Here is a 288,358-nt window from a genome sequence, read left to right on the forward strand (position 1 = left end):
AGTATAAATTTTTGGCAGTGTAACAGGGTCCTTCCCCAAAGGTATGTGGCCTTCCCTTCATTCAAGGGACTCTGAATCTATAAACTGTCTCAAGTCTGGGAATTGATTAAGGGGCCATGACTCTCTGTTTTTGTAATTCAAGGGAGACTTTTGTTCATGTGACCTAGAATTCTTCTGTCTATATAGTTCAAACAAGAATTTAGTTGATTGCCCATCTATTTTACTACTTGGTACTCCATGATGCACTAGCCAATGCCATAAGTCTCTACAAGTCATTATTTTGATTGCTGCTTTGAGCCTGTTTTCCATTATGGTAGCCATGCCCCCTTGTCTGTGGTGATTAACTGCAATCACTTGGCTTCTGCCAACTTGGGACCTGATTATCCCCACTGTGTTTAAGGATTCCAGCTCAGTGACAGCAGTTCCTACAGTAATATCTGACCTACAGAGAAGGGTGACTACAGAGCTCTTCAGGGATGATGGAGCTAGTCTCACAAATTTATTCTTCACAGACCTGGTAAAAGGTGTGTCCTCTGGACATTCCAGGGATGTGTGAACAGGTCTTCCATGATAAATCCACTCTAACATTCCAACCTCTCTAAGACTTTGAATCCCCTCTTCCACATCATACCAGGGCAGTTCTGGCATTCCAACCTCCGGTAATGCTGGCGACCTTTTGATCCATGTTTCAGCCAACCAACCAGACTGTTAACACCCTTTCTAAGCCCTCAAGCTACAACATTGAATGCAGAATCTCTGCTTAGTGGGCCCATATCAGTAAATTCAGCCTGATCCAACCTTATATTCCTTCCACCATTATCCCACACCCTTAATATCCATTCCCACACATATTCCCCTGGCTTCTGTCTGTATAAGTTGGAAAACTCATACAGTTCTTTTGGAGTATAGCGTACTTCATGGGTCACACTTTGAACCTCACCCTTTGGGGCCTGTTGGGACCTTAGTCTAGTTATAGGTCTTGAAGCAAAGACTAGTGGTGGGAGTGGGTTGTGAAAAGAGTTAGAATTATCCTCAAGCCATCTACCTCAGGACATTCTGTTGCATTTTCATCTCTTAAAACAGGATTAATCTCTCCAGAGGAGTGAGGGCTGCTCCCTCAGGGGAGGTGATTACAGGATTAGCAGGCACTGAAGGGTTAATCTTTAGGTGGACCTTGGATGGCAAGTTCCTTAGGGCAGATTGGAGGTGGGGAAGCTGTTTCCTCAGGACAGCCCTCTACAGGTAAATCTAACAATGACTCAGCAGAATCCAGGGTTCTAATGTCCTCACTGCCATTATTATCAATCCATATGTCCCCAACCCAAGTTTCCGGATCCCATTCTTTTCCAATCAATGCCTTTACTTTAACAGCAGATACCCTGAGAGGTTGAGATTTTAGTTTATGTTGTAAATCTCCTACTTGCACAATGAGAGTCTGTGTCTGGTTTTCAGAAACCTCAAGTCTGCAGGCACAGGAAATAAGATTTTCTTTCAGGGCACACATAGAAACCTTTACATCTGTCATATGGCATTTAAGTTTTGAATTTGAAGCCTTTATCTTGTCCCTTTCTCTTACAACTTTATCCAATGTACCTAAGAGCAGCTAGCCAACACCATCATACCTCTTAATTCTGCAAAACTCTGTGAAGGTGTTGAAAACACTGTCACCCAGAGCCTTGCTTCGTATTAAGAGTATGATTAGGAGAATCAAACAGTGCTATTTTGCGTATCTCCTTTGCCAACTCATGCCATGGACTGTCTGTGCCCTCTTGATTACTGAAAATAGAGTCATTTAGTGCCTCTGAATCTAATCAGAGTAGAAAACAAATTGTAAAAGCTCATTTTAAGATTCTATTTATCAAGAACCACTCATGGTACCAAGTTGTATTAGTTAGGGTTCTCTAGGGAAACAGAATCAATGAGAGGTATCTATGAATATAAGATTTATAAAAGTGACTCACGCAACTGTGGGTATGCACGAGTCCAAATTCTGTAGGGCAGTGTTCTCGTTTCTTAATGCTGCTGGAATGCAAAACACCAGAGATGGACTGGCTTTTATAAAAGGGAGTTTATTTGGTTACACAGTTACAGTCTTAAGGCCATAAAGTGTCCAAGGTACCACATCAGGAATCGACTACCTTCACTGGAGGGTGGCCAATGGTGTCCAGAAAACCTCTATTAGCTGGGAAGGCACATGGCTGGCATCTGCTCCAAAGTTCTGGTTTCAAAATGGCTCTCTCCCAGGAAGTTCCTCTCTAGACTGCAGTTCCTCAAACATGTCACTCTTAGTTGCACTTGGAGTATTTGTCCTCTTTTAGCTTCTCCGGAGCAAAAGTCTGCTTTCAACAGCCATCTTCAAACTGTCTCTCAGATGCAGCTCCTGTGCTCTCTTCAAAGTGTCCCTCTTGACTGTAGCTCCTTTTCAGAATGTCACTCACAGCTGCACTGAGTTCCTTCTGTTTGTCAGCTCATTTATATGGCTTAATTTAGACCCACCCTGAATAGGTGGGGTAACACCTTCATGGAAATTATCCAATCAGAGTTATCACCCACAGTTGGGTGGGGGCATTTCCATGGAAACACTCAAAGGATTCCAATCTAATCAGCACTAAAATATCTGCCCCACAAGATTACATCAAAGAATATGGTTTTTTCTGGGGGACATAATACATTCAAACCGGCACAGGCAGTCAGCAAACCGTCAACTCCAATGAAGATGTCCAATGAACTCCTCAGGAAATGAACTGGGATCTTCGATGAACGTGTTCAATGAACTCCTCAGGAAATGAACTGGCAACTTTGACGGACTCCTCAGGAAATGCTTCACTGGTCAGCCGAAGAAGTAAAGGTCCTCTATCTGTCTCGCTTATAAGTCTTCAACTGATTAATTGGATTAAATCCAGCCAACTGCATTCTCTCATTGTGGAAGACATGCTCTTTGGTGAGTCATCAGTCACAGCTGCAGCCAATTGACTGATAATTTAAATAAACCAGGCTGTTGGTTTATTAACCAGCCACAAACATCCTCACAGCGATTGTTAGGCCAGTGCTTGCTTGACCAGACAGCTGGGTACTATCACCTGGCCAAGTTGACACATGAACCTAATCATCACAGGGACTAAAGTGGAAAAGGTATCATAATTGCTATTGGAATGCTACACTAATTCAGGAGAAAAATAAAGTCAAGAGTAGGGATCGCCTTATGCTTCTTTTATATTCACATAGTGGAGGGCAAAAAGAAGGTGCTGGCTTCAATACTCATTGCTAGGTTTCTTTGGAAGGACTTTTAGGCTTTTAAAGACTGATATGACAAGGCTAACCTAGGAGCAAGAACTAAAATTTAACAAAAACTTACTATGTACTTGATGCTTTAATATATCTTTTCACTAGAATCTATGGTGTAGTTGTTATTCCTGATTTACAAATGAGGGAATTAAACTTTAAGAAATTAAATTAGCCTTCTCATTGTAAAGTTGGGAGGCAGGATATGATTCCAGGTGCATCTCATTTTCCCAGGAGAATTGCTCTCTATACCACATCTACATTTCAGAAATAAACTAAAGCAGGAGACTTGGAGATTAGGAATCTAGTGTTCAAATTGTAGAAACACTAATTTTTTGTAAAAGGTTGAGCAATCCACACTACCTCTCAGATCCCTAGCTAATTTGTACAAATAAAATATTGTGATAACGTGGCCTGCTCTTAGTTGTCTCTGGAAAATCTGTCAGTGAAGTCCAGGCATGGGGTAGGATTAGGTCAAAATACTAAACATGATTTTGTATGTGTGTTTATGTGTGTGCATGTGTGCTTACGCATCTGTGTCTGGATTATAAAGTCAATAATGAAAACTGCTTTTAGAAATATTTATTATCTTTAGTAATAGCATGAACAAGTTAGAAAAGAAACCACTGAGATTATCACTGGATTTTAAATAGTTTGCCTCTCATATTTTCAGAAATTACTTAGCAAATATTCTACTTTGAAACTCTACCTGAAAAAGTGAGGAAACAAAAAAAAAAAGGTGAAGGAAGGGCCACATTTAAATAAATGCAAGGCTTTTGGTACTTACATTCATTAGCCAGAAATCTGTGCATGCAATTCATAGATGCTTAATTAACTAGATTCCTGGCCAAGGGCAAGCTCTTTATATTGTGCTTCAGTTACTCTCTTAAAATAGAAACAGCGGTTCTATTACCAGTGTGTTGTTAGCATAAAATGGGATTGTAAATATGACCATGACAGATAAAGCCAGTGATGAACTTCACCATTGGGATCTACCCAAAGGAAAAGCATTTTCCATTTCTAGAATCTATCCTATCTACAGCCTCAGTTAAAAAGAAGAAATGGCTACTTTGATAACCTCCCTAATTGCCCCAGTTCTTGCTATATAGGCCCTTGTATACTGTCATATGGACCTATGATTAAGCCATTTCTCTTTCTTGGAACAGAGGCAGAAGTAACCTGATAAACTCAGGAAATCATTTCTGCCTTTATAAGTCTGGGAACTTTTATGCCTTGCTTCCCAAATTTGGGAATTTTTATGCTGTACCATTTTACTCTGTACCCTTAGCATCTTGCCCAGGACAAAGTATAATAAAAAAAGAAAATGAAGAAAAAAACCAAAACAAAAGAAAACAAAGTCTTCCCTTTCATACTTGGCTACAAACTGTATTCTGGGTAAAATTAACAAACTATATCATAATAGAATAGAAAATTTTGTTTTACAAATGATAAAGCAAAACACTGTTATTTAATTGACCCTGAAGTCACACTCTGAATTCATACTTTGTGATGAATTTTCCCAGTTCATCAGTTAATTCCACTGCCAACAGACCAAGCCTCTGTGGAAGAAGTATAGACCCAATTCAACCATGATGATGGAGATGGCTGGCAAGAGTAAGCAAAAGAAGTGACAAGAGCTCTGTTTCAAGTTATTTTTCTCCTTTGTAAATGTTCTCCATGGCCAAGAAAGACTGTGACTGTTCTGACCAGAGAAAAAGGTTAAAGTTGTATCATAGAAAATTGGAGACTATACTTCTATCTTCATCCTGTGAGATCCATGTCTCTTAAAGAGGTCTGGCTAAACCAGGATATTCTTTGCAATAGCATTCAAAGTCCTCACTTTGGTCACATCTGTTACCTTTAGAGAATATTCTGAGTTAGAAAGTGAAGCTCCCATGGCAACAGAGGAATTTCTGCAATAAAAATAATAAAGGAACAGATAAATATATAAGTTGTTAGGAAAGGCTCTCAATAATTGACCCCTTCTACTGGCACTTCATTATATAGGCTAGTTCTTGCCTCAAGACCAAGGGTAGGTCAAAGACCCTGGACTATCATATTTCATAATTTTCATTAATTATTTGTAACATCTAGTACCCAAATATACCAGATAATATACTTGATTTTATTTCTGGAAATGTAAGTTCTAAATCTGCTGCTTCTTATATCTAATTTTTCTGACCTATAAATAAAAAGAATCAGCTACCAACTATTAAATTATAGGGGTTCCTGTCAAGCATAATAAAAACACATAATAGTTTCAATTCCTTAATGGTGTTATAATTTCAAAAGAACTGAAAATAGAGAGCAAAGTGAGGGAAGATTAAATATTAAAGGTAGGAAGGATAAAGATGACTTTATGACTCTTCCATCTTTACACCATGGTCATTAATTTTGTTAAAGGAAAGCACAGGCAAATAGACACTCATGCAATCTGATTCATTTGAACCTCAGCTACTGATTAAAGTTTATTATTACTGGGTCTACATTCAGCAGTGCCTAAAGGACATAAAGATTTAATTATGTTCAGAAAAGCATGCTTATTTAAGGCAGGACAAGAACCATTTTAGAAATGCTTTCCAACTGTAAAATGATTGCAACATTAGGTACAAATCACAACATTCCATTCACTAATCATGCCTCAATTAATTGGGGAAGTAAAGATTAATCTTGCCCCTTCTTGTATGAGTAAAGATTAATCTCACCCCTTCTTGTATGAGTTAAAGAATACATTTTTACCGAAACTTCATTCCTGAGTCTCTGGCAGACCGAGCAGAACAATGGAATTCTGTGGCACCTGAACCCTCAAGGATCCTTTGCAGATTTCTTTCTGTTATGCCACCCGCTGTTGGAAAGAATAAGTAATACATTAAGTAGAATAGAACTGTGCATAAAACTGAATGAATAATAATGATTCCTTGCTCTACCTGGAATCCCCATAATGAAATTTCTCATTAATTTAAGAATTATTCTCTCTCTACTAAGCTAGAATGAGATTGGAAAAGAATGATTTAAAATATAAACTAAAGATTCTGAGAAGAACTGTTAATGTTATAGAACCTATATGACAGAAATGAATATGTCCATTGGTTTCTATAACAATGCTGTTATGTATTTCTGCCTTTAAATCTAAAAAGATTACTCAGTGGCAAGTGTAATCTGAAGAAAATCATTGTCCCATCCCTCTTCTCCCCTCAACTGAGGCAAAATAAAATTAAAACAAAAGGTAAGAAAGAAGCTACAGAAGAAGTCTCAGAGAAATGTTTAAAAGGGAAGATTTCAACACTCCTTCTGTGCCCTAGGATCTGAAGAGTGCACTGACATCACTGGAAATGGGAATAATGCAAAGCGCCATACAGATTATGCATTAGAATTTTGTACCAAGTTTTTGTTTCATTTCACAGAAGAATCTGATTCTATTTTATTAAAATCGCACAATAAAGTATTTTATGATGACTCATTTACTTTGATGAACAATCTCTTACACATTTAAATATAAAGAAACTAATACCAGTAGATCATAAATATTAAACTCCTTTATTCATCTTTATACTCTTCTCACATAATAATATAGTCGATAAACATTTTTGAATGATTGATTAAATATTTACTTTGTATTTCATGCTATTAAAGTTGCTGAAGTAACTTGTCTTTACAAACTCAGACTCATTAGTTGGTACAGTAATATCACTGAGCCCATAGAAAGAACATAGATTGTAAAGTCAGATTTAGATTTGGAATCCCGGCTCCACCCTATAGCTCTTCACAGCTGTGTGCTAGTAGATAAATTACTTATAGCTACTGAGCCTCAAATTTTTCACCAACAAAAGAGGGATAACACTGCTTACCTCAAAAGCTTGTTGTAAAGATTAAAATAAGAGAGATAAATGTTACTTCCTTCTAACAAATAAAATATCTGGCCACTGAAATACATGTTGTGCAGTTACCAACAACTTCAGCACATAGGTAACACATTTTTCCAAACACAGATTAATATAGTTTTAGAGTTAACAGGACCCCAGAGAACAACTAGTTCAATATCCTCTCCTTAAAGGTGAGGAAACTAGAGGCAAAATATGTTGTAAACTTCATTATGAAAGCCCCTAGAAAGCAACTTCTATGCTTCATTCATCTTTATATTTCCCGATGATAAGCACACATTAGGCATTCAGGTTGACTTGTCTAGGAATTTTTTACTTTCTGCTACTTATTTACCTGAAATTGTAATAATCTGTTTACAGCTCAATTCTGTGAACTCCTTACTCTATAAGGTGCCTCAATTGGACTGATAGTATATATTTCCTATCTGCTCCTGTTTTAGGGACTTGCTACAGCTCAAGGCCTTCCTAAATTTCTAACAACATTCCTCTACTTGATCTCTTTTTAAAAACTGCCGTTTATCCGGCTGTCACCATGTAGACCTATGGTCAGTCTTGGCATGACTGGTAGTGAGACGACCAGACATTGTATACCTTCCTATGTGATGTAATATGAAGTATACGGAATCAACCATGAGGTATGCTTACCAAAAATATTTAACCAGAGTACAATCAAACATTATGATTTCCATTTTATAGGCAACACAGAGGCTAGAGAAACAAGCTAAACAGTATAAAAAGAAAACAATCTGATAAATCCATAAAGGAGCACATTTTACAGGACAAGTGGCCCAGACTTTCAATATTGTTTTTAAAAAAACCAAGAAAAAGAAAATGAAAACTATATTAAAAGATACTAAAAAATACAACAACCAAATGCAGTGCTTGTTCCTTAACTGGACCCTGATTTGAGCTCAAAGCTATTAAAAAAAAAACATTCTGGAGATAGAGAAAGATAAGCATGGACGGACTATTAAATGGCACTAGGCAATTATGTTTATTTTGATAAGTGTGAAAATGGTATTGTGGTTAGACAGGAAAAGGTTCTTTTATAAACGAGATGTGTAGAGATAATATGTCATGATGCCTTTAACTTTAAAATATCTTAGAAAACTAAAAATGAAGCAAATCCAGTAAAACGTTAAATCTAGGAGATGGGTATATGAGTATTCATCATGCTATTTTCTACTTTTTTATATGTTTGAGAAATTTAATGATAAAAAGAAAAAATTAAGATTGCCTTTTGTATTTGCCTCAGTGATTCAGGGTCGCCTATCTAATTTTTTAAAAACTACTCCATCTATTCACTTCTATGTGCCTAATTGAAATTATGGTTATCATCAGATGGTTAGCATATGATCAAATTATTCTGGCTACAAGGAAGAACTTGGTGATCAGAGATTTTCAGGAATTGAGAGAGTATTGTATTTATTCAGTGTTGCTACCTTAACACTTGCTTGCACCTTGTTAACAACTAGGACATTTGACCCTAACACAGTGTAGCAGCCATCAAACTCTGGTGTGCCTCATTAGAGACAGACATCCATATTCACAAAATTCTATACCATGGGAGAGCAAACATGGAGAAACTCCAACCACAGTCTACTTCATTTCCTCCTTTCTGAGCTAATCCTTGTTAGAATGTTCTCTTCCTTCTCAAACCCCCTTCTCTAATGTTTTTCATTCCAGCACAGATCTCCCAATCTTAAACATTTTAATCAAATTATGATTCTTCTCTCCGAATATCGCATACTAATACTTTCTTCTCCTACATTTTCCTGTTTCCTCTGCTCTTCTTCACTACAGTTCAGTGTTACAGCTAGTGAATGGATATATAAATAAATACCTGGCATTACTACAATCCTGCCATTTGCCTGGAAAAAAAAAAGAAGAAAAAAAAAGCAAGTGAATTGTAATATCATTCTCTTAAATGGGATAATAAGGCAGTGAGAACAGAAACATGAGTCAAGTATATTACATTTTTTAAATGAGTACTGGTCTAATTTTCACCAGATCTTCTCTACTTCTTTGGAATCTTGGGTAGGTGAGATGTTCAGCACAGTAACTCTTTCTATCCAGAAAGGTTATTTTACTATACTGCTTTAAAGGCTTGCATGTACTGTTATGAACACAAAGAATACAAGAATCCAATATAAACACCAAATTATCACATAACCTTAAGAAGAGCTATTACTGTAAAATGACACTAATACTCTCGGCAATGGGAAATAGTCGAAGTTAAACAAGAATTTAGCTGAAAAGAGCATAAGCACAATTCTAAATAAACAGACTACCGAAAAACAATCAAATCCTCCATCTTCAACTATTTAGATTATCATACCAATTAAATAAAGCCATAGGCATCTTTATCTAGAGTAACATACCAATTAAATAAAGTCATAGGTCCATTTAACCTGATTTTAAATAATAAAACTGGACTATATGTAATGATTTAATTTCTAATAATTCTTGAAGATAAAGATTGAAATTTTCTTACTTTTATTCAAATTTTCATCACATTTCTTAAATAAGTTTTGGTGGTACATTCAGTATCACTGAAACTCAAAAGGAAAGCATCCTATTATCAAACGTATACTTAGTGGAACTATTAGGAAGGAAGTTGGTAGCAATGACAGAATAAAAATGACATATTATGTTAAGCTTATTAATTTGCAGAGTAAGATCATTCAAGGTAAACATAATGAATTTTTTCATATGTGGCTTCCTTGGATGAGATTTTAATGCTGGACCAGTCAATCTTGCCACCTGTGACAATTCCAATTCTGATCAAACTGAACTATCAAGAAAGTGCTTATCAAATGCCACTGTATTCAAGTATCCATCAATTCAACATTTATTGAGTAGCTCTTATGTGTTGGGCACTGTTCTAGGTATTAGGAATACTGTGGTGAAAAAAAAAACAAAGTTCTTACTCTCATGGAGCTTACACATTCATGGAAGACAGACAAGTATATTTATAGATAATAAAATTTTAATTAGTACTATGAATAAAAAATAAAGCAAGGTAATAAAACAGAATGAAAGGGAGAAAGGGTTATTTCAAATAATTTAATAGTTGTTAAAGAAATAAATGGAGCAAGGCTTAGTTTAATACTCACAAACATGCTAAAGCAAAGCATTCATAAAGCAAAACATTTACTATCTAGGAAGCAGAAATTAATTTAGGAGGAAAAAAAAGTATCATATTTACCTATTTCTTACCAAGAGAAAGCTTTCCAAAATATGGACAAATATTTTTAAGACATGAATTCTATCAGTTTTTGGTTTTGTTTTGTTTTGTTGGCCTTCCATAAAAGAGTATTTAGAACATGCTTGGCTAAAGCTATTAAAGAGTTCTAACAGCAAAAAGCACTTACTAAGTGTCAGACATTGTGCTATTATTTGAAGTATTCCCCCATAACTATTCTAGGAGGGAAGTGCCATTATTATTCTAACTTTGCAGGTGAGGAAACTGAAGTTAGGGTGGCTAGATAATCTGCTCCAGTTCACTGGCAAAATCAGATTTAAACCCAGGACTGTCTAATCCCAAAACCTATGCTTTTCACCAGTATATTATACTGGTAAGCAATTATTTCAAGAAGTAAAGTTAGCATATGGAAATACTTAACCTAGATTTTCCTGCCAAACAATGATAAACCCTACAACGCACACACACATACAACACACAGATATTTTCAAATGCAATATATGACTATGGCAATTATATCTACCCTAGCTCTATTCTGTAGGGAGCAACCTTTTTAAAATGGAAACCTGATTCATCAACTCTTCTATTTTAAAATGCTTCAAGCTTTCCTCCCGCACTGAGGATAAAACACAAACTCTAATGTGGTTTTCAAGGCTCTAGACATTATTCTTCTCTTCACATTCACACTCTGGTCATGCTTCAACATCTTAATAAATTACATTCTCTTGTGTTTTCCAGCCTTTGCATATAGTATTTCTTCTGCATGTAACATTCCTCATCCCCCCTACCTTTACATGGTTATCTCCTAATCATTCTTCAAATAAATAAGATATTGCAGTTTGGATGTCTTTTCTTTTGGGAAGCTTTCCAAAACTACTGCCTGCACCCTTTACCCAAAATCTGGGGTTAAGTCTTCTCCAATGTGTCCCTATAGCACCTTTTTCATAGCTCACTATTAAAATTGCCTGCTTACTTCTCTATTGTGTACTAGATCATGAGCTCTATAATGGCAGTGAGTATACACACTGTGATGGTTAGGTTTATGTGTCAACTTGGCCAAGTGATGGTGTCCAGGTAACTGGTCAAGCAAGTACTGTCCTAACCATTACTGTAAGGACATTTGTGGCTGCTTTATTAAATCATCAGTCAATTGACTGCAGCTGTGACTGATTACATCAACAAAGGGCATGTCTTCTGCATTGAGAGAACTCAATCACCTGGATGTAATCCAATCAGTTGAAGACTTTTAAGAAAGAGAGAGGACCTTCACTTCTTCTTTGGCTAGCCAGTGAAGCGTTTCCTGAGGAGTTCATTGAACACCTTCATTGGAGTTGCCAGTTTGCTGCCTGAGGAGTTCACTGAACACCTTCATTAGAGTTGACAGTTCGCTGCCTGCCCTATGGAATTTGGACTCGTGCATCCCCACAGTTGCATGAGACACTTTTATAAAATCTTAAATTTATAGGTATCTCTTGTTGATTCTTTTTCCCTAGAGAACCCTAATTAATACATACACATACACACACCACCTTTGGTCACCACCATAGTGCAAATGCCCTGCATATTTTATTTACATATTTATGTATTTATGTATTTATATATTTATATATATAGTCAGTAAGTTCCAGACCAGCAAAGTCAAATAAGATCCTTAGGCAAAATTTCTGAAAATTTATTTTCATGACTATAGAAAAGTGAAAATAAATTTATTTTCAGATAATTAAAATAATTTTCGTAATCAGCTATCTACAGAGAACCACTAAATATTATTAGTAATAGTAGCAATAATAATAGAAACCCACATGTATTAAGACGTACCATGCTAACCACTGTGTCCGTACACTTTTTATCTCACTAACACTCAGAGCTACCATTGAAAGGAGACAATAAAATTATCTCAGTTTCACACATGAGGAAACAGAGGCTTAAAGGTTAGTAATTTACTCAATATTTAAATGTCGAGTAAGTGTCAAACCTGAGCTTCAAATCCAGAACTCTCTGATCTCAAAGTGCATACTATAGATCACCAATTTAGAATGCCTCTGAACTATCATCAGAAAAACACGGACATACTACCATACAAAGTCATTCTTTGATCCACAAATGGTGCTGTGCCAGTTTGAGACTGTTGTGTACCCCCAGGAAAGACTATGTTCTTTAATGCAATCTTGTGGGGGCAGACTTATTATGGTGGGATCTTTTAATTAGATTGTTTCCATGGAGATATGACCCACCTAACTGTGGACAAGACCTAATTAGATTATTTCCATGGAGGTGTGACCCTGCCCATTCAAGGTAGGTTTTGATTAGTTTACTGGAGTCCTTAAGAGAGCTCAGGGGCCAATACAGACCAAGACATTTGGAGATGCTAAGCTCAGAGATGAAACCCAGAGTTTGCCCCGGAGAAGCTAAGACCCCGGGATGCTTAGAGAGAAACACCCTGGGAGAACAAGCAAGAATGCACAGGAGCTGAGAGAGAAGCTAAGAGAGAGAGAAGCCCAGAGACATTTTGGAGAAAGCCATTTTGAAACCAGAACCGGGAGCAAAGGACCAGCAGACGACAGCCATCGGTCTTCCCAGGTGACAGAGGTGTTCCGGACACCATTGGCCTTTCTTCAGTGAAGGCATCCTCTTGTTCATGCCTTAGTTTGGACACTTTTATGGTCTTAGAACTGTACATTTGTAACCTAATAAATCCCCTTTATAAAAGCCAATCCATTTCTGGTATTTTGCATAATGGCAGCTTTAGCAAACCGGAACAGATGCTAACTTATCAGGGGAAATCATACAAGAGAAAAATGTATTTCCTCCTACATTGACAGATGGGAAGAGATGAAAGAAGAAGATATTAGTTTTGGAATGTATTTCCAAATGACAGTTATCTCATAAATTTTATATGAGATCTCTTCAATGTACATAGCTGACAGTGGGAAGATGTTACATTAAAACTCTGCTATGCTAGATGGCAGAATAAATGTAAAATGTGCTGTATTTATCCAAGTTATATCAGATCCTTCAGCATTGTTCATAATTTGATCTTAACAGACTTAGTTACTAAATAATGGTCATGTGAAAAAAGTAAGAATTATATAAATATATTACTGCCTGCTTGCTTTTTCTTATAAACAGGAAGTCAGTAATATCTAGTTTCACAACCTTGCTGAACAACAGAATATCAGGAGTAACCACAAGCGAGTTTTAGAAAGAAAGGAAAGAGATTCTGTGTACCTGATCTATGAGTCGTTTTATTAGGGGTAGCCCTTCTAGTGCTGAACTGTCACATCCACTGGTCAATACTCGTTCAAATCCCAAAGTTAAGAGTGTCTCTAGAGCAGCCACTGGATCATGAACCATGTCAAAGGCTGAAATAAATAAAATTGATTGGAATTCTGAACATATGTCCTCTATTGCAGTGTTTTCCAACATGTAATATACATACAGTGGTGTGCTAAACCACTGTATGGGCTTGCAAGAACCAGTTAAATAAAAAGTAATTTTGGAAGCCAGATTATTAATCCTTCAGTAGCTTGAAATTAGTCAAGGTAGTATTTACACCATAGAAATCAGCAAATGCTACAAATCAGAGCTGTTTTTTCCAAGAGCTGGTTTACCAGCACATAACCAGTTCTGCATACCCCTGACATTATACATAATCATTTTAGATGGTACACATTTTAATAGATTTACTTAAGTGCAGATAAGCAGTGAAATTTCTCAAATTTTCAGTAGTTGTAAGTTTCACTTTAAAATAAATTTACTTAAGATTTTATTTAAAGAAAATTAGCACAGGTACCACTCAGATGCGGTAAAATTGCAAATGTGGTATGCAAATTACTCAAATTTGGGAAACTCTGCTCTATGGCTTCAGGCAAATGGACAAAGTAGTATGAAACGCTACACTCACCAGTTCTAAAAGAGGTCTTGCTTCACATTCTCTTTATTGACTAATATTTTATATTAATCCATTTACCCCACATTCTCAATGCTCATGGTATAAGAACAATTGTTTACAGCAGACTTTATGAGGTTTCAGTTCCATCCTATCCTGTAAGAGACTCCTCCCCTCCTTAAAGCCATGAGAGAGGTAGCACTAGGAACGTCAAAGCAGAAAAGCTGCTTTGATTCTCAGCACTGCCACATGGCACAGATATTCTAATCTATGGTGGATAGATGGTAGTGGTCCTCTGGGACAGACCGCTTCCTTTCATCCTTTATTGTACATAGACAGTTTAATCTAATGCGGAGGATTTTCCTTTTTTGATGGTAACATCCTCTCACCAGTCATTCCACTATCACACACTCTCTCATTTGAAATACGAGAGGAAAAAAAACATGGCATCCAGAACAATGCAAAATCTCCAAACTTTGGAAACATGAAAATATCTTTGTTAAACTTGTTGAAGGAAAAGGAAAAGAACAGAATTTGAAGTCACTTTCTTAGTATAAGAACAGAAGCACATATGCTATATAGCTGGTTTACTTTTTGAATAACTAAATTACTTTCACATTTAAAAACCTTTTTTTTTGGCCTAGGAATGGAGGCTCAAAGTGCTGACTTTTGAGCAATCTAACATCTTTTACTTATTGGTGGTTTATGAGAAGCATTGCTAAATAGCAAGTCAAAGAAAACTGTTTCCTGGTAGTATCATTCGTCCATTCCAGAGGGAAACAAAAATAACAAATGCTTTACCTCTAATTTTTATAAATGGATGCAAATCCTTGTGTCTACTCTTAATCTTTGAATGCTTACTGAAATGGACATAGAAACATTCAAAAACTAAGCATATCATCAAGTGAAAAAAAAAAGGTTTCTTCCCTTACATGTGCATTAGCAGTGTCCTTTGAGGACAAAATTGACCATTTGTTTCTCCATTTACCAATGCTTAGCCTAAATGTGTAAGAATTACAACTACCTGAATTGCAGATAGGAAGTTTTTTGTTGTTTTTTTTAAATGCAAAACTATCAGATATTGCTTAGAAATCATTCTGATGCAGACAAGCCATTAATAATGAAAAGGAATTTTGTGCACTGCAATGAACATTTGTTCATTGTCTACCCAGCATCTACTTCTTTCCCTCTTCCTAATAGTAAACAATTCTTCTTCAGTCAACTACCCTATATTTATTTGGGAAAGCCAACCTCAACCCTAACTCCAGGAATGGTTTTGTCTGGCTTAAACCAGCCAGCACATTCCATTCCATTGGCCACAGTGATTTATTACTTTTGGGGTTGCACATGACCTAAGGCAATCTAATTAAAATGAACCTCAGGATTCTTGCTTAGTATATTATGAAAGGTATATGTCCTTGCAGTCATGATTACTTTCTCCCTTTCTCTCTTACATGCCCACCTCACCAACATCTACTTTTTTTTAATGCATTTTTTATTGTGAACTTTAACATATATACATAACAGTGATAACTTTCAAAATACGATTTAACAAGTAATTAGCAAATTTCAAAGAATGTCATGGGTCACAGCCCCACAACTTCAGCTATTTCCGTTACTGTAAAATATAACATACTTTCAACAATTTTTTTATACTGAAGTCTTTAAAATTTCTAGAAATTATGCATCTCTAAATTTATAACTTTTAGTTTCAAGATCAGTATAAAGAAACCAACTAGTAACACTGTAAAACTATAGAACTGTGTTCCATAAAAAGGTTGGGGGATTTGTTGAAATTAGAAAACTGACACCATTCAATAAAACTTCTAAAATGGAAATGACTCACCTCGGTGAAAAGTGACTGGCAGAGGACGGCAAATAGCTATAAAAAGAAAGTCATATAACAAATGAATGAAGAGAGTCTATGGTAAGCAGGATTTTTTATATTTGCTTCTGTTAAGAAGTGAAGATAGTGAACTAAAATAATAATAAAATGGAACCCTTATAAATTCAAAAGTTCTATCTTTTCACAAGTCTTTGATTTTCATATAAAAATCTGGTCATCTACTCCTCAGAGGCACCAAATAAGAATTATATGATCTGGCAAGTATAAGGACAGCATTAAATCTATTACTTACCCCATTGATAAATTTTCAAGAAATACTTTGGCCTAGTAATATAGATAGTTCGCTTCTGTGCTCTACACATCTCCTCATCTCACCAACTGCAATCACTTTTGAAGTTTTTGAGGCTGTGGTTAAAGGAACCAAGGTAAACTCTTATACTCTACAGGAACAGTAGTAGAACCTGATCTATAGGAGAGTTAGGATGACTAAGCCTCATGTACCCTCAACTCTAACATCTAAATCACTACTGTTTGAAATGGTTAGGCTAGTGTTAAGTGTCTGCAGGTATAACTGAGAAGGCAGTTTTATTGATCACATTTTTCCACATCAGGCATATAAATAAAACCATTAGAGGCTTTTCTTTGGTCTTATATACAAGTCTTACCCACAAGGGACATGCAGAGCTCTTTGTCAATGTGTCCATCTTCAGTCAATGCTCCAAACACCAAACCATCAGCACCATAAAGCTTGGCAAGACGAATGTCAGCTTTCATTACCTCAATTTCACGATCTGAATATAAAAAATCACCTCCACGTGGCCGAATCATCACAAAAACTGGGATCTGGACACTCTGCTTCACTACTTGAAGGACACCTAGCAGAACAGAGAGAGAAAGCAGACTAATTAAAATTCAAATGTGACCTAAACACTCAAGGAAGTCAGTAAAACATTACTGGTCTTTTAAATTTGTTCTTGTACATCATTTCTAAAAGAAAAGTAAGATCTGACTTAAAAGAAAACTACAAGAAAGAGGGATCCAAAGGAAAGGATGGCACTGAGAAGAAAAATGTGTATATAGTGGAAGTTAAGTGATAGAAAAGTCAAGGATGAAAAAGAGTTATTTAGAAAACAGAAGGGAGACACTTCAAAAGTGAGACTTGTGAAAGCACTTGTTAGTTGACTCAATTAAAAATCCTTGAGACCCAGAACCCTTTGATATTTTAAAATGTTATAACTACCAGGCTCAAAGTTCTGCCAGAAGATTCCCTAAGATCCAGTTTCTCCTTTCTAATTTATGACAGCTCTATTTAAAACCTGCTATAGAGATAGTAAAATGATTTCAAAGTTTATGACCCTTAAATGGATCATAAAATTTAGTAAAGACTTTTTTTAAAAGAGAAATGTAAAAAGGAACAAATTTCTACTTATTTGTGATTTTATTCATAGCTCGATGAATTAAAGGACATAAATATGACACATTTATGGTTAGCTCTGAAACTCTCAATAGTGTAAGATCTGTGGCAAGCACTATTAATTGCTTATCCAAAAGGAATATCTTTCTTCTTTGCTAAAATAATCCCAGTTTTGTAAGGGATAGCAATGAATCATGATGGGTGTTGCAAAAAACAAGTTGCAGTCAAATTTACAGATACATTTTAGGAATTTTAGAAAGGCCAGGGAATGCCCTCCTTTAATAAGAAGATTCCAAAGGAGTATTACATGTATAAACCTTTTATACTAAATAATGCTATCATCAATCTCAGAGTAGCATATTTTAGGAGTCAAAAATTCATACAGGGAATTTTCCTTTTGGCCAAGACAGAGAATCGGGGACTGGATTTATCTTTCTGTATATAATAACCAAAAAAAAATGGACAAAATATATGAAACAACATCTTGCAAGACACCAGACATCAAGCAATGAAGTGCAGTTGTCCGTAAAATATGGGAAACAAATGTGATGAGCCCTCTGATTTAGTTAGATTACTGCTCTGAGAGTCTCTGGGCCAAGGCACAGGGAAGGAGAAACCTAGGTAGAGCCCAGAGAATTCCATGAGTTGAGGAGACAAGCCGAGAGTCCGAGAAAGCAAGGTGACTGGAGTCTGCAGGGGAAAATACTAGGAAAGAGAGAAAAAATTCTGGAGATCTGCAGAAAGCCCCTTTCGTATATTCAGCTCAAGCACCGATTGGTGCATGCATACAAGGAAACTGTACAACAGTGCCTGCCATTCACATGGGGCTGGGAATATTCCTGTTCCCAACCAGTCAGACTGGAAAACCTCAAGATTCATGAGGCATTGGGAAATAATTAGCACTAGACTGAGCACTATTCCAAACCCACCTAACAAATTTTAAAAGCAAGACATGAAAGGACTAAACTGTTTCCAAGTAACACAACTGCATCCCAGAATAAAATTCAAAAATATTTATAGGAATACAAAAACATCCAGGCCGGTGGCCGGAGGGTCCGGGGCGGGTGAGGGAGGCCCGGCCGCCCCGCCCCCGCTCTCCGCACCGTGCACCCCTTCCGCGCTCCAACGGCTTCGCTTTCCTTTCCGGGAGCGCAGGCGGCGGGCGTCCGGGTCTCTTTTCCTCTCCTCGGCACTGTCGGCTCTTGCCTTGAGCATGGCGGCTTGGAGCAGGCGAGGTGCCCTGCGACTCTGCGCCACAGCTGTTCTACTTGATGTGGCTTTCAGTAAAGGTTTTGTAGAAGATTTAGATGAATCGTTTAACGACAATTGAAAAGATGACGTTTGGCTTGTAGATTTTTATGCAGCATGGTGTGGCCATTGTAAAAAACTGGAACCGATTTGGAATGAAGTTGGTCTCGAGATGAACAGCATTGGTTCTCCAGTTAAAGTTGGAAAGATGGATGCTACTTCCTATTCCATAGCTTCCTTGGAGGATTGAGGCTAGCATTCAGCAACTCTTGAGATTAAAGGGGGACTTGGCATATAATTATAGAGGACCAAGAACTAAAGATGATATTATTGAGTTTGCTCACACAGTATCTGGGGCTCTAATCCGGCCACTTCCCAGTCAGCAAATGTTTGAACATGTGCAGAAGAGACATCGTGTATTTTTTGTTTATGTAGGTGGAGAGTCACCTTTGAAGGAGAAGTACATAGATGCTGCATCAGAATCGATTGTATATACCTACTTCTATTCCGCCTCAGAAGAAGTGGTTCCTGAGTATGTGACGCTGAAAGAGATGCCTGCTGTGCTTGTTTTCAAAGATGAAACTTATTTTGTTTATGATGAGTATGAAGATGGTGATCTGTCATCATGGATCAACAGAGAGAGGTTTCAGAATTATCTTACTATGAATGGCTTCCTCTTGTACGAACTTGGAGATACAGGAAAGCTTGTGGCTGTTGCAGTTATTGATGAGAAAAATACGTCAATTGAACGTACCAGATTAAGGTCAATTATTCAGGAAGTTGCTAGAGACTACAGAGACCACTTTCATAGGGATTTTCAGTTTGGCCGTATGGATGGAAATGACTATATTAATAGCTTACTGATGGATGAGTTGACAGTCCCAACTGTAGTTGTACTGAATACTTCAAATCAACAGTACTTTCTACTAAATAGACAAGTGAAGAATGCTGAAGACATGGTCCAGTTCACTAATAACATTTTGGATGGCACAGTAGAAGCCCAAGGAGGTGACAGCATTTTCCAGAGATTAAAAAGAATAGCATTTGATGCCAAATCTACTATTGTATCTATATTCAAGAGCTCACCACTTACGGGCTGCTTTCTCTTTGGCCTGCCGCTGAGTGTCATCAGTATCATGTGCTATGGGATCTACACAGCTGATACAGATGGAGGTTATATAGAAGAATGATACGAAATATGTAAAAATGAAACTGAAAGTCAAGAACTGATGGAAGAGAGCAAAGAAGAACCAGAGCCAAGCAGTGCAGGATCTCTAGTGCCTACAGTGCAAGAACCCAAATATGTATTAGAAAAGAAGAAAGATTAAGACTTTAGTACTATAAAATATTTGATAAGATTTCAAATTATTAAAGTCTTTTTATTGAATTTAGACATTTAATCATGATCTCTACAGAAGAGAACTTGTTTGTTATTTTGCTAATAGCAATGCATATGGACAAAAGTATTCCTCTCATAAATGGGGAGGATGTTTGGATCAGAGAAATGAAATGTTTGTCTAAACCAAGCAAAGAAAAACAAAGGTGAACCTTACACATGTTATAGCAATCAGTTGTATTTGCATGTTTTTCTATCTGAATATTCTGTGACAGAGTTAAGATTCTTGGGCAGAATATTTTAATTGGTCAATCAGGTAGAAAATACATGTTTGATATAGAAAAATAATACCTCCACCTCCTACCATCCATTCTCCTCATATATTTTGAATAAAATTTATATGGACAATAGTCTTTAAAATTTAGGCACTTTAAGGAGAACTAATAATTTTTTCCATATATCAAATTAAGATTGTAAGGTTATAAATAATTTGGTTTATATAGCATAGTAATTTTATTTTGTTGTTATTTGTAAAAGAGAGAAAATGTTACTTTTTAACTTTATACTCAGTTGCATTATTACATGGTTTTCGTATGGTCTTGTATAGTGGGGGAAAAGAGTCATATTTGATCTTTGCAATGTTAACAAGGTTGACTTGGAGTTGGGGTTTCACACCGTGCTCTGAGCGCTCTGTAATAGATGGGTTATAGCCATCACTGCAGTAAGGGAAGGATCTATCACTCCTGCCCAGCTCTAGCCAAACAGTTTAGTTTAGTTTGGGGGTATTTTTTTCCTATTTTTTATATTGGGATTTCTTCTAAAATTTCCTTGGATAAAAACTTTCTGCTGCTTTTTCGAAAGTCCTACTCTGTGGTAACTGATATTCCAATGTGTGTGTATGTGTATGTATAATATATATGTTATATATATATACACAATTTCTTGACAGCCTGTTATGTAACATTATGGCTATATCTCTGTTCATAATGAGTAATAAATGTTGTAATCAGATTGTCACACAACAAAAATCACGTCCGGTGAAAAAAGAGATCTGCTCCATCCCTTAATTTGTCAATCTCTTTTAGCCATGACCTCTCATCTTCTATCCATAATGAAACAAGGTAGGAATTCTATCCCAATACAAATGAGCATGTTTAAGTTTGTTGGTTTTGAGGCTTTCATTTTAGCTAAGTTTAGAATTTTATTAGGTGATTATCATTTGGATGATTATTAATTGAATAATTGAGTTATTCAATATAAAGGATTTCATTAAACATTTAAAATTGTTTATTGACTTTAAAAATGTTAAGTCACGGTCCTGATACCAAAGTTGTTAGGGCTTTAGTCCCAAAGGGCAGCCTTTGGTTATTTCTGATACCATGACGATTACACTGAACTGAAACTCTTGTATCTTAAGTACTAAGGAATTATTAGTAATTGTTTTATTGTATCCATGTGCTCTTCTCTTTAGTACTTGACAAGTAAATACTCATTCTTAATGTTTGGCGTCCCATTATTTTATTTTTTAAATAATGAAACAAACATGCAGTTGTAGAGAATTTCAGGAAATGTTTTTCATTTTAAACTGGAGATACATCCTGTTAATTTAACAAATAGATTCTTCTCCAAAGTGTCATTAAATTTTAATGAGTTATTTTGGAAGATAAATATTAATGTTCCTAATGGTCAGGCTTTTGTATAACAGTAATGATGAGCTTAGATAACCGTGGATGTTTCATTTGAGACTCAAATCTAGTAAGGAAGTGAAAGCTCAGAATTAAGTGACATGAAGAAATTGTTACAGAAACTATTACTGACTTTTTCCTTTATGTTTATCACTATCAGGTGTTAGTCATCTGCATATTTTTGGTTGTGGAATGAATCCTTCAAGCACCTCAAAATGAAAGACCTCAACAGGAAAAAAAAAGCCCATTATGTACAAATAAAAATCCTGTGATCTTCCTTTATATTTTGAAATTTTCTTGTTTATAAATTAATGCCTTAGTTCTCCATTATCCTTTTCACAACTCTGTACTATTGCCCCAAAATGTATTGTATTTGTGCTTTTGAAGTGTGTTCATTTGGGAAAACAAAAATGGGTGGGTTGTTTGTAAATGAAAAGTTTCATTTCTTCCTTTAAGTATTAAAATTTTGTCTCATTTTGGGATATTTTTATTTGTCAAATTGCTCACAAAACAAATTTTAAGTTTTTTACTAGTATGATTTTCCCTTCAAAATAGTATCAGCACTTACTAGGAGAGCTGTTTTCATTTTAGGAAGAATTACCTCAAAATAAAGGCAGACCTCTTTAGTAATTGAATCTAATAGAATAACATAGACATCTGATTTCAGTGATGAATCTTATTATGAGTACATATCTGTAGTGGGGAATATCCTTCAATAACTTGGACTTTTATCTTCTCTTTCAGTTGCAGTAAAGTTCTGTTTTTAAGTCTTAAAATTTAAAATTCTAGATGCTTCTGTTGCTGAACCTGATACTCAGACAATATTGAAAGCTATTTCAACCTACTTCAAAGCAAAATTGCATGTTTTTATCAAGTACCCTATGCTCTCCCTCATAGCTTACATTCTTTTTTTGCTCATTTCATAGTATATCTTAATATTTCTCTAGCTAATATCTGAAATGTGCTCAAGGTGTAGTAGACCTTGAATTTTTTTTCTTCCCTCCACACAGGGCTTTGGTATCTGTTCAGAGATAACATTAAGATGCCAAATGTCTAGAGGCTGAAGGAAGGGCATGTCTCTTGGATCTATATTAGTAGTTAAAATAATTAATTATATTGTTTTAGATTAGTGGATTTTGTTTTGATAATGTTGTATCTTGTGTTTTGTTTTGAGGGGCTTTTTTGGTTTAGGTTTTATAGGAAGTAATTTAGATATTTTCATCATTGCTTCATATGATATGGAAGTAGGACAGGGAAAAATCACTAGGCTATTTTTATTATGCAGAAATTGTTCAGATAGACCAATATGAAATGCTAGGACTATCAATTAATTTGGGGGTTAGGTTTGCCATTTTAGTTTTTATATGTATAAATATAATTTTTTTCCTTAGTGTGTTTTAGTCCAGGAGTGAGCAAAAATAATTTTCTACTTTGGACTAATCTATAAAGGTTTTTGAAAGTCTGTATTAATAACTTGTTGAATTCATGATATCCTCCTGCCTTATGGCACCAATTGTAAACCTTTGTTTTTCTAAACTAAATTAATTGAAAACATGTAAAAAAAAAATATCCAGTACCCATCAAAATAAAATACATAATGCTGGCATCCAATAAAAAATTATCAGGCAGGAAATAAAATGTATCATGAGGTGATAAATCAATCACGTAAAACCAATCCAGACTGACAAATATATTAGAATTGGCAGACAAGGTTATTAAAACAGTTATTATAACTTTATTCCATATGTTCAAAAAGTTAAGAAGAAACATGGAAGATATGAAAACAGACTCAAACTTCTAGAGATAAAAGCTATAATGTGAGATGAGAAAGATGCTAAATGGAATTAATGGCAGATTTAGACACTGCATAAGAAAAGATTAGTAAATTTGAGGACATGGTAATAGAAACTATTAACAACAAAACACACAGAGAAAGGGGATTTTAAAAAGGGGCAGGTCAACAGTGAGTCATGGGACAACTTGAAGCAGCCTAATATAAGCATAATTGAAGTTTCTGAAGGAGGGAGGGGAACAGAAAAAATTTTGAATGCCAAAAAATTTCCAACTTTGATGAAAAGTATAAATGCACAGATCCAAGAAATGAAGAAAACTACACCCAGGCACTTCAAAATCAAGTTGCTCAAAACCAGTAACAAAAAAAAAAAAAAAGAAAATCAACCTCCAGGAAGATGACAGGTGAGGCAAAGCAAACTTCTCCTCCATGAAAGAAACTAAAGAAAAGGCAGAAATCACCCTGGATAGCGATTCCAGGGTATGAACGGCCAGAGAGGACCTCTACGACATATGGTGGGGACTTGGATGAAAAAGTGAAGAAACTGCATTTCAAATGACAGGGTGAATTAATTCAGCTGGGACTACTACCGCTGAGGACTGTCAGTGGTGAGATGCCTGCCAAGCAGGGGAGGGAGCAGTTCTCCACTCCCGTGAATCCCTTCAGCAATTAGCTGGGGAGACAATACTCCTTAGTCCCATGGCCGAGAGCTCCTGTGAGGGAACACGGAAAATGGCAGGCCTGTATTGTATACATTTACTCAACCTCCACAGAAACCTGTGGTGTGCATGGGAGAGAGGTAGGGATAGGTGAGGGGCCATGGAAGCATGAGAAGCCCCTTCCCCTACCGCAGAGGCTTGCGAGTGCACAGCCAGCAGGGAGTGGGGCATATTTGAGTCAGAGGGTGAGACACACAATCCCACAGCCCAAGAGTGATCACTGGGAGGCCTGGAAATCACCATACCCACAGTGCCCTTAAACGGACGTCCCCCAGGGCTGGCAGCCCCCAGTGCATATGGAGAACTGTTGTGCTGACTGCATTTCCACCTGATTTGGAAACTGCCCAGTGTGCAGGTGCAGTTGGGGGAAAGCTGGTTTGAGGGTAAGAGGTGGCTCAAGAGCGCCATCTGCTGGGAAGACAAGGAAAGTACACTATAGCAAGCTGTGGCTCTGCCAAAAAATATATAAGTGTTTGAATAATCCTGCATTTCCCAAAATAACCTTATCAAGATAAGGAAATGCCCCAAAGTCAACAGAAAATCACGAAGCAATGAAGACCCAAGAAGATATGGACTAGTCAAATGACCAAATTAAAAAGCTGGAGGAGACACAAAACCTGGAGCAATTAATCAAAGAAGTACACAAAAATCTCCAAAACAACTTAATGTGTTGGCTAAAGACATACAGGACATCAAGAAGACTGTAAAAGAGCATAAAGAAGAATCTGAAAGAGTAAATAAAAAACAGCAGATATTATGGAAATAAAGATACTGTTTATCAAATTAAAAATATACTGGTGACACACAATAGCAGATTTGAAGAGGTAAAAAAAATAAGTGAACTAGAGGATAGACAATTGAATGCAAATGCACAAAAGAACAAATGGTGAAAAAAAATCGAAAAATTTGAAATGGATTCAGGGAAATGATGGGAAACATGAAGCACACAAATATTACAATCATTGTTCTCCCAGAAGGAGAAGAGAAGAGTCAAGGGCTAGGAAGAGTACTTGAAGACATAGTTGGGGAAAACTTCAAAACCCTTAAAATGACATAAATATGCAAATCAATGAAGCCCAAAGAACTCCAAATAGAATGAATCCAAATAGACCCACTCCGAGACATATACTAATTAGATCGTCAAATGCTGAAGAGAAGGAGAAAGTCCCAAAAGCAGCAAGAGAAAACTGATTCACCACATACAAGGGAAACCACATAAGACTAAGTACTGCCTACTCAGCAGGCACCATGGAGGTGATCCAGCAGTGGTATGACAGAGATTCTGAAAGAGAAAAATTGTCAGCCAAGAATTCTTTATCCAGCAAAGCTCTCCTTCAAAATTGAAGGAGAGTTTAAAGTTTTCACATACAAACAAATGCTAACAGAATTTGTTAACAAGAGACCTGCCCTGCAAGAAATACTAAAAGGAGTTCTACCAAGAGAGAAAAAGGAAGGAGAGAGAGGTCTGGAGAAGGTTACAGAACTGAAGAGTATTAGTAACAGTAACTTAAAGGAAAAAAAGAGAGAAAGGCGGAAAAAATATATCTGACAAATAAAAACCAAAGGATAAGACGGTTGGTTCAAGAACAGCCTTCACAGTAATAACTTTGACTGTGAATGGATTAAACTCCCCAATTAAAAGATACAGACGGGCAGAATGGATTAAAAAGTATCATCCATTGATATGCTGTTTACAAGAGACTCATCTTAGACCCAGAAACACAAAAAGATTTAAAGTAAAAGGATGGAAAAAAATATTCCACACAAGCTGCAACCAAAAGAAAACAGGGGTGGCAATACTAGTATCAGACAAAATAGACTTCAAATGCAAAGAAGTCATAAGAGACAAAGAAGGACACTATATATTAATAAAAGGGAGAATTCACCAAGAAGAAATATCATAAATGTTTATGAACCCAATCAAGGAGCTCCAAAGTATGAGAAAAAAATTGGCAAAACTGAAGGAACCAATAGATGTTTCTACAACAACAGTGGGAGACTTCAATAACCCACACACTTCTTTAGATAGAACAACTAGACAGAGGAACAAGGAAATTGAGAACCTAAACAATGTGATAAAAGAATTAGACTTAACAGACATATATAGAACATTATATCCCAAATTACCAGAATATACATTCTTCTCTAGTGCTCAGGGAACATTCTCCAGGATAGATCATATGCTGGGGCACAAAACAAGCCTCAATAAAGTAAAAAAGACTGAAATTATTCAAAGCACATTCTCTGACCATAATGGGATGCAACTAGAAATCAATAACCATCAAAGAACCAGAACATTCACAAATATGTGAAGGTTAAACAACACATACAATCAGTGGGTCCAAGAAGAAATTGCAAGAGAAATCTGTAAATATTTAGAGACGAACGAAAATGAGAACACAACATATCAAAACCTATAGGATGCAGTGAAGGTGGTACTAAGGGGAAATTTATAGCTCCAAATGCATACATTCAAAAAGAAGAAAGAGCTAAAACCAAAGACCTAATTGAACAATTGAAGAAGCTAGAGAATGATCAGCAAACTAACCCTAAAGCAACAAGAAGAAAAGAAATAACAAGGCTTAAAGTAGAAATAAATGACCCTGAGAACAGAAAAATAGAACAATTAAAACCAAAAGTTGGTTCTTTGAGAGGATCAACACGATTGACAAACACTTAGATAGACCGACAAAACTAAAAAGAGAGAAGACGCAAATTAACAAAAAAATCAGAAATGAGAGGGAGACATTACTGCAGATCCTGAAGAAATTTTAAAAATCATCAGAGGATACTATGAACTGTACAACAAAATAGACAATTTGGAGGAAATGGATAATTTCCTGGAAACATGAACAATGTAGACTGACCCAAGAACAAATAGAAGACCTCAACAAAGCAATCACAAGCAAAGAAATCCAATCAGTCATCAAAAATATTCCCATAAATAAAAGCCCAGGGCCAGATGGTTTCACAGAGGCATTTTACCAAACTTTCTAAAAAGGACCGACAACATTCCTGCTCAAACTCTTTCAAAAAAACTGAAGAAAAAGGAACATTATCTAACTCATTTTGTGAAACTAACAACACTCTAATACTCTAACCAGATACAGATACTATAAGAAAGGAAAACTACAAGCCACTCTCCCTAATGAAGATAGATGTAAAAATTCTCAACAAAATATTTGCAAATAGAATCCAAAGGCACATTAAAAGAATTATAAACCACAACCAAGTGGGGTTCATTCCAGACATGCAAGGGCAGTTCAATGTAAGAAAATCAATCAATGTAATACAACACATTAACAAACAGAAAGGGAAAAATCAAATGATCATCTCGATAGATGCTGAAAAAGCATTTGACAAAATTCAGCATCCTATTTTGATAAAAACACTTCAAAAGGTAGGAGTTGAAGGAAACTTCCTCTATAAGATAAAAGACATATATGAACAACCCACAGTCAGCATAGTACTCAATGGTAAGAGACTGAAACTCTTCCCCCTAAGACTGGGAACCAGACAAGGAAGCCTACCATCACCACTATTATTCAACATTGTGCTAGAAGTTCTAGCCAGAGCAATTAGGCAAGCAAAAGAAATAAAAGGCATCCAAATTGGAAAAGAAGAAGAAAAACTATCATTATTTGCAGATGATATTATCTTACATTTGGAAAAACCTGAGAAATCAATGACAAAGCTACTTGAGCTAATAAACAAATTCAGCTAAGTGGCAGGATACAAGATTAATGTGCAAAAGTCAGTAATGTTTCTATACACTAGTATTGACCTAACTGAAGAGACAATCAAGAAAAAAATTCCATTTACAACGGCAACTGAAAAAAATCAAGTACCTAGGAATAAACTTAACCAAGGATGTAAAAGACCTCTACACAGAAAATTAAAAAACTTTACTATAAGAAATTAAAGAGGACCAAAATAGGTGAAAAGATATTCTGGGTTGATGGAGAAGAAGGCTAAACATCATTAAGATGTCAATTCTACCCAAGCTGATGTAGAGATTCAACACAATTCCAATCAAAATTACAACAACCTACTTTGCAGAGTTGGAACAGCTAGTTATCAAATTTATTTGGAAGGGAAAGGGGCCTTAAATTGCCAAAATTTCTAAAAAAGAAGACCCAAGAGGGAGGACTTACGTTCCCTGACTTTAAAGCCTACTATAAAGCCATAGTGGTCAAAACAGCATGGTACTGGCACAAAGACAGACATATTAATCAATGGAATCAAATGGAGAGTTCAGAAATAGACTCCCAAATCTATGGTCAACTGATTTTTGATAAGGCCTCCAAATCTACTAAACTGGGACAGAACAGTATCTTCTATAAATGGGGTTAGGGAACAGGATATCCATATCTAAAAGAATGAAAAAAGACCTTACTTCACACTCTATACAAAAATTAACTTAAAATGGATCAAAGACCTTAATATAAGAGACAGCACCATAAAAATCCTAGAAGATAATGTAGGGAAACATCTTCAAGACAGTAATAGGAGGTAGCTTCTTAGACCTTACACCCAAAGCATAACCAATGAAAGAAAAAATAGATAGGAACTCCTCAAAATAAAAAGTTTCTGTGCCTCAAAGGACTTTGTGAAAAAAGTGAAGAGGCAGCCAACTCAATGGAAGAAAATATTCGGAAACCATATATCTCATAAGAGACTGATAACCAGCATATGTAAAGAAATCTACAACTCAACAATAAAAGAATGAATAACACAATTATAAAATGGGCAAAAGATATGAATAGACATTTTCCAAAGAGGAAATACAAATGGCTAAAAGCACATGAAAAGATGTTCATCTTCACTAGTTATTAGGGAAATGCAAAGGAAAACCACAATGAGATATCATGTCACACCTATAAGAATGGCACCTATAAGAAACAGGAAACTACAAATGCTGGAGAGGATGTGGCAAAACTGGGACTCTGATTCATTGCTAGTGGGACTGTATAATGGTACAGCCACTGTGAAAGACAGTTTGGTGGTTCCTCAGAAAACTAGATATCAAGTTACCCTATCATTCGGCAATTCCACTTCTTGGTATATACCCAAAAGATCTGAAAGCAGTGACATGAACGCACATTTGCACACTGATGTTCACATTGTTCTATAATTGTCAAGAGATGGAAACAATCCAAGTGTCCATCAACAGATGAGTGGATAAACAAAATGTGGTATATACATAAAATGGAACACCATACAGTAGTAAGAAGGAACGAGGTCCTGAAACATGACAATATGGATGAATCTTGAAGACATAATGCTGAGTGAAATAAGTCAGACACAAAAGGAGAGATAGAATATAGGGGAACTAGAGCTAAACAGAAGCTAATGAAGGGAGAATGATTACCTAATATGTACAGGGCGAACTTAAAGATACGGGAATGGATATGGGTGATAATTCATTAATGGGTTTATAAATATCAGTGTCATATTGAAGGCAAACATAATTGAAAGAAGTTGTTTAAAGGCATGTGTCCTACAGATTAGCACTACAAATATAAATAAGTGCTTGCATGACCTACTTCTAAGGTATGACACTGGTACAAAGAGTTAACAGAACATTTGGAAATGGGAAAAACTACCTATTGCATATTATAGACTATATTTAATAGGAATACCTGCCAGTACCACATTAATACTAGGGATAGATAATTAGGGACTGATAAGAGCTTTGAGGTGTTTTGGACTACAATAATCGTTTAAAATTTAGAGTGATGATAACTGAACAACTAATTTAAGATAATGTGAGACACTGATTGTTATCTTGTACAGAATATATGTGAAATGAGGACCTCCTACTTAATAAGTCAAGCCCTCATTCTTGAGGCTTACTGTAGTGAAACTTATGGCTGTAAAGTGGAGGCTAAGCCTACCTATAATTATGCTTAAGAGGCACCTCCAGAGAACCTCTTTTGTTGCTCAGATGTAGTCTTTCTCTAAGTCCAATTCTGCAAATAAATTCATTACCCTCTCCCCTATGTGGCATATGACTCCCAGGGGAGTGAGTCCCCCTAGTGACATGGGACACGACTCCCAGGAATGAGCCTGAGCCTGGCATTCAGGGTTTGAGAACGACTTTTTGACCAAAAGGGTGAAAAGAAAGTTAACAAAATAAGGTTTCAGTGGCTAAGAGATTCCAAATAGAGCTGAGAGGTGTGCCAGTTTGGACGTATTATGTCCCCCAAAATGCCATGTTCTTTGATGCAATCTTGTGGGGGCAGACATATTAGTGTTGATTAGGTTTGAACCTATTGGTTCAGTGTTTCCATGGATATGTGACTCAATCAACTGTGGGCAATGGATTATTTCCATGGATTATTTCCATGGAGGTGTTGCCCCACCCATTCAAGGTGGGTCTTTATTGGATCACTGAAGTACTTTAAAAAGAGCCACACAGGCCCAGACTCAAGAGCACCCGAGAGTGACATTTTGGAAATCAGCTGCAGCTAAGAGAGGACGAAATGTCCCAAAAGCAACATTTTGGAGAGTGCCATTTTGAAAAGCTACCTGGAAGCAAGCAGACGCCAGCCATGTGCCTTCCAAGCTAACAGAGGTTTTCCAGATGCCAATGGCCATCCTTAAGTTAAGGTACCCAACTGTTGATGCCTTACCTTGGACACTTTATGGCCTTCAGACTGTAACTTTGTAAACAAATAAACCCCCTTTATAAAAGCCAATCCATTTCTGGTATTTTGCTTAACAGCAGCATCAGCAAACTGGAACAAGAGGCCTATCCTGGAGGTTACTCTTATGCAAGCTCCAGCTAGATATTCCAAATGCCCGCAGTATGCCAAGCTCTAATTAACAACAGTCCTGAAAATACCAAAGAATCCCAGGTCCCTATCTGCGACTCTTTAAAAGTTTCACTCACTAAGTTTACTTTTCAGAAACCTAAATCGTCCAGAATATTCCTAAGCCAGATAAGTCCCAAAACCCAGAGGAAACAGCCCCTTCAAGAACATCAAACAGATGCATCCCCCTTCCCCATAATGTCGACACCCCTTTTCAAATAAGAACAAGTTCGGGTGGTCACTGCCCAGATATCCCTGAAGATTGAGACAATGATCAAATGAGATGGAGGAGTAACAACAGACAAGACAGGATTTAACAAAGGATTATGAATACTGAATCTTTATATATATATATATATATATATATATTAGTTTCTAGGCTACTAGAATAGCTAGAAGGAAATAACTGACATGGTGGAGCTGTAACCCATAACATTCTTTGAAATTTGCTCTATAACCACTTGTTAAATTGTACTTTGAAAGTTATCACTTTTCTGTATATATATATTTCACAATAAAAAATATTTTAAAAAGAGAAAATCTTAAAAATTAACCAGAGAAAAGAGATACATCACATAAAAGATTTGGATGATAGCAGATTTCTTGTCAGAAAAACTGTCATCCTAGAATTCTACACCCAGAAAAAACAGCTTCAAAAAATGAAGACTGAAGGATGTTTCAGACATACAAAACCTGAAAGAATGCATCATCAGCACACCTGCACTATAAAAAATGTTAAAGGCAGAAGGGAAATGAAACCAGACAGAAATACAGATCTACACAAAGGAATGAAGAGCACCAGAAATGGTAACTACATGGGTAAATATATGACTGTTTTTTTATTATTTAAATCTCTTTAAAAGATAATTGACTTTAAACAAAAATAATAACAATGCCTTTTGGGGATTGTAACACATTTATAAGTATAATGTATGACAACAATAGCACAAAGACCAGGAAGGGAGAAATGAAAAGTCAATATGCCAAGAATACAAGAATAGAAAGATTTAAAAAAAGGCCTGGGTCCTTGATATTACGGTAGAGCAGCAGAACCATTGTTAAGAGTAACTACCTACCTCCAAACTTTTTTTTAATTTGTAAGGAAAAAAAATCTATTTGATCAAGTATTTAATAGACAGCTTTTCTATTATTCAAAGCCATGAGCATTTCTAACTCATACATATCCATAATAAAGTTAACATAACATCAGTAGAGTACTCTAATGAAAATGAATATCAATTGCCTCCAGGATCTATAAATGTCTATGAAAAAATGCTGTGAAAAATGGACACTTACCCATGCTGGGTGTGGTTCCTCCCTCCAATAAACCAGAACATAATTCAATCCGACCAGCACCTGTGATCAAAGCATTGCTCAAAAATTATTAGTCTAAAATAAGCTCTTATTAAACAGCAAACTGTTTATATTATTTTCCAAATATACAACAAATTCTTAAAAATGGTCTGATAGAAATAAAATTTTAAAACTAGATAGAACCCTATTAAGCCCAAATATATTTTGCAAATTGCGTTACTGATGATCAAACTTAAGAGTTAATTCAAGTTAGGTCAAGTCGGTCTCTTAAAATTTTGTATTACAGGGTTGCCTCTCCATGCATAGGGAAGCAACTTAGAATAAAGGAAAAGTTTCTGGATTGACATAGTGGAACGCTAATTCTTTGTTGATAAGAAAATACATAATCTGTTCCAAGAGAGTCTTTATTTTTCTCAGCTTTAAGAAAAAGGAAAGTTACTTATGCACAGCTTAAATTGAGAAACTTTCAAGAACAAGAGATGCTAAAAGCAAAAGAATTATCAGACTACTTGGATCATGTCAAAAGGTTTCAGGAACCAGCTTGAAGAGGCTCCAACGGGCCAAAGATGTGATATTTGAGCATCAATAAGTGGACTGAAATACATTAAACATGTCTAAATCTAGGCTTACAATGATAAAGTAATTTACTGGAGGATAGAGAACAAACTCATTATCTTAAAAACTAGTAAATAAGGGGAAAGCATTTACCCTGCCTTTCTTGTAGAGACTGAACATCAGGGTAAGCAAATAGTTGATGAGGAAAAGAATCCTATAGACGTATTCTAATCAATAAATGAAAACTAAATGTTAGATTTACTATATTACCATTTTGCATTACTGAAATGATTGCTAAAATATATTAGGTGAAAAGCTGACAGGAAACTTTATAAAGGATGGATGAGGCTGACAATACCCCAATCTACTGATCAATCTTTGTATCACAAAAACAGAAGAAAACAAGACATTATATCCTCCTGATGTGTTACACTATCTAAGGAGTAGTCTTGTGAAAAACTCGAATCTGAATCTGAACAAGCCTCTGGGCCTAACTACAACTTTACAGGAAATACAAGGGTATGAGGAACATATTGAATGACACCACAAGTAAACAATCAGCAAAATTGAGAATGTGGGAAACTCTAAAAGATGAATATCCCAGTTTCTTCAACAAATAAACTTTAAGGAAAAAAAAGAAACTGACTAGATAGCTGATATTAAGGAACGTTGTCATTTTTTAAAAGGTTATATTGATGACATCGTGGTTATGTTAAAAAAAAAAAAAAGAGCCCTTAAATTTTGGAGATAACATACTGAAGTATTTAAGGATGCAGTGATATGGTGTCTGGTATTTACTTAAAAATAATCTGGCATTGGAAGAGGGAAGGTAGAGCAGGAGTCAGCAAAGGCCCACAGCTGTGGAGGACAGTTTGGCAGTTCCTTAGGAAACTAAGTATAGAGTTGCCTTTCAACCTAGCAGTCCCACTAATTTGGGATATACCCAGAAGATCTGAAAGCAGAGACACAAACAGACATCTTCACACTGATGTTCATACTGGCATAATTCACAATTGCCAAAAGATGGAAACAACCCAATTGTCCATCAGCCAATGAATGGATAAACAAAATGTGGTATATACATACCATGGAATATTATTCAGTGGTAAGAAGGAATGAAGTCCTGAAGCATGCGACAACATGGATGAAACTTGAGGACATTATGTTAAGTGAAATAAGTCAGACACAAAAGGACAAATATTGTATGATCTCACTTATATGAACTAATTATAACATGGAAACTCACAGACATAAAATATAGAATGTAGGTTACCAAGACAAAGAATGAGGCCTAGGAATGGGTAGCAGTTACTTAATATGTACAGAATGTTTAACTAGGTTGAAAGTAAACATTTGGAAATGGACAGAGGTGACAGAAGTGTGCTATTGTGAGAATAATTAACAGTGCTGAATGCTGTGTGAATGTGGTGGAAGGGGGGAAGTTTAGAGTCATGCATGTTACCAAAATGAAATTTGGAGGTTGAAACATGGGCATGTACAACACATCTTGTGGTGGACAATTCCGATGACTAACTGTACAAATATAAAGAAGTTCTTTCATGAACTAGAACAAATGTATGACACTATTACAAGGAGTTAATGATAAAGGAGGGGTTTGTGGAAAAAAATTTACCAATTGCAAACTATTGACTATAGTCAACAATATTTTAATACTCTTTCATCAACAGTAACAAATGTACCACACCAATACTATGTTTCAATAGTTGGGGGGAGGAGTTGGGGAATGGGAGGATTTGTTTTTTTTTTTTATTTTTTTTTTCTTTTCTGGAGTAATGAAAATGTTCTAAAATGGAACCAGGGGTAATATGCACAACTATGTGATGATACTCTGAACCAGTGATTATATACTTTGTATACTCTGGATGGTTTATATGGTGTGTGAATAAAACTCAATAAAACTGCATTAAAAAAATAGTTAACTTTGAAAAAAAAAAAGGCCTATGGCTTATTTTTATTAAGTCCTGCAAGCTAAGAATGTTTCTGTTTTTTAAAATAACAGCTTTATTGAGAAATAATTCATACACTTTACCCAATTAAAGTATACAATTCAATAGTTTTTAGTATATTTACAGAGTTGTGCACCGATCACCACAATCAATTTTAGAACATTTTCATCAATCCATGAAGAAAAACTGTACCCTTTATCAGTCACTTCTCCCTATCTTCCTCAGCCCTAGGCAACCACCAATCTACTTTCTGTCTCCACAGATTTGCCTAATCTAGACAGTTCATATAAATGAAATCATACAATATGTGGTATTTTGTGACTGATTTCTTTTACTTAATATAATGTTTTCAAGGTTCACCCATGTTGTAGCATGTGTCAGAACTTCATTCCTTTGTATTGCCAAATTAAGAATGGGTTTTGCAGTTTTAAAGGATTTGTTTAAAAAAAGAAGACAATGCAACAAAGAGCAACTGCGGTCAACAAAGCCAAAAACATATACTATCTCACTCTTTACAGAAAAAGTTTGCCAACCCCTCTAGAGATGAAACTAGATTATCCATGTGTTGAAAATGGGTGAAGCTGAGTAATGGGTACATGGGGGTTCTTTATACCATTCTCTCTACTTTTGTATATGTTTGAAATTTTCCATAATAAAAAGTTAAAAAATCTTGATCCTGGGATTAAGGACATTTCTGTTTGAAATTGAGGTTAAAAAAAGAAAATATTTTTTAAAAAGTCCTAAAAAGTTAATGACAATGGCAACACATCTCTGAAAACATCTTTAAATCAATAGTTTTTTCCATTAAATCTTTGCTACGTTCAAAAAAAAAAAAAAAAAACAAAGTTAGTGATTAAAACCAAAGTTGTGGATATTTAACACAAAATGTGATCTGGTGGGGAGATAAGACTGGAAGACCATAATTCCACAAGATTTTCTAGTAGGCTGTTTTTGAAAGCATCCACTAGGTTGCCTTCAGATCACAAGTATTTCCATGATCAGTTCACAGGATTCCTTTTAAGAATCAAAAGAGTTGCCAACTGTCACTCATTCTCAAATTTCTCTTACCTCCTCTTTCTGCATTCACAGCTGACTCCACTGAATCTACACAAACTTCCATGAGAAATCCATTTGCTGCTCCTAAAATACATGGAGAAAAATGCAAATTCATGAATGTATCACCCATTCAGACCAATTTATCACAAATATTTTACATTTTGCTCCCAATACCCAAAAGTCCAATAATAGGGAAACAGACAAGCACACAAGGGCCCATGAGTGTAATGAAATACCACATTAATTTTTAAATTGATGTCTCTGAACTGTAAAATAGGTACACAGATATACGTGTAAGAAACAATATTGAGGAAAATAAACACTGAATGCCACATTAATCTTCCTAAAATACAGGCCTCATTACATTCCAGCTAAGATTCCTTCAATGTTTCCCAATGCCTGCAGAATATGTTTTAGCTTCTTTAAAAGGAATATATATTTAACAGCAGAAAGTGAGTTCATTTCCTGATGCCTACTTACTTCTTGTGTGAACCTAGTCAAGATACTTAACCTAAGCCTCAGTTTTCTATAAAACAGGTAGGTTTTAGTACCTACCTCAGAGTAAGGAGGTTTAAATGAGATAGTCCATGTAAAGTGCAAAGCATCCACTAAGTATTCAAAAAGTATTATTGTTATCATTTCAATAAACTACATATTATTTCTTCTATATGCCTACAGTTTGGCCCAAACACCACCCCTGCTCTTGCGATGTAATCTCCTCAACCTACAAATTCCTTCCAGCTTCATCTCTGAATGCTAAAATTTTCCCAGGCTCACTTGGATCACATTTCCATGATTTTCCCTCTCTCCCAAAGTAGGAACTACCTTCCTCTCTTGAATTCACATAATTCTTCATGAATTATGTTTCTCTTTATGACACTAATTATCCCATTTTAAAACACTAATTACTTTCTACCTCTTATTATTTATGTTGATAGTTATCTGATCACTCCTACTTAATCTAAAGTTCCTAAGTTAGGTTTTATGTAAGAAATCTTTATTATCACTCACCAGAGCCAGCAGTGTTTACCATGGCACACAGTAGTCACTCAAATATTTTCTAAAGGCTAAAAAATTACAAATTTATTGTTTAAAATTCATGCATTTACACTAAAAAGTGTGATGTAAACAGAGATTTCTATTTCTCCTTTAAGTTAAGCACATAATTTTTAAGATTTAGAATACCGAATGCATATTTACCTACAATACCTAAGAGGATGTGCACATACTGAAAAAGGATGGGTGATGGGATTTGAAAGTACTTTTATTTTCTTCTTCATACTTTTCTATATTGCTTGAATTTTTTACCTGATATTTTTTATAATAAAAAAGAAATTTTTAATTTGAAAAACAAACAAAAAATCCTATTATCTAATCAGATTGCAATTGCTTCATTTATTTAAAAGAAGATAATCAGTCTCAAACTGTGAGAGTTAAATACTACTCTATGCTCTTAGCACAATATTGCATAACTCCATGAATTTCCTGATACCCACAGCAGGTGTCAGGTCAATCTAACTGGACAATGCTGCAGGGCTACAATTTGCCTCATATCAGAAAGGACCCTGGCCAAGAGACGGTTGAGATGTTCACAAAAGACTATGACAGAAGGCAGAGTAAAGCAGTCGTCCTAAGAAACAAAGTTACTTTAGGCATCAAAGGAGAAGACATTTTTTTGAAGTACCGGTTCTCTAAGCGTGATAATCCAGGTAGCTCTGGAGGGGGGGGCGGGAGGTCTCAGAGACCCTTTCAGGGAATCTATGAGGTGGAAACTATTTTCATAATAATACTAAGACCTTATTTGCTTTTTTCACTCTCAAGTGTACAGTGCTACTTTTTAACTCTACAGAGTCAGAAGGCTATCTGATATGTCTGATTGGATGCAGAAGCAGGTGTAAGAATCTGGCTGTCTTCCATTAAGCCAGAGACTAAAGAGATTTGCAAAAAATATAAAATATTGCTACTCTTCTCACAATTTTTGAAACTTGTTAAATATAGTTATTTTTCATAAAAAGCATATTTATTAATGTTAATATATAACGAGATTTAGTATGGTTCTTTTCTAACAAATAAATATTCTTTAAATTTCTCAAATTTAACTTCTAATGTGGTGAAAATCGATATAACCCACATAAATAAAAGCTCTTTGAAGGCCTCAATAATTTTTAGAGGGTAAAGGGATCCTGAGATCAAAAAGTTTGAGAACCGCTGGTTTGGAGGAAACAAAAGTTCACGGAGTGAGGAAGGATCTGCCAAATTCCCTGCCATCCTTTGGTGCGGCAGGAAGGAGTCAGGACTTGCAGCGGCCACAACCCTGCCACTTGGTAGCTGTGTGGCTTAGGGGACAAGCCCCATCACTTGTCGCAGCAGCTACAGGTTATTGAGCGATCACCACAGGTTAGGCACTGTGCTCAGGGCTTGACGTTACGTTATCACAGCTGATGCCATGAGGTGAGTAATGGTATTCTCAACTGGCGATGGGAAACCCGAGGCTGAGAGAAGTGAGCCAACTTGAACAAGGTCGTACGGCAATGCGTAGGGGCACCAGGATTCGAACCTACAACGTCTGGCTCCATCACTGGGCCACTCTCGCTACACGCCCCTTCTTAGGGCCTCCGTTTCCTCGCGTTTAAAGCCTGAATGACATAACACCGTGCGGTGCAGGGGACTGTGAGGAACTTATGAACCTATTCCGAGGTGAGTCCACTGGCCAGGACCCCCGCTGGCCCGCCCCAAGGCCCTCTACCCTGCCACCTTCCGCACCAGCCTTCCCTGACGGTATCCGCGCTCGTTTCCGCTCTGTGGAGACTCCCTGCCTCTTCATGCTGGACGTGCTCCCGCTCGTTGGTCTTCAGTCTCCACTCAGTCTTGGCTCCTGAGCGCGCGACCGCACAAGCGCGTCCTCAACGGCTCCGCGCGACCCTGCGCGTCCTCGATTCCCAGGCCCCAGAAGCCTCTGCGAAAGCGGAGTCGGCGGCGCAGACGCAGTGACTGCTTCTCACTCTCGCGGCTTCCTGAGAGAGGAGGGACATTCTCTGGGTGACCTGGAAGTGCTTCTCCTTTTGGTGGTAGAGAAAGGAGACTGTAGAGGTCTGTTGGGTGGAAGTGGTGGTGGTTCTCTGTTTTCATTATGCAACGCTTATTCTTTCCGCCCTTGAAAGCCTTGATGGGGAGCCCGTGTCTCCGGATCTTCGTTCATAGGGTGGCGCCTAGAGCACAGGTACAGTACCGTAGGGGACTCAGAATTGTAGAAGTGGGGATGGGATGGAAGGGCCGGAATAAAGATAATAAGTAGATCTACATCACATTTCCCTAGCTGCTTATAACTATAGAAAGCATTTCCTTGTGTCTAGAGCCCCTGAATGTGAATTCGGCCCTACCACTTACTTGCTGTATGATATTAGCCAAGATACTTTTCTGTGCCTCAGTTTCCTCGTCTGGAAAGTGGGGGATAACTGTACCTACATCATAAGATTGTTGCGAGGACTACATAATTTTAATACATAAAAAGGGCCTAGCATCCCTTAAGAACTCAGTAATTTTACTTGTCTATTTGATTTGTGCTAGAAGCCCCCCAGGTGGTCAGGGTAGGGACTTTAACCCCAATTCTGCTGAGAAGGAAATTGAGGCTTACTATAAGAGACCTGTCTACAGTTACTTAGTTAGAAGCAGAGCAGGAAACAGAACATGGGGTTTGGGACTCCCAGATGGAGCTAGAAGAGAGGGTGTGTCTTCACTTAATGAATAATTATTGGGCAGTTATGGTGTATTAGGAACTAGGAACAGAAAGATAAATACAATAAGATGATTTTCCTAGAGGATGTCACAATTCATTCATTTATTAATTCATTTGTCAAATCTTTATTAAGGTCTAGTTAGGTGAGGGCGCTGTTCTAGAAACAAAAGTTACAGGAGGGAGAGTCAGCCTCTGACCTTACCCTACCAGCTCGTAGCTTAGTGGGAGATACAGATTACCCTGAAGTGTTTCGGAATGTTAAGAGCTGCGATAGGGGAGGTACAGTGTAGTATGGGAGGATGTCCAGGGGGCACCTAATGCAGACTTGGAAGAAGGTGACATCTAGGCTGACATCTCCTCAGTAGGTATTTGCAGTCAAGGTTCAGGGAATGTCCCAGTTAAAGAGAAATCATGTGTAAAGACCTAGAGGAGAAAGAAAATATTCCATATCTGAAGTGTAGAGTTAAGTCTTGGAGAAGTATGCTCAGATGGATTGGAGGGAGGCAAGACTGGAGGCAGGGAAATCACTTGGAAGGTAAATTCCATGATCAGTTGAGGTGATGATTTACCAGTAGTGGTGAAGATGTGGCCTGACAGGGTACTCTACCTCACACAGAGAGGGGTTGAATGTGGGCACCAGTAGAGCAAGGCCTTTCTCCTTCTCCAGTTGTAATTTGTCTGTCTTGATCCTTAGTGTGGTTACAGCTGTGGGATCAGGCACCCATTGAGGCCAGGGCAATACAGCACCATCTCTGAAGTAGCTTTGCAATCTGGAAGGGGTAAAATGTCCCTTCCCTCGAAGGCTGCTGAGCGGGTGGTAGGCCGATGGCTCCTGATCTGCAGTGGAACAGTGGCTGGAGCAGTTATTCTTGGTGGAGTGACTAGGTGAGTAATCACCAGAAAGTCAGCTATTTGGGTCATGTGTAGAGTCACAGGATGCCCAAGGAGGAGAGGGAAGGATCTTACAAATCATCTAGTCTAGCTCCCTTATTTTACAGATGGAGAAAATAAAACCCAAGGAGGGAACATGTCTGATGGCTTGTCCTGCCATAGAACAGTTTAGGTTTAGTCTTAACTGTTAGCTGTGCATTGTTTGTTTTTTTATCTCTCCAGTCCAAATTATTCTCAAAATTTTTTTTTTTTTTTACAGTTTGTTTGAATTACGTTCCATACAGCATAATTGTTAATATGTTTCTCAGGTCTCTTTAATCCTATAGGTTCTTCTCCCTTTCCCCCACCTTTCTGTCTCCTTGCAGCTTTGTTGTTGAAGAATTCCAAATTATTTTTCCTATGAAGTCTCCCAGTGTCTGGATTTTGCTTATTTCATAAGTGTGGTGTTATAAAACATGTGCCATTGTCCCCTATATTTCCTGTAAACTGGTAGTTGCTTGATCAGGATAGAATGGGGTGGGGGAATGCAAAAATACTTCATAGGTGATGATGTTTAATTCCATTAGATCATTCATATGTCTGGTGTCTATTAGAGATGTCAACAGCTATTGATGACCATTACCTACATCCATTATTTTACTAGTGTTGCAAAATTGTAATATTTTAATTATATTAGCTCCAGTCTGAAGAGAGATATTCCCTCATCAACTATGTGGTTACCCTGAAGTATAGTTTGCCTGGGAAAGGCAGAAGAAATATTTGGTTCTTTCTCTTTATCTACCAGTTTTCCTTGGTTCCCAAGCATCCTCTAAAAGTAACTAGTAATGTGTTTGAGTTTTTAAGTATAATTATGAGTTCATAGGATTAAACATATCTGATATGTTTTCATCCATTACAAGATGAGGGTGATAATGATTTGCTCAGATTTTGCCATCTTTAGTCAGTGTGAGCCTCTTCAAGTTGACAGCTGAGTCTTTTTGACTGGACCCCACTAACCTTTGATAGCTTCATTGCTTTCTGGTATGATGAAATGTTCCAGGTTTTATCTTGTACATTTCCTCCCTTATGCTTAAAATCAGCCTCTTATTTTAGGAGCCATAGCTCCTTTTGGAGAAAATACTTTCTGGTTTTTATAGAGTATGTTCTGTTAACAAAACAGAGTATGTTCTTTCAGCATTCCCGTGCCCTCATTCCTTTAGGATTCCTTCAAAATATCTTTTTATGTGTTATATAGGCAATTATAGGGAACTGTAGATTGGAGTTTTCTTGACTTTAAATTCACCCAAGACCGTAAACTTTTTTATACAAATCTCTTTTCCCTATGTAAAGAATGTTGGTTGTACATTTAGAAAACATTTCTTTGGTCTAAGCATTGATTATGCCTATCAAAGAATGATAGTGAAAGAAAGAAGTAGAGAGAGTTTAATAAAAGGATTGAAAGAATAAAAGGGATTCAGTTTCTATCTCATGGTAGCTATTTCTGCCAAAATTATAAGCAGTGAGAAAGGAAAAGTGTCAAAAGAGGAAATAATGTGTTTAGCTTTGGAGGGGTTAAGTTCAGAGCCACTCATTGCCATAAAAAAAAAAAAAAAACACTTATGAGTAATCCAGCATCACAAACACACACAGCAAAAAATTTCTTTCCCATCCTAAGGTTGACAGAGTCTGGCCTCTCGATGGTAGACTGGCATTTAATAAAGGAGATGAAACCACCTACAAGCCAAGAGGAATGGGAAGCAGAATTCCAAAAATACCAGCAATTTCCAGAATTTAAAATGTAAGTATTAAGAAAATTAGGTAAACATTCCATCGGGGCCACTCACTTGTTTGCTTATTTAAACACTTCAGAATGGTTATATTCCTTTATTTCTTCGTACAGACATACCTTTTTTAATTGTGCTTTGCTTTATTGTGCTTTAGAGGTATTGCCTTTTTTACAAATTGAAGGTTTGTGGCAACCCTGCATCAGGCAAGCGTATGGGTGCCATTTTTCCAACAGCATGTACTTACTTCATGTCTCGGTGTCGTATTTTGGTAATTCTCATAAAATTCAAACTTTTTCATTCTTATTTATCTGTTGTGGTGTTCTGTGATCAGTGAACTTTGATGTTAACTATTGTAATTGTCTTGGGGCACCACAAACTGTGCCCATGTAAGATGATGATCTTAATTGATAAATGTGTGAAATGTGTGTGCTCTGACTGCTCCACTGACAGGCCGTTCCTTCATCTCTCTCCCTCTCCTCTGGCCTCCCTGTTCCCTGAAACACAATATTAAAATTAGGCCAAATAACCCTACAATGGACTCTTAAGTGTTCAAGTGAAAGGAAGAGTCCCATGTCTCTCACTTTAAATCAAAAGCTAGGCCTCTTGTGCCAAACAGTTAGCCAAGTTGTGAATGCAAAGGAAACGTTCTTGAAGGAAATTAAAAGTGCTATCCAGTGAACACATGAATGATAAGAAAGCCAGACAACCTTATTGCTGATAAATGGAACATTTTATTGGTCTGGATAGAAGATCACACCAGTCAGAACACTCCCTTAATCCGAAATTAATACAGAGCAAGACTCTAACTCTATTCAGTTCTTTGAAGGCTGAGAAAGGTGAGGAAGCTGTGAAGGAAAAGCTTGAAGCTAGCAGAGGATGATTCGTGAGGTTTAAGGAAAGAAGCCATCTCTATAAGAAAAAAGTGCAAGGTGAAGCAGCAAGTGCTGATGGAGAACCTGCAGCAAGTTATCCAGATGATCAAACTAAGATAATTGATGAACATAGCTATGCTGGTTTAAATGTATTAGGTCCTCCAAAATGCCGTTATCTTTGATGCAGTCTTGTATGGGCAGATGTATTAGTGTTTATTAGATTGTAATTGAGTGTTTCCATGGAGATATGACCCATCCAACTGTAGGTGATAACTCTGATTAGATAATTTCCATGGAGTCGTGGCCCTGCCCATTCAGCATGGGCCTTGATTAGTTCACTGGAGCCCTATAAAAGCTCAGACAGAAGGAGCGAGCTTGCTACAGCAAAGAGGGACACTTTGAAGAACACACAGGAGCTGAGAGAGGAGCTGCAGCTTACAGAGAATTTTAGAGATGGCCTTGAAAACAGACTTTTGCTCTGGAGAAGCTAAGAGAGGACAGACACCCCAAGAGCAACTAAAAATGACATTTTTGAGGAGCTACAGCCTAGAGAGGAATGTCCTGGGAGAAAGCCATTTTGAAACCAGAACTCTGGAGCAGACGCCAGCCACGTGACTTCCCAGCTAAGAGGTTTTCCGGATGCCATTGGCCTCCTCCAGTGAAGGTACCCTTTGTTGATACCTTACCTTGGCCACTTTATGGCCTTAAGACTGTAACTTTGTAGTCAAATAAACCCCTTTTTAAAAGTCAGTCCATTTCTGGTATTTTGCAAAAGGGCAGCATTAGCAAACTGGAACAATGGCTAAACTAAACAACAGATTTTCAGTATAGATGAAACAGTCTTCTTTTGGAAGAAAATGCCATCCAGGACTTTCATAGCTAGAGAAGAGAAGTCAATGCCTGGCTTCAAAGCTTCAAAGAACAGGTTGACTCTCTTCTTAGGGCCTAATGCAGCTGGTGATTTTAAGTTGAAGCCAGTTCTCAATTACCGTTCCGAAAATCCTAGGGCCCTTATGAATTCTGCTGAGACTCCTTTGCGTGTGCTCTACAAATGGAACAATAAAGCCTGGATGACAGCATATCTGGTTATAACATGAATACTGAATATTTTAAGCCCACTGTTGAGACCTACAACTCAGAAAAAAAAAGATTTCTTTCAAAATACTACTGCTCATTGACAATACACCTGGTCACCTAAGATGGAGATGTACAAGGAGATGAATGTTGTTTTCATGCCTGCTAACACAGCATCCTTTCTGTAGCCCATGGATCAAGGAGTCATTTCAACTTTAAGTCATTTCAACTTTCTTATTATTTAAGAAATACATTTCATAAGGCTATAGCTGCCATAGATAGTGATTCTTCTGATAGATCTGGGCAAGGTAAATTGAAAACCTTCTGGGAAGGATTCACCATTCTAGATGCCTTTAAGAATATTTGCGACTCTTGGGAGGAGGTAAAAATATCAAAATTAACAGGAGTTCAGAAAAAGTTGATTGCACCCCTCATGGATAATTTTGAGGGATTCAAGACTTCAGTGGAGGAAGTAACTGCAATGTGGTGGAAATAGCAAGAGAACCAAAATTAGAAGTGGAGTCTGAAGATGTGACTGAATTCCTGGAATCTCATGATAAAACTTGAACAGATGAGGAGTTGCTTCTTATGGATGAGCAAAGAAAATGATTTCTTAAGATGGAATCTACTCCTGGTGATGATGCTGTGAATATTTTTGAAATGACTACAAAGGCTTTAGAATATTATGTAAACTTAGTTGATAAAGCAGCGGCAGGGTTTGAGAGGATTGACTTCAATTTTGAAAGAAGTTCTACTATAGGTACAATGCTGCCAAACAGCATCACATGCCACAGAGAAATCTTTTGTGAAGGGAAGAGTCAGTCAGTGCAACACATTTATTGTTGTCTCATTCTAAGAAATTGCCATAGCCACTCCATAGCTTTCATTTGCTGAAAGCTCAAATGATGGGTAGCATTTTTTAGCAACAGTATTTTTTAATGAAGGTATGTACATTTTTTTAAAGACATAATGCTATTATGTACTTAATAGACTACAATATAGTATAAACATAACTTTATAATGCACTGGGAATCCATAAAATTCGTGAGTCATTTTATTGCAATAATTGCTTTATGGCAGTGGTCTGGAACCAAACCCATAATATCTCCAAGGTATGCCTGCATATAGTTCAGTTATGTTTAGTGAGCTCCATATTCTAAGCCCCCGATTCCAAAATGATCCTGAGGACACTGATAAGGAAGAGGGCAGACCTCCGAGCTGTAAGCCTGAGAATGTTCCTGTGTCCCAAAGGAAAAAAAAATTAGATGGATGTTTCATCTTCTTTTTTGACTTCCCTTTTCACCCAGCTTGAACCATGATATGACATTGGCAGAATTCAAGTTCATCTGGTACATGGAGTACTCACACCGAATGTGGGGGCGCCTTGTAGGCCTCGCCTATATCCTGCCTGCTGCCTACTTTTGGAGAAAGGGCTGGCTCAGCCGTGGCATGAAAGGACGTGTTCTTGCCCTATGTGGCTTAGTCTGCTTTCAGGTGAGAATTATTCAAAGTTGGGAACCCAGAGATACGTCATGGAGCTTCTTAGAAAGCCTTGTTTTTAAGGAAATAATCTTTGAGGCAGCATAATAGAGTGGGTAAGAGCATGGATTTTAGTATTACAGACAAGTTCTCTGTAAGTTATGATTTCTTTACCGTAAATGGGAATAATAATAGTGCATGTACCATTTAGGTTCTGTGACTATTGAATGAGATAATGCATATAAAGCAATTTAGTGCCTTCTGGAATCTAGTATGCACTCAGTAAATATTTTCATATACCACAAGAATTAGATTTTCTTTCTCATCATGGCTTTCTTTCTGTGTTCTTGTTTCCTTTGTCTTTCTGACTTGCCTGGTATGTGGGGAAGTGGGATCCTTGTGCTAAAATGGCTATAAAAACAAACAGAAAAATTCCAAAAGAGAGAAACATTTCTTTGGATGAAGGATTTGAGAAAACAGGTGTAGCTGAAAGATACTCAAGTACAGATGGTGATTAAAATCATGTAAATTGAACTCTTCTTAAAGAAAAGAGCTTTGAAAGACTCCCATAATTAATGTGTTAGGTGAAACTGAGAGACAAGAAAAGGAGTATGAGACAAGACCCATAGATGTATTTGGGTCAAAGTAAAGTGGTTCAAAAGTTGAGGCTGCAGCATATCAGTGCACCAAAGAAACTTCATCACAATTTGATCAGGAGAAAGCTAATTGATTAATTTAACTCAGAAGTGATAAAAATTTGAGCCAATTAAAAGGGTTAAGGAGGGAGATGGGAGAAAAGAACTGAAGGTAACAGAAACATAGCAAAGGTTTAGACATTAATAAAAGTCTTAATAGTGACTAGGGGAGTATAGGTGGGACAAAATGAAGGCTTATTTTACAATGGAGAAAAAACAATAAAACCCTCTGAAGACAGACTCCAAGGGAGGAACAAATTGAAGATGGCAGATAGAGTTCTAGGAGGAAGAAATCAGGGGCTGGCAAATCACATTGTATGCCCCTACATGGTCCAAAGTCCTGTGCAGATGAAATCAAGATAATTACAACTTTCAGGGTAATCTTGAAGGGGAGAAGAAATGCCCAAAAAGATTTCTTGAAGAGTATATATTTTTAAAAGGTGAGGGAATCTCACCTAGTTGCTCTGGTTCTACTGACTTGGGAGGGTGGGGTGAAAGGGCCATATCTCACCTGATATAATGTAGACACTTATAAAGCAATCTGCATACAAAACCTTAGAGATATTTATGATATGCCCCCCAAATTTTTATGTGTTTTACTCCCACCTAAATAAACAGTAATTTATTTTTTTAAGCGGTCCTCTTTATCCAGCTTTTCCAAAGCATCAATCTAACTTTTGCTGAAAACAACTCTCTTTTCTCATATTTCACTGGTTTACATAATTTTAAATTATATCAAGTATTTATAATAGTAACTGTAGCTGGGTATAAATAGGTTTGGGAACCAACATAATTGACTTTGATAAACACTACTTCTAAGCTGGTGGGAGCAGAAAAAAGTGTGTGGCCATTCTAGAGAGTAGCTTTACTACTGGAGCATTTAGGGGGCATGAATTTCCACCAACATGCTCTCCAGAGGGAATGGAAAATACCTGTTACTCTGGTGAATGACTTTAAGTGGAGGTTAAAGCTCCACCCAAGAGCTGCTTCCTATGCTTGTAAAAGCTGGTGGCTTTGATACTCAAAAAGCAAATGACAAGGGTGGGGTAAAGATACCTTTACTAGGTAGGAGAAATTAGGGACAGATTGGAGAATTTTTCTGATGCTGATAGCAAGAGAATATAGTAAGAAAACAGTTAATCTCAGGGGAGGAGGGTCTAAATTATGAGAGACTTGTACTTCTTTTTTTAAAAATTGTTTTAATTATATGTATTTCTTTGAACAGAAAAAATAATAAAGATTGGGAAAATGGGAAGAATGAAATAGTGTACTGACATAGAAAGATATTGGTAATATATCATTGAGTAAAAAAACAGGATGTAGAACAGGATCTATATGGTATATATGACATACTATGATCTCAATTAGGTAATTAAAAAATACATACATATATGTAAAGTCTAGGAGGATGGATACCAATTTTTAATACTGTTAATCTTTGGGGGAATGAGATTATATGAGTCTTTCACTTTTGAATGATTCTATGTACTTTTAATTTTTCAATAAAAGGAAAAAGATTTTGTAAAGGTTTTAAAAGAAAGTGGTTGGGAAACTGGCAGTATATACTAAAGTATATATTATGAACATGTACATATCTTTTGATGCAATAATTCTACTCCTAAGCATAACCCTACAGAAATGTATAAATATGCTTAAAAAGAGATATGTACTAACATGTTCATAGCAGCATTATTCGTAATAGCCAAAAACTGGAATCTATTCATATGCCCATCAACAGGAGAATGGACCAAATAAGTTTCACATATTCATGTAATAGAATAATGTACAATGAGAATGAACCAACTACAACTACATGCAACAATGGATAACTCCTAGAAACACAATGTTGAGCACAAAATGAAAATGAACAATTTATAACAGCATCAACAATAGATGAATCTCAAAATAATTTCAGGTGTATAAGACACAGAGAGTACACTCTCTATGATTCCATTAATAGAGATAACAAAAACACACAGAACTAATCTATGCTGTTAGAAGTCAGGATTGCGGTTTCCCTTGAGGGTAGGTCTTGCCTGGAAGAGGGCACAAGGAGGACTTATGAGGTGATGGTTACGTTCTGTTTGTTTTATCTGGGTGCTCTTTACAAGCGTGTATTCTTTTTGTGATTCACTGAGCCATATACTTTTGTATGCTTTTTTATATTTGGATTATATTTCAATAAAAAGTTAATCTAACTAGTGGTTAGGTATTTATGGTGCTATATGTGGAGATGTAGATAGGTCATGATTCCTGGGGACACGGGGGGTATGGGAGGGTATGGAAAGGAAGGGTCAGGTAGGGAGTACTCTTGGTAACTCACTTCCTCAGAGAGTACAGTTGAGCAGACAGTTTCAACCTTGTTTAATTTGCTTCTTTTGTTTTGGTTCTAGGGTCTATTAGGATGGTATATGGTGAAAAGTGGACTGGAAGAAAAACCTGACTCCCATGAGATCCCTCGGGTCAGTCAGTACCGCCTCGCTGCCCACCTGGGATCAGCCCTTGTTCTTTACTGCGCCAGTTTGTGGACCTCGCTCTCATTGCTGCTCCCACAGCACAAGGTGAAAGTCAGTCTGTCTGTTTTAGCACATCTGCACAGATGCCAACAGGGTCAGGGAAATGGGAATTCAGGTTCTACTGGGAAGCTGTCAGTCAAAATGCATGGTTTCCTTTACATAACATTTATCAATTTACCAGAAACTACATATAACCTAAGCTTCAAGAAACATCGAACTTTGGGACAACAAAGAAAAATTTGCAATTTTTCTATTGAGCTGGAGCAACTCATTCAAAGGAAGTAAATAGGTGCTGAAGATTTTGTCAGCATCATCTATTGGTGACAATACAAATTTTAGTAGAAAAATGGGAAGGAATCCCAACTGGTGATATCCCAACCACTTTAATTCTAATTCCCTGAAGGATGGTGGCTGGCAAGGGGAGGGAGAACAAGAGCTATTTCCGAAACTTCAGCGGTGTGCAAGAACCATATTGTGTTGTTTGTTCTTTAGATAGTGACCTGTATACCATTCATCAAGTCTAACAAGATAATAAACATTAGGGATCTTGTCTAAAAGCATTTCATCTGTGTGCTAATTCAAGGAAAATAATAGTTTTTACATTTTATGCTTTGATTTAAATGCAAGGTATACACTTTTTTTAGAGGCCCTTGTTTATGATAGAGGTCTTGAGACACCACAACCCATGGGACATTTTTTTCTAGCATTTAAAAAAAATGAAATTTATATTAAGCATTGGAATCATGGGTTGACCTGGATATACTGTTCATGGAGAGAAGTTTGAGAAAACAGTAGGACTCTTACGTAGAGTCATCCAATAGGTATTTGGAGCTACTGGCCTGGATCCCAGGAGAAGGGTCAAGACTGGAGATGTTGACTTGGCAGTGATCTCCATGGGGAAGCCAGATTGCATTTAATTTTGATGTAATACACAATCCACATATGAATGATTCCTGTTCTTCTGACTTTCAAAGCCAAATTTCTAAAATGCATTGCCTGCATCTAGTTTCTACCTCCTGACAACCCGTTCTTTGTTTTCAATCCCTATAATCTGGTTTATCCACCCACCCCCTCTACATATACATAAACTCACATATTCACCCACACACTTAAACATATACCCACACACTCATAAACACTCTCTCCCTCTACTGAAATTGTACTGATATCATGCTAATTTATCAATGAATTGTTTTTCTTTTAATTTATTCCACCTAGTTACATAAAGGATTTAATTCACCGTATAGTGCTATGCTGTCCAACACAATAGCTACCAGCCACATGTGAATATTTAAATTTTAATTAGTCACACTAGCCATGTTTCAAGTCCTCAAGAGTCACATGTGGCTAGTGGCTGCCACATTGAGGAGTGCAGATATAAAACATTTCTATCATCACAGAAAGTTCTGTTGGACAGCATTGATATATTATCCTATGATATTTTAATAATTATACCTACTTATCACATACTAGATTACAGACCATTTGAGGGTGGGACTCTGACTTAATACCTTTATATCTTCATAATTACCTGTTTATAAAGTTCTTAATAAATATTGTTGATTCACTGATTAGTATCAGAAGTTGGCTATAGTAAAAATAAAAATAAGTTTGACTTTACTAAAAACTTAAGTGCAAGAATCTCCACTCTAGACACTTTATCAGTTTTAATTTTAACTGTATTTGCTAAGCACTCAACATCATACAGTATATTAAAATCCAGTCTCTTAAGCCACATCATTTCAACCATGGCAAAGCATATTTTCCCTGAATAATGCAAATCATTCAACTGAAGAAATGGATGTTGAGTACCTGTATCCCCAACATGTGTCTAGGATTGCTTTAGTAAACAAGACAGATGGCAGTTTCTGCCTTCACAAAACTTAAAAAATGGCAGGGAAGACAGAGAGTAAAAGTGTATCACATGGGATTACTTATTGTCTAGGTGGAGTTAGGGAAGATCTGTCCTTAATTTGTCACTTGGGTTTTGCCTTGGAGATCTTTGCTACCTCTCATAGTCCCTGCAGTATAGTTTATCTGAGTGATTTTTCTTTCTTATTTAGTTGCCTGAAACCCGTGAACTCCTATGGTTAAGGCGATTTGCTCATGGAACAGCAGGCCTAGTGTTTCTTACAGCTCTCTCAGGTAGGACTTTTCTCATAAAAGATGGCCTATTTTCATTCCACCCTAAGTTGGGATCTCTTGTGTGATACCTCGTCCATCCTCCTATATCCTTGTATTTTCCTTTTATTCCCGCCTCTCTCATACATACAATCTTCACCCTCTGTTCTCTATTCCTTTCTCCCTTCCAAGAATACTCCTTTCCAGTCAGTTCAACATAATATTGAGCATTTACCTGGATCCAGACTGCCTTGATTCAAATCCTGTTTCTGCCATTTATGAACTTTGTGCCCTTAGACAAGCTATGTAACCTCTCTTGGCTTCAGTGACCGCATCTGTAAAATGGCAATGATGATAATAATATGAGTAATGTCAAGTGCTTAGAACAATACCTGACATAGCAAAGGTTATTTAAGTGTTAGCTGCTATTATTATGGAAATGATTTTTATTATTATATGCATCAGACAAAAGGCCTGCCCTCAGTGATAGTCTAAGGTGGAGAGTTCAGCAGGACAGAGAGACCAACACAGGTCTTTCTCATTCTCTAAACCACACTGGCTTCTACCTCTCTCACCCTAGAATGGCACGCTCCAATATAATAACCACTAGCCTTGTGTGGCTACTTAAATTTAAGTTAATTAAAATTAAATAAAATTTAGTTCCTCAGTAACATTAGCTACATTTCAATACTTGATTGCCAATGTGGCTGTTGTTTTGAACAGCACAGATAGAGAACATTTCCATTATTGCAAAAAGTTCTTTTGGACAACGTTGCTCTAGAACAAAAATAATATTGACTCTAATGATCTACCCAACTCCCTCCCCACCCTTTTTTTTCCGATGGAAGAGCATGAATTTTGGCTTTATAAATAGCATTCACAAAAATAAGTAATATGACCCAAACTTCCCTCAGTCCTCTTTGATCATAATGGGCCATCATCCATTAATTCATGGATACTCTCTTTATGTGTTTATCCAGGATTTAGTTTGCATTCATTCACCAAACATTTACTGAGCACTTACTATGTGAATGGGGAAGACAGATAATAAATACATAGTATGTCAGATGGTGTTTGGTGCTATAAAGAAAATAAAAAAGGGATAAGGGGATAGAGGTGGGGTGGAGAGTGCCACTTTATATAGAATCATTAGGGAAGAACTTTTTGAAAAGATGGCATTTGAGTGCAAACCTGAGGAAGTAAGAGTGCAGAAATCTGGAGAAGAGCATTTCCAGAAAAAAATCAATGGTTCTCAGTGGGGGGTGGAGGGGGTCAGGCATTATAATCTCTAAGGGAGTTTTTCCAAACTAATAATGACTCTCCCTCCACAGCTTGTAGTTTGCTCCTCTAGAGGAGGCATGCCAGAATCTTGGGGTGGGAGTAGGTAAGGATGTGGTTTTGTTTTGTTTTGTTTTGTTTTGTTTTTTGTTTTTGTTTTTTTAATTTCCCTGGTGATTCTGGCATATATTACCTGCTTGACAACACCTACCATGGATATTTTTATTATTCTCTGCCTGTTCTTTTTGTCTGTGGCAGAACTAGTATTTGGTCTCTTCTTTCTTTCATTTTAATAAATACCAATTTACCTTGGAATACAGGAGCTTTTGTGGCAGGGCTGGATGCTGGGCTTGTTTACAACTCTTTCCCTAAGATGGGAGAATCCTGGATCCCAGAGGATCTCTTTACCTTCTCCCCCATCCTAAGGAATGTTTTTGAGAATCCCACCATGGTGCAGTTTGATCACCGTATACTGGTAAGTCTGGCTGGTGGTTACCTGCTGCTAAGCATGGGAAGCCTCACAGCCTTGGAGTGACAGTGAAGCACACTGATGGCCACAGTGAGAGGGGAGAGTGGGAACTGTATTTCCTTATCTTTTTAAAATAAATTCTAATAACAGGTCTCTAATCTGATGTTTTTGTTCTCATTACCCACATTCCTTCCAGCCAAACTCTGGCATTCAGGATACCGCCAGCTTCCCAAGTTTCTAATATGCCTTTTACCACCTGGCAAATCTGCACACACACAGGAGAATCATTTCAGCAGAAGTGATGTTGAGTAGAGAAGAGAGTGCAAAGACAGTGGCTGCTGAGCACATAATACTTTTCATTTCATTTAGGCTGTGGGCTCTGTTAAAATTGGCTGGACAGCCTGGGCATGATAGAGTGCAGCAGAGAAAGATCAGCAGCAAGGAGACCAGCAAGAAGCAATAGTGCTTTTGCAGTAAAGCACATGGGAGTGATGGGGTCAAGGCTGCATGGTGGAAGTGGGACATAAAAGAATGGTTAATCTGAGAGAGGTTTTAAAGGAATAGCATATTAATAAGATTGGCTATTAGGGATAAGGCTAAAGAAAGGTCAAGGGAGATCACAAAGTTCCTTCAGTAGTGTGCCTAAAACATGACCTACAGAAATGGGACTATTGGAGGGAGCATTGAGATCATCCTCCTCCTAGAAGGATGTCATCATATTGACACATATTGAGTGTGAGATGATGATAGTATACATCCCAAGAGCATGGCCAAAGGACTCAGATATCTGAAGGGAATGCTAGGGTTCAGGCAGGTTACTTTATGTGGGCTCAGTCCCTACCTCCACAACAACATTTTGGACTAAGTAAAGTCTGGTTGTAATTGTCATCCTGGGCAGCTCTGAAAAGGAAGTGAAATAAATATAGAAATAAAGTAGAAAAACATTCTCTCTGACATCACAGAAGAGGAAAGGGGCCTTGTTGTTCTGAAGGTGTGGGAATGAAAATGAGACTTTTGATCTTTTTTAAAAGCACCAGCTGGCAACACCAACACCTCCTCCACTCAGCCCAGGAAAATAATAAGGCTAATGTACTGTGCCCTAGGGTCAGCCCTACCTTAAAAAAATCTTGGATTAGAGTAGAGATGAAAATTGGTGATGAGGATACAAAGAATGATTTTTAAAGTGATGGCCATGCCTGGGGGACACCCACATTTAAAGATGAATAGGATCACTGAAAGAGAGTGAATGTGTAAAAAGGGATATAGGGAGAAACTTTAGATGGAGCCCTGGACAACACCCAACATTTAAGTAGCAAGCATAAGAAGAGGACCATGGACGAGAGTGAGGAGGAGGAATCAGAGCCAGAACTGCACAGAGGTTACTGTGACTGATACAGCAAAGTGTAGCACTTGCTTAGGGGTCTTGGAGGACATACATGTAAGATGGGAAGAAACCAAGAAAGTGGAAAATTTATTACTGGCACTTGTGATGAGATAGTCTTTCCTCTCTGCAGGGAATCGCTTCAGTCACTGCCATTACAGTGCTTTACTTCCTCTCCCGGAGAATTCCCCTTCCTCAAAGGACCAAGATGGCAGCAGTGACTCTGCTGGCTTTGGCCTATACACAGGTATAAACTTCTTATTTTTGGTCTGGTGTGGGGAGGGGAGAGCATCCCTAAAACAAAGTTTAAAAAGAAAAGTGACAGACTAGGAGAAAGTATTTTCAATATTTGTAACTAACTAAAAAATTAATAACCAGAAAATAAAATAAGGACATCAATATACAATTCTCAGAAGAGGAATGATGAATGGCCAATAAACATGAAAAGCTATTTAACATCATTCATGATCAGGGAGGAGGAAATTAAAAGAATGAGTATCATTTTGTGCCTATCAGATTGGAAAAAAAAATGAAAAAGAATGACAATCAAGTATTGGCATGGGTATAGGAAGATGGATACCTGCATATAGTCTTAGTGAGAGCATGAGTTTGCATAGCTTTTTTCAGAGGTCAGTTGAGCAATATTTTTTTAAATGTTAAATGTATAATCCTTTGACCCAGCAAATTGACTTTCTAATGTCTGCCCTAAAAGTATCCTAATGCACAAAGAGCTATGTACAAGGAAATTCGTTATGGCATTGTTGTAATAGTGAAAAATTAGAAACAGCCTGAATGGTTAAATAAGCAACTATGGATATTGTACACCACCTTAAAATAAGATCTCAAGAACCAGTGTCAAGTGAGTAAAAGCAAGTTGCAGAACACTACATTTTTTAAAGGCACAAACTGTATGTTTCCTTTATAAAAATTTATACGAAAGTACAAGTACATAGAAACTGGTGACAGTGGCTACTTTTGAGGAGGGGAACTGGGATAGGGGAAAGAATAATAAAAGGGAACTTTAGGTTTATCTATTTTGTTTGAATTTCATCCATTGTAATATGAAATTAAAATTATATGCATATTAATATTTTGTTGAGAATCTGGAGGTTTGTGTATCTGGCTTTCTATGCCATCATTTTCAGTTCCAATTTTGAAGTCACCCACCTTTCTTCCTGTTTTCCTTCTTTTGTAACAGGCGGGCTTGGGCATTAGCACTCTGCTGATGTACGTACCAATTCCTTTGGCTGCCACTCACCAGTCAGGCTCCCTGGCTCTGCTCAGCGTTGCCCTTTGGCTCATGAACGAACTCCGACGTGTCCCAAAATAATTTTCAAGAGGATCAGCCTCTTAGAACTGAATCTGCTTTTGAAAGTTCATTATAGAGCACAAGCACTTGGGCTTTTCTAAGAGGATGACCTTGACATACCAAGCAGTTTCCAAACTTGGTCAAGTTGTTTAAAACTCTTTGCCTGTTTTTTGAGACAAGGTCGCTGGACCAAGAATGTCATTGCTTGTGTTTTATGCTAAAGCTTCCTTTGTAAATCAGGTAACTTTCATATTGAAAATCAGGTTTAGCATAGAGAAAGAAATGCCTACCATTTGCTCCTTCTTAATAGGTTCTATCTCAGGTTTCAATGTTGACGAGTTCTTGGTTCTCCATGCATGATTTATGTCTCTGTGGTCTCCTGAGTCTGGAATTCTGCAGAAGTGGAAATTTTTTATGATCTTAACTTCACTTCCATCAGGTGAAGATTCAAAGGGAAGGATTGCACACCCTAGAGCCAGCTAGCTTTTAGCAAGCTAGTATCCCAGTTTTCAAAAATGGAGAAAGGGTAGATTTTGACAAGCTTAATGTCTATATGCAGCAAAATGTTTTATAAGTTCTTGGAAAAGGAGATAATCACTAGTAACCCACTTAGATTTATCAAGTACTACCCCAGTTACTCTTGATAGTGTTGTTATATCACTAAGTCAGAGAAAAGGAATACACAGTATAAATTTGATCCTAAAAGGCAGAAAAGTATTTCACAAGAAAAATATGGCCATAATGGTAGCACATGGAAGTCTATTCAGATGTTTAAACAAGTTGTTGATTAATGAATTGTGTGCTCTTGGTCTCTTGGTCTCTTGGTATTTCATAGGGCTTTATTTTATTCAGTTTTTTTTTTTTAATCAGTTATTTGGATGAAGGCATCAGAAACATCATATTCGAGGATAGAACAATCCAGCACAGCTAACACAACTGAAAACAGCCCCAGAATGACATTATCAAGATGAAATTAAATAGATTATGAAGTCCTCATTTACATTAAATAAATTGTAGAAGTTTGGGTTGGAAAAACCTGACTTCTTAGCATTTCATATGAAAAAGACTTTGAGATTTCAGTTGGCTACAGGCTCTGTGTGAACCAACAACATGATGACACTGATAAAAACTAGTGATGTTTCAGATTTTATCAATAGAAGTGTCACAGGCAGATCATAACTGGAAACAGAATGCCTCTGTGGTGTTGTATTTCACTCTGGACCACTAAGCATGATCCAGAGAGAGACCAGGATGGTGAAAAGTACAGAGATCATATCAGACAGAATAGCTGAAGGAACTAGGTTTATTTAATTGTAAAAGAGAACACTGGGGAAGAGAGCAGGATTCCTGTCTTTGAGAAGTTGAAGCCCTCTCCTGTAGAAGAGAGAATGAGATTACTTTGGGCTCCGGAGATGGGCAGTGGATGAAAGTTGCAGGAAGGAATTTTTTTAGTTGTCAAAGGCAGGAGTAGGTTGGACAGAGTAAATGCCCACCGGAGTCAGGGTGGTGGTGACAGTGGCAGTAGACTTTAGCAGCTGCCCCAAGTAAAGGGCTAAGCCACTACTGAGCTCTGGCCTATTGCTGCTCTGCAGACCCAGCACTGCTAGATCTTGTTCCTTAAAGAAACCAAACATCTCGATTTTTATATGAAGGCTCTCAATTTAAGTGTTGGCAACAAATTTCAAATTTTTAAAAACATGCAGACTAATCAACACATCCTGGGAGCCATTTAAAAGACCCAAGGTTTGCCTGTTTACAGTCTCTGGACTAGATGATCTCATTTTCCTTTCAACGCCAGTACTCTGTGCATTTCAGCGGGTCCTATAGTGTGTGTCTGGGGAAACCTTTCTGAGGTAGTTCTTAGCAAAACAGAGGTTAGATGGTTTTTCTTCAATTTTTCAAAAATCCTGGATCTTGGTGGGCTTATGCTATTGTCTAGCATTCTAGAGTTGTTTTGAGACTTGCTCACACCCCAGACTGATTCCCAACTTCTACGAAGTTAGAATCTTTTTAAAATTCCCAAGTCGAAGTCTCACCCCAGGCCAATTAAATCACAATCTCTGAGAGATAACAGGCATCAGGATTTTTTATGTTCCCCAGGTGATTCCCATGTGGAGACAAATTTGGGAACCTTTGGCCTGGTGCCTAATAGCCTCCTTTCCTTAGAAAAACCTGACAAGCTTGTTCCCATTCCCCTTTGAATTCCCACCCCGTCCTTATTTAATCTGTTCTGTTGATCCTGTTAGTGTGTAACAGTATATCACTTTTAAATAGCAGAATTCTTTCTTTAAAGAAAGGGAACTGCAGTCACTGGACAGATACCCACCCACACCATCTCATCCACAGACCTAGACTTTCCTTAGTTAATTAACAATCAGCAGAGGGCAGTATCATCCAACCAAGAGAAAGTATGCTAATGATGCTACATTTCCTGCCAAGCAAGTAGCAACTCATGAATAAAACAAGTTCAAGTTTCAGATGTTTTACTTCATTTTTCTTTTATTAAAGATGATTGAATAAGTTTGGGGAAACATCTGGTTGCATTTAGATACATAACTGTATTATGCCTATCTATGAGCTCTTGGCGAACAGGGATTATCTTAATTACCTTTTCATTTGTAGTATCCCTAGCACCACCAGACACATTTCAAATATTGAATGAATGAATACATGAATGAAAAGTGGATGATTACAGATTGATGTCCCAAACACCTCTTTCAATAAAAAAAAGAAATAGGTATTATAAAACCATAAAATGGAATGAAGATCTGATACATGCTATAACATGAATGAACCTTGAAAACTTGATTCTAAGTGAAATAAGCCAGACATAAAAGGACAAATACTGCATGATTCCACTTATATGAAATATTTAGAATAAACCAATTGAAAGAGATAGAACGTACGTTAGAGGTTACCAGGGGCTGAGGCGGAAGGGGGAGGAGAAATGGGGAGTTATTGCCGAATGGGTACAGTTTCTGTTTGGGGTGATGAAAACATTTTTGTAATAGATGATGTTGATGGTAATACAGCACTGTCAGTGTAATAATGCCACTGAATTGTACACTTAAAAATGGTTAAATGGTAAATTTTGTTATGTATATGTTACCACAATTTTTACAAAGGGATTAAATGTATTAATATTTTCAAAGGTCTCAATAATTCTGTCAAATCTCAAACTTTTAAAAAATACCTAAGGAAATTAAAACACATGTCTTCCTTTAAGCTATCAAGCCAGATTTTTTTTGTCTTTACATAACAAATGCTGTCCACTGTGGCAGGGGTAATGATTAGCTTCTGCCTAAAGTGATGCTGGTTGTAAAGACCAACACTGATGATCATGATATTAGAATAACCAGTTTATTTGCAGCTATCATTATGGTCCTAGGATGAATGGTAGGCTATATATCAGCAAATGTGTCAGAAACACTCATGTCTCTGCATAAGGGAAAAGGCATGGCCACCTCTCTAGCATGCATTGCACATTTTGCTCAACACTGACTTAGTGTTTATTACTGGGAATTTTAAAAACTGTGTTCAGCAAAATTATTGTTTAATGTGAAGAATTAGAAAAACATACCATCTTAAGCAGCCCCAAGAAGTGATCCAATACAGGCAGCTTTTGGTTTTTCAAAGTGAGAAGGGAGTCTCTAATTCTGTATCATACTAGAAGTTTGCCTTTCAACACAAACTACAAAGTCCATTGCTGAAGGCAGAAATAGTGGAGGAGACAAGGCAAATACTCCAGGGCTCCAACTAAAGCGGAATGGTGGAATGAGAATTTTAAAACACAGTAACAGAAATACCAGAAAAAAAGACTTTTAAGAAGCTAATAAGTGGCAGGGTCTTCATCACCAGCAGCTTTAACAGGCCAAACTCTGGGAGGTGTCTTGCAGGAGGGGCCTCTTAAGAAAGTACCAGAGCTACCTCTCTGGTAGAAGAAGAAACATCATCAAGCTTGCCTTAAGTCGAGGCATGCATGGCTATAAACATCCTGTGATTTGATTTTTTTTTTCAACTTTGGTTTTTATAAAAATGGCAAGCAATGGTTGAGTACATTTTAAAAGTGGAAAGCCCTTATAGTGAGAATAATGATTCAATGTTACAAAGAAAAGGATCTTATTGCTTAAGACTTCTAGAAAAACAAAATGGTCAACAGGTGTTATTTCTTCCCTGTCTTACTAATGATGGTACTGACAAACTGGGAAATAAATATTAGGGCAAAAGGGAAACACTTATGTCATAATACAAGAGAAGTCTATTAGGATATTTTCAAAAGAGGAAGTAAGACAACGCAGGCTTAAAATGAAGCCTTTAACAAGCACCTATAAAGGAACCACATGTAAAAATGGAAACCAGAAGGTAGGTAAGACACCCAAACAGGGCACTCAACTTTTCAAATTTAATAAGATCCAAGTTATAAGAAAGCCAAGAGCAGAGCCATAAGGAATATAGAACAGTTCCTAAAAGTATTTGATTTCAGGTATTTTCATTCTGTTTGCAAAAGTTTTTGCTATCTTATTAAAAGGGCAATACTTCTGGTTTACAAGTTCTTATTTTTAAACAGTAATATGCTTTATACTGCCAATAAAGTCTTCACAAGTTTGACAGAAGCATATGGCCCAAGTGGCAAGACTCTGAAACTCACAAAACCTAAGACAATAACAGGAGAAACTGAAACATCCCCTGCTACCTCTACCTCGATTCTTAATCCCAGTCAAATGAAGTTACACCACATACCACAAGCAAAAGTAAATTAGATACTAATTCTGAGTTAGTTTGAAAAGAATTTTAAAGACAGCAAAGGGAAACAACTGTGTTTCTGTAAGGGAATCTGGAAACTCCTCAAGAATTGCAACCAAATTCCCTAATGAGGTAGATTAACAGGCATTTATTAACAGGCATTTATTCCTTAAATGATTTAGATTATAACCATCACATGAACTGCTTGAATACTGTGATTAAGAAAACTGTACAAAATTAAGCAAAGTTTTTAAAAAAAGACATTAAAATGTAAAAGTATTAAAAGAAATACAGAAGTTAGAACAGTTCTAGTGAAGAAATGGGTACTATTTCTAACAAAATATTACTTTCAAATTTTATTCCTAAATGTATACAAAGCAATCACGAATATCAGCAGTTATAAAGATTGAGCAGGAATAAAGTGGTTAATTGCAACTAGCTGTATTATGAATAGATTCTGTTGAAATACACTGTTGTGGGAAGATTCTGTCAATAAGCATTTCATTGTAATTGTCAAATTGGTGTGTTTGGTACAAAGAACAGAGAAACCTGGAATCCAAGAGGCTGCAAAAACTAAAACCTCTCTGGGCCTCAATTTCGTCATCCATGAAATCAAGGAGGTTGACTAGCAGACTTCTAAATCCAATAAAAATTTCATCTTCCAAAATTTTTTGATAGTGATTGCTGTTAGAAAATCCAGTCCCACCATCAACGGTAATTAATGTCAGGGGCTATGGATAAAGTAGGAGGCAACACTTGGCTCTTTTGGGGAACCTGGTCTTCTAAAACCAAAGGTCAAAAAACTTCTTCCAGAAACCATATCACTCTTCCACTTTCTCTCCTGCCTTTAGTTCCTCAGGACAATGGTTCTCTGTTTGGAATTAGCCTCAGATCACCTGGTCTAGTCACCTTGTTTTATAGATCAGAAATGAACCAGAAAAGGCAATTGACTTGCCAGAGGTACCAGAGCTAGTTCATGACAAAACCAGGACTAGAATATACAGCTGCTGTTTGTTAAGTTCAGTGTTCCTTCCACTAAATCATACCATACATTTTTCTTTCACCCCTGAAAAACACAAAACACAAAACTATGAGAATGAGGGTGGGGCCAAGCATCTGTTTAGATAAGTTGTTTTGTTTCAGAACTGTAAATATTGATGTGATAATGTTAATGCCTAAAAAGACATTTCAATATTCACTGCCCAGGGAATTTGAAGCTAAAGGAAGCTGTTAAGCCAAGGAGGGGGAGGGGCCTAATACTTTAGATGACATTTGGAAATAAATACAAGGTTGGTGGGAGGTGATTACAATTTCTAAGACTAAGAAAATTCAATTGAAGGAGCTAAAGTACACAGAGAAAATAAGATGGTATTATCTGGCTTACAGGTAACTGCAACTTAAGTGAATGGAATGCCACATAATTGGACGTTATACATATTTTCATTATGTCATAGTGATGAGAACTCAGGGAAAGGCGATGGATTGTGCCACCAATCAACTAATGAAGCATCATTATTATAGGTTGCTGACTCCAACATTGACACTTGTGACTTATCTCAGTAGTAACAAAAGTAATAAAACAATGCCGGTTCATTGCTATTGTCATCAAGAACCCATGGAATGTTAAATTTATGAAACCATAATTATCTTCACAGAGGAACCACTCAAAATGCAGAAATTCAAACAGAAAAACTAAAACAAAACAACTAAAGCCTAAAAAAAGGGTTAAAGGTATAGCAAGACATTGTCTGCATCTAGAAGCAAGGATATTTAATTATGAGAAAGCAATATGCATAAGTAATTGGCTCTCAACAAGGAATAAAGGGCTTCTCTTTCTATCTAATGAGATTTCATTTAAAATCTGTTAACTGGGAGTAATGAAAAAAGCAGAGGAACCAATCAACAGCAAATACTCAGTTCTTCTGAGAAGAATGATAAAAAAAATTTTTTCCTTCTTATTTTTACATACCAAACTTCAGGAAGTCGTATGGTAATAGGCAAGCCTAGCCCTCATAATACTAAAATAATAATGAGTCAGAATATGATACACTAAACAAAAATTCAAAGACTAAAATAAATTAAGAATAAGAAATATATTTATATTGAAAAACCATGAACATAGGTGTCATGAGTTTCTCAACTCAAAAAAAAATATCAATCTGAAAGGCTGTCATAATGATTAAATAATACACATAAAATTCTTTATTAATAGAGTATCTGGTACATAAAAAATGCTTAGCAAATGGTAGCTATTATTATTACAACAGTATGAAGACTAACTTTACTAAAAAGAACTTTCAAATTGGACTAATCAACACCTCCTCCCCACTTCAACTTCATTTTGAGCACATGAATGTGATCACTGTTAGCCAATCAGGTAGCTTTTCACTAGATCACTCCCTCACAAGAAAACCAAAAATAATATTTGGAAACCAAGGTGAGGTGGGAAAAGGTTACCTGAGTAGGTGGTTAGCAAAACATATTCTGACATTATTATAATCAGCTTTCAAATGGCAAGGGCTCACTCATAGTGACACAAAAATAATAAAAAAGTAAAAGAAAATCAAGGCAATCTAGAAGTCTTCAAAATTAAAGGGAATTGCTGTGACATAAGCCCTAATGCAAAGTAAAAAATATTTCCAAAGGAAACAAGACTCCTTACCTTTTTCCTAACCAGCCAAGAATCAGTATACTTATTTTCATCTCAGTTTATTTCTTGGAGTATCTTAATTTCTTTTTCTCTGTTTTATGAAACATTTAATTCCTTTCTATTCCCATATGGAATTTATTTTTGAAGAATTCCTCTATTTTTTTTTATTTAAAGCCAGGAGACTTTTCCCCTACTCACCTAACTGTACAAATCAAAGGCAACCAAAAGAAAAGAAAGCTACTTCAACTGCAGGAGCACAGTCATGGGCAGACATTAAGGGCCACATGTGGGAAAGGGTACAATAAAAAGTGACTCCATGCGGGGAGGGTGAGAGCTGATCAAAGAAAATTCCTCATGCAACTCAAAGACTAAATTTAGAGAAGCAGAGCTCCTGAGGGGTAGTGGATTAAAATGTAATTATTGTAACCTTTCTTCTCTCCTCATTAATGGAAATGCTGTTTACAACTGAGCAATCTCTTAACAGAGGTTCTGAAAGTTGCCAGGTGGCTTATTAACAGGTTTATTAAACATTTATTCTAAAGTGTAGAACTTGCTCCCTTCAGACATTCCCCGAGTCAGAAACTGAGGAAATCTCTATTTCTCAAAAAAAAAAAAAACCTTAATAAGTAAGAGCTTTAATTGTATTGCCTTTGCCCACAATCCTGATACTGCCCTTCCCTTCTTTGTAAACAACCCAAGTACATCCCTTCCCAAATGGCATTATTGATCTTAGCATGAAGCAATTCTTTCTGAAACTTCCTACAGAGGCTCATAAAGATAGGCCTAGCATATAGTGACCTGAAACCAGACAAATACAGTTCCCCAATCCCCATCACAGCTTCTCTATCCTACAAGCACACTTACAGCTCAAAAAGTAACTGAATGCCTAAACAGCCTGTGAGGCACACGGATGCAGAAAAAATTTCTATCCTGGTCATACCAGGCATCAGATTAAGATATCCTCAAAATTTTCAATGGACCATCAGTAAGGATTCCACCTTTTAAAATCACATACCAACATCCACAACACTATGTCAGCGATCTTGGACCACACCCATGATGGCTTCTTTGTCAAGTAAGAGGAAGTTCTGTTATTACGTTTGCCTGGAAATTCATAGCTGGTCCATTGAACTGCAAAGATCTTGGATCCATATTAAAGGTTGTGGATCTCCACATAAATGTTATCTCTGTTACAGAGAAAGAAAGGCTCCTGCATTTCCTAAAATGTCTCCAGCTTGGCATCAAATGCTCCAAGTTTAGTTTCAATAAGGCTTCCATTGTACCCAATGCCAAATCTCATGCTTTATAGCAAGAGGAGAGAAAAGGCTAGATCCCAGAACGCACCAGACCTCTCGGATAAAGGAGTAGAAGCATGCCTCAGTTGAACTAAGGGTAGTCCCCTTTGCTAGCACCAATCTCTGTTACTTAGTTCTTCACAGACTGGATTATAGTTTCTCTCAGAGAAGAGGACCTGTGTACTGAGAAGGAATTAAAGTAGAAATTCCAAGGCCAAATATCCACAAGTTCAGGCGAAGCAGCATCTGAGGCTAGCAGAAGAAAATGATGGAATTCAACCAGCAGCAACTCTGGGGTACTCCAGCTTCTTTAGTCCCTGTCTGGCCTCATGGCCCCACCTGCACACCAATCATGGGCACCACCTGTTCGATCCACAGCAAGTCCAGTGGAGCTGAGGCTCGAGCTTGTCGGTGATGAATTCGGCGTAGCCGCAGAAGGTACAGGATGATGGCCAGTAACACCACCAGGATGCAGGCAAAGAAGAGATAGTGGTTGTAGACAAAAGAGAGACGGAACCAGCTACCATGGACCTGTCGGACACCCTCCTGCCGTAGATCCCTAGGAAAGAGTTTGAAGGTGGAAAGCAATATTAATCTCTGAGAGAAACATCTGTTCTGATGTGAAAGGCACAGTGTATTATCTCATTTATTCCATCCATACAAACATTTCATGATACCAGCTCCACACAGCAAGAAAAACAGCAGTACCCCCAGCCCAGGGCTGCCCCGTGATTCCTCCTGCACTCCGCTCCATGACCTACAGAGGGAGCCTCACAGGCCTATACCGCCCAGAATCTGCGGACAAATTTTGAAACTGAAGTTTAAAAACTAAACAGAGCTGTTCCTCCCACGGAGCCGGCTGGACAGACCCGCTGCTGCTTTGTGGTAGGGCCTTGCCGGCCCTGCCCGAAGCAGCAACAGCCCATCGGGGAGCTGACCCTGGGCCCTGGGAGTTCCCTCACACGTTCGTGGAGGTGCAGCGGCCTTTGTTCCAAGTGCAAGTAGAAAGCTACAAACCATCTAAGCCAGGATGATCTGTGTTTTCCAAACTTCCCAAGGACGTTTTAATCTACAGTGTCACGGGCAGGTTTGTCTGGTGTGAGTTGCAGCGCTGCAGTAGGACTGTAGGGACAGTGTAGAGGTATTTATTAAATTATTCACTTCACTGTGTGTCGGGTTCTCTGGTGGGAACCATACCTGGATCTCTCTATTTAATCCTTACCAACAGTGTTCTCCCCACTTTACAGATGAAGAAAATCAAAAGTTAGGTAACTTGCTAAAGATTATAAAGATTATACTACTGAAAAAGAGCAAGATTTAGAGCAAGGCATCTAGTATGCTATCTTTTATGTAAGAAAGCAGAAGAAATAAGAAAAAAATGTATATATATGTGTGTCCATTTGCTTACTGTTGCAAATAGAAACTCAGGAAGGTTAAACAAGAAGCTAATGAAAGTGATTACATATAAGTGGGGTGGGCAGTGAGATATGTACCTCCTTTTTAATATCTTTGAATTTTGATCCATGTAAATGTTTTATATTTTTAAAAAAATGTTAAATTGAAAAGGGAAAAAGCAAACTCTAAAGATGAATATAAACAAATGAACATTATGGCAACTTGATAACTTATTCACACAGAGAAAATAATTATTTCAAGTAACTAAAAAACTACTCTGAGTACTTAGGAAGTGGATTTATTCATAATAACGTTGGTGTTGTCAAAATAAAGAAAACACTTTCAGTGGTGCATGGCCTAATGGAAAGGTTCCTGAACAGAAATCTTATATCTGTTCCCTCCTAGCTGTATGTTTTAGGCAAAGCATGGATAGACTCTTGCATTGAACCTAGAAAAGTTTGAGAGAAGCCACTGGTGAGCATCCAACTTCCAATATTGGATGTTGGTGGTATGTGGTTCATAATTAAGTGTGAAGAGAGAGATGAGGGGCACATAGTGCTGTATTATTTGAGTGGTGGAAATGTTATGGGCAACTGGAAAAGAAATCTTTATTTTTTTAGATTCTTGACATGATCTCAATTTTTCTTCTGTAAAATAGGGAGAAGCAATTAGAAGTAGATAAGCCCAATACTGCCCCCTCAAAGGCCATTTTGAATATCACAGTGATTAAGAGCTTATTTTTATATGAATTTCATTTCAGGAAAAGGTTGATAAACACTGGACCTTGGATTCAGTGCTCAAAGTTCACTTTGTCAAAGGGTCTTCTGACTATACTCTTTAAAACTATAAATTCTTCCTCCATCCCTTTACCATTTTCTCCTTCCTTCCTGCATATACCACCTGGTGTCAAATTATATTATTTATTTGTATGTTTATTGTCTGTTCTCTACTAGAATGTAAGTTTTACAAGGGCAGGCATATTGAATTAAAATGAAGAGGGTTGTGATGAGGATTAAATAATACATGTAAAGGCCTCGCAATTGGCCAGGGGCATTACTCAACTAAATGTAAGAACTGAGTTTGTGCATAGGCAATTAGAGTATCTAGCAGGTTTTGAACTTTGGCATTAACTGTTGTCAGATGTAAATTTTTAAAAAATAAAATTAATTATACCATTTGGGGAAAAAAAAGAACAGAAAGCCAAATTTTAAAAATACAGTTTCTAAGTAAGCCAATGAGAATAAGGTATCCCCTAAACCCAATCAAGGGATCAAAGCATTTCTAAATTTTTTGTGTTTCCTCAGGATTCAGAATACATATCTAAAGAAAGCTGTCACCTGGTCAACTGTATTGTAATCTGGGAAAAAACAAAAGAGATATGTAAACCGAAGTGCAATGGTCTGCTTGTCTAGGACAGAAGTTGCTATTTGGTAGTCCAATCCAGTTTTGTTTTGTTTGGCCTACATTGTTTCTTAAAAATGTGAATCCCCAAACTGAACAACTTCAGATAAAATAGGGATTTCTGGTTTCTCCTGACAAATGAGAACTGGCAATTCTGAGACAGCCCTTCTGAGTGGCAGTGGTCAGCCCTTTGTTTGGGGTCCGTGCTCTCCATATCCCCACAATCCACACCCTGCCCACTTTCCTCACTTCTATTGCCTGCCTGGATCCAGACATATTGAGTTTAGAAGAACAGACTCCAAAGATTAAGAATTCAGCTCAGTTTAACTGAAATAGTACAGGGGACACACTACCTGATAACTGCCCTTATGGTGTCTAAGGGGAAGGCTTTGGGCTACCATAGCTTGATGAAAATAGCTCCCCCTGCAAATATCTCGTGCCCTTTCTTCTAAAGCTGGCCCACCAAAATGCCTTCCAGACTAATGATACGATCTCTGGAGTAACTCTACCCTTTAGGAAAGACTGCTCTACATACAGCCTACCCCAATTCTTCAGCCAGATACGTTTTCCACAGTAAATTAAGAAAATGACATTTTAGTTTGTCAATCGGTACCTTGCAAGTGTTTAGTAAGAGCTCAATCCTAAAGCCTGATTTGTTGTGGGTGAACAAATAAAAACAAATTTCTGAAACTGCCAAGCACACCAGACCAATGACTCTCAACCTTCTGTTTCAGCATGCCTGATTACTCACAGTGGCTCACATGGCCATGGTAAGGGAGAGGGTTTTTGTTTTTGTTTTTAAGGTGGGGGAGCAGAAGGTACTTTTAAAAAAGCTGACTACCATCCTCTAAGCTACAGATATCAGCCTGGTTAGTCTCTCCTTACCTGAGTGGTAAGAATCGTGTTTTATACAGTATGGCTCCAAGCGTCCACTGAACCTCTCGGTCGTATACCTGCTGAGCTGTCTGCAGGTTTGGATAATCATAAGGAAAGTGGAATCCTTCATGAAGGATTTGGTACATCCAAGCCGATTTAAAACACTGATATCTGGAACAACAACAAAAAAGAAACATTTTAAAAAGAAGAAGAAGAATTCTAATGCTTTTTTTTGATATCCCACTGGATATCAGAAAAGAGTTTTCTCTCCCATTTCACCTTCCTCACTTCTAGGTGGAGCCAAATTCAGGAGCCTACTTTATCTCACCTTTACCAGAAAAATGACGAAAAACACCTTTATGCAATAATGATATTGTAGCTATATTTTTCTTTTCTTTTTAAAGAATTCCTATCTTCAGAGACCATGCTAAAATATCTACAAATGTACTTACATGATGTCTTGGATTTGCTTTCAAAATACCAGTCATGGTAAGAGGGTAGGTTAGTGGGTGGGAAAAGAGATGAAACAAGATGGACCGTGAGTTGATAACTTAATAGAGAACTTGGGTGATAGGTACTTAGGAGTGCATTATACTATACTATTTTTGTTTGTGTTTAAAAATTATAAACTAACATGTCTAAAAATTGGGAAGACCAATGAACCAAACTGGCAAAATGTTGATAATTGTTGAAGATGGGTAATGGGTATATGGGGATTTATGTTACTATTCTTTATACTCTTGATTAGATCTTTTGATTTCAAACCACTTAAAGAAAACACTCTTTGGGAACCACCAGTTTCCCTTGGCTTCACTAAAATAGGCTCACTATTTTGGCCCCCCATATCCCTAAAAATATCAACATCTCCAACATAACCACATTCTCCCTCAGCATGAAATCCAATCTGTACTATTCCTTGCTCTCTCTCCTTCATTATAATCAACTTCTACATTTTAAAGCCACATCTAAGGGGGAAAGGAAATTACTTACTTGAGTCGATGCTCATCTGCATGTGACGAAAAGAGGCCATTCTTGAATCTCTGAGTTAGTACTGACCAAGCCATACCACAATATTCCTGGAATAGCCACAGAAAAACAGCATAACATGGAATCAAAAGCAAACTCTAAAATTTCCCCAAACTCACAGCTGTTCCATTTCTAAAGTTACTTGTGAATTACCAGCTGACAAAGGAAAACAGGTACTGCATATTCCTTCATTGAATACTGGGAGGGCCTGTACGAGGCAAGTCCCAGAACTCAGGGGAGTTCTGGCTGATTTAAGTGGCCTGGAAATGCCCCTTTTTATTACCGTCACCTCCAAGTCCAGTACAAAGCCAGTGTGACATGGCTCCTGAGCCTCCTGGGCTTCAGGGAGGGGTAGGGGTAGGACTAGGAATAGCAACATCAGCAGCCTAAGGGAGCTTCATTCTATTCTATCAAGGGCTGACATGAGCAGGTAGAGTAGATGGAACAGAGTGGTCAAAAACCTAGCAATGGGCTCAAGGAACATAGTAGGGGCATTAAAATAGTTGTTAAATATCCTTGATATAGATAACAACTAATGAGATTCCACCCACAGATCCTGTGAGCTTCTCTTCATCAACGTCTGTTCAGATTCACAACTGGAGATGTTGGGATGCATTTCTAAAAGCCTTTCACCTAATACAACTCTAGAGAATTTAACTGGCATTATCTTCTAAACACTATTGCCTTATGACCCATTTAATCAAATCCTTGTACTAGCGTATGCTTAAAATTCCCAGCATACACTACTACTAGGGTTATTTCCCTCAAAAGCTTACTCACTGTTCAGAATTACACTTTCCCAATACATTCTTATCAGTAAATCCTCCAACTTCAAACTCTCTCCAAGTTTTCCAAAGTTGCAGCTTGGAGGCAGCAGGATAGTTATAGGAAGGGTAGTGAGAAAAGCAACCAAGATTCATTTTCATGAATTGCGAGGTATGCCCTCTGTTGAATTATGTGTAGTATATTTCAGCTCCAAACATTATAAATTTTGTCTCACTAGACACTGGGCTGATTACCATGTTCAGAGGCCTTTCCCAGGTTTGCTCTGCTTAACTGCCTGTGTAATTTCTCCAGGGTTCAGTAAGTAAATGGATTGGATTTTCAAAGTAAACAAGGTCACCTATTATACCTCTATTAGTAAAAAATATGACATTTTTGTTTCCATAAAAATAAATAAATAAGCAAATGGACTGACTGTGTTGTAATTCTCACCCAAGAAATGATTCCTCTTGCTATGTTCATTCATTCAACTAACAGCTACTGCATGTCTACTACATGCCAGGTGCCATTCTAGGTACCAGGGGATCTAGCCATGAATAAAATAAGCAAAAACTCCTGTCCTCATGAAGCTCACATTCCAGTGGTGGGAAAGACACAATAAACAAATACACATATATATAAACACATGTACACACACATATACTTATATATAGTATGCTAGACAGCATAAATGCTCCGGGAAAAAGTAAAGTTGGGAAGGGAAAGCGGGAACAGGAGGGCTACAATTTTGGATAGGGTGGTCAGGGAAGGCATCACTGGGAAATCAACATTTGAGTCAAAGTAAACTACATGAGGGAACACGACCATGTGGATATCTGAAGGAAGAGCATTCTAGATAGAGAGAACCACACGTGCAAAGGCTCTGAGGGGAGAGTGAGGCTCAGCAAGGAGGCCAGTGTGGATAGAGCAGAAGGAGTAAGGGGTAGAATACTGGAAATGAGGTGTGAGAAGTAACAGAGCCAGATTACATGAGGTCTGGTGAGCCACTATAAGGACTTATATTTTCTACATTAGACGGGGAATCATTCAAGGGTTTTGGGCAGAGGAATGATATAGTTTGTTTTTAAAGGGTCAATTCAGCAGTTATGTTGAGCACAGACTGAAGAAGGACAAGGGCAAAAGCAGGGAGACCAGTAACACGGCTATTACACTAATCCAAATGAGAAGTGCTGATGGCTTAGGCCAGAGTGGTAGGTGGGGTAATGAGAAAAGATCAAAGCTACTATATATTTAAAAAGTGGAACCAATAGGATTTCCTAATGGATTGGATGTTTGTGGAGAGCTAACGTGGAGTTGAGGACAACTTCTAGCTTTGTGGTCTGAGCAGTTAGAAGAATGGAATTGCCGTTTATTAAGATGGGGGAAAACTAAGGGAGGTATGGATTTGGGGTGGGGAAGAAAAGGGAGCAGATCAGGAACTCAGTTTTGGATGTTATATTTGAGATGCCTATTAGACATGCAAGGGTAGATGTCGAATCAGCCACCAGATATGTAAGTCTGAAGTCTGAGGGATAGACCAGAGCTAGAGATATAAATTTAGGTACCCTAAGCATTTAAATGGCATTTAAAGGCATAAGGCTAGATGAGATTACCCAGGGAGTGAATGTAGATTTAAAAACGAGGCCCAGGGCCTGGTTAAAGTAAAGGATTGTTATCAAGAAAGTCTGAGCTAAAAGTTCTCAGGAAGGATAACATATTACGCCACAAGTGACTTAGGAAAGCAGTAACTTGAGCCCTTTTGTATTCAAGAAAATAGAATTTGAAGCAGATATTTTGGGACAAGAGAAAGAGTCAGTTCTCGGACAGTTAGGGAGCTCTGGATGATAGAAAAGAAAGGGAATATGAGGATGTTCCTGGAGAACGGTATTTCCCTGGGGGGGGGAAGAGCAAATATAAACGTTTTCCACAATATTTCCCAGGAAGTCCTTTTGGGAACAGATTATACAGATACTGAAGATCCTATCCTATTGGAAGTCTTACACCAAGACAATCCTAGAGAATTATAAGAAAGCAGAAAGGAAAGAATAAAAATACAAGGACAGATTCTTTTCACAAGTTTCTCTTATGATAAGCTAAATCAGGGAGATACACAAAAATTCAAAGAGAAAATCTAAACTAAAGCAGGGACCTATACAAAGCTGGCTAAACTTTGACCTATCCAGGTAACAAATAATTTATGCCCAGAAGATGCTTAAGTCCTGTATACCCTCAAGGTTAACTTTTACCTCTCCTGTACTGTAAATTTTAACAAAACTTCCACCATCAGTACTTTTCACAACATCCTCCCAACATTTCCAGTGACTCCACACCACTCTGGTCTCTTGATAGCTTAAACCAAGGAAAAGAAAACGGACTTACCCACCTGAAATACCTCATCTCCAAAAGCACATAACAACTGGGAATTCCCAGCAGAGAAAAACTGGAGATGACACTTTCTTACCACAAACATTAAACAAGACTATTGGAAAGATGAATGAAAAAATATTAGCCACCACAGTAATTTTAGACCTGGGAGATAATTTGGATTATGACACCCATGGAAACCCAAGCTTCATTAATGAGAAGGCAGTATAGCATAGCAAGTTTCTTAACTCCCTCATCTATAAAGTGAAGACTCACAGGGTTCCTGCAAAGAATCAAGTGAGATCATGCATGTGAAGCCCTTTGCACACTGTCTGGTACGAAGTAACATATCCAATAAATAGTCACTGTCATCATGAGTCATCTCTATTATCAGTAATTTACCTGAGCAGCCTTGGCAAATGTTGGCCCATGGTAGCGGCCACCGATGCGCAACACATCCTCTGTACAGTAAAAAAACTCGGAAAAGCCATAGAACTCGCTGTTGTTGAAGTCAATTGGTGACTGGTAGATGCCATTCAGTGAGGCCTGGCTAGTGTTGGAGCGAGCCAGCAGGGGGCTAAGCATTGCCCCACAAGTCACCCAGTCTCCTTTTCCTCGGACATGCAGGACCTGGCTGTTCCTCTCCACCACATCTGTGAGCCCCACGGGCAAGCATGGATCCAGAAATGGATTTTCAGGACTCAGACCTGTCTTCTGGCCCAGCAGCCTGTCACAATGACAAAAACAAACAAAACATGGCACCACTGTACTCAAACCAGTCTAATGTGCTTCACAGATGTCTTGTTACTGTTTTATTCGTGGCATACCTAGAAACAAGGATGGAATATTACAGTACAGCTCTAACACCTGCATATTTAATTTAAGCAAATTCAACTTAGCAAAAAAAAAAAGAGAGAGAAGGGACAGAAATATGGGAATGATCAATTTTGCTCAGCCTTTTAGTCAATGAGTATATTCCCAGTGTGATGGTGAAATTAGAAACATGAATCTGTTCTCCATCTGGTCTTCATTCCCACACACATCTTAAAAGTGTAAGGATCTTACTGTGCTCAGTGTGGTTCTAGTGTTTAAAAAAACAACTGGGAGGAGACAAAGTGGGAGGTTTGGGGAGGGTTTCCCAAGGAGGGGAGGGCCATGGTAGCCTTCACTGAGACGGGGGCAGGAGGAGGGGGGACAGATTTTGATTCCCACCATGGCCATCACACAGTTCTGGTTATTTAAAGTTTATATCTGCCTAGAAACAGTATTCTCGTTCCCAAAGAGATTAATATGCAGATCTGGCAGAGGATGGAAATTAAATGGAGACCAAATAACTTTGCCAACTATAGTTGATTATTCTTAAGTTCCCTCGCAGACAGATTTGAAGAGGAGACTTCCTGGGATAAAGATGAATACCTAAAGGTATAAAGATCGAAGCTGGAAATGGGAACATGGCAATGCAACAAAGTGCTTTGGAACAACTGGAATCTAATATTTTAAGGACATGACACCAACTATAAGGAAAATCAGAAAATTGTTCTCAAGAAGAGAGAAACTTTAGATTTTGGTAACACAGGTTTCTCTAGTAGATTAGCAGCTACATAAGATATGTCTTTTATTCATCAGTCTCCTGCATTAGGTGACTTAGGTACCTGGCAAGAAAATACCAATCATGGGAAGATGATGCGACCACAAGTTCTGAGGCAGCAGAACCAAAGAAGAAAATGGAAAAGGAAGCACAGCAACTAATGAAGAGAAGAAAAAAATAAAATTGGTGTGAAACTTTTATAACAAATGTGCTTGCAATGTTATAGTGCCAGCAGAGAAATATGAGTTTTACAACACAGGAAACATTTGTATGGATTTAAGAGTATTTTGGATTCATCAGATCATCTAAGACACCAAGATTCTCCCAAAATACCCTGAATTTCTTAGTGATTAAGACTTAAAAAAAAAAAAAAAGACTTATGAGACAATTTTTTCTTCAATATGCTCTAAATATAAGATAATTGACTGTGGAAGAGAAATAATTACAATTGGAATATACCAGCACCTCTTTAGGCTAGTGTTTCTACCTAAATGAATGGATGTAAATAATTTCATGGTGGAAAAGAACTCTGGTGTGTATTATGCTTTCCTACAATTTGCATAATTATAGAATAAATAAATTTTTAATACTCAAAAATTTTTTTAAAAAAACTACTATTTGTATATAATGGTCTAACTACTTCATCCGGTACTCAAATTAAGAATCAGTGATCTGTCCAATGTTGGAGGAAAAACTGGCTATGCTGAACTTGATGGCAGACAATTTTAAAGATTAGCTTTGACCACACATATTTTTTTCATCTTTTATGCACACTATGGTACCTAACTCTCACAAAGATGCAACTCCACTGTAATGCAACAAACATGCCTTGCTTTTCCATCTGTAAGAAACTGCTAGGAGCTATATTATTCTTCACATTTTAAATTAGTGATTATAATTAATTTCAATTATCCATGATGCCATGTCTGCATGTGGGACACAACAAGAGTACACCACAACAAGCTGCTGTACTTTTTTTTGAGTCCTTATACCAAAGATCAGAATGCACCCTCACCCAGATCAAGTGTGATTGCTAAGATGGGATCTCTTAAGAGATGCTACTCCATTGGCAAGGGTGGTCAGAAAGGAGGAAGCCAGGGTTCATCTGTCGTAGTAGGATGTAAATATTTCTTCTTGATATCTGAAGTCTGACAATATTCTATTTTAGAAACTCAGATCCCATGTCAAATGTACCTGTTCTTGTTAAGAGTTTCATTCAACACACGATCTTCATAGCGCTGCCGGGCAAAGTTGCCCCCAAAACCCAGAAAGGTCGTGACATAAACCCTGTACACGTGTTCAGTGTGCTGCACATCACAGCCCAGGTTGAATTCAGCCAGCAGAATCTTGGCAGCTTCTTCCTATAATATAGTGTAAAGAGAAAAGGGGAATCTTAGTTTGGGTTGGTTTCTAGAAAGCTATGGCACTGAAAATAACCCAAAGCTTCATCTGCTATATCTACATTTTAAAATATTTTGTAGCATTCTTTCATCCTCATAGCATTATTTTAAACAAAGACATAAATTGACAAGACTGCACAAAAAAGTACAAATTAGGGACTAAATACCAAATTAGACACTAAAATACTGTCAGTAGATACTTAGAAGGTAGAATTATCATTGATGTCATTTTCTTACATGTACTTTTCTGCATTTTCCAATTCTCCAAAATGAAATGATTCACTTAAGATAATCAGAAAAAAAATCATTTCATAAAAATAAATTTAAGAGGCCTCACCCTGATCAAGATGGCAGAGTGAGAAGCTTCAGGGCTCTGTCCTCCCACAGAAGCTCTGAACAGCTATCAAGAACTGGCAAAAATATCTTTCTAAAAGTTCCAGAAAATAATTAAAGGTCTGAAATAATAGGGTGAGTGCAAATCAAGAAAAAGTTTACTTAAAAGCAGGTAGAATCTCAAGGTACCCTGGCTAGCCCCTCTGCCACCCCTCACCAGCTAGACATGGAGCCAGCCTGCATCCCAGGGAGGATCCCTGGTCTTGTTCCAGAGAGATCAGAGTAACCCTAATGCACACACATTCTGGGAGCATGTATGTCTGGCTCAATGGTGGCCTGAAGGACTTCTTTCCCAGAACTTGCCCTGTGTATATAAGGCACTGTCCTACAGAACACTGGGGGAGAGCAGTCAAGTCATACTGCCTGGGGCAAGGGATAGCTGGCTGTAGGACAGACAGTGTACCACCTAGGATGATGAGGAAACTGTTTCCTAGGAAAAGGGGGACACACATGATGCATGTGCAGAAAGGACCAGGGAGGCCCGTATATGGTGGCCTGGGGCTATTCTCTAAACTCACTGTATGGATAAGCCCTGAAGGAAAACACCTGCACAGGTCAATCTTCAAAGACTGTGAAAGGTGTTTGCTTTTTTTCTTTCTTTAATTTCTTTTTCGTCATTGTTAGCTCCCGGCATTCAAAGAAAGCTCTGTCATAACACTAGTTGGATACAAGCTTAAGGAACAGAAGCCTCAGAGTCTGAACTCCAGCGATAACACATTAAAATTTCAAAGTTTCAACAAAAGATTACAAAACATACAAAGAAACAGGAAGCAATGACCCAGGCAAAGGAGACAAAGCATTAGAAACCATCAATGAGAAGGATCAGACCTGGGACATTCCAGACAAAGGCTTTTTTGAAATGGTCCTAAATATGCTCAAAGAGCTAAAGACAAATATGGACAAAGATTTAAAGAAATCAGGAAAATGATAGATAAACACAAAGAGAATCTCAATAGGGAGAGAGAAATTATGAAAAGAAACCAAACAGAGGTGAAAACCATAGTGACAGAAATTAAATATTCTCTAGAAGAGTTCAACAGCAGATTCGAGCTGGTAGAAGAATCAGTAAATGTGAAGATAAGACCACTGAAATCATCCACTCTGAACAGCAGAAGGAAGAAGGAATGAAGAAAAGCAAACAGAGCCTGAGGAACCAATATACGCATTGTGGGAGACCAAGAAGAAACAAAAAGAGAAAAGGGACAGAGACTATTCAAAGAAAGAATTTAAAAAAAGACATGAATATACATGTCCAAGATGTTCAACGAACTCCAAACAGGATAAACCCAAGTGAACCCACACCACACCATGTTATAATCACATTGTTGAATGGCATAGTTAAACATAGAATTTTGAAAGCCCCAAGAGAGATGCAATGTCTCACATACAAGGGAGTCTCAATAAGATTAATTGCTGATTTTTCACTGGAAACCATGGAGGCAGGAAGGCAGTAGGAAGACATATTTAAAGTGCTGAAAATGATTTTTGTGTGTGTGCTAATGAAGGTGTCAGGGATTGATTTAGGTGATGAATGTACAACTATGTAATGGTACTGTAAACAATCGAAAGTACGATTTGTTTTGTATGACTGCGTGGTATGTGAATATATCTCAATAAAATGAAGATAAAAAAAATAAAAATAAAAAAATAAAATAAAATAAAATAAAGTGCTGAAAATGAAAAATTGCCAACCAAGAATTCTATAATATCTGGTAAAACTGTCTTTCAAATACAAGGGAGGTCAGGGGTGTAAATCTCCCTGGCAATGTGGGACATGACTCCCAGAGATGAGCTAGGACCCAGCATCAGGGAAGTGAGAAAGCCTTCTTAACCAAAAGGAGGAAGAGAAATAAAACAAAATAGTTTCAGTGGCCGAGAAATTTCAAATGGACTCAAGAGGTCATTCCGGAGGTTATTCCTATGCATTATATAGATATCCTTTTTTAGTTTTTAGTCTATTGGAATAGCTAGAAGGAAACACCTGAACTATTAAAACTGCAACCTAGTAGCCTCGATTCTTGAAGACAACTGTATAACTATGTATCTTCCACGGTGTGACTGTGTGATTGTGAAAACCTTGTGGCTCACACCCCCTTTACCCAGTGTATGGACAGATGAGTAGAAAAATGGGAACAAAAATTAAATGAATAATGGGGGGGGTGAGGGGATGGGATGTTTTGGGTGTTCTTTTTTCTTTTATCTTTATTCTTATTTTTTTGTAGTAAAGAAAATGTTCAAAAATTGACTGTGGTGATGAATGCACAACTATATGATGGTACTGTGAACAACTGATTGTACACTATGGATGATTGCATGGTATGTGAATGTATCTCAACAAAACCGAATCAAAAAAAAAAAAAAAAGAATGAATGAACGAACGCTGGGGCTGAAGATCAAAGGGCAGGAAGTTCCTCAATGCTGCCTCCTCCAGCAGTGATTCTGCTCCATTTTTGAACCCTAAGATCCTCCCAGGCAATTGCCCACCACATCAAGGAGCAGTGGCATGTCTGAATCTGTGAATACATCCTCTTCATCTGGAACTCACTGCTGGAGCCAAGGGAGGATAAGGACCACTCATATTTTTCAACCAAAGACAAATGCTTCTCTCATTTGTGCAGAAAGCCTGACCTACTCAGAAATAGCACCCAGAAAAATCCACACTCCTCAGTTTTCCACTAATGAGCTAACTAGGCAAGAATGGTCTCTGCCCCCTTTCCTGTTTGCAAATCTACCTTGACAAGTCATATCCACCTGACAACACCATTAAAATGTTCTTTATTTGAAAAAAAAAAAAAAAAAGGCAGGATTAAGACATTCCCAGATAAATGACAAATAAAAGTTGAGGAAACTTGTCACCACTAGACCAGCCCTACAAGAAATGCTAAATGCAGTCAGAAGGTTGATAGTAAAGTTCACTGAGAATTGACTGAAGTCACATAAAGAAATAATGATCTCAAGTAAAGATAATGACATGGGTAAATGTAAGTACCAGTACTATTGTACTTTGATTTGTAACTCCATTTTTTACTTCCTATGGGATCTAAAAGGCAAATGCATAAAATATAATGACAAAATCAATGGTTTGGGACTCACAATGTATAAATATGTAGTCTGTGACAAGAAGTACATAAAGGTGAGGGGACAGAAGGGTATAGAAACATGGTTTATGTATGCTATTGCAAATAAGTTGGTATCAAAGCAAAATAAATTATTATAGATTTAGGATGTAAAATTTAAATGCCATGGAGGCAGCAGGGAAGATGGCAGCATAGAGAGGTATGGAATTTAGTTAGTCCTCTAGAGCAACTAGTAAATAACCAGGAACAACTAGTAAATAATCTGAAACAACTGTTGGGAGGCATCCATGAATGGACACACATCATACACCAGTCTGGAATGGGTGGAACAGCTGAGATCGCAGCACAGAATTGTAAGTAAAACTCCCCAAACTCTGAGCTGGCGCCCCTCCCCAACAAGCATGGCAGGTGAGCTGAAACACTTCCATGTGGAAAAAAAGAAGCAGGTTATAGGGAAAGTAACTCAACCAAGCTCCAATTGTGGTTTTAATTAACAAATTTGTACTACTGAATACAAGCAAGAAGTACAGATAATCCCAGACAAACCAGGCAAGAAAACTCAGGTTCCTCCCTACAGAGAGGAGGCAGGGCTGACAGAAAAAAGCATACATAAATAAATAAAAACAGAGGCTTTTGGAGATGGTTGAGTTCAAAATACTGGAAAACAACTGTGTCCCAAGAAAAGGGGCACAAAGAACTGGGTACCAATACCAGCTGACCTGCAAAACTGCAGGGATGGGGACTGGCTCTGAAAGAGGCCTTCTCTCTTTCCGCCCCCCCCCACCTTTTTTTTCTCACTCTAAGTAACTCATTAGAGAAAGCCTCAGGCATTTTCAATCATCAGCACTGACCCAGGCAAGGATGGAGTTAATAGAGTCAGAGAGACAAAGGACGAATTCAAGTGGAGAAGATAACTTCCTAAAGGGTTTATCTTCCCTAAGAAAAGGGGGGTGGGGCCCAGCTCAAGTAGAGGCCCTCCCTCAGAGAATTCATATCCCAGGGCCTGGAGGAAAAAACAAAAACAAAAACCAGAAACCAAGTAAGCTTGGCTTCTGACACCCTCAGCCCCTGGCCAGGACAGAATCCACTGAGAATTAAAGGGACTACACCTCTTTACACCAGTGGGGAACTACAGGCTGACAAGAGCCACCTACTAAGCAAGATAGGAAAAGCACAGAATCTAGAAGCCTCACAGGAAAGTCTCACAATCTCCTGGGTCTTATCATCAGGGAAACCTGATACTGAATACAGCCTCCTCCTAAGACCTGAGCCCATCTGGTCTGGGAAAATCTGACTGGGGTAATCAAGGAAACCAGATGCCTAGACAATAAAAAAATTACAAATCACACCAGGAAAAACAAAGATTTGGCCCAGTCAAAGGAATACACTTACACTTCAACTGAGATACAGGAATTGAACAACTAATTAAAGAACTTCAAACAAATATGCTAAATCAATTCAAAAATCAATCAACGAGTTGAGGGAAGATAAGGCAAAAGAGATAAAGGATGTAAAGAAGATAGTGGGCAAACATAAGGAAGAACTCAAAAGTTTGAAAATATAATTGGCAGAATTTATGGGAATGAAAGGTACAATACAAGAGATGAAAAACACAATGGAGACATACAACAGCACAGCTGAAGAGGCAGAAGAAAAGATACATGGACTGGAGAACAGGACATCTGAAATCCTACACACAAAAGAAAAGATAGGGAAAAGAATGGAAAAATACGAGCAACGTCTCAGGGAACTGAATGGCAACATGAAGCACATGAATGTATGTGTCATGGATGTCCCAGAAGGAGAAGAGAAGGCAAAAGGGGCAGAAGCAATAATGGAGGAAATAATCACTGAAAATTAACCATCTCTTATGAAAGACATAAAATTACAGATCCAAAAAGTACAGTGTACTCCAAACAGAATAGATCTGAATAGATCTACACCAAGACACTTAATAATCAGATTATCAAATGTCAAACACAAAGAGAATTCTGGAAGCAGCAAGAGAAAGCAATCTATTATATAAAAGGGAAGTTCAATAAGACTATGTGTGGATTTCTCAGTAGAAACCATGGAGGCAACAAGACAGTGGTATGATATATTTAAGATAGTTTAAGAGAAAAACTGCCAACCAAGAATTTTATATCCGGCAAAACTGTCCTTCAAATATGAGGGAGAGTTTAAAATATTCTCAAACAGACAATAAGAGAGTTTGTGGACAAGATAGCTGCTCTACAGGAAATATTAAAGGGAGCAGTAGAGACAGACAGGAAAAGATAGGAGAGAGAAGTTTGGAGCACATTTTTTGGATGACGGTAGCACAATAATGTAAGTACACTAAACAAAGAAGACCATGAGTATGGTTGAAAGAGGAAGGTTAGGGGCATGTAGGACACCAGAAGGAAAGGTAGAAGACAAAGACTGTGAGTGTATAATTTAGTGAAACCTAGAGCGGTCAATGATGGGGATAAAATACAAATATGTGTTTACATGAGGGAGAATGAGGGAGAACAAATGAATGTTAACTTTGCAAGGTGTTAAAAAGGGGGTGGTATTGGGGAAAAATACAGTCAATACAAACTAGAGTCTATAGTTAACAGTAACATTGTAATATGCTCCCTTTAACTGTAACAAAGGCAATATACCAAAGTTAAATGCCTATACGGGAGGGATATAAGGGAAGGGTATGGGATCCTTGGCACTGGTGTTGTTGTCTGAACTTTTAATTGTATTTTTTTTTATTAAATTCAGTTTTATTGAAATACATTCACACACCATACAATCATCCATGGTATACAATCCACTGTCCACAATATGATAACATAGTTATGCGTTCATCACCACAATCTATCTCTGAACATTTTCCTTACATCAGAAAGAACCAGAACAAGAATAAAAACTAAAAGTGAAAAAAGAACACCCAAATCATCCCCCCATCTCACCCCATCTGTCCTTTAGTTTTTATCCCCATTTTTCTACTCATCCATACACTAGATAAAGGGGGTGTGATCCACAAGGTCTTCACAATCACACTGTCACCCCTTGTAATCTACATTGTTAAATAATTGTCTTCAGGAGTCCAGACTGCTGGGTTGGAGTTTGGAAGTTTCAGGTATTTACTTCTAGCTATTCCAATACATTAAAACTTAAGAGGTGTTATCTATATAGTGCATAAGAATGCCCACCAGAGTGACCTCTCGACTTCATTTGAAATCTCTCAGCCACTGAAACTATTTCATCTCATTTTGCATCCCCCTTTTGGTCAAGAAGATACTCTCAGTCCCATGATGCCAGGTCCACATTCATCCCCGGGAGTCATATTCTGCATTGCCAGGGAGATTTACACCCCTGGGAGTCGGGTCTCACGTAGGGGGGAGGGCAGTGAGTTCACCTGTCGAGATGGCTCAGTTAGAGAGAGAGAGGGCCACATCTGAGCAACAAAGAGGTACTCAGGGGGAGACTCTTAGGCACCATTACATGCAAGTGTAGACTCTCCTTTGTGGTAATGAGCTTCATAAGGGCAAGTCCCATGCTTGAGGGCTCAGCACATCAAACCACCAGTCCCAATGTTTGTGACAACATCAACACCAGTCCAGGTGAGGATGTCCAACATATCCGCACCTTCCCCCAGATCCTCGGGGCTGGGGAGGGGGAGGCTGTAAATATATTTTTTGTTATCTGCCCAAATTACTCTGGGATGTGTCACTATTTCACTCCAGCCTATACTAACCTACCGTATCTCACTTCCTATTCAAAGTTCCATGCAATTGTGGTGTTTGAACAAATCGACTGTAGAGTTGTACCATTTAGAAAATTTAGATCCTCTACCAAATAGATATCTCTTCCCTTGGTCTCATATGGAAGTTGAAGTTTTAAAATACAATCAGTGTCAACCTTTACCCTTTCGCCTGGCTTGCCCTGGTCTTAACCAGACCTCCTTCATTCATATCACTAATTGAAGTCTGGGCTCTTTTTCAGCTTTTTTTTTTTTTTTTTGACAGTGGCTGTATGCATTAATACTGTCATTCATATCTGCCGAGCTCTAGCTCTGAGTTTCAGGTGTCTCAGAGATATGCATTGTTCCAGAGACCAATCAGGTTATACGCTAGGGGATCAGCATCTCAAAGTTTAGAGATATGCATTACAATTCAGGGATAGAGTTAACTGCTGTAAGAGCTTACAATCTAGGGACCATTACAATTATTATGTCCATGTTAGGCTATGTTCTAAGATTCAATTCTGAGTTTACACATTGTAGTTAGTCCATATTGGTGAGGCATCATCCCTCTCACCATGTTTTCTCCAACACTTTTACTCCTATATATATTTTTTCCTACAATTTTATAGAGTTATATTCTCATACCATACATTTATCCACAGTGTACAATCAGTTGTTCATGGTATCATCATAAAGTTGTACATTTATCACCACAATCAGCACTTGAACATACTGATTACTACAAGAAAACCCATTTTTTTTTAGCAATAAGAAAAAAATGATAAAAAGAAAAATAACATGTCATACAATACAATATACTAGTAAGGACAGCAAATAACACCGCTACCAAGAATCCCATATTCCTCCCCTATATCCCCCTCTCATATACATTTAGCATTGGCATATTGCCTTTGTTACATTTAATGGAGGTATATTACAATGTTACTGTTGACCATAGACTCCAGTTTGCTTTGATTATGTTTTTTTCTGACTACCATCCCCTTTTCAAATTTCTACACAGTTGACATTCATTTGCTTTCCCACATGCAAAAACATTTTTATATTTGTATATTTAGTAACAGTCATTAGCCACTCCAGTTTTTGCCATGTTATACAGTCCCAGTCTATATCATCTATCTTTACCTCTGGTGTCATACATTCTCCTATCCCACCTCTTTCAGCTTTACTCACAGACATCTTTGTTCAGTGTACTTACAATACCGTCCTACCATCACACAGTATTATGCTATCTATTTCTGGATCTATGCAATCAATCCTTAACATTCTGTAGTCCTTCAGCATCAAATGGCTGATCTCTGCTCTCTTTCTATCTCCTGGTTGCCTGTGTTGTCAGCTTTTAACTCCCAAAGTTTGTTCATTAATGTCTGTTCATATTAGTGAGACCATACAGAATCTGTCCTTTTGTTTCTGGCTAACTTCACTCAACATAATGTCCTCAAGGTTCATCCACATTATTACATGATCCATGTCTTTGTTCTGTCTTACAGCTGCATAATATTCCATCATGTGTATATACCACAGTTTGTTTATCCACTCGTCCTTTGATGGACATTTGGGCTGTTTCCATCTCTTGGCAATTGTGAATAATGCTGCAATAAACATCGGTTTACAAATGTCTGTTTGTGTCTTAAGTTTCAGTTCCTCTGAGTATATACCTAGCAATGGAATAGCTGGGTCATATGGCAAATCTATATTTAGCTTCCTGAGGAACCTCCATACTGTCTTCCAGAGTGGTTGTACCATTCTATATTCCCACCAACAATGAATAAGTGTGCCTCTTTCTCCACATCCTCTCCAGCACTTGTCATTTTCTGTTTTTTGGATAATGGCCATTCTGGTAGGTGTGAGATGATATCTCATTGTGGTTTTGATTTGCATTTCCTTAATAGCCAGTGAAGTTGAGCATTTTTTCATATGCTTTTGAGCCATTTGTATTTCCCCTTCAGAAAAATGTCTGTTCATGTCTTTTGCCCATTTTTTAATTGGATTGTTTGTCTTTCTGTTATTGAGATGCAGGATTCCTTTATATATTTGGGATATTAAACCCTTATCGGATATGTGGTTTCCAAATGTCATCTCCCATTGTGTAGGTTGCCTTTTTACTTTTCTGACAAAGTCCTTTGATCTACAAAAGTGTTTAATTTTGAGGAGATCCCATTTATCTATTTGTTCTTTGGTTGCTCATGCCTTGGGTGTGAGGTCTAAGAAACCACCTCCTATCACAAGATCTTTAAGATATTGCCCTACATTTTCTTCTAAGAGTTTTATGGTCTTGGTGCTAATGTTTAGGTCTTTGATCCACTTTGAGTTAATTTTGGTATAAGGTATGAGATGGATATCCTGTTTCATTCTTTTGGAAATGGATATCCAGTTCTCCAAACACCATTTATTGAACAGGCTGCTCTTTCCCAGTTGCTTCAGCTTCACTGCCTTATCAAAGATCAGTTGTCCATAGATCCGAGGGTCTACTTCTGAACACTCAATTTGATTCCATTGATCAGTATATCTATCCTTATGTCAGTACCATGCTGTTTTGAGCACTGTAGCTTTGTAATATGCTTCAAAGTCAGGTAGTGTGAGACCTCCCACTTCATTCCTCTTTCTCAAGATATTTTTGGCTATTCGGGGCACCTTACCCTTCCAAATAAATTTAGTTATTGGTTTTTCTATTTCTGTAAAGTAAGTTTTTGGGATTTGAATTGGTATTGCATTGAATCTGTAAATCAGTTTAGGTAAAATTGCCATCTTAACTATATTTAATCTTCCAATCCATGAACATGGTATGTTCTTCCATTTTTTCAGATCTTGTTCAATTTCTTTTAGCAGTTTCTTATAGTTTTCTATGTAAAGGTCTTTTGTGTCCTTGGTTAAGTTTATTCCTAAGTACTTGATTCTTTTGGTTGCTATTGTAAATGGGATTTTTTTCTTGATTTCCTCCTCTTGTTGCACATTACTTGTGTATAGGAACACTACAGATTTTTGCATGTTGATCTTGTAGCCTGCTACTTTGCTGTATTCATTGACTAGTTCTAGCAGCTTTGCTGTAGACTTTTCTGGATTTCCTACATATAGAATTATGTTATCTGCAAATAGTGAAAGTTTTACTTCTTCCTCTCCAATTTGGATGCCTTTTATTTCTTTTTCTTGCCTAATTGCTCTAGCTAGAACTTCCAGCACAATGTTGAATAGCAATGGTGATAGTGTGCATCCCTGTCTTGTTCCTGATCTTAGAAGAAAAGCTTTCAGTCTCTCTCTCAATTTAAAAATATTGATATTATACAAAACACTTTCTCAGACCACAATGGAATGAAGTTGGAAATAAATAAAAAGCAGAAGGTCACAAACATATGGAGACTAAACAACACCTTCTTAGAAAACCAGTGAGTAAAGGAAGAAATTACAAGAGAAATTAGTAAATACCTCGAGGCAAATGACAATGAAAACACAACCTATCAAAACTTATGGGATGCAGCAAAGGCAGTGCTGAGAAGGAAATTTATTGCCCTAAATGCCTATATTAAAAGAGAAGACAGAGCAAAAATTGAAGAGTTAACTGCTCACCTGGAGGAATTAGAGAAATTCTAATTTGAGTGTGATGTTAGCTGTGGGTTTTTGAGTGTGATGTTAGCTGTGGGTTTTTCATATATTGCTTTTATCATATTGAAAAAGCTCCCTTCTATTCCTATCCTTTGAAGTGTTTTCATCAGAAAAGGATGTTGAATTTTGTCAAATGCCTTGTCTGCATCAATCGAGATGATCATGTGGTTCTTCTGCTTTGTTTTATTGATGTGGTATATTACATTAATTGATTTTCTTGTGTTGAACCAGCCTTGCATACCTGGAATAAATCCCACCTGGTCATGGTGTATAATTCTTTTAATGTGCTGCTGGATTCGATTTGCGAGTATTTTGTTGAGGATTTTTGCGTCTATATTCATTAAAGAAATTGGTCTATAAATTTCTTTTTTTGTAGTATCTTTGTCTGGTTTTGGTATTAGGGTGATGTTGGCTTCATAGAAAGAGTTAGGTAGCTTTCCCTCTTCTTCAATTTTTTTGAAGAGTTTGAGCAGGATTTGCACTAATTTGTTCTTGAATGCTTGGTAAAATTCCCATGTGAAACCATCTGGTCCTGGGCTTTTACTTTTTGGGAGCTTTTTGATGACTGACTCAATCTCTTTACTTGTGATTGGTTTGTTGAGGTCATCTATTTCTTCTTGAGTTAAAGTTGGTTGTTTATGCTTTTCTAGGAAGTTGTCCATTTCATCTAAGTTGTCTAGTTTATTAGCATATAATTGCTCATAGTATCTTCTCATTATCTCCTTAATTTCTGCAGGGTCGGTAGTTATATTTCCTTTCCCATTTCTGATTGCGTTTATTTGCATCTGCTCTCTCTTTTTTTTTTTGTTAGCCTAGCCAGTGGTCCATCGATTTTATTGATTTTCTCAAAGAACCATCTTCTGGTTTTGCTGATTCTCTCTATTGTTTTCCTGTTCTCAATTGCATTTATTTCTGCTCTTTGTTATTTCTTCCCTTCTGCTTGCTTTGGGGTTAGTTTGCTGTTCTTTCTCTAATTCCTGCAGGTGAGCAGTTAACTCTTCAATTTTTGCTCTCTCTTCTCTTTTAATATAGGCATTTAGGGCAATAAACTTCCCTCTCAGCACCGCCTTTGCTGCATCCCATAAGTTTTAATAAGTTGTGTTTTCATTGTCATTTGCCTTGAGGTATTTACTAATTTCTCTTGTAATTTCTTCCTTTACCCACTGGTTTTCTAAGAGGGTGTTGTTTAGTCTCCATATGTTTGTGAATTTTATGACCTTCTGCCTTTTATTTATTTCCAACTTCATTCCATTGTGGTCTGAGAAAGTGTTTTGCATAATATCAATATTTTTAAATTTGTTGAGACTTGCTTTGTGACCCAACACATGGTCTATCCTAGAGAATGTTCCATGAGCACTTGAGAAAAAAGTGTATCCTGCTGTTGTTGGATGTAGTGTTCTATAAATCTCTGTCAAGTCTAGTTCATTTATCATACAATTCAACATCTCTGTTTCTTTAGTGATCCTCTGTCTAGATGGTCTATCCATTGATGAGAGTGGTGTATTGAAGTCTCCAACTATTATTGTAGAGGTATCTATTTCTCCTTTCAGTGATCGCAGTGTTTGCCTCATGAATTTTGGGGCATTCTGGCTTGGTGCATAAATATTTATGATTGTTATATTTTCTTGATGAATTGACCCTTTTATTAATATATATAGTGTCCTTCTTTGTCTCTTTTAATTGTTTTGCTTTTGAAGTCTAACTTGTCTGATATTAATATAGCTACTCCCACTTTTTTCTGGTTGTTGTTTGCATGAAATATCTTTTTCCAACCTTTCACTTTCAGTCTATGTTTGTCCTTGTGTCTAAAGTGAGTTTCTTGTAGACAGCATATAGATGGGTCCTGTTTTTTAATCCATTCTGCCAGTCTCTGTCTTTTTATTGGGGAGTTTAATCCATTTACATTTAGTGTTATTACTGTAAAGGCAGTACTTTCTACTACCATTTTGTTTTTTGGAATTTATATGTCATATCTTATTTTTTCCTCTCCTTTTACTTTTCCTGATAATCTTCATTTCTGCACTCTTCTCCAACTCTCTCTCTCCTGTCTTTTCCTATCAGCCTGTAGCACTCCCTTTAGTATTTCTTGTAGTGCCGGTCTCTTATTCACAAACTCTCTCAGTGTCTGTTTGTCTGAAAATGTTTTAATCTCTCCCTCAGTTTTGAAGGAAAGTTTTGCTGGATATAGAATTCCTGGTTGGCAGTTTTTCTCTTTCAGTATCTTAAATATATCATGGCACTGTCTTCTTGCCTCCATGGTTTCTGCAGAGAAATCTGTGCATAGTCTTATCAACCTTCCCTTATATGTGATGGATCTGTTTTCTCTTGCTGCTTTCAGAATCCTCTCTTTGTCTTTGACATTGGACAATCTGACCAGTAAGTGTCTTGGAGTAGGTCTATTGGGATCTATTCTATTTGGGGTGCGTTGTACTTCTTGAATCTCTAATTTTCTGTCTTTTATAAGAGTTGGGAAATTTTCAGTGAATATGTCTTCTATTACTCTTTCTGCCCCTTTTCCCCTCTCTTCTCCTTCTGGGATACCCATAACACATATATTTGTGCGTTTCATGTTGTCACTCAGTTCCCTAAGACTCTGCTCATATTTTTCCATTTTTTTCACCATCTGTTCTTTTGTGTGTATGAATTCGAATGACCTGTCTTCCAGTTCACTGATCCTTTCTTCTACCTGTTCAAATCTACTGTTGTGTCCCTCCACTGTGTTTTTCATCTCCTCCATTGTGGCCTTCATTCCCATGAGTTGTGTCATTTGTTTTTTTAAGTTTATGAATTCTTCTTTATGGTCAGCCAGTGTCTTCTTTATATCCTTCAGCTCTTTTGCTATATCTTCCTTCATTTCATCAACTTTATTTAGCATTAGTTGCCTCCACTCCTGTGTCTCAGCTGAGCTATTAGTTTGTTCCTTTGGCTGGTCCATGTTTTCGTGTTTCTGGTATGGCTTGTTATCTTCAGTTGTCTAGGCATCTGATTTTCTTGATTAGTTTATTTTGGAGCTTGTTTTCTGTCTTTTACCTAGTGGTTTTCTTGTTGGTTGGCTTTGTTCTCTGGCCTCTGTTATTCAGTTCAACTTATTCTAGACCTCTAACTTAGGTTCTATTTAGTTGATCAGAATTTTTCCCCTCTTGTTTTTTCTGTTTCTTGCTCTGCCTCTATGTAACCTTTTTGTGAGTGGGTCTCCTCAGATATGGTCGACCCTAGTCAGATTTTCCCAGTCTAGTGAGGCCCAGGTCTCATTGGGAGGGTATGGAGTTTTCCTGAGAATGATACCCTCCTATGAGGCCTTTGGAATTGGTGCTTTTCCTTTCCTGTCCAGCAGGTGGTACTTGCCAGCCCGCAGCTCCCCCACCAGTGTAAGGAGGTGTGGAGACTTTAGTTCTCCTGGTGACTCTGATCCTGTTGGGGGCGTGGCTGACTGAAGCCGGAATCTGAATTCCAGCCCCTGGGGTCTGAGTTCCCAGAAGGAGGACTGCCAGTTGAGCTGACCTCCCTCCACTCTCCCAATCCTCAGAACTCCAGTTGTCTCTCAGGGGCACTATTCCCTTCTCCCCTCTCCTCTTTGGGGCCTCTCCAGCTAGATTCCTTGGTCAGCCGGAGTTGCCAATTAAAGACGGGGGTGGAGGTCTTCAGTAGTGAATACGGAACTCTGTGGGTACTCTGTCTCCTCCAAGCCCAGCCTAGTCCCTTAACCTTGGCTTTCTGATAGAAAATAACCACATATGTTACTTTTAGATTAAAAAAAAAAAATAGAAAAGAAAAAAACAAGAAAAAGAAAAAAAGAAAAAAAAAAGTCTCTTTTAAAAGTCTTTCCCCAGCCTGGAAGTTTTGTCAGTGTCAGAATAGAGCATTTAAAGATATGCTTTGGGCTATTGTCTGATAATTACTCTCCAACAGCTTCAGTTCCACCCCTGCCGGGGGGCTACTGAAATGCAAAAAGATAAGAGATCAGTGAGAAGCCAGAAGGGACAAAATGTAGGGGAAAAAATGGCTTTTTTGGAGTCTGGGAATGGGTGCCCGCTTTTATGTGCCCCCACTTCTCAGAGCCCAGCCCTTCTTTAGCACCTCAGCTCCCAAAGTTAGTTAATTAATTTGTTAATTAATTCTGCAGTTGAGGCTGGGTTGAGCCTCCCTTCTTGCCCTCAGCAGATTGCTGTTTTTTGGGGTTTTTTTCCCCCCTTTCAGGGAGCCAGCAGCAAGACAGTCTGCAAGGTCTGGGTGGGGAGGGGCGCCAGACCCCTAGTCCGGGGAACTTACAATGTTTGCTGTGATCTCAGCTTTTCCTCCAATTCCAAACTTGCGTCCAATGTGTGACTGGTTACTGGAGACCCCGAAAACACTGTTTCATATAGTTCTTGGGTAATTGCCAGCTGCTCTAGGGGAGAGACGAAATTCTGCTCCTCACCACTCCGCCATCTTGCCCCACCCTCCTTTTAATTGTATTTTAATTTTATCTTTTCTTTTATTACTTTTTAGTTGTCATTTTTTTCTTCCTTTTTTCACCTCTTCCTCTTTCCTTTTGGAAAAAATGAAATGTCCTCATATAGAGAGTGGTGGTGAATGCGTAACTATGTGATTATACAAGGAACCATTTATTGTTTACTTAGGATGGAATGTATGGTGCATGAATAAAACCGTCTAAAAAATAAACAGAGGGATACAAGTGCTAGAGAAAATGTGGAGAAAGGGATGTACCTAACCACTGTTGGTGGGGAAGAAGAATGGTGTAGCCCATTTGGAGGGCAGTGTGGTGGTTCCACAGGAAGCTAAGCATGGGGTTGCCATATGGTCCTGCAACCCAGTTATTGGGTATTTATTTGGAAGAACTGAAAAGAGGGACATGAATGGACATTTGCACAGTGGGGTTTATGGTGTCAGTATTCATGATTTGCAGTGGATGGTGGTAGCCTAAGGGTACATTGACTGATGAACAGAAGGGTAAACTGTGGTATATACATACAATGGAGTACTGAGCTGCTACAAGAAGGAATGAAGTTGTGAGGTGAATGGACATTGAGGGCAGTATTTTGGGTGAAATAAACCAGAAAGGAAAAGCAAAACATTATAATGCCTCACTAATGTGGACTAACTATAATGTGCAAACTCTGAGACTTGAGCCTGAAAGCGTAAGTTATCAGGAGAAGGCTTATTGTAAATGTTCCTAGATTGTAAGCTCTTAACAGCAGTTACATCTATTCCTGAGTTGTAATGGTTATTTCTAAATTCTGAGATGCTGAGCTCTTTGTGTATAACCTGGTCAGTCCCTGGAACTTTGGGTATCTGTGTGACACCTAAGACTGAGCCAGAGTCCAGCAGCTATGAATGTCAGCATTACCCCATACAGCAAATGTTAAGGAGTCTGAAATTAAGAGATCAGACTTCAATTAGAGAGATGAACAAAGTGGACTTGGTTAGGAGTAAAGTAAATCAGACTAAAGGGTAAAGGATAATATTGATGGTTTTTTAAAACTTCAACTTCTGTGTGAGACCAAAGGAAGAGACATTTATTAGGCGCAAAATCTGTTGTTTGTAACACACTATATGATTTAACTTGCATGGTCAGTTTATTCAAACAACATTACATGGAATGTTGAATAGGGAGTGAAATTTGATTGGTTTGTACAGGCTAGTGTGAAGCCCCAATACAACCCAGGGTAATTTGGGCAGAGAATAAAAAAGTATTTGCAAGGCCCCCTTAAGGGACTGGGGGAAAATGTGGAAATATTAAATTTCCCCACCTGGGGAACTGATGATATTCTCACAAGCATTAGGGATTGCCAATTTGAAGGCTGAGCCCTCGATCTTGGGGCCTGCCCTTATAAAGGAGAGGCTAAGCCTACTTAAAATGGTGCCTAAGAGTCCAATTTTTGTTTGTGTGTGTTGTTCCAAAATGAGTATTATTGTTTTGAATACATTTATTTTTAATTTATGAAAATGCTATTGTGCCCAGCAATTCCACTCCTAGGTATCTGCCTGAAAGAATTAAAAACTTATGTCTCCACAAAAAAGTGTGTGTGAATTTTTTAGCAGCATTATCCATAATATCTAAAAAGTGGAAACAACTCAAATGTCCATCAACTGATGAATGAATAAACAAAATGTGGTATAGTCATACAATACAATGCTAATCTTAAAAAGGAAGCAGTACTGATCCAGCTACAACATAGATGAACCTTGAAAACACTTTGCTAAGTGAAAGAAGCCAGACACAAAAGGCCACATATTGAACTATTTCATTTATAAGAAATGCCCAAAATATGCAAATCCTTGGAGACAAAAATTAAATTACTGGTTGCCAGGGCCAAGGAGAGGGGAAAATGGGAAGTGACTGGTAACGAGTATGGCATTTCTTTTTGGGGTGATGAAAATATTTAGTAAATAGATAGTGGTAGCTGCACAACTTTGTGAATATAGTAAAAACCACTGAATTGCACAAAAGAATACATTAGGAATTTAGAATTATTTAAATTTAAAATGCTATTGTGTTATGTCTGATTGTTTCTTTCTATTGTTGTAACACCTAGATTCATCTTTAAGATGCTCCTAATGCCATGTGTACATCTAATTTTTTGCTTCCAAGTACACTTTCTACACCAGTGTTGTTTTCTAAATCTGCACACACACAAATCACTTGTTTAAGACTTTAAGCCCCAGGGCCATTTGTCACCTAACCTTATTATCAGAACCATGCTTTCATTTTATTTCTGTTCAATGCATACTAACAAATACAGACTAAAAAGTTGAACTAGCTCCCCAAATCTCCAAACCTAGCAAAGCCTTCTCTGCTGAGTGCCAAACCCTCATTTCCACAGTCCTGCTGGGTATTTTGACATCGTGATCGTTACATGTCTCAAATCAACTTACCCAAAACTGAACACATTTGCTGCAGGATTTCAGAGCTGGAAGACCAGAGAGATGCTCTCAACCAAGCCACTCAGAACCATACTGGCTTGCTCAGCGTCAACTGTGTCCTTCTCCCTGTGGACCCTCTTAGTGATTAGAGCCCTCACCCTTCTAACTGGACCCTCTACATCACTGGCCATCCCTCCCTCCCTTACCCACGTCAGCATAATCACCAAATTCTACTGGTTTTTTTGCCCCAAAAATATCCCTTAAAGTGTATCTCTTCCCTTCCATTTCCTCTGACAATATTATCTAGTTCAGCCCCACATTGTTTCTCCCCAAACTACAGTGGTACCTTGGTACTCGACTGCTTTGAAACTTATCGAATTTGGTACTCAATGCATTTTGATGCAAAAATTTTGTCCCAGTACTCATTGTTTGTTTGGTACTCAACACACAAGCGTCGGTTGCCTCGTGACTCGCTACCCTTTCCAGCTGAAACAAATGGTCACGTATTAGTCATGCAGTAGCTCTTGCCCTGTGCACATCCCTTTGCAGTCTTATCTTAGCTTCTGTGGTCATTTTGTGTATTTTTGCACTTTTTTTTCTCATGATGGGTCCTAAGAAAATGAACAGTGAGAGTGCTGAGTAGAAAAGAAAATTACTTCATACCACCATTGAGCAAAAATAAGAAATAATAAGCAAATATGAGAGTGGTATTCACATTACTGATCTTGCTGGGGAATATGCTATGCCTAGAACAATGGTCTCCACCATCATTAAGAAAAAAGAAGTCATAAAAAAGGCTGATGTTGAGGAGTTACTGGAGGAACATCATGAAGAGCTCAGCACTGCAGGAGCTACAAAAGGAGCAGCAAGAAGAGGTGGCTGAAGAGATTTCTTCAGGTGAGAAGGAGATAAGGGAGGATGTCCCCAGTTCCTTGATAAAAGAAATGTGTGCAAAATGGACAGAAGTTCAAAATTTTGTGGAGAAATACCATCCAGACAAAGCTCTGACAAGCAGAAATGTGAATTTATTGAATGACTAAAGAATTTCACATTTTTGAGGAATTCTAAAAAAAAGACAAAAGCAGTCATCATTGGATAATTTTTTAGTGAAGGTGACAAAGAGTGTGTCAGAGCCTGTGGTGCAGGTTGAAAAAACGCAGAAAAGAGAAAGAACACCTGAAGTGCAAGTGCCCGATGTTCTTCTGGAGGGGACTCTCCTTCCCAGCAACCCTCCATGTAACCTCTCCTCACCACTCTCCTCCCTCCATCCCATTAGGCCATGGACTCTTCTCAGTACGGGTAAAGTGAAGTTTTTATTTTATTTAATCTAAGTATTTATTAATTTTTAGATTTACTTCTCATGTAAAATAGTGATATACAGCCGTATCTTTTTACATATTGCCTTAAAAATGCACATTGTCGTTGGTTTGGGAACGCATTAATTTTATTTATGTTATTCCTTATAGGAAAAATTTGTTTGGTATTCATCATTTTTGGTACTCATCACACCTCCCAGAATAATTAACAACAAGTACTGAGGTAACACTGTATTATAAAAGATCTTTAGCCAGGCTCCCTGAACAAAATTTCTTTCTCCTACTGACAATAAAATTATTTTCCTAAAAAACATATCAGATCAGTCACTTAGATAACATAATCACAAAATTCAGAGTTGGAGGACCTTCAGGGTTTAGTTATTTTATCAATAATGAAACTGAAGCCCGTGTGACTGCCTTGCTCAAAAACCTTTGCTGGGTCCCTACTCTCTACAGAAAAAAAAGCCAAACCCCACGGCATGGCACCAAAGACTCTTCATGATCTAACTTCATCTTACCTTTCCAACCTTACCTACTACCACACTTGACAACTCTTATACTGCAGCATGTCATTCACCATTGCCTGGACATTCTGGGCTCTTTGCTGCTTTTTCTACCCCTTTGTATATACTGTTACCTTCATGCAAATAGCCTCCCCTCAATCTCTGATACACAAAAGCCTACTAATCATCCAAGGCCCAGGTAAATACCTTACCTTCTATGAAGTGGCATGGCTCCCACTCAAGCCTTTCCAAGTGAAGTTGACCCCTGCTAGTCCTCACATTGTCATAGCTCTCTATTTAAATTAATGGTTCTCAAACAGGGTCAATTTTGCCCCCACCACCACTATCACCAGGGCATACCTGGCAATGTCTGGAGACATTTATTAGGTCTCCACAAAATCAAATGTCTACTGGGGGTAGGGGTGCTACTGACATCTAGTGGGCAGAGGCCCGGGATGCTGCTAAATATCCTACAATGTACAGTCCAGCCCCCCATAATAATGAGTTATCCTGTCCAAAATGTCAATAGTGCCAATGTTGTGAAACCTTGGTTTACAACAAATTACAGCACTGTTATGGTCTGCTTGATATTTCAGGCAATCTCCAATGATAGATTATAAGTTGCTGGAAGCAGTGTAACATGTCTTATCACTTGCACATAGGAGATGCTCAAAAAGTGTCAGCATTTGTCTTTCTTCTCTATGATGAAACTTCTTCCTCAAAATACATTCTCTACAGTCTAGTCAGGTAAGGAATATTAGAAGCACAGGTATAGAATCATCAGTAAGAGGAATCATTTACTGAATAATAGGTATGTACCTATTTATGGAACAATAGGTATGGGTCAAACATTGTACCAAATGATTTATATGTATTATCATATTTAATCCTCAGGCAACTCTTTGAGATAATTTTAAATGTTAACATTTACTGAACACTTATCACATGCTGGGTAGTGTGATAGTGCTTTACACATACGGTATTATTTCATCCTCACAACCGTACGAGGCAGCTACTATTATTATCACTTTTTTATACAGGAAACTGAGGCTTGGAGAGGCAACCTACCCAAATCACACAAGCTAGCAAGTGTATGAACAAATCCTCAGACCCAGGCAACTGAATTTCCCTAAAAGGTAAAAATACCTGTTTTGGAGGAAGAACAGAGGTTGAGGTAGGAACTTCATAAGCAATTTGGAGAGAGGCTCCTCCCATATCTAGTATCCCAACTGTCCTTCTGCGTCCTGTTGCCAATTCCTGGGAAGCCTCAGCATCTGATTCTGAAATAAAGGGAACAGAAGGGCTCTGATATTCATACAGCAAAACTAAGTCAATAGGGGGAAAAACAAAAACTCAGCAAACGCTTAAAAACTGAAAGCAAACTGAAACAAATTAGCTGTATTGAGTGTATATTATACACAGAAGAATTATGTTGGGTGACTTAAAACATGGTATTTTGACTATTTATCCTTCGTGGGATATATCTTAAAGACGAAAGACACAAATAAATCGATTAAACTGCATTCTAGTAATCTTATTATTAATATTATTATTGGTATTATTATTTTGATACTATTAAACATATTTTATGGAATAAAGCAAATAAATACTTATGCAAATATCTTTAGAAACAAACATTCAACATAAGAGGAAAAGGATAAAAGTATAAAGTCAAAGAAATTAAACAAAAGCCTTATAATCTTAAATATGAGTTGGAAATAACACTATGAACTCATGATTTATTTTTCTTTTTCTAAAAAATACCTATCTCCCAGCTGTGTACACTGAAATGGCCTAGAAGCAATGACATCTCAGGAGCAATGGGTGCCCCTGCCATCTAAACCATAATCTTGTCTCTAAATATCATTTTCCAGTAAAAGAAATCAGGGCTCTTTGGAAAAATAGCCAATGCCAAGTCTAGATTAGGAAATGAGTATGGAATATCTTGTTGTGCCAGAAAGTAAGGGAAACATAAAAGACTAATGTTAAATAGATAGAGGAGCCACCCTAAAGGAGTTCCCACTGGCCAGTGATGCTATAATTTGAGCATCAAAAAGAACAATGATGGCAATGGATTATAATGCATCAAATACATTAAAATCCATGAGTTTGTAACACTCAAAAAAAAAAAAAAAAAAAAACACTGGTTACCTTTGTCAACTCATTATTCAAAGAAAAAAATGTGATAAATAAAGGGAAAGAATTAAGTATTTATTTTGTCTTTCCTCTAAGATCTGTATTTCAGAGTAACCTAATAGATGATGACGAAATGTTCTTCATAAAAAAATTCCGTTAAATGCAGAATCAAAGACAGAATTAGGAAAATCACCATTCCACAAACTCTAATGAAAAAACAGATCTAAAAAACCATAGTAATTGGCTACTATAATCTCATGATCATTATAATCATTAGATGGGGAACTTTTAGATAAGATATAGCAGATTTATAATACTTGAGTCCTAAATACCTGCTCAGTCTTAACATAACTAAAAGTGGGACAACCAGACATTATACACCTCCTGATGTGATGTAACAGGAAATACACAGCACCATCTATGAAAACTTCTTGCCAAAAGAACTGAATCTGAATCTAATCAAGATTCTAGATCTAACCTCCAGTTTATAGGACATACGGGGGATAGAAATACATGTCAAAGACACCACAAATATACTATAGTCAATCAAATCCAGAATATGACAAATTTCTTCTATAGATCAAGTGACTTGGTTTTTTGTTTGGTTTTTCTTTTTAATAAATAGTTTCAAAAAAGAGGGTGGGGAGTGTAATTGTAGATTAAAAGAGACTAATAAAACTCTTGTTCAGATTTTGATTTGAATAGGCCAACTATAAAGATTCTTAAGACAAGTGGTGAAATCTCTACCTGGGTATTACATGGGTATTAGATGGTATTAGGAATTATTGTTAATTTTGTTAAGTTTGAAACTGTCTTTGTGAAATTTGTGTGTGTATTTTTTTAATTCTTATATGTTAGAGAAACATTATGTTCATAAGAGTAGAACGGTATGTCTGGGGTTTGCTTTAAAAAATCCAAGAGCAGGGAAACCTGTGTTGTGTGCAGGGAATGATGACCAAAAAAAAAAGTAAGATATTTATAAATATTGAGTATTGAGTCCAGGTAATGGTTCTCGGAGGTTCATTTTATTATTTATTCCACTTTTTTGAATGTTTGAAACTTTCCATAATAAAAAGTGAAAAAGGATAAGAAAAAAATATAAAAGGAAAGAAAGCAATTAGGACAGGAGAATGAAGCATCTAAAGTTTTAAAAAGAAAGAAAAACAACTCAAAATTAGCATGTGCATTCTACTGACAGGTCATGACTTAAACTGTCAGCCCTTATTCAAAGAACTGTCATAATAAGACAGTATTACTCACCATCCTCATGGTCGAATCTTCCCAAAACAAAGTTGATTCCAATCCATGCATAAACCCCTAAGTAAGAAAGATGAAATTAATGTGTAAAAACAAAACATTAAAAAATGTACATCTTGGGGTTCTGGTTCCAGGCAACAAGGAGTAAACATGCTCCACCTAAATAACAGTATAAACTCTGGATAGAACATATGGAGCGGCTTTCTGAGAACTCAAAGGTAAATGAGAGTGGAATCATTTAGGACATGAGAATTTAAAATACCACCAAACCAGTAGTGAGTTTCCCCTTTTATTTCCCCTTCAGATATTACCTGGTTTAGACTCAAAGGTAGCTTGAAACAAGAAAGTACGCCCCAGGTGTGGACAGAAGGAGCTTCAAGCACTTGCTTTCTGGTCTGAGCAGAAAAGTGGACTCGGAAGGTTCAAAGAGAATGGGGAAATCACCTGGTTGCTTTCTCTCCGTTTTTTGTGATTTTTTTTTTTTTATTATTACTTTGTTCTTTCCAGCCCCAGTTCCCAGGCAATCCACAGCAGTACAGCAGTGGCAGAGGCGGAGCAGGTGCCTAAAACTTTGAGGTTTCTAACCAAAATAGCAGTAGTCCCAAGACTACTTGGGGCAAATTGCTATCACTTCTTTTTCTCCCTCTGACCTCCCACTGCTTCGCCCCCAATGCAGACACAATCGAAGGAGGAGCAAACAGAGCTCGAAGATATAAAAGCAGCTATTATAACCAAAAAATCTGAGCAAACACTCTTACAATAAATGGAAAGTCTTAGCAAAAAAACAGAAAGAAATGGAATATAAAGACAAACCAAACAAATTTTAGGGCTGAAAAACACAATACTGAAATTTTAAAATGTAAAGCATTTCCCTTGCATGGACTGCAACTAGAACCCATATAAGACCTCCTTCTCTTTTCCAAGAAATGGGAACATAACTCATCATATAGGCCACACATTTGCAGCAGATTCAGCTCCACTCCAAAAGTACAAACCCAGTAATGTGAACTTTTAGGGAAAGATCAACACTGCATAATGAGTGCAATAAAAGGAGAGCCTGTTACAAAAGAAAAGTAACTCATCCTGATCATTCTCCAAAATTAAACTTTCCTCTTACTTTAATAATTTGCTTTGCATTTGGATTTGGCAAACTCAATATAACTCCTAGACCAATGTAAGTCTTCAAAAATACAGATGCATTTGGAACCATCACTAAACAGTAATGCATTCTTACAAAGTGTTTAGCACTAAGTTAAAAAGAGATCAAATAAATAATTAATTACTTTTTGAAAACAGATATGAATGTATGGCTTCTAGAAGCAGCATTCAAAACAAATACCAATGTGGAATACGCAAATAACCAAATAAACTTTATAGCAGAATCAAGACAATTAACAGAAAAGAGTCAGATTTACAAAGTAATCCTAAACACCACCAAAGGGGCTGTCTTGGTTGGCTGAGAGGCGAACTGCACATTCCTTCAAGGCACAGTACCTTCCTGCTTCCCAGAGATCACTTCTGCCTGAGACTGCGAAAAGAGAAAGTCAAACTCCAGTGGTAAATCTTTCACAAGGTCAGCCAAGATAGCCAACTGCTTCCTGCAAGAAAGAACATACAGTCCAAAGGTTAATCGTTAAACTCTCTTCCCACAAGCAACCTCAACTTGTCTTTCCACTTAGCCTTGTGACCTCACTGCTCATCTGCTTCAGCCACTGTTGAGCCCTGATATTTTTTTGGTACCTCCCTTAATTTCAAAGATTCAAACTGCCTCCAAAGTTAAGTCTCTTACATAAAAGGCAATATGATAATAATGATACCTTTCCTTTATATAATGTCACAATTCAAATAGTGTTAGAAGATGAGAGTATCATTCTGTACTTTTCACAGGCTAATATGAATAAACCACAGAAAATTGCAGCACAGTTTCATAACCTATAAAATAGATATAATAACATGATTTCAACTAGTATGAAAGACGTTAAAGAACACTCTCATCCTCAGATCTTACACAATACGAAACAATGCCTCACGTCACCACACAAGAAGTTCTGTTAGTTCACCAAGTTTTTACATAATCCTTTATATAAGCTAACATTAGCTTTTTAATACCCTTTTACGTATTTCAAGCCTTGATTTTTTTGTTTGTTTATAAAAATCTTATCATTTAAAAAAACCCAGGCCAGGATCAAAATCCAAAGGTTATAACATTATCTCCCATTTGGGGATAATGTCTGAAGCTCAGTATCTACAGGGCATAAATATACTATCAGAATTATCAGACAAAGAAGAGCAAAGAAATAAGCTGGAGGTAATAATATGATTCTAGACAAAACAGTTAAAAATAAGACCAATTATCTTGGAGTTTTTAAATTACTCATTACAATAATATTCTACTGGCTAAAATAGTTGCTGGCATGGCTTAGGGAAGAATATTGTTAATAGAGGTAAAAAGTGAAAAATTATATTTGAGGAAATAATCTTCCAATATAATGTCAAACATAAAAGTTCAGTATTATACATATTAAACTCTTGTGACAAGAATTTCACATGGTGAATGAGAGGAGCTATTCTTCCTCTATTGGATGTCCTTCTAAACTATCCAAAGAGGAAGGCTTGCTGGTTTTGATCACTGTGTGAAAGAACGGGCACCCACATACATTGCTGTTTGTAATATAAATTGCTGATACAACCTTTCTAAAGGGCAAACTGGGATTATGTAGCAAAAGTTTAAATGTGCTTAACCTTTGACCAAGCTGTTATACTTTTAGAAATTTATTTCCAAGTAAATGATCAAATAAGTATACAAAAAGGAAGAATACTCAGTATTATTTAAAACAACGAAAAACTGGAAATAACCTAACAGTATGTGCTGGTTTGAATCTGTTATGTACCCCATGAAAAGCCATGTTCTTTTAATGCCATCTAGTTGGGGCTGACCTATTGTGGGTGAGATCCTTTGATTAGATTATTTCCACCCATTCAAGGTGGGTCTTAATTAGTTTGGGACATTTTGAAGAGTGCTCAGAAATACTTAGAAAACGCCCAGAGACATTGTGGAGACAACTGTTGAAACCGGAGCTGACAGAGACCCAGATGTTTGCTGATGCTAAGCTAAGACATGAAGCCCAGAGTTTGCCCCTAAGTGAAAACCCACAGATGCTTAAAGAGAAAGCCACTGGAATTAGAAGCGGAAAACAACGCAACCAGGGGGCAAAGGACTAGCAGATGCCAGTCACATGCCTTTCCAGCTGACAGAAGTGTTCCTGACGCCATCAACCTTTCTTCAGTAAAGGTATTCTCTTGTTGATGGCTTAGTTTGGACACTTTTTGGCCTTATAACTATAAATTTGTAACCTAATAAACCCCCTTTATAAAAGCCAATCCATTTCTGGTATTTTGCATTCCAGCAGCTTTAGCAAGCCAAAACACTGTACATCAATAAAGTTTGGTTAAATCATTTATTCCACATCCTTATAATGTAATATTATACAGATGTTAAAATGAATGAGGTAAATTTATAGATATATGTATTGACATAGAAAGATGTCCCATATATGTTGTTGAGTTTAACAAGCTACGAAACAGCACATATAATATGATCTCATTTATGTAAGAAAACAAAACCATAAAACTCTTCATGAACTGCACAGAGATAGAACTTTCATTTTCTGAAATTCAATATTGTTCTTTATTTTTTTTTAAAAAAAAGCTTTTAATGGCAAAACACTGATAACTTCTGAAGCTGGGAGATGGGTAAATGGGGATTTATTACATTGTTCTGTCTACTTTCACATACATTTGAAATTTCCCATAATAAAAGTTTTTTTTTAAAATATCACCTTGTCTGACCTTTGTAATTTTTAAGGGTATTTCTGTTATAAAATAAAAGGGAAGTGGAAAAAATTCTGTTAGTCTAGGCCTTTGGCAAAGAAATAAAACCAAGTACTAATAAATTCAAAATACAGTACAGATGATTCAAACCCATTTTGAATATTGCTCACAAAAGCTAATAAACTAGCAAAGAGCATTAATCATATAAAACAGGTTCTTGCAATTAGTCACACTTACACCAACAACTAGCTTGGTCTTAGAGGCAGCAATGATTTCATAAGCCCAGAAGAGATTTATGCTTTACTGAGGGAGGTGATCAGAAAACAAGTTGAAAGAGAAGAAAAGCCAAATTTCCTTTAAAAGTCCAAGATAAAAGAAATATTTACTTCTGTAAGCCTAAAACTGCTCTAAAGTTTTTTATTTTAAAAATACAAATAAATGCAGAGCATCCCCTCTGACAGCAAACATCTTAGACACATGGGGTAGAACCATATAGTGAATTTTGTTTAGATGGAAATTTCTCTGACACATAGAGCAATGCTGAGCAGGGCCAGGATGAGGCAATCCTCTCCTTTACTCCAGACACACAAAACATGGCCAAACTACCGATCAGGTTCTCCACCATGCCCTGCTGTTTGGCTCTAGCTTTCCGACCTCTGAGTCAGCTTTTTCTATACCCACACCCCTCACTCTTCCTTGGTTGTGAGACTTCAGGCCATTCACAGACTTTATGATACAGCACTGTCTGTGTCATCTTTACTCTTTCCAGGGCTTCGAGAATTTTGAATGATCCAAATACTACCTATATCAAAAAAAAAATTCTTAAAGTATATGCACTGTACAACTGCAACTTTGTAGAAATTATGTATAGATGTACAAAGAGAAGGGAAGTGACAAAATGAAAACAGTTTTGAGAGGGTAGTAGGATTATAGGAATTTTTTGTTTCGCTTTTTGTTTTTACTTTTAAGAGCTCCTTTAATGATGTAAAGCTGTTGCTATCATCTTTTAAAGTTTGGTTTTAAAAATAAGCAAAAATTACAAAAATTTTTAAGCTACCAAGATGTACAGGGAAGTAAACAATGAGCTAGAACCCCATCTCCCCATGTTGACAAATGGCTACATAAAACAGTCGTGATCTGCTTCTTACTAGTAAACCAGACAATACACCAGTAACCATGTGTCAAAACAGGACAAAAAAAGTACATTTAAGTATTGATGTATGTCATATTCTCTGGCTTTTCATAAGCACTATGGAGCCCTACAGGTTCGGCTGAGGTTTTCTTTTTGTTGGTTTAAGGAAAGAAAAGGCCAAGAACATAACATTAAATTTTGTGAAAAACAGAACTGCTATTTACCAAGGAAAAATATCTAAATTAATTTTTAAAATACCTGATGTCTTACTGGTATCTATAGACAATGACCATTCCAGGAAGATGGATTCTAGAGATAAGGGTGCTCCCCTCTACTCCATTGTCCATTAGTGAGGAGGGTTTTAGGAGGAATCAGAGGGGAGAAATCACAAGCAAGGAGGAATCCAACCTAAGTATAGCCTCCTCTTGGTGGCAAGATGCCAGGCTGAACTGCCAAAGTCAGTGGAAAAGACTTGACTGTCTGGGGCAGAGAAAACTGCTCTGAAGCAATGGAGACTGAGCTTTGCAGAAGCCTTCCAAGCACAGCAGCAAGAGGGAAGAATTCTTCTCCAAAGAAAGTATTCAAATGGTCAATAATTATATGAAAAGATGCTTAATACCATTAGTCATTAGAGAAATGCAAATTAAAACTACAATTAGATACCACTTCACAACCACCAGGATGGATAATGAAAACAAGTATTGGCAAGGAGGCAGAGAAATAGGAACCCTCATACCTTGCTGGTGGGAATATAGTGATGCAGCCACTGTGGAAAACAGTTTGGCGGTTCCTCATATAGGTAGTATTCCTGCAAAGCTCAGTCTCCATTGCTTCAGAGCAGTTTTCTCTGCCCAGACAGTCAAGTCTTTTCCAATTGACTTTGGCAGTTCAGCCTGGCATCTTGCCACCAAGAGGAGGCTATACTTAGGTCGGATTCCTCCTTGCTTGTGATTTCTCCCCTCTGATACCTCCTAAAACCCTCCTCACTAATGGGCAATGGAGTAGAAGGGGGCACCCTTATCTCTAGAATTACCATGTGGCCCAGCAATTCCACTTCTAAGCGTATACCCAAAAGAATCAAAAGCAGGGACTCAGATGGATATTTGTACACCAATGTTCACAGCAGCATTATTCACAATAGCCAAAAGGTGAAAGCAACTCAAGTATCCATCAACAGATGAATGGGTAAACAAAATATGGCATTTATATACAATGGAATATGATTTGGACATAAAAAGAAATGAGGTGCTGATACTTGCTACAACACAGAAGAACCCTGAAGACTCCACAGAAATAAGCCAGAAACAACAAGACAAATATTGTATGATTTTTCTTATATGAAATGCTTAGAATAAGTGAATTCATAGAGACAGAAAACAGAATAATTTTTATCAAGGGTGAGGGGAAGAGGAATGGGGAGTTATTGCTTTAAAAAGTATGAGTGTTGGTTCAGAATGATGAAAATATTCTGCAAACAGTGATGAAAGTTACACAGCATTCTCAAAGTATTTAATATAAAAAAAACTGTCTACTTAAAATGATTGAAATGATTTTTATGCTATATATATTTTACCATAAATAATTTATTTTTTAAAGGGGGGGGGGGGGAGTTGACACACTATCACCAGGGACCCAAAGAAAGGAGCATAGCTACCAGAGCCTTCCTATTAGTCCTTAGCTACCCAGTCCCTTATGCGACCCTCCCACTACCCTTCTGTAGTTATGCTCCCCTTCTGGGTGCCTCATGATCAAATTTTATTACCACCACCAGCACTCCTAACCCTCAATCAAAACTAAGAATTTCTATAGCCATCTGTATTAGTTAGGGTTCTCTAGGGAAAAAGAACCAACAGGAGAGAGCTGTAAATATGAGATTTTATAAAGGTGTCTCACACAACTGTGGGGATGTATGACTCAAATTCTGATGCACAAGTCCAATATTCTGTAGGGCAGGCAGCAAAGGGCAACTCCGATGAAGGTCTTTGATGAACTCCTCAGGAGAGGCTGGCTGACTGAAGCAGGAAAGGCTCTCTTTCCTCTCCCTTAAAAGTCTTCAACTGATTGGATTAAATCCAGCTGATTGAATTCTCTCATTGTGGAAGATTCGTCCTTTGTTGATGTAATCAGCCACAGGTGCAATCAACTGACTGATGATTTAATAAACCTGCCTTCTGGTTTATTAAACAGCCACAAATGTCCTTGCAGTAATGATTAGGCCAGTACTTGCTTGACCAGACACCTGGGCACATCTCCTGGCCAAGTGGACACATGAACCTAACCATCACACTATCTCAGATGGATACTGACTGCAAATGACATGAAGGCATGAAGGACTGATTGGTGTAATAATGGGGTAGAGGGGTAGCTTTGCTCTATTTTTGAGCAAGGAGTCTTTTGATGCCACCAGTCAACTCTGCATGGTGCCCCCCATCCCACCTCCAGACCAGGAAATGACAGAGGACAATACATAGAATTGGCCTTTCAGCTCTTGTGTCACCCTTTTTCCTGTGTTTCTTGGACCCTGCATCTCACCTCTCAGGCAGAAGCCTCATGCCTGCTGTGCAGAGGATGTAAAGGGGGGTCTCCTTGTGCTTCTTCACAGGCACATGAGCAGCAGCAAAACTCAGCAGAGGACGAAGGTAATCGCTGGCATGTTCTGGAGTGTCTGCCATTGCAGAGATTCCTTAAGGAACATAAAATACTTTCTTGAAAAAGCAGAATCACATAGACTAAGAAGACTCATACCCCATGAGGTTCTGCTTAAGATCGTCAACACTTGTTATCTGAGAGGAGGGGCAGCGGCAAATGAGACACACGCCCATGCCACCCATTACCCAGAATATCAAGGAAAATGAAGACTTCGTTCCTCCACTTCTCCCCCTCTCCTCTCTCAAGCCTGTAGCAGATAAAAGAGGTCAACAGGAAATGTATTCTGATTGGTACCTGGCTTGATCTTTTTAACTACTGGTTGGCTGTTGCGGTCTCTCATCTGTTTGATGTCCAGCAAGTCATGGGGGTTCCCGTTATGTCTTGGCCAGAAATAAACAAAAATACGGGAGCCGCTACTGCCACAGTCCACGACAAGTCCGTAATTCAGATTTGGGTCTTCAGTGTCAGTAGCTTCCAGCTCCCCTACTCGAGCCAAATACCTAAGCCAGGCAAAAAGAGAAATCAGTGTTGAGCAGCCTGGCCCACGAAAGGCACCACCACTTAAATCATTTGTTCTTGAGTTTTCATTAAGTGCCCAATGTGCCAGACATATGGAGTTACAAGTCCTAACAAAGAAATGAAACAATGCTGACCATATTTATTGATGTATGTGAAGCAACAGCTGGTTTGACACTGAAATTAGATAACTAAAAGAATCCCTCATGTTTTTGTGGGGAGGATGTTCTGAAACTGGCTGGGGTAGCAAATCTATGAAGTATTAAAGAGCTTCTAGGCCCTATGACATCGGTATTTTGTGCTGAGAATTTCTCAGATTCTCATTCCAGGATATCTGCCTGCTAGCAGGAAGATGAAGCAAGTAAAAGTGCGGGCATCAAACACACTAAGGTTTAAGTCCCAGCTCCACCACATTCATGCTGTATGACCTTCAGCAAGTTACTTAACCTCTCTCAGCTTCCCATCTCCTCATCTGTAAAATAAAGATAGTAGGAGTATCAACCGTCAGAGAGATAATAATGTATGTAGAGCCATTAGCATGATGCTGTGCTGCTGCTGCTATTACATTATAATTAATCAGAAGAGTAAATAGTAGAAGACTATTTGGAGAAGAGGGCTGAGAGGTTCAGAAGGAAAGGAAGCCTAAGAGATGGCAAACTGCTTCTGTGTGCTGAGGCTTTAGTCTTAACATTAAATTTTTCTCAGAACTCAAGGATCTGAAAAGTATAAATATCGCTGACTCCTTTCCAAAGGCTTCACTGTTAAAACTTAAAATCCTAAAAGTGTTTCTCTAACTAGAATAGTGTCTCTCAAACTAACAGTGTTTCTCAAACGAGTATACAAAACCCTCTTAAATCAAAATATTCTTTGAGAACCTCCAGTATTAACCTAAACACGTAGATAAAACTAGGTATAGATTCCCACTGCTTACAGCTCTTGCACTGCCCAACCACACCACCAAAACATATTTCTAAATTAAATGGATGCAAAACTCCTGAATGAATAAAACTAAAACTAACAATATACACAGAACATAGCGGATAACATTTAGCTGACACCAGTTGCTGCTTGGAATATGAATGACGCTGACCCCTACAGGGCCTGTTCTTCTGACCAGGGCCAGCCTGTACTGCCATGCACCACGTGATGATTCTCTCTTCTAACTACCGCAAAACCTTCATTTTTTACAGACCACATGATGTCATTTGGCCCATGCCTCATTTACATGATAAGTATGCTCTAACCTTTTCTCATTAACTACAGCACAATTAAAGTAACTCAATCAAAATGATTGTCAAAGTGACTGTAAACAGAAATGCTAAATGCAAACTCAGGCACCAATCAGAAAATGAATAAGAGTCTCTGACAACATTGTCAGCCAGATGATCCAAAGCAAGCATACATTAATAACATCAAAGAACTGAGGTTCTTTATCAAAACAAAAGCACCAAACTAAAAATTTTTGGAGATGCAACAAGGACACAGCACCCAGCTCTTGGTTTCTAACACCATTCACCAATAAAAGGAACCATGGTTCCTTGGATAATTGACTGATTCTAGGACTAGGAAGGAAATATACAAGATGAGCCTGGAGCATCTAGTAGTGCCAGAAGTAAGGAATGGCACCAAAAACAAACAAACAAAAAACAAAAATCCCACACTGATGGGGGGTATGTCAAAGGGACACAGGAGTCAACCTATGGAGCTACCAATGGCCAAAGCTGGAACAATCCGAGCCAAAAAATAAGTAAAGATGTATTGAATTATAACCAAAGTATAAAATAAATACCCATAGCTCCATACTGATAAAAATAAGTGATTGAATAAATAAATAAATGAGGGAGAAGCGACCAATTTCCCATGAAGAAGATTTCCAAATAATTGATGTAGATATCTTGCCTTCAAAGAGGTAAAGTAGAACTCCTCATTACTCAAATGTAGGCAGAACATAGAGAAGTTCTTCCAAAGAGTACAGTGTGGAAAGGAGGGAGGAAAGAGTAACTTCACCATGGAGAAACCTGACAAACCTACCTCACTCAACACCAACATCAACAGTGCAAGGCCAACATCAACAGTGGTAAGTCATGAAGAGTACATATTCCTCATATGTTGGAATGAAAATGTCATTTCACCTCTGTAGTCTTCCTCCCAAATACCCATAGCCCCAGTCTAATCAGAAGAAAAACATCAGGCAAGTTCCAATAGGGGGCATTCTACAAAATACCTGACCAGTCCTCCTCAAAACTCTCAAGGTCAACAAAAACGAGGAAAGTCTGAGAAACAATCACAGCCAAGAGGAGCCTAAGAAGACATGACAACTAAAGGTAATGTCATATCCTGAATGGAATCCTGGAACAAAGAAAAGGGCATTAGGTAAAATCAAGAAAATGTGTGTAAAATATGAACTGTAGTTAATAATAATGCTTACAATATTAGTTCATTAACTACAACAAACATACACCTATTGTAAGATGTTAATAATAGGGAAAACTGGGATATATGGGGAACTCTGTACCCAAGTTTTCATGTTTGTCTGTAAATCTAAACTTTTCTAAAATATAAAGTCTTTAAAATGTCATTTAAAAAAAATTGTGGAACTCACAGATCAGGGTTGGGGCTTTAATATTGATTCAGCTGCTTCTCTTTAATCACTCAGGGGTAGCAGGGAAAATCCGATGGTTTCAGTGGAGTACAATATAGGAGATAAGGAAGTTATACGGCTTCTTCTGAAAACTCTTTGAACCAAAAAAGACACCAAAGCTCCATGAGAATGACTTTTTCAGCTTATTACACAAAAAAGGAAAGCTCTTTATTGGTGCTAAGAGTACATACTGCATGGCAGACAATAAAATTTTGTCTTCTAAATTCTTCTAAATTTAAATAAGCATTACTATATAGTGAACTAATAATTGTGTGAATAATCCCTTGAAAGCAAGGCTGCAAACTTTTTAAAGTATTTTGGCTACTCCCTTCCTTATACTTGCCCTTATCAATCCAATACTGTCTTTAAAACACAATTCCAACAAGTAAAATAAATAAATACATAAAAATAACAAAAATAAAGTTAAAAAAAAAAGCATAATTCCTAGATCCCTAAGGCCCTTACATAACACCCTTTAGAACCAAGTTTTAGCATGGTGAGGGGGAGGCTTCTTTTTAAAAAATCAAAATTACAAATAAAAAAGGGGCCCATGCACAGAAATTAGGTGAAGGATGGGGTGGGAGGGATGATTTGGGTGTTCTTTTTTACTTTCATTTTTTATTCTTGTTTTTACTTTTTCTGGTGTAAGGAAAATGTTCGAAGGGTGGACTGGGGTGATGGATACACAACCGTATGATGGTGCTGTGAACAGCTGATTGTGCACCGCGGATGACTGTATTATATGTGACTACATCTCAGCAGAACTGAATTAAAAAATAATAATAATTCCAACTGGAGGAAGGGTGGGAAGGGAAAAAATACTCAGCAAATGCTTTATGACATAAATAGAATTACTTTCTTTTGTATTTTCTGTAGAATAATATTCATTGTATTAACAGACTACAACTCCACTGGCATTCACTGATGTTACAGGATGGTGATCAATTTCAAAAGTCTGAATTCATTTATATCAGAAATAGCCCAACAACAGGAGGCTATAATATTATGTATAACTTCTTAACATCTGCTGATGAGAAACAATGAGCATTCTCATTTTCCTCGGCCTTTAATATTAAGAGTATTAAAATGCTTTACATTTTATTCTGATTTCAAAAGTTCCTCCTAGAGCTGTGCTATCAACATGGGAGCCACTGGCCACATATGGCTGTTGAGCTCTTGAAATGTGGTAATGTGATGAAGAACTGAATTTTAAATTTTTTAATTAGTTTAAAATTTAAAACCAAAGCAATGTAAGATTTTTCCATTAAAGACAATTGCATTGTTTGACTGGACTACGTTTCACTTTAACCACTGAAAACTTAGTGTCCAAACTGAGATGACGTGTGAAATACACACTGGATTTTTCAAGACTTACCATAAAAAAAATATAAAACAGCTCAGTAATACTTTTTATGCTAATTATATGTTGAAATATTTTTGATATATTGGGTTAAATAAAATATACTACAAAAATTTAAAAGGGTGGGGCATGCAAAGAGAGGCCCTGAGGTACAGGTGTCATTAGCTTCAAAGTAAATCCACCACTGATCAGAACAACAAACCACATGTCACATCCCTCAGAACAATCTAGGCTGTGTTTACCGGTGGTTTCACATATTTCATATATATGGATCACAGAGTTCCTTACTTTGGACAGCAAATAAGCAAGCTTGATAACAAGGTATGAAAAAGAACAGCATGTAGCAACAGTTCTGTAGTGCAAAAGACATTTTTTTAAAAAAGACAAACAGATTTGAACTGCAACCTGATGCACAGATTACTGCATAGGGCAGGGTCTGGAAGAACTTTTCTCTAGAACTGAAATGGGAATGAGTTGTGGGAAATAAAGCAAATGGTAAAAATCTGTACACACTAGAAAGTTTACAGTCCTAAAAATTCCATTTCACCACATGCTTTTCCATTCTAATCAAATTACTGGGCTGAACTGGGTTCAAAATCCACCAATCAACTCATAACAGCTCACTTCTATCACATGAAAGCTGGCCAGAAGTCTGGGTTCAAGTTACAGAACTCCTACAAAAGCTGACCTGGCAAGAGGCCACAGATAATAGGCAAGATAATCCTCCCCAGCCCCAAATGACTTTTCATTTCCTATCGCAGTAATCCTACGTCACACACTTTACAGATCTTTCTCTGCTTTCCTTCTCTGAAAACTCCCTCTACTTCTCTCTGACAAGATTCTGGATTCCATCCCCTCCAACTTAATAAATCATTTTTTTCTAGTGCATTGGTTCTCAAACTTTTGGGACTCAGGAACCCTTTATAGTCTCAGAAATTACTGGACCCCAAAGAGCTTTAGTTTACTTAAGTTACATCTGTCTATATTTAGTATATTAGAAAATAAAGCAAAATTTTTAAAAAATTTAATTCATGTAGATATGACAATCATAAGCTTATTACATATTAACAAGTATTTTTCTGAAAAATATTTTTCTAAAACAAAAAATTAGTGAGATTACTGGCATTGTTTTAGTCTTGCAAATCTCTTTAATGTCTAGATTAATAGAAGACAGCTGGCATTTCACATTTGATTCTGTATTTGCTCTGTTGTGATATGTTGTTTTGGTTGAAGTATATGAAAAGCCAATCTCACACAGATATGTGGTTGGAAAAAGGAAGAGTATTTTAATAGCCTTTTCAGATCACTGTGGATCTTCTTTGATAATACACTAAAACTCAACAAGTGGAGTTTCTTAAAGGTTAGTTGCAATGTGGACTCTAAAACCCTACATATGAACTTTTTATACTCTTGTTACTCTAAAATCCACTGGTCTATCTTGCGCTTTGAATTGCTTTTACCCATGCATGATTTTTTAACATCATATGGGTTCGCTGAATCACATAAATCTTCCTAACATTGACATATTTCATTCTATAATATCAAAATAATCCACACTCATTAATATCATCATCTAGATTATCAAAAAGTGTCATTTAAGTATTAGAAACTATCAAACTAACAGTGGCAGATACAAGTTCTCCAAATTCCTAATTTTCATTTGAAAGCTCAACTTTTATCAGCAGCAATAAATGCTGACAGTTGTTTCCCTTGAAGTGACAAACTCACTGCATTTTCAAGAAAATGTCTACAAAATACCCAAATCTGAACACCATAGTTTGTTTGGCAGTCAAGTAAAAATAGTGTTCCATGACAAAAGCTGCTAGGTTTAGCTCATAACTCAAACAATTGCCCAAGTGCTTTTCCTCAAGACAACCATTGTACTTCAGCATGCAGCAGAAGTGCTTAATGCACATTTCTAATTTTGTCACGTAGAATATTAAAAAGATATCCTTAAGTGAAACTGGACATGTTTCACTGTGGCAATGAAGAACACTACTAGTATGGTTTGGTGCCTCTAACTTGATTCATGCTATGGCACCAGCAGTTATACCAACCATTGCTTATACAACATCAGGGCAAATATCAGCACAGTGAAACAGGCAAATACATCTCAATGTTATGAAAATAGTTTTGGCCTCACAGACCCCTTGAAAGGGTCTCAAGGACCCCCACAGGTCAGCAGACACTTTGAGAACCACTGTTCTAATGCGAACTTCTTTTTCTAACATCTACCTGCTTCTTTACCTATTTCTTCCCCTTTCCCTTTGACTTAGCTTCCTAGTTCTTAAGAAGTCTCTACCCAACAACACTGGCTCTTTTCCTTCTGTTCTAAAATGTGGAGTGTCATTATACCCTTTAAGCGGTTTGCTTACATGTCAGTATGAGCCCTTAAGATTTCTTTCATATTTGTTTGCTCCACCTCTCCATTTAAACTATAAGTTTCTCAAGAGCAGTACAGACCTCATCTGTATTGCCTCGATATTGTCACAGCATTCTTCACATTTCTTTGTCCTAGTCATCTTTCAATCAATACTGATTGGTTTGGTCAACTGGTATGGAGCTGTCAGTTTGTTAATAACTCCTCCATATCTTAGTAGAGCTTTACTCAAAATCAATTGCTCTCCTTTTCAGAAAGTTTCAAGGACTTCCCAAATTTTCCGGTTATCCTCTGTGATTCCTGCCAAGATAAACAACTTTATAGCTTTCATTTGGATGCAACTCAATTTTGGGTTCTCTTCCTTTTAGAAGCCTCAATGTGCATTGACAGAAAAATGTCAACTCACATTAGAACACAAGGGAAGAAGACAGGACCAGATGGCATTTATGTTACACTTCCCAACTGAGTCTTTGATCAATTGCTGCAAGCAGCAGAAAGTATCAATTCTTCTCATAAGTAGTATGAGTAACAAGAACAGTTTTCCTCTCTGGGAAGGGGAATCTCCTATGACCTCCTATGGATTTCCTATGACCTAATCCAGCTTCCCACTTTTCAAATGCTTAAATGTTAAGCTTTAGGCTGTCTAGGCTCCTGACATGGATGGATCACCAGTTTTTTCCTGGATGCTTTCATTTACGGTTTGCAGTCTCGACCTTTGCCATCATGGTTAATTACTCACATTGATGGACCCTCCTGCTTTGCTGATGTTGCACTAAGCCCATCACTAGAGGACCTAAAGCCCAGGAGAAAAGGTCCAAAAGCTTTGGAATCCCTCACATCCACCTTCCCAGGAGAGGTCTGATTCTCCATCATACACACATACACCATCCCACACACAAACACCCTCTCTCTAATTGAGAAACATGATTTCACTTTAGTCCCTGCTGTGAAAGAAAAGAAAGTTACCCATGTGTACATCACCCAAGGTAGAAGTGGAAGACAATGGCTTTTCACTGCCATTATCCTGAAAATAGTAATAGCATTAGAGCTGTAACTGACCAAGCTATTACCTAGCTTGCAAAATCAACACTAACTATACCACTTTTAGAGTTCAAACAGAACGTAGCAAGGCACCAAAACTCAATTAGAGTGGCTTCAATCAGCATGGGGCCACATGCCATATGTCCTCATACTCTTCAACTCTGTAAAAGGCTCAGAACTGAATATTATGACAGTATAGCCAAAGTAGTGTGCTTGACTGATGAGAATAATACAGGCCCAGAAAAGCATCTTGTAAGGTTAGTGCTTGCCTCCTAACAAGATTGATCAGAACAGTGAGGAAAACTGATAATTCATAGCCCTGCTTAAAAACACAATTAAGGTCAAGTAAGAGAACAAATGAAGAAATGTCACCAGCAAAAATCCCTGAATTGTTCTATTGTTCATAAGAACCCTAAATTTCATCTGCATATCCTAAACTTTATAATCTGTATTCTCACCAAAAGGAATGCCTCTTCTCATCTTGCTTTAATCAGAATTGAAACTCCTAAGACTACACCAACTGCTGACATAGACCCTCTAATTAACACTTGTTCCCAGATGGCAAAGGAACTTGAAGTCACCACCATTTCAACAGCTACAAAATACATTCTTCAGAACAATAATTCGACCAAACAAAATATTCCCCTCTAAAGAAGATAAACGGTAGTGAGGATACCAGAAAGTATTCAATGTTAAATATTAGGTTTAAAAAAGAAATGCACTGAATAGGCAAAACATTTAAGAAAGAACAGTTTACTAATGTTTGCCTTACACAATATATATGTACACATGCTAAAATTGCCCCTTGTATTATAAATTATTAATAAATTTTACTTTACTCAGCATCCAGGGCAGTGCCTGAAACTTGGTAGACTAGCACTGTCCATACACTGTCAACACTGATACAATAGGAATATTCTATCTCTGCATTGTCCATTGGATGCCACTAGCCACATGTGGCCATTGAGCACTTGAAATGTGACTACTACAACTGAGGAACCGAATTCTTAATTTTAATTAACTTTAGTTAATTTAAATTTAAATAGCCCCTTATGGCTAGTGGCCACCCTACTGGATACTATAATGTAGACACTCAATAATATTTTTTGAATAAATGACTAGATGAATGACTCAATGAATGTCAAATGGGTGTTAAGTCTGATGAAGCTGTTGGAGCTGCATGTCTTATAATATATGGCACATGCCAGCTAAACAGCTGATTAATACAAAAAATTATTCTTAAAAACAGTTTTGGATTCTATCCTTACTGACACCCCATCACTTTCTAAATTTACTTTTCCTAAATTCTAGTTTTGATGTAAATCTCTTGCGCTCTCCTTCCAGAAGCAATATGGGTACATGTTCACAATAAAGAAAAAAAATACAATTTTTCAGTTTGGAAACTACTGAGGGAAAACCTCAAAAGTCCTGGGCCAAGACTCACCTTAGAATGATATGCTAACTTTCAGCAATGGGCTGAAAAAAATTCAAATTAAAATATCTGTCAATAAAAAATAATTCAAATAGTTTTTAAATGTCAACTACTGTCATGCATACTAAAACACAAAGATGCAACATAAAAGAAAGAATATAATTTACAATTAAAGCAATGCCTCATTTATTGAAACCACTGAAGAATATATGTGGTATACCTATGGGCACATTTTCCTGAATAAAGGTTTCCAAACTTGCCCAGATGAGGACGCCTGTAAGAACAGCATACTCTTTGTGGGATATCACAAAATACTGATAAAATTGCATCATGTGAATTAGGAACAATTCAAGTGGGAAAAAAAATGCCTACATTATATGTTTATAAAAATATAAAAATCACAGCCAGAGGCATTTATCTTAAAAAAAAGAAAAAAAAATCTTGTTGCACTAAGGTGACAGGTGTTCCAAACTACCAATTATTTGCTTCCTGGTGCCTAAGCAATAGTAGCTGCCACACACCCAAAAAAATTATGGAAGAAAAATTTTAAATGGAGATAATGCTGCCTATTCTCTTCAGTGTATATTTGCAAGGCAAAGAAGAGAATTAAGAACAGAAATATTCTAATTATTTCATTCTAGAATAAAACATCTTAGCCTAGCTTATAGATTAAATTATATGCACTTACAATTCAGAACCGCTTTTCTAATAAAATGAATGAATGGCATGGAATCTTTTACAATTTTAACAAGTCTTTGAAATAATTATCTATCTATCTATCTACCTATCAAACCATTTCTCACTTATGGAAATCTTTCTTAAATGTTTTCCATACTGCTCTACTTTATTGAAGAGGAGACTAACATTCCATTAAAATCTACCCTGCACCTAGCAGTCCTAGATGCTTTACTCTTAATCCTCATGTCAAGACTACAACACAGGTACTTTTACCCCCACTTTAAAGATAAAGAAAATGAGGTTCCAGGACATTAAAAAGCCTGCTCAAGATCACTCAACAAGCAAATGATGGGCTAACTGGCTCTAAATTCCATGCTATTTCCTCTATATCATAATACTTCCCCAAGTAAATACAATTGAAACTTAGACCAATGGTTTCTCAACCCATGCTGCACCTTAGAATCACCTGGAGAAGAAATCCAATTGTTTGCACTTGTTAAAGGCCTCCCAAGTGCTATGATTTAAGGGCATCATTAACATAAATTGTTAGGTTGTGTAATAATGCAGTTTTAACAAAGTGTGTTAAACAGTTTATCACTATAGAAATTGTCCCTGACTACATGCCTTGAGTTACTAAGTCTATTTTTAATAAATTTCCACTCTTCCCTCATTACCAACATGTCAGGTGGCAATGACTACTGTCATCGTGCCCACACCTAATGACCCACCTACCCTACCACCACCATTCTAATTTGCTGTTATCAGCTTTGCTCTGAGACAAGAGAGAACCAAGGTAATTAGAACACGGTGAAAAATAAAAGTAAAAAGGTCCACGTGAGAAACTGTCTTATCAGAAAATACATGAACTTTGTGAGATCAAATTTGGTTACTCATGGGCCTCTTCTGATTAACTTCTGATTCTTAACTTTGTTCCTGATTCTTAACTACGTATGTACAGTTCCTGTTCTTTGTTCCTGATTCTGCCCAGCTGTACATAAACTATTATCTCACTGGCAAGTAACTCTTCACTCATGCCTGCCTCTCTAACTACATTATGAACTCCATGAGTCAGGGGGCACTGTGTACCCCAGTGGCTAGCAGTGTCACGCATATAGCAAGCTCTCAACAAATGTTTGCTTTCTAAATGTCAGGGAGGCTGCCATGAGGGAAATTTAATAATATAGGGTAATTTGTGGCAATATGCACATAGCCCTTCATTAAATAACAATCAGCCCTAGGCTCCAAGGCTGCTTGCTGGCTGCTCAATCAGAGCATTACCAAGTGCAAGGACTTTGGTTAAGTCACCACAACAGCACAATCTGTGTGTTCCTTACCCCTTAGTTCTGCAGCTTAATTGTTTCAATTAGTTCAGTATAACAAGTATTTATTGGAATTGGTTGCTTAGCAATATAATGGTAGACAAGTACTATTTGGTCACGACCCACACAGAGCTTATATTCTAGTAGTGAGGGTGGACCAAAGAAAATTTGAATAATAATTTAGAATTTAACAAGTGCTATGAAGTAAAACAACATGTGCTGAGACAGAGAATAATGGGGAGGGGAAGTGGGCATCTACATTTAAGAGATGGATCAGGAAAGATTTCTCTGAGAAGGTAACATTTAAGATGAGGCCTAAAAAATAAAGAGGCAGCCTTAAGAAAATGGTGAGGAAAGCTTCCCAGACAGAGGGTACACAATATGCAGGGCCTTGAGGCAAGAAAGGATGTGGCTTGAGGAACTGAAGGGATCTCAGTGTGACTGGAGCATAGTGAGTAAGGGAGAAAGAAGCAAATTTTTAAGTGAAGAGATGCCAAATCAGGTCAGGGTTTTCAGGCCAAGGAAAAGTTTAGAACTTATTCAGGAGTCACGTGGGATCATATGGCAGAATAAGACATTCCAGAACTCCATCACCCAACAGAAGCTTTAAACAACAAACAGGAACTAGCAGAACCATCTTTCTCAAGTCTCCAGAAAACATTAAAGGGGTGCAGTACAGGTGTGGGCAGGAAATCAAAAAAAAGGCAACTTAAAAACAGCAGGAACTAATTGAAAAAAAAAAAAAAGAATGGAGGTGGGGTGGTTAGGGGTATGGGAGGATTTAAGTTTCCTTTTTCTGTTTTTATTTCTTTTCTGGAGTAATGAAAAGGTTCTAAAATTTGAAAAAAAAAAATTAATTTTGGTGATAGATGCACAGCTGTGTGACGGAACCATGGCAAGTGATTGTACAATTTGGATCTTTGGATAGTTTTATGTTATGTGAACAATCTCAATAAAATATATTAACCAGCTTGGCACAGAGCCAGTCCACATTCCCAGTGCAGGTCTGGTGCCAGTCCCGTAAGGAGCAGAGTGATCCTCATGCACATCCTGGGGGCATGCATGTCTGTGCAATATGTCTGGTGGCAGCCTGAAAGACTGAACCAGGTCACATGTCACAGACTTGCCATTCCAGAACTTGTCCTGAGCATAGAGATGGCTCACAGAGCTCTCCTACGTATGCTGAAGAAGAACAGTCAAATTGCAGCAGCCTAGGGCAAAGACAGAAGGCTGTGGGACATGAAGTATGGTACCCAAGACCACGAGGAAACACTGTCTCCTAGGGAAAACTGGACATTTAGAAAAACAAGAGAATATAAATAAGGGAATTCCTAAGGGCATATGCATTCCCAGCACAAGACATATGTGCAGAAAAGACCAGAAAAGACCCTATGCTTTTGCCTCAAGCTGTTCTCTAAACTTATTGTTAGTCAAGCTCTGCAAGTCTGAAGAAAAGCACTCAAATAGAGCAGGAAAAGTGTTTTCTTTTCTATTCTTTTCTTTTCTTTTGTTAGCTCCTAGCATTCAAGGAAATATCTATCATAACACCAGCTGGATACAAGCTTTAGGAGCAGGTGTCTCAGAGTCTAAATTCAAGAAATAACACATTAAAATATAAAAACATCCAGGTTGCAGCAAAAGATTACAAAACATACAAAGAAACAGGAAAAGAGGGCTCAGGCAAAGAAGTAGAATAAAGCATTAGAAATTATCAATGAGAAAGACTAGATCTTGAACATGCCAGACAAAGACTTCACAAAGGATCCTAAATATGTTCAGTGAGCTAAAGGAAAAAATAGACAAAGAACTAAAGGACATTAAGAAAATGACAGATGAACACAAAGAGAATATCAATAAAGGGACAGAATTTATGAAAAGGAACCAAACAACTGAAGATCACAGTAACAGAAATTAAATATTCCCTAGAGGGGCTCAGTAGCAGAGTGCAGCTGGCAGAAGAAAGAATCAGTGAATCTGAATATATGACAACTGATATTATTCAGTCTGAGGTTCAGAAAGAAAAAAGAGTGAATAAAAGTGAACAGAGCCTGAGGAACCTGTGGGACACCATCGAGCATATCAATATACACATTATGAGAGTCCCGAAGGAAAGAAAAAGAGAAAGGGCATAAGGACTATCAAGGAAATAATGGCTGAAAACTTCCCAAATTTAATGAAAGACATGAGTATACATATCCAAGTGTGCCAGTTTGAAACTGTTATGTACCCCAGGAAAGGCCATGTTCTTTTAATCCAATCTTGTGAGAGCAGACATATTGTGGGTGGGATCTTTTGATTAGGTTGTTTCCATGGAGATGTGACCCACCCAACTGTGGGTAAGACCTTTTGATTATATCATTTCGATGGAGATGTGACCCCGCCCATTCAAGGTGGGTGTTCATTAGTTTACAGGAGTCCTTAAGAGGACTCAGGGCTGACACAGATCCAGACGCTTGGAGACGCAGACAGAAAGACATTTGGAGATGCTAAGCTAAGAGGTGAAGTCCAGAGTTTGCCATAGAGAAGCTAAGAGAGGACCCCCAAAAGCTTAGAGAGAGAGCAAGGGAGAACAAGTAAGGATGCACAGGAGCTGAGAGAGAAAAGCTAAGAGACAGAAGCCCAGAGACATTTTGGAGAAAGCCATTTTGAAACCAGAACCCAGGAGCAAAGGACCAGCAGATGCCAGCCACGTGCCTTCCTGGCTGACAGAGGTGTTCCGGACACCATCGGCCTTTCTTCAGTGAAGGTATCCTATTGTTGATGCCTTAGTTTGGACACTTTCATGGCCTTAGAACTGTACATTTGTAACCTAATAAATCCCCTTTATAAAAGTCAATCCATTTCTGGTATTTTGCATAACGGCAGCTTCAGCAAATCTGAACACCAAGAAACTCAACAAACTCCAAATAGGATAAACCCAAATAGACCCACACTGAAACCTACCATAATCAAACTACTGAATGCCAAAGATAGAGAATTCAGAAAGCTGCAAGAGAGAACCTCTCTTTTTAAAAGATTAAAGGAAGATTAAAAAGATGAAAGGAAAGATGGAGGCTTCTGGAAAAGTTTTTCTTCATTCCTATAAGAAAGCCATGAAAAGACTGTTTCTCTCTCATACAGGACATGAATGAAGATATATGTAGCCCTGGTTGCTACTGACTGTTACTCTGCAACCATGAAGAAAGCTGTGGACCAAAGAGAGGAGAGACAGAGATATTGAACTGCTGAATTAACTGGTTAATTCTGAAGTCCCCTTTACCCTTAGCCTTCTACTTATGTAAACCAATAAACTCTCTTATTGTTTAAGCCAGTTTGTTAGTTGTGGCCCACAGCCTCTCAACTGATACATATCTGAGAATAAGGAGAAAATCACTTTGAGTATAACACGTTATTTAATTTTTAGCCTTATTAGAAACTAATCTTAAAAAATAGTAAAATGAATCACTGTTATAGAATTATTCAAATCTACGCAATTGGTAAGACACTAAAACTATATCAAATAATCCATATGTACTTTCTATGAAAAAAAAAAGATATTCAACTTTCACTGTATGGAATTAGCAGAGGACTAGATACTACAGAAGAAAATATTAATGAACCTGAAAGAATAGCAACATAAAATATCCAAAATTAAATATAGAAAAAAAAGACTGGGAAAAAAATGAATAGAGCATCAATGTGCTATGGGAATACTTCACATAGCTCATTATATATGTAAATGGAGTACCCAAAAGAGAAGGGGGAAGACCAGGAAAAGTGTTCGGAAAAATAATGGTCAAAATTTTTCCAAATTTGATAAAAACTATAAACCTAAGAAGCTCAACTATAAATCCAAGAAGCTCAAAAAATTCCAATTACAAGAAACATGAAGGAACTACACCAAGGTGCATCATAATCAAAATGTTTAAAGCTAATGATAAAGAGAAACTCCTAACACCAGCCAGAGGAAAAAGACACATTACATACAGAGGAACAAAGATTAAAATGACAGCAGACTTCCCTTCAGAAAGAATGCAAACCAGAAGACAGTGGAGCAACATCCTTAAAGTAATGAAAGAAAAAAAAAAATCAACCTACAGTTCTATACCCACTGAAAACTTCTTTCAGAAAGGAAAGCAAAATAAAAACATTTTCAGTTATACAATGTTGAAAAAATTCATTAACAGAAAACTTGCACTACTAGAAATGTTAAAGGTGGTCCTTCAGGCAAAAGGAAAGTTATACCAGATGAAAATAAGGATCTACACAAAAGAACGAAGAGCCCAGAAATGGTAATTATATAAGTAAATATATACATCATTTTTCTTATTTTTTAGATCTTTTTAAAATATAATTGACTGTTCAAGGCAAAAAATAATGACAATATATTGTGGAGCTTATAACATATGTAGAAGTAAAATGTGTAACAATAGCATAAAGATGGGGAAGGTGAAATGGAAGTATTCCGTTGTAAGGTAATCTTATACTATACATGAAGTGATATATTTCTTGAAGGTATACTGTGATAGGCTAAAAATGTATTCCATAAACCCTAAAGCAACCACTAAAAAATTAAAAACAGAGATCGCTAATAAGCCTACAAAGGAGATAAAATGGATTCATAAAAAAATACTCAATGCAAAAGAAGGGAGAAAAAGAGGGAAAATACACAAAAAATAGATGGAATAAATAGAAAACAAATAGCAAGATGGTAGATATAAACCTGAACAACCAATAATCATATTAAATGTAAATGAGCCAAATACCACAATTAAAAGGCAAAGATTTGTCAAACTGGATAAAAAGCAAGATCCAACCACATGATGCCTACAAGAGCCTACTTTAAATATAAAGATACAAATAAGTTAAAAGTAAAAGAATACGGGAAGACGGTTGCTGCAAAGGAGAGGCTAGGCCTCCCTATAATTGTGCCTAAGAGCCTCCTCCCGAATGCCTCTTTGTTGCTCAGATGTGGCCCTCTCTCTCTAGCTAAGCCAACTTGAAAGGTGAAATCACTGCCCTTCCCCCTACGTGGGATCAGACACCCAGGGGAGTGAATCTCCCTGGCAATGCGGAATATGACTCCCAGGGAGGAATGTAGACCTGGCATCGTGGGATAGAGAACATCTTCTTGACCAAAAGGGGGATGTAAATGGAAATGAAATAAGCTTCAGTGGTAGAGAGATTCCAAAAGGAGCCGAGAGGTCACTCTGGTGGGCACTCTTACGCACAATTTAGACAACCCTTTTTAGGTTCTAAAGAATTGGGGTAGCTGGCGGTGGATACCTGAAACTATCAAACTACAACCCAGAACCCATGAATCTCGAAGACAATTGTATAAAAATGTAGCTTATGAGGAGTGACAATGGGATTGGGAAAGCCATATGGACCACACTCCCCTTTGTCTAGTTTATGGATGGATAAGTAGAAAAATAGGGGAAGGAAACAAACAAACAAACAGACAGACAAAGGCACCCAGTGTTCTTTTTTACTTTAATTGCTCTTTTTCACTTTAATTATTATTCTTGTTATTTTTGTGTGTGTGATAATGAAGGTGTCAGGGATTGATTTTGGTGATGAATGTACAACTATGTAATGGTACTGTGAACAATTGAATGTACGATTTGTTTTGTATGACTGTGTGGTATGTAAATATATCTCAATAAAATGAATATTTAAAAAAAAGTAAAAGAATAGAAAAAGATAATCATACTAGTGATATATTTGATAAGGGTTTAATGTCCAGAATACATAAATAACTACTATAAGTCAACAACAAAAAGACACAACCCAATTTAAAAATGGAAAAAAGACTTGAATAGCCATTTCCCCCTAAAAAATATATAAACGGACAATACACATATGAAAAGATGCCTAAAGTCATGTAGCCATCAGGCAAATGTAACCATAATGAAATACCATCTCGCACCCACTATAATGGCTACTACTTTAAAAACAAAAAATAACATGTTTTGGAGAGGATGTAGAGAAATAGGAACACTCATAACTTGGTGGTGGGAATGTAAAATGCTGCAGCTGCTATGGAAAACAGTATAGCGATTCCTCAGAAAATTAAATGCAGAATTACTATATGACCCAGCAATCCCACTTCTAAGTATTCCCAAAAGAATCAAAAGCAGAGACTTGACAGACATTTGCACACATGTTTAAAGCAGGACTAGTCACAACTGCCAAAAGGTGGAAGCAACCCAAGAGTGGATCAACAGATGAGCAGACAAACAAATGTGGCATATACACTCAATGGAGTATTCAGCTGTAAAAGGAATGATGAAGTCCTGATGCATGCTATAACATGGATGAACCTGGAAGACATTACCTTGAGTGTAATAAGCCAGACACAAAAAGACAAATACTGTATAATCTCCTGCATATGAAATAAGCAGAATATGCACATTCATAAAGTCAGGGGCTGAGTGGGGGAGGGAAATGAGAAATTAATGTTTAATTTGTACAAAGTTTCTTTTGGGATGATGGAAAAGTTTTGCATAAGTAATAACATCAATGAATTATATATTAGAAAAGGGGAAAAAAAGGAAATTTTAGGTTATATATGCTACCATACATACAAAATAGAAACCCATAGTGTACAACACAATGAGTGAACCTTAATGTAAACAGTGTGCTAAAGTTAATAGCATAATTATAATAATATTGTTTCATAAATTGTAACAAAGGTTACTACTCTAACACAAAGTGTTAATAATAGGGAAAACTGGGTGTGTCAGAGTGGGGTATATAGGAACTCTACTTTCTGTTTGTTGTTTTTGTAAACCTACACTGCTTTAATTAAAAATTTTTTTAGCAAAAAGAAAAAATATATGTATATCACACTGATACTAATCAAAAGAAAGCTGGAGTAGTCATAGATAAAGTAGATTTCCTAGCAAAGAATATTAGCAAGGAAAAGAGGATCAGTTAATAATGACAAAGGGTCAATTCATCAAGAGTACATAACAATCTTAAATATTTCTGCATCCTAAGTCTTAGCACACCAAACCAAGAAACTAGAAAAATGCCTTTCATTGTTAAAATGCAGTATCAGCATTCCTGATCCAAAACTGAATACTGCCAAATGAGGCTTAAGATCTTCTTTATGTAATAAGCAGCATACCGTGTTACTGATAAAAGCACACTATCCCCCAAAAGGGTCAAAGGTAGTAGTCAATTAAACAGCTCATCAAAATACGTATTGACTTCAGCCCAAGGCTGATCAGAGTGATATAAAGCTGACTCACCTTTCATATTGCCTGTCGCGTGGTAAGGAAGCACCCCAAGATCGAAAGTCCATGATTAACATAAGTAAAAGGAGACAGGAGATGAGAAAGAGTCCCAGGAATGCCACCCGCTGACGGGGAAATGGGCTCACTGTGGGCACAGTGAAGTACCAGGAGGCTGGGCAGAGGTAGGAAAAACTGATCCTGAAATGAGACAAACATTAGTTAGTCTGAGAAGTGTCTACAACTGATGGCTAAAACATGGCCCTTAAATTGGAGAAAAGACCTTTCAATAAAAGAAAAATTCATTTCAGCAGAACTAAATGTTCTTTTAGTCTTGAATTTTAGAAAAGGACCAAAATGATTCATGGTGCTTCTACAGCATAAATCAGAAAAGCCTTATCTACTTCTTTTCCATACTTTTCACTTTTGGGTGCAATTCAAAGAACTAATCTCATGTTAAGGAAAAAAAATCATCAGTCTCCCTGGCAACCTCATAACATTCAAGAATCAGAGCAACTACAGCATTCCCACCAAGGATGCTGTCAAGACTCTGGAGAGTCAGAAAATTTATTCAACTGATTTTTTTTAATTAGTAATATATGTACATGGTAGAAAAATAAATCAAACTGTTCAAAACGATATACAGTGAAAAGTGAATCTTCTGCCTTGACCCCACCATGTCACCATGTCCCTTTCAAAAACAGCCATTGTTATCATTTCTACTATTTTTTCAGGGATTTGTGTGTGTGTGTGTGTGTGTATACAAAGAATAATTACATATTATATATACGATAATATATCTATATTTGTGTGTCTGTCTGTCTGTCTCCATTCCTTTGGTTTTACACAAATGCTACCATACCTACCACTCTGTCTTGTTTTTCTCCCCCACCTCACCTCCAACCCTGCTTAATCTATTTGACAATTGTCCCATATAGGGAACTGTAGATCCACATTAATCTTTATAAAAGCTTCAGAGTATTATAATGTATGAAAAAGTGTATCCAACTGTGAAATTCAACCTCCGTATAGATTCAAAAGGACCTCAGTCTATCTGCTTTCAAAGTTAATTGCAAAAATTCTCCTTGGTAACCTCGCCAAGGAGCACCTCGCCTCATTCAAATGGGGAATTTGAAAAAACGGTACAACCTAGCACTTTTCCGGGCTGACGGATCAGACTCACACCACCACTCCGGGGTTATGGGCTGGAAATTATCATTATATCTGCCTTCAAAAGAATACAACGTTGATGGTCTTGGCAAAAGTCCAGGTGCAGCCTTAAGAGAAATTTCACTGTAACAGTCTGCCAAGGTCGCTCCACCTACCTGCTACCCGGCACTGAGGCCCCAGCCGGGGAGAAAGGGTGCAGCCTTACCTAGCCATGGGTTCCCTTCAGTGGTCTCAACACTTGTCACCTCCTTTTCCTTTTGCTCTGAGGTGGCCTCCTTGTCCCAGGCATCTCCTAAGTCTGCAGCCTGGGGAAGAGTTGGTTGGCTTTCAGTCTTACATCCAGCAATGTTCCCGAGACAAGAGCTTCACCAGACGGCCATAGCTCCCACCTCCCTCCCGGGTTCAGGCTCAGTGGACCCTACCCCGGCTCCCTGGGAGCGGGGCGTCCTCGTGGATCAGCTCTGCCCTCGAGAAAGTCAGCCATCCCCAGGTGGCTGGGATGGGGGTGGAGAGGTCCCCGCTTCCCCTCCGCGCCTCTCGGGTTCACACTCACGGGATCCAGAGGCCCGCCGGCGCTCTCAGCTCCACTGCATTGGGACAGAAGGGGATCCCTGCGGCCTCTCGCTCAGCCGGAAGGAGGGCCCGAGCTGGTGGCGGCGCCACGTCCCCAAGGAAACCGCAGGGAGCCAATGACTGACAGGGAACCCGCCGAGAGGGGACGGCCCTCCACCCAGCCCAAGCCGCTGGCGAACCAGCTCCTTCAGCCTCACGTCCGTCCTCCAGGGTACCCAATCCCCAGAACGCTCCGCCTCTAATGCCCGCCCCAGAATCTCGAGCCGCGTCCAATCCCGGAGGGCCTCGTACTGTGGCTCCGCTTGGAGGGGCCGCGGTGGGCACCGAGGTGAGCGGTTCCCAGCGCGTGTGGTGGCTTGTGCTCACTTCCCTCTCCGAGGCGTGAATTCTCTACTGACTGCTTTCTCCGCGGTCTTCAATGCAAAGCAGCTTCTGTGGATGGCTCTCGGGGTGTTAGCGACCGAAGTGCATCCCTTACTCACAACCTATAGGAGGTTTTGTGCCCAACAATCCTCCCCGCCAGAATGGCGCTTCTCCCACCTCAAACCTTCCCTATCGCCTCCCAGACTCATGTCTCGGCCTCGTTAATTGTCTTGTCCCATAAGAAAAACATAATTTAGTGGCAATGACGTGTACTCCAAAGTGCTTATTTCCATTCGTTCAGCGTTCATTGATTGCCTGCTGTGTGCGGGACCTGAGCTGCCGTGTCCCTGCCCTCCCGGACCTTACAGTATTATATACAAAGGTAATGTTTTCATTCTTCCTTGCCTACCCCAGGCATCTCTCTCATTCCCAAGAGGTAGCTTCGTGGGCAGGATAAAGTCCAGGCTGTCTCGAACTTGGCACGTCCATGACCACGCACGATAGGACCCTGCCTCATCTTCTGCCCCTCCCTGCTTCCCCTGTGATTATGGCCCCTTAGTTTTTGCTGCCTCTGCAACCAGCCTCCCCGCTTCCTTGAATAACTTTCTCATCCCACTCCCCGCTTCTTCTCCCAGCCAACTCCTACTCGTCCCTTACCACTCGGTTCAAGGGTCACCTTCCCCTGAAAGCCTAACTTGACCTATACCTCCCCTCAATAAACGTCTGTTTCATTTAGCACGCTAAATTATAGTTACGTTTCTGTGTCTCTCTGCCCCACTAGACGGAATTCCTTGAAGGCAGAGACTACCGGCTTCCACATATTATCAGTGCTGACACTGCCTCAATTCGTGTACCATAAGTAAATGAATGGCTGATTATGGAATTAACGGAGACTATTCACATATTCATATAGTGAGGGAGGTGGCCACCTTCACTTGAGTCTGGCAGAGCCTGGAAGGCTAGTAGGCTGTCAGGGGTGTGAGAAAGCTTAATGGGGGGAGGTAGGGGGGTGTCACAAATTCTCTGATTGGAGGTTGTTGGTTTGGGAGAATGGGAGGTGAGCTAACTGGAAGCAGAGCATCTTACCTGATTGACTTGTGGAGCATATTTGGCTTTGGTTGGTTGGTCCTGAGTTGGAAGTAGGGACAAAACAATAGGGAAGCTGATGGTCACTGACCACATCCTGATGTTTTGGAGTTGGTTGCTGCAGAAGTGGTGGGTCAACTTTTATTGTCCCATTCAGTCTGGCTATTGTCCCTTTGTCTATTCAGTCTCTTATAGCTTTTTGTTTTCCTCCATTATCCTCCCAACCTGGTTGGTCTTTCTAATTTAGCTTTCTCATCTGCTTCAAGTGTTTCATTTTATCCAGGACCCCAGAAGCCATTTGTGGGAGCCCCAGAGCCCCCATAATGATTTCATGTAGCCGCGTACTAGACCTGGACAGACTTTAAAGGTCATCAGACCTCCTCAGGGGAGGAAAAAAATGTATTGTTAAGAAAGCATTGAAACTCCCCTCCCCTGATCACTGTTAATAACAGAGTTCCACATCCTTGTGTCACAAGACCCTGCTGAAACTTGGTTCTCACATCTTCCTTATCCTAACCCTTATAAACCACCCCCTGGCACCCTAACCCTAACCCTATCCCTACTGCTTTTGCAGAGTGCTAACTTCCATCTTTCCCGACCCACCACCACTGTGGAACAAATTATCTCCTATAAGTAAGTCCTATTAAACTCATGTCTAACGCCATGCCTGGCATGTTCCTGGTCCTCGGGCTAAGCTGAGTTGTGATACCGTTTGAGTAGAATAGCAGTTTAAGCTCGCACTCATCTCAAAAATTGTACAAATATAAGGTATTTTTATTATTCAAGAGCCCAGTTTTATTTTTCTAGTGCCTGGAACATGGAAAGGACTCAACAAATGTTTTGGAATTCTTTTTTTTCTAAGTTTCCTGAAGTTGCCTTCCAACTGTGCAGTTCTAAGTCTAACCCACACATATTTCAAACTAGGGTTCTACTAAATGGGTATTTTTGATTAGAAGCAGAATTCCTATGTAGGTTTTAAACAATACTTAATTCATATAGTTTAGAAACTATATTAATTTACAATTCTGAAATATATTGAAACATCCTCTAATTCATATCATAACTTCTATCATGAAACTAAAAGAGTGTTTAATCCTAACATCTTCCTTTTACACTTTCTTTGTCCCTCTGATTTGGATAATACTTCCTTCAGTAAGTCCACACGCCCTTGGGCATTTGTAAAGCATGGTTCTTTACAGAGGCCTGGAATGCTTCTCTGATTAACAGCTCACAGGGCTGGGTTCTGAGATTTCCAGTCAGCAAGGCCAAAAAAGAAGGTTTGAGACTATTTCTCTGTCTCATTTGTTATAATTCAACATATTGAAACAAATTATAGAATCTCGTATTTCAAAACAGATTTTTAATTACTCTTTAAAGCCATATCTAAAATTACATTTGCAGTTTTCTCAAGATGTTCCTAACTAATCAGCCCTGAGCAAAATCAGCCAAACTAGTCCCATATTAGAAGTCATTTGTCTGTATTGTCTCATTTCCCCTCATCAATTCTCCTTTATTCCACACTCCATACTCTCCCTTCCAGGTTTATACATCTCTATTCATGATTCTTTTACACACTCCATTATCCAAAATCAAACTCATTGTTTCACCATCTCTAAACTTATCCACCCAAATCTCCTCCATCCATAGTCCCAACCTTGATGAAATATACTCCAGTGATTCACCTAAGAAGTCATTCTAGCATCTCTTCCCTCTACTTTACTTCCCCATTCCATTCAATGGGTGTTCTTCATTCTAGAACCCAAAATCCTTTCCATTATCTTCTGAAGAAGCCGTCTAACTGGTGGCCCTACCTCCAGGTTTATCCGCCTCCTGAATGCCCTTCCATTCTGATATAGTGAAATCTAATCATGCTACTTCCTGGTTTAAAATCCTTCAGTATGTAGCCCAAATTCCTTAGCATGGTGGGGTAGATTCTGCTTGCTGTCTACCCAAAAAGCAAGCACTCCCTCTTCTTCCTTGTTAACAGAACCCCAATTTTATTCAAGTAACCATACTCCTGTACTTGTCCATATGCTTGAAAGACGCTAGTCTCCACCCCAGCTCCAGAGAGTTTGTGATTGGTCTAAGTAAGTCATGGTGGGCTCATTTCCTCACCAAATACTGGTTTAAGCATGGGCATGTGATGCAATTCTAGCCAATGATACTGAAGGGAAGTCTGCTGGGGATGGGGGTGGAGGGGAGATATTTCTGGGAAAGGTTTTCTCCATGTTAAAAAGAGACACAAGCATAAATCAATAAAAAGTTTACATCATGAGAGGAGAATAGAAGCCCCCTTTTCTACCTCCAGATGTAATATTAAGATGGCTGTAGAAGCTCCAGGCATTGCATCCTTCAACCATGTGAATACAAGGCTTAGAATAACAGAATAGAAATATAGGAAAAATCTGGATCCTTGATGACACCATTAAACTGCTAAGTTAACCAACGTTTGAGTAGCCCTATATATGGACTTATTATTTGAGGTACTAAATTCCTTATTATTCTTATGTTAAAGTTAGTTGAATCAGCGGTTTCTGTTACAAGTAGTCTTCTAATACTTGTCTTACAGTACTTGTTAGGTTCTAGCCCAACAAATCTTCCAAGCTCCCCAATAGGTAGCCTCACCCAGAAACCTTTCATATTTACAGTTCTCTGAATTGATTATACTTTTCTCAGCTCTGAACCTTTGTATTTGTAATTCCTTCTGTATAGAATGACTTTCATTCACTTCTGTTGTTTCATTCACTTCTCCACATCCCTCATGAACTCCTCTGTCCACTTAGGTGCTTCTTCTCTGCTTTTGTAGTACTTTGCCTGTATATACTTCTATTAGGGAAAGAATAATTGTTTTAAAAGCTGGCAGCAGTTTGAGCTGGTTGACCTGGTAGGAAGAAGAAAAAATACCTCTGTTTTGGACATAAATAAGTATGTTAGTTCATAATAAAATACAGGAATTTTAAACAGTCCCCTCTAGAGACTGGGTTTGGAGAAGTCTGATAAGGAAAGTAGAAAAAAACAGATGAAAGAAAAGAGGAGGGTGCCATGCAAGATGGTGGCAGACAGGACTGAAGAGAACACCCATGAGAGAGTCCCTGTATTATTTTTCTGTTGCTGCCTAACAAATTACACCAAACTTAGTGGCTTAGAACAACAATAAATATTTATTATCTTTCACAGTTTCTGTGAGTTGGAAATTTGGGAGCAGCTTAGCTCAGGGTCTCTCATGAGCTTGCAATCAAGATGTTGGCTGGGGCTATAGACATCTGAAGTCGTAACAGTTGCTCAAGGTTATACTTCCAAGGTGGCATACTTAAATTGTTGGCAAGTTGGTGCTGGCTGTTGGTGGGAGGCCTCTGTTCCTCTCCACATGGGCCTTTCCCGGGGCTATCAGAGTGAGTGATGCAAAGGAGTGGGGGGTGGAAGTCTCAATTCTTCTTATGACTTAGCCTTGGAAGTCACATAGCATCACTTCTGCTCACTTCTACCACATACTATTGATTAAAAGTGAGCCATTAACTCCAGGACACATTCAAGGCGAGGGGAATTAGGCTCCACCTTTTGATGGGACAGGTATCAAACAATTTGCAAACATGTTTTAAAATCACCCAAGTCCCCAAGGTGAGGTTGATCAGGGAGCTTTCAAATAATGACATCTGGTGTTCAATTTTGAGTTCTGTTCTATGTTATCATCACTCTCCATGACCCCAAACCTTTCAGTTAAATCTGGTAATACAACAGCCTTGTGTTTGGGTGCTTTGAGGAATGAAAGAAGAGGTATGATACCCAGTGTGGAGCATAGCAGTGAAGAAAGATGAAAGCAACTGAAGGAAGTGAATTAACAAATAGGATGACTGCAAATTTGACAAATACAGGAAATCAATGCCACAGGCCATTCAGAGAAGTAAAAGGCCTCTTCTCAGAGATACAAGGGCAGGGAAAGTTTGGGTTGCAGTATGTCGAACTCGAAAATGCTGTAGTACTTGGTATGGAGACATGGTAAAAAGGACATTTATCTCCTTCTGTTGGTATACATCTCAACTACATTTGGGTGTGGACACCTTCCCTGTGTGTAACCCATGTGCATTTGAGAATTCTGACTCTACCCTTGGCTCTAGGAGTAGGGACTGCAAGCCAGGCTTAAGGTACTAGGCAAAAATCTCATCCCTTGACCATAGCTATTGTTTCTGGTGGGCACATGGCCCAATTCCAGATAAAAATACGTGGGCAAATAAAAGTTTCTCTTTTTTTTCCCTTTTCTTAGAGAACATATAAGGAAGTAATTCGTTCTTTCTCTCTTCCCCTAGATTTTTAATGCCATGGTTACGGCACTGAGTCAAACCAAACCTGAATTCCACTGTATCTCTAGACATCCAATTACTTGAGCTAATAAATTTCTTTTATTGTTTAAGTCAATATGAAATAGGTGCTATTCTTTCAATTTTTTTTTTTTTCTGTTTGAGAATTTTCACAATTAAAATGCAGGGAAAAACTCATTAGATTACCATTTTTCAGTTATCAGGCTGGCAAAGATTAGAGCATTTGAAAATATACTATGTTGATGAAGGGGTGAAAAGCACTCCATTCTTCCAGACAATCAGGCCCAAAGTCTTGGAATCATCCTTCATTCTTGTCTTGCTCTCATTCCCCACATCCAGTTCACAGCAAAGCCTGTGGGCACTATTTAAACTTGTATCCGGAATCCAGCCATTTCTCGCTATCCTCATTACCATCACCCTGGTCCGAAGTACCATCATTTCTTACAGGATTACTGCAATAGCCTCCTAACTGGTCTTTCTGCTTCTCTCCTTGCCCCTTAGAGTCTATTCTGAATAGTGCAAACAGTGTGATCCTTTGAAGTGTAAGCCAGATCATATAAATCCTCCAAACCCTCCCAGAGCTTCTCATCTCACTCAGAGTAAAACCCTAGTCCTTATAACAACCTTCAAGGCTCTTCCTGATCTGCCCAACACACACAGCTCTTACCTCTCTAACCACATCTCTTCCCTCCGCCCCACACCTTGCTCCCTTACCGCCTTCAGTCTTTTTAAAAATATTAACTTCTCAGTGAGACCCTCCCTGACCATCCTGTTTAAAATTATAACCATCCTTCCCACCCATACTTCCTATCCCTCTTCCTTGATATACCACACCTTTTTATTTTAATGCAATTTTATTGAGATATATTCACATAACATACATTCCTTCAAACTGTACATTCAGTTGTTCATAGTTGTGCATTGATCACCACAATCAATCTTTGAACATTTTCATTACTCCAAAAAATAAAACAAAAATTAGAATAAAAAAGAACATCCAAAACATTCCATTCCCCACCTCCCCCATTTTCATTTACTTTTTTTGACACATTAATTCATTGTTTTTTTAACTTCATCAAAAAATTTAAAAACAAACAATTAAAAAAAACATTTCAAACAAAATCAAAACAAAGGATTATGAAAAAAACAACATAAAATAACTACATTACTTCCAACATTTTCCTACCCTACCCCAAGAAAATAAACAGACCATAACCCAAGAAAGGAATAAGAAAAACAAATGACCTAAAATAACTACATTTCTGCGAACTTGTTCCTACCATACCCCCAGAAATTAACAAACCAACATCGTTCCTGAGCATTCCCATAACATTAAGTTTACCCTCCATAACTTATCTGTTCTTATAAGATTATCATTCCCCCTTCATTATTTGCTGTCTATTGCTAGGTCCCCTACATTCTACAATATAAACCATTTATTTTACATGTTTCACAGTATTCACATTAGTAGATAATATACAATATTTCTCTTTTTGTCCCTGGCTTATTTCGCTCAGCATTATATACATCACCTTTTTACATTCAATGTGCTTTACTTATTGATTTATTGTCTGTCTTCCCGCTATAAGAATATAATCTCCATCAGAGGAGGAATTTGGCTCTAAAAGTGAATGTCCTGTTACAGGAAGATCTCAAAGAAATATTTTGACAGCTAACAAAAATATCTATAGCTAACACCATACTTAATGGTTTAAAAAAAAAAAAAAAGAATGGTTTTTGCTAAGATTAGGAAAAAGGTAAGGATAGTCCCCCTTACTACTTCTATGCATTGTGGTATTAGAAATTGTAGCCAGTGCATTAGCCAAGAAAAATAAATAAAAGGTGTCTTAGTTTTCCAAAACTGCTATGTCACATATCACACAACGCTTTGGCTTAAGCCACAGAAATATATTCCCTCATGATTTAGGACACTAGAAGTCTTACGTCACAGCCTTGGCAGGCTGGCTCCTCCTGAGGCTGGGCGTTCTGGCAATGCTCCCTCATTTGCCAATCACCCTCCTGTGTCTGCTCCTGATTTCTGCTGGCTTCTGACTTCTACTGAGTCCCGGCTTCTACCTTGGTGTCCAGTTTCCTTTCCTTGTAAGGACTCCAATAAAATGGATTAAGGCCCACCCTGATTCAATCTGGCCTCAACTCAATAGGTTCTTCGAAGATCCTATTCTTGAGGATTAGGGGGGAGATCGGGATGGAGAGATTACTAAGGAGCACAAGGAAACTTTTGGGGTGAGATATATGTTCATTATCCTGATTGCAATGATGATTTCACGGGCATAGACATGTTAAAGCTCATCAAATTGTACACTTTAACTAGGCATAGTTTATTGTACATCAATTAGACCTCAATAAAGCAAAATTTTAAAATGCCACATAATGCCCCACCAATAGAAAATACCTGGAAAAAAGTATATAGCAATGCATGTTGATTAAAAAAAAATAGAACACATCAACAAACAGAAATAACATAAAGAACACCTTTAATCCCACCTTTGGTAGTCTAGCATCTTCTATTTGTGTTTAAAAATTATCTTAGGTTAGCATGACACATCTTGGCATTTATAAACCATCTTTTATTATAAGAAGCTAGAATAGCACAGTGGGCTCAATAGCACAGTACAAGGGTTCAAAGTTTGGTTTGCCACTATGTGACACTGGACAAGTCACTTAACTTCTCTGATCATCATACTAAATAAAGCACCAGCATACACTATCCTACCTCCAAGATGGCCAAAAGTAGCCTGGAAAAAAATATCCACATCAAATCCTTGGACCTGATGAATGTTTCCTTATTTGGAAAAAGGATTTTTGCAGACGTGATTAAGTTAAGGGTCTTGAGCGTTTATCCTGAATTATTCTGGTGAGCCTTAAAAGCTTATAAAATAGAAGAGGGGATAAATTGGGGGTAAGGCTCTCTGTTTCCACTCCTCCCCCTCCCCCACCCCCCTCCTTCCCCTTCCCTCCCCTCCCCTCCCCTCTCCTCCATTTTGACTAACTCTTATTAGGGTTCACACTCTGGAGTCAGGCAGATCAGTGTTTGAAACCTGGCTTTGCCACTTACTAGCTGTTTGACCTTGAGAAAGTTATGATACTTAAAGCTCATTTCCTTATCTATAAAATAAGAATAATGACCCATCTTCTAGGGTTGCTGCCCTCAATCTTTCTCCAAAGTGATCTTTTCAAAACGCAAATTTGATCATGACACCCAACTCCAGCTTAAAATTCTCCAGTGGAATCCATGTTCTTAAGATGTAAACCAATCCCCATAATGTGACTTTCAAAGCTCTGCAAAGTTCTGGCTTCTATCTGTCTCCCAGGTCTCATCTCAAACTGTGCTTTCCCTAGCCCTAATAACACTGGCCTTGTCCTCTCATAAGATTTTTGCAATGCAATGTTTTCTTCTTCCAGAAGGTTCTGCCTTCCTTGATACCTTCCACTGCCCACCATCTGATTTTGCCTAATTAACTCTTCTTAGCTTATTTCAAATGTCACTTTCCCTATATGGTATAACCTACAAGACTAATTTAAGTCCCCTGACATGCTTTCAGTGTATTATGTATCTTCCTTTCACAGCATGCATCCCAGTTGTAATTTTACATTTGTGCATCTCTTGTTAATGCCTGTCTCCCCCAGCAGACCATGAGCTCCACCAGAGAAGAGACCACATCTGGTTTGTTTATCATTGTATCCCCAGCACCTAGTTCAGGGCCTGGCACTCAGTAGTTAGTATTTTTTGAAACAGTAACTGAGTCATTATTAAGCTTTGCTGCCCCCTACTGAGGCTGTGGATTTTAGCCTATGAGACAAGCACCATGTAGAAGTTTGGAATAGTATGGCCGAAAGGAAGCAGAGTTTCTCAGAGTATGGTCAGAATAACCTCTAGTGCTTGTAAAATGCAGATTCTCATGCTTTACTCCCAGGGATGTGATTTGATAGGTTTAGGTTAGGGCCCCCAAATTTGCATGTCTTACAAGTTCCCCTGGGTGATTTGAGAACCACTATTAAGAAAGGACAAAAAGAAGGAAAAAAGAAAAGGAAGAAACTGATTTGTAAGCTCACTCCCTTTTAATAAGTTCTTGCAAAGTAGTGGCAGGGACTCTACTTTCAGTTCTGGCCCCTGAACCCTGTGTAGGACCTGTTGCTTCCAGAAGAACTTCCCAGAATTAAAGCCAAGAATAGGAAAGGGATGAGCCTCACTCTCACCACTCTGTTGCGTGGTGTCCCTGTTCACACTTGCAGGGCACCAAGGAGGACTAGGCCTGGAGTTAGGGGGTAGGGGAGGGGGAGTTTGAAGGAACTAGAACTCACCAGATGAGTCACTACCACTACCTAAAAGGAGAAATAGCAGCTCCAGCCCAAGATCCATGAGTATCTCATTCATTATTCATTTATTCAAAGAAATATTTATTGAGTACTTAAAACATGCCAAATACTATGCTATTCTGGAGATACAGTGGGAGGGGGAAAAGAAAGTAAGAAAGATGCACCCAGCCCTCACTGAGCTTATCATCTGTTGGTAATAATTATAATGAAATACTTTTATAAACAAATGCAAAATTACAACCATTTAATCTCTGCAGAGGAGAGGACCTAAAGCATCTGATGGGGAATTGATCAAGTCAGGAAGGTCAGGGAAATGAATGAACTGGGATATGAAAACAACATAACTGTACACAAGATTTTGATGAATAGCTACTTACATAAAAAAGTAAATTTTCATTGGACTGTGTTAATAGATAGATGTGGCTTTTTAAATATTTTAATTACATCATGGATCATCAGATAAGTATTATTTTTTGTTAGAATGAGACAGTGTTCAACATTAATTCTATTCCTAGGTTTTGTCATAGATATATGTGCCAACGAACCTTTTTACACTGTAAGTGAATGGGAAGAGTTTTGTCAAATATTTATCACTCCTTTGAACTTCTTCCAAGTTTTACGTCAAAATTTACAGTGATCTAGTTACAATTGTTTTTACTAATATATCAACTGAAACTTGACTATGTCCTTCTTAGGTTTTGTTTAAAGGGTTAGTAACCATCTTCTTTGCAAAATGATGTGTTGAACTCATTGGAGTAATCACTTTTTCGATCTCTGGAAATTAACACCTAAAAGACTTTACTAAAACTTGTCAAATGACTATTAATTGTCCTTGTTACTCTTTCACTTAGAGGTATTTTGGTTTTGCAGCTAAAGTTAGATGAAACCAAGATTTAAGAAACATAAAATTGGAAGTTATACATTTCATGCTTTTTTCCTGTTGACTGTAAACAAAGACCTTTTTCAATTTTCTAGGTCATTTTGAAGTTCCTTAAAAAGGCATTACAGTTGGGCATAAATTGGAATTGTAAAAATATTATGTATAATGTTAGTAATTTCATTTCTAGATTTAAATATTACACTTAAAATTATATATTTGACATAATAAAAAAGATGTCAACATCTGAGAAGGAGAAAATAATTCTAATTAAACAAAATGGTTTTCTGAAGTTCAGAGTATTATCTCCTAGATTGCATTTTGGAAACACTTTGTTTTACCAGGTACATAAGTGGATGCTTTGCTTTTAAGAGTGCAGTTTTACCTACCTGGGGTAAATTAACATCAAAAAGAAGAGAAGGTACTGGATAACTAAAGGTACAGGGCTTACAGAAGTGTAAAAATAATTGTTTTAGTGCATTATTTACAGTAGAATTTACAACATGTTCTTATAAAGCTATTAAGAATACGATAGAAATGAATAAATAAGCAAAAAACAAACAAACAAACAAAAAGTGGTAGCTGGGAGATGTGCCCAAATAAGAGTGAATATTGATTTACCATATAAAATAATCTTTTTTTCTAATTATATCTGTTTCAATTTAATTTGAGTATGGTTACGAAATGAACTAAAACTTCCTATTAGACAAAAACCATGAAGCTAAAGTAATTGTTCTGGATTTTAATCTGTGAAACAGAGATGACATTAGGTTTGCTTCTTATATAGGACAAAATTGATAGCTTTCCTTGTTTTGCCTTTTTTCTCTTTTAGAAATAATATCCTTTAGGAAAAAACTTTTTAAAAAATATACTTGTGATTGCAATAACCACTCCTCCCCCCCAAAAAAGATGTGCAAAAAGAAAAGCTTAGAAGATATTGAGGAAGAGGCGGGGCAAGTTGGCAGCAAGGGAGGTGTAGACTTTAGTTAGTCCCCTAGAATAACTAGTAAATAGCAGGAACAACTGGAAAATAGTCTGGAACAACTGATGGGGGGACATCTGTGCCCAGACAACATCGTATAACAGTCAGGAATGGGTGGAACTGCTGAGATCACAGCATAGAACTGTAAGTAAAGCTCCCCAAACTGTGAAGCTGGTGCCCCTCCCCCACCAGTACAGCAGGCTGAGTTGCAAAATTTTGCTGTGGGAAAAAGAAGCAGTCCCTGCCAGAAGCAAAGGAATGTAACTCAACCAAGCTTCAATTGTGGTTTTAATTAACAAATTTGGACTACTCAATATAGGACATGAGCACAGATAAACCTAGAGCAAGCAGGAAAGGAGCCCAGAGGTTTATCCTGGGTTCAGAGAGGAGGCAGGGCTGATGGGAAAAAAAAAAATACATAAATAAATCAAAACAGAGGCTTTTGGAATTCGCTGAGATCAGAATACTGGAAAAGGGCTGTGCCTCAAGAAAAGGGGCACACAGAACCAGGTAACAATTCCAGTTCTTGCCTGGTGAACTGGAGGGCTGGGAACTGGCTCTGAAAAGGGGACTTCTCGCTTTTTTTCCTTTTTTTTCCCCCTCTCATTTTAAGCAGCTCATTAGAGGAAGCCTCAGGCACTTTCAACTGTCAGTACTGACCCAGGCAAGGATGGAGTTAAGATAGAAAGTCAAAGGAAAAACTCAAGTGTAGGAGACAATTCCCTAAAGGGCTTATCTTCCCTAAGAAAAGAGGGGGGTGGGGCCCAGCTCATGTGGCAGCCATCCCTCAGAGACTTCAGACCCAGAGCCTGAGGGGGGTGGGATTGAGAGAGAAACAGCTTAAGCTTGGCTTCCAACACCCTCAATCCCTGGCCGGGACAGGGCCCCCTGAGAATTAAATGCACCACACCTCTTTACACCAGTGGGGAGCTGCGGGCTGACAAGTGCCACCTGCTGGGCAGGATAGGAAAAGCACAGAGTCTAGAGGCCTCAAGGAAAGTCTGACAACCTTCTGGGTCTCACCCTCAGTGAAAACTGTTACTGAACACAGCCTCCTCCTGAAACATGGGCCCTTCTAGTCTGGGAAAATCTGATTGGGGTAATCAAGGAAACCAGATGCCTAGACAACAAAAAATTGCAAATTACACTAGGAAAAATGAAGATATGGCCCAATCAAAGGAACAGACTTACACTTCAACTGAGATACAGGAATTGAAACAACTTTTTATTAATGAAACAAATCTCCTAAATCAATTAAAAAATCAAATCAATGAGTTGAGGGAAGATATGGCAAAAAAAGATGAAGGTTATAAAGACATCATTGGACAAGCATAAGGAAGAACTTGAAAGCTTGAAAAAACAATCAGCAGAACTTATGGGAATGAAAGGAACAATAGAAGAGACGAAAAACACAATGAGACATTGAACAGCAGATTTGAAGAGGCAGAAGAAAGGATTCATGAACTGGAGGACAGGACATCTGAAATCCTACACACAAAAGAACAGATGAGGAAAAGAATGGGAAAATATGAGCAGGGTCTCAGGGAACTGAATGGCAACATGAAGCACACAAATATACATGTCAGGGATGTCTCAGAAGTAGAAGAGAAGGGAAAAGGGGCAGAAAGAAAAACGGAGGGAATAATCACCGAAAATTTCCCATCCCTTATGAAAGACATAAAATTACAGCTCCAAGAAGTGCAGCATACCACAAACAGAATAGATCTGAGTAGACCAACTCCAAGACACATAATAATTAGATTATCAAATGTCAAAGACAAAGAGAGAACTCTGAAAGCAGCAAAAGAAAAGCAATCCATCACATACAAAGAATGTTCAATAAGACCATGTGCAGATTTCTCAATAGAAACCATGGAGGCGAGAAGGCAATGGTATGATATATTTAAGATACTGAAAGAGAAAAGCTGCCAACCAAAAATTCTATATCCAGCAAAACTGTCCTTCAAAAATGAGGGAGAGTTTAATGGGGTGATGGTGTGATTGTGAAAACCTTGTGACTCACACTCCCTTTGTCTAGTCTATGGATGGATGAGTAGAAAAATGGGGACAGAAATGAAATGAAAAATAGGGTGGAATGGAGGGGATGATTTGGGGGTTCCTTTTTACTTTTATTTTTTATTCTTATTTTTATTCTTTCTGGTGTAAGGAAAATGTTCAAAAATTGTTTAGGGTGATGAATGCACAACCATATGATGGTACTGTGAACAGTTGATTGTACACCGTGGATGACTGTATGGTATGTGAATATATCTCAGTAAAACTGTATTTTTTAAAAAATGAGGAAGAGTTTAAAATATTTTCAGACAGACACTGAGAGAGTTTGTTAACAAGATACCTGCTCTACAAGAAATACTAAAGGGAGCACTACAGGCAGATAGGAAAAGACATGAGAGAGAGATTTGGAGAACAGTATAGAAATGAAGACTATCAGTAAGGGTAAAAAGAGAGAGGCAGGGAAAAAATAAAAATAAAGTAAGATATGACATATAAAATCCAAAAGACAAAATGGTAGACAGTAGACATTACACTGAGTGAAATTAGCCAGAAACAAAAGGACAGATACTGTATGGTCTCATTAATATGGACTAACATCGTTGAGCAAAATTTGAGAGTTGAAAACATATGTTATCAGGATATAGAGGTTAGAGATCGGGCATTTGATGCTGATGGAGTACAGAAGGTTCAACAGGATTGATTGCATAGATCTAGAAATGGATAGCACAATTCTGTGTGATGGTAGCACAATATTGTAAGTACTCTGAACAAAGATGAATGTCAGTACGGTTGAAAGAAGAATGTTAGGGGCATGTATGACACCAGAAGGAAAGATAGAAGACTGGGATTGTATAACTTAGCGAAACCTAGAGTGGTCAATGATGGTGATTAATTGTACAAATATTATAATGTTTTTAAATGAGGGACAGCAAATGAATGTCAACATTGCAAGGTGTTGAAAATTGGATGGTATAGGGGAAAAATGCAATCAATGCAAACTAGAGTCTATAGTTAACAGTAACTTTGAAAGATTCTTCCATTAATTTTAACAAAGGCAATATACCAAAGCTAAATATCTGTAAGAGGGGGATATAAGGGAGTGATATGGGATTCTTGATGGTGGTGATGTTGTCTGACCTTTTCATTGTATTTGATTTTTATTTTTCATCTATCTTTTGTATTTTTATTCTTTTTTTCTCTCTCTCTCCTTTTCCTCTTTCTTTGGGAAAGAGATGGAAATGTCCTCATATAGACTGTAGTGGTGAATGTATAATTATGTGATTATACTGGGAATCATTGATTGTTTACTTAGGGTGGATTCTATGTTGTGTGAATAAAATGTAAAAAAATAAACAGAGGGATACAAGTGCTGGAGAAAATGTGGAGAGAGGGATGTACCTATTCCCTGTTGGTAGGGAGGTAGAATGGTGCAGCCCAGCTGGAAAGCAGTGTGGTGGTTCCACAGGAAGCTGACTATTGCCATATGGTCCTGCAACCCCATTATTGGGTATATACTTGGAAGAACTGAGATCAGGGATATCAGTGAACAATTACACACTGTTGTTTATGGCAGCCATTTTCAGGATTCGCAGCAGATGGAGGTGGCCTAAGGGTACATCAACTGGTAAACGGAATGGTAAACTGTGGTGTATATATACAATGGAATACCCAGCAGTGGCAAGAAGAAATGAAATTGTGAGGTATGCACCTAGGTTAATGGATCTTGAGGTCAGTTTATTGTGTGAAATAAGCCAGAATTGAAAAGACAAACATTATAACTCCTCACTAATATAGACTAACTATAATGTGCAAACTCTGAGAATTGAATCTGACAGCCTAGGTTATCAGGGGAAGGCTTATGGTAAAGGTTCCTAGATTGTAAGCTCTTACAGCAGTCATGTCTGTTCATGAGTTGTAATGGTTATCTCTAAATTCTGAGATGTTGAGCTGTGTGTGTATAACCTGGTTGGTCCCTGTAACTTCGGGTATCTGTGTGACACCTGAGACTCAGAGCCAGAGTTCAGCAGCTATGAATGTCAGCATTACCCCATACAGCAACTATTTAAAAAGCTGAAAAAGAGGTCAGACTTCAATTAGAGATATGAACACAGACTTGATTAGAACTAAGGTAAACCAGACTAAAGAGAAAAGGATGATATTGATTGTGTTTTAAAACTTCAACTTCTGTGTGAGACCAAAGGAAGAGATGTTTATTTGGTATAAAATCTATACTGCCTGTAGCATGCTATATAATTTAACTTGCATAATCAGTTTATTCAAACACCATAATTACATGGAATAGGGGGCAAGCTCTTGTTGGTTTGTACAGGTTAATATGAAACCCGATACATCCCAGAGTAATTTGGCAGAGAATAAAAAAGTATTTGCAAAGCCCCCTTGAGGGCCTGAGGAAAATGTGGAAATATTAAACTTCCCTAGCCGGGGAATTCTGATATTCTCGCAAGCATTGGGGACTACCGTTATAGTAGGCCAAATCCTCGATCTTGGGGCTTGCCTTTATGAGGCTTGTTGCTGCAAAGGAGAAGCTAAGCTTACTTAACAATTGTGCCTAAGAGTCACCCCCAGAGAACCTCTTTTGTTGCTCAGATGTGCCCTGTCTCTCTCTGGGCCCACTTGGCGGGTAAGCTCACTGCCCTCCCCCTCTATGTGGGGCATGACTCCAGGGGTGTGAATCTCCTTGGCAATGTGGGACATTACTCCCAGGGATGAGCCTGGACCCAGCATTGTGGCATTGGGGGGTGAGGAGGTGAATTCCTGACCAAAAGGGAGAAGAGAAATTAAACAAGGTGAAGTTTCAGTGGCTGAAAGGTCTCAAGTGGCGTTGAGAGGTCATTCTGGAGGTTGTTCTTGTGCATTATATAGATATTACTTTTTAGTTTTTAGTGTACTAGAATGGCTAAAAGGAAGTGACTGGGACTGTTGAACTGCAATCCAGTGTCCTTGATTCTTGAAGATGATTGTGTAACTGTATAGCTTATACGGTGTGAATGTGATTGTGGAAACCTTATGGCTCACACTCCCTTTGTCCAGTGTATGGACAAATGAGTAGAATAAAGGGGGAACCAAAAGTAAATGAATAATGGGGGGAGGCAGAGGAGTATGAGATGTTTTGGGTGTTCTTTTTTACTGTTATTTTTATTTTTATTCTTATTCTTAATGAAAATATTCAAAAAATTGATTGTGGTGATGAATGTACAACTATGTGGTGATGCTGCGAACAACTGATTGTGCAGTTTGGATGACTGTATGGTGTATGAATATATCTCAATTAAATTGCATTAAAAAAAGAGAGATGATGATGAAACTGAAGTTCCAAAAGATACTAGTCAATGTATCCCAATAAGATGTTTCACTTTTTAAAAAACAGCTTTATTGAGCATTTTTGTTTTTTTTTATAAAATCATGTTTTTATGGTATGTTACATACCATAAAAGCTACCCAATTCAATGGTTTTAGTATATTCAGACTATGCAGCCATCACCACAATCTAATTTTAAAGCATATCATTACCCAAAAAGATGCTACATACCCATGAGAAGTTACTCCCAGATCTTTCACTTTTGTCCAAAGTAGATTTTCTTCCAGTTGACGTGAGGCAACTGTGGAGGTATATCATGACTGGTTTAGAGCTCCTCTTTGGAGTTACAGGTGCACAGATATTTGAGAGGCTAATGAGACTCTTGCTTCTTCAGCTCATATGTTGGGTGCTCACCAGTAATCTTTGACAAAGGAAAATGAAAGTGTTTCTATAAATGAAAATATTTTTACTACAAGTCTGAATAGATATTTAAGAAAATTAACTTTTATTGAAATTTCCTTCTACTTGAAGGCAGAATGTTGATCTGTGAGAAGTAAATATGAACTTTCCCTATATTCTAGAAATAATGTAAAACAGAAAGCTGAGACCCAAGTTGACTCACAAGTGGATGAGAGCATCACTCAGCTCTTTCTTGTTTCTTATGGCAGAGAGGGAGCTCTGCACTTTTGTAGCACACTATTATTTCTCAGCATGCATTTCTATAAATCTTAAATATCCTCATTCCAAGAATAACAGATAAGACCCAGACCTTGCCATGAATGTATGAAATACATGGATGAAATAGGCATGATCACTTTTAATGTTTAATTAGGTACTCTTTGCTTTTGCTCTCAAGGAGAATCTCCCTAGGGGGTGGAATAGGTGATGTAGTTAGATTAAAGCCTACTTTTCCACTCTACAGTGTATACCAACACAGAATATCTACCCAAGGGCCAAAACATCCATTCCTGAATGCTTTGTCTTTAGCAGAAATATATGTAAGTCAGGGAAAGACATGAAGTCTACAGGTACACATTGACTGAAGGAGGCCTTGCTAACACCAGGATTATTTGGCAAACTGGAGGTTTTTATGTACCAGGGTAATAAACCATAGTAAGATGATGAGGGCATACCTTTCTTTTGTAAGGTGGGGGGAGAATGTGAGAAAGGGGAAGTGGGACAAGAGAACTGCAAGTGTTTTCTCAGGAAGATAAGCTTAGGAAAGAATACAGGCAGAAGATAAGGAGTAGGAAATTGATTCCCTTGTAACTCTTTGTTCATACCCCTTGTTAAGTCTTCCTGTACACATTCTCCAGTTTAAAAACATATATCTCCTCATCCCTTCAGTCCTCATTGGTTGCCCCCATTTCTGAATTCCTACAGCACATGTGGTCTATTCTTCATAATTTAGGAATCAATTCCTTTTTAAGTGACAGTAAAGAAATCTGTCTTATTTTCCTATGTGGCTGCTGGAATCAATTTCATTTTTTTGTGTGTGGTAACTACAAAATATAATTTTCAGTTGACTCTTTGGATATGGGTACATTACACTGCAATTTTAGAAGTAAATGTATGGATAGAATAGGAAATATTTAGTGTCTTGCTTAACTATAGTTATCTAAAGGGTCTAGGGTGGCCATTTCTTAACAAATTTAGCAAAGTACACCAATGACTTAGTTCATTTGGACATTGTTATTGTAGGAAACTTACCACTTCTAAAAAACAATTTGGGGCATTTTTTTTTTTTTAATGGCTTGATTCAGAGATCCCTGCCATTACATAAAACATAGTTCTACTTCACTTACGAAGCATAAATATTTGAATATGTAACACATGCTCCTTTATGGGGATTCAGTAGCAAAATCACTACTAGCATGGTGACAATCTCCATAAATGAACTTAACAGATATTTTTCATTCCTCCTGTAAAATCAGCCATATTCTTTTCTTTACTAGGCAAAGTTGGGTGATCAAGGAAATCTCTCCGAACTGGTTAATCTCATCTTGACAGTAGCTGATGGAGACAACAATGGCCAGGTTTCCTTGGGAGAAGCAAATCAACATGGGCACTTCTTCAATTAAATGAATTTCTTCTCATGGTAATACTTCAAGATAAAGAATATACCCCCAAATTAATGGAATTCTGTGGTGACCTATATGTGATGGAAAGTGTTGAATATGCCTCTCTTTATGGCATAAGCCTTCCATGGGTCATTGAACTTTTTATTCCATCTAGATTCAGAAGAAGTGTGGATCAGTTACTCACACCATCATGGCCTAGAAAGGTTAAAATAGCCATAGGACTTCTAGAATTTGTGGAAGATGTTTTCCACGGCCCCTATGGAAACTTCCTCATGTGTGATACTAGTGCCAAAAACCTAAGATATAATGATAAGTATGATTTAAAAATGGTGGACATGAGAAAAATTGTACCAGAGACAAACCTTAAAGAAGTTATTAAGGATCATCACTGTGAGTCTGATTTGAACTGTGTCTGTGGCACAGATTGTAGAACTAGCTGTGATCCAAGTACAATGAAGTGTACTTCAGAAGTGATACAACCAAACTTGGCAAAAGCCTATCAGTTACTCAAAGACTGTCTGCTGCTTCGTGCTCCAAGTGAAATTTGTGAAGAATTAGAAAAGCAGCTTTATTCTTGTATTGCTCTCAAAGTCACAGCAAATCAAACGGAAATGGAACATTCTTTGATACTAAATAATCTAAAGACATTACTGTGGAAGAAAATCTCCTACACCAACAACTCTTAGTTCATTTGGACATTGTTACCATTGTGGAAAACTTTTTTTAAATGGTTTCTGATTCAAAGATCCCTGCCAATTACTTATAAAACTCCTTTCCCCTGGGCCTAGCTGAGAAACCGTCATTTAAAAATACATGTGGTTACTAAAGTAATGTCAGGAAATACAGTATCAACAGGACCAAAAGATTTGTCCTGCCCTTTTAGAAGCTGTTACATTTCCCAGTGCATTCACTGTACAACTATTTTGACTAAAGCCTGAAAAAAATAAATTGTGCTGTGAAAAATCTCATTCCATAGACATCAACAGTGAGTGCAATTTGTAGATTTTTGTTAGTCAGAATACCATTGCTGAAAACATTTTTTGCACTGAAGCTGCTGTTTTAAAAAGAAAATTTATAAATATACTAATGTCTTAGCATGGCAAACTTTGCACATTAACAGAAATTAAGACTGCAAAGCAGGTAAACTTACTTTCATAAAACAGATGTTGGGTTAATAGCATGGTTTGTTGTACTATAGACTTACACACACATTTTAAACCTCATTTAGACATCAGGTACTATGGTTTCAGAATGTTTCCTTAAGTGGCTCTTTAACTGACCCTCAGAAGTGTTCTAGGTGACAATATGTAATACCGACATTAGCCAAAACTGGGTGACTTTTCATGTATTCATCCTAAATTGAGTCCATTTTAGAATCAACCAGCATAGTGAGCCCTTCAAAGCTGTCATCTTAAGACCCAATCCAGACCCATATATCCTGAACTTAAAACTATGTGGGAAGGCAAGACTTTCTAGTAATAATTTTCCATTTCCAAACGGTATTTCCTGTTGGCCAAAGGGCTATTTTTTAAGACGCATGTAATTTATTCATCTATTTTTTTCCATGTAAACTTTGATATAGGGTTAATACTTGTCCCCTTTTATGTTATTTTCAAATATATATATACAGATTCGGCATGTTTCTTTCAATGTCTCTATAAAATTAAACACCTCTTTTTATAGAAAAGACCCGTTATTTTCTGCTGAAAGTTTTCACCTGGCTAAAGTGAGTGTTAAAGTTGTGAGTCCTTCATTGGATAGTTTTCTCATGAAAAATTAAAGTCATGGATTAACACCAGTTCTAAGACTGTGTACTCTGAAGGTACTTTTTCTTCCCATTAATCATCTGGTTACAATAAATGGATGGATGAATTATTTTACTATTGATGGGTGATCTGTTGCTTGCCAGACTTTTTAGGAAGAGCTGCACATAACTCTTGTCAGGGAGAAGAGAGGCTCAAGAAGATGTGATCTTTGTTGGAGTAAATATACAGATAAACCTTTTCTGGAAAAGTTATACTTATTTCTTGGAGAAAATAACTGCCAAACTCTTATACTTCAAGGTATTTCCTACAGTTTCATAACAATAAGAGCATAACACAGAAATAGCAGGCTGGTAAATTTATTGTTTTCATCTGAAAAATCTTCCTAAAAAATTGCAGCTTGGTTTAGCTGTCAGCAGCCTGCTCCTGAGCTCTGAGGAAACTAGCCTTCTTCTGAGCTACCTGATCTTTCTTTTGGGCAAGAGACATTTTGGGACGGTTCCACCTCTTCTTTTAAACTTCTTTCTTAGGCTTTTTCTCATAGACTGGATTCTCTCGTATAACAGCATGGACTTTCTTGTACATTTCCTCCATCATGTCTGGAGTTACGTTGTTCTTTATGTACTGAGAGAATTGTTTCTTGTAAGCATCTTCATCTTCCTCCATTAGGTAATGCATATAATCTACAATGTTCTGACCCATGATGTGCTTCCGATGTACTTTTGCATTGAATTCCTTGCGTTCTGAATCATCACCAGGAAACCATTTGGTACTGTGAGGAATAGACAAGCCTCCACCCACAGCTCCCTTCAGAGCTCCAAAAACTTTATTTCCAGTGGTAGTTCTGGCAAGCCCCGCATCCAAATAGCAGGTGAAGGCACCAGGTTGACCATCAATACTTTCCACATTGTATTCATCTCCTGTTACCTCTACTTGGCCTTCATAGATCTTGTCCATGCCAAACCTGTTGAGAAGCCTGCGGGCCAGCAGCATGCCAGTACAATATGCTGCAGCATAATTTTGTCAGACAAACCTTCACACCATACTTTGGGAGTTTGTGAGCATAAGCTGTGCAGACTATCATATCCCCTTCTATACGGGCATAAGCAATCTGACAGATGATATCCCTGTTAGTTACACAAACTCTCATCCTGTATTTGGGTGTGTTGTACTTATTTTTATCCCAAATTACCAAACGTTTCCAAGCATAGTAATCGGTTTTACCCTCTAGTCTTCTAAATTTCACTTGGTACCTCTTGAGATAGGCCTTATTCTTGACAACTTTAACCCCATCCTGCCTCAATTTCATTTTATACTATACTCATACCTCTTGCCAAGACATGTATAATGGCAGTTCAGAGAAAGAGGGTATGGTAAGCTGGAGGGAGTAGTGGGACCTGGTTGGACCTTCAAGAATAAAATTTTGATAAGAACAAAAGGAAAAAGGCATTCTAGAGAAGAGAATGTGTTGGTTAAGATATAAATTCAGCTGCTGTAACAAAAATTCCACGTAATAACAATAGCTTAAACAAGCTCTCTCAGGGACCAGCGGAGCAAGAATAGTCCAGAGGTCATAAGGCAGCTCCATGGTATGAAAGACAAGTTTTTCTTCTATCTTTTGCTCTGCTACCCAGTAAGGTATAGCCCTTGTCATCGTGGCCAAAAAGAGTTGACGTCTTCTAGGTCTATATTCCAGCTGTCATAAAGGAAGAAAACGAGAAAGAAGAAGATGTTTCGCATATCACTTCCACTCATATCCCACTAGCTAGAACTTAGTCACACAGCCAAAATTAGTTGCAGGGGAATATGGGGAAATTATGGATTTTAGTTCAGAAGCCATATGCCCAAGATAAAACGTGAGGTTTCTATTACTAAAGGAAGTGAGATTTGATATTGATACAACTAGTGTTCTTTGCCAGAAGCATGAACAAAGATGTAGAAAAGAAAGGTAGAAGGGAGAAGAGGAAAAGTTGTTCTGGGAATACAAGAAAGACTCTACAGTGTAGGAGTTGTAGGTACAGGAAGCTATTGAGGATTTATAAAGAGTATCACCAAGGAAGTTTGCTTGTTAATTTGTTCCTTAAAAGATTTAAATGATGGTGCTAGGCAGGAGAGAATGTTTTGGGGTATGTGGATATGTTAAGGGGAGTGTATCAGACAGGATGGATTAGGTCCTTGCTACTTGTGGTCCAGGGTCTGGCAGCATCAACATCACCTGGAAACATGTCAGAAATGCAGAATCTCGGGCCACACCCCAGGCCTACAGAATTAGAATCTACATCTTTAATAACTTCTCCAGGTGATTAATATGTACATTAAAGTTTGAGAAGCACTGAGCTTGATTAAGATGTGGTATGGAATAACCCTAAAATTTCCATGTCTCAAAAAAACCAAGGTTTATTCCTCACTCAATGCTGTAAGTCCGTCTGGTGGCAATAAGAACAAATGGAATGGCATGTAGGGGATTCTGCTTCATGTCTTCCTCATTCAGGATCCCAGGCTGATGGAGCCTCTACCATCTGTCATTGTGATGGGAAAGGAAACATGTGACTTTCTCATGTATCTCTCACATTTCGTTGGTCAAAGCAAGTCCCATGGCCATGTCTAACTTCAAGAACTTTGAAAGAACAATCTTACTATGTACCTGGAAGGAGAGGAGTGAAAATATTGGTAAAGCCAGGGGACATTGGAGGTAGAGAGGCCTTTCAAGGGGTTGTTACAATAATATAGAAGAAAAGTGATCAGATTCTGTAAAAGGATATCAATGGGAAGGAAAAGGAGAGCATGAACAAAAGAAGCATTTCAGAAATAATTAATGACATATACTGGGAGATTGGAAGGAGGGGGTAGTGAAGTCTGGCTTTAGTGTCTGGTTGATTCTGCAAATAGTAGAAAAGGAAAACTTTGGACGACTTGGTTGTGGTGGGAAGTGGAAAGACTGAGTTTGGAATGAACATGCTGAGTCAGAAACTCGGGTGAATTTTCATCCCCTGCCTTTCTTTCCAATTCTTATCTTGTATCACTCCCACCTTGCTCACCATGTTCCAGTCACACTGGCCTTCTCTCTGACCTTGTTCGTACCTTACATTTTCATACTTATTGTTTCTTCTGCTCCGTTACTGTTTTGCAGGTCTGTCGTGACTGGCTCTTGCCTGTCATTCAGAACTCCCCAAAAGTGTCATCTCTTCAAAGAGGCCTTCACTCACACTTTATCAAACATCCTATTCCAATTATCAGCCTAACATCTAGAGTTATCTGAATTTTTTCTTATTTGTTTTGTTTATCTTCCCACCCTAAAAAGTAAGTTCCACAAAAGAACGGGTTGTATCTGTGTTATATCCTGTTTCTAGTTCAGTGCCAGGCACGGAGTTGGTACTCAACAACAAATCTTTACCAAATGAAGGAAACCTGGGAAATAGAATTGGGGCTCCAATGAGGAAAGCAAATTCGGAGTGGCAACATTTGCCAAGGTAACAAAGATGACCAGGAGAAGCCCTAAACCTTTAGGAATGTCCACCACAGTGGCTAGAGAAATGTAGGAGACTGAGAAGTCTGAAACATTGAATAGAATAAAATGATTCCTGAAGCCAGGAAAACGTTTCAGTGAGGATGGGTCAATGGGCACAAGTAATATCTCTCAGTCAAGAAAAGTGGGAATAAGCAAAAGACTTTTGGATTTGGAACTTTCATTTGTGACAATTGAAAAAAGGAGAAAAAAAAGTGGGAGTTAAAAGAGGGAAATGTGATAGCAGATATAGGTCATTGCTGGAGTAATTTGGCAGTAAAGGGAATTAGTTCTCTAGCAAGATTTTGAATGAGTTTCTTTTTGTGAGACCTATTCGTTCACTTCTCAAGGGAAATGAGGTAGAGCAGAGGTTCTTAAACTGAGATTAATGGACCCTTAGGGGGTCCAGGAATCACCTTCGGGGACTCTGCAAACTCAGAAATTCTATGCAAAATTTGCATGTGCATGGAGAGTGGAGGGGAGGAGGGTTTGTAGCTTCATTATTTTCCAAAAGGTCAAGACCCAAGAGTTAATAATCACTTCTGAAGAGGAAGAGAATGGGTGAGTAAAAAATAGAACGAGAGCCCAGAGAAGTGCAAAGCTTTAGAGAGGAAAAAAAAAAGGAAAACCTCTTCCTTTTCTATGAAACAGATAGGAAAGTTCAAAATTGCATCATCATCTCAGTAACTAGGTAGCAGAGCTGGAAACCGGAGGCTTATGCAAATACGCTCCAGTGAAAGGAGACTAAAGAAGCTGGACCTCCGGAGTGGGAAAAAGCGCCTCCGCTCCTCACCGAAGCTGAACCTAAAGCATTGCTCGGGGGCATCCGTGCAGTGCGGAACCCGTGGAACGTCACAACCCAGAAGGTAGCCCTGAAGGCTGGGATTTGCTGGCACTGTTCTCAAACATATCAAACTCCAGCCTATGCGACCGGGAGGGACGGGTCTTATCACAAAAGACAATCATTAATAGACAGTGGGGTTCATCGGTAAGTCAGCTCAGGGACAAGATCCTGATGTTTCAGACTCAGGACAAGCTGTCATACTGTCCCTGCTGTCTGGGAAGCTGCCTCCAGTCCGGCCTTTCCACCTGTCGTCATCTCTGAATCATCCCGCCCCATTTCGAAATCCCGTTCCCCCGCCTCCGGCACTCCGGCTGGCGCAGGCCCCAGCGAATGCCGGGGTCGGGAGAGCTCATTCATTCGACATCTTCGGGGTTTACTGAGGGACTTCAGGTGCAAGGCTCAGAGCTGGCGCTCGGGTCTTGAGAAGCACCGGGTCCTCAGGATTCCGCCCGGGGCCTCAGAGGCCAACACTCCAGATCTGAGCAGAGTCTGTAACCCGCTGCCGCGATCCTCCATGGCGGTGAAGCGGACCTCCGCCCTCAAGTCGCAACAGCTCTCCGACTGACTCGGGATGCCCAGGCCGGCTCCATTTCTCGACAGCCACGAGATCCCGCGGAAACAGAGCTCCCGGGACCCCGGCCTCCCGACCGCGAGCCGCGAGCCCCGGGACCCGCTCGCGCGCGGGTCCTAACGGTATCAGTCGGCGGTTTGACCTTGAAGGCCTAGCACCACCCCACGCTCGATCCCGCCCGCAGCGCCCGCAGCGCCCGCAGCTCCACAGGCGCCAAAAAGGTCCCCAAACCCGGCCTCTTCGCCCCTGTGCTCTTTCCTCTCTGTAGCCAATCGGATACCAACGTGATGCGGACCAATGGCCGCGGCCAAAGCGTACAGGGTGGTTTAGCCTATCAATGCCAGTCCTTAAATTTCTCCCGCCTCCAGAAAAGTCGGAGGCGGGTTGATCTTAGATATCGGCCAATTAGTGGCCAATAAACAAGAAGCTTCCAAGATCAAAGGGGAAAGGGTGGGATGTAAACGGTAGCAACGCCTCAGGGGGGAGGAATGACGGGCAACTTCACTAATGCCACGGACGCATTTTTCCTACGTAGAGAAAGGGGTGGGGATAACTTGGCGGCTGGGCCAATGGTTGGCTGAGGGGCGTGTCCGCGGGGCCAAGCGGGAGCCGGAGGCCCGGACTCTCTGCGCCGCACCTGAGGCCGACGCGACGGGGCCGGGGGGCGGCGGCGGCGGCGGCGGCCAGGGTGGGCGCCGCAGCTGGCCTGGGTGGATGGAATTGGAAGGGCGGGGAGCCGGAGGTGTGGCGGGGGGGCCGGCGCCCGGTCCGGGGCGGAGCCCCGGGGAGTCGGCGCTGCTGGACGGGTGGCTGCAGCGGGGCGTGGGCCGGGGGGCCGGCGGCGGGGAGGCCGGGGCCTGTAGGCCCCCTGTACGGCAGGATCCAGATTCCGGCCCGGACTACGAGGCGCTGCCCGCTGGAGCTACTGTCACCACGCACATGGTGGCCGGCGCCGTGGCAGGGATCCTGGAGCACTGCGTGATGTACCCCATCGATTGCGTCAAGGTGAGACCTGGACCGGGCTCCGAACCCGACCTGGGGCTGACCCGACCCCCGGGTTCTGTCCAGAGCCAGGATCCCGGCTGGGAGCCGGAGCTGACATGGGTTCCTTCCTGGTTCCTGACACCACCACACGATTCGACCGATTCTCCATGCAAGCAAGGTCCCGGCTGGGAGTTGATCCCAGTCAGGAACCAGGACCCATTTCTAACCGGCAGTGAGATCTGAATCGGGACCCTGGATCGAAAATCTGTCAGCCAAAACCCTGGATCCCAGCTGGGACTAAGCAGGAATAGGGTGGGATAGGGTATCCCGAAGCACAGGTAAGTGCTACTAACTCGATGAAGGTGAAGTCAACCGGAGGCTTGAATCAGATGTTCTCTGCGCGAATGCTTTTACGAGCTCCTTGCTGTGTCTTTCATTAAAAGAGAGTGGGGCAGGAACCGGAATTTGGGATCTCTAAGCCTGATAAAGAATTTACATTTTAAACCAGAACTCAGAGTGAGTGGAAGTCATTGAGCAGTTAGAATTCAGAGTTCCAGACTGGAGATAATGTGGGAAATACCGGGTTCAGAAAAAGGTTTCGTTTTCTCTGTGCAGAGAGCATGGTACCCCACCTATTTCCTGAAAATGAAAATTGAGCTGGGATTAGGACTGTATGTGTACAGGGAGTAAGTACATCAGCTCCCAAACAAGAGAAATGGAATTAATACTGTAGTTGCTCTGACCACCTGCAGTTGACAAAAAGGGAAAAGTTGCCTAGAAGGGAAGTGTGAGGGTACTGGAAAGTAGCTGTAAGTGTGAAAAAAGTGGAATGGGATCACCGTGAGGGTATGATTCATGTGAAAGTAAAACTAATTCCATCTAGAACTAAACATGATGACTAATGGGTACGGAAGTCAGGTCCTTCTGAAGAAAGCTGGGTAAAGAGGGAAACAGATTCTTGTTCTTTACAGTTTTTATTCTAACGCATCAGCAAAGGTACCAGGCACTAAAGGTAAGGACTAATTGAGAAGTAAATACAAGGGGACTCTTGAAATAATATAATGGTAGAGGTTGGTGCCTCCTTTGCATGTTAAGGATAACAGACACTCTCCTAGCAATTCTTTGATGTGTGTTTTCCTTTCAACTTAGGAAAATGTTATATATTCAAAGGAAGGAGAGCATCAACTTGGGAAATGCAAGTAGATCTCTTCTGCTTCCCCCTGGTTCCAGTACTGTTTCATGTTTTCATTGGTAATATAGATGAGGAAATGGGAAAAGTGCTCATTAAGCTCTCTGAATGACATTGAATTGGCACATGGGCACCTTCTAGCACATTGCAAGGTAAACTCCTAACAGAACCACTGAAAACATGGTGAATGCACTTAGCTAAAAATGCATTAGAATTTTAAATGTCCTTGTCAATTGGGAGAAATAGAAATAACAGTAAAATCCATGAGGGAGCAGTAAGAGGATGGTTATTGCTCCAGCAGTGGATAAGACAAAGATTCAGATGTTTTTGTAATAGATTCTAGGTTAAATGGCTGTGAGTTAATAATGCTATATACCCAAAAGTTAGTATGATCTAACTGCAAATTAACCTCACTATACTTAGACTGTGAGTAGGGTGCAGGGTCTTAGGTGCTGTATTTCAGGAGGGATATCAAATGAAAAACAGATCAGGGAAAGCAATGAGAATTATTCAATGGCTCAAAAAAATGCAATGTAATATAATGATTTAGAAATATTACTGCAGCTTGTCAATTTAAGCACTGTCCTCTTTACTGTAGTTACTTTAGGAGTCTACATAATGCAGTCACTGTAAACATTTTGTAAATTCTTCTGTTAGAAATGTCTCTAGAATATTTGCGTATGTATCCTTAATGAGGGCAAGTCTTTGTCCTGTGACAAAATTGAATTAATTTTTTTATTAACTGGGACCATTCAGAATCAAAACTGGCAAATAAGGTTGGATGACAAAGGGTCAAAGCTAAGGTAGAGTGGGAAAGCAAGGAAACTGATTTACTCCTGAAGCCGTAAACCCCAGAAGTAATCCTTCTGAAAGAGGAGTTCAGAAAAGTTTTGAATAACCACAGCATTGCTGGAATAGTCAGTTCTAGCCTTCCAAGGTAACCATTTTGAAGGACAGTTCTTATTTATTTACATAAGCTTTGGAATTTCTCTTTTTTTAAAAATTAGTCTCCTTACGTTACAGTCATGCCTTAAAGCCCTACATTAAGGAAATCATTATATGATCTGGAGGAAAAATGCTCAGGAGTCTTCAAAAACACAAAAGCTTATTTTAAAAGAATCATTTTCATTTGCTATTAATGAAGAGACTTAAATGACTGGAAGGAAAAACTGGGTTAGACCAGTAGGATTTAGTGTCAGAAAGTATGTTAAACTCTGTTGTACAGACATGAAAGTAAAATTCAAATCCCTTCACTTGTTACTGGCAGCTATTCTCCTCTTTTACCGTAAAAGGATGGTGGAGAGGAAGAGGAGCTCAACCCTACTAATTCTAAGTATCAGAATCAGTTATACTTAGCCTCATGTTACACATGACAACATTGAAGCTCAGAAAGGTTCAGTAACATACCTCAGGATGGAGGCATGTATCTGTGTTGGAGCCTAAAAGGGCATCCCCAGCAGTGTTTGCAAATGAAAGCTGGCATTGCCTCTTGATGTGTGAGCCTGTACAACCTGTGCACCCCCAGCCTCTTAGCAGGGTCAAGTTGACTTAGATACCCGTGTGAAGGTCCGTGGGAAGTCAGCATAGCCTTGCTTAAGTCATAATTATTCAAACAACTATTTCCATGGTCAAACAGGGAGGCTAGGAGCCCAGATAAATCCGTTTTCTTTTCTAGGCCTCAAAGGCAAGTGTCAGACTTTATCTATTGGGATAAGGCTCTAAAACCTAAAGCCATCAGAACTCTTCTCAGAAAAATGCTCAGGAGACTTCAAAAACACAGAAGCTTATTTTAAGGCTCAGTTTGCACATGTCACCAAGGTGCTACTTTTTAGTCCTGTAATGGGGAAGCAAATATGTACTCACATAAGTTAAAGAGGGAAAGGGCAGAGGGAAATAAGTCTTTTCTACACTCCAAATGTATATCATTATCTATACATATTCACTGGTAAGAGGTTAGGAAATGAAAATGTTGGCTTATTTGATTTTCTTGCATCCAATAATAAAAACATTAAGTATTCAGTAAATGTCAGTTCTTCTTGTGTGCCAAACACTAGCTGAAGTGCCTTGCATACATTCATTCATTTACTCTTTAAAACAACTTCATGAGGTAGACATCATTTTCATTATTTTTACAGATGAAAAAAAGGAGGCTTAAAGAACATTTAGTAGCTTGCCCAAGTCAATAGTTTAACAAGGAGAATCATGATTTTTGAACCCAGTCTGACTTCCAGACCTCCCAAATGGCCTCCCGAAAGCAGATTTCAAGAGTTAAGGCGCAGAATTTCACAGTGGAGCCCATCCCTGAACATGGGACCTTCAGATTGAGAGCTGAACATAAACCATTATCACCACAGAGAAACATTAAAATGAAAAATAGAAAATTAAACCTGATTTATTAGTGGTTAGGGACCAGTTAGTTTCACGTGCATATTTGTGAAATGGCTTATCAAGAGACAACAGCACCATAATTTGTGAATTCTAAGTTATCAACTAAGATTTCTGAGAGTCATATTTGAACATAGTACAAAGCCTTACATTTATTGCACCTTATACATTACCAATGACTTTTGCAGGCATTATCTGTTTTAATCCCCACAACAGCCCTATGAACCAGTTATACTTAGCCTCATGTTACACATGACAACATTGAAGCTCAGAAAGGTTCAGTAACATACCTAAGGCCACACATGTAGCCAGGCTGGGGCTCAAACTCAGGATTTCCTATCCAAATATGGCTTGCCTTTCACCAAACCACTTACCTCCCTGCTGGTTAGTTTAGCTTTTCTCCAGAGCCGGGCAGTGGTTTTATATCAAGCTCTTCAAGGCTACTCATAAATTCTTACCTAGAGATCTCAACTTCCTGTGAAAATTTCACGTGGTTTATGCCCAGGTTTTCGTAAGTATTTTCGCTGAGTTGGAATTACTGAGTTAGATTTAGGTGTGTGTGTAAAATGTTCAGAGTAACTTACATAGCGCCAGTTTTCTCTTGAGCTTGAAGGGTTCTAGGCCTCTGGGACCAGACCTTTCAAGACTGGTTGCCCAAATATGTTCATTGACTCCAGCAGAGGAGGGCAATTTCTGAACAGGTTTTCCCTATTCCTGTCAATTTTGAACAAATCTATGGAAATGCATAATTACTAACCAACTAGACCCAGTTGGTTTGTTTATTGTACAGCGAAGACACATAGTCTCTCCAAACAACTCCTCTGATGGGTTTTATTTTCTTTTTATTTTCTTTTTTATTTTTTTATCTTCATTTTATTGAGATATATTCACATACCACGCAGTCATACAAAACAAATTGTACATTCGATTGTTCACAGTACCATTACATAGTTGTACATTCATCACCTAAATCAATCCCTGACACCTTCATTAGCACACACACACAAATAATAAGAATAATAATTAAAGTGAAAAGGAGCAATTGAAGTGAAAAAGAACACTGGGTACCTTTGTCTGTTTGTTTGTTTGTTTCCTTCCCCTATTTTTCTTCTCATCCATCCATAAACTAGACAAAGTGGAGTGTGGTCCTTATGGTTTTCCCAATCCCATTGTCACCCCTCATAAGCTACATTTTTATACAATTGTCTTCGAGATTCATGGGTTCTGGGTTGTAGTTTGATAGTTTCAGATATCCACCACCAGCTACCCCAATTCTTTAGAACCTAAAAAGGGTTGTCTAAAGTGTGCGTAAGAGTGCCCACCAGAGTGACCTCTCGGCTCCTTTTGGAGTCTCTGCTACTGAAGCTTATTTCATTTCCTTTCACATCTGATGGGTTTTATACCCCTCAGGTGATGTGAAAGATCGGTAAGCACATCCTTTACTGGAAATCCATATTGTGGTGTTTGTTTTGTTTTGTTTTTTTTGAGAAATGGAAAAGAATGTGCCAAATTGTGATAAGTGATACTGTGTGTTTCTGGTTGAACTTCAGTGATTAACCTTTTAAGCTTTCAGTTCTTTGTTGGTAGAAGGAGAAAATACCTCTAGAGGAATGTGGATTGCTTGCGGCTAACCAGGACCTGTTAATCTGGTTAGTTTCTTTTCTCTAATGCTTTTGAGAAGAGCCTTTACTTACTTGTGAATTCTAGGTGGCCACCTAGATCTTCTTCATTCTAAACTTTTAAATCCACACTAAATCCAGTGATTGGAATGAAGCAGGAATTTAAGCCGTACTTGGGCATCAGTTGCCCATTTTGCTTACTAATGGTCATACTTGTTACTTTCTGAACTGGTGCAGACACAGCTATGTAACAAAAGTTTCGTTCATTCATTCATTCATTCATTCATTTAGCACACAAATTTTGAGTGTCTACTCTGTGCCAGTCACTGGACATTGATTTTATAGTAACCATTCTCTCCATGCTGTTTTAACCTTGAAATGGATTAATAGACAGGTCTTCATTAGGAGATGCACCCTTCAGAGAAAGTCTCTTTGGGGAAATAGATTTTATTGAAACAGATTTCAATAAAACTTGGTCAGGAATTTCATACAAGTGTCTACCACACACTTTTGTTCCAATCATTGAATCCAGAGATACCGAGGCTTTTGCTTTACTGAGACTTTTGTGTTTGCTGAAATCAGTTTGAGATCTGGTCAGCTAAAATTAGAAATTTGGAAGCCCCTTGACTTGTAGAGATTAGTTTCATTTCCAGCTAGACACTTCCTACATTCATAGTTTCAGGGAAAACTTTATTTTCTGGGAAATTAGAACAGCATCTATTAAAAATGCTAGTTCTGCCAAGATTCTAACTTGCAGATCCAGCTGCCTGTGCCAAATAGCCTGAACAAGTATTGAAGGATGAGCCATTATCTCATCAGTCTGTGTAGTGTGCAGTTAGGAAGCAGGCCCAGGATCAGTTTTCAGAAATAAAGCTGAAGTATGTTGTAGACAGTCAGTAAATACTTGAATTTGGAAACCATTTGTAAAGAAGTCTTACCCTGAGTTTACTTATTAAGAGTCAAAAGCAACTTCTCCTGAAATATATGCTTGATATTTGTTACTGGGGCTATGAATCATTTTGGAGTTCAAGGACATTTATTTAGTGGCAGTATTCTCAGAGAGACTAATGGTGTTCTACCCTTAAAATTGTAGATGACTAGAAAAAGAAAGGTCCAGGGCTTGGAAAGATAGGATATAGGTTTGGAAAGAACTAAAGCTGGATGCCAGCTGTCCCTCCTGCAGGTTTGCACAGCTCCATGTAGAAGGTCTGCCTGGTGTCCGAAGCCTGAGTGAGGGTTGAGGTTGGGTGAGAGTTGGCATCACTGACATTGCTCTTCTCCTCGCTATATTTTCAGACCCGGATGCAGAGCCTACAGCCTGACCCAGCCGCCCGCTATCGCAATGTGTTGGAGGCCCTTTGGAGGATTATAAGAACGGAGGGCCTGTGGAGGCCCATGCGGGGGCTGAACGTCACAGCAACAGGCGCAGGGCCTGCCCACGCCCTCTATTTTGCCTGCTATGAAAAGTTAAAAAAGACATTGAGTGATGTAATCCACCCTGGGGGCAATAGCCATATTGCCAATGGTATTGAGCCTTCCTGTGCTGGTTCTCCCATTTTCCCAGCTCTTTTGGGCTTTTGCTACTGTCAGTGCTTTCCAGTCTCAGCATGGTTTGGATCTGAAGCTTTGGGCTGGGGTAGGCCAGATATTATAGGGGAGGGACTTCCAAACGTGATTCAGACAATGGGTCACTTCAACCCCATCCCTCCTTTGGGGCACCTCAACAAAGGTTTACAGTATCGTCTCTTACCTACCAGCTTGACTCTTTCCTCTTGGCATCAACTTCCAATGTCCTGATAATGTGGAGACACACACTGAACTACCCCTGTTGTATACTTCTTGACAGTTGGGTGGTGTCCTGCTCCTCAGGGCAGGATCCAAGGCAACCCAGCCACCCAAAGAAGAGACTTAACAGAGCCCCAGCTCTTCGCCTCACCTTTTCAGAATCCCAATTGACCAGAGGCAGTTTGTGTCATTGAGGACATCACAAGGCCTCAACAAGTGAATAGCGGAGGGGACAAAGGGAATTCTGTATGGAGAAACCCGGGGTTGGAGATTGTGTTGAAGTAGAGGAAAGGATAGCACCCTAGGGTTTTCGGGATTGTCTGAAAACCAAATTGAATGTGGAGAGGGTGAAGGACAGAGTAGTTCAGGAACTGAAGGAAAGGGCTACATGGACAGATGTTAGAATTTGGAGCCTGAGGTTGGGCAATGTGTAGAAGCAGCAGGATGGAAGGTGAGATTCCATGGTGCAGATCTGACACCTGCCCCTCACATTCTCCCTCCTTTACCTTTAGTACAGCCCGCACTGGGGACAGTTGATGTGCTGGCATCTCTTGGCTGTAGTGTGTCTGTTTCCTAGCTGAGGCATGAGCTGCACTTGTTCTCAGAACCCTCTTTATTGATAAAGTCTGGACTGCTTGATTCTTCTTGGCCTTCCTGTCATAGAAGTGGACTGTATATTGGTGACCTCATTAAGTTGGTAGGAACAAATATCATTTCTAGCCACCAGAGTTTACAAGCAGTGGATTTCCATCTTTTGGACTGACCTTGACATTCCCTCTCCCCACTGTGGCTGAGCACAGTCACTCCCCTTTGCTCTGGGTTCTCAATGAATCAGTCACCATCTCCTGGCCTTCTGTGTGGCAGTTGTTTTTTCCTTTGCAGGTGCAGCTGGGTGTGTAGCAACATTACTTCATGATGCAGCCATGAATCCAGCAGAAGGTAATGATTCCTCAGCCCTTCCCTCTTTGGGCATTTGCATCTCTAGACTTTTCATTCATTTCTGGTTTGCAGAGAACCCTCAGTTTGACTGGGAATCCCCCCCGCCCCGTGTTGCTTTGTGTTGCCACTAGAGGGCACCCCCTTCATGATTTTAGGAGGAGGCTCTTGGACAGGAAGCATACTCCTTGCAATTGAATGGGGCTTCCCTGGAAAAGGCCTATTCCTGGGTCTTCTTGGAAGTCCCCTCTGTAGTGGATTTGCTCTCTCCTGAAAATTTAGCAGGATTATTTCATTTTTCTTCAAAGAAATGAAGATGGATTTTGAGATTTAAAAACATTGCCTTTCTTGTTGGAATGAAGATAGTTGAGATAGGGCAGAAAGGATGAATTACAGATCTCTGTCCTTGTGCTCCTGCTTGGCTTGTGGCTTTTCATTTGGAGGTGTCAGTGGAGAATGAGGCACCCAAACAAATGGAGGGTAGAGGTGGCAGCGCATAGCATAGTTACTGTGTTGTGTATGTTCCAGTTCTTTATCTGTCTGGGCAAGGCCAGGGGTAGAAAGGGCTAAGCCGAAGACTTACTGAGCACAAGACAGGTTATCTGCTTGATTGGGGGAATGGAAGATGTTTGGAAATTAAAGCTGAACTCATTAGCTAAGAATCTTGTTTTCTTTTTTGGTAGCACTTCTTTCTGTCCTCTGGGAAAATAACCATCATTTCTTAGATTTAGGTACTCTTAGTACCTGGGCATTAGGTTTATTAGGGCTATATAATCATTATTATGCTTATGACCACTGAATCATTTTTTGTTTCAGGAGTTGTGCAAAGGGTAAGATAGTGGGAACTTATTTCAAGGGGATAATCTGGAGACTCTGAACCATAGATATATTCTATGTGTAAGTTGGCCAGTTTTAAAGAAATCCTACTGGAAATTAGTTCATTAATTTTTGTCTCTGTACCAACCTTCTACCAAGACCCCATTCTCAAAACAGGGAAATCTTCACCTACCAGGCTAACTAACAGCTTGCTCATACTTCTCTCTTCTCTCTCCATTTCACTGGCTGTCCTGTTGACTTGGGACACTGAATCTGGACACTCGCCCACTGGTTGCTTGCTGTCTCTCTTTCCTTCCTCATGGTTGATGGAACCACCAGTGGTCAAGCAGAGGATGCAAATGTACAACTCACCATACCACCGAGTGACAGACTGTGTGCGGGCAGTGTGGCAAAACGAAGGGGCCGGAGCCTTTTACCGCAGCTACACCACCCAGCTAACCATGAACGTTCCCTTCCAAGCCATTCACTTCATGACCTACGAATTCCTGCAGGAGCACTTTAACCCCCAGAGACGGTACAATCCCAGCTCCCACGTTCTCTCCGGAGCCTGTGCAGGAGCTGTAGCTGCCGCTGCCACAACCCCACTGGACGTTTGCAAAACACTGCTCAACACCCAGGAATCCCTGGCTTTGAACTCAAACATTACAGGACACATCACAGGCATGGCTAGTGCCTTCCGGACGGTGTATCAAGTAGGCGGGGTGACCGCCTACTTCCGAGGGGTGCAGGCTAGAGTAATTTATCAGATCCCCTCCACAGCCATCGCATGGTCTGTGTATGAGTTCTTCAAATACCTAATCACTAAACGGCAAGAAGAGTGGAGGGCAGGCAAGTGAAGTGGCACTCAATGAAGCCAGGGGTTCAGCCAACACTACTGCATCCTGCCCTTCTCCAGCCACATTCTCTGTCTCCTGGCATGCCCCAGCCTCGAGTGGAGTTGAAAGGAAGGTAGAGGGCTCTCCCCAGGCTCTTGGCGTTTTGGCTAACACCAGTTCCTGCCAACCTCCATTGCCGCCACCTTTCCTTCCAGGCCCTAAGCAAGTGCAGCAAAGCACTCCACAGCACCTTTGACAGCCTCTCTCCATCCTGGGTCTGATGACCTGCTCCAGACTGTTACAGAGGGATAAGCAGCTCACTCCCCTGGTTCCTAATAAAAGGCCTTTAAATTAAATGGTTTCATTGGGTTTGTCTTGGAAAAGGGGAAGGTTTATTGAGTATGATCTGTAGTTTTTGTTTCTTCTGATTTTGATGGTGATTTAAGGCTTTGGGGGCCATACTTCCCTTGTTTTAGAAGTTGGCTCCAAGGAATCTCCCTGACAGCAGGAGCAAAGGGCCTTTGACATCCTAGCAACCAAGTGCTCTCGATACCCACTACTACCTCTTCCCAAGGGCAGTGGCGTGGCACAGAAGAGGTTCAGAAATCTCTGTTCAAATTCTCAGCTCTGCTTGCAGCAGTGTGTTTCCATGTAGGTACTTGTTGTCTAATGTAGTTGCAAAACTAAAATTTTTCAGTGAAGCTGCAAGTCCTGTAGAATATGTGGTAAATCATAATACCTTCCATTTGATTTTAAGACCTTTATAGAGCACTTTAACATATATGGTCACATTTGGTTCTTAAAAAATCTGGGAAGTAGGCAGGCAGTGCAGCTCTCATTTTATTTTACAAGTAAGGAAGCTCAGAAAGGCTGTGACTTGCCCAAGATCTTAGTCAGTGGCAGAGACTGGGACCCCAACCACTATCTTTTGACCCCAGAAATGAATCTAATCATGCTTTCCTGTAGACAGGAAATGAGGGCATGTATTCCAACCTGCTTCTCTTGAAGAAGCTCCCTGCTTGATGACCACTTAGGCTGTTCTTGGAGAATTTCAGGGATGGAGTTTTCACTGTGCTTTGTGCATCCCCTCAAACTTCCATCTATCATCATTGTCTTCTGTCATTCATCCTTTCAGTAACTATTGAGTGCCTCTACGTCTCAGACACCAGTATTGGTGATAAATAAAACTATCCTAACCCTCAAGGAGAGAAAGGTACATGTAAATATTTAGGCAATTGCAAGATAAAGTGACAAGAGATGGAGGACATAGGGATCCCCAGCCTGGCCTTGGGTGACTGGCTTGGGCTTTTGGAGGAAGTGACACCTGAGGTGTCTCCTGGAAGGCAAATACAATAGCTAGGTGAAGAGGGATGGGGAAATGTTCTAGGCGAATACTTGGAGTACAGGAGAATAAGGAGTGCTTGCGATTCGGTGCACACGTGGTTTGGTATGGCTGACACTCTGGCAAGGCGTGCAGCTGGAGAACTGAGCAGGGTTGGGGCTTAAAAGCAATGCCAAGGAGTTTAGAGTTTATCCTGAAGGCAGTGCCGAAGCATTATGAGGTTTTAAGTAGAGGTGTGGTGTGATCAGATTTAGAATTTAAATTTCTCTCTAGAAAAAAGATTAGAGGAGAAAGACTGGACAGGCAGGCAGACCGGTTGCAGTAATCCAGGCAAGACTGCATAGTGGTCTGCTCCAGGACTGTGGGAGGGAGATGGAGAGAAGTGTCACAGTAGAGCAATGTTAGGCTTGTGGAAGCAACAGAATTTGGTTACATCAGCAGCCCTTCCGATATCTATGGAAAGTTATGTCTGAAGGCACTTTAAAAAACTGTCAAGAAAACAACAGGGTGTCTGTTCCAAGGCTTATTTAAGTGAGCTATGCTGGCCCTCCAATTTAGCAATGGAAAAAAAGATGACAGTAGTGCTAAATGGTGGTCACTGGAGTTTGAATCGCCTATGGAGTGAAAGAGCAGAATGTAGCCCATTGCCAAGGCAATTTCAGAGGGTTTGCCAGTAAAAATGTAAGACAGTAGCTGCCCCACAGAGAAAAGGATGGGTTGCTCTCCAGACTCATCCCTGCAGTCAGCTTTCAGAGCTATTAGCTGGCGCAGTGCCCAGTACATAGTAGGCACTGTAGCAATAAGGCCCATTTTTCAAGAATAAGATACAGCATGGTTTCCAAAAGAATAGAAGTCACTAAAGACCTCTCAGCTCTTGTGTTATTCACAAATAAGGAGAAAAGAGTATAAAAGTGACCTTAAAGCCTCCAATTGTGCAGTAGTTACACGAGGATAGTTAGTTTGGGATTTGGACAAGGCATCAGGTTCTGCAGGTCTCTTGGCCGAGTCCCTCAAGAAGACTGGGGCAGAATAATGTGACAGAGTCGAGCTGTCAGGAATACTAGTGACTACACACCTGGATCAGGACCCAAGCCTTACTCCCATGGGGCTCACCATGCCCAGGAGTGCTGTGGGCATTTGGGGACATCCCTGGGCCCAGGGCCTCCCTGGAAATCCAGGTAGGTTATGTGGCACCTTGACAATCTAGTACCAACCTCTGTCAGGTGATCGATGCCTGCACAGAAAACAAGAGAAAAGAAGTCACAGTTTGGCCAGAGAAATTTTTTCTTTATTTGAGGGACAAGACCAACATCAATGAATCAATCTTATAATAGTACAAGACAGTATATAACCATGTACTAGATTATACAGAACCATGCATCAGTTGTGTTTTTTTTTTATTAAATTCAGTTTTATTGAAATACATTCACACACCATACAATCATCCATGGTATACAATCCACTGTCCACAGTATGATAACATAGTTATGCGTTGATCACCACAATCTCTCTCTGAACATTTTCCTTACATCAGAAAGAACCAGAACAAGAATAAAAAATAAAAGTGAAAAAAGAACACCCGAATCATCCCCCCGTCCCACCCCATTTGTCCTTTAGTTTTTATCCCCATTTTTCTACTCGGATATCCATACACTAGATAAAGGGGGTGTGATCCACAAGGTCTTCACAATCACACTGTCACCCCTTGTAATCTGCATTATTATATAATTGTCTTCAGGGGTCCAGACTGCTGGGTTGGAGTTTGGTAGTTTCAGGTATTTACTTCTAGCTATTCCAATACATTAAAACCTAAGAGGTATTATCTATATAGTGCATAAGAATGTCCACCAGAGTGCATGCATCAGTTTTAGAGACAGGAAAAAAGAATAAGTATAAGTCAGAATTATTGGGGAATTGGGGAAGAGGGTGACTTTGATGAATAGTAGAATAAAAAATACTTCTGTGAAAGTCAATAAAAGTTAAATCATGCTAATTGTATAAAATTTTTAAAACATAGATAAATAAAAAGAAAATACCTCCTATCCCATTACCCAGGAAATATGACAATTAACATTTTGATGTATCCATCACTGGTTTTTTTCTATGCATAAATATTTTTTGTTAATTTTCAAATCCCACTGTTTGTACTCAGCTTATTTCCCATAACAGTATATGGTGTCCATCTTTCCATGTTCTTACATTTTCTTCCATAACTTCAATGTACATGGCCACACATTTCATTGTCTCAATGTATAATAACTTATTCAATCCTCTTTACAATTTTATAATAATTTATTATATTTTTATAATAGCTCCTCCTGCCTGCTGGAGCAGCACAAATTCAACTAATCCCTCTTCTCTCTGACAGCCTTTCAAAGATATTAAGACAGCTGTCATGTCCCCTAGGGAGGGGTCAGATGATGGAGAGCCTGAAAGCTGGGCAGAGGAGTTTAGACTTGACTTGGCAGTCATAGTAAGGAGCGCTCGTGGTTCTCAAGCAGGGAGGGACTTGACTAAAGTAGTGCTTGAGGACGTCTAACCAGTAGCCTAAATACAGGACAAAGTGGAGGGGGCAAAGCTGGAGAGAGGGATGCCAGCTAAGGGGCTTTGCTAGCATCTGGAAAAAGATGAACCTGAGAGACATTGTTGCATGAAGGTGAAAGGGACTTGATGATGGCTTGGGCATTCTAGAGGGAACTTGTCCAATTGTGAGAACCCTTCACTGACTGTGCTTCATCTCCCTAACTGGATTTGGGCCCAGAATCACACCTTTTTAAAGGCTGGGTCAGACACCAAAGTTTGTCTGAGAAAATGATGGTGCTGAGTTTAGAAATGAGCCATTTTGCTTTGCTAGCATGTATGGAGCAGATGGCAAGCTCTGGGTAGACGCTGGGCACCTGTGATGGTCAGTTTTAGGGGTCAACATGGCTAGGCTATAGTCCTCAGTTATTCAATCAAATGCTAATTCCATTAAATACTAATCTAGGTGTTGCTGTGGAGATGTGATTTGTAGATGTGATTAAAATCTACAGTCAATTTATATTAAGTAAGGAAGATTATCCTAGATAATCTGGGTGGACCTGATTCGATCAGTTGAAAGTCTTTAGAGCAGAACTAAGTTTCCCTGAAGAAGTAACTCTGCCTGGGGACTGCAGCTTCAGCTGGTGCCCAAGAATTCCAGCCTTTCCTGACAGCCTGCCCTTTGGATTGTGGACTTGCCTAGCCAGCCCTCTTCCCCCTTCTACCTCATCCACCCTGTAGGGAGAGGAAGCCGCCACCTGTCAAGCACCTTTTTTGGCCAGGCCCCTCGCTTCCTCTGTCTCACACACCACCACCACCCACAGCAATACTGTGAGGTGAGTGCTATTGTTCCCATTTTTCAGATGAGGAAACTGGGGCTTAAAGGGCTTAAATCATTGGCAGATTCCTATCCTCTTTCCACATGGTGTTTCCTCTGTTTAGAACATTTTGCCCTGGATCTTCAGATGGTGGCTATCTTCTGATTGTTCAAGTCTCAGCCCAAATGTCACCTTCTCAGACAGCCGTCCCTGACCACTCACTCTAAAGTAATGTTCTCAGTCACTCTGTTTCATTTTTTCCATAGACTTAATATCATATATCTTGATTTGACTTGATAATATGAGGCTCCTTTAGTTGTTACTTATTGATTATCTATCTTCCCCTCAACCAGAATGTCAATTCCACAAGAGCAGGTGCTTTCTTTACCTGTCTTATTCGTCATGATTCCTCTGGAACCTTGAACAGTGCTGGTACTCAAACTATTGAATGAATGAATGAATAACTGGGCACAGCTCCTGCTCCCAAAGAACTCACAGTCCAATGGATAACAGAGATAGACAGACACTATGGTAATTGTCCAGTGGGAAATATAGATTTGAGACAAGGCTTGATGCTCATGGAAGTCAGAATGTTCAGCTTTAAATCAAGTGCGGAATCCGTGAGGCTACATCTCATTGTGGCCAAGAGTACATTCTCTGGTGCTAGGTCACTGGGTTCAAATCTCAGCACTACCCACTACTACTGGCCTTCCTCGCCTTGTTTTTCTCATCTGCAAGGCAGAAGTAATAACAGCAGCTATTTTATAAGGTTTGTGAGGATTAAAAGGATTAATATGTAGTGAAGTAGTTAGACTAATGCCAGGCATTACTAGTGTGCCATGCAACTAGCTATTACACTCTGTATTCATCCCCTTGTATTGTTACTGATTGTGTCCCAATTAGATTATAAACTCCTTGAGGACAGGAGACAAACTTTTATTGGGTGCATTCCCTAACGCTAAGCAGTAGGTTTTATTCTGTCATCTGGTCTGATGGAGAGCCACCAATGGATCTAAAGCAGGGAAATTTATGGTTAGATTTAGATTTTTAAAAGGCTACTCTGGCAGCCCAGGGAGAGGGAAGGGAGGGTATATGGGTAATGGAGGCAAGGAGACCAAGAAGGAGGCTGACAAAGGGGCCCAAGCCAAGATTACAGGGCGTGAACAAAGGCAGGGATGGCCAGTAAAGAGAGGAGGCAAACTGTTAGGATATTTAGGAGGTTGAGTCAACCAGCCTTGGCGATCAGTTGGCTTGCAAAATTCTGGAAAGGAAAGCAAGTTTTCTAGGGAGGAATGATGAATATATAAACATGAATTTTTGGTCTGAGTATATTTTCAGGACTTGCTATATGGATTTAGGAGTCAACTGTACAGGACTAAAAGCTAATGCCACAAAATGGATGGAGACAGCAAGTGCTTAGAACAAGCACTTTCTCATTTTGACCCTTTAAAAAATAACATAAAATGCTTAAATAATATACATAAAGTGCACAGCTTGAGGAATTTTTACATATGTATGCACCTGTGTAACTACCACACAGAAACAGAACATTTTCAAAACCCCAGAAGTCTCCTTTATGTCTCCTTACCGTCAAAACCACCCTCCAAAGGTAACCACCATCCTGACTTCTTTTATAGATTAGTTTTGCCGTTCTTAAACTTCATAAAAGTGGTTTCATATAGTTTATACTCTTTTGTGTCTGACTACTTTGGCTCAATATTATGTCTGTAAGATTCATCTATGTTGTTGCAAGTAACTGTCTTTTGTTCTTTTTCATTTCTATGTAGTTTGAACGTGCCACAATGTATTTATTCATTTTCTTGTTGATGGCTATTTGGGTTGTTGCAGTCTGGTGCTATTTCCAGTTTTTTGTTACTATGAACATTCTTGTACCTATCCTTGAGTGGATGTAAGCAGTCTTTTCTATTGAGTAGATTCATGACAGTGGACTTGCTGGGTCATAGGGATATGTATGGTTAGGCTTAGTACATACCACCAAACAGTTCTAAAATAATTATATCCATTTATACTCACTCTGGCAATCTATGTGAATTCTAATTTAGAGCTAATATTCTTTTTTCCACTTTTTAACTTTGAATTTTTATATAATTTCATGCTTAAAGAAAGTTACAAAAATAGTACAAAGAATTCCCATACACTTTATCCAGATTTGCTAGTTGCTAATATTTTGCCCCATTTGCTTCATCATTTTCTCTATCTATTCATGCACACACATACATATTTTTCCTGAGCTATTTATGCTCCCTTTATCCATAAATACTTCAGCATATACTCCCTAAGAACAAGAACTTTCCCTTACACAACCAAGCGCATTTATCGAAATCAGAGAATATGGCAACTCAAGGCCACACAGTGAATAATAGAAAATTATTACCTGATTCACAATTCATATTCAAATATCACCAATTGCTCCAACAATATCTTTTATGGCTACTTTTCTCCATGACTCAGCATCCAATACACAATCACACATTGCATTTACTATTCATATCTCCTTAGTCTTCTTTAATTGGGATCGGATCCTCACCTTCTTTTATCTTTAATGAACTTGATTTGGGGGGGGCAGGTATTTTATAGAATGCCCTTCAATTTGGTTTGTTTGCTATTTCCTCATAATTAGATTCAGGTTATGCATTGTTGGCAGGTTACCATAGAAACAATGTTGAGTCTTTTCAGGGCATCATATCAGGAGACACATAAGTTCAGTTTGCTTCTTTGTTGGGATTGCTAACTTTCATTACATGGTTATGGCTGCATGTGCTCAGTTAACCTGCTGTATCATGACAAATTTTACCTTTGCAGTTAGTAAGGAATTCATAGGGAGGTGCTTCCAGTTTATGTAAATATCTGTTCTTCATCAAACTTCCACCCGCTCGTTTTAGCATACATTGATAATTCTTCTCTAAATCAATTATTACTAAAATGGTTGCATGATAATGATTTCCCAACTCCATCATTCCTTCTACATTTATTGGTTTATATTCTACTATAAGGGAGAGTTATCCTTTCTCTTCCATTTACTTATTTATTCATTTATTAATTTATATTTGCATGAACTCAAAGATTCTTAGTCTATGAAAATTCTATTGCTGTGTTAATTATTTTGATGTTCAGATTGTCCAGATTTGGCCAATAGGAGGTCTTTCTGATTCCTGTGGTTGTGTTTTTGTTTTTTTTTTTTAATATATCCCCATTATTTTCTTTTGCACCTCCTTAATTTCTGACACACTGTGATGTTCTAGGCTTGTGCTTTCCCTCCCCCAACCCTCTCCAAAGGTCCCTAGTTCCTTTAAGTGAAGAATGATATTTAGAAACCAAGATCTGGGTGTTAGGTAGGCTCATTGCTACTGAGGTATCTTGATTTCTAGACTCTGGCAGACAGAACTAAGAAATAGATATATTTATATCTCAATTTATTTCTATATCTATACATACACATAAAACCATGAGTTCATAGAGACCTTATAGTTCCAATTCAACATCATAAGCTTCATTTTAGTGAATGAAGAGAATATCCCTTTCTCCATATTTTTAACTCTCTGCTCCAACAGTGAGAACTGTCTCTCATTATCCCTGGTATATTTACTCATTTGCCCAATTAAATAACATGCAAAAAGGATTTCAGAATTGCTAATCTAGACCACTACAGGGGAAAAAATTTCTTCAAACTAGAATTCAACATTAGTTCATTAAAAAAATTTTTTTACCCTCCTGTCAGTGTAGTAATGTTATTTAGTTAACATAGAGTTAGATTTATTTGTTTCTATTTGTATTCCATTTTAATTTTTTTCATCTCCCCACACTCCTGTTGACTTCTTTTTCTTAAGAGCAAGAAGGATTCTTCATAACTAGACCCCGTGGGGGTTGTGGATGGGCTTCATGGGGTCTGTAAAGCCTCTAGAATTTTTTCGCAAAATATCAGACACTTGTGTATTTTTTTCTGGAGAGAGAATTCATAGCTTCCATAAGATTTTCAAAGTAGTCCTTAACCCAAAAAGTTTAGGAGAGCCAGGGAGAAGAGCAGAACCCCCTTAGTGACCTCCCACTAAGGGGTGGGGAGTTCTGCCTGATTGTGGGACTCCCCAGGGCGGACAGTATCTTATTGACCTCATGTCTCCAGTGCCCAGCACACACACAAAAGCTGAGTGAACAGAAACCAAAGGAGATAGGAGAAACTTGGGAGCGAGTGCACCTTGGAGCAAGCTCAAGACTCCTCTCTCTTCCTAAGAACTTCCCCACCAGTAACAACGTGGCATCGGGGCAGGCATCTTAGATTCCGGGCCTCCCAGAGCAGACCTAGAACCAAGCCAGAGTGGTGGGGACATTTGTCTACAGTTGTACATGGCAGAATGAGCAGGAGGAAGAGTCCCAGTTCACTGCAGAGCCATCAGCCAAGGCTCTGACTCACCTCCTGCACAGGTTTCTTTGGGTGGCAAAGCCCTTGCCAAACTGGAGAACAAGGACGATTATACCTAAATGGGGAAGCTGTGAGTCATGATGCGTTTGCCTCCTGCAGGCACCAGCTGAAAGCTTTCCCTGGGTGTGGTGGGAGGTAGTGACCCACCCTGGCATCTGTAACAAAATGTGTCACTGAAGGGTGGCACTGCTCCCCAGGGAGCTTCTGCTGCCAAAGAGGAGCCCAGGAATGTAGATAACGAGGTAAGGGCCTCCCGCTCAAGGGACAACCTTCCCTGGTGCCTCCTCTGTACTGTACATCTTTACTAAGAGCTGGTGTGGAGTCCTACAGAAGTAGAAGACCCAATCCCTGCCGACAGGCTCAAAGAATGCTTAGAAAGTCAAGTGCAGGCAAGAGCAAAATCACGAAACCAACCAAGCCCGTCCAAGCTGAGAGATCTGTGGAGTGGGTTAACTGGAGGAAGCTTCCTAAAGGAAGGATTTGATAATGGATTTTGAAGAAGGGATAGGACTGAAGAAGGAATAGAGGAGAGACAAGGGCATTCCCTCTGGCAGTGATGGCTCTGGCATAAGCAGAGACATGGAGAAGAGATGGCTGACCCTGAGAGCAGAGAAGGGAAGTTGCTTTGACACCAAACTGGAGGCTGCTGCGGTCTGATGCCCACAAGAGACATTGTTCTTCAGCAGGGACAATGCAATGAAAACGTTTGAGAAAGGGACTGGTCTGAATTGGGGAGCTGCCAAATGCAAAGAGGATAGTAGGGGAATTACTGAAGTCACCTGGGCTGGGGGGTATGGTGGTAGGATCATGCATTAACTCTACCTCTTTAGCAGATCATAAAAGATGAAAAAAAAATGTTATATTATTCTCTGGTTTAAAAACCACATTTGCATCTAGAGAATTCTTACATGCAACAATGACAATTATTTATAATTATTCACAGAGTGTCTATTGTATGCTAGACATTGTGTTAACTGCATAGATGAGCATCACAATCACTCTGGGGAAATAGATGGGAAGCCACCTGATAGTGTGTGTTCTATAATTGCTCAAATGTGAATCCCATAAGAACCCTGTGAATTAGATGTGGCAGGTATTATTATCCCCATTTTATAGATGAGAAAACAGATGCCGAGAAAGATTAAGGCACTTGCCCATAGACACACAGCCAAGGACCTTCAGCCTTCTCTTTGGTTCCTCACACCTTACTTTCACTCTGATCTTATTTACACGGTGTTAACAGAGACTTTCAGGTTTTTGTAAAACACCGCTTTGACCCAGGCATGTGCTGAACTCTCCAAATTCCTGGCATTGACTTTCCAAAGGCCAGTAATTCAGCTTGTTCAGGGTCACCCAGCTGAGTTTGGTCAGCCTGGGCAAAGTGTCCAAGGAATGAAAGTTGAGGTGAGGACAAGGAGACCAACCCTGCAGGACCCCTCTCCATTTTTTAGAAGACACAAGCACTCCTCCTTTCCCCCACTCCCAACTCAGAGAGGGACTGGATTGCCATGAAGCAGAAGACGCAGTGGACATGCACAGCATCAGGTTGTGCAACAAGATACAGGCAGAGGGAGGGCAAGGTCTCAGGGATGCCACCATTTCTGCATGCCAGGGCTGGGTCTCAGGAAAGCAAACCATAGTGCCACTGGCCACTGGAATCAGAGCAAGCAAGGAGGAGATGCTTGGGGAGGCAACCCCCCTAGGCTGGGGCCGAGAGCAGCCTTGCCAACCAGGTGCTCCTGCCAGCCCACCGGAATCCACTCCCATGCCCACCTGCCTCCAGCCATAAGCCACTGGTCAGAGCCCATGCGTGGTCACCCAAGCGCCAATTTCTTTCTTTTGGAGTTTGCTCCTCTTTTCCCCTCCAACTCCCCCTTTTCCAGGACTATGAGCTGCTGTTTCCAATTTTTCTTCCCTGCACAATTGCATTACTAAGGTGGTGCTTGCTGGTTGTACATTCAGAACATGTGGATTGACGTGGGGTTTTTTTGTTGTTTTTTTGTTTTTGTTTTTTGCATCTGGCTAAATTGTGAGTCCTGCTTTATCTTCTTCCTGGCTCACCTAATTCTAAGAGCACTTTTCACAAATTTCAGAGGTGCCTACAAGAAAGCGTGAGGGTGGGGTGAGTACAGGCTCCACAAGGCTGCTGAGAGGGCTGGTGAGACGCCCCAGTTCCCTCAAGGGGAAGGCAGCCAATGCCCAGGCAGGACGCAAATGTGTAGATTCTTTGCTTTGGGGGACTATCAGGCACTGTACTGTATCTGGTCTTGCCAAGTTAATGGTTTGGCATGTTTTCCATCTGAGAACAAGACATTAAAACATATTTGGGAACAAGGAATGAGATTAGGAATTTTGGATGCCTGTCTCATAGGTCTTGGCACTCAAGAATGGGTGGTTGTTCCCCTACCAGGGGCATTTTCAGGGCAAGCACATCCCCTCACAAAGCAGGTGCTCTAAATATGCAATTGTTCCTGGAGCATTTTCCTACTCCAGAGGTTTGGTGCCACAAAATTTATTGAGCACCTACTATAAACCAGGTGTTTTGTAAAATGTGGGTAATGACAATAATACATATTTTTTCAGTTACTCTATGCTCAGCCCCATTAATTCTCACAACAACCCCCTATAAGCAGCTATAAAAATATCACATTTTATAGATGAGGAAACTGGGGCTCAGAAAGGTTAAGCAACTTGCTTCAACTCACACACAAGTGCACAACAGAACCAGGATTCCCACCCAGGGCTCCACAGGAGGCGTGGATGGCCCCTGAGAAGTGAGAGGCAGTTCTGACCACAGAAGCCCCCATCCCACGGGGGGAGATTGATATGTCAATCAGATCCTGCAAAGTGTTCCTGGCTCTAACAGAGGAACCAAGAGAGTGCAATGGCAGCCACCGTCTTTGAGGTATCATTGGGTTTTCCTTGGGTTTCATCTCCCACGAATGAGGTCATGACCGTTGAGGCTGCAGTTTTCTTTCTGTTCTGGTAGTGGTGTTCCTGGTGGGATCGCAAGGCCTTTGGGATGGCCGAGTTTCATACTTGTCTTTCTCTGAATGGTCACCTCTTTGCTGGCTGTCGAAGGGCCAAGGGGCCCGCGAGGAGTCGCCACCGTGGGGGTCCTGCCATTCCCAGTTGACGTCCAGCAGGTCCCTGGCAGGCTAGGCCAGGCCAGGACCCTCACATTCAGGGTCTTGTTTAGGTTGTCCTTGCTCCTGCTTAGGGATGCCACACTTACTGTCCCCTCTACGTGGAACGCTGGTCCCCAGAAGCCACCAGCCCACTCTCACCTCCTCGGAGAGGCCTCCTCCGAACTTTTTACCTAAGATAGCCTCCCCTCCCCTATATCCTTTTCACTCTGCTTTATTTCTCTTATTGCACTTATCATTGCCTGAAGTTTTATTATATATTTGTCTATTGTCTGCTCCCCCAAACGAAGGCTGGGACTTTTTCTGTCTTAGTCACTGCCCCATCCCCAGCACCTAGAACAGCCTCTGGAACACAGTAGGTGCTCCATAAATGACTTGTTGGCTAAGTAAATGAATTTAAACCTTACAACAATCCTGCAAGGCAGGTATTAAAATCATTGATTTCATTACCATTTTAAAGATAAGGAAACAGGCTGAGAAAAGCTATATGGCAATTCAAAGTCACACAGTGATTGATAAAAAATTACTATCTGATCCATGGTCCATATTCAAATTTCACCCATTGCTCCAATAATGTCATTTATAACCTTTTTTTTTTTTCCCTGACTCAGCATCCAATCCAGGATCATACATTGCATCGACCATTCACATTTCCTTAGTCTTCTTCAATCTAGATCAGGTCTTAGTTTTTTTGGTTTTTTGTTTTGTTTTGTTTTGTTTTTTTGGTTTGTTTGTTTATTTGTTTGTTTTCGAGGTTACAGGCCAGTTATTTTGTAGAAGTTAGAAATTTTAGAAATGTACTGTTAATTCTTCAGTCCTTTAGTTTAATAAATATGTAGTTATCTGCAACATAGTACACTAGGAAAAACGTGACACTAGGAATCAGATCTGTGTTTTTTCCCTGTGTATGCTAATAAAGAGCAGCACACACTCTTCAGTGGTTAGACCAGCAGGCTTAGTGAACCATGCAGATCCAATAAACACAGTCCTCAGGGACTCAGTTTCCCCTTCTGTGAAAGAAGGTGACACTGTATGCATGGAGGGTCAGATGAGACCTTGTATGGGCAAGCACTTAGAAAGAGCCCAGAGCACCCACAGGTGGAAGGGACTGTTTGTCTCCACTTCCGCCTGTGGATGTACAGCCAGGGAGACATGACGCCAGTGTTAATCTCATTCCCATTTAACAAGTCCTAACAACCTAAGTCCAAGGCTGCCTTGAGAGAACCTGCTGTTTTCTTAGATGCTAACATACCATTGCCTCTGCCTCCAGCGCTTAATAATGAGTCACTCCCATCTACACCAGAGCTAAAGAGTCCCCAAAGTGGTGTACTGTTATCCCAAGAGATGAAGAATAATCGTACACCTCCATTTGAGAATCCCAGCTTTAGAAGTCAGAACCAGGTTCTCTCTGATGCCGTCTGGTCCTGTGGTTCTCAGAGTGGACGCCTGCATCTCGGGCAGCTGCATCGCTAAGGGGCTTGTCAAACACGAAGATTCCCGAGGCTCCAGCCCTGAGTCAAGTCTTTGGGGTTGGAGTTCAGGAATCTGCATGTTTAACAGTCTCCCATTACTCAGGTAATGCTGACGCACTCATGAAGTCTGACAACTTGTGGTCTAGTCCAACCTCTCCTTCTATAGATGAGGAAACTGAGGCTCAAGGTTACAAAGCAATGGGCAGCCAAGTCAGGGCCATGGGACCAGAGCTCAGATTTGTCCTTACTCTTTCTCTTTCTTTCTCTCCTTCTTTCTTTCTCTCTTCATTCCCTCTATTCTTCCCTTCATCCTTTCCTTCCTTCCTTCCACTCTTTATTTCAAGAATGTGGACTTATTTTCTAACCACAAACAGTTTAGCATATGGGCTCCAATTCATGGGATAGTTCTGTGCTACAGGAACTGAGTTCTGTTCACTGAACTCAGATTCTTTATTTATATTTAGATATGTTTTAGGGTTTTTTTTTTCCTTTCAAAATCATAATTCTTTAAAAAATCAGTAACAGGGAAAGGTGACTTGAAACATAGCAATATGTTATGCATAATTTTTCATCTTTTAACTGAGGCCAAGACATGTGAAGAGGGAAACAGGGCAGAGTGGGGATAAATTTAAAGTTGTTTATTCATTCATTCATGTATGCATTCACTCATTCATCAAACTGTCACTAAACACAAAGCAGGCAATGGGGGCTGCAAATACAGCAGCAGCTGACAGGATTGAAGTCAGCTCATTAGACCTGGATCTAAATTGGCTTGAGTCACAGCATCACTCCAGCCTACCAGACGAAAGCAGGATTACTTCATGAACAAGAGCTGGGGCTGCAGGGACCAGAAACAGCCTTGGGAGAAAGAAAACACAGTTCTGTCCCAGCCACATTCTCTCTCATCTGGCCATCAGCCTCGGCCTCTCTCTTCTTGAACGGGCAGAATCTGTGGTCTGAAAATCTTATATAGTGTTTCTACTTGCAGAACAGAATCCAGAGTGGGAAGGAAGGAGACTCTTCTTCCCTTCCAGAGCATAGTGCTCGGTACACTGGAACTCCAGAGTCCCCACATGTTATCCGTTGTTAGACCAGCAGGCTTAGTGGACCATGCAGATCCAATAAACGTCATGTCCCCGGAGTTTAATAAGGTTTTGAATGGGCTCCCACTTAAGGAGTCCTTGAGAAACTTGGAAAGTACGGCTGAGTGTGAAAGTTTTATTAACCAGGATGTTGGGAAAACTGGTGGTGCTGTGTAACACCCCTCAAAACCATTCTTGACGTTAATTCACTTTGCCCTAGGTGGTCTCCTAGCATCTTTCCCTGATTCCCCTTTGTCTCTTTCCAAATCTCAATGGCCCTTTAAAATCATATAACGTCCTTCAAAAGGGACTTGTGCAGCTTTGAGTAGGGTTGTAAACTGGGACTTGCATAAAAACTGGGGTCAAGGAAGGCATAACAGAATGATTTAAGCAAACAAAGGCCATTTTATGTTCCAACCTAAATGTCTAAAACATAAAACCATTCTTAAATACATGCCAGCTGACTATATGGAGAATAAAACTTCCTTTTGAAAATAAACTTCGTCTTCTACAACCAGTTCGTTTATACACCATAGCAAAAGTGTGCTCCGAGCAGAGAGAAAAAGCATGTGCAAGGGCAGATAAAGGAGCACAAAGAGCCTAGTGGGCTCAGAGTGGGGTAAGGTCAGGGTGGCTGCAGCATAGGGCAAGAGGTGAGGAGTTTCCTCAAAGTCTCTGTCTCCTTCCTCAGTCGACCCCACCAACCCATAGCTACCCACCTGCAGGAGGCAGAAAATGAAACAGAGAAAATAATAGCTGTAGATTTTTATGGCCACCATTTACTGCATGTTTCCCATGTGCTAAGAGATTGCCATACATTCTCTGATTTGATTTCTCCCAATAATTATACTAGGGAGGCATTATTTTCACCACTTTACATATGCAGTAGAGGCCAGAACGTTGCTGTGGTCACTCAGCTAGGCTGGGATTTAAACTTAGGTCTTCCAGACTCAAAAGCCTATACCTTTTCCATCTTAACTGCATCACAGGGAAGACTAATCTAAGTACCTGGGCTGGCTTCCCACATTTATTATATATCTTTTATTTGAAAAAATTGTTTGTTTATTCAGTCATTTAAGCCATACAAATTAAAATATTCTTATTATAAAGTCAAACAATTCAAAGTGAATAGAATAAAAAGTAAGAATTCTCCTTAATATTCCCTATAATTAAGAGTATACATGAATGTTCTGGTTTGCTAATGCTGCCAGAATGCAAAACACCAGAAATGGACTGGCTTTTATAAAGGCGGTTTATTTGGTTACACAGTTACAGTCTTAAGGCCATAAAGTGTCCATCAACAATAGGGTACCTTCACTGGAGAAAGGCCATTGGCATCCGGAAAACCTCTTTTAGCTGGGAAGGCAAGTGGCTGGCTTCTGCTTGCTTCCAAGTTGCATTTCAAAATGGCATTCTCCAAAATGTCTGCATCAGCTTCCAACGGCCGTCTTCAAAACATCTGTTCTCAGCTCCAGCTCACTCTGAGCTCCTTCTGTAGTAACTTATACAGAGCTCCAGTAAACTAAACAAGGCCCACGCTGAATGGGCGGGGTCACGCCTCCATGGAAATTATCTAATCAGAGTTATCACCTACAGTTGGGTGGGTCACATCTCCATGGACACTGAACCAATAAGTTTCAACCCAATCCATACTAATACGTCTGCCCCCACAAGAATGCATTAAAGAATATGGCTTTTTTGGGGGGACATAAATATACTAACCAGCACAATGAAGTAAAAGCATATTGGAAGATGATAGAAAGATAGAAGATAGATATAGATAATATAGAGAGACAGAATGATACAGCAAATATGGCAAAATGTTAAAAGTTAGTGGATCTGGTATCTGGGTTGGGGGTACCTTGGAGTTCCCTATACGGGTTTTGTATTATTTTTCCAACTGTCCTGTAAGTTTGAAATTATTTCAAAATTTTAAAAAATTTTAAGAAAAGCATATTGGAGAGAAAAAAATTTAACAAAAAAGAAACAAAATCTGTAGTCCCTCCACCCAATGAAATGACTGTGAATAATTTAGAATGCTACTTTTCAGTCTCGATTTTACACATATGTGGGGTTTATTGTGTGACAATACTCTAGATGGATTCTGCATCCTGACTTTCCTCCAATTACGCCATAGGCATTTTCCATGTCTTCTGTCAGGTCTTCCTAACCCTTATTATTAATGGCTGGGTAACATTTCACCGAGAGCCATAGTTTACTTAACTGTCTCCCTCTTGCAGGACATGTAGATTGTTTCTAATTATTTGCTGTTACAAAGTCTGCTGTGTTAAGATCTCCATGCATTTCTTTTCTTTTTCTATTTGGATTATTTCCATAGCATTCCCAGAAGTAGAATTACTGGGTCAAAGGGTGTGATCATTTTTAAGGCTCTCGATCATGGTGCCAAATTGTTTTCCAAAAGGATTGAACTGATTTTCGCCATCGGGACGCTTGTTTCTTGCCGGGTGGAAAAGGTTCTGGGGAAAGACTTTGCTTTTCCCTTAAGGCTTCTTAGTCTGCTTAATTGAAATCATCAGAGACTAACTTTTCCATATCATAGGCCTCTTTCTAAGTCTGTTGACAATGTTTGACGATCTGATTATTGAGTGGAAGATTTATATTGGTTTCCCTGTCTCCAGGCTCTTCCTGCTTTCAGTCTGTTTTGTACACATCAGCCAGATTGATTTTTTTTTTTTAAACATCAGTTGCCTCATGTCACTGTCTTGCTCAGAAACTTGTAATGGCTCTTTATTTCCTCTGGGATCAAATTCAAACTCCTCTGCAGAGCCTTGAAGACCATCTATAGTAGGGTCCCACCCACCCCCAAGTCAGTCTGACCTCCTACCACCTTCCGCAGAAACCTTCAGCCACTCCCTTTCCAGTCCTCAATTTATGCTCTATTGTTTTCCCCTTTTGCTTATGTTTTCTTCTGCCTGGAATATTCCCCCTTCCTTTCTATCTAGGCCAAATCCTTCACTCTCCAGGTGGTTCAGTCCCACCCAGTCAGTGCAGGAACTCTGGAAAGAGGAGCCATGGAAAATGGGGGAAGAGGCAAAATCAGGAATACAGAAAGAGGGGGAAACAAAAGAGGCAAAACAGAGGGGTGTGCCAGGCAAGTCAGGAGGATATGGGCACCCCACATTAAAGACATGAGTGGATCAGAAACAGAGATCAGAACCAAGCAAGGCAATGAGCAGTCCCCTTTGTCCTACTGACACTTAGGCTATTTTTAATGGTCTAAAGAGGCTATCTAGGGAACAGAGCAGGATTGTGAGCTGGAGCTAATAAAATAACGATGATAATAATAAATATAGTGTATTAGTTAGGATTAGCTTCACTTTGAGAAACTAAAACCTGAAAAACAATAGCTTGAATATAAGAAAGTTAATTTAATTTTTATGAAAAGAAATCCCCAGGGATAAAAACTAAAGGACAAATGGGGTGGGATGGGGTGATGATTTGGGTGTTCTTTTTTCACTTTTATTTTTTATTCTTGTTCTGGTTCTTTCTGATGTAAGGAAAATGTTCAGAGATAGATTGTGGTGATGAACACATAACTATGTTATCATACTGTGGACAGTGGATTGTATACCATGGATGATTGTATGGTGTGTGAATGTATTTCAATAAAACTGAATTTAATAAAAAAAAAAAAAAAAAAAAAAAAAAAGAAATCCCCAGGAAGTCCAGAGCTGGAATGGAAGATTCCTGCTCATTAAGGCCCTGAACTCCTTAGCTGTATGCTCTACCATTCCTAGAGAGTAATCCTCCTCCTCGTGCTCCAAAAGGGCAGCTGGGGCATCAGCCATCACATCTAGAGTCCCAACCAATATGAAGGAAAAGGATATGAGCATGCTTCCTCCATTTAGGGAGATTTCCTAGAAGTCCCATGCAATACTTCTGCTCAAAATTCACTGGCTTAGTCACATAGCTGGACCTAGTGCACACAGCCAAAAGGAAGTCTGTATGAAGAGATAAAAATCAGTGTTCTATTACTAAAAGAAAGAGAACAGATATTGCCACACACAGCTAGCAGTCTCTGCTACTATGTGTTGAGACATTGTGGTAATCACTGTATATGCATTATCTATTTTAATTTTTATACCAATTGTATGTGCAAGTACATAATGGGAAGGAGAGCAAGACATACACCTTGTCTGAATCTAGAGCCTGGGCTCTTTTTTTCTTTTTAGGCCTTGTGGAAAATTATTTTGCATGATAACAATTTCACAAAATAATTAATTGATAAACATCTTTTTTGTTGTTGTTCTGACCAAACATAAACACAGAGCTTACCATTTCAGACTGAGTCTTACACCATATGGATGCCTAACCGTGCAGAACTCACTGGAGTGTGTTTAGTTATATTTTTTGGTATACTGTGGGCCTTATCTGTGAAGAATGTTTAAAAATTTCCTACATGTTGTAAAACACAAGCAGTTCTCAGTAAATAATATTAAAGAGACTTTCTAATGGGGAAAGATAACAGTTTATTTTTATTAAGAACATGCAAGGTAGAACAGTTTTCACAAATGAGAAGTTTAAAAAAATGATTTTGAACATGCAAGAGTAAGAAAAATGAAGTTTTCATCCCTCAATTTGCACTGGGTGTTGGATTGTTACTCCAGTTTTCCTATAGATAAATGACAGGAAAATTGCCACATAGAGAGGTTGGGCAGATTTAGTAATGGTAATTTTGTGATTGATGCTAGGAAGTGTGAACAACTTGATGGAACAGGACCGGTACTAAGGACTCCAGTTGAGGAGGGAGGGTGAGAAATAGTGCGGGATGGTGGGGGCAGAGGGCATATATGATTAGGAAAGGAAACCTGTTTAGAAAACGGGTTTCAGACTGATATGAATTGCAGACAATGAAAGAAGAGAGTCTAGGGCAGAGAAACAAGCTTTAAAAATACAGTGAGCATAGAAAGGGGTGGCCAATTGGAACATTCATGTTGGCAGATAAGGCAATTTCAGTTTTGTACCATGGGGTACCCTTAGTACCTCCCAAGGCCAAATTACACCCAAGGACTGTAGCTCAGGAATGAGCAGATCACAGTAACTGCCAACACCTAGTCATCGTGCCCTGCCTTCTGTGACGGCATGGGCCCAAGGTGTCTGCATGCTGCTGTAAAGGGGTTTTTGCCACCCTAGACAGAGACCAATGCTGGATGATGTGGATGTAGGGGAGCCAGAGGAAACCTGGGTGAAAAGCTTGCTCCTAGACTGTAAGTTCCTGGAGGACAGTGACCAGGTGGCTTTTACTCTGTGCTATACTCCCAGGGTCCAGCACAGTGCCTGGTCCATGGGCCCCTCCACTCCCACCCAATGAATATTTGTGGAATGAATGAAAGACCGTGCCTCCAAGGTCCCAAGCAAAGGAAAATCTATACGCTCCTTCCTGCTGGCCCTTTAAGGGGATCAGCTGGAAAGGTCAGAAACATTCGCTGAGATGCAGCCCTGGACCATTTCGTGACGTGGACACTGGAGGTCAAGCCCGGGGATGGTTACGGCAATGTGGTGGGTCTCCGATGTGGGCTCCGGGGACCTTAAATAGCAGAGCTTGAGGAGTCAGAGGGATTAGATAAGAGGAGGATTTTGTTTTTTCTGTCTCTCTTTTTGCCCCTTTCCTACCATTTATTGATTCGTTGCTATGCACCCGGCATCGCCCTAAGTGCTATATATGCAATATCTCGTTTAATCTCCTGAGAGTCCAGGGAGATCGAGGTTATCACCTCCATTTTCCAGATGAAGAAACTGAAACCAAAAGAGGTTAAATAACCTATTTCAGCTCTGACAAGTCATAAGTGTTAAAGCAGGATCCAACCCAGCTGTTGCTGACTCCAAAGCCCTTATCTTAACCATGACACTCTTCACCTCTATCAGCTCCACGCCACCCCTCCCATCCTCATTTACCCACCTGGTCACAAACCACGTTTTGTGTATCCATCTCACTAACACCTAATTTTGAAATATTTCCAGATTTACAGAAAATCTGCAAAATAGTACAAGGAATTCCCATAGACCCTTCATCCACATTCCCCAAATGTCAGAATTTTACTGCTGGGAGTTAATGTCAGCAACATTTTCTGACTACATTTTGACATTCCCTTGGACTTAAATTTTCATTTGCTTTTCAGCGATCATGGATCCTTGCAGAGGGCAAGGAGAAGATGCAGTGATGTGGCAGCTGGCTGGTGGGTGATAGGAGCCGCTCGCCATGTGGGACCCCTGAACCAGGGGAACAGATGTGCCAACTCACAGCGTTCCCCCAGAGGACAACAGGTCATCCAGTGACTCTCCTAATGGGCGGGCTTCCGAGGACCGTCCCAGACACGAGGCCTTGAGAGATAATTAGCTACCAAAGAGGTCTAAACAAGAGAAGCATAAGCAACAACAGCCCTTCAGAGTAAATCCACAACTTTCCTTCTTGTACTGTGGCTTCAGGGCAGAAAAACTTACTGTGGACCTACTATGTGCCAGGCACTGAATTAAGTTCTGGGACAAATGATAATACTGTCGATAATGCCACCTCTAGCAACAGAAAAACGAGAGGGTTGACCAGAAACGATAAGGGACCATCAGTAGGAATTTCCTCACTAGTAGTTGATCAGGGACACTTGGTTGGGGAAAACATCTCACAAGTATTTTGGAAACAAAATTGGGAGGGAGAAAGAGGGAGGCAGGTGAATAATGGACAAGTTCTCACTTGAGAACAAGGCAATCCAGCTGTTTTCTGCCTAATGCTGGTGGTCTTTGGAAGGGGGGCACAGCTCAGGGAGGAGAGGCCCCATGAGGTGTGTCCTACCCAGAACAAGCCCAGAGATGACAAGGGGTTAGAACGCTGCAGATCTTCCTGACCAGCAACACAGAAAGAGTCCTAGTTAGTCCCCAAGCAAATCTACAGACCTGGCAGAGGAGGGGGAGATCTGGCTAATGCTTCTGGGACATTTGCATGCAGAGCAGAGGGGAGAGCTGGACAGGGAGCAAGACAGAGGCTCTGCCCCCACCCACACCAATCATTCACTGTACTTGTAAACCTTCCTGGTTCTTTTCCCTTGAGATGTTCTTTGTGCCTCCCTCATTCCCAGTTTCATCCTACAGACTTTCACTGACCCCCCAAAATCCTACTGAAGACCTGCTGAGGCTGGCGAGTTGGAGAGATCTGGATTCAAGTCCCAACTCTCTACTAACTAACTGAATGGCCACTTAACCTCTCCGAGTCTCAGAGCCTTTATCTGTAAAGTTGTAAAGTAGAGTTGCTGATACCCCTTTCCTAGATTCAACGTGATGATTGAATGAGATTACGCATGTTCATTGCCCAGTGGGGCTCCAGGTAGATCATCTTCTTCCTGACCTCACAGGCCACTTTTCCCACACACCTGCCTGTCCTTGATCTCTGACACACCAGGGGTCAGGGCACTGCTCTCCTCTTTGACCATCTTTCCCAGGCTATGGTGGAAAGAACACAAGCCCAAGGAGCCTGAAAATCTGGACTTGACTCCTGTTTCTGCCACTTAGCAGCAGTGTGACCTCGGAAAGTCATTTAACCTCTCTGAGCTCCAGGCTCTCCACTCTCCAGCTCCCCAAACTGGAAATTATACCTACCTTGAATGAGATAAAGCAAGGAAGTGCTTTGCAAGTGTTAATGTCTTTTAGGATGTCAGCTGATGGTTTATTTTTATTTGTTATCGTGTTATCATATACATAACACAATATTCCCCACTTTAACCACTTTCAAATACACAATTCAGTGGCGTTAATTACATTCAGAATACTGTCCTACCGTCACCACCATCCGTTACTAAAATGTTTCCATCACCCCAAACAGAAATTTTATAACCATTAAGCATTAACTCCTGTTCCCCACCCCAAGCCCAACTTGGGCTGAGAGAGCACTGGACCGAGAGTCAGGAACACAGGTCCCAGCTCCACAATCTATTGTGTGGCCTTAGGCAAATCATGACCCCCCTGGGCCTCAGTTTCCTCCCATGCAAACCAAAGGGTTTGAGCAGAATATCTTGAGTGGCCTCTTAACTGTGACATTCCACACATTCATCACTGAAGGGGTCAGGAGTTTATTTTCCGACAGGAATACAGTTGGGCTATGAGGAGGTCACTGCTTCTGGACTCAGATATACTCTCATTGCATTCTTCTATTAATATTTCTGAGATCATGCACTTCTTGGTAGTGTGTGAGCCTGAGGGTGACTCCAATACTCGGGTGAGGGTAATTAGTCTTTTTGACCCTTAGCAGGGGAAATGTCTCCAGTTGGGGGGAAATGAAGTTGTCAAACATAGTCCTTGAGCAGAGAGAGATTTATAGGGGATCACATACAAAAGCACAGGAATTAAACAAACAAACAGGGAAAGAGCACTTAAAAGCTCAGACCAAACAATATATACCGCACGCTATGCTCAGGCAGGTCAACCAGTGGTCCGTGGACTCCCCAAGCACCACCCAGGCGTAACAGTTCAGACAATTGTTCATCTTCCAAGAAGCCCTTCCCAGAAACCATAGGGTTGCAGGAAGGTAAAGCCAATGACTTCATGGAGGGGAAAGAAACAGCAGCGATCAGTACAATCTATGGTGACCATTTTGAGTTTTAAAGCTTCCTTTTGGGGAGTCCAAGATTTGGGACCTGCCATCTTCCTACCCCTGCCCATGGAGCTGCCGTTCCCTGACTGCTCCTCCTTGGGTTCCTCCAGCTCCCCCTCCCCCTAGACCCCCATCCCCACCCCACACCATCCGCATTTGGCCCTCTTTTGGGTAGGGTTGCTAGATAAAATACAGGACGTCCAGTTAAATTTGGATTTCCGCTAACCCACAAATAACATTTTTTTTACCATAAATACATCCCATGCAACATTTTCAAGATACTTATACAAAAAAATTATTCATGGTTTAGCTGAAATTCACCTTTATCTGGGTATCCTGTATTTTTAGAAGAAGGAGGATTTGCTAAATCCTGCAACCTCCTCTCCAGGCATCTGTACTTGCTGTTACCTCTGCCCAGAACACACAACCCCTCCACCTTCCCCCAGCAGCTCCCCATCATTCAGGCTCCATTCACTTGCCCCCTCCCCAGAGAAACACTCTCGGAACCCCCAATTTAAAGTAGCTGCCCTGTCCCCTGCGTGTCCCTCTGGCACATTCCCCTGTACTAATTATCTTCTTCATTCTGAAAAGAGTTTGCCTATTCATTTCCTTGCTTAACATCTGTTTTCTCCAGCTAGAACTATCAACCCTGCTGTGTTTTTCCCTGCTCAATTTGCATCAGCTGTGTGTACTTAGCATGTACTAGACATTTAATAAATATTAGTTGAGTGAATGAATGGAATGTGCTTTAAAGCAGTGCCTCAGAAACTTTAATGAAACCTCTAGTTTGTTAAACTTTGTTAAAATTCAGATTCTGACTCAGTACGTTGGGCGTGGACCTGAGATATCGTATTTCTAAGATGTTCAAGTGATGCTGATGCCACTGATTCATGGACCACATTTTAAGAGGCTACAGAACTCTCTGAGGTGATGGAAATGTTCCATATCTATGCTGTCCAATATGGTAGCCACTAGCCATGCATGTCTATTGAGCACTTAAAATGTGGCTTAGTGTGACTGATGAAATGAATTTTTAATTTTATTTAATTTTAATTAAGTTTAAGCACATGTGGCTAGCAGCTACCATATTGGACAGCACAACTCTGGAGCAGTTGTTCTCAGCCCTGGCTATGCATGAGAATCACCAGGAGAGCATTTAAAAATACAGATGCCCAGGACCCACCCCAGACCAATGACATCAGAATCTCTGCACTTGGGTCTTAAAGCTTTTTTTTTTCTTTTTTTTTTTTTTTCAATCTCCTCTGGGTTATTCCAGAGTGCATCCAGGGTTAAGGACCTCACCTTAGAGTTTTCAGAGCAACTCTACTTTCCTTTGCTCATTCAGTCCTTACCACAGCCTGGATGGCAGGTAGGGCAGGTGGGATTGAATATAATCATTCCCAGTTTACTGGGAGTAAGCTCCGGAGGGTGAAGGGATTTGCTCAAGGTGATACAGTTGGTGATTAGTGGAGCCAGGACTCACTCAGCCCTTGCATTTCCACATCCATCTTCTGCCTCACATCCTTTATAGAAAGAGGCGAACATTTAACCATCACTCAGACAGTCAGACAAGCCCATCCTCTCTCCACAGCCACCAGCTTTGGGCTGCCTTTGACGGCCCTTCCCCCGCGTCTCATGTGGCCACATCATTCCCCAGAGAGAAGAGCTGATCAGAATCCTCTCCTGTTTTCATCATTGATCAAGAAAAGAGCAGATCTCTCTCTACCAGATGGGAAGAGGGTCCTGGCCATGGGACTCGCCACAGCCAGGCAGGCCTCCAGAAAGGCACAGGCTGAGGGGCATTTGCGAGAGAAGCCAACAGCGAAGGAACTGGAGGTGGCAACATGGGCTGACCCGGGAGAGTCTCCAGAAGAGTTTCCAGACCTTGCCAAAGACTCCCACAGGGTGGTCTGGGTCCCACTGGTGAGGGCTACCCGAGGTGATTTTAGGTGATCCACAGGAAAAAATTTAAATGCTTAATACTTGCATATTTATTTTAATGTGTGCTAGGAAAAATATAATGTCTCATTAAGCCTGTAATATCACAGATATTTCTTTTTTTATTTTTAAGGTGAAATTCATATAGCACACAATTAACCTCTTAAAGTCTACAGTGCAGTGGCATTTAGTGCATTCACAATGCTGGGCAGCCATGACCTCTCTACTTTCAAAACTTATTCATCTACTACACTAATGCAAAATGTTAATAATTGGGAAAACTATGTGTGTGTGTGAGGGGGATATGTGGGAACTGTACTTTCTGCATGATGTTTCTATAAACTTACAACTGCCCTAATAAAATAAACAAATAACTACATAAATAAATATTTTTTTAAAAAAGGAATTCATCAACCCAGAAGAACACCCCATACCCATCAAGTAATCATTTCGCATTTCTCCCTCCCCAGCTCCCAGCAAACACCAACCTGCTTCCTGTCCCCAGGGATTTGCCAATTCTAGACATTTCATATAAAAAGAATTAAACAATATGTGACCTTTTGCATCTGGCTTCTTCCACTTAGCATAATGAATTCGAGGTCACGGATATTTCTGATGTAAAGTTCCTGTCAAAATTAATTTATTTAAGGAAAAAGGGGATTCCATTTAAAGCATAATGTTAAGGAAATAATAGTACAAGATACTTAGATATGGCATACACGGTGACGATGACACTGAAATCTGGGAAACTGACCTCTGCCGACCTGGGTGTGTCCCTGAGGACACAGAGGGAGAGTGAACAGCACTGATTGTAAAACTGAAGGGCTGCGTAAGGGAAGGCTGGCATGGAAACATTCTTGTCGGCAGCAGCTCTTTCAATAATAAGGAATTACTGCTGCTGACAATAAACCCATTGTCTTAAAATAATGGCCAGGAATGGAAAGAGCACAGCCTCAAGCCCTTCCCAGGCCTGCAGTGAGGTCCAGCCAAGGGAAGGGACACGCAGCTTCTCCAGCCCTTTCAAGCCCCAGCAAAGCAGAGCGATAACGCGCTCAAACACCTCGGCTACTGCTGCAGACGAGCCACGAGAACTGTGCTCGCGGAGCCCTGTGACCCAGCACGGGTCCTGGTGGAGGCCAAAGAGCCTGGTTCCAGCTATCCAGGAACAGGATGTCCTCAGTCTCACCAGCACCACCCCTGCCTGGGGCATGGGTGGACTCAGAGTGGTTACTGCCTAAACGGACAAACCCCAGGTACGCTCGATTCACAACTTTATCCCTTGTCAATGGGACTCACCACTAGATCCTGAAATAGGGAAAAGGATACGTGTACAACCAGCTGACAGTCAGAATCTGAAAATGAAATAGGTTTGATCCAGATACTAAGAGTGGAGCTGCCAACTTTAAAATGTGCCAAGAGATCCATGAACCCACAAAATCTAATCAAGGTGCCCTAGCAGAGAGGGTAACTTCAGGGAGTACCCACTGGATTTTGGGTGTAACTGAGGATGCTTAAGTGGGGTTCTGGCTGAAAAAATGAAAGTGCTCACAGAACTGGGATAGTCTCTATAACGTATCCACGAAGGTGTCAGCAGAGAGGCAATTGGGCAGTGTATTCTCAGCACTCCTTAAGGAACAAGGTGCCCAGATCCACAATTGGTGATCAGCAATGAAGCAGGTAATCATGACAACCACAACCACAAGATGAATTACTAACACTAATAGAATACTCACTAAGTGCCAGACACTATCTTAGAAGCATTCTATCCTTACAACAACCCTAGGACATAGGCACTAATATTTTCCCATTCTGTAGTTGAGGAAACTGAGGCACAGAGAGGTTAAATGACCCAACCAAAGTCACATCTGGATAGTGGACAGCCACTCTCACAGCTGCATGGTACCGCCGTTAAGACCATCCGAATAAAGCCCATGCTCACCCACACTCAGTAGTTACTCAAGGCTATTGATCAGCTTAGGGTCCCCTACAGGGAAATCATGAGGCCAGGAACCCTTGTTTACCTTTGTATCTTGAGCAACTCAGCACCTGGCCTGATGCCAGTATCTAGGAGGCACTCAATATTGTTGAATAAATGAATATGTTTGTTGACAAAACAACAACAACAAAAACTAGTAGTCAAAAGATAATGTAACAACACTTTAAAGTTAATACAGTTAGTTCCATTTTAGTTAATTATTTTCCAGTTCTTGTCCATCTAGAAGAACTAGAACAGATATTATCTATAATCATACCAACATACTCCGTTATCGCATTGCATCTGAAACATTTGGCCATGTTTCTACAGAGGGGCAGGGGGGTGGGGGAAGGTGTCAGGTTATTCCACAGGACAAACTTTAGAGCAGGGTTCCTGGGACAGACCCCTTAGCAATCTGGTGGAGCCCCTTCTCAGAATACTGTTTTCAAATGCATAAAACAAAATACATAGGATTACAAAAGAATCTAATTTCATTGAAATACAGTAATATAGTAATAACATGTACTTCTTCATATGTCAAAAATAAAAAGGCCTAGCAGTGGGTCTAATTTCTCTCATAATTTCATAGTAGTGAGGAAGTCAAATGATATTCCAAGACATCTATAATACAATAATGCAATTTGAAAATATCTGTGATTTCTGTTGGTGACAAAGTCTCAGCCTAATACCAATAACTCCCCTTGGTTTATTGCCTACCTTTGTAATTGAAGGACATGCTACATTTCCTTTGAAGCTAGTGAAAATAAAGATGTCATTTCTTTTCCCACCCAAGTTCAAAGACTTCCTGAATTCTAGGAGGGGTCATTGGGTTCTAGGTTAAGAACCCCTGCTCCAGTGAGTCTCTAGATTTATTAGCCTGGGAAAAGTATAGGGAGCAAATTCTTTCCAAACTTCATTCCCCCTTTCATTTTTTTTCCTATCCGTTTTATCCAATCCACCAGCATTCCTTCAGTTACCATGACTGTGGGATCATTCAGTATCAATTTTTGGTTTTCTTCCATCTTTAACCATTGGCTCAGCCCCCAACCACTTCCTCTGGCCATTCTCTGCAGTACACGTAGAAAGAAGCCCATCTTGCCATCTTCCAACTCAGCATGTTTCATATTTGCACTAGATTTAACATGTACATCCCTGCTTCTTCCTTCCTGATAGCTAGGAAGTCATCTAACAAGTCCAGTCAGTTCTGAATGAAGGAAGCTGGATAATCCGCCTACTTATTAGAGGCTGCCTAAACCAAATAGATGGCTTTCATCACAGAAGGTATTTTCCAGGACTATGCAAATCCAGAGGATCAGTCACCTTTCTTCATATAAGCAGTGGCACTGGATTCATTTCTGAAATCACTGGCACCAACCAGGCTCTGGTTCTTGGCCCAGTTTTAGAAATTAGCTGAGATTGTACTCTCCTCCTTTTCTTTCACCAATAGTTAGAAGCATATTGCATATGTGTAACACCTTATGCTTCTCAGAAGTAAAAGTCACATACAAAACAATGTTATCTCAGAGCCAGGATGCGTGCCCAGAGCTCCAGATTCCTCATCTGATGCACATTTCATCATGTCTTCAGTCCATCATAACACAGAATCTCTTAAAGGCAGTAAACTCACGTCTCTTTTAGAAAAACATGGAAAGCACATGTGCTCCTTTAATGTTATTTGAAATTTTAAAATACTTCGAATATTGTGGCTATAAACAGAGAAGTGAGAACCAAAGAAAATATTCCTATTTTGATCTTTAAAAACTATGTATATTTTAAATAAAATCATATAATTGTATCATATAATTAAACACCATATATAATTGATGTATCATACAATAGCCTTCAATCATATAATATCCTAAGGTGATCAACTTCTCCTGGTTTGCCTGGGACTGTCCTAGTTTTAAAAATGAAAATCCTGTGTCCCAGGAAACCCCTCAACCCGAAGAAAACCCTCAGTCCAGGGCAAAGCAAGATTCTTGGATACTCTAGATGCCATTGTGAGCTTTGACTTTGCTTTCTTGCCACGATTTTTTAAAATCCTGCATACTGTCCAAGAAGGAGCACAACATGGGTTGCTTTCACTGTCACGCCTGTGCGGCTCCACAAAGATTTGAATCTCCCCCCTCAAGGCTGCACTCAGTGTGGGCGTTTAATCAGGCATAACAATAAAATGAAATACTCACTTGTCTAAATGACTAAAAGTAATTTTTTTAAAAATGAGAAAAAAATCAAACCTTAATTTAATGGTGCAACAGAGAGAGGTGTGGACTGAAAGTCAGAAAACAGAATTCTCTTTTGAGGTAGCCTGGGGACCTAACCACTATTTACGGTGGATTACTATGGGAAAACACTTTATAAAATGCCAAAATGTTAGGCTTTGTTGATTTCAAGAAACGGAAACCAATTCACTCTAACAAGTGAAAAAGAGCAATTTCTCATAAAAGTATGGAGTAGCTCACAGAATGCAAGGAAAACCCAAAGAACCAGGCTTTGAATGGACAAGAACAAGGACAGCTCCTGGGATTTAGGCAGGAAGAATTAATAGACAATCTCCCTTTAGGGAAGGGGTTGGCAAACTTTTTCTGGAAAGGTCCACATAGTAAGTATTTTAGGCTTTGTGAGGTAAGCAAGCTCTGTTGTAACTACTCCATCCTGTCATCATAACATGAGAGTAGCCATAGAGAATACATTAACAAATATTTGTGGTTGTGTTTCAATAAAACTTTATTTACAAAAATAGCCAGAGTGCTGGATTTGGAGGGCCACAGTTTACTGAGCCCTGCTTTAGGATATCTCCCTTGGCATGGGTCTGCTCCAACTATTTTCAATCTTTACATCACTTGGCTCAAGACTCAAATTCAGGAGAGAGAACATCTGGTTAGTGGAACTTGGGTCACTCATCACTCTTTGGCCAAAGGAGGATGGGGTACCTTGATTGGCCAGAATTTATCCCATGTTGCTGGCTCCCCAAAGCAAAATTAAGAACATCACCAGAATAAGGGGGAATGGAGGCAGGTGGTGCTGAAACAATAGATGCTCACCACATCATCTTCTGACTTTTTTACCTTATCTAGTTAGCTTCTCTCTAGAGTAGGAGTCAAAGAAGTCCAAGGTGGTACTAGCATCAGAATACAGTGTTTTTTCAACTAACACTTACTGAGTTTGCCAGAGCCCCATTTCTACTGGTTTAATGACCAGAATTGAACCATAAAGAATGTTAAATTTGATGACAAAGACTATTATCAAATTTAGTCCTTCATTTTACAGAAGAGGAAATGGAGGTTCAGAGAAGATATGGAGGCCAATGTGCATGGAGGCCAATGTGTATAGGGGTCTCTGTAATGACATATGCCCCCTGGAGTTGTGCAGGGAGGCCCTGAGGGAAAGTGGCTTAAGGCTTGGGGTTCCACAGTTAGTTTATGGAAAGTACAGGATGAGAATTTTGTTTTCTGACTTTCAGTCCACACCTCTCTCTGTTGCACCATTAAATTAAGGTTTGATTTTTTCTCCAACACAAATAATCCCCCCATATTCCTGCCAACCAGCTAGGACTTGGCACTTTTGTCTTTGTGGATTCAGAGCCTGCTGCACATTTCCTCAGAGTAGGCACAACTTAGATGGTAAGATTTGAGAAACATACAATGCACTACCTCCTTGGTGATATATTCTATTCTAGCCCATTTCAGTGCCTTTCAAGTTAGGATTATCCATGTGTAAGGAAGAAAACTGCCGGGGAGACAACTCTGTTTCTTTATTCCAGAAGCAAATTATTCCCAGCCTCTAGTGTCCTGGAGTCACTCTGCTTTGTGTTTTTGACTGCAAACCCTTAGCTCTATTTTCACCCCCACCCCCACTCTTCTCTCTCAACACCTTCCCCCCCCTTTTTTTGTGGTGGGGAGGACTCTTTGATCTTGGCTCAGTTGGAGACAGAGGAAATCCTAGATTAGGCTCTGATGGTCAAAGAATGTCTACCAGCCCCAGGGAGGGACACTCAATTTGGAATGAGCTAAGAGCATGCATTTTATGCTTACAGGGAAAAAAATGCATTTTGTGATGAATCTGTAAACGTTGAGTTAATCAATACAGGAACTGAGTATGATAGTTTTGATAGAGGGGAAAAAACACAGTTCTTACTCATTGCACAAGGCAATATGGTTTAGGGTGATCAAACCTCCTGGCTTGCTGGGGACTGAGGGATTTCCTGGGACTTGCAGGGATAAAACTGGGAAAGTTCCAGGAAACCAGAATGAGTGGGTCACCCTAGGAGTAGTAACAATAATAGTAACAATTTACTATGTGTCAGGTACTGTTCTAGGCACTTGACATTCACTTATTTCTCAACCTGCTCAGTGGGAGTACTGTGGTTATTTCTCTTTTACAAACAAGAAAACTGAGGTTCAGATAAGGCAAGTACCTAATCCAAAGTCACATGACTAAATAAGTTGGAGCTGGGGTTGAAACTCAGGTCTGTCTGACTCCCAATTCCATGTTCTGAACCATCACACTAATATTTTCCTTCAAATATATATGAAAGTAAACATATATTGGGATTAGCCACTCAGGGATTATTGTATTGAATTGTGTTGGCCTTGGACAAGTCACATCCCTCTATGTGAAGCCTAACCACTCCCCAAACTGGAAAGATGTTTAGAAAATTATTTTTTTATTTTATATATTATGGTTAATAATTCTTAAATGTAAATTATATAGAATGTTTGGAAATAGACACAAATACATATAGCAATTTACTATTTGATAAAGGTGGGATTTCAAGTCAGTAGGGGGAAAGATGGATTATTCAATAAATGGTGCTGGGAAAACTAGCCATTTAGAAAAAAAATAAAGTTGGGACCATATTTCATACTTTATTGCGGTCGCAATTGATTCGTCTGGGGGGGGGTGGCGGCCGGTCGCTAAATCCTAGGCTCTCAGGATTGCTCGGAGGGTACCGGCGGCGGGGGCTCTTTCCCGGAGGCGAGGGCGAGGCGGGGGACTTGGCCAGGACCCCGGCGGAGGCGTGCAAAGTATGGAGGGTGGCGAGAAAGGAACAGGCGGGACACGTTTCTTTTTAGGGTGAAGAAACCAAGAGAGTTTATTAGGGGAGAGTACAAGCTTATAACGGGCGGTCTAGAGGGCGGGGTAGCTGTAGAGGTTAAAGGCTTGGATTGGTTCTGAGAGGGCGCGGAGGTTGGTTGTTGGGTGTTGCACAATGATTGGTGCATGCGCACTGGCAGTAGGGGACGTTGCATTGTAACGGAGGGGTTGAGTGGTTAGACGAGGGAGGCGGTCTTACCCGGCAAGCTTCCTCCAACGGTTGGTTTTGGGTGAGGAATTGGGGCCTGCCTCCGGCCTCACCTTCTCAGGCCCGGGGGGCTGTGGAGGGCGCTGTCACCCGTACCCACTACCCTCCCCAGGGGTGGATCCGGTCCCCCGGCCCAGGCCCGCCAGGTTGAAGCACGTAATCAGTATCCCGCAATTCCCCCTTTTTTTCTAATTAAAGGAAGAAGCTTACCGGAGAGGTCCGCTAAGGGATGAGGGAAGGGGGAGGCCGGGGAGGGGAAAAGGGGTTGACGGTGGCTCAGCGAGGCTGGAGCTCGGCGTTGGTGTGGCGCCCGGGCGCTCGACAGGGGCCTTGCTGCTTGCGGGATGGACGAGGGTGGGGGGTTTAAAGTTGGAGGTTCAGAGAAGCTGGAGCTCGAGGTTGGTGCGATGTTCAGGTGATCGAGAAGGGCCTCGCGGTCGGCGGGTTGACCGGTGGCGGTGAGGTCGCGGAGGGTTGGTTGTCATCTCGGAGTAGGGAGTGTCAGAGGTGGCGAGTCGCTGGTACTGGACTTGCACGAACGAGGAAAAAATAGCATCCGTTTGTTTCCTTACAAGCTGGACAATTCTGCGGATAATGCAGGGTCCTAAGGTGAGAGCTAGAATAATCATTAGTAGGGGGCCGAGGAGGGGGAGGAGGTAAGGGAGGAGGGGGGTAAAGATGTGGGACCAATAGCTGGTGGCTTCACGGTCTCTTTTGCGTTGTTCCAGTCCCTCTCGGACCTTCTTTAGGCTGTCCTCGGCGAGACCTGTGGAATTGGCATATACACAGCACTCTTCTCCTAGGGCGGCGCAAAGGCCTCCTTCTTTGAGGAGGAGAAGGTCGAGACCTCGGCGGTTTTGGAGCACTACCTCAGAGAGGGAATTGACAGAATTTTTAAGATGGGAAATAGCGTCTTGTAGGTGACGAATGTCCTCGTCAACTGCCGCCCGGAGGTGAGTTAGGGCGGAGCCTTGACTGGCTAATGCAGCGATTCCGGTGCCAGCGCCTGCAAGACCTAGGAGGGAGGCAATCGTGAGGACGGTGATGGGTTCTCGCTTTTGCAGAGTGGTAGGAACTGCAGTTCTTTCCAGGCGGAGGAAGAAGTCTTCCTCGCTGTGGTATAGGACCCTAGGGATAAGGACAATTAGGAGGCAAGTTTCATTAGTTGTATTGATGGTTTGCACGTTAAGGCAGGGGGTAAGTCCTGTAGAGGAGCAGAGCCATTGGGAGGAGTTATGAGGAATGAGAAATTTGGCAGAGCTGCTGGGAGATGAGTAGTTGGCACAAGCTGTGAGGTTGGGAGAGTTACTTGAGCGAGGGCGGATGCACTTTCCTGTAAAGGAGACTGAATGAAAGGTTAGGGGGACGGCAGAGGTATTCCAATTGCATTCCGAGGGGCTGTCTTCTGTATTTTCTGAAAAGGAAAGGTTGGAGGCGACAGGCTCATACAGGGAGGAGGAGGTGGAGAGGCAAAGCCAGCAGGAGGAGGTAAGATTGGGGTTGGAGGAATTCACTGAGGTGAAGGCCGCTTGGATAAGGCCGAGGAGGGGAGAGGAGTAATGAGAGGGGGGCAGAAAAGGTTGGGGTGGTGGGGTTGGCGATGCGCTGTTTGTAGCTGAGGTGCAGTTTCCAGATGCGCTGCTTGTAGTTGAGGTGCGGCTGGAGGGCTGTGGATAAAGGGGGTTAAGGACTTGGTTGGGACCTATGCCAGAGGGTGTTTTTAATGCAGTATTTTGGCATGGTTGGCTTACAGCCTCCTTTTTTATGAGAATAAGTGATCCTCGGTCGGCTTCTTTTTCATAGATTCTGAAGCCCCAAGTTTGACCGAGTAACCAGGAGGGATTAGTGGGGAGCTGCACTGTAAGATTAAGATGTGTGCAGGATTCCTCGCTTTTTTGGCAGAGCCAGTTAACTGTAGGGAGTTTGCACCCTGTAGGGGTCCATTTTAAGGTAAGGTAATGATTAGGAACAGGAGGCTTCCAATTAGTGGCTAATGTTTCACACCCCCAGTATGCACAGTAGTACTCGTTGGGGGAATTACAGTACGATTTTCCAGGATTTGAGGATGGGCACATGTAATATTGGGCCTGGGGATCACTTACCTTTCGAGCGCAGGTTTCTTCGACTCTGGAGACAAAGGTGGCAAAAGGCTCACTCGGCTCCTGGAAGAGCTTGGTGAATTTATTAGGCCGACAGGCGGAGCAGTTGGCAAAAGCTCGCAAGGCGATTCCCCGAAGGATAGGCCAAAAGGTGGTAGGTGCATTAATATAAGCAGATGCATTTATAAACGCTCCCGTGCCCAGGTAAGCCTCGGGGGGATGAGTGGCCCCAGTGGCTGCGTCTTGCTCGCTCTGCCTAGCTGCTTCTGCCTGGAAGTGGGCACGCCAATCAACAAACTGGCCGGGGTTAAGGATGGTATGGGCAAGCGAGGCCCAGACTTGGGGGAGGCAAAAGTCCATGGCGATATCCTGTAGTAATTGGGAAGTGTATGGGCTACTTAACCTGTCTTCCTTGACGGCCCTGCGAAGCTGCTTGATAGTATCTGAGTCAATGGGATACCAGTCGTACGGTTTTTGCGGTGTGGGGGTAAGGATAAGAGGAAAGCAGCGAAAAGCACGAGAGAAAGGAGGACGCGCTTGCAGAGGGCCTGGTACGGGAGTGGGGGTAGGGGCAGGGTTGCCCCAAGGGTTGCCTTGAGGTGTAAAAGGCAGCCAGGGGTTATTTGCCGGCAGGGTGGGAGGAGCGGCGGCAGCTGCCGGTAGCGGCTCCGAGGGGGAGCTCGCCGAAGGGGGAGGCGGAAGTGGGAGGCCCCAAGCGTCGCGAGACGGCGGCGCGGTGGGAGTGGCTAAGGCATAAGATGGTGGACTAGCCCCGTCCTGTGAAAGGGCGGGGCCCAAGGCATAAGATGGCGGACTAACTCCGCCCTGTGAAAGGGCGGGGTAAAGCGCATGCGGTTTCCGGCCCGGCTTAGGGCTGACGTCATCACTAGAGCACTTCCTCCCCTCAGTGGAAGAAGAAGGAGGAAGTTCGCCATTTTGGAGAGGCTTAGTATTGCTTTGTTTTCGGGGGGCGACTTCGAGCGCGTTGTTAATTTGCTCGACTAAGGATTCTGTGTCCGAATCGTGGTCTACATTAGTATCGCTGTCTGAATCTGTTGACTGGGTTGATAGGGCCTCCTTGGATTTAATGGGGCCTCGATCAGGGGGAAGGGAGCCTTGAAGGCAGGAGCAGACGGTTATTAAGGTGGGGAGCAAGCCAGGAGGGAAGCGCTTGTTCTCATGTTCCATGGCGTTGGTGACCCGATCAATAAGGCGATCATAAGTGACGGGGTCCCAAAGGTGGCAAGTGGTGAGCCATGGGTTAAAGGGCAGCAGGAGGTCCCAGTATACTTGCAGCTGCCAGACAGACACCTTACAGCGATGTGTGTCTAGGAGACCAGCCAGAGCGCGAACTTGGGGTGCTTGGCGTGCAGATAGACGATTACCCATAGAGGAGTGAGAAAAGAAAAAGGGGGGTTGATTATTGAGTAAAGAAAATGAGGTAAACCGTGGTCGCGAGGCCGAAGGAGACGGCGAGAATAGAAGGCAGGAGCCTCTAGTAGCGAGAGCAGTTTGGGGGGGCGGTCGCAAAGAGGCACACCGCGCCAAACAAAGAAACAAAGACACAAAGGACCACAGCAAAGTAATGGAGGGGAAGAGGGAGAGCCACTGGAGGAAGAGTGTTAGGAGGAATGGGGGGACATAGGAAGAGAAGACGAAAGGTAGTCGGGGGCAAAAGCTAGGTTAATGCGGGAAAGGAAGAGCGGCCCGGGCGCGGAGCGGCGTGGGAGAGGCGGCTCCAGACGTGGAGCGGCGAGGGAGAGGCGGCTCCGCGGGGCGGCGAGGGAGAGGCGGCCCTTACTTTGCAGGCGAGGAGAAGGGGAGCTGGAGAGGCGTCCGGGCGAGCGGGTGGTTTCACTGGACCGCTGCGTGGAGAGGACTTTGAATCCCAGGGTCGGTTTTTAATCCCAGGGTCGTGGGTTCGGGCCCCACGTTGGGCGCCAGTTGCGGTCGCAATTGATTCGTCTGGTGGGGGGGTGGCGGCCGGTCGCTAAATCCTAGGCTCTCAGGATTGCTCGGAGGGTACCGGCGGCGGGGGCTCTTTCCCGGAGGCGAGGGCGAGGCGGGGGACTTGGCCAGGTCCCTGGCGGAGGCGTGCAAAGTATGGAGGGCGGCGAGAAAGGAACAGGCGGGACACATTTCTTTTTAGGGTGAAGAAACCAAGAGAGTTTATTAGGGGAGAGTACAAGCTTATAACGGGCGGTCTAGAGGGCGGGGTAGCTGTAGAGGTTAAAGGCTTGGATTGGTTCTGAGAGGGCGCGGAGGTTGGTTGTTGGGTGTTGCACAATGATTGGTGCATGCGCACTGGCAGTAGGGGACGTTGCATTGTAACGGAGGGGTTGAGTGGTTAGACGAGGGAGGCGGTCTTACCCGGCAAGCTTCCTCCAACGGTTGGTTTTGGGTGAGGAATTGGGGCCTGCCTCCGGCCTCACCTTCTCAGGCCCGGGGTGCTGTGGAGGGCGCTGTCACCCGTACCCACTACCCTCCCCAGGGGTGGATCCGGTCCCCCGGCCCAGGCCCGCCAGGTTGAAGCACGTAATCAGTATCCCGCACTTTATACTAAAATAAATTCCAAATGGAGCAAACATTTGCATGTGAGAATGAAATCACAGAAATATTAGGAACCATAAGAGTGGAGAAGACATTTCTAAGTATGATACAAAATTCGGAAGCCATAAAAGAAAAATTGGTGATTTCAACTATATTTTTAAAATACTCTGCATGGCAAAGCAAGCCAAGGTAAAAAGATAAAACAAAGTTAAAAAGACAAAACAAACTGGGGAAGATCTTTTCAATTCATCACAAATCAAGAACTAATTTCCTTAATTGATAAAGCATTTACTCAAATCATAAGAAAAAGACCAACAACTCAATAAAGAAATAATAAGAATCTGAAAAGTTCAGAGAAGAGATGAATTCCTAACCATTTGAAAACATGCTAAGCTTCACTGATAATAAGAGAAATGAAAATTAAGACTATAATGAGAGAGGCGGGGCAACATGGCAGACTGGTGAGCTGTATGTTTTAGTTACTCCTCCAGGAAAGTAGGTAGAAAGCCAGGAACTGCGTGGACTGGACACCACAGAGCAATCTGACTTTGGGCATACTTCATACAACACTCATGAAAACGTGGAACTGCTGAGATCAGCGAAATCTGTAAGTTTTTGCGGCCAGGGGACCCGCGCCCCTCCCTGCCAGGCTCAGTCCTGTGGGAGGAGGGGCTGTCAGCTCCGGGAAGGAGAAGGGAGAACTGCAGTGGCAGCCCTTATCGGAAACTCATTCTGCTGATCCAAACTCCTACCATAGATAGACGGAGACCAGACACCAGAGAATCTGAGAGCAGCCAGCCCAGCAGAGAGGAGACAGGCATAGAAAAAAAACAACACGAAAAACTCCAAAATAAAAGCGGAGGATTTTTGGAGTTCTGGTGAACATAGAAGGGGGAAGGGCAGAGCTCAGGCCGGAGCCCAGGCCCTGAGGCGCATATGCAAATCCCAAAGAAAAGCTGATCTCTCTGCCCTGTGGACCTTTCCTTAATGGCCCTGGTTGCTTTGTCTCTTAGCATTTCAATAACCCATTACATCTCTGAGGAGGGCCCTTCTTTTTTTTAATCCTTTTTTCTTTTTCTAAAACAATTACTCTACGAAGCCCAATACAGAAAGCTTCAAAGACCTGCAATTTGGGCAGGTCAAGTCAAGAGCAGAACTAGGAGAGCTCTGAGACAAAACGCAATAATCCAGTGGCTGAGAAAATTCACTAAACACCACAACTTCCCAAGAAAAGGGGGGTGTCCGCTCACAGCCATCATCCTGGTGGACAGGAAACACTCCTGCCCATCGCCAGCCCCATAGCCCAGAGCTGCCCCAGACAACCCAGTGTGACGGAAGTGCTTCAAATAACAGGCACACACCACAAAACTGGGCGTGGACATTAGCCTTCCCTGCAACCTCAGCTGACTGTCCCAGAGTTGGGAAGGTAGAGCAGTGTGAATTAACAAAGCCCCAATCAGCCATCATTTCAGCAGACTGGGAGCCTCCCTACACAGCCCAGAAGCCCAGAACTGCTCTGGGGGGATGGCACTCACCTGTGACATAGCACAGTCATCCCTCAACAGAGGACCAGGTGGTGCACGGCCTGGAAGAGGGGCCCACTTGCAAGTCTCAGGAGCCATACGCCAATACCAAGGACTTGTGGGTCAGTGGCAGAGACAAACTGTGGCAGGACAGAACTGAAGGATTAGACTATTGCAGCAGCCTTAAAACTCTAGGATCACCAGGGAGATTTGATTGTTAGAGCCACCCCCCATCCCTGACTGCCCAGAAACACGCCCTATATACAGGGCAGGCAACACCAACTACACACGCAAGCTTGGTACACCAATTGGACCCCACAAGACTCACTCCCCCACTCACCAAAAAGGCTAAGCAGGGGAGAACTGGCTTGTGGAGAACAGGTGGCTTGTGGACGCCACCTGCTGGTTAGTGAGAGAAAGTGTACTCCACGAAGCTGTAGATCTGATAAATTAGAGATAAGGACTTCAATTGGTCTACAAATCCTAAAAGAACCCTAATAAGTTCAGCAAATGCCACAAGGCCAAAAACAACAGAAAATTATAAAGCATATGAAAAAACCAGACGATATGGATAACCCAAGCCCAAGCACCCAAATCAAAAGACCAGAAGAGACACAGCACCTAGAGCACCTACTCAAAGAACTAAAGATGAACAATGAGACCATAGTAAGGGAGATAAAGGAAATCAAGAAGACCCTAGAAGAGCATAAAGAAGACATTGCAAGACTAAATAAAAAAATGGATGATCTTATGGAAATTAAAGAAACTGTTGACCAAATTAAAAAGATTCTGGACACTCATATTACAAGACTAGAGGAAGTTGAACAATGAATCAGTGACCTCGAAGATGACAGAATGGAAAATGAAAGCATAAAAGAAAGAATGGGGAAAAAAATTGAAAAAATCGAAATGGACCTCAGGGATATGATAGATAATATGAAACGTCCAAATATAAGACTCATTGGTGTCCCAGAAGGGGAAGAAAAGGGTAAAGGTCTAGGAAGAGTATTCAAAGAAATTGTTGGGGAAAACTTCCCAAATCTTCTAAACAACATAAATACACAAATCATAAATGCTCAGCGAACCCCAAATAGAATAAATCCAAATAAACCCACTCCGAGACATATACTGATCACACTGTCAAACACAGAAGAGAAGGAGCAAGTTCTGAAAGCAGCAAGAGAAAAGCAATAAACCACATACAAAGGAAACAGCATAAGACTAAGTAGTGACTACTCAGCAGCCACCATGGAGGCGAGAAGGCAGTGGCATGATATATTTAAAATTCTGAGTGAGAAAAATTTACAGCCAAGAATATTTTATCCAGCAAACCTCTCCTTCAAATTTGAGGGAGAGCTTAAATTTTTCACAGACAAACAAATGCTGAGAGAATTTGCTAACAAAAGACCTGCCCTACTGGAGATACTAAAGGGAGCCCTACAGACAGAGAAACAAAGAAAGGACAGAGAGACTTGGAGAAAGGTTCAGTACTAAAGAGATTCGGTATGGGTACAATAAAGGATATTAATAGACAGAGGGGAAAATTATGACAAACATAAACCAAAGGATAAGATGGCTGATTCAAGAAATGCCTTCACGGTTATAACGTTGAATGTAAATGGATTAAACTCCCCAATTAAAAGATATAGATTCGCAGAATGGATCAAAAAAAATGAACCATCAATATGTTGCATACAAGAGACTCATCTTAGACACAGGGACACAAAGAAACTGAAAGTGAAAGGATGGAAAAAAATATTTCATGCAAGCTACAGCCAAAAGAAAGCAGGTGTAGCAATATTAATCTCAGATAAAATAGACTTCAAATGCAGGGATGTTTTGAGAGACAAAGAAGGCCACTACATACTAATAAAAGGGGCAATTCAGCAAGAAGAAATAACAATCGTAAATGTCTATGCACCCAATCAAGGTGCCACAAAATACATGAGAGAAACACTGGCAAAACTAAAGGAAGCAATTGATGTTTCCACAATAATTGTGGGAGACTTCAACACAGCACTCTCTCCTATAGATAGATCAACCAGACAGAAGACCAATAAGGAAATTGAAAACCTAAACAATCTGATAAATGAATTAGATTTAACAGACATATACAGGACATTACATCCCAAATCACCAGGATACACATACTTTTCTAGTGCTCATGGAACTTTCTCCAGAATAGATCATATGCTGGGACATAAAACAAGCCTCAATAAATTTAAAAAGATCGAAATTATTCAAAGCACATTCCCTGACCACAATGGAATACAATTAGAAGTCAATAACCATCAGAGACTTAGAAAATTCACAAATACCTGGAGGTTAAACAACACACTCCTAAACAATCAGTGGGTTAAAGAAGAAATAGCAAGAGAAATTGCTAAATATATAGAGACGAATGAAAATGAGAACACAACATACCAAAACCTATGGGATGCAGCAAAAGCAGTGCTGAGGGGGAAATTTATAGCACTAAACGCATATATTAAAAAGGAAGAAAGAGCCAAAATCAAAGAACTAATGGATCAACTGAAGAAGCTAGAAAATGAACAGCAAACCAATCCTAAACCAAGTACAAGAAAAGAAATAACAAGGATTAAAGCAGAAATAAATGACATAGAGAACAAAAAAACAATAGAGAGGATAAATATCACCAAAAGTTGGTTCTTTGAGAAGATCAACAAGATTGACAAGCCCCTAGCTAGACTGACAAAATCAAAAAGAGAGAAGACCCATATAAACAAAATAATGAATGAAAAAGGTGACATAACTGCAGATCCTGAAGAAATTTAAAAAATTCTAAGAGGATACTATGAACAACTGTATGGCAACAAACTGGATAATGTAGAGGAAATGGACAATTTCCTGGAAACATATGAACAACCTAGACTGACCAGAGAAGAAATAGAAGACCTCAACCAACCCATCACAAGCAAAGAGATCCAATCAGTCATCAAAAATCTTCCCACAAATAAATGCCCAGGGCCAGATGGCTTCACAGGGGAATTCTACCAAACTTTCCAGAAAGAACTGACACCAATCTTATTCAAACTCTTTCAAAACATCGAAGAAAATGGGACACTACCTAACTCATTTTATGAAGCTAACATCAATCTAATACCAAAACCAGGCAAAGATGCTACAAAAAAGGAAAACTACCGGCCAATCTCCCTAATGAATATAGATGCAAAGATCCTCAACAAAATACTTGCAAATCGAATCCAAAGACACATTAAAAAAATCATACACCATGACCAAGTGGGGTTCATTCCAGGCATGCAAGGATGGTTCAACATAAGAAAATCAATCAATGTATTACAACACATTAACAAGTCAAAAGGGAAAAATCAATTGATCATCTCAATAGATGCTGAAAAAGCATTTGACAAAATCCAACATCCCTTTTTGATAAAAACACTTCAAAAGGTAGGAATTGAAGGAAATTTCCTCAACATGATAAAGAGCATATATGAAAAACCCACAGCCAGCATAGTACTCAATGGTGAGAGACTGAAAGCCTTCCCTCTAAGATCAGGAACAAGACAAGGATGCCCGCTGTCACCACTGTTATTCAACATTGTGCTGGAAGTGCTAGCCAGGGCAATCCGGCAAGACAAAGAAATAAAAGGCATCCAAATTGGAAAAGAAGAAGTAAAACTGTCATTGTTTGCAGATGATATGATCTTATATCTAGAAAACCCTGAGAAATCGACGATACAGCTACTAGAGCTAATAAACAAATTTAGCAAAGTAGCGGGATACAAGGTTAATGCACATAAGTCAGTAATGTTTCTATATGCTAGAAATGAACAAACTGAAGAGACACTCAAGAAAAAGATACCATTTTCAATAGCAGCTAAAAAAATCAAGTACCTAGGAATAAACTTAACCAAAGATGTAAAAGACCTAGACAAAGAAAACTACATAACTCTACTAAAAGAAATAGAAGGGGACCTTAAAAGATGGAAAAATATTCCATGTTCATGGATAGGAAGGCTAAATGTCATTAAGATGTCAATTCTACCCAAAATCATCTACAGATTCAATGCAATCCCAATCAAAATTCCAACAACCTACTTTGCAGACTTGGAAAAGCTAGTTATCAAATTTATTTGGAAAGGGAAGATGCCTCGAATTGCTAAAGACACTCTAAAAAAGAAAAACGAAGTGGGAGGACTTACACTCCCTGACTTTGAAGCTTATTATAAAGCCACAGTTGCCAAAACAGCATGGTACTGGCACAAAGATAGACATATAGATCAATGGAATCGAATTGAGAATTCGGAGATAGACCCTCAGATCTATGGCCGACTGATCTTTGATAAGGCCCCCAAAGTCACTGAACTGAGTCATAATGGTCTTTTCAACAAATGGGGCTGGGAGAGTTGGATATCCATATCCAAAAGAATGAAAGAGGACCCCTACCTCACCCCCTACACAAAAATTAACTCAAAATGGACCAAAGATCTCAATATAAAAGAAAGTACCATAAAACTCCTAGAAGATAATGTAGGAAAACATCTTCAAGACCTTGTATTAGGCGGCCACTTCCTAGACTTTACACCCAAAGCACAAGCAACAAAAGAGAAAATAGATAAATGGGAACTCCTCAAGCTTAGAAGTTTCTGCACCTCAAAGGAATTTCTCAAAAAGGTAAAGAGGCAGCCAACTCAATGGGAAAAAATTTTTGGAAACCATGTATCTGACAAAAGACTGATATCTTGCATATATAAAGAAATCCTACAACTCAATGACAATAGTACAGTCAGCCCAATTATAAAATGGGCAAAAGATATGAAAAGACAGTTCTCTGAAGAGGAAATACAAATGGCCAAGAAACACATGAAAAAATGTTCAGCTTCACTAGCTATTAGAGAGATGCAAATTAAGACCACAATGAGATACCATCTAACACTGGTTAGAATGGCTGCCATTAAACAAACAGGAAACTACAAATGCTGGAGGGGATGTGGAGGAATTGGAACTCTTATTCACTGTTGGTGGGACTGTATAATGGTTCAGCCACTCTGGAAGTCAGTCTGGCAGTTCCTTAGAAAACTAGATATAGAGTTACCATTCGATCCAGCGATTGCACTTCTCGGTATATACTCGGAAGATCGGAAAGCAGTGACACGAACAGATATCTGCACGCCAATGTTCATAGCAGCATTATTCACAATTGCCAAGAGATGGAAACTACCCAAATGTCCTTCAACAGATGAGTGGATAAATAAAATGTGGTATATACACACGATGGAATACTACGCGGCAGTAAGAAGGAACGATCTCGTGAAACATATGACAACATGGATGAACCTTGAAGACATAATGCTGAGCGAAATAAGCCAGGCACAAAAAGAGAAATATTATATGCTACCACTAATGTGAACTTTGAAAAATGTAAAACAAATGGTTTATAATGTAGAATGTAGGGGAACTAGCAATAGAGAGCAATTAAGGAAGGGAGAACATTAATCCAAGAAGAACAGATAAGCTATTTAACATTCTGGGGATGCCCAGGAATGACTACGGTCTGTTAATTTCTGATGGATATAGTAGGAGCAAGTTCACAGAAATGTCGCTATATTAGGTAACTTTCTTGGGGTAAAGAAGGAACATGTTGGAAGTTAAGCAGTTATCTTAGGTTAGTTGTCTTTTTCTTACTCCCTTGTTATGGTCTCTTTGAAATGTTCTTTTATTGTATGTTTGTTTTCTTTTTAACTTTTTTTTTCATACAGTTGATTTAAAAAAGAAGGGAAATTTAAAAAAAAAAAAAAGAAAAAAAAGAAAAATAAGGGAAAAAAAAAAAAAGATGTAGTGCCCCCTTGAGGAGCCTGTGGAGAATGCAGGGGTATTCGCCTACCCCACCTCCATGGTTGCTAACATGACCACAGACATAGGGGACTGGTGGTTTGATGGGTTGAGCCCTCTACCATAAGTTTTACCCTTGGGAAGACGGTTGCTGCAAAGGAGAGGCTAGGCCTCCCTACGGTTGTGCCTAAGAGCCTTCTCCCGAATGCCTCTTTGTTGCTCAGATGTGGCCCTGTCTCTCTAGCTAAGCCAACTTGAAAGGTGAAATCACTGCCCTCCCCCCTACGTGGGATCAGACACCCAGGGGAGTGAATCTCCCTGGCAACGTGGAATACGACTCCCGGGGAGGAATGTAGACCTGGCATCGTGGGACGGAGAACATCTTCTTGACCAAAAGGGGGATGTGAAAGGAAATGAAATAAGCTTCAGTGGCAGAGAGATTCCAAAAGGAGCCGAGAGGTCACTCTGGTGGGCACTCTTATGCACATTTTAGACAACCCTTTTTAGGTTCTAAAGAATTGGGGTAGCTGGTGGTGGATACCTGAAACTATCAAACTACAACCCAGAACCCATGAATCTCGAAGACAGTTGTATAAAAATGTAGCTTATGAGGGGTGACAATGGGATTGGGAAAGCCATAAGGACCACACTCCACTTTGTCTAGTTTATGGATGGATGAGTAGAAAAATAGGGGAAGGAAACAAACAGACAAAGGTACCCAGTATTCTTTTTTACTCCAATTGCTCTTTTTCACTCTAATTATTATTCTTGTTATTTTTGTGTGTGTGCTAATGAAGGTGCCAGGGATTGATTTGGGTGATGAATGTACCACTATGTAATGGTACTGTAAACAATCGAAAGTACGATTTGTTTTGTATGACTGCGTGGTATGTGACTATATCTCAATAAAATGAAGATTAAAAAAAATAATAATAATAAAATAAAATAAAATAAAAACACAAGAAAAAAAAAAAGACTACAATGAAATAGTGTCCCACCCAATGGATTGGCAAAGATCAAAAAGTTTGATAACTTTGTATTGGTGGAAGTGTAAATTAGTATAACTTCTTTAGAGGACAGTTGGCCAGGTCTATCACAATTTAAAACAAACAATAATCTTTGATTTGACATTTCCATAGAAACACTCACATGTGGAAAAGTGATGTACAAGGATTTTTGTTGGAGCATTTTTGGTAATTGGAAGCAATCTAAACAATCATCAAAGGGTCCTGGTTAAATAAATTGTTATGTCTATACAGAGTGGAATATTATGCAGGCATGGAAAAGAATGAAAAGACACTACCTGTAGCAATAAGGACTGATCTCCAAGATATTTTTAGTTAAAAAGGCAAAATGCAGAACAGTGCTTAGAATGTTACCATTTGTACGTGTATATTGTGAAGGAGGGTAGATAATACCGTTATCCCTTCCACATTGTGACTTTCTCCATTAAGGTTTCGATATATTTTGGGTCAGCATGAAGAAATTAAATGGGAATTTTGGGGGAATTTTGCAGAAGCTGCAGATGACATACAAAGGCCAGCAGACAACATACAAGGCTAGAAATGTGCAGGATTGTCATTTTAAAAAAAAGGCATTCCAGAAGACTCTGGCATCTTATGAGAAAAGGCTAAGTCCTTTCATGATTCCCTAAAGGAAAATGAAGGTGAAGGGTCTACCCCTAGAGATTTTCAGGCCAGTAAAGGCTGGTTTGAAAATTTTTTAAAAAAAGTTTAGTCCACACAATGTAAAAGTAACAGGAGAGGCAGTGTCTGCTGATCAAGAGGCAGCTAGGAGTTTCCTAAAACCCTGAAAAAAATGTTTTACATAGATTTTCCAGATTGCTGGGGTGCTGCGCCCCTCCCCCCCCCACCACGATGTGGAAGGGAGAACTGTGTATTGTGAATAAGTATGTTTGTAAATGAATGAAAATCTCTGAAAAGTTACACAAGAAACTGGTAACAGTGTTTCCTATCAGAAAGGAAACTAGAGACTTATTTTTGTATCTTTTAAAGTTTGTAATATGTTAACTTCTATTTTAGTTTCCTTGGCTGCTCAAGCAAATACCATGCAATGATTTGACTTAAACAATGGGAATTTATTAGCTCATGGTTTTGAAGCTAAAAGAAAGTCCAAATCAAGGTGTCAAGGTGATGCTTTCTTTCCTAAGATTGGTGTTCTGGGGCTGGCTGCCAGCGATCCTTGGTCCTTGGTTCATTTGTCACGTGGCAATGCACATGGTGGCCTCTCGGTTCCCTTCTGGGTTCCAGAATTAAGATTAAGACCCATCCTGATTGAGGTGGGCCACACCTTAACTGAAGTAATCTCATCGAAATGTCCCATTTACAATGGGTTCACAACCACAGAACATGTTTTTCTGGGATACATACTGTTCCAAAGTCCACACTCCACCCTCTGGACTCCAAAAAGGCATGCTCTTTTTACATGCAAAATGCATTCTTTCCTTTAACATCCCAAAAGCCTTAAGTCATTTCAGAAACAATGCTGTGCCGGTTTGAGTGTATTGTGTCCCCCAAATGCCATTATCTTTGTGGTCTTGTGTGGGGCAGGCGTTTTGGTGATGGTTGGATTTGCTTGGAATGTGCCCCACCCAGCTGTGGGCAATGATTCTGATGAGATGTTCTCATGGAGGCGTGGCCCCGCCCATTCAGGGTGGGCCTTGATCGGTGGAGCTATATAAATGAGCTGACTCAAAGAGGAAAGAGAGTGCAGCTGGGAGTGATGTTTTGAAGAGGAGCAAGCTTGCTAGAGAGGAACGTCCTGGGAGAAAGCCGTTTTGAGGCTGGAGCTTTGGAGCAGACGCCGGCTGCCTTCCTAGCTAGCAGAGGTTTTCTGGACGTCATTGGCCATCCTCCGGTGAAGGTGCCCGATTGCTGATGTGTTGTCTTGGACGCTTTGTGGCCTTAAGACTGTAACTGTGTAGTGAAATAAACCCCCGTTTTATAAAAGCCTATCCATCTCTAGTGTTTTGCATTCTCCAGCATTAGCAAACTAAGACAAATGCTAAGTACAAAGTCTCATCAAAAGCAGTTATGGGTGTGGTCTGTCCTGGGGCATAATTTCCACCTGTCTGTGGACCCATGGACTCTAGAAAACAATATACAATGGAGGGACAGGCATAGGCTAAACATTCCCATTCCAACAGGGAGAAATTAGAAGAAAAACAGGGGTCACAGGTCACAAACAATTCTGTAACCCAACAGGGCGAACTCCATTAGATTTCAAGTTCTGAGAGTTATCTATAGATCCAAGTTTTGTCTTCTGGGTCTGATGGAATGGCAGCCCCTCCCCTTCTAGGTGCTCTCCTTGAACACCGGGGTGAAGGCTCCCCTGTCTCTCCAAGCTTGGGGATGGCAGCCAGGCTCTACACAAATGTGGGGACATAAGACTCACCCTCTCCAAACATTGGGGTGGCAGCACTCTTCCTGCACAAAGGGGTAGAAGGCCCACTCCCTCCAAGCACAGGGACAGATGATCTGCTCCCCTGAAGCGCAAGGGCACTTGGTACATACAGCTCCAAACCACCATAATGTCCTACCTACTAAAAATAAATAAATAAATAAAAATAAACAAAAAGTTCAAATGCAAGAGAGTCCTGCCCTTGGTTTAATGCTCTGATGTTGTCTTCTTGAAATTCTTAATAAATTTTGAGCAACAAGCTCCACATTTCATTTTGCCTTAGGCACTGTGGATTATTTAGCCAGTCCTGGAAAGATCCTTGGTTAACAAGTGCCGTCTGAAATTAAGTCTCTGATTTAAAAGGAGATACTTGTGAAATTCAAATGCATTTTCATTTTCTTGTGGCATGACTACAATGAAAATAAATATATAAATAAACTTTTGCAATTGCAGTGCAACCAACCAAAACCATAGGTATTCACCTGGTCAGTAAAAGCTACACATTTGCAGGTAGGATACCTACCTCAAATGACCAGGTGTGTTCTGTCCAAACTGAACAAACCATTTACAACTCTTCAAGAACTATCTGACACTTCAGTTTTCTGTGAAAGGAAGCTCTGCACAATAAAAATCTCATGTGGTTTCTGCCTGCCAAGCAGACTAAACAAAATCATGGTTCTGTTAAAACATATGCCTGAGATATTCTGCTTTCAGGAATTTTGTTTTGATAACCTTGGGAGGCAAACAAACACAGCAGCACTAGCTCTTACCTGGCCAGGGTCGCATTAGATTGCCCATCTCAAGTCTAAATAGTCCCTTCAATTTGGGCAGTTTCAGCTAAGAACACTTATCCATAAATGGACGGATTAGAACTGTATTATATGAGAGGACTGGATAAGTGCCAGAAACACTAAAGCAAAGTGAACCAAAGACAACACTCAAAGGTTAAGGAGGTGAGAAAGATGTAACAGACAACATAACATAGTTACATTTTATTGTGTATTTGTTTTCTCAGCTGTAAAATGGATAAAATATTACCTAACCAACAAGACCGCTTCATGGATTAAATAAGATAATGAATGTGAACATGCTTTGTACATTGCCAATTACTAAGGTATCATCACACATATCATTATGTAAGGATGTTTTTTTGAATGGGTATTTGTGTTTTTGCTGCCGGTGATGTTTTGAATGGGAGGAGGCAGCCACATTTAATACCTGCCAAGCTAACTTTAAAAACCTTTTTCTAGGATACAAAAGTAACATGAGATCTTACATTGTAAGGTAAACAAACAACATCCCAGAAGTAAATAGGGTAAAAAGTGAAAGTTCCCCTTAACCTTCTACCACAAATTCTACTCCCCTTTAGCGTGGTGTGAATTCTACCAGGAGGTTTCATTTGCATCCGAATGATTTAAAGTAAAGCCATTAGAACTTTATGAGATGCATGCCAACCCCCTCCCCACCTTTAGGGAATGCCATTACTTCACATGGGATAAGATCCCCACCACTAAACCCTTTGCAGAAGCAAAGATGCCTCTAACTTCTAATCCTGTTCCTTTAAATGAGTTGCCCAATGCCGCTGCTTGCTGGTCGTGGGGCGCATTCCCAAGCAGTCATTTTCCAAGGTAGACCCTGCCATTAGGCAGTAAAATGAAAATCAGAGGATTGATCACCAGACACATCCTCAGACCATAAGGTCTCCTCAGTGGAGCAGACCAGCGGGTGATCCTAATCACTAAGGAAAGAAGCAATCCCGAGTCACCTGAAATAATAATAATTTCTATAGAAAGCAGTTTACATGTATCATCTCTTCATGTTCACAAAGATGGGCCGGATTCTCAGTCCTATCATAGAGATGAAGAATCTGAGAGCCAGAGATGCAGGGAACCATGCGCGGTAATTGGCAGCGCTGAATCTTAAAGCCCTCTGGTGTTGGCAGATCCTCACGCAGGGCTGTGGGAAAGCATGAACGCAGCTGCCATCAAGAAAGCCAATGTTTCTCAAAGACCACCTGCATTTCAAAAAGCACCTGCTTTAAAAATAGATTCCCGAGCTCTACCTCAGTAGTGTGGCACCTGGCAGTCTTCACTTTTAACACAATCCTCCATTTGATTGGTAGTCACCCGAAAGTCTGAGAATTGCTACTCTTCAGAAATCTTAGCAGCAGTTAGAGCAAAGCAGGGATTTGCCTGTGTCATCATCAAGAGTGGATTGATGGGGAAAGCTTGACTGCTCTCCCCGAAATCAAAGATTCTAAAAAGGCAGTGGTTTTAAATCACCTGCTAAGAAGTTGTCACATTGAGAAGGAGAGACAGGGAGACAGAGAGACTCGACCTCGGTGGTCTCCCTGAGGCTCCAAAGCAAGGGAAAGATCCTCAAACCAAAGAGACTTCCACAGCAGCCACGGTCAGCACATCACAGAAACAAGTAGCACTTAGCCGCACAGTCCACAATGAAAAAATGTACGTTCCTTTCTGGAAATGTCTAGCAAGTAAGAACAGCCAGGCTCTGCTGCCATAAGAAGAGGTACTGATCCCAATTGTGGTAGAAGAAGAGGAAAGGCAAGGGAGAGGAGACCCGTAAAAGGGTGGAGCCACAAACCTGGCACCTGAGGGCTTCCTTAATACTTAATTTGTCATCACTATAGCTTTTGGATGGGGGAAAAGCACTGCTAAGAAATTGGAGAAAGGGGACCTAGGCTTTCAAATGACTAAATTGTGCCCCCTAGTGGTTGCTCTCTAGACCATTAAAGTTGTTAAATTCCTAGGTAAGGGCGAGGAATGGGCTGACAGTGCAGTGACTCCATTGGGAACGGGGGGAGTTTTGAAAATATTCCCCTCAACCCTATTTTCTGTTGTAATCTGAACGCTCACAGTACTTTCAGTAATGAAGATTAACAACATCAGTCATATTTTTGATTGCTTGTGTATCCAACACTCCATGCATATCATGCTCCTCTGTCCAGCACTGAAAAGTATGTTTCTTATTATTTTATTGTGATTACAGTTCTCATTTACTGGGTGAAGACTGAGGCTCAGAGAGATTAAGTGACTTTTCCAAGGCCCTGGGTTCCACTCTTGAACCCCAGTTCCTCTCTACATATAAGCACATAAGTAATATAATGGAAAAGAAAGAGTAAGATTATTGGAAGGAAAATCCAATTCATGCCTCCTTGAGTTCTCCACCACGGCAGGGGTGATGCAGGGATATAAAATAGAAAATAACTTTATACATTTTCTGTATTGTACAAATAATAAAATTATTTGTATAAAAATATATTAGTAGAAAATAAGAAGATATAAATAACCAAAAGAAGGAATACAAAACAAAATCATTCAAAATCCCATCACCTAGAGCTAATCATTATTTGTATTTTGTTGTATATTGCCCAAGAATTTTTACTATGCATGTATTTTATATATATATACAGTAATATATATCAGTTTTAGTTAAGAAAGAAATGGTAGTGTTTTGCAATCTAGTTTTTTCCCCTTACTATATCATGACATTCTAAAGGCTGCCTTTAATCTCTTAGGCTTCTTTTTTTGCCACTTGTATAATTACAAAGCCGTTAGAACACCAGGCGGTGAGAAGTGCCTTGTTCATGAGCCTGGTACATGATGGTGGAAAGACTCAACATTAAGTGGATACTTTAAAGAAATTACCTCAAGTTCTTAAATCTTTACTGAAGGCTGAAAGAACGACATTAGACACTCAGGGGGATTTACCTTAGAACGTGCTAAGGAATTTGGTCCTTAAAACTCAAGTTCATCTTGTGTCAGTGAAGTTTAAGGCAATTTGAAGTAAAGGAATTAGCAGCCTCAGGAAGAGAAGCATAAGAACTGATGAGAGCATAATTATTCGATGAGGAACATTGATAAGCTTCCAGGCCCAGAGAGAATGCATTCAAGGTCTCTGGGAATTTGTTTATGTATATTCCAGCCCTGAGGTCATAAGAGTCCATGTGAAGAATGAGGGAGGAAAACAAGAAAAAAGAGATTGGGGGAAATGGGAGGGTCAAGAGGGGAAATTGCCAGAATCTGTGACAGAGGCATCACTGTGGGGCAGCTCCCTCTCAGTTTGAAGGTGGCTGTTTCTTAACAGGTTAGCACTGAGATGGGGAAAGCATAGCCGTCAGCAGAGCCAGACCACAGTCACGCTGTTTGCATAACTCTTCCATTATGCGATCTCAAACTCTCAAATGCTATCATGAAGCTCTGTGCAGTAATGAAGCACAAGGGCTCTGGGTTCAGCTGGTCCTGGCCTTAGAACCGAGACCCAGTACAGTACTTAATAGCTGTGTGATCTGGACTGAATCGTGTGCCTCAGTTTGGACATGTTCTTGGTCTTGGTCTGCTTTCTGGTGGATGTGAACCCATTGTAAATAAAATCTCTTCAAGATGTTTCTTCAATTAAGGTGTGTCCCAACTGAATCGTATTGGGCTTTAATCCAGATTACTGCATCCTTTAGAAACAGAGTGAAAGTCAGAAGGAGAGAGAAGCCACGGAAAGCAGCCAGAAGCCAGAAGACAGAAAGAACTGGAGACTTCCCAAGGGCAATGTCACATGCACTGCCATGCGACAGGAAAGCCAAGGCCCAAGGATCACCAGCACACAGCCCCAGAAGGCCACATTCTTCAAGGAGAAAGCACTGCCTTGCTGACACCTTGATTTTGGACTTCTCCAGTCCTCAAAAGCATGAGCCAATAAATTCCCGTTGTTTAAGCCAAACCCATTGTGTGGTATTTGTTTTAGCAGCTAGGAAACTGAAGCATTGTGTGAGCTCCAGCAATGCATTAAGATCTCTGAGCCTCCTGTTCCCTGGTTAAAAAAACTTGGAATAATAATAGAACCTACCTCACAGTTTTGTTCTGAGGATTAAATGAAATAATGTAAATAAAGTGCTTAGCTCTAGCATATATTAAGCTCTTGATAAATGGTAGCTGTTGCAAACTGACCTAAACACATTTACTTATGCACAAGCTGTTAGATTATTTTTGGCAGATATAGGGTACTCCTAAACATTATGGATTGTTGAGGGCTAGCCAGTCCCCAACAACTTTGCTATTGAATTACAATGAAACAAGTTCCAGATCAAATTCTGCCACATATGCAGACATTTATTAGAAACACTTATCTGCAAGTACGCACAAAAATGAACTGAATCGAAAGCTGATCATGGCTCTGTCCTTTCAGATGCTCTATCCATACCTTGCAGGAAAAGTTTGCTAGATGGGATGCGCCACAATCTAGAACCAGGATTCAGTTAACCTTAAGGCTTCAGGCAACTGGAATCCTTTGACATTGTGGCTGGACACAGGACCCTTTCAGAATGTAGCCTCAGATTCCATCCAGAAAGGTGAAATGTATAGGGCCTAACAGATTCTTTTTTTTTTTTTTTCTATTCACAAAATGGTGGGGGGCAACTCTAAACTATTTTAGTCAATATGCATTATTTTGAATACCACTGATTTTACCAACAAGAACTCATTTCTACCTAGGCTTATTAATAAGCCACATCTTTACCCCAAGGAAACCCTATCAAATACATTTATTATGCTAATTACAATGCCTCTAGTGCTGATGGAAGATATTAATGGCTGAAGCCCTGGTAGTAGCAGTCAACATTTTATTAAATGCTAGCTGCTCACTCCCGCAGTATGTATTTTTGATTAAGGTGGTTCGACCTCCCCTAGAGAATAGCTTAAACTCACATATACTTGATATCATACTGTAAAGCACAGACATCTGATAGCTGACTTCATTTCTTTAGTGCCTGATACTTCTTGAAAGAGAGACTTTTTAGGAGCTAACACCTAGACTGAGAGTCCAGGAGCATAATGAAATGCCTCCACTGAGCCTGTCATTCCTTTAAGTCCTTTAACTCATTTACGTTCTCCTAAGAAAACTTTGAAGTGGGAACTATGACCCCTACTTCATCAATGAGAAAACTGAGGCTCAGAGAGTTTCAGTTATTTGTTCAGGGACACACAGCTGTAGCAGGCAGTGCTGGGATTCGAACACAGGTCTCTTGATTCCAAGTCCTGACTTCTTTCCTTTGCACTACCAGGATATTTGTCAAAAAGCAAGATAAGAACTAAGAAATCAGATTTTCCCTGTAAATGTGGCACCTCAACTTAGGTGAGAAGCAAAAAAGAGAATAAATGTGGCCACCAAGCCCATTTCTTCCAGAGAGCCTTCCCTTATTAAGAATCACTTATCCTCTCACATAATTCCAGTGCATCTAATTACCTCCATTCAAGTGCTAATTTCATACTTTTAATTGATTGCGGAGAGATGCACTCTCTTCCCACTGTCCAGCTGAGGATCTGCTCACGCTGCCCTGTCCACAACCGGTCCCAAACTACCTCTTGTCTAAGGGTTACTGCACTTAGCACTGAAAGCTGCTTCATTGCAGCCTTTTAGAGTCAGGCAGCTCATCAGTCATCACTTGCCAGTTGGCTGATGTATTCTGGACTTGCTTTGTTTTGGCCAGGGCTGAAAACAAAGCAAAGGGTTGAGGGGCCGTCAGGAATGGAACCTGCTGAGCAGGGCTGGAAGGTATGAGTGACAGGGGGATTCAGAGAGCTGACTCCTCCAGGGTATCAGGGCTTGTGGACAGACAGTTGCAAGGTTTTGCATGGCTAACAGTGTGCCCACGAGTAAGGGCCTGCATGTGTAGCCCCCAACAGGGATTACTGAGGGTCTATTATGTGCAAGGCATTTTTTAGGTACTATGGGATATTCAGCACAGTCCCTATCTTTGAGGGGAGCCTTGTAGTTGGGGAATAGGGTAGCTGTCTTCCTAACTTACCCCAACATACTCAAACAGCCTGTTCCTCCTCTCCTCCTCTTCTCCTGCTCTTCTTCTTCAGAGATTTCCAGTCTCCATGAAAATATACTCCTATTCACCTTCTCATCCAGTCCAAGACTCAGAGTCATCCTGGGGTCGCCCCTTTCCTCTACCTCTTATATGCAATCAACATAACATCCTACAAGTGTTACCTCCCTTTCATCCCCATTTCCACCACCCTAGTTCAATATTTCATCATCTCTCACGTGGACTACTGCAATAGCCTCCCCACTGGTTTCTCTGGCTCTGGGATCTGCCCCTTAACCCACCCCATCCCCACTGTAGTCAGAGTGATCACTCCAAAGTGCCCACCTGACCATGTAATTTCCCTGCTAGGAGCCCTTCAGCAGCTTCCCATCACCCACAGAATAAAGTCCAAGCAAACTGTTTATTCTGTTACTTATCAATAAATATTTGATGAGCACTCACACTGTACTAGGCACAATGCTAGGAGCAAGGACACAAGAGAGAACAAAATAGACATGATCTTTGTCTTCAGGGAAATTTACAGTCTAGGGAGGGAGACAAAACAAATAAACAAAAAAGCCATAATATCAAATTGTAATCAGAGCTGCCAAGTAAAGGAACTGGGGGTTGAAGAACAGCAGCGGGGGCCTCCTTGAAACCAGCCATTCTGGGAGGGCATGCTGGTTTGAATCTATTAAAGAGCCATGATCTTTAATGCAATCTTGTGGGGGCAGACTTATTAGCCTTTTGATTTGGGGGAGATGTTTGATTAAATTGTTTCCATGGAGATGTGACCCATCCAACCATAGGTGAGACCTTTTGATTAGATCATTTCCATAGAGGTGTGACCCCTTCCAGTGATTAGTTCATTGGAGTACTGTAAGAGAGCTCACAGAAAGGAGAAGCTCAGAGAAACTGAGAGAGACATTAGGAGAGAATCTAAGAGCTGACACAGCCCCAGATGCTTGGAGACCCTGGGAGATGCAGACAGAAGGACATTCAGAGATGCTAAACTAAGAGATGAAGCCCAGACTTCACCCTAGAGAAGCTAAGAGAGGACTCTCAGATGCTTAGAGACCAACACCCCAGGAGAACCAAGCAGAGAGCTGAGAGAAGTTATGACAGACAGAATCCCAGAGACATTTTGAAGAAAGCCATTTTGAAACCAGAATCTGGGAGCAAAGGACCAGCAGACACCAGCCATGTGCCTTCCCAGCTGACAGAGGTGTTCCAGACACCATTGGCCTTCCTTCAGGGAAGGTATCCTCTTGTTGATGCCTTAATTTGGACACTTTTATGGACATTTGTGAACTAATAAATCCCCTCCATAAAAGCCAATCCATCTCTGGTATTTTGCATAATGGCAGCTCTAGCAAACTGGAACAGAGGGCTTCCCTGAGAACTAAAGGAGTAGGATGTAGTCCAGTGAGGAGTGGGCAGATCATAAAGGAGCCTCATCTGTTTCAGAAATGGAAGGAAGGCGAGGTGATGAGCAAGGCAGCAATCCAGGGCACTGGGGAAGTAGGCAGACGTCAGACCATGCCTCGGAGGCCAAGGGGAAAAGTTTGGATTTTATTCCAAGCACATGGGGAAGCCACTGAAGGCTCTGCAGGTAAATAACTCAGTCTTACATTTTTAGGAGATCACTTTGGCTGTGTGAAAAATGGCTCAGAGGGATGCAAAAGTCCAGTTAAGAGGTCATTGAAGGAGCTAGACTAGAGAAAGATGAAGGTGGCTCATTCAGAAGGGGTGGAAAAGGAGATGGAGAGACATAGTTTAAAGCACAGTTTACAGGACTAGCTGGCAGACTAGCTGTAGGGTGAGGGAGATGGGGGAGTTGAGGATGACCCCCAGGTTTCTGATGGAGCAACTGGATGATGGCGGTGCCCTCTTCTGAGATGGGGAGGGACTGGGCAGAAGTAGAAGTGGGAAGAGAAGCTAGGCTCCTCGTCATGCCCCCCACAGATTACATTCTCAGTGACAACTAAGATAACATCGGCTGGCTCCTCAAATAAAAAATAAACAAAATAGAGAGGCGGGGCAAGATGGCAGACTGGTGAGCTGTATGTTTTAGTTACTCCTCCAGGAAAGTAGGTAAAAAGCCAGGAACTGCGTGGACTGGACACCACAGAGCAATCTGGCTTTGGGCATACTTCATACAACACTCATGAAAACGTGGAACTGCTGAGATCAGCGAAATCTGTAAGTTTTTGCGGCCAGGGGACCCGCGCCCCTCCCTGCCAGGCTCAGTCCCGGGGGAGGAGGGGCTGTCAGCTCCAGGAAGGAGAAGGGAGAATTGCAGTGGCTGCTCTTACCGGAAACTCATTCTACTGATTCAAACTCCAACCATAGATAGACTGAGGCCAGACACCAGAGACTCTGAGAGCAGCCAGCCCAGCAGAGAGGAGACAGGCATAGAAAAAAAACAACACGAAAAACTCCAAAATAAAAGCAGAGGATTTTTGGAGTTCTGGTGAACACAGAAAGGGGAAGGGCGGAGATCAGGCCTTGAGGCGCGTATGCAAATCCCGAAGCAAGGCTGATCTCTCTGCCCTGGGCACTTTTCCTTAATGGCCCTGGTTGCTTTGTCTATTAGCATTTCAATAACCCATTAGATCTCTGAGGAGGGCCGTTTTTTTTTATTATTATTTTTTTTTAAATCCTTTTTGCTTTTTCTAAAACAATTACTCTAAGAAGCTCAATACAGAAAGCTTCAAAGAATTGAAATTTGGGCACGTCAAGTCAAGAGCAGAACTAAGAGAGCTCTGAGACAAAAGGCAATAATCCAGTGGCTGAGAAAATTCACTAAACAACACAACTTCCCAAGAAAAGGGGGGTGTCCGCTCACAGCCACCATCCTGGTGGACAGGAAACACTCCTGCCCATCGCCAGCCCCATAGCCCAGAGCTGCCCCAGACAACCCAGTGTGACGGAAGTGCTTCAAATAACAGGCACACACCACAAAACTGGGCGTGGACATTAGCCTTCCCTGCAACCTCAGCTGAATGTCCCAGAGCTGGGAAGGGGGAGCAGTGTGAATTAACAGAGTCCCATTCAGCCATCATTTGAGCAGACTGGGAGCCTCCCAACACAGCCCAGCAGCCCAGAACTGCCCTGGGGGGACGGCACTCACATGCGACATAGCACAGTCATCCCTCAACAGAGGACCCGGGGTGCACAGCCTGGAAGAGGGGCCCACTTGCAAGTCTCAGGAGCCATACGCCAATACCAAAGACTTGTGGGTCAGTGGCAGAGACAAACTGTGGCAGGACTGAACTGAAGGATTAGACTATTGCAGTAGCTTTAAAACTCTAGGATCATCAGGGAGATTTGATTGTTAGGGCCACCCCCCCTCCCCGACTGCCCAGAAACACGCCCCACATACAGGGCAGGCAACACCAACTACACACGCAAGCTTGGGACACCAATTGGGCCCCACAAGACTCACTCCCCCACTCACCAAAAAGGCTAAGCAGGGGAGATCTGGCTTGTGGAGAACAGGTGTCTCGTGGACGCCACCTGCTGGTTAGTTAGAGAAAGTGTACTCCACGAAGCTGTAGATCTGATAAATTAGAGATAAGGACTTCAACTGGTCTACAAACCCTAAAAGAACCCTATCAAGGTCAGCAAATGCCACGAGGCCAAAAACAACAGAAAATTATAAAGCATATGAAAAAACCAGACGATATGGATAACCCAAGCCCAAGCACCCAAATCAAAAGACCAGAAGAGACACACCTAGAGCAGCTACTCAAAGAACTAAAGATGAACAATGAGACCCTAGTACGGGATATGAAGGAAATCAAGAAGACCCTAGAAGAGCATAAAGAAGACATTGCAAGACTAAATAAAAAATGGATGATCTTATGGAAATTAAAGAAACTGTTGACCAAATTAAAAAGATTCTGGACACTCATAGTACAAGACTAGAGGAAGTTGAACAACGAATCAGTGACCTGGAAGATGACAGAATGGAAAATGAAAACATAAAAGAAAGAATGGGGAAAAAAATTGAAAAACTCGAAATGGACCTCAGGGATATGATAGATAATATGAAACGTCCGAATATAAGACTCATTGGTGTCCCAGAAGGGGAAGAAAAGGGTAAAGGTCTAGGAAGAGTATTCAAAGAAATTGTTGGGGAAAACTTCCCAAATCTTCTAAACAACATAAATACACAAATCATAAATGCTCAGCGAACTCCAAATAGAATAAATCCAAAAAAACCCACTCCGAGACATATACTGATCACACTGTCAAACATAGAAGAGAAGGAGCAAGTTCTGAAAGCAGCAAGAGAAAAGCAATTCACCACATACAAAGGAAACAGCATAAGACTAAGTAGTGACTACTCAGCAGCCACCATGGAGGCGAGAAGGCAGTGGCACGATATATTTAAAATTCTGAGTGAGAGGAATTTCCAGCCAAGAATACTTTATCCAGCAAAGCTCTCCTTCAAATTTGAGGGAGAGCTTAAATTTTTCACAGACAAAGAAATGCTGAGAGAATTTGCTAACAAGAGACCTGCCCTACTGGAGATACTAAAGGGAGCCCTACACACAGAGAAACAAAGACAGGACAGAGAGACTTGGAGAAAGGTTCAGTACTAAAGAGATTCGGTATGGGTACAATAAAGGATATTAATAGAGAGAGGGAAAAATATGGCAAACATAATCCAAAGGATAAGATGGCCGATTCAAGAAATGCCTTCACGGTTTTAACGTTGAATGTAAATGGATTAAACTCCCCAATTAAAAGATATAGATTCGCAGAATGGATCAAAAAAAATGAACCATCAATATGTTGCATACAAGAGACTCATCTTAGACACAGGGACACAAAGAAACTGAAAGTGAAAGGATGGAAAAAAATATTTCATGCAAGCTACAGCCAAAAGAAAGCAGGTGTAGCAATATTAATCTCAGATAAAATAGACTTCAAATGCAGGGATGTTTTGAGAGACAAAGAAGGCCACTACATACTAATAAAAGGGGCAATTCAGCAAGAAGAAATAACAATCGTAAATGTCTATGCACCCAATCAAGGTGCCACAAAATACATGAGAGAAACATTGGCAAAACTAAAGGAAGCAATTGATGTTTCCACAATAATTGTGGGAGACTTCAACACATCACTCTCTCCTATAGATAGATCAACCAGACAGAAGACCAATAAGGAAATTGAAAACCTAAACAATCGGATAAATGAATTAGATTTAACAGACATCTACAGGACATTACATCCCAAATCAACAGGATACACATACTTTTCTAGTGCTCACGGAACTTTCTCCAGAATAGATCATATGCTGGGACATAAAACAAGCCTCAATAAATTTAAAAGATTGAAATTATTCAAAGCACATTCTCTGACCACAATGGAATACAATTAGAAGTCAATAACCATCAGAGACTTAGAAAATTCACAAATACCTGGAGGTTAAACAACACACTCCTAAACAATCAGTGGGTTAAAGAAGAAATAGCAAGAGAAATTGCTAAATATATAGAGACGAATGAAAATGAGAACACAACATACCAAAACCTATGGGATGCAGCAAAAGCAGTGCTAAGGGGGAAATTTATAGCACTAAACGCATATATTAAAAAGGAAGAAAGAGCCAAAATCAAAGAACTAATGGATCAACTGAAGAAGCTAGAAAATGAACAGCAAACCAATCCTAAACCAAGTACAAGAAAAGAAATAACAAGGATTAAAGCAGAAATAAATGACATAGAGAACAAAAAACAATAGAAAGGATAAATATCACCAAAAGTTGGTTCTTTGAGAAGATCAACAAGATTGACAAGCCCCTAGCTAGACTGACAAAATCAAAAGAGAGAAGACCCATATAAACAAAATAATGAATGAAAAAGGTGACATAACTGCAGATCCTGAAGAAATTAAAAAAATTATAAGAGGATATTATGAACAACTGTATGGCAACAAACTGGATAATGTAGAAGAAATGGACAATTTCCTGGAAACATATGAACAACCTAGACTGACCAGAGAAGAAATAGAAGACCTCAACCAACCCATCACAAGCAAAGAGATCCAATCAGTCATCAAAAATCTTCCCACAAATAAATGCCCAGGGCCAGATGGCTTCACAGGGGAATTCTACCAAACTTTCCAGAAAGAACTGACACCAATCTTACTCAAACTCTTTCAAAACATTGAAAAAAATGGAACACTACCTAATTCATTTTATGAAGCTAACATCAATCTAATACCAAAACCAGGCAAAGATGCTACAAAAAAGGAAAACTACCGGCCAATCTCCCTAATGAATATAGATGCAAAAATCCTCAACAAAATACTTGCAAATCGAATCCAAAGACACATTAAAAAAATCATACACCATGACCAAGTGGGGTTCATTCCAGGCATGCAAGGATGGTTCAACATAAGAAAAACAATCAATGTATTACAACACATTAAAAACTCGAAAGGGAAAAATCAATTGATCATCTCAATAGATGCTGAAAAAGCATTTGACAAAATCCAACATCCGTTTTTGATAAAAACACTTCAAAAGGTAGGAATTGAAGGAAACTTCCTCAACATGATCAAGAGCATATATGAAAAACCCACAGCCAGCATAGTACTCAATGGTGAGAGACTGAAAGCCTTCCCTCTAAGATCAGGAACAAGACAAGGATGCCCGCTGTCACCACTGTTATTCAACATTGTGCTGGAAGTGCTAGCCAGGGCAATCCGGCAAGACAAAGAAATAAAAGGCATCCAAATTGGAAAAGAAGAAGTAAAACTGTCATTGTTTGCAGATGATATGATCTTATATCTAGAAAACCCTGAGAAATCAACGATACACCTACTAGAGCTAATAAACAAATTTAGCAAAGTAGCGGGATACAAGATTAATGCACATAAGTCAGTAATGTTTCTATATGCTAGAAATGAACAAACTGAAGAGACACTCAAGAAAAAGATACCATTTTCAATAGCAACTAAAAAAATCAAGTACCTAGGAATAAACTTAACCAAAGATGTAAAAGACCTATACAAAGAAAACTACATAACTCTACTAAAAGAAATAGAAGGGGACCTTAAAAGATGGAAAAATATTCCATGTTCATGGATAGGAAGGCTAAATGTCATTAAGATGTCAATTCTACCCAAACTCATCTACAGATTCAATGCAATCCCAATCAAAATTCCAACAACCTACTTTGCAGACTTGGAAAAGCTAGTTATCAAATTTATTTGGAAAGGGAAGATGCCTCGAATTGCTAAAGACACTTTAAAAAAGAAAAACGAAGTGGGAGGACTTACACTCCCTGACTTTGAAGCTTATTATAAAGCCACAGTTGCCAAAACAGCATGGTACTGGCACAAAGATAGACATATAGGTCAATGGAATCGAATTGAGAATTCAGAGATAGACCCTCAGATCTATGGCCGACTGATCTTTGATAAGGCCCCCAAAGTCACCGAACTGAGCCATAATGGTCTTTTCAACAAATGGGGCTGGGAGAGTTGGATATCCATATCCAAAAGAATGAAAGAGGACCCCTACCTCACCCCCTACACAAAAATTAACTCAAAATGGACCAAAGATCTCAATATAAAAGAAAGTACCATTAAACTCCTAGAAGATAATGTAGGAAAACATCTTCAAGACCTTGTATTAGGAGGCCACTTCCTAGACTTTACACCCAAAGCACAAGCAACAAAAGAGAAAATAGATAAATGGGAACTCCTCAAGCTTAGAAGTTTCTGCACCTCAAAGGAATTTCTCAAAAAGGTAAAGAGGCAGCCAACTCAATGGGAAAAAATTTTTGGAAACCATGTATCTGACAAAAGACTGATATCTTGCATATACAAAGAAATCCTACAACTCAATGACAATAGTACAGACAGCCCAATTATAAAATGGGCAAAAGATATGAAAAGACAGTTCTCTGAAGAGGAAATACAAATGGCCAAGAAACACATGAAAAAATGTTCAGCTTCACTAGCTATTAGAGAGATGCAAATTAAGACCACAATGAGATACCATCTAACACCGGTTAGAATGGCTGCCATTAAACAAACAGGAAACTACAAATGCTGGAGGGGATGTGGAGAAATTGGAACTCTTATTCATTGTTGGTGGGACTGTATAATGGTTCAGCCACTCTGGAAGTCAGTCTGGCAGTTCCTTAGAAAACTAGAGATAGAGCTACCATTCGATCCAGCGATTGCACTTCTCGGGATATACCCGGAAGATCGGAAAGCAGTGACACGAACAGATATCTGCACGCCAATGTTCATAGCAGCATTATTCACAATTGCCAAGAGATGGAAACAACCCAAATGTCCATCAACAGATGAGTGGACAAATAAAATGTGGTATATACACACGATGGAATACTACGCGGCAGTAAGAAGGAACGATCTGGTGAAACATATGACAACATGGATGAACCTTGAAGACATAATGCTGAGCGAAATAAGCCAGGCACAAAAAGAGAAATATTATATGCTACCACTAATGTGAACTTTGAAAAATGTAAAACAAATGGTTTATAATGTAGAATGTAGGGGAACTAGCAGTAGAGAGCAATTAAGGAAGGGGGAACAATAATCCAAGAAGAACAGATAAGCTATTTAACGTTCTGGGGATGCCCAGAAATGACTATGGTCTGTTAATTTCTGATGGATGTAGTAGGAACAAGTTCACTGAAATGTTGCTATAGTATGTAACTTTCTTGGGGTAAAGTAGGAACATGTTGGAAGTTAAGCAGTTATCTTAGGTTAGTTGTCTTTTTCTTACTCCCTTGCTATGGTCTCTTTGAAATGTTCTTTTATTGTATGTTTGTTTTCTTTTTAACTTTTTTTTTCATACAGTTGATTTGAAAAAAGAAGGGAAAGTTAAAAAAAAAAAAAAAAGAAAAAAGACAAACAAGGAAAAAAAAAAAAAAAAAAAACGATGTGGTGCCCCCTTGAGGAGCCTGTGGAGAGTGCGGGGGTATTCGCCTGCCCCACCTCCATGGTTGCTGACATGACCACAGACATGGGGGACTGGTGGTTTGATGGGTTGAGCCCTCTACCATAAGTTTTGCCCTTGGGAAGACGGTTGCTGCAAAGGAGAGGCTAGGCCTCCCTGTATTTGTGCCTAAGAGTCTCCTCCTGAATGCCTCTTTGTTGCTCAGATGTGGCCCTCTCTCTCTGGCTAAGCCAACTTGAAAGGTGAAATCACTGCCCTCCCCCCTACGTGGGATCAGACACCCAGGGAAGTGAATCTCCCTGGCAACGTGGAATATGACTCCCGGGGAGGAATGTAGACCCGGCATCGTGGGATGGAGAACATCTTCTTGACCAAAAGGGGGATGTGAAAGGAAATGAAATAAGCTTCAGTGGCAGAGAGATTCCAAAACGAGCCGAGAGATCACTCTGGTGGGCACTCTTACGCACACTTTAGACAACCTTTTTTAGGTTCTAAAGAATTGGGGTAGCTGGTGGTGGATACCTGAAACTATTAAACTACAACCCAGAACCCATGAATCTCGAAGACAGTTGTATAAAAATGTAGCTTATGAGGGGTGACAGTGGGATTGGGAATGCCATAAGGACCAAACTCCACTTTGTCTAGTTTATGGATCGATGTGTAGAAAAGTAGGGGAAGCAAACAAACAGACAAAGGTACCTAGTGTTCTTTTTTACTTCAATTGCTCTTTTTCACTCTAATTATTATTCTTGTTATTTTTGTGTGTGTGCTAATGAAGGTGTCAGGGATTGATTTAGGTGATGAATGTACAACTATGTAATGGTACTGTAAACAATCGAAAGTACAATTTGTTTTGTATGACTGCGTGGTATGTGAATGTATCTCAATAAAATGATGATTAAAAAAAATAATAAATAAAATAAAATAAACAAAATAAAGTAACCCAACATAAGCTTTTTTAGTTAGTAGACTTTATTTTTTAGAACATTTTTAGATTGACAGAAAAATTGAACAGACAGTAGAGTTCTCATAAACCCTGCTCCCGTGCACACAGTTTCCCCTCTTATGCCAATTTAAGTTTTAAAGCCAAAGGAAATTGTTCCAAGATCTTTATATTTCCACCTGTTTCTCCTCCAACACAGAGAGATGGTTTTAATGTGGGGAAAGTTTGCAGCAACCCAGCAAGAGAGCACAACCTGCCCCCTGCCTCCTTCTTCAAACCCTTCTTCCACCAACGTCCCACCTTCCCTTTCACAGAACTAGTTTTACTGTTCTTTTCTTAGCCTGGCTACCTCGCCTTCATGCCTCAAGACTTGGCTCAGGTGTCATCTGCTCCCAGAAGCCAGTCCTGACCCTTCCTGGTGCAACCCAGTGCAGAAGGAAGTGTTCTTTGTGAATCTATTCCTCCACCCCAATGACACTATAGCCAATCAGAGGGCAAGGACCCGGCCTCATTGGGTCTGTACCCAGCATAGTGCTTGACGTACAGTAAAGCTTCCATTAATACATTCTCCAGCTGAACAGAAAGCCATGGGTGCCATGAAAAAAAAAGAAGAGGAAGAAGAACAAAGTGCTCTGGGAATTCAGGACTTAATAAACGCAAAGCCAGTCAGCGAGACTGACTGCTAATTGCAGATTGCAGCCCACGGGGAAGGGGAATCACGTGGCTTACTGCGGGAGAAGGTACTTAGAGAAAGGCGCTCAGTCACCCGAGCAGCTGCTCGCCGCGAGCTGATGTCTAAGGTGTCAGCGAGCGCGGCGCTGGGCGTGTGCTGAGTGCTGGAAGGAAAACAGATCAGCTTATGGGTGCACGGTCCGCCTCCCCGGCCCCTCCATTAGAGTGACCTATTGCGTGCGAATGTGGATTTGACATGTAATCTATAGACTTCGGGGTTGAATCCCATTTTGTCCACCTGGTAAATGAGAGCTGGTTAAATGATCTATCTCCTCCCCGGAGGTCGTAAATTCCATTTCAGATGTGCCTGGTCTTATTAAGTTGTTTGAATTCTTACAGCTCCTACATGGAGGACATTGTAGAACCTGTGGTATATATTTGTTTTTGTTCAACAAATAGCTCCTACTCAAGGCTTTGCCATCAACTGGCTGTGTGACTCTGGAGAAATCACATACCTTCTCTGGGCCTCCATTTTCTGTCTGCGGCAGGGGTGGGGAGAGAGGTGGGAAACAAAGCCTGGGTTAGAGGATCCACCTTCCTTACTGCTGGTAGCCTAAGGCTTCCTCCTTTATTCCCTCTCTTGAATTGTGGAAATCCTGATGGTGATGCAGAGAAAAAAGTAATTATGGTTTATATACAAATAAAAAAGCAATTTAACATAGTCACTCTTTTTATGAGAGAGTTATGGTCGGTTCAAGATGGTCTGATATTTAAATAAACAGAATACATAAAGCTATCAAATATTCTTTAATTCCGTATCATAAGTCAGTTAATGGATAAAAGTAGAAGTGAGGGAAGAAAAGAAAGGGGAAAAAGAGAGAAGGGACAGAAAGGACTTTTCATTCACAAGGAAAGAAGTGGGAGGGGGAGAGAATGGGGAGAGGGGCAGGAAGAGTGAGGGGAGGAGAAATGGAGAAAGGAGAGATGGGGAGAGGAAGAGAGAGGAGAGGGGGAAAGGGGAAGGAGAGAGAAGAGAGTAGCGGGAGGAGACAGAAGGCAACAGAGTTTAAATACCCTAGATAGGGCCTGCGGCTCACCAGGGCTGTCATCTTTCACCGTAGTTATTTGTTCTCACTTGCCCTCAAAGTGCAAGTCTCTAATTCATCACTGTCCAGAACCCAAGTCTTCATGTGTAGCTTTTAGTGTTTTAAGGATTAAACCCCACTGAAGAAATTGCAGTCAGTCAAGGGAGGGAATTCTTCTTTAGGCTGTAGGGCACTGACGAGAGCAGTAGATGCCCCAGTGCCTGAGGAAATCAAGCGAACCAGTGGGAGGGCTGGGCTCTCCCTCTTCCCTCACAGAGGCCAAGTCACCTGTTTATTGCTGAATTTTTCCTTTGTCAGTGATAATTTTTGGTGTCCTGTAAATGCAGTCAGCATATCCTTTTAGTGCCATGTTATTCGGGGAGTAGGAAAAAGGGATTAATACATGCATCTGGCACCAAGGTCACCACATTTGGTCATGCAGGTTGTTCACTGAACAAGGGCACCTGACCCAAGAGCACCCACAAGTCTAGCACCCTGGAACAGTCCATGTCCACTTGGAGGAAGTGATGCCCTTTTCTAATTCGCCCAGAGACACCTGTGGTCTTATGTGACCTGGAGCCCAATCAGAGCAGAGTTGCTTATATTTATCTAAAGGAACTCTGGGGAAATTGTGGGCAGCTCTGGAGGCTTCATCTGCACATCAGCTGGCACTGGGAGAGGAGGATGAACTACCTTATGCCCATTTCACATTTGCTTTCTGGCTTGATCCTCATCACAGCCTCATGGGGTGGGTGAGGCAGGTTATCTCCAGTGCTCAAATGAGGTTGGACACTGTTGCTGAGAGAGACGAAGACTCAAGGTCATGTAAGATAAGTACATTTTGGAGCGTAGCACAATACCAGGCATGGGTGTGTCAGTGAACAAAAGACTATGGTTGCTAAGAATGGATGTCAGTTATATAGACTCTGAATATATACTCTTGCTGACTTTCTGAAGAGGAATTTAGGGCTGTTGATGATTTTGTTCTCTTCCAGGCATGGGCAGGTCTCCCTTAAAGGACTAGCAGGTGTCAGGGAACCCAGAGAACCCAAGTGCCTTCTTAAAGTACAGCCCAGGGAAGCCTGGGAGACATGTGCACTCTGAAGCCTGAGTACTATGTAGCTTTGGGACCCTGGCCAGTTCCAGAGGATACTGACAGAGCTCCTCAGAGACAGTGCTAAAAAGAGTTGTGCCACTGCATCGTGACCACTAGAGAGCGCAGACAGCATCTCAGACTCCAGAAATGCTAAGCAGATAGGATAATTGAGAGAGCCAAGATATGGGGCTGCTCTTAGATAAGAGCAGCTATTGAAGAGAAAGTGGGCATCCAAGTGAAGCAGCTGACAGTTGGTCAGTGTGTCTCTCAATGCAGAAAAAGTTTTCTGGAGAAGGCAAATAGTCCAATCCCCTGCTCTGATACTACCTGTGTGACCTTGAGCAAGTAACTTAACCTCTCTGAGCCTCAGTTTCCTCAGACATAAAATAGTTTCTATGACTTGGGGATGTAGAGTTGCTGTGAGTCTTCTAAAATGTCTACTATACTGCATGGCACTTTAAGCAGTTGGACTATGGTTAATTATTATCAAAATCCTATGATGTTTCTGGACACAGGAAAATTCTAAGAGGATATCCGAGCCCTGAAGAGAGACTCTGAAGACACTCTGAATTTTAACTCCCTAGTGGGAGTTGTGTTCCTCCCCAAATAGTCACAAATTATTAAAGTGTGTGTGTTCACAATCTCAAAGGTATTTTTTGTTTACATTCCCAAGAGCACTATGTACAACATTAAACGCAAATTAGAGGCATGCAGAGTGCAGAGCTGGGAGAGGGGATGTGGGAAAGGAAATTTGCCAGAGAGGAAGAAGGGCTAGGGATCAGGGCGGGACAGAACATTTTAAAAAGGGAGGTAGTGAAATATAGTGGGGAAACACTGGATTAAACGTCAGAAGACATGGGCCACTAAGAGGCTGGTGACATGGGGACAGACATTCTCCTCTCTGGGATTGTTTTCTTATCATCAAAATGGGGAGGTTGGGCTGACCCTTCTAGTCCTGACATTCTGTCCTTCCATGTGGGGATGCCAGAAAGAGAATCCCAAAGGAAGCGGAAATCCAGAATACCATGAACACCTGCTGCAAATCATATCACCAGTTGTTCCCTCTTTCAATCAAACGCTTATCAAGTACCCACCATGTGCTGTACTCAGTGCCGAAAGAAACCTAGACAAACAAAGCCAGTTGTTCCCTGTCCTTAGGAGCCAATCATCTAGTGGGCACCTCCCCTCTCAGTCAGGCTGAGAGGGCAGGGAGGTGTTGTTAAGGATTAAATAGGAGAAGGAAAATGAACCCTGCCTCCCTCTTATTTATCAAGTCCCTCGAGTTTCTGCTGACAGCCTGCTGAATCTCAGGCCCAATATCAACTGGAGAATAATTTTGTTAAAAATGTAACATCAGTAATTTTAAGAGTAATATAATTCATTTATATTGCACTTTATACTATGCTATGCCTATTCTCATAAATTATTTCATTTATATCCAATACTGTGGATAATACAAAAGGAGTATGAAACATGATTGTTACCCTCAACAAGCTTATTTTCTAACTGAGGTTGGAAATAATGAGACAACAAAGACTGCTTGGACCAGTGGCTGAATTTTGCAGGGGAGGCTATTTCATCCACATTCAGAGACAGCGCAGTCTCTGTGGGCTGGGTGTCTGGAAGAGACTTCACACCTTGGGAGGGACTTATCTTGAAATCAGGGTGAGTTTCACTGGGGAGAGCTGAAGTGTTCCTCCAGGAATGAGCATGGCAGAGAAAGGGATGAGGAGAAAGAGACGGTCCAAAGATTGTGTGGATCATTAAAAATTAATGAGAAATGTGGTTGACTAGGAAAGGGAGTGGGGGCTCGTTAGTGCATTCAGTGTATATTTGATCCTGCACACAATGAGGAACCATGGTATGGTTAAGAAAATGTAGGTAACTTTGAGTAAGAGACATTTGGGGAAAATGAATCTGCTGCTGGTATGAGGATGGGGTTTATTAGGAACACACTAGGCCAAGATGACAAGTTAGGAGGCCCATCACAGCAAAGTGCTTTGATTTTAGAATCAGACAGACCAGGATTGGAACCCCGGATTCTGTGACTTAAGAGTTGGGTGGCCTTGGGCAAGGTAGCTACATTCTCAAAATTCAGTTTCTTAATCCCTAAAATGGTGATGATGGCTCTTACTCTTCAGGATGGCACTAACATTAGATGGGTCCAGGTATGCAGAGCCCATGCCTGGACTTTGTTAGGTGCTTGGTCAATGTTCGCTCTCCCGTTCCGTCCTCTCTAAGTGAAGAGGGTCTCTCAGGGAGTCATTGGTTGGCTGATTGGTTCCAAACAAAGGAAAGAAAAAAAGGAAATGCCTGTGGCAGCAATTAAGACGAAAGTAGTTTGGGAGAGTGATGATGAACTTGAGATGACAATGGTATATAGAAGTAGAATTACCTGCTAGGCATTTGGAAAAATGAAATTAGAGGGAAACTAAGACTAAAACTGTAGATTCAGGCACCTTTAGTTTAAAAGTGATCATTGATACTGTACAAAGGTGAGCTTTAGGAGAGCAAGAGTGTGGAAAAGTTGCTGAGATTTGGAGGGTTCCCATTATATGGGGCTGGAGAAGGTAGAGAAGCAATTATTCTTTGGGAAAGAACATGATTAGGAAAGTATAGGGTGTCAAAACTACCATAAGATTTCCAAGAAAAGGGGTCATTATGTCAAATACTGAGGAGAGGTGAAAAGGACAAGCCTGAGGAGAAGCCATTTGACCATTGCGGACCTCCAAAAATGGGTCTCAGATAATTAGGAAGAAGCAGAACAATAACTCCTTCCGGGTTAAACCAGATGACCTCCAAGGTGACTTCCAAGTGGACATCAATATTTACTACTTGGGAGGTAAGCATCAGTCAGGCTGGGGGGAAAGGGAAGGCACCAGCAAAGACAAATATTCAGAAATCAAATAGAAAGGGGAAGAAAGATATTTGAAGAAGGGGCACCAGAAAAAATACAGTGGAGAGATCATTTCATGTTTGAGAATAAAAGGAAGAAAGATACAGTATATTATATTGTGGGGTGGGGGAAACTCAGAACTTAAAATTAGAAGCATTGTTTCCTGAAATAGGGAAGAAATTATATCTAGACTTTAATGGGAAGGGTTATTTTTAGAGAGAATAATGGACACTTATTCCTCTGAAGACTAAGGAATAAAAACAAATTGAGGAGAGTGGGGCCCATGAGGAAGATCCTTCCAGTCGGCTTCAGCCTTCTCAGAAGAGTTGGGAGGAGAGAAGTGTTTAAAGATGTAGGAAGCAAAGGGTGGGCTGGAGAACCACTAAAGAGTAAACAGAAGGCTGAGTCAAAGAAAGTAAGGCTTTTTCACCTAGGGAAGAGAAGGCCTACATGGGGTTTAATCTTTGGCTTCAAATATTTGAAGAGCTGACCTGCAGAAGGAGTAGCCATCTGTGGGAATAGGAGGAAGAGCTGGAGGAAGCTGCGGGAGCCACATTCCGGAACACAAGGCAGAACTTTCTCACCCTTACGGAGTGGTGAGGTTACGTGGTTCTCCCGTGGGTGGGGTCCAGCAGAAGCAGGACAATTACTTGTCTGACGAGTAACTTGCAGGAGTCAGCATCAAAAGAGATGGACTTTGGCGATTCCTAAGTCCTCTCCCACCATCAGAGCTGAAATCTATTGCTGAATCTATTGGCGTGTAACAAATTTAATTTAAAGCATCTCAGGGCTGGAAGGGACCTTAAATGTCATCTAATCTAATAACATTTGACTCTTGAGCTGCCTGAGAGACTCACCAAGTGAGCAGGGACTGAAAACAGAACTCGAGTTAAGTCTGAATAAACCGGTAGCTATGGTGGCAATGTGTTTCTAGTTACTCATTATCCGGGTTGAGGACTAATCTGCGTTCCTCTCAGCGAGCTCTCTCTCAAAGTTGTCCAAGGGAAATTTTCCTGATAACTCTTCCCAGCACAGAACTAAGCAAATGTATGAAATATTCATAACTCTTGTATAATTTTGAGTTCCTGTTAACTCTTGTTTATTACTTGAAAATGTAAACTTACAAAGCAAAATGCTGGGTTTTTGTTCATATTTCAAAGAGATTCTTCACTTTACAAAAAAATTTACTTTGCAATACCTCTAAGCAACAAATTCCAGCACTAAACTTAAAATGTACCCACCCCACCCCGAACAAAGAGCTATTTGCATACAATTTTCCAAGAACTCCTGAGTCACATAAGTGAACTCCACTGGTATTACAACATAAGAAATAATTCCCTTGCTTAATTGATCGCATATAAGTAGTCAATGATCATGGGTCAACCAAGGGGAGGCTTAGCAGAGGGCATCTAATTTGATCCAGAATTTCAAGATCTAGATCAGCCTGGGCTCTGTTTACCCATGGAAAGGAGGTAGAAAACATCATAAATATTCTCAGTCCTGTTAGGGTTACTGCCAATGTTTATTAGTTGTGTGGCCTTGAGGGAGTGACTTAACCTCTCTGAGCCTCTATTTCCACATAAGTAAAGAAGGGATGATGACATTTACCTCACATAGTTATTCTGAGGATTAGAGAGAATGTCTACAAAGCACACACACACACCCCACTACCACTCCTGGAGCCTGACAATGGTAGAAAGTCTCTGGGCTGCCTCCCCAGGGCTGACTTTCCTTCTAGGCAAGCCAGTGAGGTAGTAAACCCGAGAATTGCTATTGCCATTTTATACAAGGCAGAACCAAGCTGCAGTTCAAACTAAAACTGCAGCCAGCACAAATTCTGGCTGCATCACTGTGGTTGCTATCGACCAGGCACTCACATCATCTTCTATAGTGGGAAACTCCAATAAGTAACAGTAAAGGAATAGGGGACACTGATGTTAGGAAGGTAAAAAGCAATAAGAACTGTGAAGGATAGTCTAGATGCAGTGTTGGGGTGGTATAAAGTGTGGACTTAGATTCTCTTAATATCTCTCAGCCCTCCAGAAGTCCCCAACCCACCATCATCATCATCATCATCATCTTTATTTTCATTGAGTGGCAATTTCACATTCTCACATAAAAGTTAATGAAAATCTCTTTTAACTACATGCCCATCAGAATGGCTAAAGTGAAAAAGAAATGAAAATACTCAGTATTGGGGAGCTTGTGGGACCACTGCTGGTGGGAGTGTAAATTAGTAAGCCAATTTAGAAAACTGGCAGACTCTACTCAAGTTGAGACTCTTATGCTAGACTCAACATTTGCACCCTAAGTACATCCAATAGAATTGTATAGCACAGTCACCAAAACACATATACTAGAACTGCTCTGTCCATACAGTAGTCCTAGATGCATGAGACTATTTAAATTAATTACAATTAAATAAAATTAAAATTTAGTTCCTCAGTCATGCCAGCCACGTTTCTACTGCTCAATGGCTACATGTGGCTAGTGGCTACCACACTGGACAGCATAGACATAGAACATTTCCATCATCACAGAAAATTCCATTGGGCAGCACTGTTCTAGAATGTCCATAGCAAAACTATTCACAACAGCTCTAAACCAGAAACTACCCATATGCCCAAATTACTCTACAGTAATGAAAATGAACCATCTACAACTACACACCATATGGATAAATCTCATGAATGTAAGAAGTCAGGCACATAAGAGTATGTGGTGCATGATTCCATTTACATGAATTCCAAAACAGGCAGAACTAATCTCCGCTGTTAGAAGCCAGGATAGCGATTACCCTTGGGGGTGATGGTAGCGGCAAAAAAGGACCATAAGGGGACTTTGGCAGGGTAGGCTGGTGATACTGTTTCTTTATCAGAGTGCTGGTTGCATGGGTGTGTTCAGTTTATGAAGATTTAGTGAGCTGTGCAATTACAAATATCTTTTCTGTATGTATCTCATACTTCAATTAAAAGTTTTCTAAATGCCCCTTTAGAAAACTTTGCTGTTAGTCTGCTATCTACAGTGTAGGTAACAACAACAAAAATGGTGTCCTTTCAATGCATCTGCGGTTTTGAGGTAAGTGCTCTCTCCCCAGACGCTTCTCCAGAACTTCCTACAGAGGCCTTCCGGATTCGCCACCAAACCAAGCCAGGATGTCCTCCCTCAATGCTGCGTGCTGGGGCTGGCTCCGGGCCCAGGTGGCCATTGTCTGGATGGCCCAGCTCTTCAAGTTCCGGCTCTCAACATGAGAGCAAGCTAGGCCCCAGTGGCTCGCCGGTGCGTTCCTTGCCCAGCAGCCTCTGACTGCCCCGGGTTGGCCCAGGAACTGGCACTCGTTTCCCAGGCACCTGAGGATCCTTTCCCCTAGCGTGGAGCCAGGCTGCTGCACAAACCCGAACTCTGTCTGTTCACGGACAATCCGCTGTTCCTTCCAGGCCTCAGACCCCTCAAGTTGGGGGAAGGGGCAGGGGAAGCTCCCTCTGTGGCCTTGAACCATAAATGGTAGAAGTGGGCTGCGATTGAGGACTTGAACCCATCAGCCTCTTGCCTGTGTGGTTCAATAAGGAGGCACCCCCCCACCCCACCCCTAGCCCCACCTCTGCCACAGATGCTCGGCTCCAGGTGTGCTGACTGCATCCCCTGAACCACCATGCACGGGACCGGGAAACTGAGAAGCTCTGCAGAGGGAAGCTTGATCCTTTCCTCCCTACAATGATGGGCTAAGAAGTTGCTCGCAGGGTCCACCTGGAACATCCTTTTATCAAAGTCAAAGCCTCTGCGAAGCACTCTGAACCCTACAGGCCCCACCGGGTTTCACCTGCCTGGAACTCACTAGCAATGGGCCCTGGCCCTGGTCTGTGGTGACGCATGCCACTGGGTGTTGGGGTTCCACTGCCCTGCTCCCCACAAAGATGGGCTTCTCAGTACAAACAGTCTAGCACCGGCCTGGCCTATAGCACAGTGCCTTATGCATGCCAGATACTGCGCTGAACTGCTTTTACCTGGATCTCAATAAATTCTCAAAACCACAGTGGTTAGTACATGTGTGTCTACATATGTGAAAATTCACTGAGCTGTACACTTGATATTTGTGCATTTACTGTATGAAAAAAAAAAAAACTAGGACAGAGGCCCTATAATATACCCATTTTATAGGGAGGAAAATGAGGTTCAGGGCATTCCTAGCCTACTCAAGGTCTCTACAGCTGGTTGCATGGTGCTAAGATTAGAATGGAGGCAGCCGTCTCCAGAGTCCAGCCTCTTAACACTCAAGGGCAGGCTTTGCAGGAAAAAGACAACTCTGCCGTCTAGAATCTATTCCACCACCCCAAACTGGTGGTGCCCACCCACCTCTGGAGCCCAGTGTGGCACCAGTCAGTGGGCTGGGACAGGGATATCCAATCAGGTTCAGAGAAGCAAGGAGGTGTGAGGCTGAAGTCATCTCTGAAACCATCCAGTTTACTTCCCTCCCTGCCTTAAAGCTCAAAAATCTGAGCCCAGAGGAATGACTTACTTGACCAGCTCAAAGTCTTGTGGGTCATTCATTAGTTATCCTACCTGGATCTTATGATTCCTCTTCATTCACAGAAGGAACTAGTGAAGCAGTAGTTTGGGCCTGGGTTGAGAGCGCTGATGGCCAGGTGGGGTGGAGGAGGGGTGTCTTTTCTCCTGGGGAGGGACCTCAAGAGGTTGCAGTGTAGGTCAAAGGTGTTCACAGTGACTGCAGCGGCTGCAGAACTCCAGCAATGAGCTGTATGGAAACCCTTCAGCAAGTGATGGGAGCTATTTATACCCAGAGCCTGCAGGCTCCCAGGAGGGGCAGGGAGTGGGGAGGGGCCTGGTTCCAGACTGGCTTTAAGTATCTTAAGACATGCAAAAAAACACACGGAAGCCATTCCACAGAACCAGCTCCGTTTTCTCTATGAGAATCCCACGTCTCTTTTCCAGAACAGGAGGGAATGCAAAGTGAAGGAAGACTAATGGGGTTCTGGCGGGGAGGAAACTGGCTAAAGAAGATGGGGGATGGGGCGCTAGGGGCACCTGGAGGCCGTGGTCCAGCAGAATACGGACTGCGTTGGAGAAAAAGGAGTTGCTTAATTAGGATATACCCGGAGAAGCATGGGCAGCTGCTACCCGATACTTGGGCTCCTAGAACTTGCAGCTGAAATACTGTCTTGCAAGTGGGCACTCCCGGAGCGCGGGGCCGAATCTTGCTCACCTACCATCCTCTGCACCTAGCAAATTAGGGGAAGTCAAAATGGGTCCCAAATTTATCTCATACACTCCAGCTTTCTACCCCCACCCTGTCTCAGCTTTCCATCCCACTTGCGTCCTGGCGTCAAGGTCTTCACTAAGTTCTCGGCCTCCTTTCATAGGTTTTGAGCTGCAGGGCTAAGGGCGATGCCCCCGTGGCAGCATCACAGGTAGCACAGGCAGGTCCTTAGTCTGGGATCAGGGCAGATTTGCACATCTCCTGCCAGCAACTCCCGGTGTCCTAGCGTGTCCCATGAGCTCCTTGCCCCATGAGCTCCAACTGTGACATCTGTCCCAGAGGAAAAAGATGCTGACCTGGTCCTCCACGGCCTCGTGTAGTGGGAAAGAGACAAATAAATCTTTGCCCGACACCATGTTGTTGATATTGGAAAGTACCTAAGACTCTGGTGGCTTGAATGAGGGAGTAATGACCTCCTCTTGGTTGGTTCAGGAAAGAAGTTTGGCCTTGAAAGAGGAGTAAGAGTTTGCCAGAAAGATGAGAGTGGAAGGGCATTCCAGACGGAGGGATGGCGTGTGCAATGACATGGAGGCTTGACATAACAAAGTGCTGTTTGGACTGACTTCCTTTTTGTCACTCGGGCATCTGCTTAAATGTAATCTCAGCAGTGGCAATCTCTGACTACCCTCTCCAAAGGGAGCCCCGCTCTGAGCACTCAGTTCCATTTCCTTTGTAGAATTTATCTAATTTTTTTTAACATTTGTTTGTTGTTCTCGCCGGCCCCTATACGCACATATTCCTGAAGGCCAGACTGGGGCGACGGCTCTATGAGCCTGCAGATGCTGTTTTTCACCATCCCCAGCATCCAGAACAGTGCAAGTGAATATGTAATAGGTGCTCAGTAAAAGATTGTTGAATGAATGAAAGGAGTCGTTCGCAGCTGCAGGCGAGTGGGAAATCTGTAACGAAGCGGGTGTTCCCTCCCCAGTCTTTAGTCTAAGCAACCATGGGAAGATGGTGGCTTTACAGGAGGGGGCTCGCTAGGTAGGGGGCTTGGGGGCACCACGGTGGTGGTAGCAGTGTCGCAGCAATAGGGCGGTGTGAGAGAAGAGAACCTGCGACAAGGAGCTGAGGGATCCGAGACTAGTGCACTAACCCTCGCTCGGCTCCGGGGTCTTTCCACCGCCGCCGGAGAGGCAAGGGGAGGGAGTGTCTTCGCCTCCCAGGCGCCGCCTCTCCAGCTCCCGCCAGACCCTTTTGGAAGCGTCCGAGCCGCATCCTGGGCGGTCAGCGGACTTCGGAGGACTCCTTCGCTTTCCTCACTCTCTGCCTCCCCTCCTCTTCTTTCTTCCTTCTCCTCCTCGTCTTTCCAGGTCCCCAGCCCGGCAGCCCCCGCCCCCCTCTGTAAGGGCGAAATTGCTAAACTTGTAGCAATAATGACCCTGCATTCAGGCTGCCGACTCCCGCTGAAAGTCTCCGCGCCCGGCCGGCCCGGCCTAATCAGCGCGCCCCTCCCTGCTGCCCGCCCAGCCCCCGTCTCCCCGCTACCCCCACTGCCCCCTCCTCCAGCGCACAAAAAGTGGGGAACAAAACCCCCGCGCATTTCTCTGTCCCTCTGTTGAGCAGACTGCTGCACAAAGCCCCCGCTCTGTGAAGCAATGGGGAGCTGGGGGGGGGGGACGTCAATCCCGACCCGCTGAGGTTTTTGTTCGCGCAGGGGACCTCGCCTTCCTACCACACCTTTTGTTCGGGACTCCAATAAAAAGCCATTCTTTTCGCACCTTCCCGGCCCGGAGCCGCCTTTCAACGAGGCCCGGCCCCACAATGGCGCGGCGCTCTGAGGCCTCCCCATTCACCGCCTTGGCACGCTCACAATCGGCCGTGTGGCAGCACAGGCCTCGCACAGGCATTCTCCGCAAGTGACAAGGAGCGGTATAAAGCCGCAGCCGCCGGGGGAGAAGGGAGGGCGGTCCAAGGGGAGAGCGCGGCCCCGGCGGGGCGCACCGCAGCGTCCCCGGGCGCTCCGGGAGCTCCGATGGCGGCCGAGGAAGAAGCCGCCTGCGCGCCGCCCGCCGCTTGGCCTGAGAGCGAGGTTTCCTCTTCCCTGGAGACCCTCGAGGTAGGGCAGAGTCTGAGCCTTGATCTGACGCAGGCCCAGACACTAGCCCAAGCATCTGGGGGTAAAATTGGGGGTGATTACAAAGCCCCAGACCTCAGAAAGCTCTGGGTCTCCGACCTGTCCTCCCCACAAAAAGTATACAAATTAAAGAACAAGGCCATGGTGAGAGACCAGCCTTGCAGCCTGGGGCCTGGCCAGGGAGAAACGAGGCCTGCGATTGCTCAGAAAGTACAGCTTTCTCTATACACCTTTTCCTTCCATTTCCGCTGTTAAAATGATCCCCCCTCCTCCCCCTTTTTTTGGCTAAACAAAATCTGTAGCCGGTCAAGGGTTTGGAAATATTGCACCTTGTTTATTGACTCCTGTAGTGTATGGCAGCGGGTGTGTACACGGCGTGTGAATATAGTTTTATATATATATATAATGTGCTGAATACAGAATATGAAACATAAAGGAAACCCGGTAACGCCTCCGGCGGGCCACCAGGTCCGGGATTTGTTCAGCTCTCCCAACTTTTCACCTCGCTCCGCTGATCTTCCTTGTAGAGGACTGGGAACTCTGCGAGACGCGGCCCCTAAGTTCTGCGCCCCGCGACAGTCCAGGGATTCCGGCCGAGGTGTCTGTTGCGGAGGGAAGCGTTTGGAAACCAAAAATCGACTGTGGTGTGGCGTTCCGGACCCGCAAAGGGGGCAGAGGGTCGTCGGGGCCTGGGACTACGACCCTCATTTTTCTCTCCTTAATGCTTTTTTGTCCATGGTTTCCCCGCCAACGCTTCGCGGAAGCCACGGGAAAGCGGAGGGAGAGAAGCCCTTCTCGCTCTGGGACAACCAAAGGCAGCCAGCCTCCGCACTCCCCACGGGGTCAGAGTCGAGGCCACCGTCCTCTCTCGCACCCAGTCGGCGTTTCTGCCTTAGAGACAGTTCCAGCGGCCGGACCGAGGCATCCTTCCAGCCCACGAGGCCTCTTGCCTAGGCCTGGGGTGTGCTGCGCTCCGGATCCTCGGGGAGCGAGACAATTTTTTAACGAGGGAATCTGGCCCTCGGGTCTGGCCTTTATAGCGCTTCAGTCCCGCGGCGCCAGGCTGCTGTCGGGGGCGCCCGGGGCGTGACCCGCCGCTTCCCTACCAGGCCCGGATGCCCTGCAAGGTGCCCTGCGCGCACGCGGCCCCGGTCACAGCGCCCTGGTGCAGCGACTGCGCGCCGCCGCCGCCGAAGCCGCCCAGGTTGCTCACGTTCACAAAAGGGCCGCCTCCGGCCGCATTGCAGGCCGGCTGCATGGCCGCGGCCGCTGCAGACGCCCCGCCGCCCCCGCCGCCGCTGCCTGCCGGGTATGTACAGCCGTAGCTGCCGCTGTAGGCTGCTGCAGCAGCGGCCGCGGCGGCAGCGGCGGCGGCGGCGGCAGCAGCTGAGTTCCCGTAGCCATAGGCCGGGAAGCTGTTGTAGGAGTAAGTGCCGGCACCCACGCTATAGGGCGTGCCATAGGCCTGCGCGCTTGGCGTGACGCACGGTTTGCCGTCCCGCACCAGCACGGGTACGGCCACGCGGCGCGGCGGGGGCGGCGGGGGCGCGTGCGCGCTCAGCTCCAGAGACTTGTCCTGCCGCTGTCTCTTGCACTTGTACCTGCGATTCTGGAACCAGATCTTCACTTGCGTGGACGTGAGCTTCAGGCTGCTGGCGAGGTGCTCGCGCTCAGGCGCCGACAGGTACCGCTGCTGCTTGAACCTGCGCTCCAGCTCGAAGACCTGAGCTTGCGAGAAGAGGACTCGGGGCTTCCGGCGGCTGCGCGGCTTCGGCCTCTCGCTCTCTTCCGCCAATTTGCAGTCTCCCGCCGCCTCCAGGGGCTTCTTCAGCAGGCAGCTTTCTGCAGAAGAAGCAAAACAACAGCGTCCCTTAGCTGTTCCCGGCCTTACCGTGGCTCCGGCCCCCAAGCGCCGTGGCCCTTTTTGGTTGCAGCGCAGAGCGCGCGGTAGCAAATGCCTGGACTTTTTTGAAAGTATGTGGTTCCTGACACCGTGGGCCCCTGCGACAGCCGGGGCACTCTCAGAACGCACTCGGCGGGCGGAGGTGCGTTGGGTGGTGAAGGATGGTTAGTAGGCATTTACTTAGAACTTGAGCATCTGCGAAAGAAGAGATTATCCTGTTAAATATACGGCTCAGCATGCTAATGACGGTTTACGGGATGAAAGTTTATGACTATAAAATAACTACAGTATTCGTAAACTCGTTGGCCTTCCCCTCCGCCATGGATGGCTGAAGGTGTGAGGCGTATTGGTATGTGGGATTGAGCGAAAATTCTGCTGTTCGGAAATGCATGCGCGTAATGCTTGTGCATTGCCCAGGGACTATTTTTTTTCTTTTAAAAGACTTCATACCCACAGTTAAATGTGTGTGTGGCGATGTCTCTGTTACCTTGGGAAGAAAAGGCGTTTAATTGACTGTCTGATTTAGATATTTGCATGTCGATTTTAGGCTCGGGGGAGCTGTCAGAGCAAAAGGCCTTGGCTTTCGGGACATCAAACCCCTTCCTGGAGAAAGCGATTCTTTGACTCTGTCCTCTCAGAAACACGTCCTCCGGGGACATTACTTAGTTATCCGATTCACCTCCCCAATTCGCCTCGGGTCTGTTGTGAGCGACCCGGATCACGGCCTAAGTTAGGCGCTTTTCTACTCTGCCGCAGCCCCGGACACAAAAGCAAAACGTTACGAATTTTCAAAAAAGGCTGGCGCTTCAGGGGTGTGAATGCTACAGTCGCGCGAAATGCACTGTGTTCCCACGCCCTCTCGGACCACCCCCTGCCTCTCTACCGGGTGCACTGGGTGCGAGGGCGTCGAGCTCCAAGCAAAGAAAATGAGGAAATCACCCAGGTGGTCTCGACCAAGGTCCCTGCACCCTACGGACGCGGGGGAAACTGCTTGGACGGTCTTCTCAGAGAAGACGGGGCGGCTGCCCTGGCCTCAGATAACTCACGCTAGAGAGGAAGTAGGAAGGGTTCGGGTTCCTTCCCCTCTAACTCTTGGGAAAAGCAAAAATAATGTGAGTTGACAGGACCCAGCAGCTGAGCCCCTGTGGCTTACCAACATTAGGGCAGCAGTAGCCACCTTCCCTTCCCTTGGGGGTTGCCTTGCCTCCCGTCTCTGGGGGGAGTAGTTGTTGGGGTCACCTCGTCCTTCACTCTCTGCTCCGGCTTCCTTGCAGGTACCTGCGCTTTGCGGAGCTGTAGTTGACAAGGGCGGAGTTATGACCCCAGCCAAGGGTATAGGGGCAGGCAGCCGTGCTGGCAAGGTTTGTGGGCAATTTGCAAGCGCTCCGCCTTTGCTCCAGATGTACGGGGGCGTTTCCTTTTCCCCAGTACTCACTTTGGCTCCGGTCCCTCACGACCTCGGGTTCCTCTTCATGTTCCTTAGGCCCGCTGCACGAGTCTCGCAGGACCGTGTGGACATAGCTCTGGGGACATAGCTCCGAATCTTCCTGGACGTCGGCTGAGGCTAGTGAGTTCAAATAAGACAGTTTCTCGCCCACTTCTTCCTCGTCGTCCTCCCCTCCTTCAGAAAATTGTGCCGCCTGGGCGGCGGCCAGCATGCAAGGCGCCGAGTGGAAGTGGTGCTCCAAGTCTGCCTGCAAGTGCGCGCCGTGGAAGTGCTGCTGCTGCTGCTCCAGATTCAAAATGTCTTTGACTGAGAAAGGGGTGGAGGTGACCGGGCTTGGTAACATCATCAGGGCCACTTAATTGTCCAGCCCAAATACTCAATAAATCCCGGCGGGGGCGGGGAGGCAGCGCGGCAGCTCCAGCTCTCCTCCTGGACTTCGCCGCTGCTGCCGAGTAGGGCTTTTGACAGACGCGGTTGCGCTCCAGTCTAAATCGCCTCCATTGGCCCAGACCTGGGGGTCTGGGTTTTGTTACAGCCACTGCAGGGACTGGAGCCGGGGCTGCGAAGCCTCTGTCCGGGAGCCGTGCGTCACTTCGGGGGGCGGGTCCGTTGCCCCGGCCTCCTTCCCCATTGGTTCCAGCTCATGTGAGCCACGCCCCCGTTTGCACCCGGTGGGATGTTGCGGGGCTACCAGGAATAGACAGGGACTAGGGCAGAATCGCCAAGTCCAAGCCGCGGTGCACAAGGCTGCGCCGACCTGGATCCCCGCATCACCGACTCCCCTCCGTCTGGCTGCACTTTCCTAGCCTGGAACAGTTCTGGGAGTCTCACTAGCCACGAACCAACGCCCAGGCAGGGTGCTCCGGGAGGGTGGTTTTTCCAGCTGCTGCGAGGGCAGGAAAACTCCTGGCCTGTAAATACTGGGTGCTGGATCCACAAGGAGACAGAGTGTATATATCCAAGGATGCCTTTGCTCAAGATGTTCGCTCCACTTGGAACATCTTCACCGCCCTTGTCTCCATGAGTCCAAAGTCGTTCTCCGAGGTTCTCCTCAAATACCACCTCCTCTAAGGAAGCGCTCCCTGATCGTCCAGCCGGAAGTCATCTCTCTTCCCTCTGAACTTGCAGCGGGTGTTAGCAAAAGACATTCGTGGCCCTTATCACTTCCCACCTAGTTCTATAGCTGTTTGGGCCTACCTGGTCGCCCTGGGTAAACTGTGAGCCCCCTAAGGGCAGCTTCCCAGTTGCATTTGCCCCTGTGGCCCCTGCAGCCGCCATCCTCAGCAGGCGTGTGAGAGATAGGAAGATGGAGTTATTACTGACCTTTGGTGTCCCGCAGGTCTTGGTTGGAATCCTGGCCTAGTCCGTGTGTGGCCTTGGGCATATCTAAGCTTCAGGTTCCTCGTCTATAAAAATGAGACAGTAACACCTTCAGGATTAAATGAAGCAAACATATCAGGAGCTGAATGCAAGGCCCGGTATATCTTAAGTGCTCAATACGTGTTAGCTACCGCTGTTTTGTCTAAGAGGTCAAGCACTGTCTGTGGACTGCATTGGTAGTGATATGAGTGGTGTGCCTGCGCACACTGGGTGGCTTCAAAAGGTCTTGAGAGCAGGATCCGTCCTCACAGGGCAGGGGACTCAATCATGGCGGTCGTCTTTTCCGCCTATTCAAATCCGGCGCCTGGGCCTAGGCCTCGACTCTCCGCGATGCCTTTCTAACATCTCCAACCCACACGCCTTTTGGCGCCCTCGTGCGGCCCTGGTTGTTTTCTGGGCAAGTCTACAGGGTTCCCCAGAGATTGTAGGAACTCCCCGCTGGTAGAGACCGTCTTCCTGTGCAGTAAGCCTCAGCCCGTCACCACGTCTATCCCAATGAGGGGCAGCGAGCACTGTTGTGAGGCCGGAAGAAGGACCCGTGCACAGCGCAGATCTGTGCACTGGCTTTGAAAGTGGCGCCCCTCATCCGGGCCCAGCGGGTCCCAGCATTTTTTGGCGGCCAGGCATAGGAGCCGCGGAAGACTAGATCAACTGGAAGTGCTGGTGGAAGATGCAGCGACTATGGACAACGACTTTGGGTGGTGGTAGACACGGGGTGGGAGCGGGGGGAGGATGAGAGCTTCCATGCGCGGGCCCGCAACAGCGGCAGAGCGGGGTGCTGAAGGCCGAGGAAAGGAAGAACACCCTGTCGGGCGGGGGGAGAGGCGGGGCTGTCTAGGAAGGGAGCGGAAATGGTGCGGGGAGTCGGCCCCCGCGCTGCGGGGGGAGCTGGGATGCGGCGCGGAACACGTGCGCTTGAGAGTACTTAGAGTGGCGTCGGCCCGCGGGCGGTGGGGAGAGACCCTCCAGGGGCAGGGCTTGGCACTGGGACCACCACCCTGCAGCTGCAGGGGCACTCGGTGTCTCTCTCCTTTAAATCTTGAGATTAATGACACCCCAGGCGGAGGCCGGTGCTTCCACACCAGGCCATGGGTCTGCAGAAGGAAGAATGAGCCTGGTTTTGCAGCGGATCCCGAGCGCTCGGGCTCAAGATCCGGAGAGAGGCGGGGGTGAGTGAGCCGCACCGCGGGGTGGGGAGACCCTGAGTGTGTGTGCGTCACGGAGGCTCCGCTCCAGCCCCGCTCCGGTTTCCCCAGGGCAAGACAGTCGCGCGGAAATGATTCTGCTCTCTCTGGTCCCCAAGTTTCCTTGCCTTTTTGGGTAATTTCCTTTGTATTAATTTACCCAAGATTCGGAAAAAGGAAAAGTTACAAGCTACCGAAACTTTTTAACCGAAGCCTCATTTCTCTTTGCGACGTTCTCTTTCTTCTCAGCGGCGCTTTATTCCTCGGCCTTCCCTAAACCAATGTCTTAGAACCGCGGTGGGACAAAGTGCTCCTCGGAGGCAGGGGCCTAGGGAGCACGCCCACACACCCTCAGCAGCAGGCGGGAGCCCACCAGGTAGCCCTCTGCTTGCACTCATAGAAGCCTGTCGCCTCCCTACAGCAGGCCCAAACGGCCCTCTCCCCCAAATCCTTCCATCACCACTACCTTGCCAGGTACCTTTGGACCGGGCCTGGGTTGTTCTCTCGTGCGGACCCCCGCCAGGTTGCGCCCCAGCGGGCCGCCCACACATTTCCTTTTTCACGCGCAGTTCAGGCAGGGTGGGTTGGAAGCCTGCGAGGATTTGGAGCACGGGGAGCCCAGGCAGGCTTCTGCGTCTTGTCCCCCCCCCCCCCCCCCGCTCCTTTACTCTTACCAATCCCCCGCCCTGGGCAGGGTTGATCCAGCGCCCCGGAGACTTCCACCCCCTACTGCGTTCCTAGGGTTGATCTTATTGCTCAGAGAAAGGGTTCATTCGAGTCCTCTCCGGATACCCTTTCTGGGTCGTTAAGGCTTTGGTCAGTGTGGTTTCACCGGGAGCGGGGCTTCCCAGCAGCGTTCTCTGTCGGTACAATCCGGTCCAAGCGGCCTCCCTTGCCAGCGTCCGCCGCCTGCAGCTCCGAAGTCCGTGGGCTTGTGCACCGCCAGCCAAGCGCCGCTGTAGGGGAGGAAAACTCAAGAGCTGTAGTTGCGCCACCACGGCAGTTGATTCGCGGGAGTCACTTATCAGAGTGTGGAATCTGGTTCTAACGCGTATCCAGTTACGATTGCGTTCTGGGGTATTTTCATTCTCTTGTCTGAAAAGGGAATCTTTGATATCCTCGAGCTGTGCTCAACTAATAATAGCTTTTCGTTCCAGACAGTTTAGCTAATTACTGTCAGATAAAGTAAATATCGTTGCATCCATGGCAGCGTTTGATTTTATTTTAACCGAGTGCATCTGCCTAGGCACGCTTTTGTCACATTATACACTCATTCAAGCCCCCTGCCCATTGGTTATATGATTAAAGATCGTAGTAAAATCATGGCAAATTCCATGAAGGGGAAATCCTGTACAGATGCATAAACGATAAATAAAATATTATACGCGTGGTTAAAGCCACGCGCTAACCATTACAATAAATATATTATCAAATTTGATAATTCTTTGAAAACTGTAAAACGTCCACATAAGTTATTATTCTACAAAAACATTGCTTAATTTATATAAAAGTAAACGTAGGCACATACTCCATATTTGAGTTACAGATGCTGCTGCTTATGTCCTAACCTCCCAACTATTTAACCAAGGCCATAAAAAAGTTGAAAGTTACCGTGGTTTTCTAATACAAATGTAGCACCACAGAGAGGTGATTTTCTGTTAAAGCATGAAGAAACATCCTGTGATGAAGTCGGCTCGCCAAAACTATATAACATTTCAGGCAAGTTTTTAATCGTTTTTACAACCCTCTTATAAATTTCATTTTTACTGACATCTTACAAAAAAAAAAAAAGAAAAGAAAAGAAAAGAAATTAAGAAAGTTCCTTCTTTCTCTTTATCCACAACTCAAAATAGATGTTTGTTATTTTGTTGTTGGTAGTGTTTGTGTGTGTGTATTTTGGTTTTTAGTTTAGGGATGTTGGAAAGCTATCCAAAAATTTTGATTTTTGTAGGCAATAGTGTTTTAATTGTGAGAAGGTGAGTACTAATTCTACTTAAGAAAAAAAAAAAATCAACCAGGCAGGTCAATCCCAAAAAGCATTAAACCTATATAACTTCTTGATCATTGCGGGAATTTTGTAAGACAGAGTTTTAAATGGCATTTTGAGCATTTTAACTTGTGTTGCATGTGTTTATATAAATACCTAATATTTCCAGATTTTGTCTGGAATTGAATTTTCTAAATAACGCAGCCCTTCTCTTCCCTGCGAGAAAATCAGTCTAAGTTCAGTAATTCCTATAGTTCTTTGTAAATGACAACTCCTTGCTGAGAAAGTGAGTTTCGATTTCTCAGGGAGAGGACCTTCTACATCTATCTATGCGTATCGGCCCCGCTCCAAAATTTTTTAAAGATAAAAATGTAAATACAACTTTCCTCGCCAAAACAGTTCTAGTCTGCCAACAAACATACAGGTCAGAAAGACTGTATCTTTGTCGAGTGAAAATCAATTAAATATTATTCAAACAAAAACGCCTAAATACAGGACGCCTGTATACAGACATTTATTTGTACTATTTGTGTGTGCTATTTGGGAGTGCAATGAGCAATGTTAACTTGGGGATTAAATTGGAATTCTGAATACATTCCTTAAATTTTTTTTTTCAGTGTGAGTTTAACTTCCTGTAACGAAATTTCAATGTCTATAGACCTTTTAAAATATAACCTGACTTCGGAAGAGCGGCTGCAGTCTTTGGCGAATTAATTCACTTGCACTAGTGTTTATCGAGCGCCTGCCTGCTCTGCGCGGATCGCTGAGCAGTGTCGGGGAAGGAGGGAGGGGAGAGCCGCGGTTATTCAATTCCGAGAAGCAGAGATTCTTCGTGTCTCTTCCTAGCAGATCTCAGCCCTGCCTGCTCTCAACCGCAAGCCTGCCCTGGGGGATCTTGGCCTCCTCGGAGTTACAAAGCTTTCCCCACATCTTCCTGCGGATCACGTTGGAGCGAATAACTTCTAACCGTTTGAGAACGAAAATGATCTTTCTCACTTGGAAAGAAACTTTTGACTCAGTCTGGTCGCTTAACGCCTCAGCCCTCCGCTGCGTCCAGCCTGAAGGTCCGGATATTTGGTCCACACCCGGAGAGCTGTACCTAAGGTGCGGCGGGATCTTTGCTCAGTTAGCGGGCGGCCAGATCTGAGGGCCTTGCAGCACACTTGCACTTGGCTCTGCGAAGCTCCTGGGAGTTTCCACTGCCCGGGCGGCAGTCTCTGGCTCGCCTGCTCCTATGGGGTAGTGGAGAAGTGGAGAAATGGAGCCATGGGCGGCTTAGCTCGCCCGGAACCGGCCAGGGACGCGACGTGGAGAGGACCGAGGCCCCAGGTGGGCGCGGCGCACCGGCGCGCACAGCCCCAGGAGACTGAAGGGTGACGTGCAGGAGGAACCGGGTCCAGGCCCCCAACGCAGGGCCGCCGGGCTCGCAGCCTCGCTCTGCAAAGACATCGTGTGTCGAGGTCCGAGGCCAAGGGTTCGGCGGCCTAGAGACTGCGGGGGCTGTAAGGACTGCAGGCCTCGCTCGTCCTGCCCACCTCCGGCGGCGCGTCTCCAAGCCCGAGCAGTGTGTCGGCGCTGTTTTGGGGACAGGAGTGCGGAGTTTTCTCCCTGGTACGTCCCTCTCCAGCTGCAGGCCAAGAAAGAGCCCGGGGCCCTAGCCAGGAGGGCGTGGGAGACCTGCACGGCCCAAGGGCTGGGCCGCAGTCCTTGAACTTGCTCACGGGTTCCCGTACTCCTCTCTGCCACCCTGCACTTTTGCCTTCCGGGGGCTGGGGGGTGTGGGGGAGAGGCCTTTCTTACCTCTCCCGCTCGCCGCTTCAGGGGACCCAGCAGGATTCTGGGACCCAGAATTTCCCCAGCCTTCCCCGAACACCCCTCCTCTTCCCTCTTTCGTCTCCTTCCTTTTGCCACGGGCCCCTCTTTACTCCCCCACACTTTTTCTTCTTCAGTCCCCCCTTTTCCCTCACCACCCTTCCCCCACTTTCTTTCTTCCTCACTGCCTCCCGGTCTCTCCCTCAGCCTCTTTTCCCTTTGAGCCTCCACTCCCACACACCAGATTCCATCTTCCTCGTTTTCTCACTACCCCCCCTCATCTTATTTCAAGCCTTTTTTTCCCTTTCCCCTCATCCCTCCACTCAGATGCTCTCTCGCTGTTTTTGTCCCTGGACTCTGTACGTGTTTTACATGGGGGAGACTCATTGAACAACACCTCACTCTTGAGCCCCACACCCTCCCCCCACTCGCCCTGTGCTTCTCAGGCCACTAATGAAAATGCTCCAGCACCTCCAGCATGTGAAAGGGGCTGTTCTCCCTGCCCTGCTCCAGCTCCCGCTCCCAAGGCTTCTCCCGACTTCCCACTTCCAGCAGCCTCTGCCATGGGCCAGGGCCACCTTGGAGCTCCAGGCAGCAGACTTGGCTGCCTTCCCTGTGGAAATCCCCGCTCCAGGCAGATCCCGAGGAGCCTCTGTTTCCTTCTATTGTGGCAGCCTAAAGAGGAGTGGACCAGAAGGGTGACAGTGAGGCCTGGGCTCCAGACATCTCCTGAGAGTGGATGGGGGTCTAAGAGCAGAGCCAATTTCACACCATGACCACCACACACACAGGCCAGAGGAGACTGACCATGATCTTCCCTTTAATTTCTTTCCCACCAGCACTCTCTAGATGGGGGACAGTTTGGCCTTGAGATCACCCTAGCTGGCAAGTGTTTCAGAAACTGCTTTAAAATGTAGGGGCTGAATCTAGGAGAGGAGAGGGCATTCCTGGGCTCTCACCCTAGCCAGGGGGCAAGGACCGAGCACTCTGTAGCTGTTCTGGTCCCATCACGTCTCCTACCCTCTCACTGGCAGCTGGATGTGGGGTCAGTGGGGCCACTGAGTCATTGACTTCCTGAGAGGAGACAGAGTCTGGGGCCTTCTCCCCTGTGGCATGGGCTCCCTTTTGCCTCCCACCCGCAACCACATTTCCTGAGGCTGGGGGCAGTTGCATCACCATGAGAAATATGGGTGTGAAACATGGGACCCCACCAGATGGATGGGGACCAGATACACGTTTCTGTGGATGTGCTTTTCTCCTTGATGGAGGAGGAAGATGCTTTCCCAAGTGAACACATTAGAGTGTGCCTATGTGGGTGGTCATGGGGGAGAGGGTGCTCAGGACTCCCCATAATTTCAGACTCCACATCAGGGTTCCACTCTTTCAGAATGTATGGTCAGAACACATTGCGAATCTCACCCCCTCCCTTATTCCTACCACAATAATGTGAATTACTGGTAGTGAAATGAGATTCGGGGAGAACTGTTTATGTGATCCAAGAAGAAAACTAGCTTCCATGACTATCAGAAGCACTATTTCCATAAGGCAATTTATAGGATCTTCACAATTAGTCTTACATAAATGCTTCCATAAGGACCTGTCTAAGTTGTAAAGAAGAGGGAACAGATTTTATTAACAGGGTTGTAATAACTGTGTGTATTCTTGAAAGTAAAAGTAATAAAACCACATTGAAATTATTCTGCAACTTAGTCTTTTTAAAACTCCCCCTCCTCCAGCAAAGTAGAGAGGATGGCCCGTGTATATCTTGTGTACTTATTGTGCCCTCCACTCCGGAATGGGTGCTATGTGGACACCTCCCTTGACTAGTGAACATGTATGTGAATGGATGTACACAACCTTATGAGCAGGAGTGTAAGGATTGGTACATGTGACGCTCTTCTCTGCAAGGAAACTCAGAGTGAGGAGACTGGTTTGGGGGTGAGGTCCAGAGAAGACGTGTATTTCTCTAAATCATCATTACACTTCGTGCCTGGGTTTCAGATCAGACCACTGACCCTGGGGTCCTCCAGACCTCGATTGGGAGTTTGGTCCGGCCACTGTGGTAGTCTTGTGACCTTGAGCCAGACCTTCAGGCTCGTTAAGTGGCAGTTTTCTCACCTATAAAATGGGATAATAGTGGTGTGGCCTGTACAGGCCTGTGGTAAGGATTAAAGAAATGATGGAAGGAAAGAGCCTACAGAGCTCTGGGAACAGAGAAGCATGCAGTAAATGTTCTCTGCGATGGTGGCTGGGGGTGGGTGCGGGGGTGGTTATTAGGCGCGAGGTGGGAGACCCTGAACCTCCTCCTCTGAGCACAGAGATCAGGAAGCGGGATTCCCATGCACTCCTTTTTCGCAATTGGAAAAAAAATTCATTACCACTCAAATCTTGCACTTTTTGGTCCCCATACAAGGAGGCTTTATCCTTGGAGTTTTAGGTAATCGTCGTGGAGCCACCAACAGCCCCCTCTAGGTCTCCTCCCTCCGGGTTCCTCTTCTTTCATAGCCGCTGCAAACAAATCCTGCACCAAGCTTCCCACTTCACAAATGCATCATTTTTAACTGCTGTAAACAAATCCCTGAAGTCTCATGTCATTGTTATCATGTTTAGATAAAGATCTGGCCAATTGCTGTCCGCACTGGAATGCAAATAAATCAGCTGCTCTGGACCGAGTAGGACCCTCTCCCGCCCAGGCCTCTGCGCCTATTCCGCACTCGGTTCCTTCCCGCGTCCTCTCCCCTCTGCTGTGGGGCAGGAACGTTTGGCCTTCGGATTTGCCTGCTTTCTCATTTCTCCACTTGGCCCCTGACTGGCTGTGTGACTTCCAGCAGGTCACTTAGTCTCTCTGAGCCTGTTTCCTTCATTGTAAAGAGGGCTTAACTGACACGTCTCAAGATTGGAAGCGAGTGGAGGAGATAGTAGAAATAACAGCGCTGATGGTAACAACAGGAATACTATGCTATCTAATGACCATAAGGATAACATAGCTACTGTTTATGGCTTCCCTACAAGCACCCTGAGTTTGGAGTGGTTAAGAGCCCCCCTACTTCAACCCCCTCATATAGTCAGGGAGACCCATGGGCAAGGGGCCTCCAGTTCCCTATAGCTGGGAGAAATAATTGAACCTTGGGTGTGAAGCCAGCCTGGCATGTTGTAAATGCTTGATCAGTGTCTACTATTTTCATCATCTGGGCTTCTTGCAACAGCTCTTGAGTTTGGCTCTATTATTATAACCATTTTACAGAGGAGGAAACTGAGGCTCAGAGAAGGGAGGTAACATACCCAAGGCTGTTAAAATTCCTTGCTTTCCACACTCAGCTTCCTCTCCTCGCTCCTCTCCCTCCCCTTTGTAGCCCCAGCCAGTGAACAGGAGGTGCGGCCACACAGGGACTGCCTGCGCAGGCACCGTTCTTTCTGCTTCTGCGAATTCCTGCTCCTTACTTGACAGCCCCCCAGCCCACTCCAATTTTTCTGCAGGGCCCAGGCTGTGGTTAACAGCCCCTGAGAGGAATGTGCCCTGCTGACAGGATTGACTGGAAGCTGCATTGAAGATAAACACGGAGGGGCAGTGGGGTGGAGTCGCCTGGAGCTCTCTCCTCTCCCTTCTTCTCCCCTAAGAGCACCCCTTCTAAGCTACCCCTACCCGCACCCCCACCCCGTGCCTTCTTTGCTCTCTATTCATTCCGAATCTGCCAGTCCTTGACCCTGACTTCTGATGCACCTACCATGAAGTTAATATTAATCATGAAACTTCCCATCAGTGTTCCACATGCATGCTCTCTTCCCAAAGTTATCAAGACCCTATGAGATGGGAGACAGGTATTACAGCCCTTCTCATGTTAGAGCCATGGAAATCGAGACTTGCAGAAATGAAAAGACTTGTCCAGGGTCACACAGCAAGACTCCCAGGCCCTGGGTGGACTGGAGAAGACATCCTGCCCCAGTTAGAGTCCAGGAACCAGGCGTCCGGTCACCCGCCTCCAGCGAACCCTTCCCGGAGTCTACCTCCTTTCCCCACCCCCGTCGTCCCCAGCAAAGCTTCTATCCCGGAAGCCTTGCTTGGCTCTCCTGGGCCTTTGGGTCCTTCTTCTAGGAACAGTCTCTGAGCCCCAAGCTCAAAGCAGGACCCTCTGAGGCCTCTGAAAGTGCCGCCGGCCCCCACTCTTGGGTCTCTGGGAACAGACCACAGGGCTCCGGGAGGCCTGGCTCCTCTCCTTCCCTGTCCGACCTCTCAAAACACTCTGCCCACGCCCTCTGGAGAAGCAGGAACTTCCCACTGGAAACAAAACCACGACAGCCCAGCGAGGCTGGGGACGCCCTGGAGCCCGGCTCCAGTGGTTGGAAACCCGGCACAGAAGAATTTGTGCAAGTGCCTCTCCTGCGGTATGTGCTGTGCGCTTCCTGGATTAAAGGTGCGGGTTCAAATCCTGTCTCCATTCTTTGTGTCCGGGAGAATTGCTTACACCTCTCCGAGCCCTGCTTTTCTGATTTGTAGAATTGGAAATACTACAAGTACCCCCCAGAAGGTTCCTCTGAGGATTAAAGGAGATTACCTCTGTGAGACACTCTAGCGTAGTGCCTGGCACAAGAAACGCTCAGTAAATGTTGGTTTGTTATTATTATTATTATTATTAGCCCCGGGACAAGCGGAGGCTGACTTTTCCTGTGTCTGGGTGTGAGCTCTGGGTCCCATGAGCATGGATAGGGCCGTGTCGCAGGTAGGCTGTGACCGGATGCACAGGTGTAGGGTTTTTCGAGGGGAGCCAGGTTAGCCCCGGATTTCGCTGCTGTGGGGTGGGCTCGGGTGGTTACGGGACGACCGAGGCGTGTGCGTCCGTCTCGAGCCACGCGCGTGTTCTGGCCTTCGCGCGTCAGGAACATGGTGTTCGCTGACGCGCCCGCGAAGACATCACCTTCGCTGGATTTAGATTTCGGCGGCGACAAGAACCTCAGGTTTACCTGATGGATGCGTGGCGTCCACGCTGTGTACACAAACCGGAACGAGACCGGAGCGTCGGGAGCTCGGCCTTTGGCTCATCGAACAATTTGCGCTATTAATGGTTATTTTATTTATATCGTTAGAATTGTCCCCCCGGTCTGTTTACATCAACGTCTGGCCGTCCCGGCCGCAGTGTTTGGACAGGGGATTACACTAATGGATGGCTAGCTGGGAGGGGGGAAGGTAGCGCGGCTGGAACTGGGGCTCCGGGACGCCGCGCGGGGTGGGCCTGGAGGGAAGAGGGAACAGGCCTCTCCGGGGCCCGACCTCTGATCCCAAGAGGGAAGGAAACGTGTCTGCCCGCGATAGGAAGCCTAGGCCTCCGGTGGAGTGGGGGCTGGTCGTGGCTGCTCCCGGGGGCCCCTATCCCCTTCTCACAAGGCCGATTCCAAACTCGAGGTCATTCTGCTTGGGTGCGCACAGGTCAACAAGTAAACAAACCCGGAGCTACTAGGATGGCGGCCGCTTTGATTTCCCTTGTTGGTAGCGGCCGATTTAGAGCTTCGGCGTGCAAATCCGGATTATGGTTGCGCCCCGGGCGCCTGGCGGCCGGCTAGGTTAGAGGAGACTTCAGAGGGCGGCCGCCGGGCGATCTCACAGTTCCCCCAAGTTGCAGAGTGCCGTAGAGCCCGGCCCGTGGGGCGCACTCGCGCTCCCACAGCGCTCTGTGGAGCAAAACGTGACCCGCTCGCCGGCGGGGCGCAGTGTTAAGGCCTCCATATGGCAACGTGCGAGTTGCCCACCCGCTGGTGCCAAGGGCCACAGGAAGGCTGCGGGGATCTTGGCCGCCTTCAGCTTGAGACATCTAGGTTTGGAAGCTCTGGTTTTGGAGCGAAGCGTCTACAAACCTAACTACGGGGCTAGGGCTGAGGCGTAAGCATAGCCAACAGTTCGTTAGCGTTTACTGTGTGCCAGACATCATGCCGAGCGTTTTTATTCCCCACAGCAATCCTAGATACTATTATGATCCCACTTTACAGAAGAGGAAACAGGAGACTCGAGTAACTTGGGCAAGATCTCACAGCTACTAAGTGGAAGAGCCAGAACGCTAACCCTGAAGTCAGTCCACAGAACTAGCATGGTGCTTCTCAACGTTTTGAGGCTCTAAGACTAGTTCGGGAATCGGATGTCAGCGCCCCTCGAAAGAATGCGAATGGGCGTGTGCAACCCTTTTGTCAATGATTTCAGGAGCTTCGTGGAACCCCCTAGGCCCATCCACGAACTTCTGGTTGATAACTGGCTTTACAGATCGTACAAATCGCACTTGATTCAACCTGTCAATTTTGAATACAGACTAGGAAGGTCATACACACATACACTCATTTTACAGCTGAAGATTCCTGAAGCTCAGAAGGGTGGGCACTTGCTCGAGATCTCAGCGGGTAAATGTGAGGTTTGGATCCCAGCCTTGGACTCCAGAGTCTTGTCCAGTACCACTTCTCCAATCTCGCCAGACCCCAGATCCTTTCCTTCCATCTTGGCTCTCTTTCTCCCCTTCGGTGGCAGGACGTCGGCCCAGCCCGTCGGAAGGTCTGGGTGTTTCTTGGAGGCCCCTGAGAGGTGTTCGACTGGCGGGGGCGCAGCGCCATGCCCCCGTTGCCCTGTGCCCTGCAGTCCGTGCTGCCAGGCCGCGCGATCCGGTGAACGGTTTATCTAAAGACAACTTCTGTTTCTCGTTCGCTGTCGGGAGTTGCCCTGCAGCCGGCAATGAAAAATGCGCCTTTTCCCGAGACTCTGGTGCTGATGATTTATGTGGGAACGGTCCTCGCCCGCGAGGCCTGGGCTGTTCAACCAGGCCAAGGGGGTGAAGGGGGAGGACGGCCTGAAAGAGAACCTGGTGCTCCCACCCTTCCAGCGCCAGCTTTAGGGCAGGCCCTATTCCCACCCTCAGGACATTTCACAGCCGCTCCCCCAGGAAGCTGAGCGCTTTATCGCGGTAAAGTAAACACCATTATCCCAGGTCCATTAACACGGAGATTTCGGCGTTGTAAATAGACCGCGAGAGAAGAGGAGCCCCCGCGAACTCCCTTGTAAAACGGCGAAGGTTGTCCAAGATTTATGGCCGCTGATTGGCCCCCCAACTTTCTAAGGAATCCCAGTCTTGGCCAAAGCCAGAGGGTGGGGCATTTTCTCAGTCTGGAAGTCCCGTCCGGGTGTTAGGACTGTGGTAGCCAGTCCCCAGTACGCTTCTGGATCAGTCATTAATTCTAAGTCACAAACCCAGGAATGCTGATTCCTTTCCGGCTGTGGACGCATAGATAAACTCTGCAGCTCCCCAGGAGCTCTTAGCTAGGAGGGAACCAACGCGGATAGTGCCTCCACTTCGGTGGTTGATGGTGGTTGCAATTCCCCAGGGGCCAGGATGCCTGTGTTCCAGGCTCCTTCCTCATTTATAACTGGATAGTCCTTTCAGCAGCTACTTAGGAGACTATAAAGTGAGGGGACTTGGGATTGGTGGGCACTGCCCAAACACCTTGTGACTTCAGGCAGGTGGCCAGCTGTCATGGCCTTGCTTCCTTTGCTTCTTCCAAAAGGATGTGCCCACCCTGTTTATTCTTGGTTCAGCCTATAAATGTGGAATCAAGTAAGGATGATGGTGCCAGCCTACAGCACAGTGGACAGCCCTAGCTCTCCATCTCTTTCTGAGTTTCTATTTTTGATGGGTATTTAGTGACCTACTCCAGGAAGTTCCTGTTCATCTAGAGTATGGTTTTTTAACCCCTCAAGTCAATATTTATATCAAATAGTGGATTCTCAACTAGGAAGGGTGGTTCAGTTTGATTGGGAAAACAAAGGGACACGTTCTCCAGGCTAAGAGAAGGTACAGGAGAACCCAGCTTCTCCAAACACTTTGCTTAGGTCATTTTCTGGACACTGTGCATGCCAAGGGGCTGTGCCTCCTTTAGCCCTGGGAAGGCTTCAGTAATTCTTGGAGGGGGGGGACACCACTACCCCACTGAAGGGTTGGCTTTTTGGGGAGGGGCAAGAGAGGAAAAAAACATGGAGCTGAAGAGTGACAGAAATTGTTTTTGGTTCTTTGGTAACGTTCTGTCTGGAGCAGAGTCTTTGAACTGTTATTGTGCCAAGGACCCCTTTGGCAGTCTGGTGAAGCCTATAGACCTCATCTCACAGTATTTTAAAATGCATAACATAAAACACATAGGATTACAAAGGAAACTGATGGTATCAAAATAAAATTATCAAAATCTTTTCTAAAATAGTGATATAGTAATATATATGCTTCTTTTTTAATCTGTTAAATAACAAGTTCTAGTGGCAGATCTAATAACCATAATTTCAAAGTAGTGGTAAGTGTAAATGATATTTCAAGACATCTGCAGCAACAGTAATGTGCTATAACAATAACTGTGATTTCTGTTGCTGACAAAGTCACAGGTACTACTGATACGACACCCAAAAATGAAGGAAATGCTAAATTCCAAGTCAAATCAATTTTTTAAAACAAGATATATTTTTCCCCTTCAAGTTCATGGACCTATTGAATTTGATCCTTGGCTCCTTTTGAATCACCTGCATCAGAATTTTCTAGGGTTTTTAGTTAGAAGATCCTAGATCCCATTCTCAGACCTACCGAGTAGACTCCCTGTGGGCAGACCTAGGAAACTGCATTTTAAACTCAATCCTCAGAGAATTGTTTTCACACAAATGTCTAAGAATTGCTGCCTCTAGACTTACTGATTAGCATCAGCACTTTGTTTGGCTGGTTAGATGGTGAAAGGTTGATCCCCTTGAAGAGCTGGAAAAGCAGGGATTCTGGGCAGGAAATCTTCAGTGGAGTTTAATTTCAGGGGGTGTATGTGAACTTGGTGGGCACAGCAGACTGGGGCATGGAAGACCATCAGGGAAGGGCATCTTTGTGAAGAGCCCCAAACTGCTGGCAATGGCTCTGAAAAAACTTCAGAAATCACCTGGTCCCCATCCCCATTTTGATCCTATATTTTAGACATAAGAAGGCCACATGCTGAAGGCCGCATTTTTGTGGCAGAAGTGAGTCTATAGTCTACTGCACGGAAATGCAAGGTTTAATTCTCACACTTGCTGATGGCTATGTTCAGGGCATAGCCACATGCTCAGTGATGAGCCTACTTACATAACTTCTCTGTCAGTTCTGTGCACTAGCTCCCTTTTTGCTTGCAGGTGCTCCTGAGTTCTGAATTTCTTTACAAAGTCTTCCCACATTGGCAAGTTTTGTTACCAGACCAAGGTGGTGGATTCTTTTGCCCGATGCATCAAATGACCAATTCTTGAGACACTGGGGTTTCAAAGACAGAAAGAGTTTTATTGCTAGGTGCGAAGCAGGAGAACAGATGGCCTGTCAGTCCAAAATCTGTCTCCCTGAACTGTAGTAATTCTGATAGTTTTATAGCATCAAAAGATGGGAAGGTTTTAGGATAATGAGTACAATGGCCCCTTATTATGTAACTGGAAGTGATCTAATTATTGAGCATGCCAAGATTGTTTACATGCTTAGTCACAGAATGAATGTAAGAATATGGTGGCCTTAATATGATGATGGGCATGATTTAAGTATTATAATGAGGTATAGGTGACTTGTAAGTTAAAGTCTAAGCTACTGCACATGTCAGGTGGGTCCATTTGGTTAGATCCAACTTCAGTTATCAAGATAGCCTTGGGTTTGGGGTGGGTTAGTTCCGGGCTGACCCAAGACCCTTCATTAATAAACATTAGGGGCTGACTTTAGTGATCATAAGACTTTAAAGTGGAAAAACTGGATAAATGGGTACAAGTGAAGGTTAGTCACAAGGCTTTTACAATGAAAAGTGCACAAGATAAAGTCTATACAGTCATTTCAGAGATCAAGGCAGTTGGCTTATAGTTCAGGTTTCAGGTATTTCCCTCTGTCTAATATACCAGAAAGTAAAAAAGAATATCTATATAATGATTCAGTAATCATAATCAATCCTTAAATCTTAACTTCTAGGTTACAGTTTGCAACTTTCATTCATTTATTCATTTGCTCATTCACTCAGTGACCTGCCAGGGGTCCAGCCTTGTCCTAGATGCTGTGGAAGACACAGAAATGAGTAAAGGAGTGAGCACTACCCTTAAAGAATTTTCACATTTTCCTTCTTTCATCACTACCCTTCTTAGTAACCCTGATAACCAACAAATCTTATTTGATTCAGGCCGAATCTAATGTTCATCCACTTGCAAAAGGCTGAAATAGTCTTATCGGAAGGGAAGAATAACTTTTGGCATTTTGACTAATTATGGATTTGTCTTTTCTATTGTAAAAGGTAACTAGTCAGACAGAACTTTGTTGAACACCATTATAATGTTAAAGTATTGAATGCAATATTTGGAAGTTTTCCTTCAAAATGTAGGAAATGTGTAAATGCCATGTGAACTTAATTGAAAAGCCATAAAATTGCGACTGTACTCAGGGTTACCACTTGTTTGAGCTACAATTGAATATACCTTCAAAATGTCTAGCAACATCTAGAAGGTGGGCATATAAAAAAGCAAGGAGCATGTCCACAGCTGACTACCCCCACTACACAGCCTAAGAAAATTATACCAGATTATTCAGAAAGTTTCTTAAGAGTTTAGTCTGCTACTGAACCCACTCTTCCTGAAAAATAACAAAAATATATATACACACACGGTTGCTGCAAAGGAGAGGCTAGGCCTCCCTATGGTTGTGCCTAAGAGCCTCCTCCCGAATGCCTCTTTGTTGCTCAGATGTGGCCCTGTCTCTCTAGCTAAGCCAACTTGAAAGGTGAAATCACTGCCCTCCCCCCTACGTGGGATCAGACACCCAGGGGAGTGAATCTCCCTGGCAACGTGGAATACGACTCCCGGGGAGGAATGTAGACCTGGCATCGTGGGACGGAGAACATCTTCTTGACCAAAAGGGGGATGTGAAAGGAAATGAAATAAGCTTCAGTGGCAGAGAGATTCCAAAAGGAGCCGAGAGGTCACTCTGGTGGGCACTCTTATGCACACTTTAGACAACCCTTTTTAGGTTCTAAAGAATTGGGGTAGCTGGTGGTGGATACCTGAAACTATCAAACTACAACCCAGAACCCATGAATCTCGAAGACAGTTGTATAAAAATGTAGCTTATGAGGGGTGACAATGGGATTGGGAAAGCCATAAGGACCACACTCCACTTTGTCTAGTTTATGGATGGATGAGTAGAAAAATAGGGGAAGGAAACAAACAGACAAAGGTACCCAGTGTTCTTTTTTACTTCAATTGCTCTTTTTCACTCTAATTATTATTCTTGTTATTTTTGTGTGTGTGCTAATGAAGGTGTCAGGGATTGATTTGGGTGATGAATGTACCACTATGTAATGGTACTGTAAACAATCGAAAGTACGATTTGTTTTGTATGACTGCGTGGTATGTGAATATATCTCAATAAAATGAAGATTAAAAAAAATAAATAAATAAATAAAATAAAAAAAATACATATATATATACACAAAAAATGCCTACTTGCCCACTTGAAGTTCCATCCTTGTTGCCTCCCCAACAAGAATGAGGCAAATAAATATAATGTTGCTCCTTTTAATTATATACCTGTAGTGCCAGAAGTAGTCTTTAAAAGTATTTTTTTCTCAAACTTCTAAATCTGGTGAGTGCATAGATACCTGTTGTAGTGGAATTACTCAGGTGTTCAATAAAGGAGACAGGAGGGGACAGTTCTTTAATATCCACCTTCGTCCTTGGGGCTCTGTTAGGATTCCTTAATCCTTGAATTATTGGATGAAGGATAACATGTCAGGGAGAATATGCATCAGGGTCACTGAGACAAAGTAGGACCTGGTAGGAGGGTCTCTGAGCTGGGAATCAGAAGTACCAACTCTCCTTCTGGTGACTGTCTCCTGCTGTGCTCTTAGACCTAGGAGGATTGGGTGTCCATTTGACCTTTAGAAATATACTTTATAGGTACATCACTTCAGAGGCATTTCACAGCAAATACCGTACAGGTATAGAAAAAGTATGATGGGGCATATGTATACCAAGAAGTTTATAGTAATTATCTGTGGGTAGTGGAATTATACAGAAATTTTTTTTAAATTAAATTCAGTTTTATTGAGATATATTCACATACCATAAAATTATCCATGGTGTACAATCAGCTGTTCACAGTACCATCATATGGTTGTGCATTCATCACCCCAGTCTATTTTTGAACGTTTTCCTTACATTAGAAAGAATCAGAATAAGAATAAAAAATAAAAGTGAAAAAGAACACCCAAATCATTCCCCCATCCCACCCCATTTTTCATTTAGTTTTTTATACAGAGACTTTTAAGATTATTTTTATCTTTTTGCATATTTGCATTTTCTAGGCTCTCTTTTTTGTTCTTAGTTTTCCCATAGTGAAAATACACTTTTTTTGGTATAAAAAATAAATAAAATATCATTAAAAAAGAGAAGTGTGCAGATACACTGATGATAATTTTTAAGGAGCGGTATAAAATTGCTGGCCCCAGATCAACAAGAGATTATAATTGACAGTAGAGAGTAAACACAGCTCTAACCAATGCATTTTCATCTGGGCCTGTGCTTCAGCTCTAGGAGTACTGTTAGTCTTACTTTGTATTCTCATATGTGTCTTCATCAGGGTATTGGATCATACTCTTCCACACACAGCAAGTATGCAGAACTCAGATTTTAATAAAAACATGGAAGAGTCTAAGGACATAGTACCTAGAGTCAGAAGATCTTGTGACTTGGGCAAGTAGATTGAGTTTGATCTTGTTGGGAGGAGTAAGGAAGATAATGTATGATAAAAAGCACTTTGTACACTCTAAATCACTATACTGTGTGAGCAGTTATTATTGGTTTTTGGAGCCAGACAGACCTGGATTCTAAGCCTGGCATGAACCGTTTACTTGCCATTTGTATGTTTTTAACTTTCTGAGATTTAGTTTCGTCATTCATAAAATGGGACCAATAACACCTGTTGCTCCGGATCATTGTTCTAAGATTTAAATGAGATAATTGTATGTAAAAGAGCGTCTACCACATCATAAGGCACTTAGGAGTCGTTCAAAAGTTGTCAACATTGGGATGGCGAAGGACTGTGCTCTGTTTATCTTTGTGTCCTTGGAATGTGTCCTCGGAATGTGGCAGAGAGTGATGCACATAGTATGCTCTTAATCTTTAGTTGAATGAATGACTAAGCAAGTTTCGTATATGCATCACCATGCACAGAGTAAGCTATGCTTAGGCAAAGTCCTCATTAGCCAAGCAAAGCTGCTCCTGGATCAATTTCAACCTCAGCTTCACCTCATTGGATTCACTGCATTCACCCCTGTCCTTGGAGGAAATGGCTTATGGTGAGACTTGAAGAGTAAGTAGTAGCAAAGAGCTTCCAGCACATGGCCTGGGAAGAAGATAAAAGTTTCTAAATCACCATTCATCAATCAAGCAATCAATCAACAAATGTTTATTGAGCTATTACTATGTGCCCGGTATGTTCCAGGCATTGGGAATTTGGGAGTAAACAAGACAAGATTTCTGTCATCAGCCCATTTTGTCAATGCAGAGAGGGACTCCTAGGGTTTCTGTTTCTTTGTCTTGTTTTCTTTTTTGAGATGAGTGGGTTGAGGATCTGAAGATGAAGCCACAGGAACTTGCTGCAGTGACTGAGCCTGGGAAGGAGGTCTCAGTTTGAGAAATTCAAAGATATATAAAGGACTGGAGAATCAAGCATAGAGTAGTCACATATACTAGTTAATAAAGACACAATTGACAGAGATAGAGAATGTGTTTGCATTAGTTTTCTATTGTTGCCGTAACGAATCACCACAAAGTTAACGGCTTAAAACAATGCAAATTTATTATCTTATACTTCTGTAGGTCTGAAGTCTGACATGGGTCTCAATGGGTTAAAATCAAAGTGTCAGCAGGGCTCTGTTGCTTTCTGGAGGCTCCAGGGAAGAATTTGCTTCCTTGCTTTTCCCAGCTCCTAGAGGCTGCCTGCATTCCTTGGCTAGTGGCTCCCTTCCTCCTTCTTCCAAGGCAGATCAAATCCTTCTCATGCTGCTGTCTCTCTGGCTCTATCTCTGACCCTTCTTCAGTAGTCACATCTCTCTGTGAGCACAGCCAGGAGAGGTCTCCACTGTTAAGCATTCATGTGATTAGATTGGACCCATTTGGATAACCTGACATAATCTCCCCATCTCAAAGTCCTTACCCTTAATCATGGGCAAAGTCCCTTTTGCCATGTAAGGTAACATAGTTACTAGTCCCAGGAATCAGGGCATGGACATGTCTGGGAGCCCTTATTCTGTTCTGCCTGTGAGAGGGGTGTTTTGCCTAGTATCTTTCTTGAAAAAATGGATTTCCAATAATTGAACAATTAAGAATGAAACTAAAAGTATACATTTTCTAATCAATTATATTTTACTATTTGCTACATATTTAGCAGCTGTAGACATACCAAATGACACTCAAGGCACAAACCAGTGCTGTTAACCTCTGCCCTCTCGTTTCAACCGGGAGCTGTCTTTACATCCGCAGGAAGTCAACTCCTTGTTAATTACACTTTATCTTTGTCGTATTTTCAGGTTTCCATTTGATGCCAGATGCATCCCAGGCAAAGCTGTGGAGTAGCTGAAATTTGTCTTCGATGCCTTCCTTGTCTTTACCCTACCACTAAACAGACTCTTCTGTTTAAAAGCACATCTACAGCTGTCTGAGAATACATTTTTTTTTCTTTTTAAACTAAACTAAAAAGACTGTTAGTATTTGTTACATGGTGAAATTATGAATTTCTTATTCTGCTTCTAAATGTTAGCTAATGTTATTTTTGTATTTGTCATTAAAAATGTATATTCACAAGTGTTAGCTATTTGATGGAGACTTAGTTTTGAAATTGGAACTGAGAGTTGGAGTGTTCCAGTTTGCTAATGCTGCCATTATGCAAAATACCAGAAATGGATTGACTTTTATAAAGGGGGTTTATTTGGCTACAAATTTATAGTTCTGTGGCCATAACAGCGTCCAAACTAAGGCAACAACAAGAAGATACCTTCACTGAAGAATGGCCAATGGCATCTGGAACACCTCTGTCAGCCAGGAAGGCATGTGGCTGGCGTCTGCTGGTCCCCGGTTGTGTTTCAGCTCCTCCCTCAGCTCTTTTGCATCCTTAGCTTAGCTTCTCCAAACATCCTTCTGTCCGCAACTCCAAGCATCTCTGAGCATGTTGGTCAGCTCCCAAGAGTCTCTCCAAGTCTCTGTCAGCTGCTCTTGGGGCATTTTGTCCTCTCTTAGCTTCTCTGAAGCAAACTCTGGGCTAGCATCTCAAAGCATCAGCCAGCATCTGGGCCTGTGTCAGCTCTTTTTAAAGGACTCTAGTAAACTAATCAAGACCCACCCTGAAAGGGCAGGGCCAAGTCTCCATGGAAACTTTCAATCAAGAGGTCACACCCTAATCAAAAAGATTAATAAGTCTGCCCCCATAAGATTGCATTAAAGAATATGGGTTTTGGGGAGACATAATATATCCAAACTGGTGCAGAAAGCAAGATTTAGATTTTGTAGTTTTATTTCTCAGGGGCAGCATTGCCCTGATGAGGAAGATGAGCTTTGGAATCAGGCAGATCTGGGATGGAGTCCTAATTCCTCCCTGTACAACCTGGTTGACCCTTGGTAAGTGACTCAGTTCCTTGAACTGTAAAATGAGGAAACTAAGTAGCTTTTATTCCATAGTGTTACTGTGAGAATTAAATCACAGATGCATGTAAACTGCTTAGGCTAGTGTCTGGCAGATAATAGTCCCTCAGACATTCCTTATTCTAGACCACAAAGCAAATATCAAATCTATGGGCAGGGTCATCAGGCATCTTGCCTACAGCAGAGACAGTCATGTTCCCATTTTCTGACTCTGGCAATTATGGACAAACAGATGTGTTTCCATTTGAGGACCTTCAATTTGGGTGAGAGTCCATAAATAATTATATAGGCAAACTATTTTTGATGCAGAATATTAAAGCAAAGAATTTTTTACAAGCAGCCTTCCAAATTTGTTTATTTATTACTATGGGGCACCTCATATTTTATGGGCCATCTAGAGACAGGTCTCTGTCCCAAAGAACTTACAGTGTACAAGGGAGAAAAGCAATGAACATAAATAGCTATAAAAAAAGACAAAATAGATAATAGCAGGAGGGCAGTACAAAGATTAGAAATGGAGGGTTTTTTTTGGAAGGTTATCAGGGAAGGCTTCATTGAGGAGGTGGAATTTGACCTGGACCTTGAAGGAGGGTAGGGTTTTGACAGTATTTGTGGTGGAGGGAGGACATTCAGAATCACCCCACAAGCATTTTCAGGTATCTTCCACCAACAAAAGATTCAGTTCATATTATTCCAAGAGTTATGGTCTTTGGAACAGGGGAGGATTGAATTCAACATGCAAGCCAACTTTTTTCAGAGGATTAGACAGAAGGTTGGTGTTGAGGATTGAATCCTGCCAACTGTGGTCCTGTGGGTGTGAATCCATTTGTAAACGGGACCCTTGGAGATATTGTTAGTGAAGGTGTGGCCAAACTGAATGAGGGTGGGCCTTAATCCAATATAACTGAAGTCTGTAGAAACAAACAGAATTGGATACAGAAAAAGGAGCCACAGGAAGCAGGCAGAAACTGGAAGTCAATGGAACCCAGAGGAGTAAGGAGAAGATGCCACTGTGTGCAATGCTATGTGAAGGAAAAACCAAGGAACCCCAAAGATTGCCCACCAGCGAGAGGATACCAACCCTAGGGAGTAGCAAGCCTTTTAGCCTCTGACACCATAAGCCAAGAAATTTCTATTGTCAAACCAATCCATTGTATGGTATTTGTTTTAGCAGCAGAGAAACCAAAACATTTGGTATTATTGGCCAAAGATAGAGGGCAGTTTTAAACAACAGGCTGACTATGCTTGTAGGTATTTCAAATGTTGGGACATTTACAATTAACTAGCCAGGAAGCTGGCTTCTGCCTACCACAACTGTAATTCTGAAGGAATTTTACATACCCCCAAGTCCAATCCTCCTTCATTTTAGAGAAGAACAGACAAAACTCCAGAAAGGAAATATACCTTACTCAAGATCATATGGCTGGGGCCAGAGAAGTTCTGAGAACGCAGATCTTCTGGATTTCCTCTTGTCCAGGGCTCCTTCCACTTTCTACTGCCTGATGGAGAGGCTGGTTTGGGAATGGGCCCTCCAGGGGTACTTTAGGCTGCACATTTTTTTTTTTTTCAGCACAACCCATTCAGATTTGTGTCAGTAATATAACCCATTGGTTATGTTCCCTAAATAACACAGACAAAAACAAAAGGTAATCAATTGCTCTTTTTCTATACTCCCATAGTACTTACATTGTACTTCTCTTATGATATTTCAAACTTTCTAGCTTGTACTTAGTTGTTTATTTTAAATATGTACACATGTACATAATGTATGATGTGTTTTATTTCCTGGGAGGAGGATCCAGGTATGATTCATCCTTGAATTTTCAACAGCATTCAGCATATATCATGAGAATAATAAATGTTGAAAAATAAAATCAGTAAATAAAAATTTGCTATGTAAATGACTAATATGTATAACTATATCCCAAGTTAAAAAAATTTAGTACAAGGATAATTTGTAAGTACATTTTAGTGGAATACTACATGGTCCTTAAAATGATAAATATGCAAATAATTTATTAATGCAAGATGCTTATGTTAAGTGGCTCTCAAGAAAGGTATATGTCAAAAATATGTGCACATAAAATATCTAGGAATAAATTTAGCCAAGGATGTAAAAGACTTATACACTGAAAACTATAAAACATTACTGAAAGAAATTAAAGAAGATATAAATAGATGGAAAGACATCTCATGTTCATATGTTGGAAGACTTAATATTGTTAAGATGTCAGTACTACCCCAAATCAACACAATCCTGATGAAAATTCCCAGGAGTTTTTTGCAGAAATGAAAAAGACAAAAATCAAATTCATATGGAATGCCAAGGGCCCCAAATAGCCAAAAACATCTGGAAAAAGAAGAATAAATTTGGAGGACTCACACCTCCCAATTTCAATCCTTACTACCACTCTACAATAATAAAAACAGTGTGGTCCTGACATAAGGACAAATAGACCAGTGGATTAGATTTGATAGTTCAGAAATAAATCCATAAATCTATGGCCAGTTGATTTTCTACAAAGGTGCCAAGTCCACTCAATAGGGAAAGAATAGTCTCTTAAACAAATGGTGCTGGCAAACTGGATATATACATGCAAAAGAATGAAAGTGGACCCCTACCTCATACCATAGAAAAAACTTAACTCAAAATGGATCAATGACCTAAATATAAGAGCTAAAACTATAAAAACTCTTAGAAGAAAACATGGAAAAATCTTTAGGACCTCATATTAAGTAATATATTCTTAGACTTTACACAATAAGCATGAGCCACAAAAGAAAACACAGATAAATTAGACTTCATCAAAATTGAAAACTTTTGTGTATCAGAGGACCTTATCAAGACAATGAGATGACAACTTGTTGAATGAGAGAAAATATTTGGAAATCATATATCTGATAAAGGTTTAGTATCCAGAATATATAAAGAAATCCTACAACTCAATAACAAAAAGACAAATAAGTAAAAAATCGGTGTGCCAGTTTGGATGTATTATGTCCCCCAAAAAGCCATATTCTTTGATGCAGTCTTGTTGATTGGGTTGAAATCCTTTGATTGAGTGTTTCCATGGAGATGTGTCTCAAACAACTGTGGGTGAAATGTTTGATTCAATTATTTCCTTGGAGTCCTATAAAAGAGCTCACAAACAGAAGGGCCTCAGAGCAGCTGAGAGAGACATTTTGGAGATGGCCATTGAAAGCAGACTTTTGCTAATGCTTCGGAGATGCTAGCCCAGAGTTTGCCCTGGAGAAGCTAAGAGAGGACAAAATGCCCCAAGAGCATTTTAAAGAACACACAGGAGCTGAGAGAGGAGGTGGAACACAACCTGGGATCAGCAGATGGCTTCCGAGCTAATAGAGGTTTTCTGGACACCATTGGCCTTCATTTGGTGAAGCTATACTTGTGTTGATGCCTTAATTTGGACATTTCCATGGCCTTTAGAATGTAAATTTGTAACCAAATAAACCTCCTTTATAAAAGCCAATCCATTTCTGGTATTTTGCATAATGGCAGCATTAGCAAACCAGAACAATGGACAAAACTCTCTCTCTCTAAGCCAACTCTGCAGGTAAACACGCTGCCCTCCCCCTTATGTGGGACTTGACTCCCAGGGGTGTAAATCTCCCTGGCAACATGGGACATGACTCCCAGGGATGAGCCTGGACCCAGGATCATAGGATTGAGAAAGCCTTCTGGACCAAAAGGGGGAAGAGAAATAAAACAAAATAAAGTTTCAGTGTTGAGAGATTTCAACTGGAGTCAAGAGGTCATTCTGGAGGTTATTCTGATGCATTATATAGATATCCCTTTTTACTTTTTAGTGTATTAGAATAGCTAGAAGGAAATACCTGAAACTGTTGAACTGCAATCCAGTATCCTGATTCTTGAAGATGATCATGTAACTGCATAGCTTACATGGTTTGACTGTGTGATTTGAAAACCTTGTGGCTCACACTACCTTTATCCAGTGTATGAGCAGATGAGTAGAAAAATGGGAACAAAGAGTAAATGAATAATGGTGGAAGGAGGGGTATGAGATGTTTTGTTTGTAATTTTTTATTTTTATTTTTATTTTTTGGAGTAATGAAAATGTTCAAAAATTGACTGTGGTGATGATTGCACTACTATATGATGATACTGTGAACAATTGTACGCTTTGGATGATTGTATGGTATGTGAATATTTCTCAATAAAATTGCATTAAAATGGGCAAATGATCTGAATAGACATTTCTCAAAGAAATGACCAATAGGCACATAAAATGATGCTCAACATCGTTAGCATTAGGGAAATGGAATAAAAACCACAATAAGCTATCACGTCACAACCACTATTGTTAAAAATCCAGAAAATAACAAGTGTTGGCAAGGATTCAGAGAAAGAGGAACTCCTGTGCATTGATGGTAGGAATGTAAAATGGTGCAGCCACTGTGGGAAACAGTTTGATGGCTCCTCAGAAAGGAAATATAGAATTACCACATGATGCAGCAATTCCACTTCTAGGTATATTCTTAAAAGAATTGAAAACAGGGGCTAAAAGAGATATTTGCATACCAATGTTAATAGCAGGTTATCCACAATAGCCAAAAGGTGGAAGCAACCCAAGCATCCATCAACAGATGAATGGATAAACAAAATGTGGTATATACATACAATGGAATATTATTTAGCCGTTAAAAGGAATGAAGTTCTGATACATGCTAAAACATGGATGAACCTTGAGGACATCACATTGCATGAAATAACCCATGAACAAAAGGACAAATGTTGTATGACTTCGCTTATATGAAAGACCTAGAATAAGCAAATACATAAAGAGAAAGTAGATTACAGGTTAGGTTGGGGGTGGGTGGGAATGGGGAGTTATTGCTTAATGATTACAGAGTTTTTGCTTAGGGTGATGAAAAAGCTTTGGTAGTGAATGGGGGTGATAGTAATACAAAATTGTAAATGTAATACATATGACTGAGTTGTACACCTGCAAGTGGTTAAAATGGGAAATTTTGTGTGATAGATATGTTACCACAATAAAAAATTTTAAAATGTATGCACAGTATGATCTCAATTACAAAAAGTACACAGATCAAAGATAAAGAAAATATCTGAAAATGTTAACACCTGTGACTAGGTGTTAGGATAATGTTTTTCCCCCTCTATATTGTGTGTCTCTGAACATATAGAAAACACATAAGTTTGATTTTCATAAAAACAATAATAATATAAACACTTGTGAACTTACCACTTAGGTAAATAAAATAATGCCAGGACTTCAGAAGCCCCCATTTGTCGCTTCCTAATTGTATGCCTTCCTTTCCACCCAGATATTATTGTGTTAAATATTTCCTTATTTTTTCCTTAGAGTTTTTTCAACCTATGTATGTATTCCTAAACATCATATTGTTTCATTTGGGTGGAGGGGGAGGGGTATGAGTGTGAAGCATAAACCTAGCTGTGTAAGAAAAGGATGATACTGCCACTACTGGATGAAGGCTCCCGGGAGGAGGTAGGTGAACACTGGGCCACAGTGCGGCAGTAGCTTTCCTGAGAGTTTACTTGAACCCTTGGGGAAAAGTTAATGCATAACTTTTCCATAAATGAGTCCTGAGACCTAGGGCTCTGGAACCCGGTAATCTGGCTGGGCTGCAGAGTGAGGAGGGAGTAGATGTTCAGTGGATATATGGGCAGAGAGAGTGGATTGCTCTGTAATTTTTGCTTCTAAACACCTATAGTTTCCCTTCAACTCTTGGGAGGAGATAAAGATGCATAAGTCTGTAGGATGAAATGAATATCTTCAGCTGTCCCAGTTAGCTAGCATGGAAGGGTGAGCTAGAATTTATTGGCACATGGTCAGGGTGCAGCAAATGTAGATAAGAATCTGGGCCAGTCTTACCTGGGTACTCCGTCCTCAGGTTAAAAGATGGTACAATGGCAGAGGAAGTTCTGGTGATTATCGATAGAGTCCAGCTCATGTAGTCCCTGAATCTTACGCTGCCATCTGAACTGGTTGCCTTCTTCAAATAACTCAAAGCTGTCTTTTGGGATCTCCCTTTACTCTCTCTTGTGTTGTTTACTGGTTTCCTGTATCCTATGTTTTATTCATGGTTATTTCTTTATTTTGTAGGAGTACTACCTCCAACAGTTTCTTGAAAAAGGAAGGTTGCCTGGGAATTCAACAATTTGAGACCCTGAATGTCTTAAAATGGCTTTTATTCTATCTGCATATTTGATTGATGATTTGCCCGGATCTAGACTTCTTGTTTGGAAAACAATTTTTCTCACTATTTTAAAAACATTGCTCAATTGTCTTCTAGTTCCCATGTTACTGTTGGGAAGTTCTAATCCTTTCTAAATCACCTGTGTTTTCTCTCTGGAACCTCATAGAAACTTTTCTTTCCTCACAATGTTGTGAAATTCCACAATAATGTGCCTTATTTAGTAATGTGTGGCTCTTTTTCCATTGTGGTAAGCACTTGGAGAGCCATTTTAGTCTATCAATGAATGTCCTTTGGTTTGGGAAGTTTTCTTTGTTTATTTCATTGATTTTGTTCCCTTTGTTTTCTTCTTCCTCTCTTCTGTTATTTGGATATTGGATTTCTTGGACTGATTGCCTGTCTGGTGTTTTTATTCCTCTTTTCCAACTTTTTTTTTTTTTTTAATTGCTCAACTTCCTGGGAGATTTTCTCAATGGGCTCCTCCTACTCAGCAGCTGAGTTTTTCATTGTTGCTTCCATGATTTTAATTTTCAGGAGCTCCTTTTTATTTAGTTCTGTTACTTTGGTGAAATACAACATCCTATTCTAGTTTCATGGTTGCCATATTTCCTCTTATTTCTCTGAATACATTATTGATAATTTTTTTGTTTTGTGTTGTTTTCTTTTCTTCTTCTCGCATAGCTGCCTTTTTCTTCCAAATTATATATTTATTTTTGGAGGCAACCATCATGACATTGCATTCCATGATAATGGTTGTCCTCAGATGTCTGGTAATACTTGAATGTCGGCTCCTGGTTTAAGAGTAGATGGTTAAATGCTTATTAGACCCTCCGAGAGCTTGAGTGGGCTTTGGACTCTGAGTTTCCACGTATGGTGATCTCTTTGATATGGAGCTGTTGTTTGATGTGGAGCCCCTGATGTTAGAATCTTTAATCCTTTTGGGCCAGATTCTCAGGGCAGAATCTTCTAGTCTCCTGCCTGTTGCTGCCAATTTTGAGGTTTGGAGGAGTCTATGTAATAAATTGGGTTGGTTCTCAGCTATCCCTACAGCTAACGTGGTATTCAGCTTTCTTGATTCTGCTAACTTTCCCTATTTTTATAACTGGAAGGGGGAAAAAAAACCTGAATAACAACAAAGAAACAAAAGTGTGTGTGCCAGTTTTAATGTATTATGTCCCTCAAAACACCGTTATCTTTGATGCAAACTTGTGGGGCAGATTGATTAATCTTTTTGATTAGGGTGTGACCTTTTGATTGGGTGTTTCCATGGAGAAGCGACCCACCCAACTGTAGGTGATGACTCTGATTAGATAATTTCTATGACGGAGTGGCCCCGCCTATTCAGCATGGGCCTTGATCAGTTACTGGAGCACTATGTAAGCTCAGACAGAGGGAGTGAGCTTGCTACAGCCAAGAGGGACACTTTGAAGAATGTACAGAAGCTGAGAGAGTAGCTGCAGATGAGAGAGCTTGAAGACAGCCGTTGAAAGCAGACTCTTGCTCCAGAGAAGCTAAGAGAGGACAGACACCCCAAGAGCAACTAAGAGTGACATTTTTGAGGAACTGGAGCCTAGAGAGAAATGCTCTGGGAGAAAGTCATTTTGAAACCAGAACTTTGGAGCAGATGGCAGCCACATGCCTTCCCAGCTAACAGAGTTTTCTGGACACCATTGGCCATCCTCCAGTGAAAGTACCCAATTGTTAATGTGTTACCTTGGACACTTTATGGCCTTAAGACTGTAACCGTGTAACCAAATAAACCCCCTTTATAAAAGCCAATCCATTTCTGGTGTTTTGCATCCTGGGAGCATTAGCAAACTAAAACAGTGGGGCTGTAGGGTGATGTTAAATTCTATATCCTAATGTCAAATTTTTATCTCAGAAAGGAGTTAGACCTGTATAAGAGGATGCAAAAATCAAGTAAATTATGTATGTCCTAGCTATTCAGCTAAATTAATTGCCTGGGATAATGGAAGGATTGTTGGAATTGTAAGGACCTTGGAACTAATTCATGTCTTCTGCACGTGCAGAGAAAGGGACCCCAACCCAGTCACCCTGTATTGCTCTGGAAGGTATTCTCTGAGTTCTTTGTTTGCCTAATACACAGCTAGTACACCATGCATGAGCACACATCTCCCAAGGGAAAGGAGGAAGCCCAGAAGTCTGTCTTTTGAAGGAAAGGAAGCTTCCAGAGGTGATCTACCCAGTGGATTTTGTATACACAGATACACTAAAGCACACTGTATAAAAGTTGCCACATCAGGATTTTTTGAAAAATTATTTCATTTTTTATTTTTGTGGTAACATATATACAACATAAAATTTTCCATTTTAACCACTTTCAAGCATACAATTCAGTGGCACCAGCTACATTCACAATGCCATGCCACCATCACCACCATTCATTACCAAAACTCTTCCATCACCCCAAATAGAAACTCTGAGCACATTAAGCATCAACTCCCATTACCTGTCCCCATCCCTGCAATCTGTAATCTACTTTCTGTCCCCATGAATTTGCATATTCTAGTTATTGCATGTAAGTGAAATCGTACAATGTTTGTCTTTTGTGTCTGGCCTCATCAGGTTTTGCCTGTTTGGTAAAGATCTGAACATTTGGAAAAGACTTGGTCCTGCAGGAGTTGGCCAGGGAACCATTATAAGGAAGGATGATGGGGAAACCCCTTACTTTCCATTGTATTACCAGGGGCAATTCAAGGCTTTCAAACCCATCATTAAAAACTGTGCCATGTGGTAAGTCAGCAAAAATTGTTATTCCCAGTAGCCTCAATTTTTAGAATCAGAAAAAGTAGGAAACAGAGGCTATTAAAATGACCTTAGGCGTTATTCTAGTTGCTTTTTCTTCTGTAATTTTTCTCATCTGGAAATGTACTGACTTGACCCTATATCCTCCTTCTTTGTTTTAATATAAAGTGTATTATAGGTAATTAAATGCAATTTTTAAAAGACACAAGTCTCCTTTCTCCCCTGTGACCCAATCTAAAATGTATACTTCAAAACACTTTATGCACACACAAGTACATAGTATATATTCTTTTTTTCTGCCTTTTTGCTTTTTTGAATGAATGATAGCATTCTGTACACAGTTTTCTGTACCTTTCTCCACACCAAATAGCAACCTTTTGTTATTGTTGATTAATATGCCTCTACATAGTATTTCATTGCTGAACCCTTAGGTTATTTCTTCTCTACTTTTTCTTTGTCAATTTTATTGATCTTTTCAAAGGACCAACAGTTGTTTTTTCATTCTTTATTTCATTTGTCTCCACTCTAATATATGTTATTTCCTTCTGTCTGCTTGCTTTGGGTTTGGTTTGCTCTTCTTTGTTCTAGTTCCTCCAAGTGTGAGGTTAGATCACTGATTTGAGATCTTTCTTGTTCAATGTAAGCATTTAGAGCTAAACATTTCCCTCTCAGCACTACCTTTGCTGCATCCCACATGTTTTGGTATGTTGTGTTTCGTTTACATTTGCCTCAAGGTATTTCCTAATTTCCCTTGTGATTTCTTCTTTGATCCATTGGTTGTTTAAGAGTATGCTGTTCAATTTCCGCATATTTGTAAATTTTCCATTTCTCCCTCTGTTATTGATTTCTAGCTTCATTCCATTGTGGTTGGAGAAGATACATTGCATGATTTCAATATTTAAAAAATTTATTGAGACTTGTTTTGTGACCTAGCTTATGATTTATCTTGGTGAATGAACCATGTGCAGTAGAGAAGAATGTATATTCTGCTATTGCTGGGTGAAGTGTTCTATAATGTCTGTTAGGTTTAATTGGTTTACAGTATCATTCAAGTCTTCTGTTTCCTTATTGATCTTCTGTCTAGATGTTCTATCCATTATTGAAAGTGGTATGTTGAAGTCTCTTACTATTAATGGAGAACCATCCATTTCTCTCTTCAAAACTGTCAATATTTGCTACATGTATTTTGAAATGCTGCTGTTAGGTGCATATATATTTATAATTGTTATATCTGCTTGTTGAATCAGTATTTATCAGTATGTAGTGACCTTTATCAGTATATAGTGACCTTCTTTGTCCCTCATAGCAGTTTTTGACTTAAAGTCTATTTTATCTGATGTTGGCATAGTTACCCCAGATTTCTTTTGATTACTGTTTGTATGGAATATTTTTTTCATCCTTTCACTTTCAATCTATAGGTCTCTTTGAATTAATGCTGGGTCTCATAAACAGCATATCCTTGGGTCATGCTTTTTTTTTTTTTTAATCCATTCAGCCAATCTCTTTTGACTACAGAGTTTAATCCGTTTGCATTTACTGATAATGCAGGACTTTCTTCTGCCACTTTGCTATTTGGTTTTGTATTATATCATTTTTCCCCTTCAATTCTTCCCCTTAATGCCTGCTTTCATATTCATTTGATTTCTTGTAGTGTGCCATTTTGAGTCTCTTATTTCCTTCTGAATATATTTTTTCATATATTTTCTTTGTGATCACCATGGGGCTTAAATTTAACATCCTGAATCTATAACAAATCATGTTTGATTTGATACCAACTTCCATACCATATACAAACACTGTTTCTATACCTCTCAGTCCCCTCACCTTTTTATTGTACTTGTTACAAATTGTATTTTTATAAATTGTATGTCCAAAATCATAGAGTTAGCATTACTTTTTTTAATCTGCAAATTTTATTGAGATTTATTCACTTACCATATATTCCATCCACAGTATACAGTCTTCATCTCACAGTGTCATCACATAGTTGTGCAATCATCATCACCTTCAATTGTAGACCATTTTCATTAGCATTACTTTTTATGCATTTGCATTTTAGAACCTGTAGAAAGTAAAAAGTGGAGTTTCCAAAAATTACAATGCAATAGTACTGGCATTTATAATTACCCATAAGGTTACCTCTACTGGAGGTCTTTATTTATTTATGCTGCTTCAATCCACTGTTTAGTGTCCTTTCTGTTCAGTCTGAAGAACTCTGTTTAGTGTTGTTTATAGGGCAGGTCTAGTGGTGACAGACTCCCTCATTTTTTGTTTATCTGTGAATGTCTTAATCTCTCCCTCATTTTTTGAAAGACACTCTCAATGGATATAAAATTCTTGGTTGGCAATTATTTTCTCTCAACACTTTAAATATTTCATCCCACTGCCTTCTTGCCTCCATGGTTTCTGATGAGAAATTGGCATTTAATCTTACTGGGGCTCCCTTGTACATAACACATTGCTTTTCTCTTGCAGCTTTCAGAACTCTTTCCTTGTCTTTGGCATTCAACAGTTTGACTACTATGTGCCTGGGTATGATTAGAGAACTTCCAGTTTATCCTGTTTGGGGTTCACTGGGATTCTTGAATATGTATATTCATGTTGTTTGTTAAATTTGGGAAGTTTTCTGCCCTTATTTCTTCAAATATTCCTTCTACCCCTTTTTTCTCCTGGGATTCATATAATGCATGTATTAGTATGTCTGATGGTATCCCAAAGGTCTCTTGGGCTCTGTTCACCTTTTTTCATTCTTCTCTTCAGTCTGAATCATTTCAATAGTTTTCTCTTCAAGTTCACTGATTCTTTCTTCTGCCAACTCTAATATGCTATTGAAACCCTCTAGAGGTTTTTTTTTTTTTTTTCCAGTTATTGTGGTATTCAACTCCAGTATTTCTGTTTGGTTACATTTAAAATTTTCTGTCTCTTTATTGAGAGTCTCATATTGTTCATTCATCATTTCCCTGATATCCTTTAGTTCTTTCTCTGTGTTTTCCTTTATCTCTTTGAGCATAATGAAGATCATCTTTTTAATGTCTTTGTCTGGTATGTCCAAAGTCTGGTACTCTTTGTTGATGGTTTCTGAAGTTTTTTCTTTTTCTTTTTGTTAAGCCATCTTTTCCTGTTTCTTTGTTATCATCTAATCCTTTGTTGCACACTGTACATTAAAATATTTTAATGTGTTTTGACAGTGGGATTTAGTCCCTAAGCTGTCTATTCCTCTACTTTTTTTGAGGGCTTTGTTTCCTAGTCTTTTCCCTCCACTTTTGTTTTTTAATTTAATTTTATATGTTTATTTAAAGAACATTTTCTAAAATTTAATTACACAAAAGATGAATGATTGATAGAGAAAATATACAAAATACAGAAAAGCAGTGGAAGAAGATTTTTTAAATGTCACTGTAATCCTACCCAGACATAACCAAGTTAACATTTGGGGGCATTAAATGCTGGGATATTATTTATATTCCTTTTCTTCTTTTTTTTGTACAAACTTGATAACATACTATACATATTGTTTCCTAACTTGCTTTTTAAAATTAATAACATATAATGAACATTTTTATGTTATTGACTGCTTCTCTATCATATATTTAAACATTTTATTGTGAAAATTTGAAACATATAGATGGATAGAATATCTTACTGAACATTCATATGCTCACAACCTAGATTTAAAAATTATTAACATTTTCCCATTTTTGCTTCATCTGTTCTTTTCCTTTGCTGAATATTTTAACACACTTCTCAGCCACCATTATGACATTTTACCCTAAATACTTTGGTTTGCATTTTTGAAAAGCAAAAATCATTTACTTACATAACCACATCATCACTATACTTTTAAAAATGAAAAATATTTCCCTAATATTTTAAATATTCAGTTCCTACTCAGAATTCCCCAATTGTGTATTAAATGTCCTTTTACAATTGGTTTGTTCAAATCAGGACTAAAACAAGTCACTTACTGGGTTTGTATTTATCTTTTATTTCTTTTAACCTCAAATAGTTCTAATTCTCTCTTTCTTGTGCCCTTTCTTTAAATCATGCACTTGTTAAGTTTCCTGGAGAATAGCCAACGTTTTAGATTCTTCCTGCTTCCACCTGGAGTTCTTTCTCTTGTCCTTATAACCATCCTCTCACATTTCTGAGCAGTGGATACTATAAGTAAAGACTTGATTGAATTAAGTTTCAACATTTTTGGTGAGAAAATTTCATAGATGATGCTGTCTACTTCATATGGTATTATAAGCAGAGACACATAATATCTGGTTGCCTGGTACACTTCATGATTACTGCCCCAATTCCCCTGCTTTTTTAGTCACAATTTGCTTGTTCTTGTCTCTACTTCATTCCTTTGAAGCTCAGATAAAAGGTATGGCTCCTCTCCTCATATAATACACATTCATATCATAATTTTACAAACATTTTTTGAGGACCCATGAACCCTTTAAGCCCCATAAATGGGCTGTTCCTTTGGGTTTAGAATTCCAGGTTATTGTCATCTGTCATAACTTTCCCGTTTTGTTCCCCTAACTCCATGAACCAACCCTTGTCCCAACTCTTCTAACTATGTTCTAAAATAATGTGCTTTACATGAATAGAATATCTTAATGAACATCAATGCCCACTACCTAGATTTAAAAATTATCAACGTTTTCCCATTTTTGCTTCATCTATTCCTATAATTTCTGTAACTCCCTGTAATTTGGTACTTTCACATAGCTCCAATTAGATGGCATTCTCTCTGAATTTACATCAAATTTGCAATCATTTGAGTGTGTTTACATATGTTACAAGAAGTGGGTTGTGTCTTTGTGAGAGATTCAGCATTCAGTCTCTATCTCATCTTAATTTAGAGACCAGTTCATCAGGACAAATCAGGCTTTGGAAAAACATGTTTCTGCTACCTAAGCTGAATAAAGCTGATTGCTCTATTTAAAAATGCCACAGTTAATAGTGTCACATATTCATGTGGCAGTGGTAGTGCTGCTGTCAGTCCCATTTTCATCCAGTAGGAAATTCTGAATAGGAAATTAAATTAAGAATGAAATAGAATAGGAATGAATTTTAGAGGTAGGTAAGACCTCAGACAACTAATGTTTTTTTTTATTAACAACAACCAGACTTCTAAACTTAAATTTCCTAAATTCAAATCCCAGAGCTCGCTAACCCACAGTTGCCCTCTCATTCTCATCCTGTACAAACTGACCTTGTAAATAGAGTATCACTGTAAAGGCTGGAAAGGTCTGGGGTGGGGGTATATTCATGCAGGCAATAGCTAACTCAAATGAAGGATCTCTGATTCTTTAGGTGTGCCTGCCAAGCAGATCGTCTGGTCTAAGGGTCACTCTGGGGGCCATTTTCCCAAACAGAGCTGGGAAAATACACATTTCTACCTTTTGGTCCTTTTTCTAGATTTTAGTGAAACCACTCTTTTTCAGTACTTTCCTTAACTTGATATTATTACAAGTGATTATATGTATAATATTATATATTATATTAAAATACATTATAATAAGTTAGAATTATATTATACTATATTATATATAGTATTATATATCACATGGTACAAGTGATGATATATAATATATACTACATATATATCTATGTGATTATGTGTGTGTGTGTGTGTTTGTGTAGTGAGAGAGAGAGATAAAGAGAGAGAGAGAAAGAGAGAGAGAAAAACTACAAGGCTGCCCTGAGGGCACAATGGTGAAATAAGGCAAGTTCCTTGTCCTTAGGTACCCAGAACCTGTGTCATTTCTCTATGAACCCAACAAAACCACTCACCCAAAGTTGCTGGGAACTTTACAAAATGATAAATATTGAATAGCACATAAGTCTTTGTAAATTTCTCTTTAGAGACACATTAGCTAAGAGGTGGCTAGGGAAGAAGTTAATATCCTTATTTTATACCAGAAGACCAAGGCTTCATAAAGTTAAGTGACTTACTGTAGGCCACATGCTAATTAACAGAGATGGGATTGAAACTTGTCTTCTTACTTCAAAACCAGGTGTTTTTCCTGGTTTTGCATCTTTGAAGAGGACTATAGGAGAGGGTGATGCTTTACACAAAGTGATGAATTGGTGGTAGATTTTTTGGGCTTCAGAGGCAGATATTTTAGTAGGGAACTCCCTTTCCAAAACTAGCACAACATAGTCAATGTAATTAACAGCACTGAAACATATATCTGAATGTGGTTAAAAGGGAAATGTTAGGTTGTATATGTGGTACTAGAATTTAAATTTTTTAAAAATCCATGGAATTATACAACACAAAAAAGTGAACCCTAAGTTAAACCACAGAATATAGCTAATAGTACAATTATAAAAAATGTGTTTTCATTAATTGTAATAAATGTACTATACCAATTCAAGGTGTTAATAACAAGATGGTGTATGAGAATCCTGTATTTTATGCATAGTTGTTTGTAAATCCACAACTTCTCTAAAAAAAAAAAGATGCCAGACCCTCTGCCAGTACCAACTGGAGTTGGAGGTTGGAGGATGAGGGTCTGCCTTAGGAGGAGGAATCAGACAGGGAAATTTTGCAAAGGAAGAGCTTAGTAAGATTTGGAGATTTGCTGGACACTGGGAAAGAGGAGATACCAGAGAAGATGCCAAGGCTCAAGCTTGAACAAAAGGAAGAATTTGGGCATGGAGCTTATTTTGGGGAAAAGATGACAGTATTCACTCACTTCGACCCACTTTGTTGCCTTTGGAAAACATCTAGTTAAAAATGTTGTGTGGTCATTTGGAGATTCAGAATTGCAGCTCAGAAAAGGACTCTGTGAAGATGTAGAGTTAAGAATCACTGAAGCAGAAATTATGTTTAGTAGAGGCCATGGTAGGAGATGGGCTGAGACAGAGAGCAGGGAGACTGAGAAGTGGAGAGGGCCAAGGATGAGGTATTGAAGTAGAGTCATATTTAAGGTCATCAGGAGAAGGAATTGATACAATCATAGGAGATGGAGAAGAAGCATCAGAGAGAGAAAATGAGAGGAGGATGGCATAGTGTCACCAAAGCCAGATGAAGAGAGTGTCAAAGCAGACAGGGCTGGTCATCAGGCCAAAGGTTGAAGGATGGTCAAGGAGAATGAGAACTGGAAAAAATCCATTGGATGTGACAAGAGCTGAGAGTGTGTTATTGAACTGAGTTGTCTGGAGAAAAATCAGGTTGAAAGAGCCATGCATGGAGTGGGTTATGGATAAAATAAGCATATCATTCTAGCACCTTATGTTCCTTTGCAAGGGTTACTGCCTCGTGACCAGGGCAAAGCAATGGGACACTCCTTCCTCTCTCCTGTTACTCCAAGCCCTGGTTTCCGTTCTCTTGTAACTACATATTGCATTCAAAGGTGCCCTTGTTCATTTAAACTACCTTTTTTTCCTAAATAAAAATATTGAGCAGAGGGTATAACACAAGGCTTTTTAGCCTGCACCACTCTATGCCTCATGTAGCAGTTTGCTTAAAAATACCCATAGAGAAGCTTCTGGTAATAATGGAAGTGTGTGTTTATGTGTGTGTTTGTGTATTTAATTAAGGTATAGCATACATATAGGAAAGTGCACAAATCTTAAGCAAACAGCTTGATGAATTCTTAATGAGTGTCACCACTATCCAGATTCTGATCTAGAATATTTCCAGGACCCCCGAAGGCTCCCTCAATGCCCCTGGTTGCAATTGTGGAGAACCCGGGGTGGGGAGATGGAAGGGCAAGCCTTGGAAACAGCTGAGGGAATAATTTTTTGATAAACTCACCCTCCTGCATAATACTTGCCTCGACAGTCCTGATTTCAGTGTTTTAAGTGTCTCCCAGAAGCAGGTCAGCATAATGGTGAAAAGCATGGGCACTGGGCCAGACTCCCTGTGTTCTAATCTCAGTTCCACTACTTACTAGCTCTGTGAATTTTAGCAACTTTCTTAACATTTCTGTACCTCAATTTCCTCATCTGTAAAATGGGACAACAATGGTCCCTATTTATAGGGTACAGAGAAGATTAAATAAGACACTGAGAATAGTGCCGGAGACATATTATGCTCTCAGTAAATGTTAGCTCTTTTAAAGCCATTAGCGGGAATTCCAGGTGTCTGGCCAGAGTCAATGGAGCATGCATTTGAGGGCAGATCATGTTTTGCCCTCAAACCCCATCCTTTAGCTGAATCTGTCTTGCTTCCAAGGAGCCAGACTGTTCCCCACAGCTCCCCTTCTCTCACACAGACACGTCTCTTTCAACATTCAGTCTTTCTCTCGAGTCTCTGTTCTATCCTAACTCTGGTCCTTGCACACTGAACTGATGGAGGGAAATGCCAAGCCAAGCTCTGGTGGTGATCTTATCAAGAGTTTTCCACCACACTCCCTGGGTCATCGGAAAGGATTGCTCACGATGCAGGCCAGCCAGCTTCCAGGGAATTCATCAGCAGGCTGGAACTGGGGTGTGTGTGACCCTCAGCCGCCCCCAGGGCTTGCCCCTTCCTTTTCCCCACCCTGAGTTCACCTCTGGAGTTGGACCAGTTCTCCACAATCACAGCCAGGGTGACAGCAAGGTGTGATGGATGGACAAGGAGCCATGGAGTGGCAAGGCGCTTGGTCAGGAACCCAAGGCTGTGTTTATGAGAAGGAAGAGGCTGTTTCCTGGAGCAAGCATAAAGCAGCTCTAAAAAAGGCAGGGGAAATACATCATGCAAGAGAGCATAACCCTGGGAGGGCCGCTGGGAATCTGAGTACCAGAGGAGCCCTGGCAGGTCAAGGTGGCTCTGACAAGGCCTTTTTTATAGGCCATTTGCGTGAGGGTTTGCTGCTGTTCTCTGCAGAACAGACAGTCACTCAAGGTCTCAGTGGGGAACTTGGAAGCTAATCTTAGCTGTTGCTTTCCAGACCTTCTCCACCGGCCCTGCTGATGCATTTAGAAAAGAAATAACAAACTCTATCGTTTTTTTTTTTTTTGTTTTTTTAACTGCCAAAATGACAATTTTGACTGTTGACTCTTGCATTGCTGCAAATAGATTGGGGGCATCAGCTCCTTCCCTCCTTCTAAACCCAGGGTAAAAGAAAGTTTAACTGCATCCTCCTAATGGTCAAGAGAGGCAAGAAAACATGTTTTCTTTAAAGAATGTTAATATCTCAGTTTATTTCTAAGGGTTTTGCCCCTCTGACTTCCCTTAAGGGGGAAATCCTGCTGTGCTATAAAGGAAACCTGGGAGAAAATGAGCCCTATGCATTAGTTTCCTGTGGCTGCTGTAACAAATCATCACAAACTTAGTGGCTTTAAACAGTAGAAATTTATTTGCCTATAGTTCTGGAGGCCAGAAGTCCAAACTGAGCCTTCTGGAAGCTCCAGGAGAGAATCTGCTCCTTGCCTCTTCCAGTTTCTGGTGGCTGCTGGTTTCCCTTGGCTTGTGGCTCCTTCTTTCATCTTCAAAGCTAGCAGCATAGCATCTTTTCTCTCTGACTCTGCTTCTCTGCTCTGTCACACAGCTTTCTCCTTCTGCCTGTGGTCTAATTTTCATCTGCCTCCCTCTTATCAGGACACTTGTGGTTACATTTAAGGCCCACCTGGCTAATCCAGGATAATCTTCCCATCTCAAGGTCTGGCAAAATCCCTCTTGCTATGTAAAATAGCATTAACAGTTTCCAGGAATTAGGACCTGGATATCTCTCAGGGCTATTATTCACACACCTTCCAAAACCACAGGAATTTATTGAGCACTTACTGTGTACTAAGTACTGTGCTAAGTGCCTTAATGCAGGTACCCTTTTAATTCACCACCACTAGGGAGAAGATATAGTTATTGTCCCAAATTTGCAGATAATAATAGCTAAACTCATTGAATTCTTAGTCTGTGTCAGGTTCTCTTCTTATAGATGTATTAACTCTTTCAGACCTCACAGCAACCTATAAGGTAGGCACTATTATCTCCATTTTGCAGTTAGGGAAATTGACGCATAGACAAGTTAAGTGACTTGCCTAAGGTCTTCTAACGAGAAGCAAAATTGTAGCATGAACACAAGCATTTGGTTACCAAACTGTGCTTCCAGCCAAGTTTTGTTCTTCCTATTTCATAGAAGATTCTCCTGGTTCTTGACTGTCCTTACTCTCCTGATGAGGTGAAAGTGGAATTGTGATCTGAGGGTCACCTAGAAGGTCAAATGGCCAATATCAGTGTTTTCCTTTGCCTGGGTGTGTTCATTTGCATTCAGCATTGCCCTTATACCTTCTTTGAAACCTTTGAAACCAAAACTCCTTGAAGGAGTAGATATTAATCATTAGTCCCTTTGTACAAATAGGTTTACCAGGTAGTTCTTTATAATAGAAATGAGAGACATGAGCTGGAGGGTTAAAAAAGAGAAAAATGGGATGACAGGATGAAAAATCATTTGGAGTTTTGCTCATTCATTCATTAATTTATTTATTCAATATGCAGTTTTTGAGCCTCTACCAAGTGCTAGAAAATGTACTTGGGACAGGGAGTGAAAAGGGGGTGAGGGATGGGAAATGAGATGGCCCAGCTTCTGTACTGGAAGGAAGAGCTCATGGTGAGGGTTTGGTGGGGGAAGAGAGAGAGGGAGAAGGTGAGAGAGAATACGGCAAGAATGAGGTCATTAAAAAGAGCTCTATAAGTGAAAACTGGAGTGCTTTGCACCCACCAAAGTTTGCTACAAGGTGGCTAAGATGAAAGTGTGGAAATGAATGAACAGTCAGGCAACAGAGCAAGGTGGAGAGAAGAGATGTTAAAAGGGACTCCCTCAATCAGATTTCCAGACCAATAAAACCCCAGGCCATTACTGCTATCAGTAAATTGAAGAAGTATTCATTACGCTCCAACTGTCCTCAGGACTTTCCAAGGAGCTATGAGTGAAGATCTCACCATCATGAGTATAATGCCATTTGCATAATGCTTGGATTGCAAACCAGCAACCTAGGGGCTTAATTCTGGAAGCATTACTTTTGCAGCAAAGCATTTTAAAAATTGAATTAGAATTTTTTTTTTTTTTTTTAGTTTAGGTATGCACTCTCTATTTCACCACACTTCTACATTCTATACTGGCATATTCCCAACCCTCTCCATTCATTACTTGACTGCTCCCAAAGGCATTTGAGTTTGCAACAGGGAGTGAAAAGGGGGTAGGGGATGGGGAATGAGATGGCCCAGCTTCTTACCCTCAAAAGGGGTAAGGCCTTTTGCCATGTGATAGAAGTTGCCGAACTATCAGAATGAAAGCTGTTGAGTGGAGGAAAACTATGCTTACAACCATCTTAGTAACTCTAGAAGGTCACACACCTGATTTTTCAGCCTCACTTAACCATTAAGTGTACCCCTTAGAAGACCCATATGTCATGGATTTTACTGCCACAGATTATAGGGTCAGCTAATTTTCCATTTTGTCCACTTTGCTCTCTTGGGAAGCTGAAGGCTATTTTTCCCTTCATGTAAAAGGGATGTGTTTGTCTCAATGGCTTTTAATAAGTGACAAGATTAACCTGTAGTCTCCACACATACTTGGGTTGTGTGGCACGGTTTGAGTGAAGACTATTTGGGGGCTGGCAGGGGCTGAGGAACCAATATTATATGGGATGATTCTGCCTTTCAAGGACTAGAATGAAAGAGTGATCAGATGTCAGAGGTAGAAGGGAGTTTAGCCTCATTCACCCAATCAACAAGTATTTATTGGTGCCAGCATTTTGCTAGATGCTGGTGTCACAGCAGTAAAAGACAAAGTCCCTGCCCTCATGAAGCTTACAGTCTAATAATGCTGATAATCAGAAATCATGTAAGTGACCCAATGCCTTTATAATATGGACAAGGAAACCAGTATCAGAGAGGGCATATGGATTGTTTAAAGTCATATCTCAGCCACAAAATCAGGACTGAAGATAAGGAAGGTTTGTTCTGATCCAAGCTTTTTTATTGCCCATCCTTATCTCCTCATCCTTCTTAATGGTTTTTATCTGCTTTATCTTCCACAATGATCCACCTCAAACCATCCATTCTACTGAAGGGGGCCATTATTGGGTTCCCTGAGCTTGATTATCAATCAATTCTCCTATCTTCAAGGACTGAGCAATTTGTCCCATATTTACAGAGCAACTTCCCTTCCTTATTGCCACATTATGTCCCTTCTTTCTTTTAAGTTACATTCAAAGGCTTTACCACCTTCTGTAATTATTGTATTTCTGTAAATGGGATAAACCCTAGTTCAAATGGATCATTTTCACAAAGGAATACATACTGTATGATTCCATTTATATAAAATTCTAGGAAAGGGAAATACAATCTATTAATTATAAACTGGGTCAAAACTCCAAGAAAATGCTTTGTCAAATACCTATTTGTTTGAAATTCTAGGAAAAGGAAATATAATCTAGCAATAGTTACCTAGTGGCAGGGGTGGGCGTTTACTGCAAAGGGGAACAATGTGACTTTTTGGGGAAATGGAAATCTTATATCTCTTTAATGTGGCAATGGTTACATGGTTGCATACATTTGTCAAAACTCATCAAACTGTATGCTTAAAATTGGGTGTGTTTTATTGTTTTTGGATTATACATCAACAAAGTTGATTTTTTGAAAAAGGGACTTTTTGTAACAGGCTCGACTCTGCAAAGAGGCAGATAGGACCTACCAGAGTGTAGAGTTGGGAACTAAAATGCAATGACCAATAAGGGTGGGTGATTCCACCCAGAGAGAAAGTGAGACTAAGAGGGTGAATGTGCTCTTCACCCATTTGGTCTCATTTGGCATGTCCCTGTCATGATACAAGCATTTTGCTGCATTGAATGTGATTCGGATGCTTACAGATACTTTTTTTCTGGGAGAGGGGTACATGATGGTTTTTAAATATGAGCCAAAGACTCCATCTGGTACTCAATTTTTAGAGCTCAACTCTCGCCTTGGAGGAAAAACTGGTTAGGTTGATTTATTGAGATGTCTTTAAAGAGACATGTATGTATGGACACATCTATTCTCCTTTGTGGCTAATCTCAGGATTTTTCAAGCATAGTTTTTATTATACATGATTTTCATCTAATGAGCAGGCTTTAAAACAAAATTATCTTATATAAGAATCAATTTCACTGTTTGTTCTCAGTGTAAGGGGGAGGGGGTGTTTTAGGTTCTCCAGCTGCTAAAACAAATTCCATACAATGGGTTGGCTTATCAACAAGAATTTACTGGCTCACAGTTTCATAGGCTAAAATGCTTACTTCCTCCTGGGTGTTTTGTTGTTGTTGTTGGTTTTTGTTTTTTTTGTTTGTTTGTTTGTTTTTCTGGCTGGCCAGCATTCTTTGAGGGCTTTACCATCACATGGCAATGTACATGGCAGGCATCTTCTCATTTTCCTTCCAGGTTCTGTTGACTTCCAGCTTCTGGCTCTTCCCTGCGGCTTCTCTCTCTGTGTCCAATTTCCTTTGCTTATAAGGACTTCAGCTATATTGGAGTCAGGCCAGCCTCATTCAGTTTGGGCACACCTTAACTAGTAATATCTGTAAAGGGCCTATTTACAAATGAGTTCACACCCACAGGACCAGGGGTTGGGATGTGAGCGTACCTTTTGTGGGGGACATGATTCAATCCCCAATAGGGGTAAAGGACAGAAACTGA

At 40.8% G+C, this 288,358-nt stretch overlaps 5 protein-coding genes and 4 pseudogenes across 16 annotated transcripts; 5 read left to right on the forward strand and 4 right to left on the reverse strand.

Moving 5' to 3' along the window:
• Positions 1–2,992: 2,992 nt before the first annotated feature.
• On the reverse strand, positions 2,993–38,942 carry CUTC (cutC copper transporter). Of its 3 annotated transcripts, none has more exons than XM_037804955.1 (9): positions 38,768–38,942; positions 36,017–36,088; positions 32,409–32,468; positions 16,769–16,978; positions 16,104–16,139; positions 13,597–13,730; positions 9,007–9,034; positions 6,022–6,127; positions 2,993–5,195 (listed from the first exon to the last, which is right to left on the reverse strand). In XM_037804955.1, exons 1-9 carry the CDS (start codon positions 38,826–38,828, stop codon positions 5,081–5,083), a joined length of 822 nt encoding a protein of 273 aa, XP_037660883.1. In that variant the 5' UTR covers positions 38,829–38,942; the 3' UTR covers positions 2,993–5,080. The 3 variants fall into 3 exon arrangements, 2 of the variants coding, with proteins under 2 accessions (XP_037660883.1, XP_037660884.1); XM_037804956.1 differs by having other exon boundaries at positions 16,769–17,004; positions 38,768–38,835; XR_005211967.1 differs by lacking the exon at positions 9,007–9,034 and having other exon boundaries at positions 5,166–5,195.
• LOC119510562 lies at positions 18,731–20,111 on the forward strand (annotated as a pseudogene).
• Positions 38,943–39,036: 94 nt separating the features above from the next.
• Positions 39,037–58,742, forward strand: LOC119510012 (cytochrome c oxidase assembly protein COX15 homolog). 4 transcript variants are annotated; one of them, XR_005211796.1, is made up of 10 exons: positions 39,037–39,224; positions 40,435–40,625; positions 42,286–42,408; positions 45,651–45,837; positions 48,911–49,078; positions 51,097–51,178; positions 52,753–52,907; positions 54,416–54,529; positions 55,481–55,676; positions 55,714–58,742. XR_005211796.1 is itself a non-coding variant. In XM_037803997.1 (9 exons), exons 1-9 carry the CDS (start codon positions 39,135–39,137, stop codon positions 55,610–55,612), a joined length of 1,242 nt encoding a protein of 413 aa, XP_037659925.1. In that variant the 5' UTR covers positions 39,037–39,134; the 3' UTR covers positions 55,613–58,742. The 4 variants fall into 4 exon arrangements, 3 of the variants coding, with proteins under 3 accessions (XP_037659925.1, XP_037659926.1, XP_037659927.1); XM_037803997.1 differs by having other exon boundaries at positions 55,481–58,742; XM_037803998.1 differs by lacking the exons at positions 52,753–52,907; positions 55,714–58,742 and having other exon boundaries at positions 55,481–55,632.
• Positions 58,743–62,518: 3,776 nt separating this feature from the next.
• On the reverse strand, positions 62,519–126,003 carry ENTPD7 (ectonucleoside triphosphate diphosphohydrolase 7). 3 transcript variants are annotated; one of them, XM_037803994.1, is made up of 13 exons: positions 125,893–126,003; positions 125,545–125,644; positions 124,188–124,370; positions 105,880–106,085; positions 105,469–105,619; positions 99,468–99,571; positions 97,977–98,033; positions 95,727–95,860; positions 74,886–75,052; positions 72,506–72,830; positions 68,942–69,027; positions 67,961–68,122; positions 62,519–64,838 (listed from the first exon to the last, which is right to left on the reverse strand). In XM_037803994.1, the coding sequence occupies exons 2-13, from the start codon at positions 125,550–125,552 to the stop codon at positions 64,607–64,609; spliced, it is 1,815 nt and encodes a 604-aa protein (XP_037659922.1). In that variant the 5' UTR covers positions 125,553–125,644; positions 125,893–126,003; the 3' UTR covers positions 62,519–64,606. The 3 variants fall into 3 exon arrangements, with proteins under 3 accessions (XP_037659922.1, XP_037659923.1, XP_037659924.1); XM_037803995.1 differs by lacking the exon at positions 124,188–124,370; XM_037803996.1 differs by lacking the exons at positions 124,188–124,370; positions 125,545–125,644; positions 125,893–126,003 and adding an exon at positions 108,704–108,980.
• On the forward strand, positions 73,317–73,894 carry LOC119510670 (annotated as a pseudogene).
• Positions 126,004–126,153: 150 nt separating the features above from the next.
• Positions 126,154–146,092, forward strand: LOC119509867 (annotated as a pseudogene).
• A 1,366-nt stretch (positions 146,093–147,458) lies between these two features.
• On the reverse strand, positions 147,459–148,277 carry LOC119510608 (annotated as a pseudogene).
• Positions 148,278–152,672: 4,395 nt separating this feature from the next.
• On the forward strand, positions 152,673–162,879 carry SLC25A28 (solute carrier family 25 member 28). Of its 5 annotated transcripts, XM_037804950.1 has the most exons (5): positions 152,673–152,978; positions 154,218–154,298; positions 159,447–159,675; positions 160,818–160,874; positions 162,027–162,879. In XM_037804950.1, exons 1-5 carry the CDS (start codon positions 152,688–152,690, stop codon positions 162,542–162,544), a joined length of 1,176 nt encoding a protein of 391 aa, XP_037660878.1. In that variant the 5' UTR covers positions 152,673–152,687; the 3' UTR covers positions 162,545–162,879. The 5 variants fall into 5 exon arrangements, with proteins under 5 accessions (XP_037660878.1, XP_037660879.1, XP_037660881.1 ...); XM_037804951.1 differs by lacking the exon at positions 154,218–154,298; XM_037804953.1 differs by lacking the exon at positions 154,218–154,298 and having other exon boundaries at positions 152,841–153,295.
• A 77,835-nt stretch (positions 162,880–240,714) lies between these two features.
• Positions 240,715–244,263, reverse strand: NKX2-3 (NK2 homeobox 3). Its single transcript, XM_037805364.1, has 2 exons — positions 243,723–244,263; positions 240,715–242,226 (listed from the first exon to the last, which is right to left on the reverse strand). The coding sequence occupies exons 1-2, from the start codon at positions 244,078–244,080 to the stop codon at positions 241,487–241,489; spliced, it is 1,098 nt and encodes a 365-aa protein (XP_037661292.1). The 5' UTR covers positions 244,081–244,263; the 3' UTR covers positions 240,715–241,486.
• Between the last annotated feature and the right edge of the window lie 44,095 nt (positions 244,264–288,358).

Source organism: Choloepus didactylus, chromosome 15 (genome assembly GCF_015220235.1).
Source record: "Choloepus didactylus isolate mChoDid1 chromosome 15, mChoDid1.pri, whole genome shotgun sequence".
NCBI classification, from domain to species: Eukaryota; Metazoa; Chordata; class Mammalia; order Pilosa; family Megalonychidae; genus Choloepus; species Choloepus didactylus.

Excerpts from the sequence above, each read along its gene's own strand:
- LOC119510012 (XM_037803997.1), top strand. The coding sequence starts at position 39,135 with ATGCAACGCTTATTCTTTCCGCCCTTGAAAGCCTTGATGGGGAGCCCG. Across the intron at positions 42,409-45,650 it reads CAATTTCCAGAATTTAAAAT|CTTGAACCATGATATGACAT; the intron begins GTAAGTATTAAG and ends CTTTTCACCCAG. Across the intron at positions 45,838-48,910 it reads GTGGCTTAGTCTGCTTTCAG|GGTCTATTAGGATGGTATAT; the intron begins GTGAGAATTATT and ends TTTTGGTTCTAG.
- CUTC (XM_037804955.1), bottom strand. The coding sequence starts at position 38,828 with ATGAAGAGGCAGGGAGTCTCCACAGAGCGGAAACGAGCGCGGATACCG. Across the intron at positions 36,089-38,767 it reads GATACCGTCAGGGAAGGCTG|GAGCAGCAAATGGATTTCTC; the intron begins GTGCGGAAGGTG and ends CATGTATTTTAG. Across the intron at positions 6,128-9,006 it reads CAGGATTGTAGTAATGCCAG|CGGGTGGCATAACAGAAAGA; the intron begins GTATTTATTTAT and ends TCTTTCCAACAG.
- NKX2-3 (XM_037805364.1), bottom strand. The coding sequence starts at position 244,080 with ATGATGTTACCAAGCCCGGTCACCTCCACCCCTTTCTCAGTCAAAGAC. Across the intron at positions 242,227-243,722 it reads CGTGAGGGACCGGAGCCAAA|AAAGCTGCCTGCTGAAGAAG; the intron begins GTGAGTACTGGG and ends CTTCTTCTGCAG.
- SLC25A28 (XM_037804950.1), top strand. The coding sequence starts at position 152,688 with ATGGAATTGGAAGGGCGGGGAGCCGGAGGTGTGGCGGGGGGGCCGGCG. Across the intron at positions 152,979-154,217 it reads ACCCCATCGATTGCGTCAAG|ATGAGGAAATGGGAAAAGTG; the intron begins GTGAGACCTGGA and ends TTGGTAATATAG. Across the intron at positions 159,676-160,817 it reads CAATAGCCATATTGCCAATG|GTGCAGCTGGGTGTGTAGCA; the intron begins GTATTGAGCCTT and ends TTTCCTTTGCAG.
- ENTPD7 (XM_037803994.1), bottom strand. Across the intron at positions 98,034-99,467 it reads GATCTCTGGGAAGCAGGAAG|GGGTTTATGCATGGATTGGA; the intron begins GTACTGTGCCTT and ends TTTCTTACTTAG. Across the intron at positions 68,123-68,941 it reads GCAGATGAGCATCGACTCAA|ATATCAGTGTTTTAAATCGG; the intron begins GTAAGTAATTTC and ends TTGTTGTTCCAG.